Below are 287671 nucleotides of genomic sequence, written 5' to 3' on the forward strand. Positions count from 1 at the left end.
TATACTGGTGTGGTTTTGATTGAAATTAGGCATGGCTGTGATGTATAGTGGCGACATTGTTCATTATTTTAATGATTTTGCTCTAAAAAACACTGTCTACATAGAACTGAATGATACCAACTGAAAGATCTTTTTGAAACTGTTCAACTGGTAGTGTTTAGTTTTGATGGTGAACAACTTCTCAAAACCTTTATCTATGAAAAGGTTGTCATCTATGAAAAGGTATGTGTGCGCATAACTGTTACACCTACATTATTAGAACATAGTACCCAGAATTTTCCATTAATCTCACAATAAATATACCATGGTCAAATAACTTTATATCATTTAAAAACTAGTTGTTTGTTGGATATTATGTTTTTATGACAGTTGAAATTGTTTTCATTTATATAGAAAAAGGAATTGAAATAAACCTGAATGTTTTCTCTCCTTATCAACCATTTCTGCTACAAGACATTCAGGGGGTTTCACATCTATCAAAACAATGTATTATACCAAATTTTAGCTTCTATAGTATAATATTACTTTACATGTTGGGCAATAGTATGAAAAAAAATAAAACAATGAAACCCAACCTCACTAACTAAGGAGTCATTACTTAAAATTCAACGCCAAGACATCAACATGATGACTTTGGTGCACAATTTAACAAACCGTCTCTAGAAAACAACAATAAGCAACAGTATTGAAATATCTAAACATTGAAACAAAATATTTACCAATTTTTCTACATGTTTATTAGGTAGATGCACTTTTGAAGCTCACAATGGAAAATTTAGCAGATAGTAACAATACTGAAATCGAAAATCCGAGTTCAAACATGGTGACACTTCAACACACTATTTAAGTTCTTGAAAGGCAACAATCCTTCCCGTAGATTTAGCGCATGGCAACCAATAAAACATTTACAAAAACTTTTCTGGTCGATCTCCTTCATGTAACATTTGTATCTTTAGATAACAGCGAATCATGAGTGGAAAATTTAACATTTAGTAATGATGAAATTTTATCATAATTACTTCTTGCAGGACCGTTGCTTAAAATTGAAACATTTATTAACAATGCTTAAAGGCATTGAGTCATGGTAAATAGGCTTTCTCTATAGGGGGTCATTTGATTTCAGTGTGATCGCTGCTGTTTCATGTGATATTGGCATCCGTTGTTGACAACTTGCTATTGATGGAAACTGTTATGTTAATCAGTACGAGGTGAGTTCATGTGACCAGTTCAAGGTCAACCAATAGCATCGCAGTCATGGAAATCATGACTCAGCAGATTTTGGCACTTAGGGTATACCCAGTCTATTTATCATGACTCAATGCCTTTAAATTTAGTAACATTGAAACATCATCATGGTGACTTTTATGCACAATTTTTCGAGCGGTTTGAAAGGCAAACGGTTTTTCTAAGAAAATATTGAAAAGCAAACTATATACAATTGAAAATAACTTATTGTGTCCAGGCTTGCCAGCTTTTTCAGGCAAAATATCATAATTCTAGCCTGTTTAAAAGTTGTTTGGTCATAAAAACATTTGTTTTTCCTATTCTTCAAATATAACCTTTTTTGCCCTTTTCCAGGTTTCCTGTAATACCAGTACGCTATATATCTTATCAAAATTGAACAGCAGGTAGCCGAAGAACACATTATCAGCATGCCAAATACATTGACCACAGACAACAGATTACTTTGTAATACATTATCAATGAGTACAAAATCTGTCAACTAAGTTGTTGAAACGCCACAGCATTCAAACAGCCAACTTCCGTTGGTTCTGAAATCTGCTAATTCTGTCACATGTTCTTACAACGGGAATCAATTTGGTAAGTTACAGTGCAAGAATAGGCATCTGGAAGAGAAGGTAACATATTCTCTGTCAGTCTGAGTACATTAGAAATTAGAACAGCATTAGAAATAACTCTGGTGAAAGGAGTGGGTCTGTGATAGGCCCCCGCCCATGCTTTGATGACAATCTTCTAAATAGCAGAAGACTAGCTCCCTCATGAAGCCCACTATGTGGGCTTGCCAGTAGCCCTACGGTATTGTACATAGATTAGCTTTGGTAAAGACAAGAATTATGTTTAAGCCCCAATGAAGTTGAGGAAAACTAGCCTTCGTAAAGACAAGAATTCTGCCAGGGCCCCAAATTAGACCAGGCTGTGGTTAAGGAAAGTACCACCTGAGCCCGAAGTAATTGTGATGGGCATTTTCAGTTGATGGGCTATGGACCTGGGTCTTCAGAATAGTGAAGGTAAACGAGGATCTGCTGGTGCGTCTGAGGGCAGAGGGGGCTTTTCTTCTTGGTATCTTGGGCCTAATGCCTCTGCGGACGAGTTTCTGAATAATTTGTTGTTTTAAACGTCCAAAGCATGTGAGTATGCCATTTTAAACATTGACAAATCATTCATTTTTATTTCTTTATTTTATTCATCCATGTGGAGCATTAAGACAAGTAACTGAAATTATTTTAATTTGTAGGACAAAAAGGATAGAAAGAGCTTAAGGCTGTTCTTACAAAAACAAGACTTGTCAATGATATTGCCCGGCTATAGCCTCTGGAGCAAACAAGTGCACTGGAATCTTTCCACAACGTTGTCATTCGTATTGCTCCTAAGAGTAGCCACTTCTTCTATGCTTTCATGAAATGTGGGTAAGTTCTTGTTTGTGACAAAATCATAACTGAGATTGAATCTAGTAAAAGTAAGAGGGGAAAACAGCCTGAGAGTTTTGGAACCTATGAAGCTATTTATTCTATTGCTTTCTAGCGAAGTTTGAAAAGACTGTTACAGTAAAGAAAACACAACTTATTTTATCTTAAGGGCAGGCTTACCTCAGATTTTGATGAAAAGTGTAAATTTTTATGAAATCTCAAAGTGAAAGGATTTACATATTTTAAAATATCTTCTTTCCGACGGTCAATTTAGATTTCACCTATCTTCCCAGAAAGTTACTTATATTTCAATTTGAAAAACATGTCCTTCAGTAAAAAGCTCAAATTCTGTGCAAAAACTGTGAAAAATGAATGGTTTATGCTTTTCCAGGCGTCATCCTAACCCCTTCAACCCAGACACCGATCGAATCGTTACATTTTTATCTTTTCAACAAGCCTACCATCTTTATTGAGTCTCCTATTAAAAAAGAGAGAATCTAGGTTTTCCATTGGTCGAAATGATGCAAAATGTCCGATATTCAAATTTGATTGGCTAAAACTGGTCACATGGTTTGAAATCTATTGTTCAAACATGGCGTCTCGCTCACAAACAAACGTTGAAAACTGTTGTGTGGTGTGAAATTACTTTGCCTACCTTCGCATTTCGCTGTGAATGTGCTTCACTATTCATATTCTTACTTGTATTGGCTTTACGAAATTATAAACTGTATCTCGAACTGACATATCCACACTTCCTGGGAAGAAATCGCAAGTTAGGCCCGTTTGTTTACTCGTTTTGGCCAAGTGCAAGAACGTTGGTGTCATTCGAACTCTCTTTTCATCAGACTCGATCGTATATGTTTTAGATTTTAGCTGACACTACCTAATTTATAAACATGGGTAGACCACGGAAAAACGCAAGAAAGTTTCATGGAAATTGATTCACTCGTAAGACCAGTGTTGTCTCATCGCAGTCAATTTCAGAGAGTCACGGCGAAGCAACGGCATCTTCTTCTAAGGTCACCCTTTTGTCGTCTGATAATTTTGATCCTGGACTTTCTGGCAACAGAATCATGAGTGTTATGAACATTCTAAATTTCTTGGAACAACTAGCTTGTAGCACTTGCTTAGAAAAGATGGTCTTTGCCGAAGAAAAATTGGTTGGACAAGCGTCCACCCTTTATTTTTTATGTGGATGTAATTCAAGGTTAGCCCTCAAATCCTCAGATCTGTGCACAACATCCAAGCATTACCAGGTCAATGACAGGCTACAGGTTTCAATGTATGAAATTGGATGCCACTTTGAAGCTGCCAGAAATTTCTGTGGAAATATGGACCTTCCACCACCAGTTTCGTGCAAATCTTGGAATCAAAACAAGAAAAGGATCCATGAAGCATTCAAGCAAGAGTCTTCCAAGAGCAAAAACCAGGCTGCTTCAGAGATCAAGGATGCCAAAGGGGATGATGTTACTGTCTCTTGTGATGGAACGTGGCAAAAGCGTGGATTTTCCAGCAAGAATGGTGTAGTGACAGTTGCAACAGTCAATGGACTCAGTTCTAAAATAATTGATACTGAGACCTTGACAAACCATTGCAATAAATGCAAAGCAGCAACAAATGGCAATGAAACTACACATACATGCCAGAAAAATTATGAAGGAACAGCTGGGTCAATGGAAGGTGAAGGTGTGAAAAGAATTTTCAAGCGGTCACAAGAACAGTATGGTCTATCATATGTTGGATACTTGGGAGATGGTGACTCAAAGAGTTTCAAAAATCTAAGTGAGGCAGAGCCACCCATCTACTCAGGAAAACAAATTGAAAAACTTGAATGTGTTGGACACATTCAGAAGAGAATGGGGAGAAAGCTAAACAATTTAGTTTTTCAATGTAAGAAAATGTTTTATACAGACAGCAATGGAAAAAGAATAAAAGGAATTGGAGGGAAAAACAAATTGACCAAAAAGGATATTTATAGAATTCAAGGACATTATGGGGCTGCTATAAGGAAACATGTTGGTGATGAAAATGGAATGAGAAAGGCAATTTGGGCTATTTTTCACCACCGGTCAGGAGACCATTCAATGTGTGGACAGTGGTGTCCTTCACTATGCGGCAACCTTGAAAAGGCTAATGCCAGATTGCTTCCAGATTTTGTGACAAATGAAATGAGACCTGTATTTGAGAGTCTAACTGCAACAGAGCTTCTTTCAAGGTGCACACATGGAGGGACTCAAAATGTCAATGAGTCATTCCATAACATTATCTGGTCCCTGTGCCCAAAAGAAATTTTTGTTGGCTGGCGACGCCTTGATATAGCAGTTTATTCTGCTACATTGCAATACAATGAGGGAAAAGCCAGTAAGCTTGCTGTGTATGCTAACCTTGGCTTGTTCCATTCAAAATATCACCAGCAATATGCTAGCATGATGGACAAGAAAAGAATTAAAAGCTCTTATGTAACCGAAGGACATAAAGCAAAAAGGCGGAGAAATCAAGAGGCAGCTAGCTTGTCAAAACCATCCAGTCAATATGGCCCTGGAATTTGTGAAATCACTGAATAACTGTAATTTTCTGTTTGTAAATACTTTAGCTCAAGACCCTCTAGCATTAAATACTTTAAATACCATTTTCCTGTAAGGGTGTAAAGCATAGGAGTATTAGTAGGTGTTTGAATGCCTTTACCTAAACTTTAAACGCGTTTTTCTCAAAAGTCTTATTTACGGTTAATGTACATGATAAACTGGGATATATCTCAGCTTCTATTAATGCTAGAGTCTTGAAATTTTCAGGGCATATTACCCAGACTATGTATTTCATTCTGAACTACAATGAGCCCCCTAACCCTGATAGATTTTATTTTGAGAACAAAAGTATATTTAAAATTGCGTGACAATTCAATGGTGCAAATGAAATAATTTTTTTAATAAAATCTAGTTGATATATCACATTGATTGTAGTTTAGTTTGAACATATACCCTAGAGTTATCATAGGCCAAAATATGGAACCTCTAGCCTTCCTGGGTGCTCAGTTATATCCCATTTTGTAACGACATCCTTTGTGCATCTACCATCTTTAAATCACGTGATCAAAATGCTATATTTTATTTTTTTTGGTGATTTTTCTATATTCAACCTCTAAACAACATTTTCCCAAAGATTAATCAATTCCATGCCCCACTAGATTTTGTTCATACATTACTTTGAATTGCTAACCTACATATATATATATTTAAGATAAAATATATATATATTTAAGAGAAAAATTTGTTTTTTCATAGATTATGTTGTTAAACTCAAGGAAAAGGCTACTGAGCTTTGCAAAAAGCATCCTAGTCTTATGGAAGCAACAAGACTTGTTGCTGCACCAGCAGAGGCCCAGACACTGACGTTCTTGTCTTCAGCAGTCTTCAGAATGACAAAAGCAGAGGTGGTTTCAAAACATAAAGCACGCTTTGCAAGGATTTAAAGAAGAGATAACATAAAACAATTCAATCCAGTAATTTAGACAGGTGATAAGAAAACAAAATAGGAAGTCAATTTTGATAATTTTATAATGTTAGTGATGGTGGAAATTCAAAATTTTATTCTGGAGGAGGGGGCAAACTAAACCCATTATTTATTTGATAAAACAGATACAACAAGATATACTTTAGGGGCAGGGTAGAGCATAAGACAAAATTCTTCAGATGTTTTATCAACAAAAATTATCTGCATTGTTCAAAATTAGAAGCATTCATTTCACTGTAATGCTTACCCCTGCCTTAATTTCCTCCACTGGCAACAACGAACAAACTTGATACCCACTGGATAATGCGCAGCCAGTCCCGTCCTTATCTCAGAATTGATCGGAAACAACCTTCAAGACCATATTACCAAAAAATGATTTGCAATTTTGAAAAACCAATTTGATATTTGAATTTAGAGCATTAAAATTCATAGGTTTCTTCTATCCTTTAAATAAAAATAGTCTCACAAATCGCAACAATAATGCTTCAATTACCAATCTTCAAGAATATACATTAAGAAAATTGTTTTTCCGTATTTGGTAAAGAGTAAAATGAGTCACTTGACCAGAAAAATCACCCCCAAGGATGCCCAAATTTGTGCTTTATGATTGCCAATATATTTTCAATAAAATCTTCAGTTAGATTATGCTTTGGTCGTTCAAAACAACAAATTATTCAAAAATCTCTTCCGTAGAGGCATTAGGCACAAGATATCAAGAAGAAAAGCCCCCTGTACCCAGGCGCATCAGCAGATCCCCGTTCACTTTTGCGATTCTGAACACCCAGGTCTCTAGTTAACTGAAAATGCACATCACAATTTCTCCTGGCTTGGGTGGTACTTGCCATGACCACAGCCTGTTCTAAATGAATTATAGGAAAATTTTCCCCTGAACGAGAAGACAAAAATGTCTAGCCTCTATCCCAAATTGAAAGCACACGCTCCATAGGTGTCACATGATAAAAAGCAGCTTGCTCTGCTAAAAATTTTTGGTAAAAAAATTCACTCACACTCCTGTGACTATTGCTAGGAAGGGGGTTGCCTTAAATAGAAAGGGGGTAGAAGCTTTGAAGAGGAACCAGAAGTTTCCATCAGTTTGTTACACTTTCAGATCAAAAAATTGCTTTCAAGTATACTTCTGATGATAGAGACTTTGCAGGAACCTTTTCTTTTGCTTCAAAAACCCCTAGAGAATGACGTTGGAGCTCGAAGGAATGAGTATGTTGCTTGCATATACGACCATAAGTGGTGGGTTGGCATGATTCTTGAAATTGATGAAGGGTACTTTCAAATAAACTTCATGCACCCACTCAGAGTTTTACATGGCCGAGCAGACCAGACATATGCTGGGTATCAAGTTTGCACATGCTTTGCAAAATATCACAGATTCTTTGCTACAAGCATTAAAGAGAGCCCAACTGCAAACAATTCTTTGGCAACAATGCGGGGAGGCTGCAATCAAACAACTTGACCTAGAGCAGTATGGATGGAGATGGGACGATAGTGCTAAGAAAATGATCCTCGTCTGGTAATTGGCCCGCAGCTTCCTCCAACGTTTTCAATAGAGGCAAGGCAAGCAGAAAAAATATGTCGTTGATGCTGTTATTGTTGCAGATGATGAATGTTCAGATACGGATGAACAAGAGCCAGAAAAAAGCGTAGCCGACATTCTATGATGGAGAAGAAAGGGAAAGAAACGAAAGGTGCAAAAAAATTAAAAACACGATTTTGTATTCAGATATATCCGCGAATAACAACAAATATAAGGTACTTGCAGATTGCGAAGACAACAATTGGGAAAGAGATATGGATGAAGACCTTGCTGGCATTCATCAGATGAAAGTGCATGGTAAGTTTCAGATTTTTCCTCATCTGAGGACTCTTATGACGATTGGGAACCATAGATATAGCTACTTTTCCTTAAACGACAATAATTTTGTAATCGTTGATGCAAGTACCGTAGTTCGTATATAAAAATTACTCGCCTTTTCATGCCCTTTTGAATGAGCTATTCAAATCAAGCATATCATCAAATTAAAATTTTAATTATGGTTGTTTATGACGTCATCAATCACGTGACTTACACTAAATTTTTAGAAAGGTACCAGGCTTCCTTGGGTACCGGAGACCACCAATAATCATAATTAGCAATAAAATTCTTGACTGGGAACATTGGTAGATTTTTCTAAAAAATTCCCTTTCTAAGTGACCATAAAACAATATCCCAACTTTTCCTTGGCTAAACCTCATTTTCTGCAATTTGAAATTCCAACGCAGCTTATTTAATTGACTACATCAGGAACCTGTTGCACATCTGCATTTGATGGTCTGCAGTTGTTATCACGGTTCTCGTTATATTGTCTTTGTCTTTGTCTTGCTCTTTGTTGATCAAAGTTTTGCCGAGGGCAACGTGGCATATCTCAAAGCTGGGGATGACAAATATACTCAATTCAACCAAAAAAGAGGCCGTAGAAGATGATGGCTGATATTGAGCGATTTTGGCTGATAAAACATGTAATTTAATTTTAATGCTAAGCAAAGGTCTTGTTCATTTACTCAGAGAAAGAAAGCAAATCAATTGAAAAGCAATGTTGCACAGCCCAAAATTATCTAAAAAAATCTTTAAGGGTATTGTGAAGTTTGTGAACTCGATAATATTGCTATTAATAAAAGTGAGACCATTCACCCAGGTTTCTAAAGTGAGACCATTCACCCAGGGCGCTGTTTTTCTGATAATTAAAGGACAAGTGACACGCTTTTCTAATTAATTTTTTTCTTCTTTTAACTTAAAGTGAGACCATTCACCCAGGCCCATCAGCAGATCCCCGTTCACTTTTGCGATTCTGAACACCCAGGTCTCTAGTTAACTGAAAATGCACATCACAATTTCTCCTGGCTTGGGTGGTACTTGCCGTGACCACAGCCTGTTCTAAATGAATTATAGGAAAATTTTCCCCTGAACGAGAAGACAAAAATGTCTAGCCTCTATCCCAAATTGAAAGCACACGCTCCATAGGTGTCACATGATAAAAAGCAGCTTGCTCTGCTAAAAATTTTTGGTAAAAAATTTCACTCACACTCCTGTGACTATTGCTAGGAAGGGGGTTGCCTTAAATAGAAAGGGGGTAGATGCTTTGAAGAGGAACCAGAAGTTTCCATCAGTTTGTTACACTTTCAGATCAAAAAATTGCTTTCAAGTATACTTCTGATGATAGAGACTTTGCAGGAACCTTTTCTTTTGCTTCAAAAACCCCTAGAGAATGACGTTGGAGCTCGAAGGAATGAGTATGTTGCTTGCATATACGACCATAAGTGGTGGGTTGGCATGATTCTTGAAATTGATGAAGGGTACTTTCAAATAAACTTCATGCACCCACTCAGAGTTTTACATGGCCGAGCAGACCAGACATATGCTGGGTATCAAGTTTGCACATGCTTTGCAAAATATCACAGATTCTTTGCTACAAGCATTAAAGAGAGCCCAACTGCAAACAATTCTTTGGCAACAATGCGGGGAGGCTGCAATCAAACAACTTGACCTAGAGCAGTATGGATGGAGATGGGACGATAGTGCTAAGAAAATGATCCTCGTCTGGTAATTGGCCCGCAGCTTCCTCCAACGTTTTCAATAGAGGCAAGGCAAGCAGAAAAAATATGTTGTTGATGCTGTTATTGTTGCAGATGATGAATGTTCAGATACGGATGAACAAGAGCCAGAAAAAAAGCGTAGCCGACATTCTATGATGGAGAAGAAAGGGAAAGAAACGAAAGGTGCAAAAAAATTAAAAACACGATTTTGTATTCAGATATATCCGCGAATAACAACAAATATAAGGTACTTGCAGATTGCGAAGACAACAATTGGGAAAGAGATATGGATGAAGACCTTGCTGGCATTCATCAGATGAAAGTGCATGGTAAGTTTCAGATTTTTCCTCATCTGAGGACTCTTATGACGATTGGGAACCATAGATATAGCTACTTTTCCTTAAACGACAATAATTTTGTAATCGTTGATGCAAGTACCGTAGTTCGTATATAAAAATTACTCGCCTTTTCATGCCCTTTTGAATGAGCTATTCAAATCAAGCATATCATCAAATTAAAATTTTAATTATGGTTGTTTATGACGTCATCAATCACGTGACTTACACTAAATTTTTAGAAAGGTACCAGGCTTCCTTGGGTACCGGAGACCACCAATAATCATAATTAGCAATAAAATTCTTGACTGGGAACATTGGTAGATTTTTCTAAAAAATTCCCTTTCTAAGTGACCATAAAACAATATCCCAACTTTTCCTTGGCTAAACCTCATTTTCTGCAATTTGAAATTCCAACGCAGCTTATTTAATTGACTACATCAGGAACCTGTTGCACATCTGCATTTGATGGTCTGCTGTTGTTATCACGGTTCTCGTTATATTGTCTTTGTCTTTGTCTTGCTCTTTGTTGATCAAAGTTTTGCCGAGGGCAACGTGGCATATCTCAAAGCTGGGGATGACAAATATACTCAATTCAACCAAAAAAGAGGCCGTAGAAGATGATGGCTGATATTGAGCGATTTTGGCTGATAAAACATGTAATTTAATTTTAATGCTAAGCAAAGGTCTTGTTCATTTACTCAGAGAAAGAAAGCAAATCAATTGAAAAGCAATGTTGCACAGCCCAAAATTATCTAAAAAAATCTTTAAGGGTATTGTGAAGTTTGTGAACTCGATAATATTGCTATTAATAAAAGTGAGACCATTCACCCAGGTTTCTAAAGTGAGACCATTCACCCAGGGCGCTGTTTTTCTGATAATTAAAGGACAAGTGACACGCTTTTCTAATTAATTTTTTTCTTCTTTTAACTTAAAGTGAGATGTTGTATGAAAGTGAGTATGATGAAAGAGTTGAAATATTTTTCCTTTCTGATTTCATTTTGCTACTTAAAAACCCTTTTCAAATTATGGCGGGAAAGGAATCACCTGACACTGTGATGTAGATTGTGATAATTTGCTTAAGGGTGAAAAGTGTTCAAGAAACCCTTCATTGAGACAAAATTTTGCTTCGAAAAGCACCTAGCAAATTATTTACCAGATGGTCAAGGAAGTGTATTGATACATCTTTTTTATAAAAATCTTGTAGCTTGACAGTGGCTGGTCTAGTATACCCAAGATAATTGCGATACCAAGGTTAATTGAAGAATAAAAGATTTATGCAAACAAAGGAAATAGAATAAGCTTCTGCAACAGTTGTGTCCCAAGTTTTGTCGACATTATCACTAATGGAGGACAATGCTTGGGTGATTGGTACCATGGTATTGAGCCAAGCCATCAATCCGAAGTATCCATCTGGTTCTGAAAACATCATTCAACTTTGTATGCATGTAATTTGGCAAAAACGTTTTGACCATCTCCTCAAGTAAAGCTTCTTTGGCGAATTATTAAAAAGTCTTGAAAATGTTTGAATTTTATTGATCATATTTCTTATGCTTTCAATCTGGGACGACGCAGCAACACAGAGATTAGCGCAATGTGCTAAAGGGTTCCTCAGTAAGATCCACGTAGGAACTCCAGAATATTTACCAGCTTTGTTGCCAGCCCCATTGTAACACTGCTCTCTGCAGTCCATTATGTCATATTTTAGATGATCTTTGAGACAGTTAATGATTTTTTCTTCTAGTGCTCTGCCAGATACTCCCTTGTCATGTTGAATAAAATTTTAAACTTCACCTGGATGTCATCATTGCCGTCAAAGTATCGTAAAAACAATGGCATTTGAACTTTATTGGAGAAATCTATATATATATATATATATATATATATAGACTAAAATAAAATAAACAGACTATTGTGACACAACTCTGAGTTTCATGTGTAAACAATCATCAGGTGTATAAAAGAACACAAGCTAACGGCAAGCAAGATATAACGGTGAAAACGAATAATCGAACACAATCAAACGAAGTTAATTGTGCAGAGTGATAAATCATAACAACTACATTCTAAGATCGAAAACTACATCTAAGAGAACTACATGAAACTATTGAAAGAAAATGTCACCAAAGATTACAAGAAATCAGATGTAGTGAAAGTACATAAAATCAATCGCGATATCAAACAAATTGCACAAGATTTATCGATCGAAGAAAGAGTGGAATGTTTACAAAACAAAGAAGCTTATATCACCATCAAAGATCATAAAGAAAACTTCCCCACCAAGGTATCATGCAGACTTATAAACCCAACCAAATCAGACATTGGCAAAATTAGCAAAACAATATTAGATAAAATTAACAATGAGATCATCACAGCAAGTAAAGTTCACCAATGGAAAAATACAGACTCAGTTATCCAATGGTTTAACAGTATTAATAATAAAGAAGACGTAAAGTTCATCACCTTTGACATAGAATCATTTTACCCATCAATATCTGCTGAACTATTCAACAAAGCTATAGACTATGCCAAAAACCTAACAGATCTTACAAACAAAGAAATTGACATTATATCCAAATCAAGGAAAACATTACTTTTCAACTCAGGAATCCCATGGGTAAAGAAGAAAGGCGACGAAGATTTTGATGTACCAATGGGTTGTTTTGACGGAGCAGAAATTTGTGAACTGGTTGGTACCTACATCTTAAACAAATTAAATTCAGTAATGGGTAACGGAAATGTTGGGCTATACAGAGATGATGGGTTAGGTATTGTAAGGAATTTATCAGGACCAAACATTGACCAAAAAAGAAAGAAAATCATCCAAATATTCAAGGAGTGTGGACTATCTATTACAATTAAGACAAATCTCAAAACAGTAGACTTTTTAGATATACGCCTGGACCTTCAAAACAATACTATTCAACCATATCGAAAACCAAATAACAATCCTGTCTACATCAACAAACATTCTAATCACCCGCCGACAGTATTAAAAGAACTACCTAAAGGCATCAACAAACGGATATCAGAATTATCATCAACTGAAGAAATTTATAGAAGAGAAATGACCGTATATGAAGAAGCTCTTAGAAAAAGTGGTTTTAACGACAATTTGAAATACATCCCCAAAGATACCGAGAAAAGGAAAAATGAAGATAAAAAGAAGCGCAAACGGAAAATTATTTGGTTTAATCCACCCTACTCGAGGAATGTCAAAACCAACGTGGGCAAAATCTTCTTAAAGCTTGTAAAGAAACATTTCGCTGATGATGAAAAACTGGCTAAAATTTTTAATAAAAACACAATCAAGGTTAGTTACAGCTGCATGAAAAATATAGGTTCCATAATATCCTCACACAACAAATCTGTTTTAAACCCAAAAAGCAAGGAAGAATATGGATGTAACTGCAAAAACAAAGACGACTGCCCATTAGGAAATGAATGTTTAACACCCAACCTCATACATGAAGCAACAGTTAGCAACGATAAAGATGATGAAAAGAAAAAATATATTGGCCTCACCGAAGGTACATTCAAACTACGATATGCTAACCATAACAAAGATTTTAAACACGAAAGATATAAAAAGAGTACCGAACTTTCAAAATATATTTGGAAATTGAAGGAACAAGGAAAGATACCAACCATTAAATGGAGAATTGTCAAGAGAATAAAAAGCACAGCTAGAAGCAACTTTTGTAAATTATGCCTGACAGAAAAATTTTATATAATTCAATCTTTAGGGGACAATAAAATACTTAATAATAGAACAGAATTTATAAGCCAATGTAGACACCAAAACAAACTTTTGATTAGCAATTTTCGATCTTAGAATGTAGTTGTTATGATTTATCACTCTGCACAATTAACTTCGTTTGATTGTGTTCGATTATTCGTTTTCACCGTTATATCTTGCGTGCCGTTAGCTTGTGTTCTTTTATACACCTGATGATTGTTTACACATGAAACTCAGAGTTGTGTCACAATAGTCTGTTTATTTTATTTTAGTCTATCTAATCGCTCCGGTAAGTTGAGCACTCTAGACAGCAATATGATAATTAATAAATATATATATATATATATATATATATATATATATATATAATAGCTATGTCCCCATAGAAAAACTATAATTAGTTCTTTTCTGCTTTAGCAAGAACATAAATGTCGTTAACTAGTGCTGTCCAAAATTGTCTCTTTTGCGCTAGTGTTCTTAATTTTTAAACTTCACCTGGATGTCATCATTGCCGTCAAAGTATCGTAAAACCAATGGTATTTGAACTTTATAGGAGAAATCTATATGTATATAATAGCTATGTCCGCATGGAAAAACTATAATAAGTTCTTTTCTGCTTTAGCAGGAACATAAATGTCATTAACTAGTGCTGTCCAAGTTTGTCTCTCTTGCGCTAGTGTTCTTAGGCTTTTGAGATTATTTATCTATTTGAAATGAGATATGCATTACAACAAACAAAAAAGAAGGAATACAAAAAGCACCATCAAGATGTTGGAGTAGGCCAGCTATGAAAAGTGCCGCAACCAAGAATAAACAAATTTTCTTTTCATACCAAAAATAATGCGCACAGAAAAGGCAAAATTTTCTTTAAGCTTCCAAACATTTCGCAGAATGTTGTATCTCTGGTCGTCATTCAGGGTTGATAGGGTTGTTATGATATGTCCAATATCATTGTATATGAATTAAAGACACAGGTGGCCAGAGGCGAATCTAGGGGGGTGCTATGGGTGCTCGAGCACTGGTCAGAATTTTCGGAGATATACCATTCAATGCATTTTTTCTAATCTCTGAAAAAAGTCTTGAATCCTTTTAGATGATGTAAATACATTGTCCAGTTAACTGATGACATACGGTCATACGTTAGTTAGCATAACCTGTTATTGCTTTAAACTATAAATAGCTAGAAATTTCATGTTGAGCTGCCCTGGAACCAATTTTTTTACTTGTCAATCAAACCACACTCTTGGCCAATGAGCTACTTCAATTCTACGGGTGCTTGAGCACCCCTATCAATCAACCTCTACGGTCAAAGTTGCAACTGAGCCAATCACATCACGCTGTGATATGTTTTTCCGCAATGTCGAGCACCCCTATCAATTATTTAATATACACTGGTGCATACTGGCACTGAAGCGACTAAACCTGTTCGTGTAGCAGCAGTGGCGGACATAAAGTTGTTGCTGTTGCAGGTGTTCTCGATTATTGGTTGCCAGTCGACTGAAGAAATTGAAACGGAAAACGAGCTTTTGAGTATTCAGTCAATCGTGAGAGAAGTTATTGATAAGAGCGTGGTGGATGGTGTCGTGACTTGTGGAAATACACAGATCGATGAGTTCGCTGAACTGCAAATGGCAAAGGTTCAAGTACTATCCCGTGGAAGTTCTGACCTTCGGCCTTCAGTTTCCTTTACCAGGCTTTAAATGCAAAACATTTTAACATAATATTTCTTGGATTAATTCGACAAAAATATCGAATTTTACAGAGAAAAATGCGCACCCCCAAAAAAGTGGTGCCAAGGATTTTTGGTTGTTGGGGTGGTATGGTAATTACTACCAGAATGAATTTGATACCCATTTCTTGCCAAATGCAGATGACCCCAAAAACGTACTACTTCAACACAAGGTATTTATTAAAACAATCAATTTTTATCAACAAATTCTTACAAGTATTAATTTAAAGGCATTGAGTCATGGTAAATAGGCCTTCCTTATAGGGGTCATTTGGATTCGGCGTGATCGCTGCTGTTTCATGTAATACTTGCATCCGTTGTTGACAACTTGCTATTGATGGAAATTGTTTTCTCAATCAGTACGATGTGAGTTCATGTGACCAGTTCAAGGTCAACCAATAGCATGGCATTCATGAAAATCATGACTCAGCGGATTCTGGCACTTAGGGTATACCCAATCCATTTTATCATGACTCAATGGTATTTAACTCAATTTTCGTATAGTAATGGTCAGTTAACGTAGCAATGATTCATTTTGCTTTTTTTTGTTTGAAACATTTTAGCTGCCTTTTTACAAAAATGAACCAGCGTCTGAATATTGCAGAGCAATCAAATATTGACTAACGACCTAAAATGTCATTCATTGATTAATGTGATGTACAAACTGCGAAGGTAGCAGTGTTATTTTTAACTAGCAAGGCTAGCAAATAGGCTTCTAACAAAAGAGATAATTTTCTATATAGTTATGCTTAAATACCTGAATTTAAAAAAAAATTAATTTATCAAGATGGGTGTTGCCTTCATTTAACCGTAAGTAAAAGTGGGGTGTGGCATTACTATGGCTATTAAGGCAACGCCCTTAAGCAACCCTCAGTTTTTCTGCTGGATCCGCCTCTGGGGGCTCACGAGATTATTCCATTTGTGGCTCTATGGTTTCACTTGAAGTGGTTTCACTTGAAGTGGTTTCACTTGGAATGACAGAGTTTGTGTCCTACTGTCTAAAAGTTGGTGGAACAAATATCTTTGTCTGTTTCATCTTTTTTGGGTTGGGATAGTGAGAAAAAATAGATCTCCTAACACATAGCTTGATCCAGCAGAAGGGGCAAACATGGTATGATAGTACATTATCTTGATACATCGTGTTAACATCATTTTCCTCTGAAGTATCAATCAACAGTAACAATGAATTGGTGTAGTCATGCCTTGGCTTTACCCTTGGAAAAGTACCGTGTTGTTGAAAATGCCACTGAGATCTGAATCTTCATGTAGTACGAAAGAGAGAACTGGTACCCCTAGAACACTCGACAAAGCTATCAAACAAATAATAGGGCTTTTTCGATTCTTCAAGCAGTCCAAAGATGCTTCAGACCTAACTGCATCAATAAAAAGTTTCCTGTCTATTATAGGAATAGAGGCAAAAGATGTTGGAAAAATGCCTCCATCACACTATATTGGTTGAAAGGTCCCAAATAATTAGCAATATGTGAAGCATAGAAGTCAGGAAATAAGAAAAGCTCTGCAGATGTTAAAGCTTGCAGTAGATGTGCGAATGTTTCACTGCATGAAATGGCCAAAGAACATGCATTGTCAAGGCAGTTTCCATCCTCTGAAGACCTGTGCAAAACCAGTTAATTCAGAATTAATAATTATTCAATAGAAAGTCGTTAGATAGAACAAATATACATAAACATTTGAATATACACATCACATAATGACAAGATAAACTGTTACTAATTTTCTGCCATGCAGTTATTGAAATTCCAATAGCACTTTCAAGTAATTAGCATAACTGAACAGTATTGATTGAACTTTCCTCATAGATTCTGTGTCAATGTGAATGACAGCAAATTAGTAGGGGTTTGAGCATATCTATTTCTACTGCACATTTGTTTCATGCACAAATGTTTTGGGAGATAGCAATTATCTTAAGAACAAACTCACAATAAGAAATCTCATTGTAATAATACACATGCTTCTAACATATGAATTTTTTGAGTGCATGCCCAAGCATTGTTTAAAGACTACAACTAAATCAAAATATGTTTAATAGATATTTATAATTATTATCCATAATCAAAATAATTTTCTACAATAGTAATTATTTAGTAGTGCAAAGTAGGTCTTGATTGACCTCTAACGACATAGATTAAGGAATGACATAGTTTAGAGTATCTTGTTGTAAAAACGACTTCAATTTTGAGATTTAGCATGCCAGCCAAAACTTCAAATTAGGTCTAAACAGCCTGATAATAACATTATGTTGGTTGTAGTATTTGTCATACATCTCGAAAGGCTAACTAACTAATAATCAGATCCATGGTCACCTAAAAGGCAGGCATAGGCTTCAAGTTTTATGAGTTCTTTCCTTCAAAAGTGAGCTCATCGACTGAATGAGGATTAACATGAAGTACAGAGGAGGCCAGAACAATGATTAGTGTTTGGGTCGGCCCAACTTCGCGTTCACACTTTGAAAAAAGCCGCTGCAGTGTGAACAGATGGTAGGCCTAGCCTGGGCCTGGCCCAGGCTAGTTTGTGTAGTGTGAAAAGGACTAAAGAAAGATATGACATTTTTAAAATTGTGGTCAATTCATACTTCACTGTTAACAGGGTTAAGATGGGTTAAGTAAATGAACAACACATTACACACAATCGAAAATTATAAGGGTTATCATACCTTATCATACATTTCATCCTTCTCCAAACGCAGCATTTCAACAAAATGACTGTCCTTTAGCAGCAATTCTTTGTTTGTGTGCTGAGCCAGAGGCTCAACATCGATATTTTTAGCTACAGACCTCTCTATTCCCCCATTATCAAAGTCATCAATAAGATTCTTGATCTCCTCAAGATTAATTTCCATTTTCAAATCTTTTGATTGCAGAATGAGCGCTCCCCACGTGAAATTTTACTGGAAGTTAGGACAACTTTCCAAAGGTCTTAGCAAAGGTAGAGCAAAAACCATACCATGCACCGATAATCCTTTGTTTTGGTATAATCTATATGGCATCATTCGCATTGATATTTCCATGGTCGCATTCTTGGCAAATCAGATACCGTTGATTGACTCCCCGTTAAAATTTTTCTATTGAGGGGGCCAAGCTAGATATCATATTTTGCACAAGTTCGCACACATTTCGCACACTCAGTAATGCAAACACATCCCATACATTAAGGAATCTCCTTATCTCTCTTTGACAATGGAAGCTCTTTGATATCAATGGAAGTCATCGCTCAAGTGGATTTCCCAAGACTTTGCAGAAGCTTTCATTCCAATGGGGGATTTTCAGTGAGAGGCCACCTGATATAGGCCTTGTTTGGAGGGAGGGGGCTGTTTTAGGACTCAATGAGCATGTTAGAGCAAGTTTACAAGCACATTGCAATCTTTAAGATTTATCACACGTGTTTCAGTAATATTTTAGCATTTTGAGAAATCTGGAAAATTGCCATTCTTGAAATCTGGAACATCCATTCTACTCATTTTGGCTCTAGCAATAATTTTTTCAACATTTGCCTTTTCCCATGCAGTCAAAATGAGCTTGTCTACTTTCTTCTGTTCATGATAAAATGAAACAAGGTGTCATTTCCTTCAAATTTCTGCTGCTTTGCTAACACCATTAACTCTACTCTGGTGCGTGTCTCTACTTATTACCATTTCCCCAACTTTATCATTTGACAATTGCTTTTCTTTCTTGCCCCCTCCTCTACAGAAGAGCGATTGTAAGTCTCATCTATCACCGGGTTGATAGTTCCAATGTTTGTTGCTGCTTGCCTTCGTAAGCCATCACCCATATCCGGTTGTTTTGTGCTCTTCTCATAGTTTCTGCCTTCTTTGGTGACATACCTGCAGGCTTTGTAGTAGTTCTTGTGGTTTCTAAAAGAATTCGGAAGCAATATTCTTGATGCATTTATTGAAAGGCATGACAAACTTTACTTGATATGACAAGTTTGTACTGCATTGTAATAACCAAAATGTAATAGCTCTAGCTAAAAATGCTATGGTAAATCAAAGATCAAAACATAGAGACATTAAATATCTTTTTTTTCGATCAATTGTTTCAGAAGGTATTATGGATCTGATTTATGTTCCAACAGCTAAGAAAATTGCTGATGTCTTTACAAATCAAATTGACAGTTTCAATCTCAAGAAATTTATTGCAGTATTGATGAGAATTTAAACTTGAACTATTTGAGAACATTGCGTTTTGTTTTTCTTCATATACTGTGATATATAACTATATAATTACTACATAAGATTAAGAGGGGGTGTTAAGTATTGAACGTTAATTTCTTAATTATGGCCAATATTTGTTGTTGTTAGGAGAACTGGGTCATATAATTTTGTAACCCTGTGATATTGACACCACCTGGCAATGAGCATTTTTGATATGCTACCAGTTGGTTACAATCGTGTTGACATTGTGGCAGATAGATACAGGGAAATATCTCCAAAAGATCCAGAGCGTGAAAAGAGTGGTATTGCTGACAGAGTCATTGTAAAATCACCCCAATTGAAACTTTCTTAAAAATTTGTCAATTCCTAAAAAGCGGAGAAAATAAGACACGGCTGATAGAAATCGTGAAGGAAGAACTTACTGCAAATAAAGAGCCATTGCATTAGAAATTACAGTGCCCACGAATAATGTTCTTGATGGATCAATTATGCTACCAGATCACAACCTCGGATGTTTTTGTTGTTGAGCAATTAAGCAGCAATCAAGAAGAAGCAGACACCAAATTGTTACTGCAGCCTGTACACTCGCTCTCCGAGAATGCAGATGCATCTGTGGTTGTTCGTTCTTCACTGTGAGGGGATGTTGATATCAATATATTGTTTCTTATTGGGTTCTTAGAGAGTCCCGAGAAGGTAATAAATGAATATGGCAGAGGAAATTTTTGGAAGATTCTGCAGCTAAGTTCCACTGATATGAGCGATGGACACAAAAAGGCTCTGATGGGCTTCCACTCCTTCACAGGAAATGACTATGTCTCTTTGTTCTTTAGCAAGTCAAAAAGTCTCTGTTGGCAAGTCCTTGAAAAGAATAACAGATTTGTTCATGTTTTTTCGCAGGTAGGGGTTGAGTGGAGTATTGATGACGATCTGCTTTCAAAATTAGCGGAATATGTCTGTAGCATTTTTGGAAAGAGAACCAAAGACGTAAATGCAATTCGTTAAAAGATTATTTATGAAAATAAAGGAAAGATTCAAGATTTGTCTTTGCTGCCTCAATGTCAATAATTAGTACATTTGCATTGCCAGCGATCAAACTACATTGCAGAAGTGTGGATGTCCAGATGGTCTGCAGAGGCAGCAAAGAGTCTGGATAGATGCTGCTTTCCCTGAAGAGGTAGAGCAATTTTTGGCTGGAGAAGAAAACAATATCGAGAGCAGTGATGAAAGCAAAGATGAAGAGTTTATTAACAGTAACACGCTGTTAAACTGGAAACCAGCGTTGATTGGCTGACGCGATTTTGCCTAGTGACGTCGTAGCAACGGTTCTGTTCAAGTTCAACTCACGGGGAAAATACAGTTTTTTGCATATTCAAGGCTCTCCGTCAGTTATATCGCAATCTTCTTGCAAGTTTTCAGCGATCTTGTGTAAATATATACATATAGGGCTTCCATTACTATTGTTTCTACATAAATTTTTGTTTTTACTTGCACATCTTTGCTAATTATTGGAGGATCGGGCAACTACTTAGGCCCGGACGACTCGTCATGGCAAACGAAATTGTTACGCTTGGAGGAATGACACAGTTTTTTAAATACGATCTCAACTTTATTAATAAAGGTGAATTGAAGTTCAAAGCCGACTTTGTACTTGAATTACGAATCATTGAACACCAAATTCACGCGAAAGTTTGAGCATCTATGAAAGACAAATCGTATGCTGTAACATTGACTGTTGACGGTGATGGGGGCATATCTGAAGGGAAATGCGAATGCCCTCGTGGAAACTGGCTTTGGAGCCAAATGGCGGCGTCGGCGATCTATGCAAACAAACATGGTTTGACAAAGACAGATATTCCAAACTCCTGGATCTCAAAGCCAAAGAAATCTGCAAGACAATGTCATAAACGTCAATGTAATAAAACTTTTTCTGACCTGTTTCCAGAGCCAAAACCAGGATATAATTCACTATCAAGAAATGTTGATGAGTCAGACAAACAATTTCTTCATGCTAAATTGGTAGAAACAGGTCCTCCTTGCCCTTTTCAATGGATTGTTGGACCAGAACTAATAACAGCACTGCCTATGTTAAATGCTCCTAGGCTTATTGACGATTTGATTGGTGACTTCATAGAAGATAAAGGCTCCTTTCTTGCAAAATGTAAAGTCACTCCCAGTAAGATAATGTGGCTTGCAGAAAGAACAACTGAACAGCTCAAATCACATTTATTGGGGCAATATCGAAGACTTCGCCTTACAGGAAGCAATTTTGGGGAAGTAATTAAGGCTTGTGAGCAGCACATAAAACATAATTCCCAGTTGCCCCCATCACTGTTTAAGAGGTTAAGAGGAGAGTATGCTTTGAGAACCAAGGAATCTATCATGTGGGGACAAATGCACGCGGACGTTGCAATTAAAGCATACATGGAGGTTACAGGGAATACAGTGAAGCCAGCTAGGCTGTATCTTTTTCTATGTGGATTTCTTGGATGCAGCCCAGATGGAATCATTGAAGAAATGTCTTCAGGCGAGAAGGGGGCTCTAGAGATGAAATGCCCAACAGTTGCAGATATCTTTGCAGCTTAATTAAAAGGAGAGGATGCCAAGAAGGGGTTTTGTCTTACTGGTAGTAGAAAAATGAACAAACATCACAATTACTGGCACCAAGTGCAGGGGTAAATACAGGCTGTTGGAGTAAAATGGGCACATTTTGTTATCTGGACAACAAAGGACATCCAAATTTTTAAAATGGAGCAAGAAAGTGAATGGAAAGAACTGTATCTTCCAATGTTGAAAGACTTCTACATGAATGAACTTATGCCAAATTTCTACACAAAAGAAGACTAACATTTCTAAAAATGATTAATGTATACAATATAACTAAGTATACTATAATATTATCATGGTTATTCATCTATTACTGGCACCATTTGTTAATGAAAAATTCTAATTAATTTTCCAAAGATTCTAGTCGATTTGATTCTGTTATCAAAAGTTTTGCTAGTTGACAACAACATTCATTGCAATGTTTTTCTTTTCATTTAATGCTACATCTTGTTCTTACTGTTTTGAGCTTCGTTACTACCATAAACAAGGTTAATTTAAGTGCATAAATTTCTGATTTCCTCCTGCCCACTATTTATTCAACAATCAGCAAGTTTTTTACCTCTGACCACCCTGGCTGTTCAATTCCCCTTGTATTTACTGCCCAATCAAATTATAATATTGTTTGCAAATTTGTTACATCATTACCTTTATTAATTCAAATATGAATATTTAAAAATATAACATGTATATACACTGTCAGGAAGGTAAAACAGCAAATAAATCATTTAGTCTATGTAGAGGAAGTTGATTTTATGTATTCATCTAGAATTCCAGATATAACTGGAGACTGAAAATTTACCAGTACAGCACACACCCGTACAATTTTTTTTAAAAAAGGTCTGTATGGGCAGTTCAAAAAGTGACAATGTGGGTGATGATGGTATGTTGCTGTAAGATTAACAGTCAGTGGCTCATGCCGTTCGGTGTGAGAGTGTTTGCCAAGCCAATGAGGTATTGCTGTTTGGCTCGTTGAACACTCTCTCGTTTGTTATTAAGTTGCAGTAATGGTGGTATTGTAAGGTCATTGATAATATGTTCTGGGCTGCAAAAGTGTTCTGCAACACCAGACTTGTCTACTTTTTTGTTGATAATTTCTCAAAGGCTTGTTTGTCCGATGTATTGGCAGTTCTTGTGTCTGTTAGTTAAACAGCGTTTGCACTGTAATGCGTAAATAACGTTTAGAGTTGCAGTCCAGTCTTTGTTTCATGTCGTAGATTTTGTAGGTAGAATCAGACATAAAGACAACTGGCATAAAATCTATGGCGTACAAAAAGCGAACTTTCCAGCATGGATCATTGTAGAAGTGTGATTCTTATGAGATATGTTACTGTAAGTTGGTAAAATTTGTCTTGCCGACCTATCAATTTAGTTTTTTCATAGCCTTCCTCGGATGCTGGCCTTATAAACAATTTTTTGTTTCTCTGTATGATATCAGACGCATTTGACCGAGGTCACTTCCGATTCATTCCCAGCCTATTGCTGAATCCATACTGATTATGTACTGGTCCACATTAACAACTTTGATGGATTAGAAAACAAAAACTATAGGTCCAATTCCGAAATAGATTGTATTTACATAATGTGCTTGTAATATCCAAACGATAAATGTCATAAAGGTTTTAGGAGGAGAGGCACTTAGGCCCTAGACGCACCGGACAAGGTTTCTGGAAGAACTTTTGACACATTTAATCTCTATTGTTCATAGAGGAAAAGGATTTATATGACAAAGGCGCAGCAATATTCAAAGTCCTTTAGGAGAAATCCACAAAAAACAAGGCCGGATTGATCTCTGCTTCACAACTGTATCGCTAATTTGGTTACAACAAAATATAAATGTTTTTTACCGGTCTAAGAAAGCCTTAACATAACCCTTGTTTTCTCCCCACTCCTTTTTACGATCATTTTTCTCCTTTCCTCTTGCATATCTCTGGGTCTCGCCCCTTTATTGTCCTGACTTCTTATAAAAATTTAGCGGGGGTAAACCAGGGGGTGCTTAGAGCACTCGCATTCAGCCTGTTCGTAAACAAATGATTTTCCATTGCGCCCACCCAAATTGCCACGGAAACAAATGATCGGAAATGATTAGCAATTAATGCATTTTTCTGGTGCCACAAAATACCCAAAGTCAAATCGTTCTTTGTTTTAAACCACATCACATTAGCCTAACAGCAAACAACCACTCCACACACGAACTGCAGGGCTCTCGAAATTTTAAGCAGAATTCAGATGATCTATGTCAAACTTGAAAAAGATTCTCGACTTTCCACTTTGACAAAGATAATCAGTTTTATGTCAGAAATCAGTGCATCTAAGGCCTTAAAGAAAAATACCTTAAGAATTTCACAGAGGGGATGGCATTTTCAAACAAGATACTTTGCAATCTTAATCTGCAATTCAGCAGCCCCACGAACGGGATTACCCTATGCTATAAGTTGTGGCCTTCTATAGCCCACACTCTCAACATTTCATTGACCATTGCTCAACATTTGTACAGAGCAACTTTTGAGAGCATTCTAACAACTTGTTCAGTGATGTTCAGTGATGTTGAGCGGTGTTCAGCCGAGTTTGAACATATTGAAAAATGTTCAGCAGGTTGACTCAACATTTCTATTGTCCAAGGTGTTGTTGGGAGATATAGAGAGCATTTTAACACCCAATCCAACAATGCTCAGTTGTCGCAAGCGCACTAGACTTGGTTGTTGCATGCCAAAGAATGAAATAGGTTTCAATACAAAGAGCTGAGGTCGAATTTTACAAATTGCAATGGTAAACCATGTGGCTTTGAAACATTTATATGAAGAAATACTTGTCTGTGGAAAAGGAATACCACGATAAAGACAGAAAAACGGAACTTTAAACCAAATTTCAAAGGAATTGGGCACCTAAGTTGCAAACATGGAAAGAAAATTTTTGTCACTGTGATCCCAGCTTGGCAGAAAAAGTGAAAGTTAAGGTAACTCTGGGCTAAAAAAGAGTTTTTCAGAATTTTTTTTTATTTCATCAATGCACTCAAAATTTTATGCACTTTCGACTGGTGGGACTTTGGAACGCTTTCAAATCAACTTTAGGGGCTTTACGGGGCTTCTTTTCACCCTTAGTGCTGAGAAATTCTCTGAGGTTTTGAAGTGAAATTGACCATATTTCCTTTTATCACATCTCCTCGCACACATGGCCTAGCTGCAAGCTTGAAAATGCATCTTGTTTCGCTTTGAAGGCTGATTCCCCCTGATTTTTTTGTTTTGAGGGAATCTTTATGCTTTGTATCTAAAATCACGATTGTATGCATGGTTTTGACCAATTGGATGCATGTAAAATCCTAGTAACCAATAGAAATTGATTACTGAGCTATCTTTTAGCGTCTTTTGTTGTTTACGTTACGGGGTAGCTTTTTTTTAACCGGGCAGCATTTGGATCCTTGCCATGGTAACGGTCCTGTGCAACAGCACAAAACAGCCTGTTCAAAGCATATGTTCGTTACAAAATGTTGGGAAAAGAAACTAGTGATGAAAGTATTTTCAACAAAAATAAAAAAAACTAGAAGTAAAAGGACAAAAAAGAAAAAGTTTTACGTCAATCGGTTTGTCAGTTCAAAGAAAGATGCTCCGTGAAAAAGAAACTCAGTTATTGCCTGCTCATCAACATGAAGAGGTGAGACAAACATCTCCCTTTGGTTCTTGATTTTAGGCTAAACCCCTTTTACAGATTGAAATACACCATTTTTAACAAGAAACCTGATTTCATATATTTGACCACCCCTGGCTATTAAAAGCTTCTTGTTATATTCTCCGAGTCAACAGCAAACAACAACAAAATGGCCTATATCAAGATGGCCTAAGATGGATCTTCGAAATAGCAAAGTGAAACAATAAAAAAATCTTTCCCCTACATGTGCAAAAAATTACAATTAGTATTTGCGAAGAAGGAAGAGACTTCGTTTTTTCTAGGAATAGACTAAGCACACGTAAATGTGAGCCCGGTTTGAAAATATGTTCCTAGGATCATATAAAGGGGTCTTTAAAAAATGGGCGTAGATAGTTCAGTTTTCTAGTTGTACGTAAAATTTGATATGTGCCCCTAGCTTTTCCGATATGATCCTATGGAATATATCTTATCTTATAATAAATGAAAGCCTAAACGACAACAACATATAATTTTGTTTCAGGATAGTATCCCTGAGGCGTCAACATCTGGTGCCAGTCATAAGAAGATTGGTAAATACCAGACATCAATGTTCAGCCAGAGCTGGATGGCTTCCGACTAATACATATAAGTTTTCTTGAAAAATTACTTGAATATGTTGTTTGCTGAAGATGTAAGGCTGGCACGCTAGTATTGAAAGAAGTGCAGTCAAAAAAGATGGGTCTAGCATCCTTCTTTACATTCGAATGCAGAACATGTGCCACTGGCTCGAAATGCTCACCTCTCCACGTTGTGAAGGTTCAAGAGCCTATGAGATAAATTACAGGATGATACTTGGGCTTCTTGAATTGGCGTAGGGAAGTCTTCCTTAGAAAAGCTTTGCTCTGTTTTGAATATGCCAAAAGCAATGTCCGATGATGCTTTCAGTCATATTGTAGCCAAAATAAAGAATGCACTAGAACTGGAAGCATCATTGAGCATGAAAAAAGCAGCTAAGGAAAAACATGATGCTTTGGATACTCCAGAAGATCAAGTGATAGAATGCAAGACCATGTTCGATGGAACATAACGCAAAAGAGGGTATTCTTCCCTGCAAGAAGCAGTAACTGCAATTTCTGCTGTTAGTGGAAAATGCCTTGATTATGAGGCCCTGAACAAGGTTTGTTTTGGCTGTGCAAGATGGCAAAAAAACCCAGATGGTCCTGAAAAGGACAATTGGAAAGCCAATCATATATGCCAAATAAATTTTGTCGGCTCAGCACCTGCAATGGAACCTGAGGGAGCGAGCTGTATTATTTGCCCACTCAGCGGAGAAAAGGAATCTCCAATATACTTGCTATATAGGGGATGGAGATTCAAAGTCATATTCCTCTATAAAGGCCAGTAAGCCTTATGGTGATAAAGTTATTGCAAAAATTGAATGTGTTGGGGATGTTCAAAAGCTGATGGGAACTGCCCTCAGGAAGCTGAAGGTACAGAAAGGCAAAACAAAACTAACAGATGGCAAATCAATTGGAGGAGTTAGCAGACTTACAGCTGCAAGAGTTGATAAGCTGCAGGTATACTATGGGTTTACTATTCATCGCCATAAGAACAATGTTGATGCCATGAAGAATGAGGTATGGGCAGGCCTTTATCATTCTACATCAACAGACGAGAACCCGCAGCATCAAAACTGCCCCATGGGTCAGATTTTCTATCATGAACTCTAAAAATTTTGATTTTGTGCAGTTGATTTTTTTAATACCAGACCTAGAATTAACACCTGCCTTCAATTTTACTATGTTTTAATTTTAAATTAATGCCAAGGGGGCAATTTTATGTTTAAAGGCAGTCTGTCCCCTTATTGATTTTTGTATTTTTGTACAAAGGCGTTATTTTATTGTATAAGTTTGTGCTCATTACTTTCCGTACAACAAGCACAATCCCATTGATTATGTGGAGAGACATGTGGGAGGGGTCGAGACATGTGGAGAGAATCAATCCAGCCAATGGAAGGCATGACTGTGGAAGGCAAGCAAAGAATATGGTGCAAAGAAAACATCAAAAGAAAACTGTTCCAGTTGAACCTGACTGCTGACCTTGCTTTGAATAGATTGTTGCTTGCATTTTAAAAGTTTTGTTATTGCCATGGACCACTGGAGAGAGCAAGGTTGAAATATTATCAGTATTATTGCAGGCAAAACCTCTGGTGCTGCTGTGTGGTTTCCTCATGTCAGATCAAATTGATGAATAACATGATGGATAAGTTTCGAGCAACAGCAGAATTCTGCAATAGTTCTCCAAAACGATCTGGCTCACTTTTGGGCAAAATCAAAGAATTGGTGCCAAAGTCACGTCATACCCACTTATTTTTCTTAATGGTATCCTTTATAGGCTCTGTTTTATCCTTTAGCCGACCTTTGAGAAAGGCTTTGCATTGTGTCTCTCTGATATTCCTTGCGTTTCTCACTATAATTAAATAATCAATCAACTGCTTTTTTAAAGTTAACGTAAACTGTTTAATTTGATTTCACAATATTCTTTTATAATAGAATGTGATAACTTTTGAGCGATTGAAAATGTCTTTTATGAGGTGTGTTTCTTTTTGGACTTTTGTAATGCAAAAATGTTATCGTCAGATAAAAGGAAGTGGAACTTTTATTGTATTGATAGGACACTATAAATACGCATCTTTATGACAAAAGGTATTTCATTCAATAATAACGAGCGAAGATATCTAACATAACTTCTACTAAGTGGGCCTAAGCAACAAAATGTCTTTAGAGCAGGCAACAAAAATCACCGAAAAGGGTTCAAAATAAAAATAAATTTCAAAAACGAGGGGTGAGGTTCTGTGTTGCTTGATTACCTAACAGGGAAAGCTGCAAAAACACATGCCGAATGCCATCTGTGAATTTAAATCACTTTCCAAAAGATCATGCTATTGGCAGGCAGTGGACACATTCCGTGAAACGACATCGAGCTGACTTCAACCCCAATTCATATTCCACTCATCTACATCTTTGCTCAGATCATTTCACTTTACAGTTACACCAAGGCTTTGGCTCAAGGTTTACAAATCTATGATACTCGTCACATGAAAACATTCTTGAAAAGACAAGCAGTCTCTACAGTATTTGACCCTCCTAAAATGGAGAACGCTGACACGGAAAGACATTCCACATCAAAAAACAAATCATATTCCGAAAGAGAGAGAAGGAAGGTGAATCTTTTTATTAGTTATTTGCATGTGATATCTTATCTACTACAAATACAAAAATTAAACGAAAGAAAGAATTGAAATTTTTAGGAATTTTCTGAATATGCATTTTTAAATGACTATAAAAAATTAGTAAACTTCAGTAGTTGAAGCAAAAACTAAGAACCATTGAATTGAAGCCAAAACCCATAAAAAATCTAATGTTAAATTCACGACATCACAAGAAAAGAACTTTAAAAAAAACATCCAGTAATGAAATTCCCCAAAGCATTAAGAAACTGCTGTGTACACGGGCTATTTTAAGAGTAAAATGAGTGTACACAGCTATTTTTTTATGGTGCCAGCTAAAAACCGCAAATGCGGGGGCATGAGGGATTAGCCCCTAACAATAAAAAAATGAGCTTGAACTATGCATTTGATTTTTGGATGCCTAAAACTTACAAGAGTAACTAGTATTGACATTTTTGTAAGCCATTTGAAGTTTTATTTTGAAAAAGATTGATGTTACGCAAAATTGTATTCAAAATTGTTATGCAAATAAACTAGGGTTTGTGATACATTTTCCGTTATTGTTAGTTGTTAACATCTATCAATAAAGATAATACAAAAGAAACTGTAAGTGATGAACAGCTAATTGTTCCATGGGAATATAGAGCCTCTGAACAAACGAAAAAAGGTTGTCCTTGCCAATGGTAGTGCCCCAGTGGCAGATTGCCTAGAATGCGCAGCAGACCAAACTACTGGCAATTTCATTGATCAAATTAAAGAAAAAGAGGAACCTAGAGGAACCCAAGGGTCTCTTTGCTGCCAGAGGTTAAAACTAACATCACAACAAAACGAAAACCTCAAATGAAAAGACCGAAGATTGGTGAAGAAAATTGAAGTACTGAAAAAGAAGATTTCTCGTCAACCAGAGGCAAATTTTAGACCATAACCGTAAAAAGCATTTAATAATGTTGATATAATATTTTGATTTTCCAGTAAGATATTTTGGTACATTTCAAATATTATTTAATCAATTTTGCAACCCTCAGGACACACAAAGATATTCTGACCTGGAAGATTTGTTTGATGAGAGTGATGACAGTTTACAAAATAACATTAGAGAGGAAATAGATGATGCTGATGGTGCCAATAACCAGGATAAGAATCAATATATTGATGGCCATAATAGTCCAGCAGCAAATGTCAGGAAACAGAGTCCAATCGGAATTTCGTGAAGAAGACGAACCACCAGTGTTAATGTGTTAAGACAGAAAGCCCAGCCCAGAATTTATTCAGCCCAGAATTGAACTCTACTTGGGAACTCTACTTGAAAATGTTTAAGACCGCATACCAGCATGCAGTAAACCAAACAATGCCTCTAAACATTTTAAAGTCCTTGTAAAATGCCAGAGAGAAGATGAGGTTGTTATGGTTCAAGGGAGGAAGACAATAAAGCAGCCGCAGAGAGCATTCATTACATTGCAACTGCTGTTCAAGACAAGTGTGCAGCAATTATTGCCAGCCAAAATTTTATGTCTTCAATGTCTGATGGCTCACAAGCTAGAAAAACAGGGTGGGAAAAGGAAATGATTTTACTGCATGTTGAAACAAATGGAATACCCTGCTACCTCGTAGTATCATTTTTAGAAATGAGTAGATATGGGGGTGTTGGTGCAGATTCCATTTAAACAGGTATTGATAGCATGTTTGATGAAAAAAATGGGGTGATCAAGCTCGAAGCCAAGGCATATGTAACAAAAATGGTCTCAGCAACATCTGATGGAGCAAGTGTGAACACTGGAATTTACAATGGTGTTCTTAAACAGCTCTCTTCAGGGGCGGATCCAGAAAAACATTTGAGAGGTGCTCATTTTTAGGTGGGGCTGATGTCACGCCCATAACTTGATCTCTTGCATCAAGCTTAAGAAATGAAATATAGGCCTCACCTCATTACACACGCTTTTATTTATTTTGTTTAGCAAATTTCAAAAGAAATCGCTTCATTTCTGTTGTGACTGCCGTTCGCCATTTCTACACAACAACTACAACATGCTTCTTCCACCTGCCTAAATGAAAATTTGAAATACGTTTTACAAAATGGGGGGGGGGGGACTGCCACCAAAAGTGAGCCCCCACGATGTCAGAAGCCAATTGGTTGTTTAAAATTGCAGGTTGCTCAAACCTATTAATTGATTTTCTATAGTTAGTTTGCAAAAGACTAAAGCACAGACCAGGGGGTGCTGGTTTTTCAACGATAAAAAGTTGCACAATCTAGGCCGTAAATAATCTGGCTTTGAAAATTCAGAGAATGGGCTAGAAGTGCCAAAACGGCAGAGAAATTAATTTTCTCTGAGGAATAGACCTTTCCCAAAACCTATGATGTAATGTTTAGAAATGGGCGAAAACAACATGGGGTATAGTAAATTATAAACAAACCGGAGCGCAAGTCAAACATGGCCGAAGAAAGATATTTTAGTTCAAGCAAAACTCGCCCTTCGCAAAATTTGTCTCGTGGAAGTGGGAAATACTGTTGTGTACCAGGTTGTAGAACTGCTAATAAAGATTCTTCAAAGCAAAACACAGGAATTTCGTTGTTCCAAATTCCCAGTAAAGAACCTGATAAAACTCATTGGATAAGGATTTTACAAAATGTTTGAAGAAAAGGAGGGGATGACACTTTTGACCCTAGAAACAAATCATACTATGTTTGTGAATTTCATTTCAAAGCAGAAGACATTCGGGTTACTCATGGCATTGGTCGCAAAAAGCTCATAATAGGAAGAGTCCCTTCAATCTTTTCAAATAAATCGAAAGAGACTAACAAAAGTAAACGAAAATCTCCCACCCTGAGAGCACTCCCTGTTGTGGAATCTTCTGAAAGTGTGACTGAGTCATGGTCAATGAATATTGGTGATTTCTTTATGGAGGACCAAAATGAACTACCCCAAGAACATTCAGAAATAGATCAGCTAAAGCTAGAAAATGTACAACTGAAATAACAATTGCAGTCATTACAAAAACTGTATGATGACATCAAGCAAGAAAAACTTGAATTACAAAACATTGGGACATGCATTTTGTAGGAAATAAAACCGGGACAACACAATCTGAATACTGAAGTTTCGATTTTGATTTAAAACTATAATTTTTTCAACTGACTTAAAGTGGTTGTCACATTTGTCTCTGTTGATGTGTCATTTTTCATGTTGCTTCCAATCAAATATACTTTCTTCATTTCTTAAATACACTCTCTTAACCATTTTTAATTTTTTATGATGCAAAAGGTGTGTTTTGTTCAAGAGGCTGGATATCAATCAACTGGAGGAAGCCTTGCTAACATAACAGATAGGCACCACACCTAAGCTTCACATTATGAACCACACCGCTCCCAATTTGCTTGGTAATACTGACGTAGCATGTGCACTAGATGAAGCAAGAGCCAGATCAATTGCCAAGCATAACCACAAGGCCACAAAATATACACACATACTTCAGCACCATATTAACATTGCATTATTTTGTCAGCACAATGTTTGGCATTTCGAGCGCACGATGAATCAAAATCTTCATCAAATAGGGGTAACTTTGTCGAATTATTAGACCTTATAGGATCCTGGTGTAATGAACTACGAGAATTTAGCGACAACGAACAAATTACCTACACCTCCCATGACCTGCAGAATGATCTGATCGAGTGTATGTATCAGGAAGTCAGAGCTGAAATTGAAAAGCAGATCGAAAATTCTACGTTTCTGTCCGTTATGATGGATGACACTAGTGACATCAGTAATGTTGGGCAGTCTGCGATTTCGGTGCGGCTAATCAATGATGGAGAGATCGAAGAACATTTGTTGGCAATGGGTTATTCGTCAAGAGATCAATCGGCCGATGGCTTGACTAACATTTTAATGCAAACACTGAGCAATTAAAAAGTGCTTCCAGACAAGAATGGGGAAAAGGTGATTGACCAGTTTTATGATGGAGCTCCGCCAATGAGTGGTGCGTTAAGCGGTGTGCAGAGACAAGTGCAAGATAATTTTCCGTTCGCTTTTTACAACCATTGCGTTGCACACAGGATGTGGCTTTGTGCCTCTCAAACAGCAAGGAAAATTCAAAATGTTGCCAGGTTTTTTGATACTGTTGACAGTGTCGTTAAATTCTTCAGGAGTAGCCCGAAACGCAAACATTTACTTGGCCATAGTTTACCAAAACCTGGTGATACCTGCTGGCTCTCTCAAGATACCGCAATAAAAGCTATGGATTCTTCGTATGAGGTTCTTGGAACAGTGTTATTTGAAATGGCTCTAGATGGAGATGCGAAATCAGAAATACGAACAACTACAAGGGGACTATGCACAAAATTCAGCATATCGAGTTTGATGCAAAAGCCAACACTTGTTCCGGTGCAGCTGTCTTTCATGTTAGAGGATTTTCAAGATGTGTTGGAAGCGCTCGACTTCAATGATGTCTGGTACGACACAATGAATCTTGATCTGGAAATCCCTGCTGTTAGAAAAAGGGCAGGTTGGCGTGGAATACAGGGGAGTATAAATGGTTCTACAGAAAGTTGGAAGCGATCTTTGGTAGAAATTGCAGCGCAAGTTACTTCTAAATTCACAGATCAAATTAGCTGGAGGTTTGAAAACTTGAACAAGTTTAAATGGATGAATCTTATTCACCCATCCAAATTTGAAGCAAGAAAGAACGCTTCACCTCAAGAGCAAAAGCAGTTAATAGCCGAATTAAGGGACATTTATCCAACTGTGGTACCGGATCCACTTGCACTTGAACACTGTCTCAATGTCCTATATAACAGTAAGGAAATATCCATTTTGCTCGACCGAGTAACAAGAGAGCGGGATGCTTTCATTGCCAAAAAGAAAGAAAGAGGCAGAAGATTTGTCAGTGCTAACGAAGAGCCCCCCAAAAGCAGACTGTCGGAGAGAGAAGCGGTTGAAGAGGATGATTTGTTTGAGGTGAAAAATGAAGTTGAATTAGAAGTTGATATTGTTAGAGACCATTCACCAATAAATATACTACTGCCTTTGCCATCAGCTTTAATCGTAAAAGTTGCATATGAAATTGCCAAAATGGAATGGAATTATTGTATTACTGCTTTTTGTTTGTATCTTCTCCCATCTCTGTCTTTAAGTAGTGGGCCAACGTTTTGCCATGGACAGGCAGTCTTCATGTTGTGTGATGCACCTTGTTACTTGTATTTCCCCACCCAATTTATCAATTGCTGCAGGAATCTCAAAACAACATCGGTATTCTCGAGCACCATCCAGCAAGGCGGAGTCGCACTTGTTACACTGACACCTACGATTGGAATGATTCACTTAGGCCTACTTTGCCAAACCAAACGTTCAGAGCAAAATAATTAAGAAAAATAAATCAATAACTTCCACTCGAAAATAAATTAAAGCGGAATGCTATTATTGAGTGAATATTACTGAAAAATATATGCTGAAGAACGCATGTATAAAACTTAAAATGAACTACTGTTCCACATGTCCCATGAAACGAAAATTACAAGTAAAAAACTGCTCGTAGCAACCATTCATATTTGAAAAGGAACATACCATTCATTAACTGGGATTCTTCTTTCATATCTTGCTCCTAAAACATCCATAGGAATTTGGTCAGGGTCCTCTTCATCTTGCTCGTAAGCCTCGGCATCCTTGAGGTTAGCAAATGGTTCGCCCTGATATGGCCTAACCGCTCCTCCCAAATTAATGATTCCGTAATCATTTTCAAAACCACTGCCCTCCGATGAAATTACTTTGACTACGCTTCCAACAGATTCATTTTCACTTTCTGACATGATCAGCTGTATAAATATATAAACTTATTTCGCCCAGCAAAAAAAACCAATACTGACGAGAGACTCTTTCTCCGCTGTTTGCAATCACGGACGCATGGCAACCAGACCAGTCTCCGGGGACGACTCACCATTCATACGTCACACAATTCTCACATTTTTCGCGAAAACAACCCAACTTCAAACTCGTTTTTGAATATCTTCTGTTGAACCCACATTGCTTATTTTGATACCAAAATTACAAGGAAAGATAGCAAATTTAGATAATGAAAGAAAAGCGATACTGATAATTTCGTTTCATAAGGCCTTTAACCCTATCAAGACTGTCGGGAGACTAGGGAGACTGTAAGACCGTAATTTCGGGGATCGTAATTTCTTTGTTCCTCTAGCTAGGACAATGAACTTTGTTTGGATGGTACTCTTATCTTTTCTCCACATTTTAGTATTATTGTTCAATTTTTAAGTCACATGGTTTCACGATGACATTATCATAATGGTGGCCGGGTGAAGCAAACATTTAGAAAATTCTAGAAAATCTTAAAATATTCATTAATTCCAAAGCATCGGGCTAAGATATTAAAATAAGCAAATTTGATGCATTTTCTAATAGAAACAAGAAGATTGACACAATTTTAATGTTACTTCTCAAAATTATTAACGTTCCTAACAAAATGTATTGCAGTTTTATTAATGTAATTCCTATAAATCTGTCAACAAATGTGTGCGCATGCGCAGCAGAAAAGGATGTTGAATTTGAATTTTCTGGTCAGAATCATGAAAAGAGCACAAATTAATGCCTAGATACTAATTTTCATCAATATATCTACTTTTGTTGCGAATCCGTGGCAGATTGAACTATTTTTTACTTGACTAGTTTTGAAAACGCCCCTACACAACCCCCTGATTAATAATAAAAAAATTATCTTTTTATATGAACATGTGTCAGATAGATTAAAACTAAAAGTCAGGAGGTCTGAGGGGTATTGCTTTCAAACTCCTGAAGTTATGAAAGAAAAACCAACTAGAAAAACCCCCCTAGTCTGGATAGGGTTAAAATTGGTTTGAGCACAGTTGGCAAGATCTAGATGGTGTGTGCATTGCTACGCAACGGATTGACATGTTTATATGGCAACAACACTTCAAAATTTTTTGATGTCGATCCTCCAACTATCGAGGAGTATTTCCAGTAGGTTGTACCAATCAAAGATCTAAAAAACTTTTTTTAAAAGCTACCAAGAATACCAAGTTTTCCTTTTCTTTCACACAGCACACGATTATCTGTTTTGTTTTTCTCTTAAAAGAAATTATGGAAAGGAAAATTTTTTGTAACTACCATCGGATGCATTCCTGCTGTAAAATATTTAAAAAGTAATTATCAAACTTTTTGGGTACCAAAGTATGTAAAAAAATCAAAAGCTTTAACAGATTCCAAAATTTTGTCATTTTGAATAGATTTCAAGATTTTTTGCTTGAAAAGCTGACCTTTGATGATGACAGAGACTAGTTTGAATGCCCTTGTACGAAATTAAGCAAAAACGAGGATAAAAGGCATCAATACTCCTCATTATTACGCATTATCATATCCTTCTTTGAAATGTGCTTTTCAGGATTTTCCATGGTCTCCAGAGTCTTGCAAGGAGCTGATGGGAGTTTTGAAGCTAGAGAGCTGGCTAGCTGCTGTACGATTCGCCTCGTTTCTGGAGGAAATGCCTCGTGCCAATGCAAGCCTTTAATAATGATGACTTCGACTTTTGGTATGATTTCTTTAATTAATTTAATGTAATTGGTACGATGCCATTTAATCTGATTAGTAATTTTTGTTACAATAATTATAAAGAAAACTGCAAGATATTAGTATTTTTTATGGCGTCTGCATTTCATTGTAGGGATACTGTAGATGGCGTTAATAACACGAATTTTGTGTTTTAGGGTACGCCACTTAGTTCCTGAGGATGGTGGTTTTCAGGGCCTTGTACCATTGAAAGTTTTGCGAGATGGGCAAGATATTTACCGCTGCCTTTCAAAGCAGTTGTATAAAACAGAAGATGCATGGCCAGTTTTAAAACTAAAGTCACTAAAATATGCAATAACAAATGAAGCAGAAATCCTTTCAAAGGTATTTCATCAAATAAGTCATGTACTTCCTCGTGTTTTTCCATTTAAAATCAGGTATATACAGTACAAGATCGTTATTGCGTACTGTTGATTGCACGTCTGAAGATGTAAATGCTAAATGTCAAGGTAGCTGAACAAAGAGAAAGTAGCTATCTCATTAAAAGTAAGTTTACTCTGTTTCGTCAATGTTGGTACCATCATTCCAACAATGGCTATGAAATACATGGCATATTTCTTTAAGATACATTGTGTTTTTCAAAGTGGGGTGAATTTTTAAAGTTTTGTTGCTTTTTAATTGAAATGTATATTTATCGAAATGTTGAATTGTTTCATTTTGGAACAACATTTTTTATGTTGTGTCTCCTCAGTTGCAACAGCAGAGTCAACAGGCTCGATTATTTAAAATGCCGTCGGAAAAAATAGAAGGAGCCTTCAGAAGAGAGGTTTTGGATTCATTCCAGTCAAACCATGAATGCAGTTAGCTTTGATTGCTTTACTTCTTTGAAAATAAGTGCAAATATGAAATGAAATTGTTTCGCGACAAACAATGATCGTTTTCAAGGCAAATGCAGTGTGATCGTTTTCAATTGAAACTCGTGTTGTTAGTTTTTCTTTCCAACCAATGGATTGATTTTATTAGAAAAATATATTACATACTTATGTAAGATACTGTAAGAACTCAACACCATTGTTTGAATAAGATATGCACAGCCTCAAGTGCATAAATTTACACTTGATGCAGGAATACCAAGCTATGTAGTCAACACCTATGGGCCCCCAAATATACCACATATGTCAGAGCCATCCAAAGTGTTTCCTTTTCCAGGCACCACAGAGCTTAATATTTGCAACTTTTTGCAAAAAATGCCAAATATGAAGTATAAAACTACCAGAAAAGCCTCTTTTATACGGTTTTAGCCCCCCCACTTTTTTAGACCCCCCACTTTTCTCAACGCTCCGCGGTGCCTGTTCTCTAGTAAAGTCTCAAAGTTTTCTATTTGTTTGCATTTGTTTGTTTGTTTGTTTGTTGATTTTGTGATTCCATCCTTTGATGATCATAGATGAAATGAAAAATTAAAAACATTCTAATCTTTTTCAGGCCCAGTACATTTGCTACTTGCTAGTAAAGCGTTGTCCCTAAATATTCATGTCACTGGCACAAAAGCTGAAGACAATTATTCTTTTACGAATGGCCATGTTGCTTATAGGTTTATATGGATTCCGTCGCGGCTAGGAAGCACATGTCATCATTTAGTTCCACTCGTTAATAACAAGGAGTTGCATGCACCTTTACTGCAGCAAAATTTTGAGAGAACACGGGCATATAGTCGCTGTGCAACAAACGACCAGTGTGCGCTTGCAGTTGGTGTGAATACAACTCAGGAAAAACTGCACTGCCGCCATTGCCTAAGAAGGTTCCACACGGGTTGTTTAAATGCAGAAGTTGTGGGAGATACTGATCTGTGGTTCTGTGGCTGCGCATATGAGGCAAAGGATTTGAACCAGTATGTTAAATTGACTCAGACTTATTATTCAAAACAATATTCAGCGTATCAACTACGTTGGTATCAGTGTAATACCAACTTTTACTCATTCGAACACAATTTTCAGGTGCCTTGAAAACCCCCTAAAAGACCCTTCAAAAATTGGAATCTCAATGATTCGAACTTGTCCTAATCCGACCAATTTTTTGGTCCTCTCAGAAATAATTGCTTTCTAGTTCTAAGTTTTTGCCAATTTTAAGAAGTAAGCTTATGATATAAGTACTTCATTTCATAAAATTATCTTAAGATTTACGTTTTTTCAATTGCTTGTTGCTATTTAAGCAAATTTTCTTTGATATTTGGTGCGGAAATGAAAAGGGCCAAGTTTGAGAAATGGGAGAGAAGTGATTAGAAAGGTAGAAAAAAGAAGAATGCGATGGAGATGCTGGTGTTGGCTGTCTCACAAGAGATAGATGAAAGCCATAAAATTAAAAAAAACATGCATCTAACTGCCTAGTATTAAGACCCATTGGAGAGAAAGAAAGTATTCAAGCGATATGCCAAAAACTTTCCCTCCTCCTATCATTACCTGTTAACTTATCGATTACCTAAACACTTCATTCAGGAACCCCCAATGTCCTTCCTCAGAAAAATGTCTGAAAAATTCCATCTGGGGCACTGAAGACCCTGAATTAAACTACACGCTTTGTAATTATTAAACCTAAGCCTAAAAAGCGTGCATGTGCATCCTACATACTGGACACCACAGACATTGCACTCAATCAAGTACACAACATTTGACGAGTCACAGTTAAACAAATAGTTGATCTTATATTCTTTAGCTGTAGTGCAAGACTTAAAAGTATCGCTGTTAGACATGACTTTACACACTTGACATCTGGACTTCTTACAACACGAACGTCCCCTGTTATTGTGTCTCTTCTCCCTCCCACTTGTGAGCCTAGCCCTAACCAAGATTTCCTTAAGATTCTTACACATATAGAGATAACTGAGGCAAAAACCAGGGCTCTTCAATCCATGTATAATTTGAACATTTTGACGATTCCTTAGACATTTGGAATTACATACAGTTGCATGTATTCAATTACTAGGGTCTCCTCATCGTGGGAGGATTTACATATGATATTTATGCCTTTAACTATAAAACTATCTATGATAAGTTTGAATTTTTGGCACATATTTTTAAATTCATTCTTCTATGATTTTTTTTTAACATTTTATAGCTTGCAGAAATTTTCCTCTGTCAGAGAAGTCAAAAAACTGCTCAATACATACGACAAAGATGTACAGGTAAAGCTGTATACCTCCCAAGCATTATAACCTTGAATGTTTTTAAGTGACAAGTATCATTGGTATCAAATTGTTGCGACCTTTTCTTGAAAATTTTACAGACTAATGTCAGTATGTCATTATTTTGTCTTAATCTAAGCGGTGATGAACTTTTAGAAGCCACAAAGAGACTCAACAGAACCACGAAACCACTTATCTGCTGCAGTTCACCCTGGCATGAAAAAATATCTGAATGCCAAATTGCTTCAAAATTTGTTTGCCGTATTGAAGACCAGCAGGTTTTGTTCAGAGCACTTTGTGTTTAAATTTACCTTCTTTCTTGAGAGCACCCCAATAGTTAAAAATCAGTCACCATAACGTATTCATGTCAATTGTGCTTCAAATTACTTTGAACATGTTTATTTGAAAGTCCTCTAAATTTACAAAATATTTATCTTAATTCTGACAATCCCTTTTTGTACAACGCTACTTGACTGAAATGAGTGATGGGACCATTTTCTGCAAGCGAATGGAACTATTAAGAAAAGGAGGCATCAATAAGCTCCGAAAAGAACCAGATCAGGGCAGGCTTTTAAATAGCGACACTGTATGTATTTGATTTTTTCTACAGTTTTTTCAACAAAAGATTATTTGAGAATGGATTTGCTTATTCTTTGATTGTGCCATAGCATACAGCCAACTTCAGTTTTTTTGATTAGTTTTTAGTTTTCTTTCATCATTTTCCTTTAAATTAGATCGATGTTCTCCTTCAATACTGTGAAAGAGTGACGAAGGGGAGACTTTTCCTAGACATTCGAGAACGAAATCTAGTTTGCTTGCAAATGGATGTTTTTTTACCCGAGGTAAGGCTCTATTAGGTGTTCTATATGCAGCCTATTAACTCTTAGATGTGTTTAAACACCCGTTTACTACAATACTTTTGTTTAATACAAGCAAATTACATCATATTTTCAACTTTTTATCAACAAACTCATGAACATAATTTGACTTCACTGGGTTTAAGAGTCTTATTTCAAAGGTGATGTTATCTACAAAAATTTGACTCCAGTACTACCCTGCTACTAAGAAACTCGTTTTGTAAATACAGTCTGGTTGGTTTCTGATAGAAGAACAAGAAAGGCTGAATGATTTCTTATAACTACAGCAAGAATCACATCAAATGTGCATGCATGTTTGAATAAAAACCATGAAATCTACTTTTATATTAGACCAAATTTTATTAGATTTTCATATTTAAAGCCTAAATGGGTTATATTAAACCAATTTTTGAACAGATTCTTAGGCTTTGATTTCATAATGCTCTCCTATGTAAAGATAAAAAAGCCAATAATATTAACTAAAGTTTGTCATGGACTCTGTCCTCATATGTCATATTGTCAACAAAATGCAGATATTGCCTAAGCTTTTGATACCTTTTCAATGGCATAACATCAGCAATGGGAGCGTACCGCAGATTTTGTGATCAATACAAAAGGTAAGAGGGCAACTGAATGATTCCCATTTTCATTTGCACCCCATTCAGCTGCTCTATTTAATTTTTGTTATGTTGATGGAACATCCTGACCTTTGGGTGCTGTATAGGTTTGTTTGCTCTGTGACCAGTTCTGTCAATTCATCAGTCCAGAACATTTTGAAGTATTCCAGAGGCGTATTTGGTTCAATAATCCCCTCTCTGTCCATGAGCAAATTCAGGACCATTTTCTTCTTCGTCAGAGGTATGTTCTTCAACATCAGAATCTTTCAACATCTTGAACACAAATCTTTTTACTTTCATGTCTGGACATGTTTCTGCAAGGAGAAAAATTTGTATGGCTACACTTGATGGAAATGGGCCTACCATAAGCATAACATTCAGTTCAAGTGAATCAAGTTTATTGGGGGTAAATCTGGAAAAACATACAGTTTTTGGGTGCAGCATAGGTGAAAAACTAAAAAGAATAACATTGGACCATAAATGATAAAACCTGATATTTCTGACCCTTATTTGGGAATGTTGCATATTTGCCACAAATTATCTCGGAAGCTCAGAACATAAAAACCGGCCTAGTGCTGAGAAAATATAACAGAACATCTGTACAAGGAGTATAACTGCAGATAAATTTCATCATCATGATATATATTAGGAATTTACAAAGACGTGCATAAATAATTATAATAACAATAATAATAATAATGGTACAATCGATCATATCCACTACAAGAGTGGCTCTTCAACTCTAAAATTAATAGCAAAGTCAAATTACAGGTTCAAAAGTTAACAACAGTTACATAATTATAAAAAAAAGAAGAAATAATGTTTTTTAGTCCAATTTGTTGCTCGGTTTTTCAAATAAATGCTTCTTTAAGTTGGAACAAAATGTCGTAAAGCTAGCCTAAGATTTTATTGATCCAGGTAAGGCATTAAAGCACTTTCCAGCGGCATCTTCAAAAGTATCTGCTATTAGTGATGGCCTTATACGAGTTTCGTTACTACTTCACAGTACTCTGTTACAACTTTGCAGATCGAGTTTATGAATTGTAGGCCAGTTAGTGAATTGCCTTGAAAGTCAGTTTTAATAGGTTGAATTCCCGTCTTTCTGCAATTGGTAGCCAACCAAGTTTCAAGATATCTTCTTAATGGGCATAACGTTTAAGTACCAAGCTTGCCACAGCCTTCTGTAGTTGCTGCAGTTTTTTCAACTGCTGTTGGCTCAAAGGAGAATAAACATAGTCGTTGGAATTAATTGTTGATGGAATCAATGATTCCGCTAATATTTTACGCGATTTGAAAGGTGTAAAATGAATGAAATCAAAAAGACCAGTCAAACATACCTGAAATGCTCACTCTCCGATCATAGAAAAACTTTTGGCAGCGACGCTAACTATAGAACAAAGCATAGCAACATGCTGTTGAGACCTCAAACAATATCGATCAAGAAGCAGAAATAGAGAATCAAAACGAGGCTTGAGGAAAATGCACAGAAAATAATTTGTTGCAAATCTGCAACAGTGTCAAATAAAGACTGTTAGAGTGGCAAATAATGGAAAATTTATCAAGGTATAGTAATGAAACTGAAAAATTCAAAAGTATTCTTTGTTTCTTTTTCAGCTATATTGACCACTGCAAAATACGAAAACTGAGCTATGATGATGAGATTACCTGTACTATATTTGCATAACGTTTAAGTACCAAGCTTGCCACAGCCTTCTGTAGTTGCTGCAGTTTTTTCAACTGCTGTTGGCTCAAAGGAGAATAAACATAGTCGTTGGAATTAATTGTTGATAGAATCAATGATTCCGCTAATATTTTATGCGATTTGAAAGGTGTAAAATAAATGAAATCAAAAAGACCAGTCAAACATACCTGAAATGCTCACTCTCCAATCATAGAAAAACTTTTGGCAGCGACACTAACTATAGAACAAAGCATAGCAACATTCTGTTGAGGCCACAAACAATATCGATCAAGAAGCAGAAATAGAGAATCAAAACGAGGCTTGAGGAAAATGCACAGAAAATAATTTGTTGCAAATCTGCAACAGTGTCAAATAAAGACTGTTAGAGTGGCAAATAATGGAAAATTTATCAAGGTATAGTAATGAAACTGAAAAATTCAAAAGTATTCTTTGTTTCTTTTTCAGCTATATTGACCACTGAAAAATACGAAAACTGAGCTATGATGATGAGATTACCTGTACTATATTTGCAAAAAAGGGGTTTTCTTTGAAAAAACCTGTAAGATTTCCTCAAAGCGAACTCCTAGACACTTACTTTCTGCTTGGTTGCCTAAAACTGTTAATTTTGTTACTGTTATCAAGGCATTTGTCAAAAGTCTTTGTGGCACGTTTTTCCTACTGCAAAGGACCTAATTTTGTATACCATTTCGTAACATGTTGCAACTCTTTAGGTATCTATTTAGGTATCAACCATATAAATGTAGGTTAATATGTTCTAAATACAAGAACTGGAAGAGTCATTACATCATGGAACGTCTATGCTCAACAGCAAGCATTAAAAGAAATCAATCTGCGAGACATAAAACCTCAAACAATTCCTGAAAATTCTAAATATGAGCAAGCAGAAAAGCCATTGTTTGTGGAAGAGGGTTCCGAGTAATGTACAGATGACAATGCCAAGATGCAAAATCTGACAACAGAAGTACCTATCCGACTATCAACTCACTGCAAATATTTATTATGCCAATACTGTTGTACCATTAATTCTAAAAATGTATGAAGAAGCGATTCATTGACAAGATGCACAAAAATGGAAAGCTGCCATGGATAACAAGATAAAGATTCTCAAAGAAAACAATACATGGCACATAACGCCATTACCAGAATCGTGCACAAAAACAAAGGAATGGGTTTATACTTGGAAACAGAAACAATTCAAGTGTTATAATGAGCTTCCCCTAGACAAAAATCTGATTGGGACCAATAAAAAGGGGCCCTCGTAAATCATTATATACCAAAAGAAGCCCGATGCTTCTATTATGCAGACCTTTACTCATGGAAACAAGGGAAAACCGAATCTGCCGAAGGTTTTGGCCACGCAATCCACCAATGGGCAGGGTTGCCAGATTGCTGAAACAGTCTGCGGCCAAAAGTTTCGTAGTTTCCAGCCAAATTCGGCCAAACATTCTCGCTCTATTTTCGGCCAAATTTGACCAAAAAATCGTTCAAACAGCCAAATTTCGGCCAAATTTACTACATTTATTTTTTTCATTGGTGTAATAAAATGAGATTATAATCTTTTTACCAAACTTTTCAACCAGAGAATTTTGACCAGGTGTTTCAAGTTGAAATTGCAGAGCAGTTTTCCTAAGGTGACTAGAATAATAGAGCAGATGGTGAAACCAATAAAAGGTGTTTGAAGTCATTGTAAAGTTCACATTTTTCTTCTTTAGTTTTGTGTTTTGAAAAAGTACTTTTTGTCCAGTAGTTTGTTAGTTGGAGCTGGAGAAGTGAGAGTAGTATCATGTCTAGAAAGTGGAAAAGGAGTTACGATAGTGGACGTAAATATAATAAGTCATGGGAAGATAAATTTTTTTGGGTGTCAAAAGCAGCTGATGGCACTGAAAATGCATTTTGTAAGCTCTGTCGAACTCAAGTTGCACCGAGAGCATCCCGTTTGACTGATCATGAGAAGTCCAAAGCGCATGTCAACAGAGTCAATTCAGCAAATTACACTTTACCTATGCCATTTGCAAAAACTCAAAAACCGGGAAAAAAAACACAGAAGCTTGAGATAGAACTTGCTGTTGCTATTTCGTGCCATTGCTCCACAATATCTGGGAGAGTTTATGAAGAAGAATGGAAAAGGAAGTGACCTTGAACACTTGAAGCTCCATCGAACAAAATGCAGCAAGCTGATAACAAAGGTGATCTCTCCAGCCCTGCACGAAAACCTAAAATTTGATGTATCAGAAAAAAAGTATGCGATCTTGATTGATGAGTCCACTGATGTCTTTGCTGACAAACATCTCTGTGTGGTGATTCACTATTTCAACAAGTCCAGAGCCACGATTGCGACTGATAATGGTGGCCTTCTTCCAGTGGTTGGGACAAAGAGACGTGGGATTTTTGCAGATCTAAAAGCAAAGTTGGTGACAATGGGTCTCAAGATGTCAAACTGCATTGGTTTCGGGAGTGATGGAGCATCTGCTATGATCGGAGAACATGAATCGGTGTGGTCGAGAGTGAGGGCTGAGGCTCCTGGCTGCCAGCTAAACAGATGCATCTACCACTCTCTTGCCTTGTGCATAGAGAAAGCATCCAGAAACTGCCGTCAAATCTTGGACACCTCCTAGCTGAGATTCCTAAGTGGTTCAGCAAGAGTAGAATACTGGGGGAGGCATTTAAAGATCTGTTCAAGGCGATGGACCCTAATGAAGAGCGCAAAGGCACACCTCTTCCATTCCAGAAAACCTCAGCGACGAGGTAGCTGGTTAGAGGCATACAACATCCTGGTTAATTGGCAAGAATGAAAGGCCTACTTTGCATGCGCCTTGCTAACCACAAATGCTTTGTGTCGCTACAAAGCAAGGGAGATACTGGATATGCTGTCCAACCCTATGAACTTGCTTTACTTTCATTTCATCTCCCCAATCGTAACAGAGTTCGAGCGAGTAAACTCGTTTTTTCAAGCCATGGATGCCGATCCAGAGGAAATGGTCCAGGAGCTTACATAGCATCATAAAAGCTTGCAAGATAGACTCTTTGACAGACAGGGAGAAAGGCTGGCAATCGACAAAGTCGATCTTGGAGCAAAGTTCACACATGAGTTGAATTCATATGCAGACGCCAGTTCAGGGGAATCGACAGCAAAGTAAATGAAATGCGACAAAGATGTAGCGAGATGCTTGCAGAGGCTTTGAATCAAGTTGAAAAACGTCTGCCAAAGCCCACTGCTGTCTTTAAAGGTCTCAGCAGCCTTTCACCAGGCACGATCCTGAGCCCAACGTCACAAGTTGCCTTTAATGATCTTCCAATGCCGCACCTTCGAGCTGTCAATCAAGATGACATTGAGCAACAGTTTAGAAAAATATTACATGTTGCCTGGGTCGAGGAGTCTGTATTTGATGGTAGGATCCCAAAGGACACAGATAAATTCTGGTCGGGAGTATTGCAGTATAAGACTTCATCTGGATGTGTCCCCTTCCGTGAATTGGCAATTTACGCATTGTCCTGTTTTTCGACACCAGTCAGCAATGCTGTGGTTGAAAGAGTTTTTTCCACAGTTGAAAGAGTTTTTTCCACTGTAACGAATGTGAAGACCAAAGTGCTAAATCGTCTTGGTTCTAAGATGCTTGATACAATTATTCAGATTTGCACTCATCTACAGTTCCAAGGAAAGTGCTGCAAAGATTTCACAGTTACAAAGGACATGTTTGAACGCTTCACTTCACAGAACATGTACTCAAATGCAGGTGATGAGCAAGATCAAGACTTAATGGGAGAAGATGACGAACTAACGCTTTTAAAATATGTTTAAATGATTTGATGTTTTGTTGAAAAGAGTTTTTTTTCTTTTTCGCAAGTTTTCTACTTACGGCCAAAATTCGGCCAACTTTTTTCGTATCGGCCAAAAATTTTTTTGACGGCCAAGGGCTTTAGAAAACGGCCAAAATCGAGAAATGGCAACCCTGCAAATGGATGCGCCAGGCCTACGCTGCGATGCCAGTAGAACATCAAAGCACCTTAACAAGGGAACATTTCATTAACGGCCTCCGCCCCTCTTTAAAACGAATGGTTTTGATATCCGACCTAGCTTGTTTTGACAAAGCTATTGAGGTGGCGAAAAAGGAACTGCCCCAATGGAACAACATCTTTCTACCCCAAGTCAAAGTGCCACACCTGTAGCAACAATCGTTAGTGATAACACAAAGTTGACAGATTGATTAGACAGGTTAGAAAGCACGGTGGAAAAGCTAACTTTTCATCATCATCAGCTCCGTAGCCGAGGCGGCCGTGAGTGCACCCAGTTCGTGATAGCCTTTCTCCAGCCTTCCCGATTAACCGTCATACTACTCAAGGTGTTGCCTCTTTCTCCCGTCCACTCAGTAATATTCCCCATCCAGTTTCTCTGTGGTCTCCCTCTGCCCCTGCTTCCCTCCATTCCGCCTTCCAACACAGCTCTACCAGTTCCTCCTCCACGAACCAGATGTCCGAAGTACTGGAGCTTCCTCCTCTTCACCACATCCATCAGATCTTCCGGTTCATATCCACAGATCTCTTTGATCTTATCCATTATCCACTCATTTGTCTTCCTGTCCTTCCAAGTTACTCCCAATAGCCGCCTGTATGACTTCATCTGCATTGCTCTTATTCTTTGCTCATCTGCTCTACTTATCGTCCAGCTCTCACAAGCATACAGCAGATTTGCCAACACTATGGACCTCAGCAGCATCAACTTGTTCTTCATTGTTACATCTTTTGATTTCCAAATGTTTTCAAGTTTTGCCAATGCACTCGTTGCTCTACCAATTCGAATCCGGATTTCTTTTACCGATGTTCCATCCTGTACTATCGTTGACCCCAAGTAGGTGAAGTTTTCACTTGTTCCAAAACTACTCCATCTACGGTCACTTTGACCACTACACCATCAACATTGTCTCCTTTTCCCACTACCATCGCCTTGCTCTTCTCTATACTTATCTCCATTCCATAACTCTTCGCAGCCACTTCTAGCCTTTTTGTAACCTCGTTTATACCCTCTGCAGTTTCGTCTAACAGGTCAATGTCGTCTGCAATCCTTAGATCCATCAGCTTTCTCCCTGCACACCTCACACCTCCTTCATAACCTTCTAATGCGTCGCCCATTATCCTCTCTAAGAAAAGGTTAAACAAGGTCGGAGATAGTAGACAACCCTGTCTAACACCAATGTTAGTCTTGAACCATTCACTATACTGATCTCCACTTAACACCTTTGATCTAGCACTATCATACAAACTCTTTATTAGCAATGTCATTCCTTCTCCAATGTTGTACTTTCTCATGGTGTGCCAAAGTGCGTCATGCCACACACGATCAAATGCTTTGCGGAAGTCAATGAAGTTGTGGAATATCAACTTCCCCATGTCTCTTGCTTTCTCGTTCAGTAGCCGCAGAGTTGTGACTTGCTGCACAGTACTTCTTCCTCTTCTAAATCCAGCTTGAGAATCACTCAGTATTTCTTCCACTCTTGGTGTCAACCTCTTCAAGATTATCCTTAACAGGACTTTTGAGGCGTGGCTAATTAGGCTAATCGTACGATAATCTGTACATCTCCTGCTGTTCGTCTTCTTTGGAATGGTGATAAGTACAGATTCTGTCCATTGGCGCGGCCATTGCTTGCTTTTCAAAATCTCATTGCACAGTTGGTGCATTAAGAGGAATGTTGTCTCTCCTCCATTCTGGATTAGCTCCTAAGTGATGTTATCTGCTCCTGGCGACTTGTTCTTCTTCAGCTCCTGGATCGCACTACGTACTTCTGACATCAGGATGGTCTCTTATTCTTGTCGTTCTTCCGTGACTTGTTCTTTCAGCACTTCCTGGTCTTTCTGGATGTTGTAGTTGAAAAGTTTTTCCATCTCCTACAGATGTCATCACTCTTCGTTAGTAATGTTCCATCTTTATCCTCAATAATGCCAGCTTGTTTCCGTTTGGTTTCATCCATATATGAGCCACACAACTTCTTTACAGTTTCGTATGCCTTCTTGGTGTTGTTCCTTCTTAGATTTTCTTCGATATCTTGTGCTTGACTGATGATCCACTTGTTTTTTGCTATGTTGATTTCATTCCTCACTTTTCTATTCGCAACTCTATACTCTAATAGATCATTTGCTCCTAGATGTCTTCTCCTTCTCTTATCTCGCCTCACATCGCATGCCTTCAGCACTTCAGGTTTTACCGAAATTTCGTACGGTAAAAGAAGGAAAACATTCAGTAAGATACTTTGGCCCATATCTGTGGAGCAAATTGAAGAGAGCTATCAAGGAGGTGACAACAATAACCCAATTCAAGAAATGTATAAGAAAAATGGACTTAGAAACTCTTTTAGACTGTAGACTTTAGTTTAGTTGTACATAGGATTTTTAGAAATTTTTATGTTTTAATAATTATACTGTAATTTCATATTTTATGCTCTAATTTAACTTTATATACTTTTTTCGTTGTGTCCCCAATTAGCTTGTAAGCTAAATATTTTTTGACACATTAATAAAGTTTTTGATTGATTGATTGATTGATTGAGGTGTTATCCACGGCTTCTTGATTGGTGTCGCTTTTCCTAATTTTTCCTCCGCAGTTTTTTCCAGTGTGTCAGTGAACACATCACACAGGTCTTGTGGGTCTTGGTCGAGCAGTAACAGTGGTGCAAACTTTCCTGCTAGTTCTTCATGATAAGATTCTGCAACTTCCGGGACTTTCAGCTTCTCAATATCGAATCTTGTTCTGCTCAACTTGTTCTTCTTGATTGTACTCAACTTCACTTTTAGTGTCATCATCACTAGATCGTGATCACTGCCGATGTCTGGCTTATTGAACGTTCTTGCCTTTGCTCTGTTGACTCCCGTCATGAATCTCCTCGAAATGAATATCCAGTCGATCTGGTTGTGTGTCCTACCATCTGGTGAGTACCATGTTTATTTTCTCGAAGCTTTGTGGTTGAACAGCGTGTTGGCAGCTGTCAGACGATGTCAGACGAGGCAAATTCCAGCAGCTGCAGTCCTCTATCATTTGTTTCTCCAAGTCCAAATCTTCCAATAGTTCCCTTCCAATTTGCGAATGCATCAGCTCCAATCTTCGCATTCCAGTCACCTTGCACTATAAACACATCTTTTCTGGGAATGGTTTTTAGCAGTTTCTCCAGGTCATCGTAGAATTCTTCTACAAGTTCATCGCGGCAATCATTGGTTGGTGCATACACTTGCACAATTGTCATGTTGATTGGTTTCCCCGCCACCTTGATTGCTGCTATTCGGTCGCTGATCGGTGTGAATTCTAGCACTGCGTTTTTGGTGTTCTTGTTCAATAGGAATCCCACACCTCTTTCATGCTTCTTCTCATCACCTATTAGACCGGGCTACAGTGGCGGTAGGTACCACCTCAGGGCGGATAAATTCAAATGGACATTTTCAGGTAGCTATGAGTCTGGTTACTTGGAAAAGTGATGGTGAACGGGAAATTGTTGGGGTTTAAGGGGTAAATACGGGGGTTAAAGTTCGTCATATTAGCATATTACCTCTGCGGAGGAGCCACTGTTTTGTTTACGACTTCAGAGCATGGCAAGTGCTTGTTATCATATTAAAATGATCTAGAGGGAATCTTTTAGAGCCTCTTCTTTAAATTCCGACATATTGCTACAATAAGAGTAGTCACGTGACCAATTTTTACCCCTTACCATATTTGGAAGGTGAGCTTTTTTAACAGAATACATTTGTTCTTTTTTTTGTACCACGTATTCTTTTGGTTAATACTCTTAAATGTTAAAAGATGCAAGTTAAGGCAAAGATACCTGCATTTGTCATTGTTTATCCATTTTAGGTTTCATTTTCACTTTCTTTATCATCTCCAAAGGTCACGTTTTCTTCAAGATCCATAATCAAGTCAGTCAGTTCGTCTGGAAATGCTTGTCGTTGCCAGCCTATAGTCAGATTCCCTTTCCAGCCAATTTTTTCCTCACATCATTGACATTTTTTTGCCGGTATCCATATAAATGGCAAACATATTCTTCAAGGTTAACAAATATTTGCTCATCAAGTTCCCATACCTGCCCAAGTAGCGAAAATGTGTTAACAAATCTGTTGTTCTTCTGGACCACCTCCCAACATTCTGATTTCCCTTTGCGGAAAAAAGATGACACATAGTCATTCCCCGTGAATGCATGAAAGCCTATCAGGCACTTCTTCAAACCATCTTTCATCTCAATATCAGACAAAAATAGTCCTTTTCTATTCAAACCAACTCCAAAATCGAGATATACTTGACTTTGCTCTTTAATAATACTTAATAAAATTACCAAGATGTCGATGTCTGAGGATGGAGAGCGTACAACAACTTTTTTCGATGGATGCCGAGTTAAAGTGTTTCTTTTTCCTTGTAAACTCTTTGTAGCAGAATTCATGGTATTAAAATTCTTTAGCTATGAGATCAACATCTTTAATTTCATAATAAATGTTCGGATCGATATTGGCCTCAGCAGCTTCTTTTACGTTAGTTCGGCCTGCTTCGTCGTGATCGTTATTGGTACATGATGTTTCTGTTGCCTCTTTACCCGGTACTTTTGGCAAAAGTTACACAGCTGGGGATAAACATCTGGTCTCTGAGTAGCTGCAGTCTTTAGTCTTTGTGGACGCTGAATAGCTTCAGTGCTAGTTTTTGCGAGGATTTTCTCATGGGACAGGATCTTTGTAAATTTTTTATAACAAGGTTCTAAGTGAACTCCGTGCTTATTTGGATCAACTTCGTCAGGAATGGAGCTGCATTATTCTTCGTGGAGATTTTTGCCACCAAGTCGTAAACGAGTAGCCTTTGCAGCATAAATTTTATCTTTATTGATGTCAGACAAATCTTTAATAATACTGTACAGACAATCTTTGCTCGGGTAATGAACAATACAGCTTAGGCCTTGCATGTTTAAAAATATAAATAAAACAGGACCTCCTCAATAATTTAAAGGTACACAGAGAATCCAATTTTCAGAGCAAAATAACAACTTACATACTGAAAATGACGCTTAGAGCAAAACAATTCTTTCTTGGTAATGATGCACACAGGTCTTTTTGTTCTGCTACGTATTTCCGTGATTTCTCGAGTTCATTGCGTTACATATTTGTGTTACTATTTGTACAAATATTTTCAAAACGATGAATTGCGAAAAAAGTTGCCCAGCATCTGAAGGAGATGTGGAGTCATCACGTAATAACCAAATGCGCATGAAATCAAACGGACCTAATAAATTATCATGTCTTCGCAACCATTATTCTATACATAGTTCAAAACAGTCATAAATTCAAAGTTATTCAGGGTATCTATCAACAACAGCTCGGTTGTAGAATAATCTTGCTGATTTATACATTATTTTAACATTTAAGAGTATTAAACAAAAAAAATTTCAGGTATTCTGTTAGAAAAGGCTCACCTTCCAAATATGGTAAGGGGTAAAAATTGGTCACGTGACGACTCTTATTGTAGCAATATGTCGGAATTTAAAGAAGAGGCTCTAAAAGACTCCCTCTAGATTACTTTTTTATGATAACAAGCACTTGCCATGCTCTGAAGTCGTAAACAAAACAGTGGCTCCTCCGCAGAGGTAATATTCTAATATGACGAACTTTAACCCCCGTATTTACCCCTTAAACCCCAACAATTTCCCGTTCACCATCACTTTTCCAAGTAACCAGACTCATAGCTACCTGAAAATATCCATTTGAATTTCTCCGCCCTGAGGTGGTACCTACCGCCACTGTAGCCTGGTCTATATGTACCAAATCTTGTGTCCTTCTTCTGTTGTTCCTTCACCAATGCCCTTCCATCTCATTTCAGATATGCAGAGGATGTTCCAATTCAGTCTGTCCATTTCTTGTACCAAAACCTCCGCTTTTCCACATGCCTTCAACGTTCTGACATTCCATGTACCAATTGCTGTCTCTACCTTCGCCACTTTTCTGTTTCCTCTGGCTCTCCCGGCTCTCCTTCCCTCCACACCCTCCACTCCAGTTGTATACTTTACACTGCCTCCCCTGGAGGCTCCAGGAGACAGCGCGGCTGTTGTTGACCCGGGCCCCGACGGATCCGGTATGAGGTTGAAGTTAATTGTCATTCCATGGGTGTTTCAATAGGCAAGAAGTACTCAATGGTGCCCATCTCCTCTCCTTGAGTACCCAGTGACACTGCGTTCTGGTGTGCTCGGCCAAGGTCCTGAAGGATCTCTTGCCCGACCACGTGCTCCAAAAGTTGTTGGTCCCTGAAGACTCTTCCATCAACTGGAACTACTGGTACCCTGCTGCCAGTACCAGTCTATTTAACCCATAGATGGGGCGTATTTGACCCATACATGGGACCCTGTCAGGTACTACCACCCTGGGTCAAAGTGGACCTGGGAGCAGTAGCAGTTAAGGGGTCGCTCCATACTCCCCAGAACTCTGGATCTCCCGAACCAGAACCCTGCTACTGGATGCAGTTTAAAGTCATACCCAGGACCTGCTAACTTTTGCTCTAGCTAAATCCAAGCCCCCATCAGCACTACCAAATTATGGGAGAAGGCAAAACTGGCCAAGCAATTGTAACCTTAAGAGCAATGATGGGCAAGCAATATGTAATTTTTGAAGGAGACTGGGACACATCGAGCCTGGAGCTGTACTACTAAGAAGTTTGGTCTAAAGAAGTCAAAGAACTAGGTAATGCTGCTCACTTGTCACCAATGGGGTGTGATGCAGCTAAGGGTGAATTCAAAAATCCCCATATGAATGTAACAATGTAGATCAAACCAATCTATACCGATGTGTCACCTTCAATGCTAATGTCACAAATTATCAAACAGATATTTTTATCGATTCTGGACCAGGCATTACAATATTAAGTTCAGAATTGTTAAATCTTGTAAACAAAACATTCTAAAACAGTATTAGAGTTGCAACCGTGTAATATTAGAGCTAGAACGCCTACTGGCAAAGATCTTCACGTTCTAGGTACAACCTCTGTAGAGTAAGACTTGCTAGGAACAAACTTTCTTAAAAAGTGAAGCGCAAAGTTAGATTTAGGAAACATACAAATTAAGATAGGACAGCAGTATGTCCTTGTAAGTGTCCTTAAGGGCCCTAACCAAGTTCCTGTGTGTGTCTTTGAATCTTCGGAACTGCCTGCGCGTAGTGAAGCTGTTCTTGTAAGTGCACCATCCTTGTCGAACCAAAGCAGGAGATAGCTAGCAAAAAATCTTTACTTTTTCCTGCTTGCTGTATTGCATATGTTGATGACGTTCAAATCTCTGTTAGAATTGCACATACTAACAGTTTCCCAGTCAAAATATTTGCAGGAACTTGTCTAGGGATGGCAGAAATGATTGACAAAGGAAACATTGAAAAAGTCAAGAGTGAGTTGAATTCTGATTCTTCTACTTCTTGGATTGATAACATTGATTTATCAAATTGTAGTTTATCAGAATACGAGATGGTATCTTTGATTAAATCTTTGCTTGAATATCATATTTACAACTAATCTGAGTCTGACTTCGTTAGAGCTCATTGTTTTACTCACAAGATCGATGCAGTTGAACACCCTCCATTCCGGCAACAACCTTATAGGATCCCTCAGAGAACTTCATACTGTTGATAAACATATACAAGATATGCTTAATAAAGGTATAATCCAAAAATTGAAAAGTCCATGGTCACATCCGTTAGTAATTGTTGCCAAAAAGATGGCTCTTCTCGCTTTTGTATTGATTTTAAAAAATTAAATTTAATAACTAAGAAACAGATATTCCTTATGCCACATATTGACGAAGTACTTGATTCTTTAGGTGACCCTTGCAAATTTAACAATGTTTGATCTTGCTTCAGGATACTGGCAAATTCAAATGGATCCTAATGACATGGAAAAAACTGCCTTCTGTACTAGACAGGGTAATTTTGAATTTAAGGCTATGCCTATGGGTCTTGTTAATGCAAGCTTTACTTTTCAGAAAATGATGCAACTGGTTCTAAGTTGGTTCCCCTGGCAACGTTGTATGGTGTTTTCAGACAATGTTATAGTTTACTCAAAGTCATTTGAACAACATGTTAGAAATTTGTTTGTCTGTTTTTGATCGTTTTTGTACTGAAGGTCTCAAACTTAAACCACAGAAATGTCATTTCTGCGAGAAGTACTTCATTTAGGTCATGATGTGGGTAAGGATGGCATTAAACCTAAACCGGATAAGATCGCTATTACATTAAGAACTACCCCGCACCTAAGAATTGTAACAAGATCCCTAGTTCTGTAGCATTGGTTTCGTACTATCGCCATTTTATTAGACAACCGGTGTTGCGACCGGTGTGTGTGGAGGTGTCACACCTCCTCAATAACCCTTATTAAATGACAAAATGATATCATCTATGTCTAAAATGGCTGGCTTCAGTTATTGATTTAGAAACTGGCCTTCTTATTGATTTCGTGGTCCTGTCAAATTTTTGTATAAAATGCAAGATCGCAGAAGATGCAGAGCAAATCATAGAGTAGGCAGAAAAGTATGGAACAAATTGCTCAAAAAACTTCAATGGATCTTCAAATGCAATAAAGATGGAATGTGCAAAGAGACTGTGGAGAAGGTCAATAGAGAAAGACAAATTGCGCTGTGTTACCATGCTCTGTGATGGAAACAGCAAATCATTCAAGGCTGTATCAAATTTGCATGTGTATGGAAGGAAAAGCAGATAACAAAGGAGGAGTGTATAAACCATGTCTCTAAAAGGATGGGCACTGCTCTAAGAAAGCTAATTGATACTTTAAAGGCAGAGAGAGGGCAGTCCAATCTCTGGCAAAGGAAAGGTGACAAAGGACATGGTGCTAAGAATACAAAATTGTTATGGCAAAACTGCCAAGGAACACTCAAATCATGTGCCACTTCTGAAGAAACGGATTTTTGCAATTCTTTGTATGCAAACCCAAAGCATAATCATTGTCCCCCTGGTGCTACATCTTGGTGTTTCTGGCAGAGAGACCTTGCAAAATGCAACAGCTCTGGAAGTCACAAGGCTCATGCTACATTGTCATCAGATGTAGTAAAGAAAATGGTTCCAGTTTTTCAACGCCTTGCTAATGACGATTTACTGAAAAGATCTTCCTGTGAATCGAAGCAAAATAGCAATGAATCTTTTCACAGTGTTGTTTGAAGAATTTTCTCTAAAATTATTTATGTCGGAAGGTATACGCTTGAAACAGCTGTATCAATGGCAGCTTGCAAGTTTTCAATAGGAGCAACATTTAAAACAGCTAGGCATAAAGGCTGCAGTGCATACAAGAAAATCATCAGCCATTAAATCAGTGCAAAGGTTGGAAATAGCAAGAAAAACTTCCAATGATATAGCTAAAACAAGAAGAAGTTGATTAAAATAAAAAGGAACCGCAAAAGAGGTTTAGAAGAAAAAGCAAGAGGGAGACTCATTCTGCCGGTGACTTTTTATGAACAATGGCAACCCTTTATTATTTTTTCATGTTTTTGCTGCTGTAATGATAGTGATTTAGTTCAGAAAATGTAGCAAGAAGCTTGAACAAAAACTGAAATATCTTAACAGTTCAGAAATCTTAAAGAAAATGAACTTTTGACAACTTGTTACTAGTTTTGCTTTGTTTTTTGCATTCAGATTTTTTAAAAAGTCATTTTGTCAGGATCTGTTTTATGCGTAACTGTCTGACTAGGTCACTTCTTCATTTCATGACAGTTTCACCTATTTAGTCTTTATATCAATTTACTCACTATAAGCTGATTAATGCAATAAAGATGTCTGTTTTCAAATATTTTCAAAAAGAACTATCAAACATTGTTCAATAGAATTGTCACAGTTTTCAAATTTAAAGGCATGCAGTCTACTATGCTGCTGGATTTTGGAGATATGTGGCGTAAGCCAACTCCTAATTGCAAAGATGTACTGAAGCACTTCCACTTTGTGCGGCAGTGTATGTGTGCTTGATCAGTACCAAAAGGTTCGGCAAAGTCAGGGCATTGCTTTTTCAGCTTTGATGCAATGCGACTGTAGAGCTATAAAAGATTGAAAAGTTAAGCCATGTTTTGCATCAACAGGTTAGGTTCTTTAAGTTTGATCCAGTTTCACACTCAGGGAAGCTCGTTTTTGTCATTATCGTCATATTATAAGAAACATTAATAAGATTATAAATCAACAGAGGGAAGTTTTCTCTGTATTATCATTATAAGATGAGGTAATTTGCGTGGAGACTGGCCTAACAAATTAGGATATATTCTTTATCGTTGTAAATTATGTAAGACGGTTTGCAAGTGATGGCTGAAAGTTGACAAAGTTTTGTTGAAGGATCAGGTTTTTATAACCCTAATGAAAGTACAACAGCTTTTTCACTGTAGCACTTCAACGATCAGTAATATAATACTGACACTTGTTCATGTACGCTGCAAGCTGCTTTATGATTTTATTAGGGCTGTTGAAAAACTGTGCCATCAAGGGAAAAGAATAGATCTTCTATGCCTGAATCATTTTCATTATTTGGCCATTGTAAAATGATAATTGACTGCACAGATATTGAGGTCGCTGCCCCTGGCTCGATGAGTGGACAAAAACTGATCTGTTCAACATACAGAGGAATGAACTCATTGGGGTTGCACCAAATGCTGTCATTACTTATGTAAGCAAGCTGTTTCCTGGCTCAACAACTGATGAAGCCATTGTTGAGAAATCTGGAGTGCTACATCATTTTGAAGCAGGAGATATTATACTAGCAGATAAGGGGTTTTTAATATCAGATATTCTTCTGCCAGGTGTTTCCGAGAACTTCCCCCATTCTTATATAATGGAAAGTTTCATTCAAGTGAATTAAAGCTCATGAAAACAAATGCAAGATGCAGAATTCACTTTGAATGAGGAAACACAAGGCTTTAAGTGCTACTGACATGAAAAATGAAAAAAAATAAAAAAACATTTTTATTGCCTAATCCTATCAAGCTAAGAGCGCTGAATCGAATGCTATAGTTTTTTCTTGCATATCTTGCATAATGCACTTATTTCAAGCTCCAAAGTACGGATTTTCGTTAGTTTTTGTTCGAATAAAAAAACGCAACCAAAGAGGAATTTCAGGAATTCATGACGTATTATGGTGTGTTAGTGCAACAACGATGTCAGATTATCGCGTGCATTTGAAATGTGGCAGACAAGGAGGATAGAAAAAACGACCTAAAGGTAGCAAATATTGCTGTGCTGGTGCACCGAACGATACTAGCTGTAAGAATAATAGCCATACTCCTGGAATTTCTATGCATGCGTTCCCGAAAGATGAAAAACAGCGTCGATTATGGGTGCAATTTGTAAGAAGACACAGGGCTGGTTTCACTCCGTCATCTTTGTCCGCTCTCTGTTCTATTCATTTCAAACCTATTAATTTTGTAAGACGCGTAGACATCACTTTGGAAAGTACTTCTACTGGCATTACCAGACAGCGCAGACTTGAAATTGGTGCTGTTCCTTCAATTGATGCGGCAGGAAGCCCCCCCGAATCACTTCCCTCAAAGCGTCAGCAAAGGCACCTCAAAAGAAAAGTACGTATGACACCACTGTTCTCTACTGTGAATGGGGGTTGTAATTATCCACCCCTCAATTTTGCAAAAATACATATGGTCAACATAACTTTTTTTAAAATTGAAGAAAAGTTGTTGAGGGGTAAGGTGTACACATACTTTCTATTATTTACAAATAAAAGAATAGCAGACAGTGCATGATAATAGACAGTGACTCATTATATATTTTCCCAGTGACACAAACAAGGGTTGTTAATGCTTACAAAAAATTTCACTAAGGAAGTTCCCAGCTTGATTGGTTATAGATGCCAAACAATACAATTTTGTGTAACGTTGTCTCTAAAAGACAGTGTTTTGCATGACCACCATGGAAGGCTTTTGCGTGTCTGCAGGAAAAATTATAAAATGCTGTTGCTGTCTAATAATTAAAACATCATGTGTACGGAAATAGGGTTGTCTTTGCACCTTTACTGATATCTCTATTGGGTCGGATGAAGACATGCCCATATCAGTGATTGCTCACGAAGAGTATCCACCTAACGACAACAAACCTTGTCAAAAATGTGACATTCTTTCAAAAAAGTTGTTGTACTACCAAAAGGGCAACAGCCGACTAAAGAAAGAGCTTCAAGAACTAAAGAACACACAAAACGTGAGTAAAAGTGACAGCTTTAATTAACATATTTATCAGGGATATGTAGAATAGGGAAATGTATAAAATTGTTAAAAGAAAAATATGTTGCATTCGAAAAATTTAAAGTTAAAAAAAAGGGACCCATGGTGGCATACAAAATTCAAAGGGAGACGGGTTGGCAGTTGTTTGGAACTCGGGAGAGCCATTGCTATGTTTCGGAAAATGCTCAACTTTTGTGCCATTCTAGGTTATTGTCAAAGGATGCACTTTAAGACCTCTCCATTCTAACAGTGCCTTGCTATAAAAAATTATCGAACATTTTCTATATTTTCTCAGCCCACTTCCTTGAGCCAACTAGATGAGACTGAGACTGTTGTTGACTCAGATTTCTCTGAACTTACAGCAGCGACGGAGATGAGACTGAAGATGACATGCTGGATGTCTGGGAGAACAAAGTAAATATTGATGATGATGATGATGATGATGATGACAACGATGTTTCTGATGGAAGTGAACCAGTATGTATTGAAAAAGCGGATCCACAAAAAACAGACAAAGGAAAACAAACTCATCTGCCAGCAGAGTGAAGTGAGTTCAAATTGAAACATGCGCTTTAGAGTTTAGATGAAATGTTTTTGAATTTGAACAAAAAAAAGTTGTTTGCTGCATACATTTGAAATAGACTATGGAAAAGAGTGGTGGCATCATATGATTATATAGGGGAAGCAGTGGCGTAGCGTGACTTTTTCAACTGGGTATTCTCTATTTAACAAAAGGGTGGAGCAGGGTGTGGCTCAATGGGGCTTGATGAAAATAAGGGGATAATAGGAAGATTAAAAGGACTAGCTATTGAAATTTTATCTAATTTTCTTTTTGGTTCATTTGCAAGTACTGCACTGTCAGGGCATTACTATGATGAAAACGATACTTTGCTGAAGAACCCAACGCAAATATACTCTTAGAACTCATACATTGCATCAAATTACCACTAACCGTTTCATCAAAAGTAATTCAAATCAAAACATATCATTGAAAGTCAGTAAAACATATCAACAATAGGGCTTTCGAAAGTTTCGAAATTATTCACATGGAGCATTACACGAGTTATAAATGGTTTGTGGTATGCAGTAAAGACTTTTTTCTTCAAGACCTAATAGTGATATTTTCGATACAAATTAATGGTTGAAAGAATCGAAGGTAATGAGACGAGACTGCACAATAATGCAACTGAATGCGCTCGAATAATGCAAACAAAAAAGGCCAACAATATAACTGAATGCACTAGACAACTATAACGATATTATCCAGGCCTATCTGCATTTACTTTAATTCTATCACATAATGCAAACAGAAGCATCCCTGATTGACAAGCAATAACAAAATTGGTATTTCTAAAGGGAGCAGATCTGAGTCAATGTAGTATTATGCAGAAGCCTACCTTACCTTTCCACTTTGCTGTTGGTAGATTAAGATTAGGGGTCAAATGAGAGAATGATTATGAAACAGTAATACGGACATTGCAATAGTTTTTGAATTAAGTCATATTTACTGTTTTTCATGAAGCTCCATCACTCCAACGGCTCCGATGTCCATTAACTGTTTATATCGATCTCAAAACGAGACTATTTTGAACTAACTTTGAGGCTGTACGCTGCATATTTCTCAGCGTACAGGAGCATTGTTTTAGCTGATTAACGGTAAATATTATTCATGGAAAGGAGCATTTTGATTGGTTAAAGTACCGTCTAGGGTATTCACTGCGTATTCATGACCGATCTCTATTCAACATGAAGTAGCTCAATCTTCAAAATTAGCTTCAAAGATCTCCCAGCTTCTCTATGCTTCACAGCGTTATCGTTTTCATCAATTTCGTGATATTTTGTACTTATACAAAATGTAGAATATCGAAGGTAACGAATTCAACCAGAATCAATAGCCCAAAAACATTTTTTTCTTATTACAATTATACGTCGCATTAATATTTTTTCTGAGAAATCTCAAGATTTGTAACCAAGGAATGCAAGATTTGCCACCAGAAAACGCACCTACTGTTTAAAGGCCGGTTTACACAATAATTGACTGCTAATTGAACGTCACAGATTTTTCATTTGACCACTGATCAAATGGAAAAGTCTTTGATGCAATTTCTTCAAAGGCACTGACAAGTTGATCATGCTATTGATTTTCCCAGAATGAATAATTTCTATTAGCCTAAGAGTCTCAGTGAATAATTTGAATGATTTCGTATATGCAACATAAAATGTTAAACATAAATGCAAGTACATGAGGTGTGACCATAGGTGAGGTCATAGGTGTGGCATCTAAAAGTTGACTTCAGCATAGCCTCCCTTCGCAACTTTTCAAAACCAGCTGTTCTTACTTCCAGAAGCTTGAGAGTTAGCTTCAGAAACGTTGTTTTAGAAATTCATGTGATTCACTCTTACTATCAGGTGAACACATTGGTTGTTACGTTTTTATATGTAGTCCATTTTCTTCTATTAAAATTTTTTTCTTCTTTCAGTGCTGATCAAAAGCTGCCAGCAGAAGATGAAAATAAATTTATAGTGTTCCAGTCAATGCTAATTTCCCTTTTCACAATGTTCCGCTTCAAATGCCACCATAAGGAAACATCTGTGGAAATGTTTAAAAAAGGAACCATGGTGCAAGTTCTGCAGACTTGTGACAAGTGCAATAATTCATTCAAGTGGAGCAGTCAGCCATTGTGTCATAATAAATGATCTTCACTTGTATGGACATATTTCATGACTTTTAGTTCCCTGTGGCCTGTGGGCCAGCAGTTGTTGTTGTCAGCGGTCGTCTGTATCAGTGGCCGCCATGTTTGTCATTTAGTTTAGATTTATTGTTGATTAAAGCCTAACTTTAGGTCAATATAGTAGTTAATCTCACTACAATTTAATCAACAATATTCTCAAGAGGACATGGATAGATTCTTACGGCCAGAGCGACTAGAAACCGATCCAAACAGTGGAACAGCGGCGAAGGAATGGCTTCACTGGAAACGTACGTTTGATAATTTCTTGGCCGTTTTACCACAAGAAGGTTTAGATAAACTTGCAGTCTTATCCAATTTTGTCTCCCCAAGTATCTTTCAACACATAGAAGATTGTGAAGATTATAAAACATCGATTGAAGCACTTCAGACTCTCTTTATCAAACCGAAAAACGAAGTCTTTGCTCGTCATCTTTTAGCTACTAGGAAACAAGCTCCAACTGAAACATTGGACGAATATTTACAAGCCCTGAAAGCATTAAGCAAAGATTGCAACTTCAAGAACGTCACAGCTGTACAATACTGTGAAGAGAGTATAAGAGATGCATTTATTGCTGGATTACAGTCCAAAATCATACGCCAAAGACTTTTGGAAAACAAAACCCTCGACTTAAAAACCATGTTCGATCAGGCTAGATCTCTTGAGTCAGCCATGAAGAGTTCTGAGTCATATTCAACTCCAAACACACTCATCAATGCTGCTATTCCTGCTGAGTCTTTAGATAGCCAGGAGTAACTCTGGTTGCTGCTGTAGAAACAACTTCTTCCAGCTGCTATTTCTGTGGCAACAACAGGCACCCAAGATCTAAGTGTCCTGCAAAGGATGCTACATGTGCTAAGTGTCAAAAAAAGGAACACTATGCCAAAGTTTGTCAAAGTAAAGCTACCTCAAGGGTATCAGCATCTCTACACTCACCTGTTATAGCCGCTACTCAAAGTCCTGGGTCTCTTTCAAAGTCAACAGCTACAATCAGCCTAGGAAACTTGAATGTGAAGGCACTATTTGACAGTGGCAGCACTGAGAGTTTCATCCACCCAAATCTAGTTAAAAGGGCTGGGCTGACTGTGAAACGATCTAGTAGTGCTGTTTCCATGGCTCCTACGGCCTTATCAGCCAATGTTACAGGAACTTGTAGCTCTAACCTTGAATACAAGAACCAGAAATACTCCAACCTTTGCTTTTCAGTCCTTCCTGGGCTCTGTGCTGATCTTATACTTGGACTGGACTTCCAGTCACAGCATGAGAGCATTACATTTCAGTATGGGGGCAGCCAACCCCCACTGTCAGTTTGCGGTTTCAGTACCCTCAACATGAATCCACCTGAGCCTGACCCTTCAGTACCCTCAACATGAATCCATCAATTCCAAGACTGGTCCAGGACACAATATTCCCATTGATCTAGCAATGGAACACTATCTAGGAATCATCAAACTTAATAAAAGAAAACTCGGTCCAAACCAAACCAATCCAAATATTATGGACTTTTATGTTAAAGCTCTTGTATATACTTAAAGCTTTTTAGATAGTTGTGATAACATGTGCAAGATAATATGGCGATCAGGAAAACATTAATACAAAATATAAAATCATCAAAAAGCTTCTCACAGGAAAGGCTTTTGTATGCCAGCCAATCAGAAAATTTCATCATTCTGCCAGCCAATGGAGCTCACACGAACCCAGTGACTATTGCCTGGATGCATTATTTGAACAAACTCTGATGAGACAGCATCATAATTTCTTGCAGGTCCAAGGGTAGGCCACTGAAATCCTTCAATCATTGGGTTCTTCTCTTTCAAAAGAAACTGTGATTGATGTATGATCACATCGTTCATCCAACCATCTTCAGCTTTAATCGATGACAAATCTTTTTAAGTCGTTTCTCCACTTCAAATAGTAAATATTAATAAATTGAATGTCAGAGTTTAAAAACAAGTTAAAATTTTAATTTCAGAATTTAAAAACATGTTTAGCACTTAAAGCCAAGGCTTCTTCAAAACATGTCTAAAGAAAGTTCTGAAAATTATTCTTTTGCAAATTTTGAAAAGTTTTATGCCCACCTAAGGCTTTTCTGGGTATTTTCACAATAGCTGAAAACACTTTTCTCAAGGGAACTGATCTAGCCTTAACTTAAATTGGGTACCTTGCTGTGGTGCCAAAAACCCTGTTTATTTTTTTGGCCAAGTGCATGACCAACTCTCCAGAGCTGGCTTCGCCACTGGATACAAATGGTCTCATTTGCTAAAAAATCTTCTGGCAATTGCACTTTTTGTAAAACTTTGCTTTCTCTTTTCCTTTGAGGTGGCCTGAATTCAGGTAACTTTCTGCAGTGTGGACAATATCACTTTTTGGGGGTTTTGGACACAGCTGATGGAAGAATGCAATCAATGTGAAATTCTTTGATTGAGCAAACATCATTTGAACAGGCGATAAGTGGCGATGATGAGGGTGTGTTGAAATAGCAAATATGGCTGGCTGGCACCTCTTTCAGGTTGGTCTTGCTAGTGTACCATCTCCCAAGAATTTCAGGAAGAATGCAAGATTTCCAAAATACCGTTAATTTTGGAATTTGGGCTTCCCAATTGGTCTCATCTGGAAATATGAGCTCAAATACAAACTGGGCCAAACCTTCTTTAAAACCACATACAATTCATTGTACAATCCCTTTGTTGTGAAAAGTTGGCGTTGAACTTGATAATAGTAGGCATGTGACCTTTTCATGTATATTCTCCATGATGATCTTTCTCCAGACAAGACAATTTCTTTAAAACATAGTCCTCAAAATTGAACTCCTTCAAACAGTAAGGACATTTATCCTCACAACATCCTTCACCACAACAATCGCAAGAACAAAAAAGGTCACAGGTTGCATGTAGAAAAGGAAGCTCTCTTCATTTACAAGCAATTCACTTTTTGTGACTTTAAAGTTACAATGATTTTTCACCATGTGTTTTTATATGCCTGGATGGCACTAGCCTCATGTGTGCAACCATGACTTGTTGCCTTTAATGTAAATTGAAATAGCTGAGGATAGCAAATTGTTTTTATCAAGGATTGTGAAGGCAGAGCTGGGTTTGTGTGACAGGCTGCTTTGCTTTGTGAGGCCCAAATTCTTCCAGCTCTATGAATAAAAAAGCTGCACTTTGAGATTGTGACACAGCATCTCTTTCAATCTGCTTTATCTCCTCTTGTGTTATGCTAATAGTTGTTTCAAAGCACTTTTGTATCAGTTCAGGATAGGACTGCCTCATATAAGTCTCTTGAAAAAGATCTGGTATTTTCAGGATTTCATGACTTTTGAATACAAAAGAATCACTGTGATCATCAATAGTACTGAGTAGAACAGCCTTTGATTTGCTCTGCTGAGGGCCATATAAAATGCGGATAGATCCTCTTTTGTTGGCCCTTCTACAAGTTCAAATTTAGTTGCATTTGTTACCTTGTTCTCTGTTTGCTAATTCGCTTTGAGATTTAGTACTTTCTTATCCATTTCAGCCTTGAGCTTTTCGATGAAGCAAAATTGATGTCAGATAAAATTGATAGTAAATACTCAATATTATAAGAAACATTATTTTTTAGAAGCATTATTAACTCTATTGTGCCAAGTACTGTTTATTATGAAAAAACCAGTTTCAACTCCTCACTACTTATAACACTGCTTTTAGCTGAGCAACAAGAAAGATTACGTTTCCCCGTTGACTTTCATTTTCATATTATTTATATTTCTTTATGCTATAACTTGTTTCATTAAAAATTCTAGGCAGGGCATTCCTCTGAACCATCGACCGCATTGCCTAACCTTTTTTTTCCCTGCTGATTATAGAACAATATGGCATTTACCAGGCGTACCTGTGCATACCATGCCATTCGAACCAAATTCGTTGTGTGGTGCGACAGCCACAGGCTATCCAGATGAGTGAAACAGTGATTAAAGCGATCTATCCCCTTTAATGAATGAGAATACAATTTATATCTCTCTTGTATTCACACCAAATTGACAAACAGCCTTCACTATGTAAAATTTTCTAAACTCACTGTATAAAATTCTTGACCCCAAAATTTAAACCTTGAGCAACATTTTCAGTTTCTAGAATTTGCTGTTAATAGATATATCATGAAGATTTATACGGTCTAATTCAACAGTGATACTTGATATTTGACCATGAAAAATGCGAGGTAAAAGTCTACAGCTGAACAACTTTTGTGGTCACGTCTCTTATTAATATATATTAAATAATAGGAACTGGAAACTGGCTGAAACTTTTGTGTTGCTCCTCCTGATTTTTTGGACAGTCTGCAACAAATCTATGGCCTTTCATTGATTTTTTGCAAACTGTGCAATGGGGTTTCTTCTTTAGTTCCTTGTCCACTGAAAGATCAGCAACTGAATCTTAAACTTAAAAAAGCAACATTCATAAGAACAAAACAGCAATAAATATTCAAGTTCTGTTAAAAGGGATGAAGGCACTTTATTGTTCCTCGACTACTGAATAATCCTCCCCCATCTGCTTATCTACTTTCAAAATTTTTCCAACCCCTATTTTTATTTTAACCTCCTTCATTAATTTTTGAAAATTCAAATAATAAGAGTAACACTTGTGTTTATTTTTTCATTTGTACATGACATCTTTTCAGTCCTCCATTAAAAAATTCTAACTTAGACATTAACTTGAAACCTTTATACTAAATAAATATGAATATCTGAAGCTGATCTTCCAGGGAGTTGCTCTTAAGAAGTCTTGTCTTAACAAGAAGGGCTCATCAAATTCCTATTAAAGCATGTCTTACACGCTTGTACAGCTCACTGATATCGTCATTAGGCATACCATTGTAATCCTTGATCCTAGAGTGAAAGCATACGATACAGTGAATTCTGCAAGAGAAACCCCACACTATTTATTAACCTGTCCTTTGACAGCAATTATGTGACCCACCTCTGATAGATCGACTAGAATGTTACAAATACTCATCCACATTACATACGTGAAGATGTTCCTGGAACATCTTAAGTTTCTAATTTTTCCTGTCCTGTCTTTCCTTAAGGCATCCTCTTTGCTTTCTTTCACGAATTCAGCACACAAGATGGGGAAGTCATTCTTTTTAAATCTTTACAGGCTGCTTCCAACATGTGCTCACTGATGCTGCTAACTGTTGTAGCAACCAGCTCCCTTACATAATCTATGGTATAAAAGTGCAAACTTTAGGGCCTTTCATCATCCTAGTAAAGGATTTTTTCTCTTTCTAACAACTTTTCTCCAGAATCTCCTAAAGTTACATCATTTTTAAAATACTATTGCAACAAAAATGAGCTGAGCAGCTCTTACAAAACTTTTGGCACACCCTCACATCCTTTATTCTTGCTTGGCCATTTTTAAACTTTGGGTAATGGATGGTTACTTGCAAAGAGCCATCTTCCAAAACTTTGACTTCTCTTTTAAAGTTGTAGTTGAAATGAAGTGCTGCTAAAGCATGTCTGTGGAGTAAAGAATGAAGTGTGACTTACCCAAATCTGAAATTTGGATGCAAAAAGCACACCCTTTTCTTTTTCCAAGTCATTTTAACACAGAGAGGCCTTTGTGATACAATAGTCTTTCTACATCTGAATTTCAGAACTGTCACAAATGGTGGCGCACCATGTCTATTATAAGAGCAGAACAAGCTTGTAGAACAAATTAAAGGGAAAATGAACAAAATACAATAGGTCAAAATACAAAAGACAAATTATAAGCTGGGTTACATCTTGAAGTACGGTTTAAATATGGCTAATGAAAATATGGTGGTATCCGAAGGGTTAAAATCTTACTTAAACAAACAGTTCCATAATCTTGCTGACAAAAAAGACATAACTGAAATGGAACAATGGCTTTAGTCACTGGCATGATGGAGAAAATAACCTTGGAGACAAACATCAATGTTTTGGAATCCAAAAACGCGCTTTTGGAAAGTCATATTGCTCACTTGAATTCAAACCAAGAAAGCCATGAACAGTACTCCCGCAGGTTGTCCTTAAAGTGCCTGTGACACGATTTTTTTATTGTCTCTATCAACTTTTGCTGTTACCTTTAACTCATATTTCAACTTTTTATCGAAAAAATCTGATACTTTGACGGAAAATTTACCCGTTAAATTCGGGCCTAGGCAAGGGCGCCGCGATCAAATCGTCATAGCTCAAGACGTCACAGGATGAACTCGTTTTGAAACTCTCACTTTGAATCAGCTGATAAGGCAGCAGGTCGCGTGAAGTTTTGAATTCATTTTCAAGTCCTTCTTGGCACAATTGTACACAGCTGAAAAGATGCGTGGTTGGAAAATGTGGGGCCACGAATAGTGATGGACTGTCGCTTCACAAGTTTCCTAAGGAAGAAAAATTTCGTGTACTGTGGACGAAGTTCGTTCAGACTACCCGACGTGACTTCACTTGTCCTTCATCGTTTAGCGTTGTCTGTACTTTGCATTTCACGCCGGACAGTTATGAAGCAAATCCAGTTGCCGATTCTCTTGGCTTTGGAACAAGGTAATTAATCTTTTTTAGCTTTTCGGCGCTTTTCGGCATAATTCGAACTTGCATCAAAGTGTAGGCCTAATGTCTAGGCCGACAGTTTTTGTATGGTACGTACCACGTTAGACGTCTGAGTATATTTTGATTGAAGAAAATATACCAATATAAATTCTTTCAGGCAAACAAAGTTGGACAGGAATGCAGTTCCTACAATTAAGAAAGGACTGGATAAAGGCTGCTCCGTGACAAAATTGCAAGACGTTGCGCCTCGCCAAGCAGCAAAAAACTTGACCATGCCAGGGTATTTTACTTGTTCTTCCTTTATCGACAAGTAATTTATAAATTAATTTGTTTTTGATGCTTTGAATTTTCTAACAATTAATACGTTTTCATATAATTGATGCTTTTTACTTATCTGATCTATTTGCAGGTTATCGCAATGGCATGTGCAGAATCAACCTGCACTAACACAGTTGATGAACCATCGGTGGGAGTTGAGAGGAGATTCGTGAAAACCCAAGCAATAATTAAAGGGAGAAGTCAAGGTAATCAATCATTACTTTTGATGCCAGCAATTTTTTATTCTTTTGATGCTTGTAAATTTTATCACATGGCAATACAATATATAAATTCATTGCAATACAATAAATTGATTTCTTTCAGCACAATTTTCCTCTGGACTTTAATGTATACATTGATGCTGATTTGCACTTGTTTTGATGATATACTTATTCACATTAGGTATCCAGATATCTCCCAAAATGACATCCAGAGGTATCCAGTGCAACTTGTTGCAGCCATGCACATCCACACCACTGAATAGTGACAATGATAGTGACATTGAAGAGCTCCCCATGGATGAATTATCATACAATCCTTGGGACAGTACCATGGAAACCTCTGACGACGAGGATAGTTATATTGATGAGTATGTATGCTAAATGTTATTCTAAACTGCTTGCTTGATGAAATTGAGCTCTGGTGCTTAAATCAATTTGCATATCATACTATTAGATCTAAAATAGTTTTCACCTGCTTCTCATCAATAGAATATCAGATGAACAGTTTGGAGATCACCAGAGGAAGTTCATTGTTTATGAGAAGAAGCTGTTAGAGCTTTTCATCTTGTGCTCTTTTTGTTTTACTCTGGTTGTAAAACAACAATTTGATCAGTGGTTGGAGCAATGGTTATGGTAGAGCAGATGTGTCCAAAATGTGGTGAAATACGGATCTGGTCAAATGCGCCATACATTGGAGCCATACAATTATGTAATTTGATGTTGTCTGGTGCCATTTTCTTCTCTGGGTGTCTCCCTGGAAAAATTCTCAAGTGTCTTGAATTTCTTGGTGTTGCTGCATATAGGTAATTTTTTATCTGTTTGTTTTTATTTAAAAAAATTATGGGTGGATCTTTGCAATAATGGATTTTGTTGAATCTACAGTTAAAGCCATACAGATTAGTGCTATTTTTAATGTTATTTTTGTCCTCACTTATCACAATATTCAATCTTCGCTAGCCCAAGGACGTTTTTCAGACACCAGCAAGCCTACCTATGCCCATCAGTTACAAAGATCTGGAAAAATGAATCTGATTTCCTCAAGCAAGATATTCAGTTGAAGGGAAGCAGTATTGTTGTAGGAGGTGATGCATGTTGTGATTCGATGGGTCATTCAGCAAAGTATGATAGCTACACATTTGTAGACCTAAACATCAACAAAGTTCTAGATCTTGAGCTTGTACAGGTAAGTCAAATATAACACCCACAGGCGCAGATCCAGACCGGTTGCACAGGTTTAAAAGAACGGGTCAAATTCTGAGAACTATTTTTCTTGGTAAATCTGGAATTTTATCTTAAATTTTAATTGCAACAATTGCTGCATCTCTCCCCGATTGACTACAGTTTTTACCTACCAAATTGAACCCCCACACAACAGCACTCCCTTGTTGAAAAGATTCTGACAGAGTTCCCAGCTTCCTAATTCATCTTTTATCCAAAAGTATCCGAGGAACTCAAAATCCGAGAAATCAGTCGCCACTCACAGTGATAATTTAGAGTGTGCTATCTATGTGCCAATATTGAAACCGATGGCTATTGTTTTTTGAAAACCTGTGAAAACCAGTGCCCATATGTTTCCCTTATGCGAAAAAAACCAATGACTAAAAAGCATATTCGATACCGCTTTGATACAAAATGATACAAAATGGAATAAAGATGCAAATGTAATTTAATGTAATTTTTTAGGACTATGCAGTAATGTAATTTTTTAAATTTTTAGTCAAATGAAGTTGCTAGTAGCTATCATATGGAGCTTGAAGGACTCAAAAGAATCATGGCACGCATGAAAGAAAGTCAACTGGACATCTCTGCAATAGTGACTGATGGGCACAAGTCAATCCAAAAGTGGCTGAAGGACAATTGTAACAGTGTCAATCACTATTTAGATGTATGGCATGTTGCTAAAGGTATTTTTTGAAAAATTGACACATGATTATATATTTCTTTGTTTGAGTCTCTTTTGAACCAGTAGTAGCAGCACTAAAACATTAAATTTTGCAATCTTGTACCTAAAATAGTTATTTTTTACTACAGGTCTTTCCAAGAAAATGGATGCTTTGGCTAAGAGGCCTCGTTGTTCTCTTCTTAGCAAATGGATCAAGAGTATCGTCAACCATATGTATTGGTGTGCAGCTAGCTCTGATGGTGATGGGGATTTAATGCTTGCAAAATGGGACTCTGTGGTTAATCACATCTGTGATATCCATGAGGGGCACTCAGAACTTTTTCCAAAATGCAGCCATGAACCTTTAGATGATGACCCAAGGAATTGGTTTCAGCCTGGTAAGTTTATATTTTCTTCCTTCATGTTGTAAGTTCTGAGTCTTTCCAGCAGATTCTAATTAGTTGGAAGTCCCCATGAATAGTAGCCGGGGGAAGGGGTCTCTCCTCGATTAGTTTACCTTTTGAGAGATCTCCTCCTTTAAGAATTCCCTTCATACAATTTATTTCGTATTATTTTTTTGTAATTTGGTTAAGTAATTTGTTTGTACTAATAATATATAAATTGTATGCTGAGAATTTAAAATATGAAAGTGAAACTGTAAGCAATTGAGTTTATTCATTGGTATAAATATGCTTGAAATGAAGAAAGTGATAATCAGTAAAAAACATTTTAGTTTCACTTCTCAGTCTTGTATATAAATTTACAGGAACAGAAGAATACGAAAGGTTGAGTGAGCTCCTGCAGAGTACCCATTTACGAGCAAGCATTAAAAAACTATCTCCATGTGGACAGACTTCTGCTGTTGAAGGTTACCATAGCTTGGTTAATCAGTTTGCCCCTAAGATGTACCACTTTTCTTTTCATAGTATGAATGCAAGGTTTGTAATGTGTTTATATGATTTCAGAACATTCTCCAGATATTATTCTCTTCAAAGAAACACTATAATTAGAAAAAGGTACCAAAAAAGGACATTCTATTTTCATTGTCAGACTTATGATTGCTGCTCTTCATTTCAATGAGAATGCTGGCCGTGCTCAGGCTGTTAACAAGGAGGGAAATCTTGAATACAAGATCGTGTTCCCAAAGTATAAGAAAGGTGGCACGATAGTCAGAAGGATTACAACCAATTGTACATATGGTGGGTATACCATAGTGGCACAATATACTTTTTGTTTGCTGTTTATTTGAGAATATGATGATATGCTTATTTTTTGCCAATATTCTAAAATATACAGGTTTTCTTTTACCCAGATTACGTTGAAAAACTGTTTGGAGAGCTGATGATGAGAGCTGAAAATGGTATTGCTGAGCCTCCAGAGCAACGCATGAAACCTTTGTGTAGTAAGTATGAACGTCCACATAAAGAGGAAGCAGTTCAGTCTATGCTTTCTCGTTTTTGCAAAAAATGATTGTAAAAAAATGATTTTTGTTATACATAAAAAGATTACATGTAAATAAAACTAATTAAATATCAGGGAATTTGAATCCTTGAAAAGTAAACTCTTCCTCATTTCCTGGAGGTGGAAAATGAGCTCGAATGCAAGAAACTGCACAGCTAGGTAGGACAACTCTAACATGCCTGCCAAGATAGTGCCAAACCCATTGAACCATTTGGCGATATGCAATGTCACGAAATTTCTTATGTCTGGGTCCTTCATAAACATCTTCATACTGCTGTTTACAATAATGCCAGGCAGTTTCCAGGGTCCACACATTTGTACAAACAGCAGAAAACCCTGGGTGATCAGTTATGCAGGTCAAAGGTTCCCCTTCCCTTTCGTGCAACTTTTCCAAGACGATTGGAATTGAGCAGCAGCAAATATTTTCCTTTCTGGACTTTTGAGGCTGGCAATGCCCACACGAACACCTTAGGAAAAGAATGATAAATTTAATTTAGGTCATTTAAATAATTTTATGTCGCTGTATCCCGCTATATCCGTTTTTTTATTATATCATGTATCATTTAAACAGCATAATAGATGCCCCCTTTTATTAGCTAATAAGGCCTACAACCTTTGTTATCCGGGCTTTGTATGCGTCGCAAATTACATGTAGAATACGTTTAAAAGTAGAATTTTGATTTATCATAGAAATGTATTGATTAGTAGCCTTACCAGTCATCAACTTGTTGTCCCACTGAAAGAGGACCTTTATCGACTTTGAGCCTTGAAATAGGCCCTTCCTTTCCTGGCTTCGTTCGTGGCTCAAACATATACGGTGCAATCTCCGCAACATCATCGCCCCTTTCGGCCTCTTCGTCCACTTCAAATTCTAAAAATGCATCACTGCTACTTCGTCGCAGCTTTCCTCCTCGCTGATAAAATCCTTGCTGTATATTTCACTCTTTTGTATTCAATCTACGAAGTACTCCCGATGTTTTTCTGTACGTTTACAACAACGAGACAAACACGAGTTCATCTCGTGACGTCACGACCCTCGCATTCTTGACAAAAAAAATGGCGGCCTTGGAACCGTAAAAATAGAAATAACTGCCTAGTTGTACACTAAAACAAAACAAAAACCCCAGCAACGTGTTCAGTGGGTTTTTTTACGCCAGAATCGATATTAAACGGGGAAAGCATGAAAATCGTGTCACAGGCACTTTAAGGATTGACGGCATTGGATTCCCTGAAGATAGCGATCAGATGTTAGTCATTGTTAGATTAACAACATGGCAACATAGAACTGCAGTTTATTGTGCATGAAAGAAGTCCAGCAAAGTCATAATTCGATTACATTTGACAAAACCAAGGTTTAACCTAATCAACGCAGCTAACAACCTATTCAAAGAGTACAGCGACTCATTTGCATTCACAGATGTAAATTGTTGGGCCCGTGTTAGGTTAAAGGCAAATTCTCCTTCTCCGAAACCATCGGTGATGTTGAGGCTTTAACCCTTGGAAATACTTGAAAACTGAAACCATGACTCGCCTCCATTGAGTCAATGAATGAACGACCCCTGGCTTTTTCAGTTGTGTTTTAAAAAAGTAACAGATTTTTGGCTATGACATTAATCTAAAATTTCTATCCAGCTTCTGAAAACTTCTAGTCAACATCAGTGTTATCTTCACTTTGCATTTTTGGCCCTCCCTGTTCCAAATGCACAAAGAGGCGAGAAGAGATGACAAGATCTGGTGCAAGGAAGTCAAAACTTCCTATTTGCAAGCTCTTTACAGAACGTTCATTTATTAGAGGCAGCAAGGCTAATCAAGCAACAGACAGTAATTTTGATAATCAAGCTGATGACTCACTCCTAGATGATGCTGCTTCACCTGCCAGTAGATCATCTCAGTCTTTCATCCTTTCACCTGCTGAAGTTACAACCTTTATTACACGCCCATCTACAGCAAAAAAGCGGAGAAAAGGTGCTGAGAATATAGCTGAACCTCCCATGAACTATGAAACAGCTATTGTGGAAAAGCTGAACAACAAGCTTTCAGGAAATGCCTATTTTCTTTTGAGTCTGGAACCGGCTTTGGAATGGTTACCAGCAAGACTTAGGGCCTGCTTACACAGGACCTGATCCAAACAGCATCGGATCCATTTCGATCCGATCTCATTTTTCAAGGTGTGTTTACACGGGATCGGTTCCGTATGGATCCAAAAAGCGCGGGTTTGTGTGCGCAATCCAATTACGAAATTTTGGCGGCAATTATTCAATAGCAGAAGTGAGAAAAATGGAACCTTTACAGCGTTTGAAAGCTATTGCCTCCATCCTTTTTATTATGGTTTATCATATGAGTTCGTGGATTAACTTTATGAACATTATTCAAATTGAGCATCAACGGCGTCGGAAGGTATTATTGACAGCGATTCTCGAAATGGAGCCAAATTTCAGTGTTGCAGGGGCGAGGAATCAACTTGGCCGACTAGCAAGCAATAAAGTTGAAAGGAAAGCTAGAAGATTTTGGAAACGTCCTGGTAGAACCAATGCCTAGTGGCAAAGCTTTGAAAAAAATTATGTCACTTCAGAAGATGATCTTTGGGGTCGAACGATTCGAAATAATGAAATGGTTGTCTTTTGGCGCCAATTACAAGGATACCATATATGATGCACCTCGTAATGGACAATTTTCGCCTCATTTTGGATCCGTACCTGTTTGGATCCAATCCCATATCGTTTACACTAGACCTTTTTGGGATTGGATCCAAACGGGACCACCTTCAAAAGCGATCCCAAACGGGTACGGGTAGCAGATCCAAATTAGATCGGATCCGCCAGGTACCACTTTGGGTACGGATCCATTTGGATCCGATCCCGTGTAAACAGGCCCTTAATCAAATAGCCAGAATAGAAATACAGCAAGTTTTATTCAGATTGGTATTTGGGTATGATGATTGATTTTAAACTTTTTTATTTCTTGTACTGTAGACCAGGCAGAGAACAGGGGAATGGTCCCCCGAGGGCGAAATTTATGGGACCAAGTGCTTTTGGTCAATTCGAGGGTGCTGATTTCGAAAATCGATGTTATACGGGGAATTTAGGGGGCCATCAACCTCTTTTTCGTGTTTTAAGTCTCGTTTTCGTGTATTTCATTGAAACGAGTGAGAATAAAGTTTAAAGTGGAAATAGGTGAATTATTAAAGTAGATTTGTTATCCTTGCTGGGCATTAACGTTAAACATTTGATTTTGGCTTGTCAGGGGGCAAGCAGCCTCGTTTTCACAATGCTAATACTTTGATGTCAAATTACGTGTAAAATGAAGTCTTAACATAGCAAGAAATAACAAACGTTTTTCAACGTAATTCATCTACATCTACCAATTACTGTCTTTCTGCTATAAAGAAGATTCTGACAGGGTGTTAGGCCGGAGTGAGAGGTCATGAATATGTTCACAAAAGAGAGACGATTGAGAACCGAGTGATTGGAACCCAGGCCAAGCCGAACCTTTAGTTTCTTCCAGGTTTCTGGGTACATCACTTTCAGAAATAAGTAAAAGTAAATTACTTTTACCAAAGGAAGTTTTATTAGAAGTGTTGTCTATACCTTGTCAAAATATAACAAACACTGTAGAAGAAAGAGTCAGCAGTTGCTTGTTGACTTTGGAGGCAAGGGGAAGAGATCGAATGAATTTAAAGAAAGGTTAACCAAAAGTCCTGCAGATAAAGACTTCTTTGGTCCCATCAAGAGAGAGCCTCTGACAACCTTCAAGGACTCATCAGTTAAGACTAGGCTAAAGATTAAAGGAAAAGAAAAAGTGCTCACATTTCAGAGAGACATTCTTGGCATTCTAGTTGCATACTCGAACAAGCATGAAGCAGGTGTAGATCTCGAGACCAACCTGTCATTTCCGCTTGCACCAGTATCAATGCCTCTCAGCACAGCAGATGGTGCCATCAGAAAGACCGTTAAGAGCAAACTGTATGAAGCTGCAATGAGCGAGTTATCCGTCGTTAGTCCAGATGAACTACCACCTACGGAGATATTGAACACGCACTTTTTGGACCTTGCCGCAGCCATTCAAAGTTTGGTTGGCCCTACATCTACTATAAGACAAATGGCGACCAACATACTTGCTTCAATTCCAGTCCGGTACACACAAATTGTTTTTGTCTGTGATACATATAAGGACAACAGCATTAAAGGTGGTGAAAGAGTTAAGAGGGGTGTCAGTGGGAGATACGTTTTGACGAGCCCTGACATGAAGGTACCATATGACTTTAACAGCTTCCTCTGCAACGGCAAAAACAAAGGAATGTTGTTTGATCTTCTTTAGTTAGCAATATATGAGGATCGCAGTCAACTATTTAGCCGGACAGTAATGATCTCCAACAAATTACGAAAGTTACAGAGGATGGTGTTGAAGTTCTCGAACACTGGGCCAGTAACCTCGAAGAAGCAGACAAAGTTGGTGGCACTGGTTAAAGCTTGGTACTTTCTGCCCGATCATGCAGCCATGATTCGATCTCCCTCTGGTGACATCGGTATTCTAGCATTGTTCTTGTCACACGAATTCGGCGGAACGAAAATTCTAGTAGATAATGGTGTTGGAAAACAACGAAAGATAATCGACATGACATGATCTGGCCTTGAGATGGAGAAAAAGAAAGCGCTACTTGGCCTACACGCTTTTTCTGGCAACAATAATATTTGAAGTTTTTTTAGAAAGGGAAAGCAAGCATTTTGGAGGGCAATGTCAAAAAAGCTGAATTCATTAGCCTTTTTACTGAGTTGGGAAACTCAGCGCAAGTGCTCGACAATCTCTTCAATGGTTTGGAGAAGTTTGTGTGTGTATTGTATGGAAACCAAGGACTATCCTCAGTGAAACTGCTGCGACACAAATTGTTTGTGCAGAAATTTGAAAGAGAAAGGAAGAACATAGATCTCAGTCCTACCGCCTACCGCCAACCTGAGGATTCATATTCTTTATTCTCCGTGCAAACTTCGTCGCTATGATGTTCAGGCAAGCTAATGGTTTGATGCTTCAGTTGGGCTCTCCAGCAGATCATGGTTGGGATGAAAAAGGATCAGTTCGTTGGAGTGAAATACGTTACCCGGAAGATATATCTGAGCTTTTGCTTAATCAAGCTGAAGTCAACGAAAATCTTGAAACTGAGGATGTCGAGTGTAGTGACTCTGAAGACGACTTTGAGGACCTTTGAAACGATCTAGCTTATCTTTCAAACTTTGCTTAGATGATCCGCAATGATTTCCATTATTGTTATTTATTAATTAGTGATAAAACAGTGCTGCATTTCCCCTATGAAATTGTAAAATCAGTCTGGCTAGAGAAATGCTTAGCAGAAATTGTAAAATAACGCTAGTGGATCGTGAAAACGAGGCTGTTTGCCCCCCTGAAAAGCCAAAATTGAATGGTTAACTTTATTTCTCAGCAGAGATACCAAATCTACTTTTTAGAATTCACCCATTTCCACTTCAAACTGTTTTCTCGCTTGTTTCCATGAAAGACACGAAAACGAGACTTAAAACACGAAAAAGAGGCTGATGGCCCCCCAAATTCCCCGTATAACATCGATTTTCGAAATCAGCACCCTCGAATTGACCAAAAGCACTTGGTCCCATAAATTTCGCCCTCGGGGGACCATTCCCCTATTCCCTGCCTGGTCTACTGCTGGATAAAAGATTGTGTTTTATTATGAATTGAGACGTTTCCTTACTAAGTATCTTTACTTTTCATGACTGAATTGAGAAACGAAGTGTGAACAATTGGGTCACAATAGAACACTTCAAATTGCCAAACAGTTCTTACTGACTAAAGTGTTTACCTCATGATCGTGAAATATTTCCGACATGAACGATCAGTAAAATTTTTGCACCATCAGCAAGCATTTTTTTTTCGATTTAGCACTCTCCCCCATTTTTTAGACCCCCACTTTCTTTAAAGCTCCGCTGTCCCTGCTTGGATGTGACAAAAATCAATGCTGGAGAAACAAAAATTCAGTAAGCAATTCTATGTTCTCCCTAAAAGTGTGCTTACAGTAAACTTTAGCCCTCTAACCTGTTATTATAAAAATTGATGATAACTGTAACATGAATGGAGTAGTAGTGTACCTTTACCTTAGATACAGGGTCAGTTGTGGTGCGGTATCTTGGAACACAAAATTTAGTAACAGAAACATGAAAAAGACGTTTTAACATAAAGAGAATTCGCTAATGGAAGACTTCAGCAACAAAGTTATAAAAAGCACAAAGTTATAAAAGGGCTGGCACTGCTACACCATATGTCTCTGCTTGGTAACTTACCTATATCTATAATAAGTTACTGTACCAATCTGATAATTCTAAATTTGGCCGTGATATTTTAAGAAAAACTCTCCTTAACCCTATCCAGACTAGGCTTTTTGAAACTTTCGGGAGACTAGGGGGGGCACAAAGTGCCCCCCCTCCGTAATTTCTTTGTCCCTCTAGCTAGAACAATGAACTTTGTTTGGATGGTACTCTTGCCTTTTCTCCACATTTTAGTATTATTGTTCAATTTTTAAGTCACGTGGTTTTACGATGACGTCATCATAATGGTGGCCGGGTGAAGCAAAAATTTAGAAAATTTTAGAAAATCTCAAAATATTCATTAATTCCAAAGCATCGGGCTAAGATATTAAAATAAGCAAATTTGATGCATTTTCTAATAGAAACAAGAAGATTGACACAATTTTAATGTTACTTCTCACAATTATAAACGTTCCTAACAAAAGAACTCAACATATTTTGTAATTGGCTATAGTTTTTTCTATGTAACTAAATGATCGATACAACCAAATGTCATGTTTGAGTTCATTTTTAATGCCTTAGCAGACAAATTATTCTAAACTTGCAGTTTTATTAATGCAATACCTATAAATATGTCAACAAATGTATGCGCATGCGCAGAAGAAAAATCATAGAACAGGATGTTGAATTTGAATTTTCTGGTCAGAATCAAGAAGAGAGGACAAATTAATGCCTAGATACTAATTTTCATCAATATATCTACTTTTGTTGCGAATCCGTGGCAGATTAAACTATTTTTTACTTGACTAGTTTTGAAAACGCCCCTACACAACCCCCAGATTAATAATAAAAAAATTATCTTTTTATATGAACATATGTCAGATAGGTTAAAACTAAAAGTCAGGAGGTCTGAGGGGTATTGCTTTGAAACTCCTGAAGTTATGAAAGAAAAACCAACTAGGGGGGCACTTTGTGCCCCCCCCCCCTAGTCTGGATAGGGTTAATGATTAATGATTTTTGTTTTTCTCTTGGTGTGCCACAACTCACTTAATGATTAATGATCTTTGCTCTCGTTCCTGGGTTGATTTAAAGCCTTTTGCAGTTCTTGTCTTATATGCTTCACGAATCTTGTTATAAATGCAGGCTGGTAACGGTCTTGCATCATCACACTCCAGAATCCCAAATATCCATCTGATCAACCATTTGTAGGCAACTGCTCTTAAGAACCTAAAAAAGATTAATTTTTCAAATGTATCTCAAACAAGAATTAAGTTTCAAAGAACTTATACAAGCCAAGGCTGTGATCCATTAGTTTCCTTACATACGATTTAAATGAAAATTATGCCAACAGGAATTCATCAAATAAGAAACTAGTGTATTTAGGCAACTAGCAACTAGCATGAGCATTAAATGTTAAAAACAAAATCTGGCTGCCTTGGCCCAGTGATGCCATTAATTTTGAACAATTTTCCACAAATTTTACACAACTTCCTTGTTATTACTTCTCCAGAAATATAAAGCTTCTAACAATATATATGATTACAAAACACACTCATTTTCTGGTTGATTCTCTTTGCCTCTATAACTTCTACCATATCTAGTTTTAAAAAGAGGCCCAGCTAGCTCCAAAACAGTTTTGCAGCAAAACGTTGCACTCAACTTTACACTAAAAATTGCTAATCTAATAAAAAATACCAAAAATGACCCTCCCCCCCAAAAAAGTAGGAAACATGAAGGTTTTTTAAGGACGATGAATAGGTAAAATATGTTAAAGAAATTATTTTTCTTCAAATCTGGGTATAAAATTGTAGTTTTATCCTCTCCATGTCAACCCAAACAGAATTTTTATTTGTTAACTCTCCTGTTTATCTTCCTCAAGAAGCAGAAACTGATGAAACTGATGGCCAGATGTGCAATGAAATAATGAAAGTTTTTTGGATTCAAAAAATTTAAAATCAAGAGCAGATAATTTAATGGCTGAAATTCAATCACTAAATAATAAGGTAGCAGAGTTGGAGTCTAAGTTGGCAGACATGAAAAAATATCTTTTCTCTATTGAGTAGTTGAAAGAAGATATTTCAGCTGTGAAATTTTATACTGGTTATCCTAACTTTTCTTCTTTGCTGGCATGTTTTGAATATTTTGAACCGAAGTTAAACCAGATGCATTACTGGCATGGAAACTCTTCTGGAAATTCTCAGAAATCTGATCGTGGCAAATCCAAACGTGGCGGCAAACGTTCCCTTACACACCTTGAAGAGTTCATCCTTGTTTTAATGAGACTAAAAGTTGGTTTGTTTGTTACTGATTTGGCTGATCGATTCGGAGTTTCATCTGCTTGTGTTTCTCGGATCTTTACTACTTGGATATGTTTCCTTTATCATGAATTGCCGATCTTATTTCCCTTTCCATCTCAAGAACTTGTTCGCCAACAAATGCCTGCACAGTTCAAAGATTTCCCAAACACAAGGATAATCAATAACTGCACAGAAATTTTATAGAAGTTCCATCTTCTATGAAATCACAATCACAGACATGGTCTGAATATAAGCATCATAACACTTGAAAAGTTCTTGTTGGCATTTCACCTGCTGGATGCATCACATTTGTTTCCAAACTGTGGTCTGGCAAGTTTCTGATAAAGAAATCACAAAAAATCAGGTGTCTTGGCTTTATTGGAGAATGGAGATGATATAATGGCAGATCGTGGCTTTGACATCAAAGACATTGTACCTCCTGGTGTTAGCTTCAATATCCCACCATTTAGGGGGACAAGAGCACAGCTCACTGCACAGGAAGTTGAAGATACATATTGAAAGGGCCATTGGTCGAGTCAAGAATTACCATATACTTGATGGTGTTTTACCTTTGTCTTTATCTCCTGTGGCTGATCAGATATTCACTGTTTGTTGTTTATTGACAAACTTTTTACCTTTTTTAGTTAATCCAAAAGATAGATGAATATGAAATAAAAGGAATTGTAACCTAGAGAAAACACTATTATCATGTCAATATAAAACATTTTTTATGTGAATTAATTATTAAAAGCATCTATTTTGAAGAAAGTAATTTCCAATGATAAACGTTTATATGTCTAGCTGACTCCTGTCATCTTGAATACTGGCTATCTTTAACAACAAATAAGCCATGTTGGAAAACTTACTGGGTGTTTTTGGCAGTTATTGAGAGTTATGCTATCTTATTCAATAAGGAATCTTGAGAGAACTTTTTTTTGTTCATTGCTGGTATTTGTAAGCTATACAGGGCCCTTCAAGCCACAAAAAAATTGTTTTTGGGGTGTGACCCCAAATGGCCAAAGTAACCACCTTCTACAGGTATACATAATATGATGACATATTCATATATAAAGACATGGGTTTATATACATGTACGTAAAATAAATTGATAATCAAAGAGGTTGTGCGCGTTGTACATAAAAGATGAAATTAAGTCACAATGTAACATGTTGTCATGATATATTATATTTTGGTAAATTTGATAAATGCATTTTGCTTTTTTCAACTCAAGCTCACGAGGAAAGAAACTTCTGATTGGCATAGTCTGTTATTTGAAATGGCTGGCATTTGAATTGACAAGAGCAGAATGCATTTTTTTCTAGTCACAACAAAACTCCTACAGTTATACCTATTTTTATATATATACTTCACTTTTTTCTTGTAATTATATAATATGATTTGTACCATTTGTGTTACTAATATTACTTTAATATTCTTTCTTGTATTTTCATCATTACTAATTAAAATTTGTCCAACCACCATGCAAATACAGTTTCAATCCTTGCTTTATGTGCTTTGTAAATGATTCCAGGAGAACTGCTCTACAGTTAAAGAACTCTAAGCGTGGTAACATGTAGCTTGCCACAAAATATACATCAAACCAATTTCAATTTCAAACAAACTTTCAATTTCTGTTCATCAAGAACTTTATCAGCAGGTGCCCTTGGACAGCTTTACCATTACTTTATGAAGGTTTTTCTTCATTGATGCTTTGACACGTACATCAATTTACGTGCCAGTGTGATTCTGGCTACGTAGGACGCACCACCCAAAGATTGGAGGATAGAATAAAACAACATGTTCCGGCTAGTATTAGAAAAAAAAAATTTTCCCCAAAGAGAACAGCCACCTCGGTCCTGCAGATCTAAAAGTACAACTAAAACCTGCGATCAAACAAGATAAGCCTTGACGCCCCCTGTCTTCTCTTTGTACCGCTGCAAAATTATTTTTAATTCGGCCACAGTGAGCGTAGCCAAATCTTCAAAGCATTCAACAGCCTTTCCTTTAGGCAGCAACTCCTTGAACGCATCCATAAATACTTCTTAAACTATAATCAAACGCTCAGAAACAGAATGAAAGATCTTTCGTAACAGATGGTGGTAGGCCGAACCGTTTGGAACAACCACTTTCTCGTTTTCGTTTTCTTGCCTCTCTTTCAGAAGCCATGTGACGTAATTTGGCAAAGGGTCTATTAGCAAGATCTTTACTTGGTGTTGTCTTCGTTTTAGCATTGAGACAGAAGGTGCTAGATTTGGAAGTCAAAAATTTGTTTCGATTGTAGGTCAAAAGGAAACTGGGACAAAGATTCTCAAAAGTATAAAGTTTTTTGTTTTGCAAAGCATCTGGATAAATCAACGACAGCAAATCATCAGAGGCAATGGAGAAGAGTGCAGCAGTGACAATGTTCCTTTGGTCTATAGAGAAACATAAGTTGAAATATATAACATATGTTGGAGATGGTGATAATTTGTCTGATGGTGAGGTAGCAGATGCTTGCATGAAATAAAAAAGGCAGTGAATATTTAGTCACCAAGGAAGATTGAATTGGGCATATTCAAAAAAGAATAGCTCAAAGTTGAGAATGTACAAAAATAAGATGAAAGCAAGCAAACTTCCAGATGGCATGAGTGTTGGTGGGCGAGGGAGATTGACCGATGTTGCAATAGACTACAATGTTGCATACTCATTGCAAAACTAATATGGGTATGCAAATAAAGGCATTTTGAAGCTGACCCAAGATGCAGTATGGGCAATATATTATCATAGTATTGTTGGGGAAAAATGAAACATTAGAAATCCAACATAGATTTTGCCCAAAAGGCTCTCTATCGTGGTGCAAATGGCAACAAGACCAACAAAGCGAAACCAAAATGTACCATCAAAACAAATGTCTTCCTGCTGTGTTTCGGTCAGAGCTTTTTGAAAGGTTATCAAAAGAAGACCTTCTAAAACGTTGTTTAAAAGGGTTAACTCAAGGATCGAAATGAGTCCCTCAATAATGTTTTGTGGTCATCAAGTAAATGCGAATATAAGATCGATGGCATGTGAATACAAGTAAGCCTTGTTGTTCTTACGTGTCTCTATATTACTTATTACAAATGATTCTGTGCTCATTTCGATGAAATTACACTAAAAACCGGCCGCTAGCATTTTCGGAATTGTAAATGAATAATTCTAGAAATCATTTCAAATGATTTTATGCTTATTTGGGTGTAATTACACTAAAAACCGGTTGCTTCAAGGAGTCGCTATACCCGCCCTGAACGTGTTTCTCTCAATGTTTTACCTCTTCGTAGGTTTGTGCTTAAAGGAAAATGGATTTGCTGTGTTGCTCGATTAACAAGAACAATTTCAAATGATTTTATGCTTAATTTGATGAAATTACACTAAAAACCGGTCGCTTACTGCAAGCCCCCGCCACGAACAGCGAATTTTTACCTCTTCTCATGGTTTTGTGCTGAATAGAAGCTGGATTGTTACGGTAGATTGTGCCTGCATCATGTTCGGAATTGTGAATGAATCATTCTAGAAACCATTTCAAATGACTTTATGCGTATTTGGGCAAAATTACACTAAAAAGCGGTTGCTAAAAGGAGTTGCTAGACCTGCCACGAACGTGTAAAAAAATATGGATTGGCTGTATTGCCCTCTAATAATAAAATTTCAAATGATTTGCGCTTATTTCGACAAAATTACACTAAAAACTGATCGCTTAAAGCGGTGACTAAACTCTCGGGGCGAGTGTTTTATCGACTTCCTTAAAAATTTGCTTTCATTAATCATGGAAAAACATCTTCATTATTGTTTTTGTTCTTCATCTAGATCAAAGAGCGTTTGCAGCAATAATTAGGACACAGATGTGATTCTTGGACCTTCGAAACAAAATTGTTGGCATTAATGCTGGCGTTAATTCGAACAAAGAAACAAGAGGAGAAAATGACTAAATCTATGAAAATTAGCTCTTGTTCATAAATTGTATTTTGTTAATTTGTTGTTGGACGAAACTTTGGCTGTCTTCTATCTTTCAATTTCTTTAGATAGATTAGCTCCGCCACGAAGACTGCTACGCGGGCTTGCCAGTGGCCCTACGGTAGAGTATGAAGATTAGCCTTGGAAAAGGCAAGAGGTGTATTACCCAAATTCGAAAAAAATTGGCTCTGCACAGGTCACGTGATAAAAGATTACTCCCACTCCTGTTACTATCGCTAGGAAGGGGGGATCCTCTAGCCCTTCTCTATCTCAGGCAACCCCCTGACTAGCGATCCTCAACAAAACGTTCAATGACTCCAAAAATCGCTGAGGTGAATTACGATATCTGACCATGCTTTTGGATTATTCCACACCAGATGAAAAGCCTTGACAGCAGCTCCAACTTCAAATGTGATGCGCGTGTATGACATGTTGGATTTCTTTGCCAGTTGTCTCGATTTATAGAATATTTCGAGTATCGTGGAGTATTCAGTAATTGGGGTAGAAATCGGAAGCAAGTATGTCATCAGTGTTGCTTTGCTATGAGCCCGTTGAAAAAAAATTGTACGATCCACCTACAAACCTAGAGTTTTTCTTGTTGGCTGAGTTTATATATCGCATAGATTTCCATAAAAGCAGCAGCTTTGCAGATAACATCTCAGCATTGGAAGGAGCTGGTCTGGCCTGTGCTTCAACAAATGACAGTGGTTTTGCTTTTGAGTTGAAATTGACTCGCTTGAGCGCATTCTTTTTAGGGAGCTGGATTGACCTTTGCTTTGTATTCTGCTTATATTTTCTCGTCTCATAACTGCTCAGTGGCGGCTCTTGCTAATGGGCATCTGGGGCAATGCCCCCTCAAAAAGATTCAAAGGAAATCTATGATATTCATATTTAATTTTCAAGATAGTCTTACTGTGGTTAATTATATAAGTTTGTATCTCTTCTAGAAAAACCTCCTTGATATCCCGTCTCGTCCTTAGCCTCGCTTCTGGCCCGCTAGTGCCTTGAGCGATGATGTCATTTTACGGGCAAAGTTTTTCTTGCCCCTAGCCGACATGCGCACAAGCTAATTTTCAACCTCGAGCATTGCGAAACGGGGCTTGTGATTGGCTTATTTGGAGGAATTCGGGGCAAGAAAAATTTTGCCCATAAAATGACATCATCGCTAAACAACAACCACATCTATATGTGCTTTTTCTTCTGCGCTCCATGACGATCAACATCGAACCATGAATGCAAACGCGACCTTTCTATCAATTATCGCAATATTGATGGTCTGCCCTCCCAACTGTGAAAGTCACGAGCCGCCACTGTAACTGCTGCAGGAAAGTCCTCTTGAAATGCTATGGCTGGTGTATTGTGAATGGGGCCAGCATCCGATGTTGTGTCGATATTGCAATCAGAATTATCCAACCAAAATATTGTTGAAACCTGAAAAGATTAAATATTTCATTGAAAATTTGATTTTTGAGACTTTATGTACTTCAATGGGATGAAGCATATATGTAAGCATATCAAGAAAGTAAACAATTTTATATGTTAAACAAAGATTTGCATGTCTTTCTTAAGACTCTAAATTCCATGAATTGTAGTATATACAATAATAATTGGTAGAGGAGTTGTAGCAGTTACACAATTATATTTAAACACACAAAAGAGAAAGAGTATTTAAATTAGATTGTTCTTTCTTCAGACATGCTGCAGAAGAAAACATGGTCATCCTCTCATCAGCCTTCTTGGTGGCCTGAAAGCTTAGAGTTTAAATCCCCCAACAAAAGACCACACTTTTCAGTAGAAGAACTAGATAAAATTGTAGACTCCTGGAAAAGTTTTTGAAATCAGAGCAGGAAGATAGTATAGATGAAAGTGAAGTTGGGGCAGAGGAGATGCACAGAGAGAGTTGAACAAAAGCTCAAAAGACTATGAAGGTCGCATGAATGAAGGTAACACCAGTGAGGTGTTCAATGAAGTACAGAACAATAAAGAAGAACAGAACAGGCTCTAATGTTTCTGCACATATGCGCAAGATTAAGGATGACTTTCAGGTAAGTACCTTCAGTATTTATATTTTGAGTACCTTCAGTATTTTTATGAAGCCCTCTTAGGTTCCTGATCTTGTAATTGATTAAAGTATGCTAAAAGCTATTCTGTTTTCAATTATTTTACTTATAGAATATTACATGAGATCTGGCCACTGCAGAATCTTTCTTAAAGGCAGTGTCACACCTCAAAAGTTTTGAAGAAATGGAAGATGCTTTGAACATTTGCCCTGACAATATTCTTGAGATACAAGAGAATAGTGTCAGATCATCTAACATTGTAGAATGGTGAGTAAAGATTTCAACTTTGATGTTCAATTGAAATTTTTTATTTTCTTTTTGAATGATTTTAAATTGAAAAATATTTTTCATTCTTCATCATGATGAAATTTTAATGAAAATTCCTTGTTGTGATGAATTCGAATTGAAAGCATTGACATGATTCAATTGAAACAATATACTCCCATCCTTGTTTAAATTCCTTCAACTGGATAACTTTCTTGTTTAGATTAATCTGAATGAAACAATTTAATTGATTTCTTGTTTAAATGCATTCTACTATTTAATTTGTTTGATCTATACAAATAAATCACTGCATGTTTATTTTTCAACCAGGCCATTCGTCATTTAATTCCCTTGGAGTTTGCCACCACAGGTGTATACGTGTTGCTGGTGATGGCAATTGCCTTCATCGTTCTGTATACTGTTCATTGTATGGCGCTTAGGACAATTGGTCTTGGCTAAAAAATTTAGCCTTGAAATATGGGATCAGGAATATAGACAATGTTCTTTAGGAGGTAAATGGTATCAAAATGCATGTTTACATTTTTTTGTTCAGATCTTGAAATAAGAACTTTTCAAAGAAGAAAGAAGTCAAGAGTTAAAAAAAGGGAACATAGAAAAGAAAGATATTTAGGTTCATTGTTTGTAAATTTTTATTTGTTTTTGCTATCTAGCATCTGAAGTTAGTTTTAAATATTGAGAAAAGCTGAATCCATGAAGACTTTTCCTGTTTTTTTAGTTTGACAAAGTTAATGAAAGTAGGGCAAATTTGGCTTACGTGATCACAACTGATGATGTTCCAATTTTTTTTGTTACTCCAGATTGGTTGTTACTCCAGATAGGCTTTAGGAGTTAACAATTGAAGATTTGCACCTATGTGTGAAAACATACCTGATGAAAGAGAGCACATTTGTGTCACCATTAAACATGTGTTGGTTAAAACAAGAAGGGACAAATATTTCACATTTGTTTGACATTCTTTATTCGTATTTGTTTGTCATATTTAAATAATGTAATAAAAACATAACTTTTCGGCAAATTAATTTTAATCTTGTCTTATAATCTAGGGAACAATTGGTCTTTTTTTTAATAGTAATTGTTATTACAGCAATTCTTCAGGTTTCTTGATGTTTTCTTGGGTGACCAATGTTGTGAAAAATTTGGCTCCATAGCTATTGTCTGGAAGATTTGGAAGTGGATGCAACTGGGTAGGAGTGCTTTTGCTATTTGAAAGCCGAAACACTGTCCAGGTAAGCATTATCACTATTGAATTCTCACTAAACCTCTATGCTAGAATTGGTTGATGTAAATATATGTCATTCAATAAATTAAGGCTAACTGAATATACTTTTGACCACACATGTTTCACTCAGTTTCTCGTGCTTTTTTATGTTAGAATCAAACTCTAGGTTAACAATCAAAGTTACGATCAATGAAATGAGTGTAGCTTTTATGTATCTGAGGCAAATTTTTATTCGTGGCTCCCAAAGAAAGCAGTGCAACAATTTACATAATTTAGATATTTACAGAAACTTTGATAAGCAGTTAAATAAATGTGAGAATTATCCAGAATTTACCTCTTGAAATTTTAGCTTGTTCACTTTTTGGTGAAAGAGGGAATTGCCAATTTTTTGCAGAGAAATCAAAAAAGGAATCTTGGTAACTAACTAATGTTCATTACTAATAACCAACATAGTTTTTAGGCAAAATCTGTCCCATTCAAATTATATAAACTTAAAGCGGTCTACATAGATACAAAATAATAATGAATTGTGATGAATATTAAAAGACTATCAATGCAATGCGTTAATTGGAATGTAGATGCAAATGTACTTACAAATAAATGTCCCCCATAAAGATGTTAATTGATAGCTTCACAGTTAATTTGTCTTTTATCAAAACCCTTGTATCTTGAACAGTTAGTTGTCAGATTGAAAAAAATGTGCCTTTGCTCTTTTGTGAAACAATTAAGTGCCTTTTACAAGCAGGAACATCCATTCCTTTGGAAAATGTTTTTAAAATAAATTAATTTTATCCTAGAAATATTTAGCAGATATTACAAAAGGGAGGATATTCTTTCCCAGAGATTTTGGGAACTCTTTGTGGCTTCCTGGCTTTGTGACTTTTTTCATACGACTACCTCTGACCATAACAGCACTCCTCTGGGAAGATGTTTTAGGAGACTACGCTGTACGTGAAACTGCAAGCTTTCCAAGTATGCCAACCTATCTTTTTCGGAAAAGAAGTACGCATGAGTCTTAGAGACTTGACAGTCTTTTTAAGCAATCTTGATCTATCTTTTTCGGACAGGACTACCCTGAATACAAATGTTCTGATTTTGGAGGTGAAAAAGACTTGTATTGTCAAACTCAAATTTTATATTTTTTTGGGCTAATAATGGCTTTGAATGTTCTGCGAATGGTTTCCATTAACAATTTGAATTCCAGTTGATTATTGATTCCAAAAAGCTGCCTCGCTGATGCTTTGAATGCCAATTTTTATCCTTTTCAGTGTTTCACATACCTGGGAATTTCAGTACCTGATTTGGGCAAATAATGCCACCCCGCCTTAACAAAGTATTGAATAAATATTTCCATCTTGTTGTTTATTTTTAGTTCATCGCTTATTGCATCCACAAAGAGGAAAATATACCCCTCTTTCGAGGTCGGGTGATGACTGGAAAACCTTAAAGATTTTAGTTTTTGATCTCATTCATTTTAACAGACGCATTGAAGCGTTGAAAAGAGCATCAAAAGTTGAATTTATGATGGCATCAAAAGTTGAGTTACAGATCACCATCTTAAAGTGTCATCAAAAATTTTCCGTATACTTTCATGAAATGCAAGTTGTTATGAAAATACATGTTATATGTCAAATAAATGTAAAATGAATGTAGAATGTAAAATGAATGTAAAATGTAAATTGAAGCTAGAAATTTTGTATAATATGTTTTCATTGCTAATAAACAGGGATTTCTTGTTATAACTAGAAAACGCACCTAAATTTCAAATGTCTTTTTTATACCCTTTCAGAATTCTTCATTTATAAGTATCCTCTTGGAAATAAGTAGGTAAATCCGGTCTTCTTTTGATTAACTACCAAATAACTCTATCGATTTAATCTTAAAAGCTAAGATATTAAAAAGGTGGCTTTATACGAAAAAAAATGTATTTTAGACAATTTTTTATTCTATAACTTTTAGAACAATTGATGATTGGAGAATGCACTACCAACACTGATATATTGCTTCGCAGCCGCTAGAGGTGTGAAATTGACCTATTTCTAGGTGGTGGTGGTGATTATGTCCCTTAGAAACCGCACAGCAACGGCTTAGGGGCAACTTTTTGTTAATTCTATTTGCAAGATTAGCCTCTAATTATTAGCATCTAATCATAGAATTTTTTTGTACTATCTTTGGTTACCGAGGAGGAGCTTATTCCTCTATCTTGTACCCCTGTGAAAGCTCAAAATTAAGTTAGGTCCAAAGTGCATGTATGGGAAGTGTAGCAACCAAACAAATTTTGAAAATGGGAAACAAACGAAACAGATCACGCCAAAAAAAACAAAAAGGAAGAGTAATTAATGTTCGAAACAAGCAAAAATCTTTATCGATGAATGCAAGAGAGGAGACTCATGAAAGCAATGAAGAAAACAGTCCTGATTTTCCGCCCTTAAAGAAAAATAGGCCTGCTCAGCAAAAAGCTGGAAAGATGGAGAAAACTGTTTGTAGTTTGTATAGTAAAAAGTTGCAGCATAGCTTGGAATGTCAGGCAGAAAAAGGTGATGATTAAAACTAAATCATAAAGTTTTAAGTTTTAAAGGACCTGATTACAATGATAGGTTGCTGTCCACCATGTAAGAGTTCTAACATTGACATGGAAAATGTTTTTAACCTACAAATGGGTTTTCAATCCACCTTGCAGGTACATTGCTCTCAATGTACTTACAAATATGCATTTTCCACTTCAAAACAGTTCTATCAAGCTGGCAGAGGCTCTTAAGGACGTCAGATGTCTGAAATTAATGTCCGAACATTTGTTGCATTTCTTGAAATTGGATGTGGCCACAAAGCCATTCAAAATTTCAGCAGGATTATGAACATGCAGTCATTTTTATTTGGGGCTTTTGTCAGAATAAATGATTCATTGTATGAGACCTATGAAACAGCAGCACAAGATAGCATAAAAAAAGCAGGTGAAGAAGTGTTTTCAGAATGTAAAGAAAAGATCAATGATGGAAGAATAGGACTAACACCATGCTCATTGGTCGGTACCTGGCAAAAGATAGGACACAATTCTGTGGGTGTTTGCTGAAGGAAAATGCATTGACTTCAAAGTACTATCAAAGTATTGCAAGGGCTGTGCACTATGGGAACAGAGGAAAGAAAGTCCACTTTACTTGAAATGGAAAGAAAACCGCAATTGCCAGGCAAATCATTTCAAATCCTCAGGAGCAATAGAAGCTGAAGGTGCAATGGGAATATTTTCTACATCAGTGGACAAACACTCATTGATTTATGAAAAAATTTTAGGAGATGGTGATTCATCTACATTTAAAGAAGTGTTCCAGTCAAATCCATACAAAGATTACAGTGTGCAAGTTTATAAAATGGAATGTGTTGGGCATGTACAAAAACGCCTTGGCACCAGACTTCAAAATATAAGGGAGGTCTTTAAGAAAACAAAACCATCTCTTTCAGGAAGAGGAAAGCTGACTGATTAAGTCATAAACTCCATGCAGAATTTCTATGGAATGGCTATTCGCGAGCACAGGGGAGAGCTTTACCACATGAAGAAAGCTGTAGGAGCTATACTATGGCATTGTACAGACTTTGCTGATGAAGAATACCGCCCTAGATTCTGCCCTGGTGGAGATAAGAGCTGGTGCAAATGGGGGAAACATCAATCAGCCAAGGATGCAAAGAAACAGAGAACAAAAATCAATTTACCAAAGTGGATTCACGACATTATTAAACCAATTTTTGAGGATCTAAGCAGAGATGAGCTGTTGTCAAAGTGTCTCAACGGGCAGAATCAGAATGCAATTGAGTCTTTGAACAATATGATTTGGCTTCAATGTCCAAAGAGAGTTTTTGTTAAGAGCTCTTGAGATAGGTGGCAATGCTGCAGTATTAGATTTTAATAAAGGAGCATATGGTATCAGTAAGGTACTAAAGCAGTATTGCATTGGCATTGGGGTATTTATGCTGGATGGCTCTGATAAAAACAACAAGGCGAGAGTTCAATCAATAGAAAGAAAGGCGATGGAAAAGACAAGGAAGAGGAGGAAACATTTTTTAGCTAAAGATAAGATAAATTCCTATTGGCATATAAGGCAAAATCTGAAAGCTTTAATTTGATCGTGCCTTTTCTAAACTTTTTATTTTCTATGCATCTTTGTTCTTGATCAGTACTATCAATTCAATCTAAAGGTCTTCCACAATCTGAGATGTGAAACGAGCAAAGCAAAGTTTTCGCCGAATGCAATGCCACGAGATCAGATCAATCAGCTTGTACGCACACAATTTTAATTTTAAGCTGTCTTTTGAAAATGATCAAGCAGCTCAGATTTACCTTCTCTTTAAAGGCATACATAAAACTAAAGAGAATAGAGTTTCGTGCATTTAATCGATCCTTATACAATGAATTATACTTCTAGGCATTTCAGGCATCACAGTACCTTGCAGACCTTGCTCAGCTTTCAAGGCTTAGTTGGAATGCGTTTTTTGAACGAACTTCAAAAATAGATGACGGATTTCTTGGGCGTTGCAAAGTTGTTTTATCTGGTCACCAGGAAGAATTCATTTTGAGAACTTTGCCCAGAAAAGTCACTACAATTGATAAGAGGTTTGTAAATCACCGTCCATCTGTTGGTACCTTATTGATAAAGCTGTTCAACAACCTTCGTAGCATTATGGAAAGAAATGATCTACTTAACTTAGAGCAACAAAGTAATATTTAATGTGCTAACTTTGAAAAAAAAAATATTCACCAACCACACTGTTTTTTGTCACATGCTAAGTATAGCTGAACTCTAAAATTAAGTCTTTTGTTTAAAAGAATTTTAAATGCCAGAAAATGGTCACCACAAAATAATTGCAAATGCGCGGAAAACAGAGTCTGGGGCCCTTTGCAACGAAAATTACCAGTGGTTACTACGTTTTACCTTGTATTCTCTTATTCTTCTCTCATTTGAAATCTATTTTGACTTTTATCATAAAATTACATATGAATTTAAAAAGTTGATAATCATCTTTTGGAAGATCCTGTTTATACAAGGCCTTTGCAAACATTGCTTGTTTCCAATGTACGCAAAGTAAATCTGAGTAAACTAAGTACCCTCTTCCTGTTTAGATGTGCAAATAGTATGGAGTACCCTAAGGGTATGATTCCTGTTTTGGCAACAGGTATTGGAGACTGCCTTTTTAATTCTGTGGGAAAGTTGCTGTTTGGCACAGAGGCAGTTACACCAATTTTGAGGCTTTTGTTCATAACTGGTGCCATTGGTCACGTAGATCATTATATAGAAGAGGTACAGTTTTTGCTGCTTAGATTGGAAATCTGTTTTGTATGTTGTTTTTCGTGTAGAAGTTTTGTAATGAAATGTTGCACTATCTTTTGGCATCTTTGCGATTAAATATGCAAGATTAAATAAATAGAATTTGGGAGTCTGATTCTTAAGCGTCTTTCAGTATATGTCTTTTACCTTTGCTTTCTTCTCATTTCATTGTTGATACTTGTTTGGCAGGTTTTGTCATTCTGTTGTTTGGCAGATTTTGTAATTTTGTTGTTTGGCAGGTTTTATAATACCAAAATATTTGGAAACTCGCTGATTTCATGGCCTACGTTTTTTTTATATTTAGTACAGGTCTCGTTACAACACAAAAGATTGTGCTTCGAGATGCTGTATGTAATGTCAACGCAGGAAGTTTTTGAAAAAAGACCTGTCATGGAAAGTACCAGTGTGACCGACATTATCAGGTTTGCTGTCATTAGCGAGATTACAGAGCTATCTAAAAAGGATGCCTATGCAGGTAAGAAGATTACCATTATGAATTTATATGGTTTTGCTTTGGTAGCACAATTAGAGAACCATTGGTTCCTGCTATTTTTGTAGATTTAACCCTTCAAAAATTTTTATCAATTGAGAAATCAACATTAAATCTCCTACAGTTTATCTTATGCATGGCGTCTACAGTTTTTCTCCTACAGTCAATTGAGAAATCAACATTGAATCTTCTCCTTGTGCTCCATAACAGACCTTTAATGGAATAATGTTTGACTCTTCTTCAAAAAACCATTCTAGTCTTTGCGTCTATGCCAGTGTTTATCATTTAGGTCTTCTTCAAGTACGATACCTTGTAACAGCATTGTTTCGCGGGATAAATCTTTATTGCAACCATCCATTTTATCACGTATTTATGGCTCCGTGTCTTTGTGCGTGTCAAGACCTACTCAACCCAGTCAATCTTATGTTCATGTCAACAGCAAGCTCACTCTTCTCAACTCACTATGTTCTGTTGATTCAGAAATCAGGTAAAGATTGATAATATTCCAGAAAATAGTTAGAAAAAATACCATTTTATTCTCCCAGGGATTTAAAATTTGTTTGCGTGACATTTAATTGTAGATAACGGTGTGACATATATGTTTATCGAAAATTATAGGGAAGAGGAAGATGGCATTTGAGGTTCCAGCTGCAAGCCAAGAGAACATGTGTGCAGCATTGAAAAGACTTGACTGCATTGCTGTCGTTAAAGAGCGCCAAGAATGGGTGAGCTGCAGAAATTGTGGGCTCAGATATCATTCAGCTTGCAGCCGTCTTGGGAGGAAAGAGGAGAATTTGTTTGTTGCCTGGGCCTGCTTGTAAAAGAGCAGATAGAGAGGGACATTAACACAATACGACACCATTTTCCTGATATAGCTAGACAGGTTCCCTCTTCACTCTTTCTTATACCTCTAAGTTTAGCAATTAACATTCATTACTGAAGTTGAATTTTAGCAACATATTTACTTTTTCAAGTAGACTTCTGATAATGCACTTTGCAATTTCTACGACCCACATATCCTTACAATATTGACAATGAAAAATTGCTGCTTTAACAAACGAGCTCATGTAAGCTGGTTAAAATTGGGAAGCTTGTTTACAATCATTTGCTTTCTACTGTTTTTTTGCTTCGACTACTGAGGCATCTGTCAAAATACTGCACAGCAACAGTGCTTTGCAGCAGCCCGAAACCGTCTTTCCGAGAGACAATATTCTAGAGTATGATCTTGTCATTTTTTCTTGTGTTATAAGGTACAATTTTGCGTACATTTTTATGTCTCAGTATGTGTTTAGAAAGTCTATAGAAAGTATAATATTGGGAACACACATCTTGTATTAAACACCATTTATACTTATTCTAATGTTAAGAATCAAGAGCTTTTTTTTCCAAATTGGACAAGGAACGGAGCTCTAAAATGCCTTTTCGAAGGGTTAGATCAAAGGTGACGCCTATATATAGTTTCAAATTTTCCATAATTGCCGCCGACTCTATGTTATTTCAACTGTCTGTATAGGGAAAATGCAATACAAAAATAGGCTAAGCCGTTAGCCTTTCAGTGTTCGACAAGAGGCAGGCCAAGACTTGCAATTATTCATTTCATCTCATATTCCTATTACAATAATGCTTTTGTCTATATCCCAAGCTTATTTTTTAAAATTGGTAGAGTATTCGAATAAGAAGGACTATTTAACCGAAGAACCGAGACAAAGTTGGTCAAATAACAACAAGTTCGAATAATATAGGTTTGAAAAATAGAGGTTATTTGATAGATTTTGAGGGGACGTGACAATTTGACTATTAGTTAGAATTAGCAAAAGAATGAATTACTCTAGTGCGGAGTAAATAGAGTCGACTGTACAGGAATCATCAAACCTGCAAATAGTATTCCTATGAATTTAAGTTACAAGCAAATATGTAAAATTAATATCAGCTTACGAAGTCATTTATATTTTGCAATCCATATTCTATTAGGTACCTTTGCAAGTTCCGCCGTATGACTGTGGCATTTATATGATATATTACATAGAAAAGTTAATGAAAGAAGGGAGTATTCTCTTACTGCACCAATAAATTATGTTGAAAATCAGCAAAATTTATGCTACATTGGAAGGCAGCATGGTGTTGGAAAGCTTCAAGTAAACCTGTAGCCTAATAAATATCAAAAAGAGCTCATTGCAAACAATACTGAGGAATTGTACAGTTATGAAACTGTTGAGTAAATAATTTCGCACTTTGATAAAATATGATTCGACCTTTAAGAATAAACTGTTCTGTAATGCTATTATCTCTTTTCTAACAGGAATACAAGATGGAAGTCTATTTGGAAATCGATAATTTCTTTAATATAGGTGAACAAGGAAGGAAACAAATATTGAGAGACATTTGCGATATCACAAACATTCTAACACGTAAACAGAAATTTCATCAAAAATTATCTGTTTTCATCGTTTTGTACAAAATGTATATTCTTTTCCTTTTGTCACTATTGCACTACATAGGCAAAAAGCCATTTGTTTTTTGCTTTCTGTGAGAGGTTACGAAAAATGTGGGTGTCCACAGGAAAGATAAATTTTACTAAAAATCGAGATTCATTTCGAAATCACTATTGCACTACAGAGGAAAAAAGCCATTTGTTTTTTGCTTTCTGTGAGAGGGTACGAAAAATGTGGGTGTCCACAGGAAAGATAAATTTTACTAAAAATCGAGATTCATTTCGAAGTTTTTGCTTCCTGTGGAAGGGTACAAAAAATGTGGGTGTCCAAATTTCAAATTACACACTCCATTCTGTCATATCTATCTACGTGAATCAATCATATTTTGGTAAGATCCATACAAAGCCCCCTAAAATGCTTGTCTACTGTGTTGTAGAGAGTAACCACCAATATGATTTAACAAATGGATCAAAAAAAGGAATGCCCAAACTCAAACTCAAAATATTTTTTTCAACATAAAATTGATTAATTACAATATACCGGTTAACATAATTATACTAAATATACAATATCCAAGTTAATTTGGCTAAATAACAATGAATGGTCAACCGCAATATTTTATAGAACAGCAATGAGAATTAAAAAATTTTAGGCTGATGGACACATGGAAAGAACTTTGGGCAAGCTATCGAGCCATGTATCCAAATTGATGTGTTTAAAATGACGTTTTTAAGTTTGAATAATAACAGTAAGATATAACAAGAATAAAATAAAGGAGAACAAAATAAAAATAAGACTATGTGTAATATTGTAATAACAGCTAAGTGCAATTATAAAATAATCAAAAATTAATGAAGCCTACAGATGCCAAATTTTGTTTATAAGAAAATATTTCATCTGTTTCGCAAAGTGGTGTTTATTATCCATCCTTTTTAACTCTATAGGTAGGGAGTTCCAAAATTTAATACCATCGAAAGTGAGAAAGTTTTTTTTAAAGTTTGTGGAAATGGATGGAAGAGAAAAACCTTCAGAAGAAGATTGCAGTGTATTATAATTGTGTACATTTTTTGTTTTTACAAACTCGCCTTCAAGAGAACTTTTGTCAGAGCTATTTTGATATATCATTTTTGCTGTCTCAAGCAGGTAAAGTTTATCAAAGTTAAATATTTTGAGGCGTTTAAATATAGGTTCACTATGTGCAGTGAAGTTCGCAAAGTCAATTACTCTAACTGCTTTTCGTAAGTTACGTTTTAAAGGTTTCAGGGTAGTTTTATTAGCACAACCCCAATTTAATATACCATATAGTACATGTGATTGAATGAATGAGGAGTATAAAGTCTTGGTACCAGATGTCTTAATTTATATAGCACTCCGATTCCTTTTGATAATTTTAAATTTATTTGCTTTATATGCAATTTCCAGGTCAGCTTATTATCAATTATTACTCCAAGATATTTAGTGTAATTTTCTTGTTTGAGATCTCTGTTATTAATTTTTAATTTTATGTTTCTATCAGTTTTACGAGAGCTTATCAGCAAGAAGTTCGATTTAGATACATTTAGCGATAGCTTATTAGCCAATAACCACACAGATAAGATAACCTTTGTAACTCCGAATTGGTGGTTTGTTCTAGGATGTCAAGATTTTTGTTAGCCAATAAAATACTGGTGTCATCTGCAAATAGTCGAAACTGAAGAATTTGAGTAGATTTATAAATGTCATTTATATAAATCAAGAACAATAGTGGCCCAAGTACACTACCTTGTGGGACACCACAATTGATAGTAAGCTCATTTGCATTAACGCCATTAATTGCAACTATTTGGGTTCTTTTAGTTAAGTATGATTTACACCACAAGTATGTAATACCTCTGAAACCATAATGTTCTAATTTTTCTAGCAAAATTTTCAAGTATTTTGTTGAAGATAGGTAAAATGGAGATAGGTCGATAGTTTCCTTATTCTAACTTGGAATTACCTTTATGGGTAACTTTTGCAAATTTTAATTTTTCTGGAAAGGCACCAAGAGAAAAGGATGAATTGGCGATAAGTGCAAAAGGCCCTGAAATAGTCATACGGACCAATTTTATAAGTTTAGAGGGAATATCATACAAATCATTTGATTTGTTTTCATCAAGATTGGCAATGATGTCATTTACTTCTTCAGGTTGACGCATGTTGCATGTTGACATGGTTTTGTAAAGACTGTGTTGCAGATGCGTTACAGATTGACTTTTTTGTTTTAAGAAATTTTTTGTAATGTTTATTTTTAATCGAGATTGACTCCAAGATTCCTTTTGTTATCCAGGGTTTTAGTCTTTGTTTGTACATTTTTCGTGAAACCAGTTTCAATGGAGCATGTTTTTGCATATTATTAATTAGTATATCATGAAAAATGTTATATTGCTCGTCTGCACCTTGAATTAAGTTTAATTTTTCATCCAAGTTTGATTGGCGCAAGTCATGTATATATGAATCTAGGTTAAAATTGCTATAGTCGCAATAAGAACCTCTGTTTTTACTTTTTGATTTTAGGTTGATACTTTTACAAAATATAAAGTTTGGTAAATGATCACAGATTTTTGTTATTAAATTTCCACTTAGTTTTTCATGTTCTATTGAATTTTAAAAAAATATTGTCAAGCAAAGATGGTTTATTACTATTGATAATTCTATTGGGCTGGAGTATATGTGGCTGGAAAAAGTTTGAAAGCATGAGATTTATAAACTTTTCGGTATATTCATCTCAATCAATGTTTAAAAGATTAATATTGAAATCTCCAGTAATAAAGACTGTCTTCTTTTCCTTTCGAAGTTTACTAGACATTATGTTTGTTAGATATTCTAGGAACTCAACATCATTTCTTTTCTTTGGGTGACGATAAATAATAGCAATCAAGAAGTTCTTATTGTTCTGATATTTAATTTCGGTCCAGTTTGCTTCAAACTCACTACTATTATCTGAGTGAGAAATATTTAAGTCCTCTCAAGGATAAAAAGATAGTTCTTTAGATACAAAAAAGCCGCAGCCCCCTTTCATGCTTTTACCAGATGTTCCCGTGTATTTTTGATAACCTTCTAAGGTTAAATTTTCAGTATTTGATTCATTGTTATTGGTTATCCATGTTTCAGATAGAGCAATAATGTCAAATTTATGTTCTAATGAAGTAGTTAATAACTCTAAATTTTCAAAGTTTTTATTCAAAGAGCAAATATTTGTGTGCATCAGACTAAAAAAGGGTGAATGTTCAGAATTTAGTTTCCTAGTTAACTTTCCTAGTAAAATTCATGCGTTGTATAAAATTTGAAATTAGCATTTAAGTTTAAGTTTTGATCAGTATCGTTATCTGCATTCAGATGAAAATGATTAAGATAATGTTTATCTAGATTCAATTCTGTAATAGTTTCTAAACATTCGTAGTCTGTCAGGTCTTTGTTACGTCATTACAAAGACATAGCTCATTAAAATTGAAGTTACTGGAAAGAATATCCTGAGCGTGAACAGAATTGAAAGGAAAAACATGGTAGCGACAGCTAGGGCAAAGCCATTGTTGTGCGTCAGCACCTAGATTTAAAATATCTTGTTCTGTTAAACCAGAGCATTTCCTGATGTGAATATAGCTTTTTCAATATTATTAACACGTTTATCGCAAACAGAGCAGGATTTGTTAATGTCAATAATCTGTCATTACACCGACATAGCTCTTTGATAAAAAATCAATGTTATTGTCAAGAACACTTTTCAAGTTCTCAAAGTTTGCTGGCTTTATATCATTGACTGGAAAGGTTGCATGGCTAATTGCTTCAACACTTGGGAATGACTTCAAAAGAAGTGTTGCCATGTGGGTGACTTGTGATGTTGCAGAAGTAGTGGCACGTCGATTAGCATGGATATTATGGTAGTCATCTATAAAAATTACCACCATATGACCCTTTTCTGCTGCATTTTTAAAAAAATCATTCACGGTTTTGCTATGATTTGCAGCAATGCCTTCATTAGTATTAATTACTGTGCGTGGGTGTGCTGTAAAACCCATATTATGGAGGGTTTCCATGCCCTTACTTGTAACCCCAAAGCCTCTTAGAGTCCTGGCAGTTGCCACTTGAAACCAATTAGCCCTTTGCGACTGACCGTAGACAAGGCTGTATATATTTGAAACAGCTCTTTTTTCAATCAATTTTTTTCTTTCAGCTGTTTGTCTGGCAGTTGACATAGCTTCTACTATCGTTTCAAAAATTGTTGTTGCCCCTGCATCATTACAAAGCTTTTTAAATTGAGCTGGATCAGTGATTGGTTCACCATTTTCACCAAACATTTGGAAACATTTTTCCTTTATTTTTGAGACTTGAGATTTCAAATTGATTCTAGCGCTACCAATTTCTTGTTGCTCAAAATTATCGTTTTTCTCCAGTGTCTCAAAATCATTGTATGTTTCTTGTGTGTTAGTTTCTTGTGTGTCAGTTTCTTGGGAGCTTAACATGAGTTTTTGGCTGGGGTTACTCAGTGTCTCCGTAATTTCTGAATCATTTTCTATGTCAAAGCTCTCTTTTTCATAATTTGGTGTCTCTTTCTTTTTCAAGATTTGTTTGAATTGGGCTGTTTCTTGATGCTGTAATAGTGTAATATTGTATATAACTTCCCTACAGTGGGACAAACTCTTTGCTAGTGCTATGTATTAATTTTTTAAATAAAAAAATGTACCTTATCAAAAAACCTGTTCTTTCTTTCAATTGAAATTTTCTCAAAACATTTATTACATTCCTCTAATCCTTTTTACACTTTTCTTTTGTAAGTTTCAAGTTTGAAAGTAATTACATCAGAAAAATCAATGTCTGTCAAATGTTTTGTTTGAGACTACTTAATTGTGAGAAGAGTTGCAAACAAAATAATATAACTTTAATTTCAAATCTTTTGTATTTCCAGATAAAGAAAATTACATAGCTAATTAAGAACAATTCCAAAAAAAATTCAGATATCAGTCATTGACAAATTACAAGGAGGTAAATTTAATAATCTTGCATGATAAGTCCAGTGTAAATTAAATTTGGAATATCAAATCACAATTTTGCTACAAGGGCAACTTACCAGATACTTCGTAAATTCACGTTTTTTCTCGCAATTTTCAATGCAGAAAAGGCAAACGTGTTTAATTTTGGTTTCTGAGTGGCCATTCGCCTTGGCTATCAATTTAAATGCCTGAAGCTTCGCATATGTCGGAACTTTGAATACCCTCAAATCCGCTTCGTTGACTGTACATTTGTGGCAGCACCACTGCTGATACAGTGTGTTGCTGCACTTTCTTCGAAACCTTCCCATAATAGAGGATTTAAACGAGGTGGTAACAATGATAATAATTAGCGACAGTTAGAAAGCAATTTTCCCGCCAAAATATTGCTGATAACCGGGGGTAAAACAAATTAAATCATTGATTAATTATATATTCTTTTAAATTTTACAACAGAACATAAAATATATAACCAAAGACTGTAACTGAGTTTTTTATTTTCAATGTTGCTTTCCACCAAAGATATTCTGTCCGAGTGGACGTCGTAATAACTAAGAGGCTTTCTAATTTGCATAATCACGATTGAGATTCCCTTCCCTCGCATTGGTGCCTTGGATTTGGGCAGTCCCTCAATTTCCGCATCAGAGGGCCGTATTTTTGATGGACCGTAAGGGTCATTAACATAAATGAAAAAAGACCCGTATTAGCTAAAGCACATTTGTAAAATTGATCGCAGAGACGAGATTTCTAGACCTATTACTTAAAATTTGGTCTTGTGGGAAGCTGGATAGAATGGGCCTAGCCCCCCCGAGAGATAGGAAAAGTTCAACCTAAGATTTTAGGAATACTACGTCAAGTTAACTCAAAAGCAGCGGTAGTTTTTTAGTAAATTTAATAAACATTGTATATTTTTATTTTTCGCTGATTTTATTTGATGTATATTTTCGTGGCGGCCCAAAATTCCAGTAGTGGTTTCCCTCCACAGCTAAGGGTGTTTTCGTGACAAATGTAAACAAACCATGCAAGATTCGGGGGATCTGATTGGCTATCAAATTTGGTAAACAAAGCATCTTATTGGACAAAAACGAAATTCCGCTATGCTTGCCTGCTCAATTTAAAGATTTCCCAACAACGAGATTAATAATTGATTGCACAGAAATATTTGCAGAGGTTCAATCATCTATGAAAGCACAGTAACAGACATGGTCCGAATACAAGCATCATAATACATGGAAAGTTTTAATTGGCATATCACCCTCTGGCCTAATTACCTTTGCCTCAAAGTTATGGTCTGGTAAGGTCTCTGATAAAGAAATCACCCTTAAGTCAGGTGTTCTAGCACTTCTTGAGGATGGTGATAACCTAATGGCAGACCGTAGCTTTTATGTCAAAGATATTCTTCCTCCTGGAGTGACTCTAAACATCCCAACTTTCAAGGGTACATGAGCACAACTGACAGCGAATGAGACAGAAGAATCTGCTCGCATTGCTTCTGTACCCTCTATATGTACAGTATACAATGATTTTATCTAAAGATCAAACACATACCAATACTTTTAAGCATACACAATGTTACATCTATGTATGTATAGTATACAATGATATTATGTAAAGATTAAATACATACCAATTCTTTAGAGCATACACAATGTTTACTTGAATACATATTTAACTTATAAAAACTTCTTAAAAGGCTTTAAGAAATTATTTTATTTATTATTATTATTATGTTTAGCCAACGATACTGAACATTATTACAAACAGGATATTATTTTGTGTGTGTATATCTTAATAATAACGAGAAATTATTTGAATTTATCAAAGTTTTTCCAATTTCCATGTAAATATAATTTGAATTCACGTTTCACTCGCTTAGTGAAAAATTCAGGAATAATTAGCATGTACGATAAAACAAATTCTTCATCATATTGTATTGACTCCACAAACAATGATTCACTACAAGCAAACCGAACAACAAAATCAATACATTTAAAAACAGCACAAAACATTTGGCCTTGAACTTGATAATAATAGTATTGATGTTTGCGCTTGATAGTGCCGCCATTATTCTCCAAGAAGAACTTCTTATCTTTGAGTGCATCCTGAAGAGAGATTTTGAACTTGGAGAATGGACATTTTATTTCCAAACCCCATCTTTCATTGTTAAAAGAAACCATGCCATCCAAAAATGCACCAAGAAAAGGAGAAGAAGATAATTGGAGGCCAGTTTCAGAAACAATGACATTCAGGCCATGCTCTTTCATGTAGATTGTGTAGAGCTCAATGGCATGTCCTTCAAATTTCTTGCCATGGCTGGTTGCCAAGGTTGAGAAACACTTGCAAAACATGGATTTTGTTTTTGAAGATGGTTCAACAGTGTTTACGGCCTTTAAGAATAAACTGTTCTGTAATGCTATTATCTCTTTTCTAACAGGAATACAAGATGGAAGTCTATTTGGAAATCGATAATTTCTTTAATATAGGTGAACAAGGAAGGAAACAAATATTGAGAGACATTTGCGATATCACAAAACATTCTAACACGTAAACAGAAATTTCATCAAAAATTATCTGTTTTCATCGTTTTGTACAAAATGTATATTCTTTTCCTTTTGTCACTATTGCACTACATAGGCAAAAAGCCATTTGTTTTTTGCTTTCTGTGAGAGGTTACGAAAAATGTGGGTGTCCACAGGAAAGATAAATTTTACTAAAAATCGAGATTCATTTCGAAATCACTATTGCACTACAGAGGAAAAAAGCCATTTGTTTTTTGCTTTCTGTGAGAGGGTACGAAAAATGTGGGTGTCCACAGGAAAGATAAATTTTACTAAAAATCGAGATTCATTTCGAAGTTTTTGCTTCCTGTGGAAGGGTACAAAAAATGTGGGTGTCCAAATTTCAAATTACACACTCCATTCTGTCATATCTATCTACGTGAATCAATCATATTTTGGTAAGATCCATACAAAGCCCCCTAAAATGCTTGTCTACTGTGTTGTAGAGAGTAACCACCAATATGATTTAACAAATGGATCAAAAAAAGGAATGCCCAAACTCAAACTCAAAATATTTTTTTCAACATAAAATTGATTAATTACAATATACCGGTTAACATAATTATACTAAATATACAATATCCAAGTTAATTTGGCTAAATAACAATGAATGGTCAACCGCAATATTTTATAGAACAGCAATGAGAATTAAAAAATTTTAGGCTGATGGACACATGGAAAGAACTTTGGGCAAGCTATCGAGCCATGTATCCAAATTGATGTGTTTAAAATGACGTTTTTAAGTTTGAATAATAACAGTAAGATATAACAAGAATAAAATAAAGTAGAACGAAATAAAAATAAGACTATGTGTAATATTGTAATAACAGCTAAGTGCAATTATAAAATAATCAAAAATTAATGAAGCCTACAGATGTCAAATTTTGTTTATAAGAAAATATTTCATCTGTTTCGCAAAGTGGTGTTTATTATCCATCATTTTTAACTCTATAGGTAGGGAGTTCCAAAATTTAATACCATCGAAAGTGAGAAAGTTTTTTTTAAAGTTTGTGGAAATGGATGGAAGAGAAAAACCTTCAGAAGAAGATTGCAGTGTATTATAATTGTGTACATTTTTTGTTTTTACAAACTCGCCTTCAAGAGAACTTTTGTCAGAGCTATTTTGATATATCATTTTTGCTGTCTCAAGCAGGTAAAGTTTATCAAAGTTAAATATTTTGAGGCGTTTAAATATAGGTTCACTATGTGCAGTGAAGTTCGCAAAGTCAATTACTCTAACTGCTTTTCGTAAGTTACGTTTTAAAGGTTTCAGGGTAGTTTTATTAGCACAACCCCAATTTAATATACCATATAGTACATGTGATTGAATGAATGAGGAGTATAAAGTCTTGGTACCAGATGTCTTAATTTATATAGCACTCCGATTCCTTTTGATAATTTTAAATTTATTTGCTTTATATGCAATTTCCAGGTCAGCTTATTATCAATTATTACTCCAAGACATTTAGTGTAATTTTCTTGTTTGAGATCTCTGTTATTAATTTTTAATTTTATGTTTCTATCAGTTTTACGAGAGCTTATCAGCAAGAAGTTCGATTTAGATACATTTAGCGATAGCTTATTAGCCAATAACCACACAGATAAGATAACCTTTGTAACTCCGAATTGGTGGTTTGTTCTAGGATGTCAAGATTTTTGTTAGCCAATAAAATACTGGTGTCATCTGCAAATAGTCGAAACTGAAGAATTTGAGTAGATTTATAAATGTCATTTATATAAATCAAGAACAATAGTGGCCCAAGTACACTACCTTGTGGGACACCACAATTGATAGTAAGCTCATTTGCATTAACGCCATTAATTGCAACTATTTGGGTTCTTTTAGTTAAGTATGATTTACACCACAAGTATGTAATACCTCTGAAACCATAATGTTCTAATTTTTCTAGCAAAATTTTCAAGTATTTTGTTGAAGATAGGTAAAATGGAGATAGGTCGATAGTTTCCTTATTCTAACTTGGAATTACCTTTATGGGTAACTTTTGCAAATTTTAATTTTTCTGGAAAGGCACCAAGAGAAAAGGATGAATTGGCGATAAGTGCAAAAGGCCCTGAAATAGTCATACGGACCAATTTTATAAGTTTAGAGGGAATATCATACAAATCATTTGATTTGTTTTCATCAAGATTGGCAATGATGTCATTTACTTCTTCAGGTTGACGCATGTTGCATGTTGACATGGTTTTGTAAAGACTGTGTTGCAGATGCGTTACAGATTGACTTTTTTGTTTTAAGAAATTTTTTGTAATGTTTATTTTTAATCGAGATTGACTCCAAGATTCCTTTTGTTATCCAGGGTTTTAGTCTTTGTTTGTACATTTTTCGTGAAACCAGTTTCAATGGAGCATGTTTTTGCATATTATTAATTAGTATATCATGAAAAATGTTATATTGCTCGTCTGCACCTTGAATTAAGTTTAATTTTTCATCCAAGTTTGATTGGCGCAAGTCATGTATATATGAATCTAGGTTAAAATTGCTATAGTCGCAATAAGAACCTCTGTTTTTACTTTTTGATTTTAGGTTGATACTTTTACAAAATATAAAGTTTGGTAAATGATCACAGATTTTTGTTATTAAATTTCCACTTAGTTTTTCATGTTCTATTGAATTTTAAAAAAATATTGTCAAGCAAAGATGGTTTATTACTATTGATAATTCTATTGGGCTGGAGTATATGTGGCTGGAAAAAGTTTGAAAGCATGAGATTTATAAACTTTTCGGTATATTCATCTCAATCAATGTTTAAAAGATTAATATTGAAATCTCCAGTAATAAAGACTGTCTTCTTTTCCTTTCGAAGTTTACTAGACATTATGTTTGTTAGATATTCTAGGAACTCAACATCATTTCTTTTCTTTGGGTGACGATAAATAATAGCAATCAAGAAGTTCTTATTGTTCTGATATTTAATTTCGGTCCAGTTTGCTTCAAACTCACTACTATTATCTGAGTGAGAAATATTTAAGTCCTCTCAAGGATAAAAAGATAGTTCTTTAGATACAAAAAAGCCGCAGCCCCCTTTCATGCTTTTACCAGATGTTCCCGTGTATTTTTGATAACCTTCTAAGGTTAAATTTTCAGTATTTGATTCATTGTTATTGGTTATCCATGTTTCAGATAGAGCAATAATGTCAAATTTATGTTCTAATGAAGTAGTTAATAACTCTAAATTTTCAAAGTTTTTATTCAAAGAGCAAATATTTGTGTGCATCAGACTAAAAAAGGGTGAATGTTCAGAATTTAGTTTCCTAGTTAACTTTCCTAGTAAAATTCATGCGTTGTATAAAATTTGAAATTAGCATTTAGGTTTAAGTTTTGATCAGTATCGTTATCTGCATTCAGATGAAAATGATTAAGATAATGTTTATCTAGATTCAATTCTGTAATAGTTTCTAAACATTCGTAGTCTGTCAGGTCTTTGTTACGTCATTACAAAGACATAGCTCATTAAAATTGAAGTTACTGGAAAGAATATCCTGAGCGTGAACAGAATTGAAAGGAAAAACATGGTAGCGACAGCTAGGGCAAAGCCATTGTTGTGCGTCAGCACCTAGATTTAAAATATCTTGTTCTGTTAAACCAGAGCATTTCCTGATGTGAATATAGCTTTTTCAATATTATTAACACGTTTATCGCAAACAGAGCAGGATTTGTTAATGTCAATAATCTGTCATTACACCGACATAGCTCTTTGATAAAAAATCAATGTTATTGTCAAGAACACTTTTCAAGTTCTCAAAGTTTGCTGGCTTTATATCATTGACTGGAAAGGTTGCATGGCTAATTGCTTCAACACTTGGGAATGACTTCAAAAGAAGTGTTGCCATGTGGGTGACTTGTGATGTTGCAGAAGTAGTGGCACGTCGATTAGCATGGATATTATGGTAGTCATCTATAAAAATTACCACCATATGACCCTTTTCTGCTGCATTTTTAAAAAAATCATTCACGGTTTTGCTATGATTTGCAGCAATGCCTTCATTAGTATTAATTACTGTGCGTGGGTGTGCTGTAAAACCCATATTATGGAGGGTTTCCATGCCCTTACTTGTAACCCCAAAGCCTCTTAGAGTCCTGGCAGTTGCCACTTGAAACCAATTAGCCCTTTGCGACTGACCGTAGACAAGGCTGTATATATTTGAAACAGCTCTTTTTTCAATCAATTTTTTTCTTTCAGCTGTTTGTCTGGCAGTTGACATAGCTTCTACTATCGTTTCAAAAATTGTTGTTGCCCCTGCATCATTACAAAGCTTTTTAAATTGAGCTGGATCAGTGATTGGTTCACCATTTTCACCAAACATTTGGAAACATTTTTCCTTTATTTTTGAGACTTGAGATTTCAAATTGATTCTAGCGCTACCAATTTCTTGTTGCTCAAAATTATCGTTTTTCTCCAGTGTCTCAAAATCATTGTATGTTTCTTGTGTGTTAGTTTCTTGTGTGTCAGTTTCTTGGGAGCTTAACATGAGTTTTTGGCTGGGGTTACTCAGTGTCTCCGTAATTTCTGAATCATTTTCTATGTCAAAGCTCTCTTTTTCATAATTTGGTGTCTCTTTCTTTTTCAAGATTTGTTTGAATTGGGCTGTTTCTTGATGCTGTAATAGTGTAATATTGTATATAACTTCCCTACAGTGGGACAAACTCTTTGCTAGTGCTATGTATTAATTTTTTAAATAAAAAAATGTACCTTATCAAAAAACCTGTTCTTTCTTTCAATTGAAATTTTCTCAAAACATTTATTACATTCCTCTAATCCTTTTTACACTTTTCTTTTGTAAGTTTCAAGTTTGAAAGTAATTACATCAGAAAAATCAATGTCTGTCAAATGTTTTGTTTGAGACTACTTAATTGTGAGAAGAGTTGCAAACAAAATAATATAACTTTAATTTCAAATCTTTTGTATTTCCAGATAAAGAAAATTACATAGCTAATTAAGAACAATTCCAAAAAAAATTCAGATATCAGTCATTGACAAATTACAAGGAGGTAAATTTAATAATCTTGCATGATAAGTCCAGTGTAAATTAAATTTGGAATATCAAATCACAATTTTGCTACAAGGGCAACTTACCAGATACTTCGTAAATTCACGTTTTTTCTCGCAATTTTCAATGCAGAAAAGGCAAACGTGTTTAATTTTGGTTTCTGAGTGGCCATTCGCCTTGGCTATCAATTTAAATGCCTGAAGCTTCACATATGTCGGAACTTTGAATACCCTCAAATCCGCTTCGTTGACTGTACATTTGTGGCAGCACCACTGCTGATACAGTGTGTTGCTGCACTTTCTTCGAAACCTTCCCATAATAGAGGATTTAAACGAGGTGGTAACAATGATAATAATTAGCGACAGTTAGAAAGCAATTTTCCCGCCAAAATATTGCTGATAACCGGGGGTAAAACAAATTAAATCATTGATTAATTATATATTCTTTTAAATTTTACAACAGAACATAAAATATATAACCAAAGACTGTAACTGAGTTTTTTATTTTCAATGTTGCTTTCCACCAAAGATATTCCGTCCGAGTGGACGTCGTAATAACTAAGAGGCTTTCTAATTTGCATAATCACGATTGAGATTCCCTTCCCTCGCATTGGTGCCTTGGATTTGGGCAGTCCCTCAATTTCCGCATCAGAGGGCCGTATTTTTGATGGACCGTAAGGGTCATTAACATAAATGAAAAAAGACCCGTATTAGCTAAAGCACATTTGTAAAATTGATCGCAGAGACGAGATTTCTAGACCTATTACTTAAAATTTGGTCTTGTGGGAAGCTGGATAGAATGGGCCTAGCCCCCCCGAGAGATAGGAAAAGTTCAACCTAAGATTTTAGGAATACTACGTCAAGTTAACTCAAAAGCAGCGGTAGTTTTTTAGTAAATTTAATAAACATTGTATATTTTTATTTTTCGCTGATTTTATTTGATGTATATTTTCGTGGCGGCCCAAAATTCCAGTAGTGGTTTCCCTCCACAGCTAAGGGTGTTTTCGTGACAAATGTAAACAAACCATGCAAGATTCGGGGGATCTGATTGGCTATCAAATTTGGTAAACAAAGCATCTTATTGGACAAAAACGAAATTCCGCTATGCTTGCCTGCTCAATTTAAAGATTTCCCAACAACGAGATTAATAATTGATTGCACAGAAATATTTGCAGAGGTTCAATCATCTATGAAAGCACAGTAACAGACATGGTCCGAATACAAGCATCATAATACATGGAAAGTTTTAATTGGCATATCACCCTCTGGCCTAATTACCTTTGCCTCAAAGTTATGGTCTGGTAAGGTCTCTGATAAAGAAATCACCCTTAAGTCAGGTGTTCTAGCACTTCTTGAGGATGGTGATAACCTAATGGCAGACCGTAGCTTTTATGTCAAAGATATTCTTCCTCCTGGAGTGACTCTAAACATCCCAACTTTCAAGGGTACATGAGCACAACTGACAGCGAATGAGACAGAAGAATCTGCTCGCATTGCTTCTGTACCCTCTATATGTACAGTATACAATGATTTTATCTAAAGATCAAACACATACCAATACTTTTAAGCATACACAATGTTACATCTATGTATGTATAGTATACAATGATATTATGTAAAGATTAAATACATACCAATTCTTTAGAGCATACACAATGTTTACTTGAATACATATTTAACTTATAAAAACTTCTTAAAAGGCTTTAAGAAATTATTTTATTTATTATTATTATTATGTTTAGCCAACGATACTGAACATTATTACAAACAGGATATTATTTTGTGTGTGTATATCTTAATAATAACGAGAAATTATTTGAATTTATCAAAGTTTTTCCAATTTCCATGTAAATATAATTTGAATTCACGTTTCACTCGCTTAGTGAAAAATTCAGGAATAATTAGCATGTACGATAAAACAAATTCTTCATCATATTGTATTGACTCCACAAACAATGATTCACTACAAGCAAACCGAACAACAAAATCAATACATTTAAAAACAGCACAAAACATTTGGCCTTGAACTTGATAATAATAGTATTGATGTTTGCGCTTGATAGTGCCGCCATTATTCTCCAAGAAGAACTTCTTATCTTTGAGTGCATCCTGAAGAGAGATTTTGAACTTGGAGAATGGACATTTTATTTCCAAACCCCATCTTTCATTGTTAAAAGAAACCATGCCATCCAAAAATGCACCAAGAAAAGGAGAAGAAGATAATTGGAGGCCAGTTTCAGAAACAATGACATTCAGGCCATGCTCTTTCATGTAGATTGTGTAGAGCTCAATGGCATGTCCTTCAAATTTCTTGCCATGGCTGGTTGCCAAGGTTGAGAAACACTTGCAAAACATGGATTTTGTTTTTGAAGATGGTTCAACAGTGTTTACGGCAGCAGTGTAGAAGATTGAGGCTGTTAGTCGATAAAGGCGATACTCTATCCAATTGCTGTTGGAGGATTGACCACGGGTCACCTTCTCAATGTCAGAAATTTTTTTCAGCAGACAAAGATAGGCTATGACAATAAATGTTCATCATATCTTTAGAAGATTGTTTGGAGATATCGTAGCACTCATTGAAAGAGACTGCTTTGGCTAAAGATGGATCTTGAGTATCAGTTCCACTGGTGAAAGCACTGTCACTTGAAGAAGGAAGATCAGATTCTGAAGCTGGATAAAAACCTAAAGAATCCGCTATTTGGCATGAATTTTATTAATTTTGATTTTAAAATTTCAAGATCATTAATGGTCATGGTTCAATGGCTGGTAATGCGAGGGTCAAATGATTTTGGAACATCATAACCATCATAATTCCTTCCAAACTTAATCTTCTTTATTACAACTCCATCAATTGGATTAGAAGCTGGATTAAAAGACAGAAGGGCAGAGGCATTTGGCACATTCCATGAGGTTAATTTTGATGTGCAGAAAACCGCTGATTCAAATCCTTGAAGACCACGCCGGTTAAAATCTTCCAGGGCAAAGAGAACTCCACCAACATGGTTGCAGCTTCCAAAGCCACCAAGACCAATGCCAGCAGGACAAGAACAGGCAGCAGAGCAAACATCACCAGAAAGATTTGAAAGCTTTTAAATTACTTTATAGAGAACCTTCTTCATATATGCCTTGACACGAACATTTAAGAAAGTAAACTCCTTTTTCTTAGCTACATCAATCTTAGTGATAAAGCCTTCAAACAAAAACTGAAATGCTTTCAGTTTCTTGTAGGCAGTACTCTTATGAAGGATGTGCTTGAATTTTGATGTTCGAATAACCAAATATTCATGGAGCTGCAGAAAAGTGAAATGGGGTGTTCCACATAAGTCAGCTATCCAAGGAAGATGCTTGCACTGATCATAAATAGCCTCAAATGTGAAATCATTTTCGTGACAAAGTAAGGAGGACTCATCTGAAATGTCATTGGATTGAGAATTGAAATTCTTTGCATGACAAAAGACAGCATATGCACGAAGAATAAGGTCGGCTTTGACACCGGAAGTTTTCTCCCTGTATTGTACAAGAAAATGCTTCAATTCTTTAATAGTCAGTGCGCCAAGATCTTCTAAACAATCAACTTTCTTTTCCTTTGGCAGCAACAATTTGAATGCATCCAATTTCAATGAAAAATCAGGGGTAAAAAATTCTTAAATGTAGAAATATATAATCGACACTGTAGATGTCCAAAGAGGCCCAAACGTTTGCACAGCCCACTACATCAGTTGCCTCTACTCCAAGCGCTCCTCTCTCTTTCAAACACCGCATGACGTAATTGTGAAGGGGGTGCTTTGGGCTTATACAGCACTTGGGGTGAAATCAAAAGAAGGGTGCCTCAAGGCTCAATCCTAGCTCCACTGATATCTGTAATTTTGTCGATGATTCCTCCCTTTATGCAACACATGTCGATTTGCAAAACATTTAAAAAAAGAAACTAAAAAAGATGCAATCAACATCATCAAATGGTTTTCAGATAATAAAATGAAGCTAAATAAGAATAAAAATAACACATATCGATGATGCAGGGTGCTATATGTAGCCTTCTTGCAATAAATTTTCAAAAAATGTGCATTATCCTCAAAAAGATGCGAATTTCTTTAATTTCGCGGATTTTTTTGTGTTATATGCGGATTTTGTATTCATATTGATGATGCAGAGTGCTATATGTAGCCTTCTTGCAATAAATTTTCAAAAAATGTGCATTATCTTCAGAAAGATGCGAATTTCAAGGTCATTATAAATTAACAATAAAACAAAGACTAGTTTTTCATAATTTTATCATAAAACAAAGAACAGTTTTTCATAATACAGCTTCATGGTTGAGACCAGCTCATAAGAATCTACAAACAGATTCAAGCGAAAAAAATAATGAACGCTTGACTTTGGCTTGTCTCTCGTTTTTCAGCAGCAATTTTATGCAATGACGGTTAGAGTGTTCGCAAAGGTGCATGGTAGTCTCTGGCTGACATCAAACCCATTTGTTTGTATGTTTTTTCATTGCAAACTATCTAGGACTGCAGGACCAAAAAAGGTGATTACATAAATAAGCTCAGGGTTAGAGGCTCAATTTCATAGTCAAAAGTCATTGGACATTGACAGATGGAAAACAAAGTCAAAAGGCATTTTATGATGTGATGGGGATAAAGTGTAACCACGTCTTTTGATTGCCTCTCTTTGAAATACTGAATGGCTTCCTGCTTTCTTTTGCGATTAGGAAATTGATCCAAAAGTGAGCTCGGATTCTTTCTTTCATATTTATTGCTGATGGTTGCTAGGTCGGTCTTGGCTTCAAACAGCAGCACATCTTTTTCCTGTTGAAAACCAAAAACATTTTATGGTATTTTGAAAAACTATTCAAATTAGATTGAATAATGTGTGAAATTTATACCACACCATAAGTAGGCAGTACAGATTTTATCCCTTGAAAAGAAGTGGGACTCTTGCAGGCTGAAAATTGCAAGCTGCAAAGGAAGGTGAACGAGCTTTCAAAACAGAAGAATAAACCAAAAGCATTTTCTTCAGAAGAAATCAGGTCAGACTCAAAGATGAAGTTTTATAATGGCATTCAAACTGTTGCATTATTCAACATGCTTTTTGACCTACTTGAACCTTGTTTGCCATCCATGGTGTACTGGAGGGGAACAAGAACTGTTTCACCATCAAAATACATCGGGAATAAAAAAAGGAGAAATCAAAAAGTGCCCCTGAGAGATCAGTTTTTGCTTGTCCTTATGAGATTGGGGCTGGGTTTGATGAATGAGGATCTGGCAGACAGATTCAGAATCTCACCTGGTGTATGCTCAAATATATTCACCACTTGGATTAAGATGCTGGCAGCACTTTATGGAAAAGCTTTAGTCAGGTGGTTACCTCGAGATGTCATTCGAAGCAATCTCCCTGATTCTTTCAAAAAGATAAGTCCGAAAACAAGATGCATTATTGACTGCACTGATATATTCATGGAGAGGTCCAAGTCATTACATGCTCAAGCTAGTACCTGGTCTGATTACAAAAAGCACAATACACTGAAGGTACTGGTAGCAATATCACCTCATGGCTATGTCATGTTTTTATCTAGTTGTTATGGTGGAAGAACATCTGACCAGTTTATTTGTTCCAATATTGGACTTTATAATCTTTTGGATCCTGGCGATGAAGTGGCAGACAGGGGATTTCAGATCAAAGAGGATTTACTCCATTTCTATTGTTCTTTAAATGTCCCCCCAGGTGCCAGAGTGAAGTCACAGATGACTTCCTATGAGTGCAAAAAGACAAGAATGGTTGCAAATTTGAGGATTCATGTTGAAAGAGCCATCAACAGGATAAAAGAATTCAAAATTATAAAAACATTATGCCAATAAACATGTTACCTCTAGCAGATGGCATTATACAAGTGTGTGCTGCTTTATGCAACATTAAGCCCCCACTGATTAAAATAAAAGAAATCAAATGAATGAAAGATATACCTCTCATTACAGTAGATCAGTAGATCTTTTGAAAGCACTCAAGGAAAGCACTCAAGGAAAAACCTCAGTTCAGTTTTGTGTCTGTTTCATCCATGCCTCTTTATTGTAATAAGAATTATTACAATTTCAATTTCCAATAAGAAATCAAACTTTTTTCAAATAAGTTACTTACTTTCTACAACCATGGTACATATAGTTTATGGTTCTGGTAATGTGAATTTTTGCTGGCTAAATGGTTATTGCGCACCTTGAAAAGTTAAGGCAAGTGATGTTGTGTTATCCATAAAATGTAGTCCTAAAACATTTAAATAGAAAGCATAAATGTAAAAATGTTTAAGAAGTGTATCACTGTTTGAAAGAGTATATATATGAAATTTTTATAAACCAAAGAATTTTTACTGAATTTTAAAAAAGTTTTATGAAAACAAAAAATGTTAGCATATCCCTACAAGATTTGAAAAGAGTGACCATGTCCCCTCTGCCTCCCCGAAATGATAAAATACACAAAAGAAATTAAACACATTTGAATTTTAGAAATAAAACTAGAAATTTATTTCAAACTACCTAACAGCATAACAGAAGTCTTAAAACATTGCTTGTACTAAAAGGCTCATTTGCTCATGTTCAAAAATAAAATACAATCATTAGTTTGGCTACATAAATGCCCTAAAGACCAGGCAAGATTTCTGTTCAAGACATATTTTGTAAAGAAGCACAGAATAGGCAGCAAAATGACAGTCAGACATTAAACATTTAGTCAAAATATGGCTCTGCACATGCAGTAAAAAGTCCACTTGGGGACTGTTAGGTGTGTGTGGAGGCTGGGTGTAGTTACAATAATGATCCCCACCCATGGGCTAATCATTATTTTTCATGTACATTATTTTGATTTGAACCTAATATCAGCAGAATAACTCAGGTATGTTTCGATGGAGCAGACCTGCTTGACTTTTACAACAGTACATCCATTCAGAAATTTGATATCATGTCCATAGCTGCCACCAGAATCCAATTAAAATTTATGCAATAAAATTCATGGACACACGCAACACGCAAAATAGTAAATAGACTGAGCCAAATAGTTCTGTAAAGGTGCTTAAACCTTATTCATTAAACAGATAAGGAACATAATAGTTAACATAAAAGTCCTCCAAAGTGTGTTTCAGCTGCAACCAGTTCATCTCATCAAAACTAATCTTCTCAAGAAAGCTGCCATGAGGTGTCCAAACATAGAAATGACAGGTTGATAACCCAAATGAAGCCATTTGCACTTGACATTGTTTAAAATATTTATGGTTTCTGTTCAAAACCATTTTGTCTGTAGGTGTTGTATGTCTTATAGAAAAATGACATTTAATTTCCAGGCAGGCTGTACCACAACATGAGCATTCAATTATATGGTCTGGGCTAGCACCTACAAAATGCATATCTTTCAAAAGAAACAAACCACATTCAGTCACAGAAACATCTTTGTGAGCTACCTTGAAATTTTCAACAAATGAATCAACTGCTTCATTCTCCATAGTCTGTCCATATCTCACTGCAGGAACACTTAAGTTCAAATCGTTCCCAGAAATCTTATCAAAAATTGATAGAAGATTCACATCACTGGTATCCTTGGCTCTTTGTAATGTTGCATGTCTAGCTTTAACATCATGTGCTTTAGAGGCAGTAATAACATGCTTTCTAAATAGATTCCAATTTGTGTTTTCATTTTGACCTCTGGTTATTTTTTCTATACATTTAATTTTGTCTTCATCATAGTAACTATTGGAACGTCCCAAAAAATCTTCCCCACTCTCAGAAGCATTAAACAATGTTTTTAAACTGTGAACACTCACAGCTTCTGCTCCTTGCGGTACCTGAGAATCCACTTTTGGCAAGGCAGTAAACAAGATAGAATCACTCTCTTTGCAAACTGCTTTCAAGGCAGCAGCAACATCTTCAAAGGTTAGCTTGTAAGTGCTTTTTGCTATGGGATTGAATTTTCTCTTCTTAGCTGTGTTTAAGCCTGCCTGCTCTTTTCCTCGTTTGCCAAAATCTTCTCTTTTCAACTTCAAATCTTTTATTTTTACTGGCTCAACAGCCTTGTTGTTAGGTAGCCATTGACATGCAGTTGAAGTACAAGATGGATTATTCAAAACCATTCTACAAGCTGACTCAACACAGAAGAGAGCAGCAGCCACAAGATTGCATGTCTGAGACATGCCGGCCATACAAGTGCAATGAGTTACTAGTATTTTACCAGTTTCTTTACAGAGACAAAGCCATAGTTTATGTGGAGTATCATTTATTCTCTGTGAGGGTCTACAAGTTCCCCTCAGCAAACAAACTTTACTGTCTCCACTGATGTTGTTAAACTTCAAAGGGGCTAACCATCCTTGTGAGAAATAGCAGTAAGCTTTTGAAGTTTTGTAGTCGCTGAGATCAGAACTAGCAAGCTCATTAGGATGGAAAGCTAAAAAGTTGAATATGTCTGGGTAAAGAGTGACTGGCCAGTACCTTACCCTGTCTTCCTCACTTAGCCATCCTTGTTCAAGCTTGAGCGGGACAGGGATGCGACAGCAATTTGGCATCATATTCAACAGAAATTTCTTGTTGAACTTCTTCCGCAGTTTTCTGAACAGGAACATCATTTTCAACAGCAACAAAAACCCTTGCAACTAATTCTTCTTTCTTTCCTGTTACACGCAGTCCACGCAGTCGCAGAAACTCTTTTAATTCCTTGACTTTCATTCGTGAAATCGTGGCCAAATCCATAACGATAAGATTTAGGCCAACACTGGATTTCTGCAAGGTCTCGACGCTTTGTATTGAAAAAGTTTTAAAAAACTCTTCAAAAGTTAACTGAACGAATTTCAGCAAGTAAACAGCGAAAAACAAATGAAAACGGCGGCCCAAAACGAAGATAATAGTCTCGATAATCACAAGCAACAGGCCATCTTCATCGGCATACTCGTACAAAGCTCCAAAATTTTTTGACCCCAAAACTAGACCCAGTCTCTGTGCTGACAACGAGGCCGCGGTCCGTCAAAGTGGTGTATTGGCAAGCTCACTCACCAGTTTTGAACGATAGACTTCCCAATGTCTTAGAACAGATGGAAAACGGAACTTCTGTTGATGATAGTAGTAGGTTCTGGCGGTACACGCTGATAATCCCATATGTCGGAAAACCAGAAGTATCTTGCTGATTGAGGCGCCTGCCATAAAGCTTCCAAAAATTAGCAACACATTGCTTGCTGGAAGACCACCCTTCATTGTTGGCTTGGACTTCCAGGTAAATGCATTGTCTCCACTTGCGGAACAATCTTGCCTTATTGTCACCATGGTTCCATTCTTTTTCATTGAAACAGACGGATAATCAGGTTTAATTCCATCGCGGGGGCCCCTTAGTTATGATAAACAACACCCTAATCTCAGGAAAAACATTTTGGGCTTTTGGTGCATCAGCCCTTGTCTTGCCTGAGCAATGACGCAATTTTATGGTCGGTGTTTGATTCCAGGGAAAAAACTGCCTCAGTTTTTTACCCCGATAATCAGACTGATACACCTGTCACACAATCGAATGACTGTGTGAGAAGAAGTGAGACAGGAGAAGGCAGAAGGAAGTATATGACGGGATATAAGCAGGAGGAGAAGTGAGTACAAGGGGACAGGGATGGGAGGGGAAAACGCGTACAAACAACGCGTGAGTCTTGCTGCAAAATATGACATGACCCTAGCTGCATCACTGTACTTAAAGAAATATGCCAGGAAAAGACCACCTAGAAAATACCACAAGGTGATTAGCAAATAGCTAAGGTAACATGATATCCACAGCCTACTAAGGATATACGTGTGGGACCACCCGATTCTAGAAAAGGGGAATCTGCGCACTTTCCCCGCGGGTATTAACTCGAATTAAACGATTAATTCCCATTTAATTCCATCGCGGGGGCCCCTTAGTTATGATAAACAACACCCTAATCTCAGGAAAAACATTTTGGGCTTTTGGTGCATCAGCCCTTGTCTTGCCTGAGCAATGACGCAATTTTATGGTCGGTGTTTGATTCCAGGGAAAAAACTGCCTCAGTTTTTTACCCCGCAAGAAACATGATAATGTTTACACCCATCAAACACTGAATTAGAAAATCTGTAACTGAGGGAGACTCTTGCCCTAACCTTACTAAGGGAGGAAGTTATTGGTGAAGAGAAGCGGGGAGAGAAAGCAAGAGAAAAGTTTTTTTTTTTTTTTTTCTTTATGTTTGCCAACAACAGCAAACGCTTTTTTTTTTATTTGTATGTTTGCCCACGACAGCAAACGCTTTTCGTTGTATGTTTGCCAACAACAGCAAACGCTTTTTTTTTTTTTTCTTTGTATGTTTGCCCACGACAGCAAACGCTTTTTTTTTTTTTTCTTTGTATGTTTGCCCACGACAGCAAACGCTTTTCGTTGTATGTTTGCCAACAACAGCAAACGCTTTTTTTTATATGTTTGCCCACGACAGCAAACGCTTTTCGTTGTATGTTTGCCAACAACAGCAAACGTTTTTTTTTTTTTTTTTTTTTTTTTTTTCATATGTTTGCCCACGACAGCAAACGCTTTTCGTTGTATGTTTGCCAACAACAGCAAACGCGTTTTTTTTTTTTTTTATATGTTTGCCAACAACAGCAAACCTTTTTCTTCTGCATATTTGTCAACAATAGCAAACGCTTTTTTTTTTTTTTTTTTTTTTGCATGTTTGCCAACAACAGCAAACGCTTGTTTTTGCGTGTTTGCCAACAACAAGAAACCCTTTTCTCCTGCATGTTTGCCAACAACAGCAAACCCTTTTCTCCTGCATGTTTGCAAACAACAGCAAACGCTTTTTATTTTTCATGTTTGCCAACGACAGCAAACGTTTTGTTTTTTATTTTGCATCTATGCCAACAACTGCAAACGCTTTATATTTTTTTTTTTTTTTTTTTTTTTTTTTTTTATTATTTTTATTTTCAACAGCAAACCCTTTTCTTCCGCATGTTTGCCAACAACAGCACAACGCTTTTCTTTGCCTGTTTGCCAACGACAGCAAGCGTTCTGTTTTATTTTCATGCTTGCCAACGACAGCAAACGTTTTGTTTTTATTTTACATGTTTGCCATCAACTGCAAACACTTAATATTTGTTTGTTTGTTTGAACCTATAAATTTGCATTCTGCCATCAACAGCAAATGTTTTCTTTTATTTACATGCTTCCCAACAACTGAAAACGCTTAATGGTTTTTCTTTTCTTTTATATATATATTCGCATGTTTGCCAAACAACAGCAAACGTTTTGTTTTGTTTTGCATGCTTGCCAACAACTGTAAACATTTGGTTTGTTTGTTTTTTGTTCACCTTGCCTGTTTGCCACCAAAAGTAAAGGCATAACTAGACGTGTTATGGCGACAACAGCAGACGCTTTTTTATGTATGTATACGTATGTATAGCCCTGGAAAACTATCTCCATATTTTATTTGAATATATAAACCATAACAAGAAAACATTTCGTATTTACTATGTGAATTTCCATAAACGCAGCACACTATCTCCATATTTCATGTGAATTTATGAACCATGGCAAGGAAGATTTTGCATTTGCCATTTGAGTTTGCATAAACACAGCAAACTGCCACTATATTTACCATTGCAGTTTGCATGACAGAACAATTGACATATTTGCATTTATTAAGAAACATCACCACAGTAAGCTATCTAGGTATTTACCGATTTATATTGCAAACATTGGTTCTGCAGATTCAGCTTATATGTTTTAGATTCTGCAGATTTGTTTCAAAGCCACAGTAAACTATTCTACATTTACCAAGCAAAGTGTGCCTAATGTGAGTAAATTCATTGTAAAATGTAAAATAGATTTGCAAAACTACAGCAAATCAATTCTATATATATATATATATATATATATATATATTGAGCAAGTTTAGTATTAACAATATAGCACGTTTTACATTGAACCAAGAAGTTCGCTCTCGACAAAAAGGCTTGCCTAAAGTAGCAAAATACAGCTTGCTCAAACCAATCAAATTTGCACCAGAACAAAAGGGGGCACACAATGCATTCATAAATTGGCAATAACAACAAACATTTGATGAATTTGCCGATCATGATTGATGAAAACAGAGAGCAAAGTTGCCAGCGCATTTTTTCTAAATTGTTTAGCTCTGCTGCTATACAAATTACACCAAAATACCTGTATTACAATCAGTTTTTTTTTTTTGGTTGAAAATATAGCGTGTAGTTAGTTGGAAGTTTGTTGCCATGGTGACTAGTGACACTTATAATAATGTATAAAGATATGAACAATTTTTTTGCGGTACAGAATTTGAAAATGGCTTTGAAAAAAGCAAACATTTTACAACATACTTAAAGCTTTTTCGTCTGACACTCCTCAGAGCATAAAACGTCAGAATAGGTTCCGAAAAACATGTTTGAAAAATATATACCCAGTTGTGGATCGAAATAGGCCAATCAGAAAAACGCAAGCACAAGACCGGTATAGTTGACCAATCAGTGCCGCGAGCCTAAAGAAAAATTACCAATGGAGTCCAAGAGAGAAAACGAACTCCTTTTGTCTACACAATGGCGGCTTTTTCGTTTTTATGTAGATTGACTCCAAAACTGCTAGATGGAAGGACGACCGGGCTCTGCCAATTATCCGAAACATGTCGTCATTATAGAGTTTTGCACAATCTGGGTTGTCTAAAAGATGTTGACCAATGGCAGAATCACTTGTTTTAACAGTGTTTAAAGATATCTTCAAAATGCAACAAAAGCTACTATTTCAGCATACGGAAAGTATACGGATTAAAAAGCAAAGTGCAGAGAAATGTCCACGTGCCTCAGATCCACTCTAAGTGTTCCTGCACATTCTTGCAAAAATCCCTAACAAATCTTTTTAATTACCGTAACCAAAAAGGACGTTCACCGAAACCGAAACCGAAGGGCATGGCCACAGGAATTTTCTGAACGGGGTCCTGTTTTGTCAATAACCACTGGGCACAAGCCGGCTCAAGACGGCCCTGCTTTTTGGTATCATCTTGCTGTAGGCAATATTTCCATTTTGTTAGGAAGAGTAATCAAAGGAATAGACCAATTTGGGTTATCTAAAAACAGTAAACTGGCAATCAAGATGTTCCAAGGGGCATTGCCGAGACCGCAGTGTTAAAAATGTTATGTAACTCGAGCGAAGTTTTGGTGCCAGACTGAAGTGAACACTACCGTGAGGGCCCACTAAACCACAGCCAAGCAAGCAATGTGATATTACCAAAACAATGAAAACAATCCTTAGTCAATTTATTGATTCATTTGATTATTGATTTTTGTTGAAACAAGATCAAACTGATATTCGAACTTTACAGGTGTGTTTGCGAAACTAAAGTATGAAGGTTAGAACACTGGGAGCAATATTGGGATCGCTAAACGCTTACTATGACCATACTGGCAGGTTTGTTAAACCACAGTATGACTGCTTTGAACGGAGGGCGGCAGTGTGATGCAGCCAAAGCAAGGGCCTGCTGAATTGTTTGCAATGCCGATGGGTGTCATTTAATTGGATCTTGATACTTTTAAAAGCCTAAAACAACTGATCCTAGATGGACCATGTAACGTGTCCAGAAAATTTTGCTGGCATGACTATATAATTTTAGGCTAGTGTTAATTTCCTCCACGTAAATATAAAATAACGGGGCAGTTTGCCACACACCCCTTACGCCAACAATGACACAACAAAGATACTATTCGCTATTGAGGGGATTTTAGAGACGGCGTTTGTTGAATCCCAGATGAATGGAACCAAGGACGCCTGCGCCAGGAGAGCAGCTAGAGCAGTTGCCCCTGACCTCGCGAAATTGAGCATTTTTCTTTGTTTGACTATTGTACGGGCCATTGTTTTGCCCTTTTTTCTCTACGCTTTGCCCCCGTTGCCATCTCTGAGTACAGGCATCCTTGCCTTGAACAAGAACATGACAGGGTAAATTATTTGAAAGAATAAGAACAAATAACAACAAGCAGGTATTCGTGGTGGATGCGTTTGATTGGGCGGCCTGGCATGTGACTTTACCGAGAGGCAGCACTGTGGTCTTTGAATACTGCCCCCTTATTTTGTTGTATTTATGGTGGAGATATGAAGCTCCAGGGTTGGTATGATGAAAAGCGGCAGGAAATAGTGGATCGAAAATAAAAAACAAATAACCTACAAACCATGCTACAGCCAATGTAGAAAAAAAAAATGCTGGTACAACCTTTTCTCTGGAGCACGTGATAGAATCGAGATGCAGGGTAACTGAAACTGTAATAGCAGTAGACAGCAGCCACTGAGCGCTTGACCTGAACTGCTATAACTTTCGATAACTCTGCCAAGGCCTAGCAACCAGTACCTGCAACTTTCCAGCCATGCTATGACAACAGTAAGCAACGGTCGAAATCATGACCATGATCAGCGTCCGGCCATTTGACGGTAGGACTATGTCCTTTATTAGCGGGTTCAAAATAAGTTACACTTTCGCAGAATAGTTCACTTCTCTACAGAGAAAACGCGTACAAACAACGCGTGAGTCTTGCTGCAAAATATGACATGACCCTAGCTGCATCACTGTACTTAAAGAAATATGCCAGGAAAAGACCACCTAGAAAATACCACAAGGTGATTAGCAAATAGCTAAGGTAACATGATATCCACAGCCTACTAAGGATATACGTGTGGGACCACCCGATTCTAGAAAAGGGGAATCTGCGCACTTTCCCCGCGGGTATTAACTCGAATTAAACGATTAATTCCCATTTACATCGGAAACATAACATACTAAACAGGTTGAATAGCAGCGAGTAAAATACAATCAACTTTGGTTCACTCCTGACAGTGTAGGTTCCATCATTGCTGGAAAGTAAAATAGCATTTGTCAGATGAATGTGAAATTTCAGCAAATTATTTTTCTTTTACTATTAAACTATTTCTTTCCAACAAATTTATTTTACTTATTTTAACAAATTACATATGATATGGATCAATATTACACAGATATTTCTTCCGTAGGATTTTCTTTTGTTTACATATTGTCAAATTTCCCTAATTGAATATCACAGTGTGGTGGAAAATGTTGTTCATACCTTTTCTGTCATATTATTTCACTTTCAATTAGAAATTTGATTAGACAATGATGTAATCAGGATAGTTTTACCTAATGTTCCCTCTTGTTTCATTGGTTACTTTTTCATCCTCATCATTTTCGTCACTGTCTATTTCTATCCCATTTACAAATACTTCTACACTGTCTTCAGATTCATCTTCATCTCTTACTGGATTCCACTCCTAATCATTTTTAGCCAAACAGAATCACTATCTGCCTCTTCAACGTTCATTTTATTCACAGGCTTAGTTGGCTGTCCTTGTTTTGACTCTCTGAATTTCTTTACTTTACGTTTTAGATAATTGATTGCCTAGAAACAAAGTGTAAATGAGAATAGGTTACAAAAAGAAATTTTTATGGATGGAATTGAAATTTGGCATATCAGCAAATATTATTATGTACAGTGAACTTACATCTATTTGACTTGTTAATTTCCTTTTCTGTCTTATTATTTTTAGATTTTGGCGATTCACCTTTTGGTTCAAACTTTTCAATCTCGACGTTTCACCTTGCAATCTTGACAGGATAGACTTGACACATCTACAAATGGAGCTGCTTCCATGCTGGCCTCTGTAAAAACTGTCTGCGATTAATCAGTTTTAGAGGATGTTGCTTTGTCGCAAAATGGCTCTTTGAATTGGTCTGTCTGTGTATCCGCTACAGAAACTAAATTCATTGCATCTCTTACACTCTGAAAAACAGAATGTGAATTTGAGCTACTACATTTATGGAATCCAGGGGCATCGCCAAAGGGATACCCCCTCCCCTCCCCCCAACAAGGGAAAAAAGAAAAAATTTTGTACTCTCCCTGTAACCTTTGTAACAACGTAGACCACCACAAACCTTAGTTTCGTTACCTGACTCCATAGCTAATGTAAAGTTTCAGTACGTAGAAAAAAGAAATGTAAATATTGCGAAACACTGCATGTGTCCATAACTTTACGTCACAACATTAAAATATAGACTAGTTAAAGTTTAACTGTTATTTTGCAATTTAATCCAAAAAGTGAGAAGAAACTAATTTTGACCGTCATCATAATCATATTAATGGAAAGTTGAAAAGATGGAAATTTGCGATTTGTTGGCTTGGTAAACAAGAAAAACGGAAAAACACAAAACAAATCAAGAAATATCAAAAGGAAAACAAATCTTGTTCTGCACCTCTTTCATTATCTGATTGCAGAAGAATATTTTATAGATTACTGTCATGTCTTGTTTATTTCAGGATCAGGATTATTCCTTGTGGACAAGGTGCAAAAAGCGGTACCAGCAAATTCCATTGTTAACATATCCTACGATCAAGATTTTAAAGGATCTACTACTGTGAGGTGTCACAAACACGCGAGAATTGTCAATGACAATAAGCAGTTTAGATTGATGATTTTAGTTGATCATATTTAGTCGAGTTAGGAAAACTATTTTATTATTATTGATCATGATTAAAGTAATCATATTAATAAAAAATATGCTGTGTTCCTTATAAACTATTTTATTATGACAAAAAGGGACAAGATGACGCCTTACCATGTTCACAGTAAACAGTGAAAAGCCCTGGCAACGAATTAGGGTGGCCTTGGTATGCTTTTTGCACCTGTCACACGTTTTTTCATTCTTGACATCTTGATCTTAGACTCCATGTTGATTTATCAAAGGCTAAGAAGGAAAAAACGAATAACTCTCTTCGGTGCGATTCAAAGGCGCTAGGTCATGCTTTTCAATTGAAAAGACAGACTGTGTTTTTCCTTGCATCTCTCCAAATAGTCTTTGTCAATTGACGGAAATCGGAGTTGGCGATAAAGCTGCCAAGGCAGCATAAATCATAGATGCAGAAGACTGCAGTTTGGCAAAGCTTTCAGACAACTAATCCACTTGATAGGAGTGCCATTATTGAAGCTAATGTTTCTACGGATGGATAATAAAAGCACACAGGTGAAACTGAGGCAAGACTTCAAAGCAGCATTCAGATTCCTTTTGGAAAATAAGACCCATCTGAAAAGTTTGTCTCACACTCATTTATCACAGCAAGAGGGTACCAGTATTTTGCATCAAGGCTCTCCCTGTTAGATCTTTCAAGCTGTTTTCGGAACAGAATTTCATCAAAACCTGTCTTGTTGTGGCCTCCTCGATAAAAACTCTTTTCTTGAAGCTGGTAAAAAATTATAGGCACAGAGATTAGATAAGGTCAATCAGTGACTGTTAACTGCTATAACCAGCACCAAAATTTAACTGCTGACATGAAACTTCGCATTTTCAAACCTTTTTCACTGTATGAATACCCAATCCATTGGATGTACTGAAATGATATCCACAAACCTAAAAGGCCATGCCATCATTCCTTTATCTTAATTATTTTAACATTTATCAAACTTATAAAAACTATGTAATGTTCTTATCAGCCTTTCAATATTGGCAATGTTGACATCTCATCTTCTATATCAACCTTTCGTGCATACACATTGGAAACTCAGCAAAGTTGCATCGCAAAGGATGATACGTGGAAATCCACCACATCTGGTACAAAAGAAATTGTCTTAGACGTCAACTTGAAGCAGCTTGAAAAATGAATACCATGCCACTCTCCACTGATGGTAAGTAAGGCAATGTTCTATTTTATAGCCAGCTGCTGTGAGGTTCATTTCAATATAATTAGGTAATTCAAAAGTGATTGGCTAAGAGAAAGGAAAGATAAAGTTCTACAATACTCACAAATATCCTTAAATAAGTACCACAGAAAAATTGTCATTTTATAGTTGTTTTTGAACGCTATATTCAAAATACTATCTAAAGAAGGTACCTGTTTCCTGATACGAAGTGGTGCAAGTAGTTCATGAGAACATCATGACCAGTTAGAAAACTTCCCATACCCCCTTCAGTCAATCATCATACAATTTTGTGTGCTGATGCATGTCCTTCTTACATTTGAGATATGGAACTAGCAAAGCAGATTATTGGAAACCAAAGAAGATAACTGGACACAACAACGTAGGAACAAGGAAAATTAAAAACTTTGTCTGGATTTAGACAAACAGAAGAATTTCACAATGCATCAGTTAAGCAAATATTAATAGATTTTTTCTAATTTGACAATAGTGTATAACAACAGTTCAGTTAGCATTTGGATCCATGTAAAACATTTTTAGCTTCCACTTGTTAATTTAAAATGAGTTAATTTAACAAAGACTATCCATCGTTCAAGAGCACAATATTCTTAGTTAATGCAGTCCTTACCATAAACATCAATGATCTTCTTCTGCATTAAAGTCTCTTCTTATCCTTTTCTCAAAAAACACCACATGTTTTGCCACAAGCATTTTGTCCAACATCAGTAAAATCAGGAACCAATTGAAAGATGTTTTCGTCTGTAAGCTGAACATTAGAACCAAGCAATCCATTGAATACGGTTCTTTTGAATGGTAATGTCTCCATGGGAATTATTCTCTCTGAAACTGCTTTTCGTACATGATTTTTTAAAAAGGAAGTTTTCAAATTTTCACATGTCTGTAGAAAATCAATTAGAAAATTCAGGGATGGTAGCTTTTTCTATGGTAAGTGTGACATTAAGACAGGTCACATGTTTACAAGAACGCTGGTTATTCGAATCGAGACACTTAAAACCACCCATGTCCATTCCAACAACTCCATACCCACCATCTGTTGATCGCACATAAACAAGAGACTCCCTAGTCAATGACAGTTCAACAAAGGCTGGAAGTTCCCAGACAGTCTTTTTGTAGACAGCCAGATTGCTTGTCTTTTTATAAGAACATTGTTTATAATAGGAAAACAAGGGGCTCAAAATTGCCAAATTTAAAAAATCAAGAATAGTAGCCATGCTCAAAAGTCAACAACATTCTGACTTCTTTTAAAAATTTTCATGTTCGCTATGCTTTGTTGCTGGTGGTTGGAAACAAATGTGACTTTATGTGAGTTCTTAGCAAAGTTTCAATGAATGGAAACAGTTACTTCAGAATAATTTTAAAATATCTTAAGGCCTAAAATGTAAGTCTTTTTAGAATATTAAATCACAACAAAAATCAAGGTATTATTATAAAAATTTGTATAAAATGATTTTCTTATTTTGTAGAGACAACACTTCAGTCTTGCATTAATTGTCATTCGTATTTTTAAAATTAGATTTATATCACAGACTTTGTAGCTAATAAACTTCTTAATCATCTTGACTATACTGAAGATCAAAGAGCAGTTGGCTTATTTTAAGCTTAGCAAGGCGTTTCTGTTTTTTTGTATCAAACTTCGACAGTACAGAGAGTCTTCATCTTCACTTATAGATTTTTAGAGTGGTTCGTCACAGTCGACCAGTGACTTACTCCAATCTGATTCGCTCAATTCAGTGCATGCCTTCAAGTGTGACGTTATTTTTCTCTTTATCTTCTTCGACAAAGTTGCAGTAGCGGAACAGCTACTTGCGACACTGCCGCTAGGACTTGGCATGGAGGATGGAGAATTGGAGCTCTTCTGCCTGTACAACAAATCCAGCTTCCATTGGGGAAAGGTTGCTCTCCATAAGTTTATTTGCACTTTTTCATGCAAGAATGCTTTTTGCTCAAAAAATTTACATTTTGGCAACGTTGCAGCTGCAGCACCAGACTGTGTCATGTGATTTCGCTTGTCCAAACATTTTTCAAAGTATCTTCCAGATTCTTTAATTGTTTCTAAAGAAAGTCAACTGAAAAAATGGAGCAATCTGCATTTACTCTAGGCGTTCTAAAATTTTCTTGACAAAGACACTGTTCGCAGTACACTTTTTGCAGTCTGTTTGTAGTATCTAGTTGTTTGAAAAACTAAAACTTACTATTTTTGTTGAACATAGCTGATTTCACGAATTTTACTTTGTTGTTCTGTCTTAAAGGCAGTATGTCGCGCCGTTCATTGGTTGAACGAGACAAAGGGAAAGTCTCTGTAAATTATGCAATTTAGAATTAAAGTCTGGTACTATAGACAAAATGGCGAAGCGATTTACTGTTCCAGAAGACGTTGAAAGCGCAAATGATAACCGAAGCCAAGAGCTTTTTATATTTAATCATACTCGTTCAGATAGGCCTGAAATTCATCTAGAGTTTCAAATATCTAGAAACGAATCGATGATCTCCGGCGCAGTTGACCTAGGAGGCACTGCAACTGGAGACGGGTATAGGCCTAGTAGTGCAGTTAGTGTCGAGGGGCAACCTGAAGCACCTCCAATTACAATCACTTGTGACTGTCGAAGTACTTGTCAAAGAAAGGGGTGCCCATGCAGAAATGCTAGAAAACATTGTCAAGTTGGTCTGTGCACATGCGGAAGCAAAAAGAAGCCATGCCAAAAGCGCCTTCCTACCGACGAACTATCGTCAGTGATAGGCCTTGCAGAAAGTTGCGGAGGTGATACGCGAGGGACAGTATGTGCAGGTGCTCCACACAGCTCGATCATCGATGTCAAGGTTTGTTGATAAATTTCTTGTACCACATAAGTGTATAATAAACAACTGAAACTTACAAATCATTTGGCTCTTATTTTGCCTTTAGCCCAAGTTAAATGCTGTATATTTAACACGATGCCTAATATAGAAATGTCACATTCAAAAAGCTCGTGTATTACATATTTACAGATAAAAAAGCAAGCATTTCATTTTTTCAATATTTATTTACACGAGATACATTTCAGCAAAAAAGAACTATTTACAAAAAAGGAACTATTAAGAAAAGAACTATTTGCATATTGCTGCACTTTGCTGCACTTTGTGCATATGGCTTACCCGCACAAAGTGTGTAGTGTAAACATTTATGTGTATACCTTCTGTCTAATCAAAAGTATATTTTATTTTTTCCCAAAGGCAACATTATCAAACCTTAATCATGAAGATCTCTTAGAGATGGCAGCAAAGGTTTTTGAAGACAGAAAATCTTTGCTTATTGATCTTATTAGTCAGAAAATGGCAAATGCAGTGGAGGAAACCAATCAGCCTTCATTCAGTGTTGTCCCCTCATGGTGCAAATGTTTGCAGTGTCGTGAAATGCCCACCCAAAAGGAGAGAAAGTGCTGCAAAAGGCGCAATTGCATAACCAAGGATCAAACATTCTATGACATTTGTTTGAATGGAAATGTACTTGAAGTTGCCATCAATTCTCGATGTGATATAAGAGTTGATATACCAAGTCAAGACAGAAAAACTATGAGACACACTGCTTACAGACAGTTTGTAATGTGGCAGCATGGACCCTTAGGTGCTGGCAACCGGGTGGTAATACCATCATGCTGTGTTTGGAAAATCCGTGACAAATACCCCTCTCCAAACAATATGTACACTGGCTACAAAGATCACTAACTCCTTTTTTCTTGCTGTTATTTCAATATCACTAATTGTCTGAAATTCTTTATTGTAATCTATCTGAGCCAACTTAATTGCATAGACACTTCCTTGATTTTTATCTTTTACCTTCCCAAAATAAAATTGTAAATAACTACCACTTAAGACCACCATACTTAAAATACCCTTTATAATATAGCTGTAACATACTTTTTTGTTTAAAAAAGTAACCTTTAAGATGCACTCAAAATTCACATTTTTGATTCAAAAATTACTCCTCTTATATACAGTGTTTACTTAGGATATAATGTTGGTTCATTAGTTCATGTACAAAATGTTTTTTTGTTTTTATTTGGTGAATCGCGATTTTTTTTCATCCACCAAAACATCAGTTGCTCTTGCAGGAAGCTTTGCGATGGTCCTAGATTTCCACCTGGGATCCTCTTCTGAAAGTGGTTTATGTCTTTCAACTTTGCCACTATCATTTCGTCGCTTGTTCATAACTGCTGCCAGCAATCTTGATACGTAGGAATAATCCTTAGGCTCCTTAGTTATGGTTGGGATCCACCTGCCAGCTTTTTTACTCCAACGACGTGAATACAGGAGATCTCCATTTTCATTTCTTGCTTGCAAACGGTTGCAGTGATGATTGTGATCAATCAATGCAAGCCTGTTACGCACTTTGTAAGCAGGATAGCTGGAAGAACAATTTTGAAAATTGCATAATAATGCTTTATTTTTAACATTATCATTTGCCAAATTGCACATAAATTGAGGTCTCTCAAGAAAAGCAATTTACTTGCATCCCACTATAGTGTGAAAATGTCTTTGTGATGTTTTGTGAATATAATACATGGTGAACAAAATATGCAGAATGTATACATATACATTTTTCTATTAAAAAACAACAATGCAAAAATAGTATTTTTTGTAATGTCTGAAGTTTGAACCAAATTAAAACTATCCCAACATCCTTATAAGTGTAGCACTTACTTGAAGAAAACACGTTTGGGACAATACATCAGAAGATGGTTGTGAAACACTTCAAGTTGACCTGTGTGCCTGCAAAAGGGATAAGTATTCTTAAATGAAAAAGAGTTTCGCAGGTGTTTTATAAACTTTTGTTCAATGAATAAAGGTTGTTGGTTTGTATTCTATATGTATTTTAGAAACAAGGCCCAGCTTCAATTCAAATAGTCGTGTGAAATTCATGAGATCTCTTGTTACAAAACTTCTGCTTACCTGAAATCTGTGTAGAATTTGAAGCTATTTAGGAATTTCTTGTCAAGAATGATTCCCCTTATTTGCTGGAAGTCGGAATCAGTAGGTGAAAACCAGTCTGCTCTCCCTGTGGTATCAAGGCATCCGTGATCGCATTGGTAGTGCATATTGCACAGATGCTTTAGCAGGCTAAGCCATTTGTCCTGTGAAATTGATATGACAAAAAAGCTCGCATCAACTTCAATTTATTTGCTTATCCATACTTTTAACAGAAAGACAAATCCTCAAAAACATTTTTGAAAGGTCTATATTAGTATACATACATATTAAATAAATACACACTTGTACACAAAAACCTATTTGAGGTTTTCAGAGTAGTAAGGAATGTTGCTTAAGTATTTGCTCAAACAAGCTAAGCAATTATACTTTACATTGTTTAATATGATAACCCTCCAAAAATAATAAATTCATTTCAGGTTTTGGAAACCAAACCAGAACCTTTTCTGTGAGTCTTTTCTTAGAGACAAAAATATTTGGTTTTTATTCTTAGCCACGAGAAAGCATGTTAATAGAGAGCAAAAGTTGTAATGCCAATTTCAATAGATTGTTACCTTAAATACATCTAAATTTCCATTGCAGGTTTCAGAACAGTACCAAAAATGATTTCTGATTGCTGGTATCCAGTTACGAATATTATCATTTCCTCTTTCATTTGCAACCTTGAACAAACAGAGATACAAAAATTTTAACAACAGACTGAATTTATGTCAGGTTTGAATTTTCATGCATGTGGTAATGAATTTCCAGAGGAAAGATTAAGAATTTGTCAGCCTCTTCAAACTATATATATATAAACATATATAGAAATTTGTCTTTTGATACTTCCGTAGCACAGTGCTCAATACGTTAGCACGTAGAGCGTGATATATCATAGATTGAAGAAAGTAAAATGTAGTTTTACTTTCTTCAATCTATGATATATAAACATATATATATATATATATATATACTCAATCTGCAGACAGTACTGTTTCGCCCTTTGTGGGCTCGTCAGTGCAGCACAGAGCTTGTCTGAGACACAACCCGAGCTATGCTGTCAGAGCAACAAGGCAGTTTAACGGATTGATTGTGGGACCCTGCCAGAGTGCTCAAACAGCGCATGCGCAGTGAGCTTCGCATAATGCTAGAAGCAGGTCCCCACAGAGTCCCAGACATAGAGTGCTCGACCAAACTAGTGTAAGGGAGCGTAATACTCAATCTGCAGACAGTACTGTTTCGCCCTTTGTGGGCTCGTCAGTGCAGCACAGAGCTTGTCTGAGACACAACCCGAGCTATGCTGTCAGAGCAACAAGGCAGTTTAACGGATTGATTGTGGGACCCTGCCAGAGTGCTCAAACAGCGCATGCGCAGTGAGCTTCGCATAATGCTAGAAGCAGGTCCCCACAGAGTCCCAGACATAGAGTGCTCGACCAAACTAGTGTAAGGGAGCGTAATACTCAATCTGCAGACAGTACTGTTTCGCCCTTTGTGGGCTCGTCAGCGCATATATATATATACATAGGGAAGTGTTTATAAACTTAAATATATCACAATATGTGAAAATATCATTACCTGCACCAACTTTTTTGTAAGTTTTGCTGACTTTTGCCATACATCTTTTTGAAATTTTATTTCAGTGAAACTGTTGTCATTCTCTGCAATGTATATAAATTATTCTAAAGAGAGAACATTAAACACTAGCTGCTATTCAAAATCAATCACAAGAAATTTTACTGACAGTAATTGAGGAGGCAAGTCATGAAACAGTTAATCCCTTGCAAACAAAAATGTTCAGACAGAAGTTTTATAAACACAAATGCCCAAATATGTATAGTATACCTGTATAAAATATATATAAATATATATACAAAAATTGAAAAAAGGAAATTCTTACTCATCATTGCAGATATTTGAATGTGATCATCTGTGACAAAGCCTCTAACTTTCATATTTTTCTGGAGTTTATCCAGGCCTTTTTTGCAACCAAGCTTCTCCATATTTTGGCTCTTCATGTTAGCATCCCGTACATCCACAATCTCCTGGTGTACTATTAAATCTGACACTGTATCAATGAATGAATATGTGCAGTATGTTGCACAATGACCAGGAGAGTCATTTCTTCCATCTCCGCCAAGTGTAACTTCCTTACCTGCAAACAGCCTAAAGATCAGGGATTGCATTTCTTCCCACCACTCATCTACCGTTGGATTGACATAATGTTTGGCAATCCTGTAAAATGATACATCGGATGGTATCTTAAGATTTAGTAGCTTGGCTAACAAAGAGACCTTCACATAAAGATTCCCTGACAATATTATGGAAGATAACAGCTGCAAATTGATGGCATAAACTCCATTAACTGTCTCAGAAGAACTCCATTTCATTGCATGTTTATTTTCACATTCAAGCCAGAGCTCTGCAACACTTCCAATGAAGCCATGCTTTTTAACTTTCCTCTTTTGCCCACAAATGTCACAACTAATACAGCCAACCAGGTTCTCCAGTTGCATCAATGAGCAGATAAATTTCTCATCTTCAACTAAACTCAGCTCATTAATTAGATGTTTTTCCTTAAAAAAATCCTTATGATAATTTTCTGGCAGAGTAACTTTGTTAATTGATAATCATCTTCAATTTTCATATCTTGAAACCTCTCCTCCAAGTCAAAATCACTATCATCAGAGGATTCGTCGCTGTACCAATCCTCCTGGCATGGGCTGGTCTCACATTTTTCTGCTGCAACTGTGATATCATTAATGCCATCATTTTCCATGCATTCAATCTCTATATCCGAGTTGAATACTTCACTAACTTGAGGACTATGACAAAAATAAAGACACATTTGTGAGCCTTACAGTTCATAACATGCAAGCATTCTATAAGATTTAAGAATTTATTTACTTTTAAGAAGACTATAAAGTGGTTGCTTAAGTGTTTATCAATCAATCAAATAAACAGAAATAGTCTATTGCAATAACTTCTTTTTTACAGCAGGAGATGATTGTCTTTAAATTATTTAAGGAAGTCTCATGCCTCAGATATGTTATTTAGAGCAATAGGGAGACTATCTTCAAAGATTTTTGCTTAGTTGTAAACTGTTTAGATCATGACTAATATCCAAAGCCAGAAATTATATTTAAATTCACAGCGCAAAGAGCATCATGAGTAGGAAACTTACTCTTCTGCTGGTTCTAATGTACTGGAGATCAGCTTTCTTCTTACAGTGTCAGTTGATTCTTGTTTACTGCGTTGCCTAATTTTTGGCAAAGGGGTGGAGTGCAGTTCTTGATGACCAGGGGAGACAACAAAACCACTGTGTAAGAAAGAAACATGCATGATTATTCCCCCATTCCATTCCAAATACTTATTAAATGAAAGGTTCTTTAATCCCCATCTGCATGTTCTAACAATTTGATATTTTCATTTCTTATCTCTTAAATTTTTCTACTCATAATAGTATTAATTATTCTTGAATCAGCAGGCTTATTCAACCCCAGTTTGCAGAGTATGGCATGTGCACAAACAATATTTTGCAGAGCTTTGTCTAATGCACTCAAAAAGCTAGGGCTACACACACATTTTCTTGGTAGTTAAATTTTTCTAAGGGCTACCCCTTTTTGAAACGCTGGTAATACTTGCTGTCCTATTCTACTCTAGACAGCAGATCGTTCGAAGCAATGAAATATGGATAAACAATTCTAATGTATTTGAATTTTTAAAGTCAACAAATCTAACAACCATCCGATTTAGGCCTAGCCAGGCTATCAGGCCAACCTGAACATGTGCTTTATGGGAAATGTGTGTCCTCACAGAACGTGTCTAAACTATCTTTCGTTAAAGTTTTCTTTCCTAATATTGCTCACATGAAATCAAACGTTAGTCAGGGCTAAGTCCAGTGTCTTAGAGGTCCGTCAGAGTATTTTGCTTAAAAGACTAACTCCTCCTTACCTGGCTAGTGTTCTTTTGTAAGATGAAATCAATGCCAAAGCAAGTTCGTTATCGGTGTGAAGGCCAATTTCTCCTCGCAAATTCCACCACAATTCAAACGTTGTTTCGTGAAATGACACTTTCACACGCTTCGTTTTTTCGTCAAACGATTTTCTCTTACGTCCACACGTACTTTTCAACATTTCGACAGCAATGATGTGAGCAAAATGTGTCGCCAAAACAAGAAACCTTACATCGGAGCGCTACATCGGAACACCCACAGCTTCTGTTTCAGTGAGTTTCATTTCGTAGCCAAGGCGATATCTCACCTCCTATTGGTCAGTTGTGCTAATTTGTCACGCTTCTCCAATTTCGCGGACCCTCGAAATTCAACAGACATATAACCAATGAACAGCGCGACACACTGCCTTTAATACATTGGATGATTCACATCCCAATGACATCGCAACTCTCTAATGGCTTTAATGAATGCTTCTCTTTCCCACTCTACACTATCAGTTATCTCATCATAAGATATAAAAAATACCCCATAATTAGTTTCATCATCAGAACTCCCATCAGAAATTTAGATCATTTCTATCATAACATCAATTTTCCGCAAGACCTGAATTCAAGACAAAATACAAAAGAGATTCTCCGATTTTAGGGGCTCTGCAGCTTTATATCTAAAAGAAAGTACTCATCAGTTATTTCTATGTTTTTAGATAGGGGTGCATTGTGAAAAAGAAAGCAAACAAATAAGCTCACTGTGTTTTCTTCATCTTCACCATCTCCATCGACCAAATCAGGAGTCTGTGATGACTGAAGCTGTTGCTGTTGAGAAGCCAGATAAACAGCCAACATTTTAGGGTTTTGAAGAATTTCTGAGAGGTCGTTTATTTCAGACATATTGATAGAACCCTAAAACTTAATAGAGCCTGCCGTCATCAATTTGAATTTTGAATGTTGTATAATGATCCGATCATCTAAATCTTAAATAGGGTGTTTGTGTAGGTAGGGGAGTGTTTGAGGAAAGAATGCGGAACAACGGAGAGAGGAAAGAGGTAGGCCATCAGAAATAAAAAACAACAGTTAGCTGTTATGATTTTTCCTTTTTGCATGTAATTAGCTGTGGCATAGTTCTTGTTTGTACGTTATAAGCCTCACGACATAAAAAAAATCACTGGTTCTGATATAAAGCGGAATCCAATTTCGCTGGAAGTTAGTGACCGATGCTGTTTATTTGCTCAAGCTGTTTGTTGATCCCAAGACGACCACTACATGAACAACACGAAAAGCACCTAAAGATCGCACTTCATCTGTTTATTCTCAACATTCCTCTTTAACTGCTCCTGATACCTGTTCTTTTCCTGATTTCGATGAAAATGAAGATTTACAGACAACAGGATTCCGAAGATAATTAATAGAGAGTGCGGGAAAATAACCGACCCGAACGAGGCTCGAACTCATGACCCCTGACTTTGTACGTCAAGTGCTCTACCGCTGAGCTATAGGGTCGTGCTTTCAAGCCAACACCCAAGGCCGAGTCTTTCACCTGCAATGCCCCTCTCTTTTAAAAGATACATAGGGGAGCCATCGCAGCTCCATCACAAAGTGCAGAGGACCTTAAGAGTGAGAGAAGACTGTAAATGAAGATGTTGTCTTGCCTAATACTGTTGAGAAAGAGTCATCTCTATTTGCAACATGTTTAACTCAGACCGAACTTTCTTTTGTCAAGACGCCAGTTTACTTGAATGATGCTTCCCCTTCTAATCTTATGACAGATCATTGTTATGCACCTCTTTTATCTTCAACTGACGTGATAGAATATGTCACTCTCCAACAGGTCACGTTGATAAGTTGAAATATGATGATGGAGTTGTCAAATTTTATACTTGGTTTCCAAATTTCTCTTTCTGGAATCTGTTTTTGATTATTTAGCACAAAAGTTGGATAATATTTCTTATTGGCGGGGATCCAAGTCACATGATGTATCTAAAGACAAACCGGGCATGCCAGATGAACGTGGGAAATCTGGTCCCAAACGCAAGTTATCTTTCTTTGAAGAATTTGTCTTGGTTTCAATGCGTCAGAAAGTTGGTTTATTTGTAAATGATTGTGCATATAGATTTGGTATCTCATGTGGACATGTTTCAAAGATACCTGGAAAGTCCTTGTTGGAATATCTCCTACTGGGGCAATCACATTTGTATCTAAACTGTGGTCAGGCCGTGTATCTGATTTATATCTGTATCTGATTTATATATGATGATAATCTGTATTATATTGTAAGTGAAAATATGATTAATAATTGTAACACAGTTGCTTACACTTTCATATTTGTATTACAGGAAAGACTAATAAAAAATAGTTCTTTAATTGTGAAAGGGTTGCTTATACAACAACTCTTTCATATTTGTATAAAACGAAAGACTGATAAAAAAATAGTTCCTTAATTGTAACACTGTTGCTTACACAATAACTATTTCTGTCATATTTGTATTAAACGAAAGACTGATAAAAAGATCATCATCTGCCATGCTTAATTTGTAACTTTTGAATTTGTTTATATGGTATTTGCTCATCCATTATATTGTAAATATAAATCAATAGGATTGAAATTTAAAAAAATTGTATTTATAGACATAATGGAATTTGCCAAATGACAAGACTTGATTATTACAGTAGCATTTCTACTGTAGATACTAACCATTCTAAACAGAGTCTTTCCTTTATTATTTGAAATTCCAATTTTCAAAACAACTAAATATATTTCTAATTTCAAAGAAACTTTCTCCCAGCCACCATGAGAGTACAATTTTAGACCCTGTTTACACGAGAGAAAATGGAACGGTTCCAAATGGAACCGTTCCAAAACTAGTACGGATAGGCCTTGCGTTTACACGGGAACTGTTGGAACCGTTCCAGTTTGGATCTGCTATCAAAAACCCAACTGACTTTTTAAACAGAAAAAACAGATATTCCTTGAATGTCCAGGCAACCTGTGACTATCGGTATTGCTTTATAGATGTTGTAGTAAAATGGCCTGGTTGTGTGCATGATGCACGAATCTTTGCTAATTCTGCAATAAACAAAATGTTACAAAATGGTGATATTCCACCATGTCAGAAAGAAATCGTTGAAGGTCATGACAGTGTCCCTGTCTGTCTCCTTGGTGACCCAGCATATCCACTTCAGCCATATCTCCTCAAAGAATATGCCAATGGAGGTAAAACAATTGATGAGCAATTTTTTTGTCATCGTCTCTCGTCTGCAAGAATGGTAATCGAATGTGCTTTTGGCAGACTCAAAGCAAGATTTGGAGCACTACGTCGAGAAATGGACATATGTCAGACCAGTCTGTCAGATGTGATATACAGCTGCTTTGTACTACACAATTTTTGTGAACTTCATAAAGAAAGAGTGCCTGAGGAACACATAAAAGCTGCTATGAATTATGATAGAGATTTTCAGCCAAACTCTAGTGGAAAAAGAAACAATTCAGGAGAATCAGAAGGCAAAAAAGTCAGAGACATCTTCAAATTATACTTTAACAACAACTGACATTTTAAAAACTTTCCAATTATTAACGTTTAAACATTTCATCCCAAAAACAGTTTATCTTAGTTTTAATGATACAGTTTGTTATGTTGATTTCCATTATTTCTAACCAAGTTAATTTTGTTTAGAGTTAAAAATCAGTTGAATCAATATAATATGATACTTCTTAATTAAGAAAGCTTGTTTGAGTTTCTACAATAGTGTGCTAGTATGGAAAAATTGTAAGTAAAATAGTTTTTCGAGTTACAAATCAGTATAATGTGGCTCTGAACTGTCTTCATTTCTGTTAGTGCTTCGATTGTACATTATGTTTTGCCACTGGTTCCCATTTCCTTGCCCTTGGTAGTAATTGGGTGCTGGATAAAACTCTTGCATTGGCTGAAACATCATTTGCATCATTTTAAAGCCTTCTGACATTGTCTTATTCAAATCTTCTGAAAGTTGCCTAATTGTTGAAGAGAACTGTTTCTCAGAGGACTCAAATTGAGCAACAAGCTTCTTTTTCAATTCTATGTCTTCCTTTCTCATCTCAGCCTCTTCTGTTGCAAAATTTAAAATCTTCTCTTGGAAAGTAGTCTTCTTGATTGACTTGGAATTTCGGCGGTCTTTTAACAAATTTGCAAGTTCTTCTCTCCTAAGCTTCATTTTCTTTTTTAATGGTTCACAGGATATTGGTGAATCTTCGTCAATGTAATCAATATTCTCTTCATTGTTGCCAGCAATACTTGATCCCTGAGAATCCACTTCTATAGGAGAATTCTCCTCTGCCAATATTTCTTCATCATTTGCAGGATTATTTACGCCTGTTGTTTCAAAACCTCCATCAATGCTTGTTGCTGCTGGGCATCCAGCCCATATTTCAGAACGCTCCTGGTAAAGAGAAGACACTATTCTGCCACCACCACTTTTTCGCCCACTGTCGAGTGCTTTTCTGAAACTATTTTTCATTTTTTTCAGTTTCGAAGAAACTTTAGAAGCGGAAAATTCTTCTTTGGTTTCTCCTCTTGGAAATTCATCAGTAACTTCATCTGGATAGGCCTCTTGTAAACGGCATGCCAAGTCTTCGTACTTGGAGCGAATGGTTTCCCAGTCCTGTCCAGCTGCATATTTGGCTGTTTTGTAGTCCAAGACAATTTTCAACAATAGTGCAGTTTCTTCTTCTGTCCAAACGAAAAGTTTCTTGGTAATGTTTGTTGCTGCCATGTTGATAAAAATTGTCGTTATCGAGTCGAATGATGCGATTTACAAGTTTTGGCGCCAATCGAACAGAAGGAATTACTGCGCATGCTCTCCCTCCTCTGAAGCAATTTCTGGAACGGTTCCAGGATGCCCGTGTAAACGCAAGCAGAAAAAATTTGGAACCGTTCCAAACGGCACGGTTCCAAATGGAACCGTTCCATTATCTCTCGTGTAAACAGGGTCTTAGACTTCTTTTTGCATGCTTTGCGAAGAATTCTGGCAATACAGCTCTGCGATAGAAGAGGTTAAGCTGAGAAAGAATGGAGTTTTGAAAAAGATGTTCATCATACATAATGGATTGAAGGAACAAGGGTTGGTTATCTCCAAACCACACCACCAGATCAACTTTTCTTAATCCAGAGCAAAACATTTGACCTTGAATTTGGTAGTAATAGGCATGATTCTTTTTTAGCTCTACCACATCTTCAAAAAAACTGCTTATCTTCTACAGCGTCAATGAGAGAGGATTAAAATTTTGAATAAGGACACTTAATTTCAAGTCCCCGAGAATCTTGACCATGCTTTACAATACCCTCCAGGGATTCACCAAGACAAAAATGAATACTGGTTACAATAAGGCCAGGTTCATCAACAAAAATTTTATTGAAACCATTGCATAGCAAAGTCTCCAAATATAAAGAACAAGCATGGGACTCATAAGCCTTTCCATGTCATGTGCTAACAGAAGAGAAAGATGAACAAAACATTGACTTTAACTTAGACGATGGTTCAACAGTAGTGACCACAGCAGGGTAAGAATAGACCTTTCCCCTTGTTATGTCATGCACTCCCGAGTCCCCGGCCGTCTGTTTACGTTTTATATGGTGATCAAGACACATTGTATTTTGCTGCTCAAAAATTGTTAAAAATCACAGAAAATCCAGCGAATTCTGATGGCCAGCAGTTGCCTAGTTATTTTCAAAACTCTAGTCCAGGGATCAGTGACAAGGAACTTCGGCAACAGATTAACTTAACAAGAACAGAATTTTTATAGGTGCATTCGGGTCTACAAATGGCGATGGCTATTACAAAATAGTAGATACAGTGGGTGTGGATGAGACTGCAGAACAAGCCACAGTTGAAAAGGACGGTTGGTTAAGGTCCTTGACACTACTTCCAAGTTTAGACGATCGTTTAATTAATAGCCCTTTAACACCAACAGAGAATGGAGCAGCGCCCAAGGCATTTAGGAACAAAAAGAAGGATACAAACTATGGAAGGAGGGATATGTGAGTTCTGTACTTGTTATACCTAACATCAACGGGAAACGTATGTTATTCCTTGTGAAGGCAAAAGTATCTTCATCAATGAAGAGTGCCCAGTACATTGTAAAGGTTCATTTAGACCAAATCAATGGTGATGTGGTTCATGCTAAATGCGACTGTAAAGTTGGCCAAAGAGGGTGCTGCAAGCATGTCGTGCTTTACTTTATACTTTACTTGACTTTGTCAACAGAGATCTTGTTTTTGAAAAAGCAGAAGAAATTAAGAAGTACAAGAGGCCTCTTGTAACTGGAAGCAGAGACACATATTGTGCTACAACACAGTTTGCTTTGGAAACAAGTCCAGATGAACTAGAAGGCTTAGTGGAAAGCCTGAGATTGGCAGGCAAGGCCCCATAGAGTTCTAAAGTGATGACGTCACCAAAATCTATTTTTAGAATTTTTGAATTTTGACTCCATAACCTGAAAGATAATCATGAAATACCTCTAAATGTGTAAAATCAGGCAAGTGTATTACGAAATGGCAGAGATATGGCCACAGAGATATGGTTCTCTCCCCATCAAACCTCTGTATTTTGGTCTCTGTTAATAACTTTATGAACAGAGCCAAAATAACAGTGATTCGTTAAAAAACTTCAAATCTTTCATTAGCCATATCTCAACCGATTTTAGACATATCTGGCCAATTTTGCATATTTGGAAGTATTTCATGGTGATCTTTTACGCTATGTGGTTAAAATTCCAAAATTCTAAAAATAGGTTTTTGATGACGTCACACTTTAGAACTCTATTGCTCTGTGAACCAAAGTAGTCCAATAATTATCAGTCTTGCTCTTTGTTCTAAACATCAAGCACAAGAGCTTCGGAGAAGATTTTCAGGAAGCATTTTCAATGAGCAAACTGAGTTGCATTATATTCATAGACGTTGGCACATCTGTTGAAAAATCGATTGAGATTTGTACCAAAACAATACAGCAGAGTGAAGAGCCAGCATGGTATTCGAAAGGGGCCAAAAGAATAACTGCATCTATCTTTGGAAAAGTTTTAAACATAAGACCAAAGAAGTATCCATCCTCTCTAATGAAAGCAGTTCTTGACAAAAACAAATATTGTTTAGAGTCAATGCCAGCACCACTAAGATGGGGAATCAACTATTAGAACAGTGCTATTGCAAAATACAGTGAACTTAATCCTGAGCTTGAGGTGAAGAGATGTGGCTTTCTTATAAGTCCAAAATGGCCCTGGTTTGGTGGTACACCTGATGGTTTCATCTTTGATAATAATTGTCCTGTTGGAGGCTTGGAGGTAGAGTGCTCTTTTAAAAAATGGGACATGACATTGGAGGAAGCTTCTTTGACAGACCGGACTTTCTTCTTAAAGATAACTGGTGCTGGCTTTAAACTGAAGGAAAAATAAACTTATTATTATCAATGTCAAGGACTTTTAAATTTATTGGGACTTGAATGGATTGACTTTGCAGTTTTTACGTTAAAAGGCTTTGATTGTGAAAGAATATATAAAGATAAGTCATTGCGGAAGTAAAACATGCTTCCATCATTGACTGTCTTTTTGTTAAGCACATTTTGCCTAGGTTGTAAAAATGTTGCCATATTATTGTGAAACTATAAAAGCCTTTTATTTCTTGCAAAAGCTTACACACATGTTTAGTTTTCTTCAGAATGTCATAATCACGTTAATATTCATTTGTATTTTTTTTAATTTCTAATATTTAATAGAACCATGTTTAAATTTATATGTTTAAAGCTTTCATTTAAATAGGAAAATGTTAGAAAGACAAAGGAAAAAGACCCAGTGTGTTCTTGTAGTTTGATAAAATTGAAAACCACCAAAAATTAAAATCATTATATGATTTAATTTTGATAAATGTTTTTATCCTTAAAATGTCCCTCTCTACCTGGATTTGAACTGATGCAATTTACCTTGTCTCCATCTCCTCTCCCAAAGACAAATGCTCTTTTCTCCACATGAATGGTGGAATGTTGAGGCCTACACCTTCTAGTAAGTCACTATGTCAAAGCCAATGCAGTCAATGGTTACTCTTGTTGATGGATATGTCTCTTTGAAAGAGTTTGGCATTGTTTTCATAACTGAAGATTTAGATGGCCATATTAGGTATGATCTAAAATTGCTATGTAGAAAATCAAGCCAAGTGATCCATACTCTGGAGAACTGGGTTGTAGATATTCCTGCTCTGTAAGCAATCTCTTCTTCAAGGAGACCTAACCTCAGTCTCACAAGAACAAGAAAAGATTCTTGTTCAGCAGATAAGCTTCTCTTTGGACACGGTTTTATTTAGTCAGCTAATGTTATTTTGCTGGCATTTGTTTTTGTGTCAACCTAAATCAAGTTGTTGACAGCAGGACCAAAGGATTCCAAAATTATTCTGAAAGTTTCATAATCTGTAAGTCCAGTATAGAATCTAAATAGCTTTGGGTTTTCTTTCAAACCATCAACAGAGAAGTTGTTAGGTTTACCCTCAGAACCTGTTTGTTGTCTCAGGTCCTTATTAGCCTCCTCAAGTTGTTTATTTTTCAACTTCAATTCTGCAATTCTTTTTATCAGTTCGTTTTCAATGTCATTTGATATTGATCTGAAACAATTTGATATTTGATATTGATCAGGGCCTGAAGATATTGATCTTCACTAAGGCTGGTTCTGAACCAATCTGAACATGGTCTGAGCTTTGTTCGGTAGACAAGTTCATGTTTCCAGTATTGTAGCCTTCTGTAAATTACTTGACCTGCTCCGTGCTTTAACAGTTGTTCTTATTCTCTGCTCTTTCTTGTCGTAGGGATATTATTCATATAGGTTTTCCTACCACCAATGAAGTGGTTTGAGCATACCCTGTGGCCTTGGCCTGGATTGCCAAAGTTTTTCCTCGAAATCACGTGAAGCCACCGTTTACAAAGCTCTTGCTTTTCCTTACTTTTGCCGTTCGGAATCACATAATAGGAAAGCTGTGGATCTCTTAGGTCATTGTTAAAGCAATCTGGAACGTAGCAAATGATCGCTCCAATGGCAGACTTTATTTTTCCATCATTCCTTGATCTAGTCTGTGTCACATCCCCCTCGCTGTTCTCGTCAAGTTATTCTGTTGCCTAAGCTTCCTTGGCACTGGTCCCTGGACTAGAGTTTTGAAAAAAACTAGGGAAGAGTTGGCCATCAGAATTCGCTGGATTTTCCATGATTTTTTGGCAGTTTCTTAAGAATTTTTGAGCAGCAAAATACAATGTGTCTTGATCACCATAAAAAACTTAAACAGACGATCGCGACATAAAATACAAGTACCACAATGCATTGCAGACTCAGGAGCGCATGACGTAATAAGGAGAAAGGTCTATTTGATGCAGTGATGTGATATAATCTGTGTTGTGTCCAAGAAGAATTTGATGACTGACCACAGGTTTCCTTTTCAATGTCAAGAATGGCTGTTGATGGTAGGCACATATTATCTTGGTATGGTAGTCCATCGTATCTTTAAAATTGGAGCAGGATATATCATAATCATCGCTGAATGCCATTGAATTGTTGTCAGTGTCAGAAACAGATAAATTAACAAAAGAATCTTGAAAAGACGAATCCAATGAATCAACCATTTCTGTTACAATAGAAGAACTGCTTGCTGATAACATATCATCACATATGATACCATTGTCTTAAATTCTGACATTTGAATCTCTATGAAAGTGTCCCTGACCTATTGACAGCTGAGTGGCTCCTCATTATTAAATAACAGACTCTTAAGTCTAGCTGATTACACTTGACATTCTGAACAAATTTCTTTGCAGAGTTTCATAAATCAGATAATTTTTGCTTTTAAACATTCAGCAGCAAAATTATCTAGATATATTGATTCGGCTCTCTCCCTACTCAGATTGGCTCTGGTTCCAAAACTTTGATAACATTAGGGTGACACTGTTCCCCTATCATTCACAAAACCATAAAGCCATGTCAACCTGCAAATGCTTGTAGTCCTCCCTAAATGATACTTACTCGCGCCCTTGATTGCTTTGCTAGATCTGTTCATTCTACTTTAGCAAGCTTTTCTACAACAAGATCGTGAATAGTAATTATGTTGATGTGATATATTTGTGCCTCTTCTCTCATTGCTGTATTTAATGCCTTGTTTCTTTGATTGTAATTTTTGTTGGGCAGGTTTTCTAACCCAGAAGCTTTTCGTGCAGTTGGTAACATACAGTTCTTTTAATTGTCAAAAGCAGGCCATTTTCAGAAATGTTCTAAAGGGTCAATTTCAAACTTATCCAAGTGCTCTTTAAACTCTTTATTCCTGAAAATCTATGAGACCAACGTGTTCTGTGCCGCTTTATTTTCCTCCATCAAAGTCTTGTGTCTCCTATCTTAAAGCAACAAGAAACTAAACAACTGAAATCAAAGTCAATGCCGAATTGCAATTAAAAAGCTATCCCTGCCAATTTAAGAGAAGCTACAGAACCCCCAACCATCTAATTTTAGAAGCAGAGATCCCATTTTCTAAATCAAAGCTAAATTATTCTATCAAAATCCTCAAAATAAAAATAAAATTGATAAATCTAACAATAATTTCACAAGTGATTTGGGTGGCGTTTTGGGGTTTAGACTTTAATGGAGGTGGTCTTTCTAATGTAGGCTTTGCTGTTGGTGGTTTTTTGGGTGTTGGCTCTGGTGGAGGTAGTTTAGTCAATGTGGGCTTTGGTGGAGGTAGTTTGGTGAATGTCAGCTTTGGTGTTGGTGGTTTTGTGAGTGTAGGCTTTGATGTAGGCAGTTAAGTGAATTTGGGCATTGGTGAAAGTCGTTTAGTGAATGTGGGCTGCAGTGGAGGTAGGCTTTGAATTTTGGAGATATAATTGACAAGATGCCATTAACAATATTTATGACCGAGTCTCTATCGATGTTGTTTGTGCCACGTGTATGACGCGATTGTGTGTTCTTTGGGATACCTCCATTTTTCATCCTCCAAAGTCATGTTGCCTCCAATTCCACAATTACGATCCAGAGTGGTTTGAAAAATTCAGACAAAGCTGCCTGGTATCTTGAGAGGCGTTTCATTGTGGAGTCTCTAATTAGTGCCACTTCAGTCCCAGCAGAAAGCATAGTCTGAACGAGTCATTGATGTTCCTCATACCAACCAGGCTCTGAAATACGATGAGCTGGTGTTGATGGTGGCGAATTTGACATAGTTTATTGGGTTAGGCCAGTAAGGCACTCAACATCAATTAAGGTTTCTCTATATAGAAGGCTTAGAGGCAAATCGTGATTAACTTCCACAAGATTCTGAAACTATACAGTATAGTTCCATTAGCTTTATAATTGCATTTAAGGTTAAAGAAAGTGAAAAGTTCAATAAGACGCTAAGAGCAATGGATCATTGTACCTATCGCCCACTTCTGAACTCTCACAACTGATTATGACACCAAGGCTGATGATTGCCTTTGGTTTCCTGATTCCAGTGGATGGATTTTTCACAAGCTAAACTATGATTTACAACCTTTCTTGCCAAAAACTCTGGCAGAAGTCGGAGTTGACAAAAAGATGCTTACGCCAGTCTTCATGTTTATGAAGAGCTGTTATGAAGAGCTTTGATGAGCTGTTATGAAGAGCTTTTTTCTTTGCAGACATGGCAGTGGTATCATGTAATTTCAGTAGCTCTGATAGGAAGATCTTTCAAAATACCTAGCATACTCTCATTTAAACCCTTGATCAAACCTTGTAGGTAATCACTCGAAGTTCACAATGAGCAGAAAAAAGCCAAATAAATCCAAGTCAGAGCCAGAAGCAGCATCAAAGTCCAATCGGGAGTCCAATTGTCAGACTTGTCAGACTCCGCTGGAAAGTACTGAAAATGGTTCTCAACCACCAGCATGGGCATCGCCATTCAGAACCCAGCTATCAAAGAGAAGTTTCATACAAGATCAGATACTCTTCAACATGACCTGGCCATTCACCTATCAAGTCTTGAAAAACATATTATTGACATTTAAGTTAAACAAGGCCACCACTTGCAGAGGATCAAAGACACTGAAGCTATAGCTCAATCAAATCTGAATAAACTGGTCACTACCAATACTGAAATTGAAATGCTGAAAGGAAGGATTAACAGCTTAACAAATGAGCTGTAAGATGTTTGAAACAGACAAATGCGTAAAACTCTTGTATTCTATGGTTTTTCTCAGCATAATGGTCAGGGAAAGAGAAACTTGGAATGACTGCAAGATTACACTTTAAAAGAATCTGAAAAGCAGTGGTCAAAGTAGATTGAGCTCATCGTGCCAGTAGCAGAAATGAAGCGTCAAGTAACTCAAGATCACCTTTACCAATCTTTGCAGAATTCCTCTCATGGCAGGATGCCAACTATGTTCTAAGGAATCAGGACAAGATCAGGACAAGATTCAATGATTCTACTGGTAATGAATCAAAGATTAGAGTTGTGCAACTGTTTTCTGGAGCAACCCTAGACCTTCACAAAAAGATGTTGAAAATAGGAAGATATTTTTTGTCAATGAATGATGGGTGGAAAATCAAGACGACTTACCCATCCATACTTCACATGAACTCCGGTGAGGGGAACAATCAAATTTATAACTACTCAGAGGATGACTTGTATAAAGTTGAAGCTTACTTTACTTCTCTAAATGAACAGAAAAATAAAAATTTCCTATTAGCTGCATTATGTACTGCTGACTGCTAGTTGTTGTTTAGAGGTGAGCTAAAACCACTCTGGTATATATATTTTACTTATTTATTTTTCAATCATTACTTTAACTTTAAACCGGAGGTTGCCATCAAGGATATTTACAGATCGGATTGTGGGGAGGCTGAGACATATGACAGGTTTTTCTAGGAAGCTGACTAATACAACCTGCTGTGGAATTTGTTTCCATATATGCTACATGCAAAATGTGATGGTACTCCCAATTCTTCAAAACAGCTTTTGGAAGTGATCAAAGAAGCATTTCGAGAAAAAATTAAAAAAATTGCTTTGTGATGTCATCATGTTCAAATTTGGTTGTGTTATTCCAGAACAACATCAGGAAAAGTAGGTATAAAACACTGTTAATTTTTGTTTCTTCAAAAAGATTAATTTTAGATGGAAACTGTTTGATGTTTATATAGAAATGGGTTGTTAACCATCAACAATCTTTCAATTCATATCTAAGGATATCTTTAACTTATGTTTATGGCATCAAAATAAAAAAATCTAGTTTCTCTGAAGCATTAATACAATTGCACCCTGAAAAACATAACTGTAAGCAAAATCTGGATGATCAACCTTTATCAACAGGAACAAGAACAAAACTAAACTAATAAAAGGTAATCATAACTTCTTAAATTTTTGTAACTGTTAAATTGTTATGGAAGAAAAAAACAGTTGCAATCTTGCAAACACAATGCAATGTTGCATTTATTGCATTTGAAATGTGTGTATCCTTTGCTGCACAAGCGACATCTCTGCTGACTATCAATGAACAGCGGAAAGTGATCTATTTTGTCAAGTCTGACATCATCATCTGGTATGGGGACTACAGCTGATTGATGTTTTTTCTCTTTTGGAGGGTTGAGCTGCTGGGGCTAGAAGATGGTTGTCCTCTCTTATTCGCTATGGCTTCTTTACCTAAGGCAACTATGCAATAGTATACAATATGCATGTACCATTTCCTGGTACCAAGCTTCATTCTGTAGAGAGCCAAGCATATCACAGAGGTTAACAACGCCCATGTGCTTGTATTTCATGATGATCAGGGGGCAGGGTACATCAATCTTTGCACTATCTTTCGCACTACAATGTTTGACAGTCCCACCATCTTCAAAACCTACAAATGAGGAAACCATTTGAACTAGGCCATTATCAAGCCAACGAACTGACACAGACGTTCCAAATCTTTCTTACTTTTCAGGAACCTATCAGAACCTCCAAGTCGGTTGGAACGAATCGTGCCAATAGACTATATTCCATCTCCTTTCAAGTGCTGTACAAGCTTTAGACTTGCGAAAAGATTGTCAAAATAGACTTTGTGTCCTGAATGCTTTGGCAAATGCTCAATAAGCCTGGTAACAACCGCCCCTACCTTGCCAAATTCCTTGTTCTCTGGCTGCTTACCTGTGTTGACTTCAAAGTCATATAAAATCCCACTCACCCCGCATGTGGCTCAAACCTTCAAGCCCCACTTGTGTGGTTTTTTGGCAAGTACTGGCGAAGGGAAGATCTGACTTTTGTAGGCATCATGTGCTCATCTATTGAATTAGCCTCTTCAGGACTCAGACTCTGCATTTTGAACGCTTTAAATAATGGGGCGAACTTTATAAAGCTTGTCAACCCTAGCATCACCATGCTTTGGCATTGCAAGGTTGTCATTTACATGAAAAAAGCATTTTAGCTTTCGAACCTTGCTAAAGGCATTCTATCAGCAATTGCTGGAATCCCAGGACTCCAACACATTCTACATTGAAGATACTTGATGATGCCCATTAAATCAAGAATTCCAATAAAATGCTCCATCTCATTCTGAAAAATAGCAACACATGACATTGTTTCTTCAACAGAACAAAGGTTTGTTTGGCCAACAATATGTGAAATAAGTTGTTTATCAAAAAATTGGTGAAAATAGCCAAGTGATTTTTCCTGAAGGAGCAGAAAATGGAGGCCCATGAAACTTTGAATTGACAAATGCTTGCGGCTTTTTTCTGAAAATTAGCTAATTAAATACATGTTGAACATCAAAATGAATAACACCTTATGAAAGATCTCATCAAAGCGATTCGAATGGTGGTATTGGTTTTTGTTTTACTTTAGGAATTAATGTTTTTATGATGTTCTTTTCATTTCAGGATCAATCCAGAAATGTCAACGCGACAATGTTTGGCCTATGTGATGCATTCGCTTCGTGTTCTACAGCTATACGCAGACATAATTAAGGCATTAATAATACTGAACAATAATGGATTGATAAATATATTGTTGTTATGGTATCTAGTTGTGTTAACGGTACTGTCAATCATTTAATTCCGTTGAGATTCATCTCCTTTGATTACGTTTTTGCATTAGTTAGTGGCTTCCCTGTGAGCAGCCCTTTCGCATAGGTTTAAAGAAGGCTCATTTCCTAATAAACATCCATCGATCTATTATTGTTCCTTTCGCCATACTGTTTTTTTCTTTCATCAATAGCTCCAGATTATCAATGACTGTAACTTTAATGAATTTTAAAATTTTGAGTTGTTGCAAAATTGGTTTAATTTATTCTTAGTGTAATTTGTTTGTATCACTAAAATATATTGTCATTTCCCATGAGATATGCGGTTCTCTTTCATGTCCTTGCTCTATCGTGGATTGATCATGTGATTTATCTGCTTTAAAAACTAAATTGAAAATTATTCCTGCCAAAGGAGATTTTGAACACGCTAGGTGAGTATGTTAATTTTTTGTTCTGAGCTGAGCCAGTAATCTTAGAATAAGTAAAAGTGAGATGCATTACATGTTGGAAAAAGTGCAAACAAAAAGGTTTGATTATGCTGATAATGACCATGCAAGAATTTAACTCCAGATAAATTGAACTTAAGGCAGGCTTTCTTCAATTGTTGCGGGGCTGGATTGATCTTGATTTGTTCTTAGATTATTATTAGCGTGTAAGCAGTGGTATTGCTAGCTATTGCCTTCCAGGCAGGTGCAGGTGTTTACGCCTCGTTTGCCTACAAAGATAGTGTCTATTATTCTTCTTTTGCAAACATATTTGGAAATTAATCGCCAACGTTACTCTGAACCGCAAAATCTATCGTTTTAGAGATGAAAGGGGTTGGCTCAGCCTCTTCATTTTTCTTTTAATTGGTTTCTAACTTTTTACTGGTTTTAATTTTCCCCTTTTTATCTTCTTCCCCATGATAGGCAGCCAACATGTTTTACATTACATTAAGTTACGTCTCAATAAAAGGAATGAGTATATAAATTTCTCTAAAGTTTGGTGGTGTAAATTGTCATTTATCTTTAAGAAAATGGATACAGAAAAGACACACAAAGGAATTGTGGAGGAAATGGATGTATGATCTCATGTTTTATTATATCCTTAGTCTTGACTATGAACATTTTTGTTTTTTTAATTATTCCACGGAGAGGCATGTTTCCCTTAGCAATGCTAGTGTGAATCTCACAACTTCTTAACTTTGCTTAAATTCACTTTTTCCACCCCATTGCTTGGACACTTAACTTTGTTGCAATCAATTGATAGTATATCAAAATTGATTATTCTAAATTGATATTTGGGTTTGAATTTTGTTTAAGACGGATTAGAATTGCACATTTTAATATCTTCATTTAGCGTAATATAGAACCTACCATACCAGCAACAGATTGGCACAGTCAAGCGCCATTTTACTTGATTTTATTTCACTTTTCTCAATTGCCTAGCATGAATAATAATAAAACAGTGATTTTAAGCATCGTTTTCTGACTTTTTGATAATTAGTCAGTTTGACGACAATAATTTGACCCAACCAACCGTTACTCTCTACATCTCAGAAATAATTATATACTTTTAAAATATTTTTTATAGTCTTTTGGTATAAATTTTCCCTTACCTTCCAGGAGGTTGAAAACGGAGAAAGAGATGGTATGATCGCAATTCTGTGTACTATTTTGCATGAAAAAAAATCAAATTGTTCATTTTGTTAATATCCTTCTTAGTCAGGCTAGAATGTACGTCAGTCGTAACTGAGTACTGCTTGAGTTAATTTTAGGCTGGACTTTACTTTGTTTGCAATTTCACTTCTTATCACCATATTCTTTGAACATTACGCTCTGTTGCACTCAATGAATATTGCATCAAATTTGATCATTCTAAATTGATCTTAGGGTTTAAGTTGTCTTCAAGACGATTTTGAATAGTAGATTTCAATATTTTCAGTGCTACTATACTAGCAAATTAAAAGATTTTAATTTTTTCATTTAACAGTTTTGATATTTAGTCAGTTTGACAACAATAATTTTACCCTATCAACCGTTACTCTCTACCTCTCAGAAATAATTATATATTTTCAAAATACTTTTTATAGTCTTTTGGTATAAATTTTCCCTTACCTTCCAGGAGGTAGAAAACGGAGAATCCTTGGCGGGGGAAGAGAAGGAATGAACGCATTCCTTTTTATTATTTCACATTAAAAAGAAAACAAATGTTGAAGAGAACTGTGGCGGCAGGGGAAAAAGGAGGTATCATCGCATTCCTTTCTATTATTTCACATGAATTTTTAGAAGCAGTGATTTTTAGAATAATTTTATGATTTTCGATGATATCTCATCAATTTGATAACAATAATTGTACCCTATCAACCGATACCCTTCGTGATGATAGGCAGCTTGAAAAAGGTTGACTGTTTGCGTTACAAATTTTGGAATATCTTTTAGGAGGTGGAAAAAAAAGTAAAAAGAAAAGAGAGCAGCAGGTGGAAGTTGTCGTCGGGGGAAGGAAGAAGGTATGATCTCATGACTTTGCATTATCTAACAGGAGTAAGAAACCTTTGCTCATTTTTTTATTGCCACAGGTAGTAATTTTTTTTCAGCAAAAATAATATGAACTTCAAAAGTGGACGTTCTGCTTGACCTGCATTTAGAGTTCTTATTGTTAAAATTTTACTTTCTTCCACCCGACTCCTTGACCATTAGGCTTTGTTGGAATCAATTAATAATGCATCAAGATGACTATTCTAAATTGCTCTTCAGGTTGAAGCTTGTGATTTAGACTGATTAGAACTGTCAGTTTTAATATATTCATTGGATGTTTTGTAGATGCTGCTATGCCAAAGAAAATTGGGCGCAATGAAGCGCCTGATTTGCCAATCATTCCATTTATCAAGGAAAACCCCATTCATTATGTTGAATTGGGAAAGAAAGCGCCTCAATGAAAAAAGGTATTTATAACAATATATCAATACGGTATTTTCATGCTTAGTGGCACCTCTCCCCCCACCCCTCTACTCTCGTACAAACGCTATTTCCTCTCTCGTTAAAGCTCTGCTGAAAATGGCTCTACACACTTTTTTGATAAGAATACCTAATTTTTTGTTGTGACTTAATATTCTTAAAAAATTTCGATTTTGAGCCTTGGATTATTTCTAAATTATTCTTGCTCGACACAAGGTCTAAATTCGCCTTAGGATCAAAGAAAAACATGAAATCTTTCTGATGTGTTCCTTCATCATGAATGTAGCAAGAACAAACAGAACGACAAAATGTGATGTTAAAATGCAAAAAATAATTACACGAATACGATCCTATTCATATCCAGATAAAGGAAAAGTTTCAGTCTTGATGAAGGTTGAGCCTGGCATTATTCTTAAATTATTTTTAAATTTTTTGCAATTTCGAGCCTCAAATTCTTATAGACTTTATGAGCCTCAATATTCCTATAGACTTTATGAGCCTCAATATTCCTATAGACTTTATGAGCCTCAATATTCCTATAGACTTTATTCTTATAAAAAGGTGTGTATTCTCAATAAACCAGCCTTCAGTTTCTTTTATATAGACATTGATGTTCGGAAATGCTCCCCTCCATCTATGAGCCCATTTAATAATAAGCTAAGAAAAGCGTGATAAGAGATTGAGCCCCTTGATCTGAACAGATTCCAAATTATGTCTTCATGCACACACACTTTGTTGGTGATATTATTGAGAGCGCTTCATTTTTCATCTTACAATGTTTCAATATCTTTGTTGCATCTCATAAGTGGCAGCTCAGTAATAACGTTTCTCTTCTCTCTACAGACCAGGGATGAGGATAATAATAAAAATTTTAAAGAAAAGAGAGAAGAGACAAGAAAAAAGAATTGAGAAACCCGGTGAGACATCCATTGGTAATTTTTCTTCAGGCTCGCGGCACTGATTGGTCAACTATACCGGTCTTGTGCTTGCGTTTTTCTGATTGGCCTATTTCGATCCACAACTGGGTATATATTTTTCCATCATGTTTTTTCGGAACCTATTCTGACGTTTTATGCTCTGAGGAGTGTCAGACGAAAAAGCTTTTAGTATGTCGTAAAATGTATGCTTTTTTCAAAGCCATTTTCAAATTCTGTACCGCAAAAAAATTGTTCATAGAAATATTTCCAGTTCAAAGCTACAAATATAATGAATTAGGAGATTGATTAGGGTTTGCAGTAAAAAAGTGGCAGGCTAAAAAGATTATTGCCGCCTACTTTGTATTTTAATTTCTAAGCTTAATTGTCATAACTCACGAAAACTATAGAGTAGCTTAGGGGCCAAAGGCTCATTTTCAAGGTTTTTAGAAAGGGCATCTACTCCTGTGGCTTTTTTCAAGGTTAGGCGTGGCTGCGATGTCATAGTGACGTCATATTTCATTGTTTTGATGATTTTTAAAAAAATGAATAAGCAAAATCATTGTTTACACCAAATTGAAAAACAAGTTAACGCGATTTTAATGGTGGTATTGGTCTTAGGTTTATATTACAAATTGATGTTCCTACGACATTTTTAATTCCTGGTAATGTGGTGTTTTTTAGAGGCCTGGCCCTCCACTTTATGTTGGATTCCCTATGGATTAATTGCCGTAAGTCAAAAATGGTGTCGAGTATTTTAGGGGCCAATGGCTCATTTTGAAGGGTTTAGCGAGTGGGATTTTTTGGGGTAGTTTTTCTAGTGTTGGGTGGGGCTGAAATATCATAGTCAGGTCATAATATGGAATTTCCAAAAGTTTTGAAATAGTATTTGATTGAATACATGTTGCACATCAAAATGAATTACCTCAAGTCAAAGATCTCATTGAAGCGATTCAAATCGTGGTATCGATTCTTCTGTAGCGTAAAGAGATTAATTAATTATGTTGAATTCATTTTCAAACCTTCATTGATTTTCTTCGTAAATCCCCCCGGTGGCGCGGGCCCTGTTTATCTTTTATCTTCAAAATTGTCAAACAAAGGATGATGAACTCTTATGTTCTGGTTGATTGTTTACATAAGGATTAAATAACCCATAATCCAGACAGCACGCAGGTACTTTTCGAATTCGAGTTCGAATGTGAAATTCGATGCGGCCGTTGATGAAGTTTGAGTTCGTTGTTCACAGGCAGTGATTCGATTGCGAGATGGATGCTTATGCGATCATTATTAACCTAGTTGAATTTAGTTGGGCACAAGAAATACTTTATTACTCAGACTTGGATCGTTTGGGTTTTTCAAGACCGCATGCTTGGATTATTTGGGCATTGAGTTTGACGCCTTAACTATTTGCCAAGAAAATTGGACTCCTTTATATATATAATTGCAGTTACGCAGTCCCGACATGAAGGTTTCATGTTGTTTCTGCTTCTGCAGCTCTGCACACTACTTCTGATAAACTTCTCCATTCTTTGCGGTCCCTTGCTGTGGATCGTATCTTTTCAAAATCTCCATTGTTCTTTATGTTCGGTAGTGGAAAAGACCTTTCCATTGCTCTTGCTCTGGTGATATCTTTATTTAAGGTTGTCACGAGAGTTTCTCTAGGTCTGCCTCTGAATCCCCTCTCCGATCCCTCAAAGTAAAATCTCATTGCCTTCACAGCCGGTGTATCGTCGGACGAACGCAATATGTGACCAAACAGCCGCCATCTCCCCTTGAGGATGTCAATTGAAATTGGTCCTTCTTCGCATCTTTTGTACAAGTTCTGATTGGAGATCTTGTTAGGATACTTTTTCTATTAACTATGCATTTTCTGTATACTTGTATGTGGACCTTATTGAGGACATAAATCAATCGGACTGGAGTTTTATGGATTGATTAATATAGCTACGGTTGTTTAATGGTATCGCTGATAATTGGATTGTAAATCATTTAATTCATCTTGTGCGAAATGGTTTCTTTTTTTCAAATTCTGGTCTCCCTGTCAGCGGCCCGCGTTTTCGGTCTTTGCTGACTCCATTACACTTTTGAAATTGTTTTGAGGAGAAAAGAGAAGAAGTCGGAAGGTATGTTTGTATCACTAATAATTTAATTGTTCTTACTATAAGAAAGCATTATTTTTATTGCTTGAATATGGAATATGAGAAGAAAGTGTTCCTCTGCGCTTATGGAAATTTATTTACTTTCTGTCGCTAGTATCCCCCAATACTATTCGTATTGCCGAATTGTAGAACATGACATTAAAAAGATTTGTCGTTTCTAAAATTATAAGTTTTTGTCGGTTTTATTCATGAGATTACAGCTGCAAAATTTGCTCCTTTGTTTGAATTATTTGTGACAGCTTTTCTTTAGAACAATAATTCGGCAGCTGTTCACTTTGCACACAGTTTTATAAAGCATTCTAAACAAAAGATAATGTCATTGTAATGATGACAGGATACTTTTTCCTTCATATTTACCCCAGTTTCTTAGACGTGTCTCATTGTTTCTGCAGATATTTGAGTGACCTTGGCAAACACATTTTTCAATTAAATAATTTTTAGTAAGTTGTCTGCTACACTATTTGTAAATTTCCACTTTCACCCAACCATATTGAATTAAACTGTTGAATTAAACGTCAAGTGTATTTCGCTCTTGTTGCAGCAGTGGTTTTGTCACAATGTGCATTCTTGCTTTTAGCTAAATGTTTTTTTCAGCAAAATTTGCCTCTTCATCTGAATCAATTGAATAGTTGTCTACTATTTTAGCAATTGTAGTTTCTATAATTTCAAAAGGGATGATATCTTCAGCAAAATTATCTTCTCCACGATCAGGAAGATGGTTTATATCATCACAATTTTCTAACTCTTCAGTTTCACTCAAATCCGGATCAGGTATCAAAACAGCCTGTTCTTCAGACTCTCTGCTTACTCCAAAAGTTGAGATTCTTGACTTATCGATGTCCCAACAGAAAAAGGCATCTGCAGGTCAAGGAGAAAAAATGAACTTTAATTTTTAATCAAGACCATTGAAAATGAATGCAGTAGTTTTTCTAAGGTCGATGTGATAAATGAACAATAACCCTGAGCATACCTGTGCCTTTTGAAAAAATTTACAAATTTTATTTCTACTTTTCCAATTTCATTTTCACTTTTCGACTGTTCAATATGTCTACATAAAGCTAAATGTTCACCACCCAAACATATTGGCTCCTAAAACTACTAAAAGATTGCGTTTTATTCGTAAATCTTGACCTTTATATTTGTAGATTTCGGTATATATTGCACCCTCTCTTCTTGATGTTATTCTACAGCAACACAACGGAAATCAGAAATAACGGGGAAAAAATACCTATAGACATTACAAGAGGACATAAATGTCTAAATTGAATATAAAGAAACACTGGCATGTTTTTCTAAGAACCCTGAAACATATACCTGCAATGAAGACCTTGTTCAATGTGTCACTTGATGTCACTTCAAATTAAAATCGTGTCCACCATTTTTGAAAATGCAAACATTATTCAAAGTGAGGCTAGAATTGTTCCTGATGGGTGGTTGTCATAGAAATAGGCACCCCCCTATTGGTTAACAAACTAATCAGCATAAATTACCATCTCATTTTCAAATTATGCAATTTTTCTTCTGTTGTTCAGGAACAACATTGCAAAATAAAGGGTTAATTTTGGTCTAGACAAGCTTTGTTTGAGCATTCAGAATCTTGTTGGTACTTGTAGGCAAATGAAAGGTAACGGACAAAACTTTCAGTTTCATTGCCATAGAAATTGCATGTACCTGTGATTGGATCCATGCAATTCATTTTTGCCAGCTGCAACTTTGCGTCACGATACCTACATAACGGGATACGTTTTAAAACATTTCTAATTTCGACAGACGCCATATTCATCAAGATATCTCTAAAACGAACATTAAAAACTTGACAAAGCATCAGCCAGTGATCAATTGGACATGTTTTTATTAACCTGAATTTTCTTGCGTCTGATGTTCCAAGAGGACAATATTTGTGAATAATCAGAAATGCAGTTTGCATATGCAGAGTTCAAACTGAAGTATCTATAACATTTTCCAGTTATATTTTGCTTTTCGTTATTTGCTCCAAATTGTCAGTCTCTTTTATATCCTCAGTAATGAGGGTTGTCTGCATTACAGTTTTTTCATCAACTTCTACCTTTGCCTTTTTTTATTTTTGAAAAGCCTCTGCAGCTTGGCCATATCTTCCTTGGGATCTCCAACTTTCAAGTGGTCTCTTGCGCGATTTGTTTGTTCTGAGTGGCTGAATCTTTTCATTTGATGGTGGACTGCATGGCTTTTGTTGCCTGTTCTTTTGTACCAAGTGCTTTGGTTCAGATGTGCTTAGGAAAATGCTGTTTGTTTCATCCTTCCACATCAAACTATCCATCGTCTTCAGAATAATCTCAAGATTGTTATTAAGTTCCATTAATTTGGCCTTGTTGGGACACTGGTGAATTTGATTTTGCAAAGTTTCTACCTTTGAGATGCATGCCCTACTTATAGAGCTTCATTTTTGTAAGTTAGCATGAGCGTCATCACTAGAGTTGGTACTTTCTTCATCGATCGCTGTTGGCATTCATGTTGTTGAAGATTTCTCTTTATAAGGGCTGTCGTCTTTTTATCAACTTGCAGGATACTTTGGTCGATCTTCAAGAAAGATTGATCAAGATATTTTTAAGGCAGGCTGCTCCAATCAATGTGTTTGCAATATGTAGAACATGTGTTTGCAAGACAATTTGTTCTGGCATCAGTCCGAACACTCACATTGGGAAATCCCTTAACTGCACTTATTATGAATAAGTCTCACACCCCGACAAAGATTTTATTTCAAAAATCAGACTTGTCTTATCTGCCAATATAATGCTGCTATCCCTAAAAGAGTCCGTTACAACATTTCTTATAGGAACCAAACAGTGCTGAATAAATGCTTTTGGACGATTTTGCAAGTATGATGGAATGTTTTGTGCATAGGATCTAATTCCATTAGATTTTTGTGCCTTAACAATTTCTGTTAGATACTCCCGATACTGATATGGCAAGAAGCGTTCAATTATCAAGTCAGTAATGCCACAAAGAGTCTTTTTCGTTGACTTCTTTTTAAATTTGTATTTCAATAACTTGTTCAATGATTCTGCTCCATTGTTCGTATTGATATTTCTTCCTAATTCCTTTTCTCTAAATGCATGCATCCAAGGCTCTTGGCAAGAAAGCCACCATTGATTAAATCTTTGCAAGAAGGGCCATTTGAATTATTTGGTGCATCAGCAATCAGATGTAGCTGTTTGAGTAGCTCCCGACGTTTAATACACAACAAACTGGATTCCTTTCTTCTTTTGCATCGTTTCCATGCTTGTTCTCTATGGAGTGCACACATTAAAACTCTTGTGTTGCACTCCTTAAGGTGGAGGATAGGTCGAAAATCTGAAATTTTTTTGAAAAAATGCAAAATCGGTTTTTCCCTTGATTATAACGTTTTACTATCAGAGAATAGAAAAATAGCAACAAAGTACCTTATTTTTTACTTTAAGACTGTCTATCTAAACTTTTTAATCAGTTGGTTTGGTGATTTTGACGTCAAATTGCGATCAAAATCTTTCAGTTTCGTGACTTCCTATCAAAAGATTTAGGCCTACTTTTCCCGATACCCGGATATCATTCGAAAGCTCATTTTTTGCTTTGTTTGATTTTCCCATTATATTAGTATTCAAACTAACAATCAACCTGTAATTTGCCTTTGTCAAAGTCTACTTAGACAATCAACTTCAAAACGAGACTGAGAACATTGCATCTGATTGCCCAAGGCCAAAGATAGTGGTCATTGATTGGTTCGTTGGATCAACTGATTTCAACTGTCGTTTTCGACTAAAGTCTGTGGTTTCAAACAAGTGTGTTCCAATTATTTCTTCGATATTATACTTTTTATTCCTTGTCATGGGCAAGATAAATTTCCAGCGCTTCAAAGGCATTCGGAAAAGGAGACAGATAAAAAAGATTGTTATTCAAGAGGCCATCGAAGAGGCAACTTCAACGAACGAATGCAGGCCTATCACACCCTCATTTTCCATGGCAACAACGAGCGCAAAAAAGCTTGAAGCATTTGGCCTTACACTTGAAAGTATGCAGGATGAAATAGTTGGGATAGAGAGTCAGATTCAAATGGAAAATTGCTTTCTGATTGTTAGTAAGCAATGTTTGAACAAGTTATTTGTTGAACTTTGCTGCCCAAACTGTAACCAGACTGGCGTAATCTTTGACACTGTGAAGGGGAAACGATATGGGATTTTGTAGCAAGGCCTTCACTTACTGTAGTCTCTGTCAGTCAAAAATTAGCCAGGAGTACTTAAGCAAAAGAGTAGACCAATCAGAATCGACACAGAAACCATTTGAAGTTAAAGTTCGATCAGTGTTTGCATTCAGGGGTATTGGGTGCGGCTACAATGCAATAAAGGACTGGGCCAGCATGATGAATCTTCCAAATAGTCCCAGTAAAGACTGATATGCCACTGCCAAAGACAAGTTGTTCATTGGAAGTGGAAAAGCATTTGAGGAAGTTGCCACAAAATCTGTTGAAGTAATTAAAGATAGGTACAAACAGATTGGTACATTGCCAGATTGTAATGGAACTGTGGACATTGCTGTTTCATACGATGGTTCATGGCAAAGAAGAGGAGGAGGAGGTCATAGCTCTCACAATGGTGTAGCGGCTGTTATTGATGCTTTAACTGGCTTCCTATTGATTATGAAGTGTTGTGCAACCTTTGCTATCAGTGTTTGAAAGCTCCAAGTGCAGATGACCCCAATTATGCAGAGTGGCAAGAAAACCATTCCTTAAAATGCTCCAAGAATTATGAGAGAACAGCCAATTCAATGGAACAGGAATGTGCGAAGAGGCTATGGAACCGTTCTGTAGCTAAATACCAGTTGAGGTACACAACAATGTTTCCAGATGGTAACAGTAAAGCATTTGACTCGGTTGTTGAGGCTAAACCATATGGCAATAGTGTTACTATTGTAAAAGAGGAATGTATTAACCATGTATAAAAAAGAATGGGAACTGCCTTAGTCAACCTCCCGCAAGAATGCAAAGCTCAAAAGGACTCCATATCAGGAAAGGGGAAGTTGACCAGAGCAAAGATGCTCAAAATTCAAAACTATTATGGACGGGCAAAACTATTTTGCAATCTTATTTCATTTAACATCCACTGATGAAAACCCTAAGCAGGTCCACTGCCCACCAGGACAGAATTATTGGTGTTTCTGGCAGCGAGCAGTATCTAAAAATGCAAATTCTGGGTCACATAAAGAGCATGAAACGATCCCAGAAGATGTTGGCAAAAAGCTTGTTCCAATATTTCAGCGACTGACTGATGAACGTTTGCTAAAAAGGTGCATCAGAAGCAGAACACAAAATCCAAATGAGAGTTTGCACGGTCTTCTTTGGAGATTTTGCCCAAAATTAACATTTGTTGGTCGTCATATGGTTGAAATTGCAGCACGAATGGCATTATGTCAATTTACAAAGGGAGCAACCTTTCGTCTAACTCTTTGTAAATTTCTAGGTATTGAGCCTGGCCACCACATGACTGAGGGGACATTAAAAAAGTCAATGGAAAGACTTAAAAATACTGCCAAAGCATCTTCTACCAAAGGAAAGCAGAGAAGGAAAACTATTAAATATGCAAAAACGTCCAAAGAAAAAGCCAAGATGACGAAAGAAGGCAAAACGTACCAGGCTGGACTCTTTGAATGAAATCTTTTTTAAAAAGGAACAATTATGATAGAACTCCATTAAGACATTACCCTTTAGTTCCTTACATTAATATAAATTGGAATTACCTTTGTTTCACAAGAAAACTGAATGGATAAGCAAACAATATTATGTTATATTTTCAATTGTGATTATTCTCTATTTCTCATTTTGCGCTCAGGTAAATTTCTGAAAATAGCTGGAGTTCCAATATATTTTGTCCAGGGTTGTCTGACAAAAAATTTAACAAGTTTCTTTCTCAAAAAATGCAGCAGATGATTTTTGTAAAACTCTTTATTTACTTATGATGATAGATGCATAAACATTCGAAAGATCAATAATTTGGTGATATTTTACATGAAGTTAAGTGCAAGTTAAGTTAGATTATTTTGCAATACGTACAAGGTGTTTTCTATTCGAATGCTGCCCTTCATAATTTCGGAATAATCATACGTCTAAAACGGCTAACGTAAAGCATAATGGATTCTGGCGATTTTCAAACACAAAATTTACCATCAAGAGTTGTTCGAAGAACATATCTGGTGACTTATAGTCAGGCAAATTTGGAGATTTTTCCAACAAGAGAATCCTTTGGCAAAGCAATAGCTGAAGCATTTGACAGAGGATCTGGCAAAGTTAAAACTCAGCACTGGGCGTGTTGTCTTGAAAGACATCAAGATGGTGGGCAGCATTATCATGTGGCAATAAAACTAACAGGGCCAAAGAGATGGGTAGGAGTAAAAGAGCATTTCACAAAAACGTTTGGTATTGTTGTGAATTTCTCAGAAGGACATGACAATTATTACACTGCTTATAAGTACATTTGCAAGTCAGATGATGATATCTTTAAAAGCCAGGACCACCGGGATTTATCTGAAGTTGGGTCTCCAAGAACCAAGAAGTGCATTAAGGCTTTCAGAGCTTCAAAGTTAGAGGAACGAAAGCGCAAAAGCAATGATAGTGCAAATCCAGACAGGAAGTTTAGGGGCCTAAGCAACCTTGATGTGTCAGATTTTTTAAAAGAGAAAAACATTGCTAGTAGCACTGAACTTTTTGCAGTAGCAAATGCCCAACTTCTTGAGATCACCATCAACTGAAGAGGAATGGTCTAAAATATCGCAGGACCTTCAAGATTTGTGGAATTTTCCACACTGTATCGGTGCTATAGATGGGATACACATTTCTATGGATTGCCCCAAAAATGGTGGTTCCCTTTTCAACAACTACAAAGTGTGGTATAGTATTGTTCTCCTAGCTGTTTGTGACGCTCCTTAGTATAGATATTGAGATTTTGGCTAGTTAAGAAATTGAGAAAGGATCCGAGAATGATAACTTTAATTTGCCATGCCCATCATCTATTCCTGAGTGTAAGCTGGAAGAAGTGCCATAGTTTTAGTTGGAGATGAAATTTTCCCACTTAAAACTTGGCTAATACGCCTGTACCCTGGCTAGCAAACTGAAGATAAAAAGATTTTCAACTATGGTTTGTCTAGAGCACAGCATATAAATCGAGAATTCATTAAGAACTCTAGCTGCTAGATGGAGAATACTTGGCCATTTGATTCGTTAAAACAGTGGAAATAGTAACATAACTATTTCAGGCCGATGGATAATGCAACCTACTGCCCCTCTGGTTTCATCAACAGCTAGGAAAGTACAGGTAACATTATACCAGGAGAATGGCGTAACATCGTTCAGAAGGATTATATAACTCAGGTGCCCTGCAAGCTTTGAGAAAAGCTAGAGGCTGTAGAGTTTATACATTATTTATAAAAATTCGAGATGATATAAATAACTATTTGAACTCTGCCGAAGGACAAGTTCCCTGGCAGTGGCAGAACGTTCGTAAAAATGGAGGTAATCAGAACAGAATCTTGTTTAATCAGAAAAAAACAAAATGTAAATATTGATAGATGTTGATAAGATATCTATTAATTGTGTCTAGTTTTTTAAAAATGCATTTTTCCCCAAATTTTGGTGAAGCCATCTGGCACTCTCAAAACTGTGTCTTTTATTTCTTCAGGACACCCCTCTTCCTTACCAATACAGGAATTTGCCTCAACTTCCAAAAGTGAATTATACTGCTCATCTAGATCATTAGACTCACTTTCTTTGATGTCTATATTTTCACCCTCACCATCAAGCTGGAAGGATCTGAGAAAATCTTCATACTTAGCCTTGTTTGCCGCATACACTTGTCTTACTGATGAACTAACGTATTCCTCAAGCCATGAGAACATGTCATATATTCCCAAGCTGCCCTTTGCTTTCTGTGCATATTTGGTTGAGCTACCTGACTGGCTGGGGCTTTAAGCCTGCTTTCTTTGCCTGGTATATCTTGGCTTCCTCTGCTATAAAAACAAAGACAGGCTCAGTTGATCGAGCTTAAACATAAAGCTTGAATTGCAACTACATGTAGTTTTATTTGTTAGATACTAGGAATATTATTAATATAAACAACTAAGAATTGCCAAAAATGCCAAAATCACGAAAATTTCTTGCAATGAAAGTTTCTTCCCTTAGAGTATCAAATAGCTTCTTTTGATATTCTTAAAGGTTAAATAACAATCTTTACATTCACTTCACGTGTCCTCGTGAACAAGACAATGTTAAGAATTTCCTATTTCTCAAATACTGGAGTTTTCTACTCTTGGCAGCAGCCGCAATTCTTTTAAGCAGTTACTTGATTATTTTGCTATAGAAAGATGGATTGATTTTCGTAATTTAAATTGCTGCCAGAAGGCCTTGAATATTTTATATATTCACCTGTCTTTTTTCAGTTTTCTGTGCAACTTCCCACCATGCATTTTGCTTTACGAATTTGTCTTTTGAGTCTTTGAGAAATTTATTTGACACTTCAGGATGGTCTTGATGGTAATGATGGCCATTCAATTTTCAACCAAGCTGGCTCTACACAGACTCACAACTTCATCATGCATATGTTCCGAATTGAGAACATCAAGAACAGTTCGAATAAATTTTTGTGGGAAAATCCATCACTTGTGTCATCCAATTCCGGTCGCCCTGTTATGTTACTGATGGGTAAGGAGACCAGGAAGAGCTGTGAGATTGTTGCCAGTATTCAGAGAGAGAGAGAACAAATGCAAAATTATCTGTTGACTACCAGGATAAATCTCTGAATGCAATTGTTGATGCCAGGATGTCCATGGTTGATGGCAAACTACATAGTCTGATTACTGGTTTGGGCGGTGCATTTTGCTGTCTTTGTACCGTCAGCTAAAAGACGTGCAGAAGCACTGAACCGGTTACATCTGGGTTCAAGATTGATCGTCGCCTTGAGGACACCATGGCAATTTGTCAACAGGATCTCTATCTTGAGGAAAATTGCCAAAAAGAAGACTATGAAACCTGCAAAGGTGTTAGACAGGAGCCCATAACAACAGAGGACATCAACAATTTGCATCCACTCCATAGTCTTCTGAGATGTTTTGGTTGGTTCAAAATTTGCTACCATGCAACTTCTGGGCATCTTAAATGGTCAGAAGCAAAGCTTGATGTTGAGAATTGTGTTGGTCATACTGCACATTTTCTGAAGCAGGCAAAGGAAGAAATCCAGGCTAGGGTAAAGGAACAGACATCTATAACTTTGGAAAGACCTGATCCAACTGGTCATGGTGGGACATCAACAACTGGAAACATTGCTGCATTGATGTTGAACACGGACAACCGCAAGCTGTGGACACAAGGAATTGCCAGTCTTGAGTTGCAAGAAGCTGTTGAAAAACCTGTTCTGAACATGGCTGTTATTCTAACCAAATAGGAAAGTGAGAATTGAGGAATACAGAGAGATTTGTAGGAAGACTTATCTTCATGCTGCTTCAATAGAGTGGATTGAGTTCACACCAAGTGCTCATATTGTTTTGGGCCACAGTACAGAATTGATTGAGCAGAATAGCAACACAGGACTGCTGAACCTTTCTGAATGTGGTATTGAAGCTAACAACAAATTCCTCTGTCAGTATAGAATAAACAAGAGTAGAAAGACGAGTCAGTTTGATAACCTTTCTGATTGCATCAATAGACTCTGGGACAGGAGTGATCCAATGGTCATGAAAGTTTGAGAGCGACCTCAATGCAGCCATTGTAAACTAAAGGGCTGTAGTGTCCCGCAAGATCTTCAAACGTGTTCACATGTCTTTGTCCAACATGATATCGTTTGTGCGCCCTTGCAGGAGCCATGCGACGGGCCATTCAAAGTCATTCAGAGAACTGAGAAGTATTTTTCTCTGGATGTTAAATGCAAAGACCAAACTATAAGCATCCATCGGGTGAAAGCAGCCCACCCCGATTCAGATTACCCACCGTCAACAAGTTCACAGTGCGTTAGAGTCAATGACTAAATCAAAGACATTCTGAACAAGGCGCAATATGTCACCCGCTCAAGACGCAAAGTGCGATTTCCCGATCATTTTGAACCCGTATGAACAGTATTTAATATACATATATAGATTTTTTTTTCATCCAATGTTCTTCTCCCATTTGCTGTCTAGGGGGGAGCCCATGTAGTGACCCGTAATGACCTTCAAATTACTTTCTTTTGTCTTTTTATCCTTTTATGTACATTGCTGTTTACCTGTTGATTGTTTGATTCATTTCACGCTACGCTGTTTAGATATCGCTGTTGTGTTCATAAAGTTAGTTGGATTTGAAAGAAGATGAACACATGAAGTTCGTCTCTGCATCCAAGATCTCCCCTCAAAATAATTAATCTTTTGAGGCTCAATTTTATTAACAACACAGGCTATTAAAGGGTCACACCATTTGTGGTTGTCCTGCACTGAAGGCAGCTATTCAAGGTTGCAACAATGAATATGGATTTTTACTTGAGCTCCTCTCGTTCGAATGATTTGTTCTTGATTGTCTTCTGATTGCAATGGATTGTGATATTGTTTTTTATATCTGTTTGAATAATGAAGAAACTTTCAACCAAACTCAATATTAAATCGAAATTGTGACAGCATTACTTAAGCAAAATTATGCAAAAAAGTGTAGTACTTTAGAACACTGCTTATCAATTTAGATGTAAAGTAGACAATATATCCGTGCAGTGCTAAATGATTTTCCATCTAGTATTCTGATGAAATGAAAATGATAAAAATGTTGTGATCATCAGAAACTGCATATTTCTTGATTACATAGTCTATATGAAGTGTTTTTCCCATTGGAAGTTCAACTAGAAACCTAAAGAATAATTGGCTAGCCTGTATGAAGATACTAAATTTTCGAATTTTTATCAACCTGTTAGGGTTAGTTGTGAAGGGCCTCACGGTGATAAAATGACCATGACTTTTACCTAAGGGCTTTCCAAATGCTCAAAATTACCATTTCCCACCTTTTTTGTCAGCTATTTGTCAGAAAATTTTGTTCAGATATGCCCAAAACCCAAATGTCCGCTTGACCTATTTCAGCCCACTGTGCCCTGATGATTTATACCCTTATTTTGTAACTACATGCATATCAAAATGTAAATCTTTTTTGTTACAGGCTGATTTTTTTATGCAGGTTTATAACTTGAAACAGCCAATCTTATTTCCTTGAAAATCTTTCAAAACAACGTCGGCTGATTGTTTTAAAACGGCTGACAACTTTAAAAAGGTTCTAGCTGCAAGCAACTTAAGCAACGATTTTCCACTTGAAGAAAAACTAGATTTTCCTTTCTGGTTTGGAGCATCTTTGATCTCAAAGCAGAAACCACACGCTTCATTCTGCTGAAAACTCTCTCACAGTGAACACTCGTAAGTGGTATTGTTACGGCAAGCTCCAGCAACTTTACCACTTGTGGAAGGGCTTCAGAAAGGTCAGCACTGTTGATTACAAAAAGAAGATCTTGAATGGTTGGCATGCCTTCCTTTACCAATTCAATCTCGAGGTTACCGCCTTCTTCAACTTCAACACATCTCGCTCTTCTACATCTTCTTTGTCACTTGCAGCATCTGCACCAACTTCCACCTCTTTTCTAGCACGTTTTCCTTGTCCAGCTTGCTTTTGAGCCGCCAAAGAATCATGCTCGCGTACCAACTTTTTCAGAAAAAATGGAAATCTCGTTATTGTTGTACAACACGCTAGCTGTCGTATCATCCTTGGCAAATAGGTAATGTTTCCGAAGCTCCTTGATCAGCAGTCTTTGCTCCCGCACAGTTGCTTCTTCTCTTTCGTTAAACTTGCTTGGATGCACTAAATTCATCCATTGGAATTTTGAGAGGTTTGCAAATCGCCAATCAAGTTGCTCCGTAAACTTTGCAACAATTTCTTTGCCGAGTTTTGTAAGAGTTGACCTCTAGCTCTACTATGATCCATCATTTCCTTGCTCCATTGCTCTCCATCCTCCCCTATTGCAAACGGTAGGAAGCTCAGGATCAGTAAGTAGAGTATCTTCCCAAACTCTATCAAAATTGGTCAAGACTTCTTTAAAATCATTGATCATTGAGGTCAGCTGCATGGCATCCATGGTTGTTTTCTGCATTGTGACCATTATGGGAGTACAGTGCTCGAATATCTTCCTGTACGTGTTGAGCAAAAACACAAACTCAACTTGCTGCACAAGCTGTGTCCCTATTCCACGAGCTTTTGTCGGAGTCTCTGCCTTTGCGTTGGAACCATTTGAAAACTCATATAATGCAGCACCGATTTCCTCATAACATTTTGGACTGCTACGAAAGAAATTAATCAGTCTGTCAATCGTGGCGAAGAATTTGGCTACTTTTGGAATTTTAGTAGCGGATTGGAGGTACTCAAGGACATCCTGTGAGATGACATGTCCTTTTTTCAAGAGCAACAGTGCTACGGGTTGTGGAATGACTATGTTGCTGCGAGGCGCTCTCCTCTTTAAGCCCGTCTGTTCAATATAGAATTAAGTCACAAATTCAATAGCTATCATATTAAAAGCGATGTTTGCAGAAAGATTTTCAGCTAATTATCGACTTTCTGCGAAACTATGGTAAAGAAAGCAAGAGGGCAATGAGTCAATATATGTCATAGAGCACAATAAGAGGACTCCACCTTGTTGTTATGATGCAACAACTGTTTAAAACTTCGAGAACGTCATGTTTTGTATGACTTTGCGAGAAACAAAATAGCTCTAAAATTCTTGAAGCAATAGGTAATCAGTGATTACCTTGATTACCCTCCCCCCCCCCCACGCCGCCCCTGATATATATATATATAAACTCTATATAACATTAAAAGGTTAAGTTTGATTTCGTAGCTAGCAGTCAATTTTCAGCAAATACCAATAGAGTCCTTCATTGCACTACTAATGCAAGCATTGCATGTCCAGTCACCTTTGAGAGATGTGGATAGATTAACGCATGGCCAATGATGCCACAGTAAACAATTTGAACCCTCTACAATACAACCTGATGTTCCATTCATCTCCTCAGGCTCAAGGGGAGAATTTTTAACTTGTGGCACGAAATAAAATTTCTCTTCGTTTCTGTAAAATGTCAACTACATGTGATAAAAAAATTTTTGGCATCGTGCTCTAGCTCTGCCCAGAGAGAGCTATCAAAGTTAGTTTTTTAGGAAAACAGGTCTCCAATGAAAGTCCATACTACAAAAAAAGGCATAATATGCCCCAAGTAGTGCAGTTTGAGTGGTGACTTGACTGTAGTACTTGTGACTTTTGCTCAAAGAGATTTTACCCTCTCGTTCCTCTAGATAGTTCAACTTCTTGAACACATCAAATAAACATTTATCTCGTAACTTATATGAGCACTTGTATCCACTGGGACTTTCCCTCCATCACAGCATTTGCACGTAAAAATGCTGTCAGGTGTTGCCCTCGTAAAAGGAAAGGAGAGGCTTGCAACCAACCCTGAATCCAGCAACCTGCCTTTTTTTACGACATGCTCTCCGAAAGCTTTTTTGCATTTGTTTCATGCTTCTACAATACTTTACGGCAAGGAGAGCACCAATGTCTTTGTCTTTGAATAACCTGGCTAGAAGGGGATGCACTTTTCATTTCTTGCCCCTTGATTTCGCAATAGACTGGACATTGGTGCACACATCTTTTATTCTTTTAGCCGTGATGCAGCCTACGCGCTGGTCTCTCCAGATATGTGAGCCTCTCTGTGCCCTTGTTGCTCTAGAGCTCCTTCAATTGATTTTCATTAAAAGAAAGTGAGTTTAAAAATAAATGTATCAAATCAATTCTTTATTATCTTCTTTTCCACCATTTTCAGCCAGAATCTCATCTGCAATGTCCCATAAAGAAGGTGGGCAATCGTAATCACAAGAAGGGTCAATGCATTTGAGGACAGCTGCAAACAGTTTTTCTTTCAGTAGTTGTTGAGAAAGTTGTCTCATCCAATGGGCTTGGATCAGAAGAATTTTAAAGTCACTCTAAAGAACAAGTTTTTGTTCTTGTTGGTTATTTTGTGCTTTCCATTTTCCACGTCTTTTATTCTCATAAACGTAACATTACGCTGAGTGCTTACATTCCAAAAAGAAGCAACATCGGTACAGGTGGGGTTGATCATTCCTTTAGAATTTGCGTGGTTGCAGCATTTGGCAAATCTTGCTGTACATGTGCAATAACCACATAAAACATTTCCAGTTTTATTACAAAGAACCCATGCTTTGCAGCGGTCTTGATTAAATTTTTGCAATGAGGTCACCTTTCCTTTTAGCAAAATTTTGTCACCAGACAATTGATGTACAAATAATTTGTGGACAAATCCACTCATAAAATACGAATAGGCTTTCCTTGCCTTATATTGTTCTATATATTCTGTATCAAATGTTTTTTTCTCAATGATAAATGCAAATATAATTCCAAGGTCAACATGAGGCCACAACAATATCTCTTCCTTCCATTCACCTATTTCACACGGATCTGGAATGCCATAGGTACAGAGCAAATTTGAATAACTAATTTTCGAACTTTGCTCCAGTTCTTCTAAATCCTGCCGAATTTATGTTAGATTTTGATTCTGTTCAAGTCAATTGTTTCTAAGAAAATTTTTCATTAATCTACAAAGATCTTTGCCATTGTTTTCAACAACATCTTCATTTATTATTGTGTTGAATTGTTGTTCATGTTCAATAACAGGTGCTGTGAATTCTTCGTCCTCCATTTCATCCCCATTTTCTTCGCATATATTATGAAGAACACAGCAAGTTATAATGACCTCAACAACATTACTTGTTCTATTATCAAGGTTTTTCAATAGTCATCTCCAACGGGCTTTTAAAATTCCAAACGCCCTCTCCACAACAGATCTGCCAGAAGAAAAAATTGTTATATTTCGTCTGTGATCTTGTCAATGCTCCATTGTCAGGGTACAGCTTTCTGTTCAGTGGAAATGCCCCATCACCTATAATGAAAGGTTTTACGGGCTGGTTCTCTATATTTGCAAGTGGCCTATTCAGAATATAGCCCCTTTCCGCTGTATGATAAATTGAACTCGCACGTAAAACCCTTGCATCGTGAATGCTGCCTGGAAAACCTTATGATACATGAATAAATTTCAAAATTTACATCGACGACAGCTTGCGTATTTATAGTGAACTTTTGTTTCCTGCAAAAGTAGTCAATGGGCGCATTTTCAGGTGCAACAATCTCTATATGTGTGGCGTCAATTGCTCCTATAACTTGAGGGATTTTACATATCTCTGAGAATGTTTCCAAAGCTATAGTTGTTTCTTTCTCATTTTAGGGAAATTTTAAAAATTGCCTGCTTGCCTCGCCACACATGTGCAAAATTGCTTGGTTAAATCAACTGCGCTAGATTTCCCAACACCAAAAGCAGCAGCAGTTGATCCAAAACTATTTCCAGTAGAATATTTACGATATTTACCAGTAGAATATCCTGCCAGCAACAATATTTACCAGTAGAATATCCTGCCAGCAACAATATTTACGATATCATTGAATGATTGTCTAGAAAATCGAAACTCCTGTTTCCAATAATCATCGAGGGTATCAAACTCTAAGTTAGCCCATAGTCTATCAAACCAATGCTGAGCCCTTTCAATAGCTCCTCAAAGTAAATTTGCTTCTTTTATCCTTCAAAAAGCCTGGCAGTTATTCATTGATGAGACAAAATAGTTTCGTCATGCTCTGGCCAAAAGAAAAGCTCTCTTTGCCATAATCTGTTTCTTGCTAAGATCTGATGCTCTTGAATTTGCAATAAATCGATAAACCATGACAAGAAACAAGATAGACGATTGTAGCTCCATCATGATAACGAATAAAGAAATTTTATATTGGCGCAAACCAAGAAGCATAAATAGTGAAATTTTGGCAGGAAATATACTCTGTGTGTTATAAATGTGCATGTTATTTTCTTGACCTATTAATTCCTTGAGGGTACTAAAGCATCCTTATAAAGAATCATGTGTGACCGGTGGCATGATGTAAAAACAAATGTGGATTAGCAAAAAGGATGCTTGGAAAAGTACAGTGTGACCGCAGCCTAACTGAGTGAATAAGAATATTTTGTTTAATTAGCTAAAATATCGGGGATGACCTCGTAAACAATGTTTTTTTAAAAAGTCACATTATATTTTTACAAAACATACACAAATTTACCAGTCGATACCACAGGGAGCATAGGAATACATAGCAACCCTATGGTAATTTACATTCAAAATATAGAACTAAATTAACTACAATTTAAAGATACAAAATGAAGGAAAAAGAATAAATAGAAACTATTTCTAGAAAGAGGAGAGGAGAGAGAAAATACGTTGTTTGTATCATCAATTTAGCCAAAACGTTTAGAGGCCTGGATATAATTTAGTGTTGCAGCGACAATTTTCAAATTTGGTTTGAGTGGTAATTCTTCATGGCCTCTAGAATGATTTTTAGCAGATCTTCATTTGAAAGATTTAATCTGCACACAGCAGACTTTTGTCTTTGAAAGACGAAGATTTTTGTCTTTTGGTAATCCGCACATGACCCACTTTTGCCTGTGAAGCACAGATTTTTTAACAATGGGGAACTGGGTAGAAGACATAGGTAACTGGGCACATCTGTTTTGGCGCGATTTTCAATTTTTTACAAGATGACTCTTAGAAGAAGTAAAAAGAAACTTGCACTGTTAACAGCATTATATATCTTGCTGAAACGCAGAAGACGTCGCCCTCGTAACAGAAAAATTTGAGTGAGGTCTTGGATAGTGAAAAGAAAGGAGAAAGGGGCTTTTAAAAACCTTATCAAAGAGCTTAAATCAGAAGACAAGCCAATGTTGCGAAGATATTTCAGACGAGGTTCTGCGCAATGTTCATCCAAGAATTGAGCAACAGGACAGTGGTGGCTGTTTTCCCCTTCAGGCTAAAATCCTCTACTTTCCCCTACAAACTTGAAAATTTGTCCCCTACCTTACTAGTACAAATGACCCATTACCCCTACAAAATCTAGGAAGTGTAAGATATGAGGAAGCCCCTTTGCTGTCAATCTTTGCTGTCATTCTCTTATAAATAGCCCTCCGATTTCAGGTCAGTTTTATTTGTATTTCATTTCATCAACTTGTCCATTGGCGAAGAACAACATGGGAAATTTGAAATGCCAAAAGATTTAGAGAAAAAGTTTCGGAATCAAAGTTATGGCAGTGATTGGGGAAAAGAGGCTTGGGCAAAGGGATGGCTCTCGTCACTTAAAAGCAGTCCGAACAAAGCATTTTGCTTGTTTTGTAAAAAGAACTTAGTTCCTGGCAAATCATAGCTCAACGGACATTCAAGGTCGTCGCTTTCATGTTCAAAATGCAACACAGTACAAGCAACACAACCAATTACTGTGTTTGTAACGTCAACAGAATCACCTTAGACTCGCTTCTACCAATGCTTCAAGGGGGTGAAAGGAATGACCTGCAACCGAACCAAAGACACATATTTGCTCACTGAATGCCTCTTAGTCTATGCCCATGAACATTTAGTTGCAGATTTGAAGAAGACAAATGGATTTTCAATTCTTTTGTAATAAAGCGACACATATCACCATGAAGAAAGTATTCTGCGTAAATGTGCAGTACTTGGAAAAGGAAACATGCCAGCCAATCACAAGACTGTTCTCCCTCATTCCAGTAGAAGGAGAAAATGCAGAAGGCCTTTTCAATTGCCTGAAAGACATTCTTGAAAAAGACGAAATGCCTTGGACCAAGGTATGAGGCTTTGCTTCAGATGGTTAAAATTTGATGCAGGGAGGTAACAACTCTGTCCTGACAAGAATGAAAGATGCAGCTCCAGGGCTATTCGTCTTGAAATGCTACTGCCACAGGGTTCATTTTGCTGCTGAGCAAGCAAAACTTTTTCAAATGCGGCTGAACAGTTATCATACAACGATTAATAACTATTTTAAGTTATCACCAAACCGACAGAAAAGCCTTATGGAATTTCAAAAATTTGTTGAGGTTGATGTGCGCAAGATTCTGAAGCCTTGTCAGACCCGCTGGTTATTGGTTGTCACATGTGTTAAGCGAATTCTTGGGCAGTGGCCTGCACTGGAATTGTTCTTTGTTGCTGAGGTTGCAGAAGCAAATTCACCTCATGCTGAAAGAGTCTTGTCTGTCTTGACATCCCCTTTATATCAAGGCGACCCTTGAATTCTCGGAATTCGTCCTTGAGGATCTTACAGGCCTGAATCTGTTTTTCAAGTCAAATTCATTTAAGCTGCATGCACTTTTTTCGAAGCTAAAGCGTGTACTGTGAATGCTTCATATGACATTCATGAAGATTCCTTAGCAGATGTCAATATCAATGACGAGAGTAAATAGGTTCCACTGGAAAAAAGTGTATCCTGGATACATGGCAGCAGAAACTACTAAAGAGATGCTTCCTCACCAGAAAGCTTCCTAACAAGATGTAGGCATTGATATAGGGAAGCAATCTGTCAAATCCACCGTAGAATAGATATCTCAGATCCCATTCTGTCGGCTCTACAAGACATTAACCATGCAAAAATTGTTGGAGGTACTGCTTTAGTTAAATATGCAGGTGTACCTGCTGAAGGTTTTCCTCCGGAATAAGCATTCAAAATATAGAGAACAGAGATCTCTACTCATTGATAAAGCAGGGAGGTTGGGAAAGGAAAGAAATGTATGAAGAGCTTGCAAGCTAGAGTTAATAGGTTTTCAACTTACTTCAAGAGAAATGTCACTTTTCTTGAAATTCAATTAGAAATAAAATATATACCATGTAAAAAAGTTATTACTTTTAACCACATAATTGAATATTCTCGTGCATTATATTTTCCAGCAGCATACTGTTCACCTTCTTGCACTGTCCTTTTCTGCTCGGTTGTCTTTTTTTCAGGTTGTATATTTCATCTTCTCTACTTTGCTTCTGTTCTTACAGTTAATTCTGCCTTTTTTATCATTTCTTGGTCTTTTTTTGCTGCAGACAGTTACCTGATGCACCACTTTGGCCCCAGGGTAATGCAGAAGCTGGGGGCATTTATCAGGTCGTTAAAAAAACTACTTCACACGTGTCAAATTGAGAGCAAGAATATAAAGAAAGAACTGTATCAATTTCTACTGAATTACAGAAGCTCGCCTCATTGTGTAACTGGAATATCTCCTGCACAGTTGCTGTTCAATAGAATAATAAGAGCAAAGATACCACATTAACCAGGAAGTCCAGCCCCAAAAAACAAGCACAAAGACTTAGCAGGAAAGGAAAATCAAACAGAGAGCTAAAGAGTATTATGACAAGAGAAATCATACAAAGAATTCAGAAATAAAGAACGGAGACCAAGTCCTTGTAAGACAACAAAAGAAGAACAGCTTAACAAGCCAGTACAAATCCATACATTGTAACAGAAATCAAAGGCTCAAGAGTCACTGCTCAAAATCAAAATCACAAAATTACACAAAAAAAATCGTTTATTAAAGTATTCAAAGGAGCAGCAAATGTTACAGACATTGGATCAGAGGACAGTGAAAGTGAAAATGAATTCAATGAAAATAATAATGAACAGAAGAACCGGGAAGATGAACAACCTCAGTTTAGATATCCAGTAGGAAACAGGATGATGACAAACAGCTGTATCTCATAAAGTACTTACCAATATATTCCCAAAATATTTGTTTTGTTTTTGCTTATATTTCATTTGAGGCACATCATCTTTTGAAGTCTCATTTTCACCCTAAACGGTTTCATACTCATTACTTTCACTGACCAACTCTGGCCTTGGAATAGGGCCCAAACCAGTTTTGACGTAAAGACCAACGCCACCATTTTGAATTTGAGACTTTGATGAAAAAAGGTGTATCAAGGAATGTTTACGTTAGTGTTTAGTGGTCTTACAATTTGGTGGTTAAGATTACCAAGCACAGACTGAAGTACATCAAAGTGACAGGAAAGACTTTCATGTATAAGACGTACATTCATGTATAAGAAGGAAAGATCAGCGGGAGAAGAATCAGAAGTAGATATGTCTTGAACAGTATGATGAGTAGAATCAATATTAGAAGGCCAGTGTTCTTCAATATCAAAGTCTTGTAGACTAGGCAAGTTGGTAAAACAAGAGGTGAATCAACAATAGACGGTTTGTCAAAATCAAAAGGATTTGTTAATGTTTATTATCAATAACACCAAAAAGGAAAATGGATTCATGATTACTCAATTTGCACTTTAAACAAAACAATAAAACATTATCAGATTCATTTGAAGGTCTTGATATTCTGAGGCAGATGTGTAATTGCATTTTATATAATGCCAAAAATTACAATTATTGCAGAAAATGCCTTTATTGTTCACGTTTTTGTGCGACAGGGATACTTAGGGGTTCTTTCCATCTTGGCCTAGAAAATATAACAAAATTGAGATTGAACTGAAATAAATTTCTATATACCTTAAGTAGAAGATTAACACAAATTTTTTTATCAGTTCATTGAGTTACTGAGTCCAGAATCAACCAAAGGTGACCTCGGTATCTTCATCATTTTCATGGCTTTCTTGCCTTCTTCTTTGTGGCTTTCTGTCAGAGTGAAAAGGCTTCTGTTATATGACCAACTTGTCTCCTATGAAGTATGCATTTTTCCTTTACATTGAGCTGGAATGAGATCAGGAATTTTGCTTCTTCATCTCTCCAGAGTTTTCTTTGCAAGGTCATGATAGGAAAGAATTCATCAGGTTTCTCTATCCTTGCTGCTTTGAGTATTGCCTTTTTTGCAACAACTGGCCTAGGCCCACATGATTAACTGTCTTCATGGATTGCTCCTGGTCGGCCTTTCACAACAAATAAGCTCTTTCAATCTCCACTGTCTCTTGAAAGTTGAGCTTGTTTTTGAAACTTCTATTGAATGTTTGAATATTTCTATTGAATGTTTGAAACATTCAAAAACTATTTTCTCCGTGTCATTCCAAGATACTTCATCGTCACATTCGATTAGGCCAATTAGTTTTATGTTATTTCTCCTTGACTGATTCTCAATATATTCAACCTTGTTCTCAACACGCACAATTTCCACCTTCTCAAAGTTCGTGCAATTTTTGTTGACCGTTTGGTTAACAAGTGATAGCTTTCCTCAATTTCTGAGACGTCTTTTTGACTAAATTCGAGACTATTTTGTGATTCAATCACATCATTTTTAACCTGTTTTGCATCCTCTCTTAGTCCATTGAACATTACTTTGATCATTGTGCAAAATGCATTTTCTTGAACAGCTATTGGACGTTGACAACTGACAAACTAACTTGCTCCTCTTTATCAACGTTCGTCATCTTAATGGATAGCTAAGACCATCAAATTAAATTAACAAGCAATTTAAACTGAACTTTTTTATTAAAACGGAACCATAAAATCATGAATTGAATACAGAAATAAGACTGTGAAGCTGAGCGAGAAAAAACACATGCTCAACTCAGCCACCATGTGCAAAAAAAAACTTCGCACGGTGAAAGCTAGTTATGGAAACAAGAAGTTAGGTGATTGTAAAACTATTGGAGGGAGAGAAAGATTAACAGGAAAACTAATAGATAAGATGCAGAACTTTGATGGAGTTGCTATTAGGAACAATTAAGGCAACCTTGATAGTATAGCTAATGACACTTCAGGTGGTTTATACCATGTGGCCTCAAATACCCAAAATCCAAATGATAGCTTTTCTGAAACCCAGACTCAAATGTTGAAAATCTAAAAAAGGACGCCTAGAATATTAAGGAAACAGTTATTCCTACATTTTAACATCCTTTGTTACCAGGAAAAATCATCTGTCTTTATTTTCAAGCTGTTGTAATTATTCGATGAGGGATCCAAGGAAAGCTACCAAGACATATTTTTTAAAGGTTTGCTAGTTTAATGTTTGAAAATTGCAGGGGAAGCTGTTGAAACGAGCTGTTATAACAGCATTTGCTGTAAAATGCTTTTTAGCTGTTTTCAATGGAACTTGCCCAGATGCAGAGAACAACTGCAAATCAACGAATAGAATCAAGTCAAGTAAAAAAATATTATAAATACTGCCCTGTCAGTGTAAGAATACAACAGACAAAAGGCCCAAGCAGAGTCCAGATTTTAAAGTGCTACTGCAAAGATATATTCGAATTGTCTTTTTCAGCCTAAAAAGAAACTTCAACCTTTGCTGAGGAATATGATGTAAAAATAATTGGACGTAATTGTTTACAAGGCCCCACCAAAGTTATGAGATCATGGCAAAATTTTGCATATGGCGTGTAACATAGAAAGTAGCACACATTCAATTTGATAATCGAATTGCAAACAACAACAAAGCGCACTCCCATCATATTTCTTAAAGGCAGATTCATTTTAGTATTACCAAATCAACGCAAGATGTGGCAAAGCAAATACAGCAGCACTGAAAGTATTTCAAAACAATTTCCATTAATCCACAGTTCAACTGATAGAGATTATGGAGTTGTGAACTAACAAACTCACGCTTCATATCAGAGGGAACCACTCGCTCTGCCTGGGCAAGCGCAAGTGAATTTCAGGAAGACAATCATGGCATTCCTCGTAAAACACTGGAGGACAGATTCGAAAAGAGGATTGCTGTGAAAGACTGATATGTGGTTTTGATTACAGTATTAGATAAATTCTTTCCTAAGCAATTCAGTCACTCGTAGGGCCTAAATAGACGCCAGGCCTGCCTTCAATAACTTGGTTTAGGCAGGCAAGCCTAAGGTCTATTTAGGCCCCAAATTGTGAATGAATCATTTAGTCCAAGCCGTCTTCAAAAGAAACTTACATCTGTAATTTATCCACTCGCATCTTTTCCCATTCAAATCACGTTTTTACTTAACCCATTCATATCTCCTTCCTTTTCTAAACGTGCTCGTGTTGACACTGCAAAGATGAGCTGTTGGTGGGTGTGTTAGAACACAGATGCTGCAGGGAAGTACACTGTGCTATTGGCAAGGCAATTTTTAATGGCACAATCGATTGAATAACATGTATCATTCAACACGGCGATACTAGCATGTATCATTCAACACTAGCCAGTAAATTTCAAACTTAACCCTCTTCATACTAAGGTCCATTTGTAGTCTCATCAAAAAGTTGAGTTCAATTTCAAAATTTCTTAGAATTACCTCAGAATTGGTACAGATCCTATTTCAGATGTGACAATCACAAAGATGTAACATAAATTTGAAAATATGATCACCAAGGTGGCCCAAATATTATCATGGTCTGTAGATAATCATGATAAAAGTGACAAGTGATTTCAACTTTGGATTGATGGTTTATGTTGCTAGCCTGTTAGACATCCCATGATCCTTAAAACTGATACCTAAGGAGAATGATATATATCTTTATCTTTTTTGAATCTTCTGCTTCATCAAATTCCTGCCATGCAACAGCAACTTCATGACCAGACACTTTTGTAGCTTCAAATTGTATCAACATGTCTTGAAATATATCCATTATTTCCTCTTCCATTTTTCTGCGAATTGAGCCAGTATCTGTAAAAACAGGTGATAGAATCCTGTATTCCCATCTGGACTTGGGTCCATTTCATTTATACTAAAAAATTTGCTGCACAATTCTTGGTTACAGGAGATAAGATCTTTGAGGCCTATGCATTGAGGCCTATGTTGAACTCAGGCATATACATCTTTCGCTGGCTCACTAAGGAAACCTTCAAGGAATTTATGATGGCTTCACAATGTACAGTAGAAACCCGCATAAAAGAACCTGTTTTTATAAGAACATTAAGGCTTCACAATGCATTTGATCAATTGGACCTGTATAGTTGTGATCTATGATGCTCTCACTGTATGCATTACAGTCTTTCTTTATTTTCTTTAATATTTCTTTCTCTTGTCTTGTTAGATCATTTTCCTGAATACTTGGCATTTTAACTTTGCTATGAATAGCATTAAATGCACAGTGCTCAAGAAACAAAGGTGATGGGCCTCCTTGTGCAATGCTAGCAGCAATGATTTCACCACCGGCTCGAAAATTACCATTTTGGATGTGGTAAAATTATCACTTGCCCCACATTGTTTTCAGCATCTTCTTCGATAACTGTTTCCTTCCAATAAAAATGAACACATCTTTATTTGCCTTTCTCATTTTCCTTATTTTTCTCATTTTCCCTGTTCGGCTTATTTATGCAATCTTGTCAATTCACACTTTTAACCTTGCAAAAGGCTCCAAAGCTCATTGTTTGACAGGTCCATTGGGTCTTCCAAAAGACTGTGCTGCAATAGCAGTTTGGCTTGCACTACTTGACTGAACCCTGTTAGGAGGGCTAACAATTTGCTGATCAACTAGGCACTGCCAGCAATATATGCAATTTAATCGCATTTTTGCTGAGCAGCAGCTGTAGAAAAAGAGAGAACAAAGTTCTTAGACTAATGTTTAAGACATGTTTGAGTGTTGAAATATTACCAAAATAAATTCTTTAAAAAACATATCATAAAAACAGATGCAAGAAGATTATGGTCTGAAAGGCTTTATTTGGTAAAAAAAGATAATAAGGTGCCATACAAACAGGCAGTGACATCCATGGGTCACCCAGTCAGCAGAGTATGACACTTTACATGGGATCTTTTGATGTGCAAGGGCAACAAGTTTGATGTGCTAGTGTATAGTTATCCTGGATTGCTGGTGTCCACCAACACTGTTGATCTGATTAAACCATTTTAATAATTAAAAATAGTATTCTATCTTCTTTTATATTTTATCTATGCCCCCCTTAAATAAACAGTGAAGCCTTCACTGTGTTTAATTTGTTTTCATCATTTCAATGCAGACATAATGTTGGTCCTAGAATTTGAAATGACAATAACCAATTACAGTTACAAATAAAATCTATAATTGGTGTGCATTGCTCAGCATGCAAAATATATTGGTACAAAACAATTTAAGAGACTACAGTAAAACGTAATCATCCTTTCCAGGTTGATTTCATCTATTTTGCAACTTACTATCTACAGACTTCTCAAAATGGCCTCCAGGGGTATGGGACTGGAGGGAAGAGTTAAAATCAAGATATATTTTAGCTCCCCCCTCCTTAACAAGGCCAGTATATGTTTGGTTGGGTAAATTCTTTTATTGGAAATTTTCAATGAATGAACAATTTCCATTAGCTTTTAGAGTCAGAGAATACTTTTAATAATCTATTATCCACAATAGAGTCTTTAACAGAAATGCTAGTATACAGGGTGTGAACATGGGTGTGATCTTGAGTGTAGCTTCCACAGCACAGGCCCCTTTTTCACTTTTTAGGACAGCACCCCTAATCCAAACAACATGGAAGTTTCGACACAGACTACATGGGAAATATATAACTTTGCTATGTAAATAAATATCTGTGCCATTTAAATATAGATCTGTGCCATGAAAAAAGATTGTGCCGTGGCGGTTGTGCGCCACATTAAAAAACAATTGAACTATTTATAATATTCTTTAACAAAAATGAAATCACCTTTGCTAAAAGTAGATCAAACTGTTTTTAGGAAGCCTGCAATAACTACCAAGAGGTTTTCAAAAATTAATGAGAATAAAGGTGATTATAGAAGCAACCATTCTCTATCGCTTGGCAAGTTTAATCGCTGACAATTTATGTCTCTTTTTACATTTGGCTACCAATGGGGGGACACCCTAAAGCACTTTTTCTGAAAGGGTGTCAAATTTATGTGAACAAAGCCCAAATTTTATTCTTTCAGTTGTGCTTGCTATCATATGGCCCGCTGGGTGGTCTCATAGCAGAGGGAATTGACCAATTTATTGTGAAACATCTTGAAGATATGTTCATTGTGGACAATTATGAAGACCAGTGTTGCATTAATTGAAGCTGCAAACTGTCATGGCATAACCATGGAAAAATGGAAGGTGCAAATTTTATTATTGGCATTATGTTCATGAAATATATCACGATAAAAAGAAAACTAATTATACAGGCTTTACAAGCAAAAGACCTCAATATCATCGATGCTATGATCATTATCAGTTCAACAGTTAACAGTCTGATAGAAAAAGGCAACGATTCAGAAAAAATGGATCAGTGATTGAAGCTGGAATTCAGTTCACACATAAGGTGGGGGAAGTGCTCAGGCAGAAATTCAAGCGAAAAGATCGTTAGAGGAAAAGCCAGCAAGGGTGGATGAACATCAAAAAAATGCATGTGATTGGTATTACAGAGTTCTACCCAAAGAGTTCAAAGTTGTGTTAGACATCCACATCTCACAACTTAGAGATACGCTCACTGTATGTTTACAGGCAGTATAGTCACTTGCTGCAGCTCTACATCCACCCTTAAAAAGTTGAAATCGTGAAGATGTCATAAAACTGATGGAACTATTTCCAAAAATATACATTGACATGTTAGCATTTCAAGCCCAATTTTCCACATGTCTTTCACGCACTTACAACAAAACAGCTACTTTATGCTCAGAAGCTGGGAAATTATCGCATAAGTTCAAAACTGCCTTTCCCCTTAAGAACAAGACATATCGACTACTCCTTACAACACCAGTCATAGTTGCGAATGACAAGAGATCATTCCGTAGTCTCAAGCTGATGAAAATTACCTCAGAAGCCCAATGACTAACTCACGCTTTGAATCTATGATGCTGATGTCATGTGAGAAGGATTTAGCCAAAACAACTAACATATATACCAACATGAAAATATGGAATAACCTTAAACGTAGACAAGTCTTGCAATTGACTTTTCTTGTAAACATTTTTTAAATAAAGAATCGAGATACATGTTGTTATCCATTTACACCAGTTGAATGACTTTTTATGATCTTTAGAAATAGGGTGTCCAAATGCCTGGCCCAAAATAGTATGGTTCATTTAGGCCACACCAAATTTTGTAGGCAAATTACTAACTCGCATTATGGTATGTCAAGGAATGTCAATACCACTAACTCCATCAGAGTTCTCATCTCTATGACATAAAAACTTTCATAGCCCTCGAATAGTGTGTGTTTTCTAATGAATGCTGCTCTTCAAGATGCAGCATTCAATAGAGGGCAGCAATTTTTCCAAATAGTTAGCTGAGGGTGCCATGTTCAGTGGAGGGTGGGGTTTATCAGAAGGAACCATAATCATAGACTTTCAGCAGTATAAGAATTATCAATGTAAAACTGAGATAATATATTTCTGATTTATTCTGCAACATTCTTACATCAATTTAGCTTCTTCAACCAGTCGATTTGCAATCTTGGCAACAACGGCAAACAACAACATCAACACTCAGTAACTCGAGATTTAAATTTAATTGACTAATATCCCTTTTACAACTTCAATCTCCAAGGTTCAATTTTTTAAAAATTCACTATTCATGCGTTGCTATGTTTAATAAACGAACTATCTGAACACGCTATAAAAATGTCAATCATTTCTAGTTTCTATTTAGCGTTTCCAGTAGCAATAAAAGAAACAGAAAGGGATTTACCGAATTAATGCAAATTAAAGGCAAATAATAGAGTATACATAACCTTTGTTTAAAAATAATAGAGTATACAAATGAATTTAGTTCATGAATAGCATCGCTCACATACCTTTTGGAGAAGAAATACTTTTTAGTCTTAAAAGGAAAAAGTAAACTAGCAATGGAAATTTAAATTGTACAATGAAGTATGATTCTTATTATACAAATTATATCTAGAACATTGACTCTATGGATTTTAGGAACTGATAATTTCTTACTGGCCATACTGGAAATTATGAAATTGGTACGCCACATATTTACTCCGAAGATTTTCTTGGGTGCGCCAACTTACACAAAGGAAAAAAAAGGGCATTGCCAAAAGGTGGTACAGGGGTGCGGTACCCCCTTAAAAACTTTTTCCTCGGATTTTTGCTAGGCAAAAGAAGTAATTTTTGTGCTTACCGTGTAACCTTTTTGCAACAATTGTAACATATTAACATGTCTGTAGTAGTTTAACTTTCAGCGTATGGCACAAAAGTATGAACTTTGAAATAGAAACGCACAATAGCAGGATATAAGAGAATTTATCTTTTAAAAAGTGAGACAAGCCCTTTTTCATCAGCAAAACTCACTTCTTTACCCCTCTAAAATGATTTTTAGCTTCGCCCCTGATACCAACCTATAATACCAACATGACACAATAAATGGGAGAGACAGAGCCACAGAGGTAGGTAGAGATAACTAAATACAAAGACCGAAAAAACATATATTATCTTGCTTGCTTCATTGAAACTTCTTTCTCATATTTGAAATAAAAAAGAAACCTTTGTTCTATTACAGACTGCCTATCCCGTGCAAACATTTAAACATGCAAAAAAACCATTATAGATTAAATTGCAGAAAAGCTATTATATTACGAAGTTAATATATGAAGATAGCACAAAAATTTTGATGAAACATTGTCAATTCACGACATTTTGAATTCCACAGAGCATTTTTCTGGGGGCAAGCTTTTTTCAGCCGAGAAATTAGCAACTTTTTAAAAAAACAAGTCGAAGTAACATATTCTGGGTATTTATTCTTCAAAATCAGAAATTTCCTTTATTTGCTCAGGACCAAATCTAGTTTTGGAGCAAAACATCAGTGCCCTGTGAGCTAAGGTTTTGGTTAGATTAATTTTTCTTTTTTTGAACTAACAGAATTTCAATAAATGTGTGCCCATAAAGAGAGTTTGCAAAAAAATGTTAGTTACAATGAGGCCACGTTAACTCAGGAAAGGCAAAGGTGTCTCTGAAACGGCGATCATGTCAACAACCTTTGATGTTTCATGGGTTATCTTATGACGTCTGTCTCCAATTGTAGGCCAATTGTGTCCTTGGTAGCTCTTCTTTTGCACTTGTCTCCATTCAAATAAACATGAGCAGTCCCGTGGACAAGTTTGTCAGCCTTGATAACTGGAGGAAGCACCCATTCTAATTTTGTCCGCAGAGCAAGAATGTTATGAGATAATGCTGGCTCAATGTTAAGTTCTTTGCATTCTGCCAGCCTTTGCACATGCTCTTGAGTGGAAACATACTCATAGAACTCCCTGAATTCCTCCTGGCCAAAGAGCTCTAGCTTTGCTTCATCAATCCCGACCACACTTTGCTTGTTCCGTTCTCCAGTGATGCAAGCTACCAAATGATCAAGGTCCATACAAGCCAATTTGTGTTGCATCTCAGACAATTTGTGTTTGCCAATCTTAACTTGATGGACAAGAAATTAGTGGCAAACCTTTTGAGGTCTTCTTCACAATCATTTAACTCTCTGGCGATCCACTCCATAACAGGCTGGCCATCTTCACATTCTTTCTAACCAACAACAATCCATCCAGGCACAAGTGATGTTCCTTTGAAAACCATGTTTTCGATATCTGTTGCTTGTGTTGTCAGGCTAGCCATGCTTGGTGGAATATAGTCTCTTGAAAACTATTGAAATCTTTCGAGCTCTTTAATTAGTTCCCCCTGCCGAATTGTGATATTCCAGATTGGAACCTGGAGTCTTTGAAGCTCCGTGAGGAGGGAAATGACTGGATTGAGAACATCAACTGCACCATACGTGTCAAAAACAAAGTCATGTCCAGCTATTCGGTTTTCTGTGACCTCTGAGTACTGTGCAACTACGAAATGCCTTCACATATGTAGGCAGTGACTCCAGAAGTTCCAGACACTCACGGTTTTGTGAAGTTGCAAATCGAGTGGAGCATGTTCTACTTGTGGCAAGAATTTTGATAAAAAATCTTATACTCCTTTGTAAAAAATATTATATTTTTGCAAGAAAAACTCTAACAAAAATCTGTAAGAATGCTTGTTTTGAAAATATTCTGTGACATATATTCCATCTTGTTTGAATGAATTGAGTGAATTGCATCTTGAAAAAATGTAAATTGAAAAGAAAACTGCTTTTTTATTTCTATAAAAACATTTTTATAAGAATACGAGCCTTAAAATCGGTCAAAAAATAAAAGCAAATTAGGAACAACCTGAGGCTGAGCTGTGTGGGGCATGGGGGGGGGGGCTAAGGCCCCCAATAATTGTCAAACTGTATTACATTTCCTTTCTAAAAGTATACTGAATTGGGGGCAATACAATGGGCAGCCCCCCAATATGAATTTCGTTCTGACGGCACTGGAAATGTAATTTTGAAGAAATTTTCATCTAGAAAACAAGACGTTTTTGCCATCTAGGAGTGCTTTTCATGAATGCTAAAGCCACGGGGGCCAGATTTTTCTAGAGCCCCCTCACTCTGACATCCCTTCTTTTTCTGTGCTCTGACATCCCTTCTTTTTCTTTGAATATTCAAACATGTCAGCAAATCAACAATGTCTCACTCACTTTGTTGGCAAAGGAGCCCTGAACACCCCTTTAGACCACAATATCTAGCAAATGCGAGCATTTAAGACCAAATTAAAACAATCAAGTCTCAGATTTTTGAAATAATTAAGGCAAAGGTCTGGTCCAGATTCTAAAAATTCTGCTTTGCATGCTGGAGAAAAATTTTCAGGCATATAATCAAATCAAACTTCTGATTTCAATGGTGAAGTAATTTTTTTTAAATAGCCGTTTCCATAGTAACCAGAACACAATTGATTTTTGGTGGCTTTTTTAGTGTAAGGAAATATCTAAGACTAAGACAAGCAGACCAAGGCAGTGTTAACTTTCTTAATCCTTAATCATCAGTAAATGCAACTTTGGTATCAGATTTCCATTAACAGTTTTTTATTTCTCTCAGTTATGATAAATTTGCAAATTACATCTTTTTTGTAAGTATTCCCTACTTTCAATCATTTAAATGTCTTGATAGAAGCAAGATACTTGAATTATAAATACAAAGTTGCACTCACTAGTTCCTGCTGATTCATATGATATATGGGATACCATTGATAGTTACAAAATATTACTTTCACTAAAAATTGAATTTGGGCCGATATCAGGAAATGAGCAAAAGCTGTTCAAAGTTTTTCCTCATAGAGAATGTATTTATTCAAACAGAAAAAATTGAATAAGAATTATTTTCTGCAACAATACAGACACAAAAAGCTATTTAAACTGGATCTTATCTGTTAAAATTTATTTTTGGTGTTTTTCTAAAAGTTTTATGAAGGATAAGCATCCTACTCAAAACTACCGGCCTTGTAAGTTTCACCTTCTTTTTTTCTCTTCTCTTGCTCATTTTTGGTTCTTTAATATTTCTTCCTCGTTCTCTTCTGTTTTTCCTCACTTGTTTGTGCCACTGCAGCCTTCATAACTCTTTCCTTGTCTCTTTTGTGATTACATTTTTCATAAAATCTGTACCCGGTAACAGGCCAAATGTAGGACATAGTGTCTCTTGAGCTGTAGAATCCATTGCAAACTGAGACATTGCCATGTTGACACCAATCTGAACCATTTTCTCACCACTAAAAGTGGATTTGGGGCAAATTTTCCAAATTATGCTGTGAAGGCACTTGTTTGGATTCTGAGTTTTATTTTGGCATCTTTTTAACAGATTGTTGTCAATAAGACGGTTGAATACAAGATACTTATCAATTTCAACTTGCAAAGTCGTATGCTCCTTGTGTTTTTCCGGTGCCTCTCCTTGCCTTGCCTTGAATTATCATCATCAGATGTCAAGTGGAACAATATTGCAAAAATTCTTTTTTTTGTTAACTTTATATTGCCAGCATTATCTTTAATTGCTTTTCCATAATAATTTTGAATCTTCGAAATTTTTTTCTTTGCGAACTTTCCTTTTCCTGATACAGATGACCCTTGTTACTTTGCCTCTGCCACTATATTGTTTAAAGCTGTTCCCATTCGTTTGGCAACATGATTCACACCCAAGTTCTTCTTTTTCAACAATATGTTCATCTCCATATACTTTGCTACGAACAAGTTCTTTGTGAGCTTTGCTAATGTCCATCTGACAGCATTGTCATGTAGTGAGTGAATATTTCTTAATGGACCTTCCCCAAATCCTTTTGGCACATTCCATCTCCATCAAATTGGCAGAGCCATCATAATTCTTCTGGCAGTTTTCCTTGTGCTTTTCAAACCATTAAGCATAATTAGTATCTGTTTCATTTGGGCCGACAGTACATTTTAAACAGAAGTTATCAAATTTTAAACAGTGTTTCAGAGTCAATGGGCAGACCTGTTAAAAGGTCTATCACAGCACCCGCACCATTATGGGAAGAATGACCCCTTTTCTGCCATGTCCCATCAAAGGAAACACCTATGTTTAAAACTCCATGCATATCAGGTTTCACGCCCATCTCTCCATAAGTTGGAAGATTGCTTTGACAGACTTATTCATGACCCCTATCCATGGTTTCCTGATTGAGTCAGAGAAAAGTGTAACAGCATGCTGGGTGTAACACCTATTTCTAAAACAGAATAGTCATCTCGAAAACAATTTATTTTCTTCCAAGTATTTATAAAGCTGTTGATGTACTATGCACTCAATGACTTTTGACAGAACTGGAAGCATTGATATAGGCCTGTAATTATTCAATGCAGATTTTTCACAAGACTTGAAAATTGGAATCAGTTTGGCAATTTTTTCGCTTCAAGGAAAAACAGATTTCCCACAGCACCGGTTAATTAGTTTGGAAAGGGGTGCAGAAATTTCATCTGCCCCATCTTTAATCATGCATGTTGGGATATCATCATGGCCAGGGGCTTTTTTCCTTTTAAGGTAGACGTATGCAGATTAATTTGGTAATTTTTTTTTCTTTATCTAAAAGCTTCAAAAACGTTTGATTTATGAGGCTGTGATATGATTTTGTATTCTTCCAACAGTAACATGTCAAAAATTTAGCATTTTCAGAGTCAGGTATCACAAATTTTCCATAGCAACGCAAATTTCATTTGCTAGGGTACTAATTTACCCTATTTTCGTATGAAAGGTAAACCTTTCGTCAAGGATTTCAACCAAGCTTCTTTGTAGGTTAAGTGCAGGCTCAAAAAAGCTAAAACCAAGCCTTCTTGCTACTCTTGGACTGTACTTTATGGTGAACTTCAATTTCCAGTAGGTAATTTATGGTACCTAGTTGTGTCCTACTTGCGCTCTTCAAATTGAAGAATTATTTTTTGACTGTTGCTTAGTTCATAAATGAGATGGAAACGCGAGTTTTAGCTGGACAGAAAGGAAGGAAAAGACGGGTTTGTAATGCAAACAAAAGGCCCCAAGATGATAGTGAAGGTGCATCCCATATAGACCTAGGTCGTTCTTCGACAACAGTGTTGCCAACCAACAACAATGTTTGTGCAATGCAGATGCCAATATAGCCAGTGAACCAAGCTCAAGTACTCCGAAAACCTCGTGAAAAAAAGTAAGAAATATAATTGCTAAAAGACTGAAGAACTCTATACTTTGCAGGAAGGGTAACCAGGAAAAGAACTGCTATGACAGGAAGGATAAATAAGGTGGGGCTAGTGGAAGGCTCAGGCTATGCTCTTATTGAAGTCAAAAGAATCCAAGATTGTGTAAGTTCTGCTGCAATTCGTGGAAAATGCAGAAATCCTAAATCCAAATTGACTCTTTTTGAAGATGAGAATGGTAGAAAAGTACTTGCTCGACAATTTTTTCTTAAATGTAGTCTCCGCAAGACATCAACAGAGCTTGTCTCAAGTCACAAGACGAAAGCCAAAGGAACCTTTGATGTTAATTTGAGAGCTGTACATGCTGCCTCAAAAGGATTGGGGCTTGAAGGTCTCTCAAGGTTTTGTGCATCTGCAGATTTACCAAAGGCGCCAAATGCAAAGTCCTTTCATGTAATTTTGAAAAATCTTTCTAACACTGCTCATCAACAAGCTGTTAAATGCACTAAACAGGCTGCTGAAAGGCTTATAAAGATTACCCAGGAGGAAGAGCCTGAAAATGTAGTAGCTGATGAGGATGGTGCACCTATAGCAAAAGTTGCTGTGACAGTGAATGGAACATGGCAGCGTGGTGGTCATGGTTCCAAAAATGGTGTAGTTTTTGTCATTTCAGTAAAAACTGGTGAAGTTTTGGATTTTGTGGTCAAAAGTATGACTTGCCATGAGTGTATAAAACATGGAGCTGCGAATATGTCACAAGAAGTATACAAAGAATAGATGATTTACCATAAACAAAACTGCAGTATTAATCATACAGGGTCCTCAGATAGTATGGAGACAGAAGGTGCCAAAGAAATATTTTTACGGTCAGTTTCAACAAGAAACCTAAATTATACAACATTTGTTGGAGACGGTGACAGTGACTTAATTGCTAAAAAGTTGAAGGGGATGTCCCTTGATTGCTAAAAAGCAGAAATTTCTACAAAACATTTTAAACATTAGCTTTTGTGGATAACATTGAAAAGCTGCTGAGAATATAGGTGCATTTAAGAACAACAAACAGTTTAAATACGTTAATGAATTTTGACTTCCTCTCCAGAATCAGTCTCTGTCTCTTCAGCTGCGGCACAGTCTTTAATATTTTCGCAATCTACACATTTGCAAAGTTCAGTGCATAACAGCCCATTGTTCAAACACGAACATTTCCCTCGTCCCTTGCATCAACCTTTGCATCCACATTTGACAAGTTCAAGAACTGATTGTGCGGCTGGCAGCTCAAGGCACTTTATTGGTACTTCCATACCCTCATCCACCTCTGCATTTGCCAACCGTTTCCAAGAAGAGGGTTAAATTTCACTAATCGCAGTTTTATATCCCTTAAAAATCCCAGCAATAAAATTTGCTCTTTGTATGTGAGGAATCAATGCTCTTAAAGTTGGAGGTAACTTTTTTGCTTCAATGTTTTCTCTGGTAAACAGCTCCCATCTTAATTTGTTTACTGTGGTTGATTTTGTCGATGGTGAATACAGCAGACATAATGAACTCTTGAATGCTATCGAGACTTACTTCAAAATCAAAGTTCTTTTCTCCTAGTGACTGCCAAGCATGGCCTTTAGCAATCAATTAACATTAAGAAAACGTCTGTGTTCACATCAGTATTGCAGTAAGGCGATAAATCTAGAGCATCCAGTACATGAAGGGGGATGATAGTATGTGCTCCCTTGTGATTATGGTGCAAGATAGTGGAACTGAAAACTGCAGGACCGTTGGAATAGGTGGTTGTTCCATAAACTACAATCAATGAAAATTCAGTTCAGTTCAGTTTAGGCCCCCATCGAAACACAAAGCAATCTGATTATTTAGAATGCAGGTTTGAACTTTTGTTCTAATTAACTAACAATATCTGTGTTTTAAGTGCTTAAAAATTGAGCAATGCTCCTTGAGGCCATGCTGCCATGCCAACTGCCAGTCAACAATTCAACATTGGCATGCCGCCAATTCCACTGTTTTTTGGGTGCTGGGAAACTGTGGCTTAATAATCAAAGAAACCTACACACAAAGTAAGGTTGCAAGAGCTGGAAGAAGGAGACAAAAGGTATCTTGGAATGTTTTATCTCAACTTCTCTGCAGTTCCCTAAAAAGGGTCAGTTCCCTAAAAAGCTTCCCATTCGTTGCTTGACCTCAGCCTACTCGCTGGCCTATTTTAGCTTGCATGTTTCAAGCCAGGATTTTATGCCAAACCTTGTGATCATCGATTTCAAAAAAAACCAAATGACCAGTTTCGAAAGTGAGTATGTTCTCAGATTTTTAGGTTATGATATACAGTTTTTGATGATCCCACACACTTATCTTCAACTGACTCGATTTGCCAACACAGGGATAATGCAATCAGAGCTAGTTTTAAAAGTTAATGTAGCAAGAAAGAAAACTCAACTGATGCAATTTGAATAAACAATCTATTGAGGTTTCATCTCAAGAGATAAAAAACTTCATTGACATTCTGCTAAAAATTGTGCAAATCCCAGGTACATAATGTATTGTGAGAACTGCAAAAGGTATGATAATGTTGCAAAAGTGACGAATTGAAACAGGTTTGATGAAATCAAAAGATTCCTTCATTTTTTCGACAATTCAACCCAACCTCCACAAGGAAGCCTACGTACTGACAAATTATTCAAAATCAGGCCTTATTTTTAAAAGCTCAGCAAGAACTGCCTTCAAATAAAGCCTGAAGAACACAATTCTATTGATGAGCAGATGATTCCCTTCAAAGGACAAAGTAGCCTGAAAAGATATTCGCTCAAAAAGCCGAAGAAATGAGGATTTAAGCTGTTTTCTCGAAATGGACAGAGTGGGTTTTGCTGCAATTTTGATATGGAAGAAGCCCCTAATCCCAATGCCAAGTTGTGGATCTGTTGCTGGTGACATGGTTCTTAAGTCATGCACCTCTGCCTGAGGGTCGTAATTACAAGCTGTATTTTGATAATTATTTCAACTTTCTTGAGTTGTTACTCAGATTGAAGGAGTCAGTGTTTTGGGCAATTGGCACACTTCATCAAGGAAAATTGAGAGGATGCCAATTGAAAACTGAAAAAGAATTGAAAAAAGAGGGCAGGGGCTCTTTTGATGGCTCTGTTGATTTAAATTCAGGTTTGACTTTTGTTTGTTGGTTCGACAACAAAATGGTGCAATTTGCATCCAATTATGCATATACAGAACCAGTTGACTCAGTCAGAAGATGGTCTTCAAGTGAGGTAGCAAGACCAGCAGTTGTTGAAGCCTAAAACAGAAGTATGGGCTTTGTGAATCTATTTGGTATATTCCAAGCACTTTACAAGATGGAGCACAGGAGCAAAAAAGGCTACATGAGGATTTTTTTTGGATTCTTAGAACATGTCTTATAAATGCACGGATTTTGTACAGGTGACTTGCAAAGCAAAAACAAGTCCCAAAAACAAAGCAAAAAGACTTCACTTGTAGCAGAAGCACTTGCGGAGGAAGTAATGGAGAAAATAGCAACGAATGAAGAAAAGCACCAGAAATACAAGGTCCTGGAGCAACCACCCGATTTGATGGAAAAGAGCACTGTCCTGTTTACAGACAGGATAGAGCCAGGTGTTTCCTTTGTGGAGAGAAGACAAGACTGTGATGTCAAAAATGCGAAAAGGCTTTTGTTTAACTGACAAAAGGAACTGCTTTTTGTCTTTTCACAAGAAATAATAGACATTTTAAGTGGAAATCTTTCTGAAAAGGGTGTTCTTGCCTCATGATTTTTTACAAAATATAACAAATATAATGAATAGTCAATTTTCAAATAGATGCATAACAAATTCGACGTTTTTCTCTTTTAATGAACAAACAAAAAGAAAAGCAAAAAGGACCAGGACAGTTCTAGTTCAGAAGACCATACATATGGTAGGTGATTATTGTCCACCACTAACATTATATTTTGGTAACAAATAACATATTTGGATAGTAAACTATTTTTATGGTAACATTAAAGTGAGGTCAAGTATTTTCCCTTCCAACAAAAATTATTTTAATTGGCAAGGTTTACAAGCACTTACTGAATGGTCTTGAAAAAGAAAATTGTAATTTTTGGTATCAATTTGTTGTCTGGCTTATACTAATTTTTTCATTGATCCTTGTTCTTGCAGAAATTCTTGTTGATAAGGAACCACAAGAGATAACAATAAAAACAACTGAGCCATGTATGTGAAAAAATTATCAAACTCAATTGTATAATAAACAACCTGCTTAAATTATTACATTATACTTTGACTACATGTAGGGCACTTAATTCTACCAAGTGATAATACTGAATATCATTGATTGCTCCTATTAAGGGAATTTTAGAGCAGAAAAGTCTTTTAAATTTCCATTTTTTGCTAGCCCTTTATGCACCAAAATTAAATGAAGACATATTCATACTTAGAATACAATAACTGAACATTTATTTTCTGATCATCACAAACATATAGGTATTGCAGATTCATCAATAAATATGGTGGGTTGCAAAAACACAGAAACGATTGGATATGATGTGTCAGAGGCTTGCCAAACATCTGCTTCCATTACTTCAAACACACCACGCGAAAAGAAATTATGGAAAACTATCCATAGTAAAAATGAAAAAATTTGAAAATGCCCAAATTTGAAAAAGAAAAGAATTGAAAATGCCAAACAGGCTTTGAAGCTACTCGAGGGTGTTGTTTCAATGTTGATTTTCATTAAAAAATTAATCCATTTTTCAGCATCAAAAATGTCAGCATCAAAGTTTTAAGGCATGTTGCTTAACTTTATATCATATCAGTGGAAGTGCATATAGATTTTTAGCAAAAACATTCAATCTCCCCTTCGAAAAGGACCTTAACTAGAATGGTTTCTAAATTTGCTTCAGACATTGGGTTTTCTAGTAAGTCACTGTTCGTAATTGAAGAATAGGGTAAAGTCTCTCCTTGCTGCTGGAGAGTTTTGTATGATGTTTGAATGAATATCAAGTTATTGATGGATGAATATCTTTGAAGAAACATATATTTTATGATGTATCAAAAGATACACTTGATGGCTTAGAAGATTTGGGTACAGGCATCTCCCCTGGAAAGTTGGCTACTTCTGCATTGCTATTGATGGTGAGAGGTATAGTGCACAATTGGAAGCAACCTCTAGCATATTATCTTGTTAATGAATCTTGTGATTCTCTAAAGTTGAAAGATATAATAAATGAAGCTCTTGGGCATCTGAAATCTATGGGCTTAGAGGTACTTGCACTGGTTTCTGATCAAGGATCAAATTTCCTTACATTTTTTAATGATATGGGTGTTGCTGTAGAGAAACCTTTATAGAAAGAAATATTTTGCAATGTTTGACCCCCCACATCTTTTGAAATCATTGAGAAATAATTTAATGAAATATAAATTTAAGTTTAACAAAAAAGTTTCAAAATGGAAGGATGTTCGTGACTTTTTTGCCGAAGATCAACAACAAGCGATTAGAATTGCTCCTAAATTGACTGCAAAACATCTTAACCCAAATGGCTTTGCTAAGATGGAAGTAAAACTTGCATCCCAGGTATTCAGTCACTCAGTTGCTGCTGCTCTTAACACTTATGTTGCGTAAAATGGGCTATCTGGTGATGTTTTAGACACAGCACAGTTTATTGCAAAGGCTGACCAATTTTTTGATTGCTGCAATTCCCTAAGCTTTAAAGACTCACAGTTTTGCAGAAACCATTCACAGAAGACTCTCAACACAGGGAAGTAATGATAAGTGGAATACATCTGTTTAAGTCCGTAAAGGTTATCAATGCTAAATCAAGCTGCTTAATCAGTTGCAATACATAATTTCTCCTGCTATTTTACGTTTGATAGAATATTCATTAGAAAGTTCATCTTTTGGCCTTGACTTCTCATAGAATGTTCATGTTTTGACTTTGAAAAAGTTTACTTTTTGAAATAGCATACAAAAGCATATATTTTATTGTAAAGATTGTCTTGCTTGAGACCTGATTCTCATTCCCACCAATGTCAGACATAGGCATATGTGCAGCTTACCAACCAAGTGTACATATGGCAGCCTTAACAACAAGCTGTGAGTTTCTGAATTTGCTACCTTGCCCCCCCCCCCCTCCTTGTGTGCAGGGTAACCAGAATGTAAGAATATCATTTAGCCATTACACAATATAATATGATAATTCTACAAGAATAAGGATTGAACATCTTCCTCTTAGTCCTCAGCTAAAGAAGGTTTAAATGATGCTATTATTTATGATAACAACTATGATGATGACAGAATGAGTGATTTGGAAGGAGATCTTAGTATGCTTTGGATGATTCTCTTCTGGAATGTGAAAGTGATTCAGATGATTGTAGATTTCACAAAAGCATGAACATAGCCACAGATGCACCTGAAATATAAGACAAGGTGACGCCAACTGAGACAGAAACAGAACCTGATACAAGGAAGGAGCCTCAAGATCCAAAGGATATTTCACAAAGTCCCTACAAGGACCCTCTGCAACAAATGAAAGATGCATTCCCTACACTTTTTCTGGTGCTCTACAAATCTCCCTTTCTGACTAGACCAGGTCTCTCTATCACAGGATTATGTATTAACTTGGTTTCCTTTGATGGATCATAGTGCGTATTGGCAGCTTTTTAGCGAGACAAGTGCTTTTTGATGTTCATAATTCAATATCCAACTTGTTAATTTTTGAAGCGGTGCGGCAATTTTAGCAAATTGTTTGAAAAACTTTCAGACGTAATTGGTTATCCCCAAATCGATTTTGGAGGTACATTGTCATCAACAGATTTGCAAGTAGCGTAATTATTTGAAAGTTATAAATCAACCTGCCACAGTAGTTGCTACAGTAGTAAGTTTTTGGATCAAAAAGCTTCATAGAAAATATTGAGTCTTGGAATTTACCCAGCGTAACTGTATAAACAATGCATTTCAAATTAACTATGTTTGGTTTTCCGTGCACTTGTACAATTGCATATGATCTTTTTAAGAGAAAACTTCATCATTAATTCATAGCCAAGAACAGAACAAGATGTACTTGACCAACAGCCACAACCTCATCAGGACAGTGGGCATGACAGGATGGAACAAGAAATATCACAGCCCAAGGAGCAAGGTTATCATATGAACAAAATCAGTAGACCCTTCTCACATATAAAATATAACTTTATATACAAACATCTAAGGCTCAAGTCCAACATGCAAAGCAGTTGCACTCATAATTCTATCTTTAGGAAGCAATTCTCGTATATCAATTAGTATCAGTACCTTTCTGCAGAAATGGACACAAATTTCTTAAATTATAAACATACTTTTTATCCTTTGTTTGGACTAAAGTCTTGGAAAGGGAGGCATAAAATGTCAAAATAAATGAATGCCATGATTAGCAGGAGTTTAAAAACATAGCTCTGACAAGTTCAATGAAAAAAAGTCTTTTAGCTATACTGTAGTTTCTTTGCAGGAAATAATCAATGTCTTGGCACCAGAAGTGATGCAAGAACTGGTATTTGAGGTGCCAGCAAGTGGAGCAGGAAGCCTAGAATATGTAAAAGATTTAATATTTGTAATCAGGAATCCAGAGGATCCAATGGTTCTTGAGACCTCAGAGCATTGGTGTAAATGTGGAATCTGTGTATCTATGAAAAATAAGGAGGATAAAATATGTTGTGGCAGAAGGATATGTGTCACATCATATTATATGTTTAAAAAGATTTGCCTAGACAGGGATGTCTTCAGGATGCAGATAGTAGCTAGATCTGATATGCGAGCAGGGCCAATTAAGTTCTCTAATAACTCGTAACCTAAAGCAGCATATCAACTTCTCTATGGGAATATGGAAAATGGTGTCAGGGAACAGGATAATTCTGCCTTCCTGTATCTCGCAGTCATCAGAAACTTCTATCCATCGCCAGATGGAACATATATGGGATACAAGCATCACTGATTATTAAAAGACAAAAACAGAGTTAAACTTGTTCAAAGTTTTTCAAAAAGCTGGAATACGAAAAATCATCATTTTTAGATGTTAGCTCATTTGCCCAGAAAATTTATTACTCTTTAAATGATGATTTGTTTTTATCAATGCAAAAGTTTTTATCTAATGCGAGAAATCCTATTTTCTATAAGTTCTTGTGCTAGAGGAGGAGGGTTTTACAAATCAATAGTTGGGGATATAAATTTTGGGTCATTGCCTCTCCTAACCACATTTTTGTTGACTGTATCTTTTCTTTCCACCCTGTTATGCAAAATGGCTGCAAGTAGAGAAGGAATGTAAAGATATTTGTTCTAATTGGTTCAGCATGGTATTTCCTGTTTCTTCTGTTGTACTTCTTCTTGTACTGATGAAAGCGATCTTTACTCTTGGCTTGGGAGCGCATCAGATGCATATTGTAGTCAATTGTTGTAAGAATTATGCGTGCTAGAAACAAACATACTGAAATGCTTTGCTTTTTGGTGCATATTTCGTTAGCATACTATTAAAATTCCCCAAAGAGCCTGTTTGTTAAAAACGGACATAGTGATCGAGGTTTGATGTGAACCTCTTATCAAACACAGCTTGCCTCTACTGCAGGTGAATTTTTGTCCTGGGTGGTTTTTGGTTTGTATGTAGAAAGAGGGCCATGCTTGCATGCTGATTCTGCCCATTCATGCTCACCACAGACAAGATGAGCAACCCCAAACCACACATCTCTTAGGTAATCTGAACTACCATTGGAGACTTGGCAAGCATACCAGAAATGGTTAATGATATCTTTAAAGGCTCATTTCCTTTCACCCCAGCAGCTTTATGGAGACTCTTGCTTAATGACTTGGCTTTATGGCACATATCCAGACTATGCAACAGCGACTTAAACTTAGGATTTTCACCTAGAATAAATGTAAATCTAATTTTTAATGCGTATATTACATATTTAAACATGGCATCAAGAGCAATAAGAACTCAACTAAACAAGACTAAGTGATCTGATCTGTGACTCTTAAAATTCTATTTTCCTGGACACAATTTGCAAACAATCTTTTGGTGGTACAAAATTAAAAAATGGCTTTCTGGTCTTAAAAATTTTGAAAATATCTTCTCAAAAGAGAAGTTACTGTTATCTTTATTTGATAAAAGTTTCAATAATGTATATATGGTACATTACTGCTGTATCTATGATTTACTATATTATCAATAGGCAAAAACCAACCAGTTGCATCAAAAAACTTTTTTGAAGATGAATGAATTCATGATATTTAGAGAAACTCTGATATAAATTATCTTTAAACATACCTTTCAATGTTTCAATGCATTTTATTATCGAGGAAGAAGCATCAGTTGCAATTTCTGAAATTGAGATTTTGTTCATGAGCCGCAACAGTGATCTTTTGAGGCCCTCGCACTCCATATTTGGCGATATACCTTTAGTTTCACATTAATCGAGGAACTCCAAATTAACAAACACATTTGTGAACTGCTCCATAAGTATGTACACACAAAATCGTGCACTGAAGCCAGGTGAGTCATTGCGACAATCTTCAATTAGGCACTACTCCTTGTATGGATTCAAAACTGTGAACACTTTCTCTTCCATCTCTTTTTATAGGGCTATGGACCGCGTAAATGGAGTAGCATCTGGTATCTTCAAATTTAAGAACTTGCAAAACAAGCCGATCTTTGAGTAGTTGTTGCCAGATAAAAATAAGCATGCAAAAACCAGAGTATCTTTTAGATAAATGCCTGTGGTGCTTGACCTGCAGAGAACTTCTGAAGATCTCCAAAGTCCTGCATGATTATCACAGCATGACCATCTCAATACCAAAACAGTGTCTCTGTGTCATACTCAAATATACTTTTCTGCATACAAAATTCCCCTTTACCTACTGATTCAAAATATATGTCCCCCTTGAGCTCTTGAATTTTGGCCATTGACACTAAAATTCTTGTGTTGCTAAGAAGTTTCTGTTCTGTCATGTGTAAAGGGCTCTGTTTGTCAGTCTTTGAATACAAACTGAACTTTTGCCGTCATTTCATTAGCATTGGAAACAATTGGGGAATAAATAGACCCATATATATTTGCTGAAGTGCTTGTGTCCATACTTTCATTCCCATAAAATTCTAATTTACTTTCATTTACAGTTTCCACCATCACATCATCCGGAGATTCCTTGTCAATATTTTCAAACAACTGGTCTGTCTTATCCAGGTCAAGAACATCATCAAGATCTGTGCAACATTATCCAGAGGTTGTTGTTGCATCAAAGCTAAAAAACTTGGAGCTTTCTTGTCATTAACTTTATTGACTGTTTCTATTCTTTGCTTTGGGTGTCTAACTGTGAATGAAACCGGATACAAGAGAATTACAAAAAATGTTCTTTTGGCAAAAATCAATGTCTACAGGGGGAATAAGTAGAAATAGCCATAACATATATATGGGTTGACTGTGGGAAAGTTTGTGTAGAGTTGTGTGTTTGTGTACCACTGCGAACGTAGCTGTGACGGAGGAGGACTTGGAGATTGTGAATCACGTGGAAAGTGAGCTTTTAAATTGAGAAAGGAACAGTGTATTTACAAATTTACAACGAGAGAACAACTTACAAACAAGAGACTTTTTAGATCTGCAGCTATAAGGAAGTGACAAGCTTAACAAATAAGTCAATAGTGTTACAGAAAAACAACAAGAATAACACATATTGTCATGCGTTCGTGGGAATATGATGCCGCGCAGTGCTAAGTTCCCCAACATACATAATGCTTGAGGAGGGAAGGAAAAGCTTCACAAAAACTTCCTGCGGCAGGGTAGCCATGTTAATTTTTGATAGTTTGAAATTATCAATCATGAGGAAACATATTTGCGGTCACAGAGCATTGGCGTTGCACGGAGCCCTTTAAGTGAGTTGCTTTTTGCTTAGTTGTTTGAAGACTTTGGACAGTGTTTCATCATGATCCTTCTCTGTTGTCTGTATAAAATAATATCATTGCTTAAATTTTGGGAGCCTCCTATGCAGAGCATATTCTGAATTTCATAATGGAATACTTCAGCAGCAGAGTTGACACCAATGATCAAACCAGTTAATTGGTTTAATTTGCAATGAGCAAAAGAGGTTTTACTGTTCTGTGGTTCTTGTTAAGCTCCAATTGATGATAGCCTTTGTTAAAATCTAGTTTACAAAATACGGAGGTTACATTTAGGTCACAAGTAACCTTTTTCTCATTTTCAGAGATAAACTTCTCTGAAAATGGAGAAGAACTACAGTGGAAATGAACACATCCAACTACAAACATACTCCATTCCTGTTTGCAAAAGAAAAGAGTTCTTGTCATCAACCAACATTGAAACGATATGAGGGGAATTGCTTATGGAATTCCTTTCTTCTGAAGATAAAGGCAAATTACTAACCACTTGAATAGCGCCCAATGTTTTCCAGCAAAAATTACATTTCTCTTCAAAATTTCTTGAGTATTCAGAGGTTCCTTATTGATCTGAAAAAGCATTTCTGTATTGCATATATTGCAATTGACCTGATGACAAATACTTGTATTATGCCTTTGCTTACTTGAAAAGACTGCTTGAACAATTATTTGATGAGTGGTTTTCTTTGCCCTTTTCTTAGAAAAATCAACTACTTTAATGTTGGCTCCATGATGTTATTGTATTTAGCGGATGGGTGATTAACAAGTCACTTTCCCATTATCACTTCACAAGGCTGCAGTCATTGGCAGTTGGACATGGGGTTCATTTTCGATTGGAACACCAGGATTTTTTACATTAAATTTTACTTTTCATTGTTCTTTTGCATTAAGTTCAGTTTTTAAAGCTGCCAAGAGTGTATCTAGGCCCCATTCATTGTCAACATATTTTGTGACAGCAAGTCTTCTGGAAACTTATCATGGGTACAAGTGGCCCATCATATTGTGCTAAAATTGATGCTAATGTTTATAAACTTGGCACGCTCAAAGTTGTTTTATATGGTGTTCTCTATATGGGAGTTAATGATGAGTTGCTTATTTGCAAATCTATCCTTTAAGACAGCAATTGCCTTGATGTAGTTTATGAATGAGGTCTCAATCCCAGAAACTGTTCCTTTAACAAAGTACACAAATTTCAAAATTGTTTGCATCATATTGATTGGGATTTTTGTGTATTACTTGCATATCCAATGTAGACATCAGAAGAACCTTTTAATTGATAATTTTCTTTGCTTAGCTGTTTTCATTATTTGCTCTGAATATTTGTTCGGTTGCTTTCAAATTTTGGATTCTAGCATTTTATCTTCCTTTCTCTTACTTTATGTTATCTTTAAATCTGATTAAAGTTTGTACATGTAGAAGATGTGTTAAAATAGTTTCTTCGGTTTGTCTTTTGTTTTGAAAATATAGTTTTGATAATCTTCTATTTTGATAAACTTATTTTTCCGTTATTATCATGATGCTCATATATATTCTCCCAATTGAAGTGAAAAACAGTAGTTATTTCATTTGAAGCATTGCAACATCCTACCCCAGTTGCTACATCAACCCAGGTCACAAAACCAGGTAGAAAATAAACATTGTATACTTGTAAGATATATTTGTGCTTGTTTCTTTATGTATGATTTGAAGTTGAAGTGTAACTTCCAAACCAACTTTACCTTTAACCCTTCACTTCTTAAGCTTGCTGCCAAACAACAAAATTAATTGCTTGATGTGATGATGATGATTTTGATAATGACAACGAGGATGACATTGAACCAGAAGATCTTCTATTTCAAATTGATGATGAATGTCTTGATCCTGCTAGTGAAGATGACCCAGAACCCAAAATGTACAGGCTGCAAGAAAAACAGTAAAGGCAAAAGACAATGGCAAAAATAGCGTCAGATGGAGGCATATGAAACCAGTTACTGTAGATTCATCATATAGCTGTTCTGCCTACCCACCTCCACCAGATGAGATTCCATCTTCTGTAAAGTATTTCTACTCATTGTTTGAAAGAAAGTTGATGAGCCATGTAGCTGAACAAACAAATCTATATTCTGTTCAATGTATGGGAAGATCAATCCAGACAGATAAAAAAGAAACTGAGCAGTTTTTCGTAATTCTGATCAGGATGGGAGTAATAAACTACCCTCAATATAGAATGTATTGGTCACCAGAAACACGCATTCCTCTCATTGTTGATACAAATTTGAGAATTTGAGAAGATTCCTGCATTTCAATGATAACAGCCAAAAAAAGGAAACATCTATGACAAGCTGTACAAAGTATGGCCAGCGATAAACTCAATTCTCAGCAAATGCAGAGAAACACACAACCAGAAGAATCACATTCAATTGACCAGAAGAATCACATGCAGTGTGTATAATCTCAGATAATTCAATTGGCCTAAAGATTACAATATAGCTGTCTATTTCTGATCTTGCTAAATTTTGGAAGAGATAGAAACTGAAAACCCGCTTTGAAATATATAAAGACTGAAAATTTACTTTCAAATAGATAGAGCCTAAAAATTCGATAATTCCTTTCAATATTGAACACTATGTTTTTGGTTTAAGTTTTAAGTTTTTGTTACTTGATGGCATTAATGTGGGATAATTTTCTTTGGTATGTTGTTATTGATCTATGGTAGGTGTAAATATTGGTTTTGTATTTTTCGGATAGGTTGGGGCTCTTCACTCATAAACAAAGAAAGAATCTCACAAAAAGGTTGAGAATCAAATCAAAAATTTGTGTAATGCTGAACCAGCATTCTTAATGGGAAATTCAATATATGTAAGTGCTAGCATTGGCTTTGGCAAGTCGCTAATTTTCCAACCCCTGTCTCTGATAATGGATTTTATAAACGATGAACCAGGAAAAACTTATTGCTTGAATTTCGCCCCTTAAGTCACTAATTGAGAATAAAGTGAGAAAACTGGATGTGATAGTGATTTCTGCTTTAGCCTTAAAAAAATATACATATAGGTGTCAGGGGGTAACACCAGACTCCAACATTCCCCCTCTCTAACAAAACAATGAACATAATGAAAATTTAAAAACGACACAGGCTATATTTGATTATAGAGTCAATACAGTCCAAGGAAGGCATCCTTGGAACAGTCTTGATCTCCAAATTCCTTTAGGATAACATAGATTGTTATCTTGGCTTCTATTAACATCAACATCATCGTCTTCAGAAGCTGAATAAGGGGAATCCGAATCTGAGAACATGCTGTTATCTGAAGAATAATCATGAAAGCAGGGTAGAGTGTCTTCGTCTCTCTAAGAATGGCGTGACACTGGAACAATGTCTGCTGACAGTAACTTGTTGGAAATTACTGGGGAGAGTCTATCGTGATGAACTAATTTTGCTTCATTGTGATGCTTTTGATTTGAAAATCAACACCATTTGGGAGCTTCTTTTGGATTTGGGAGCTAATGATTGTCGACAAGTACAACAAGGAGCTAATTTTTTATGTTCACCCACTTTGTCTTTAATCATACCTGCTGTCCTTTTGGTATTGGTGCATTTTTTGTTTCTTTAATTCCAATGACTTCACGATCTGTTTGGAAACATCAGCTAAAACAAAACTAGCCTCTTCTCCATAATCTCTCACTGTTAAATGTTTGTGTTCGTCAATAGTAACTCCCTGAAAAACAATATCTTGAGGGAGTACGGCGGTGTGGCGAAAAATAGGAAGGTACGCATTTAGTAGCCTTACTGACAATGGTATTGAGAGCAAACACAAATTCATGTAAAACTGATTGCCACTCAGCCTGATTTAGGTGATGGTTCTTTGAGCAGTTCTGTTTCCTGAACCTGTGATGCCCCTTTTTGAAACTGGATGTAAGATCCAGCTTCCTTGCAAATTTTTTCCCCTTCATTTCTTCTGGAAGCTCTTTTGTGTTTGTTTTTGTTTGTGCCAAACAAATAAACACCGTTATCAAACTGTTCCTTAAACCCCGCAACAGTGGTAAAATAGTTGTCAGTGTGGTGTGGTGTCCCTTGTCCAACTGTGGTGTCCCTTGTTTTCAATGTTTTCTATAAGCTGCTTCACCACCTTCTGACCAAGATTTTTTTCTGGCTCTTTGCCTGTGGGTTTTCCTGGATAAACACGAATATCATTGCAGTACCTATTCACTTGGTCTCCTTTCATTCCTAATCTGATGCCGTATTTTGTCGGTTTGGCAGGCAAATACTGTTCAAAGCTGGAACGCCCTCTAAACTTTATCATGGCCTTATCAACAGCAAAACATTTATGTGGGTTATATGCTTTCAAACAGTTTTTGTGAACAGCATCAAGGCTAGGTCTCACTAAAAAGAGTTTATCAAAGTCTGGCAAACTTTTAGGTTGCATCGTTGTCCTATCAGCAACATGAAAGTATTCATTAATTTTTGGAATCTATTCCTCGACATCTGCTCCAATATTGCCCAAATGACGGAAAGTTCACAGTGCTCATATAAACTCTAACTCCCAGATAAAGTTTGACTTCTTTGACAGTTGATGGATACCAGTCGCTGTCTGGAACCATTGGAGGATGCTGTTTGGGGAGAGCATATTTGTTCGTTTCAATGCTGATGTGGTACCTTCGGAGAGCGAAGTTCAAAAAAGTCAATCTCATTTCCATTTTCACCCAGGGATTTTGCTGGACCAACTGATGAAGTAAACTCAACAAAATTGTCAATGTCTTTCAAATTCTTTGTCCAATTGCCCTGTTCTGTGATGATTTCTTCATCGATCTCTCCCCTCTCACTGTCTTCCATGTTACTTAGGCTTAGCAAATCAGCTGAAGAACCATCGATGTCTATATTGCTCTCTTCTTTGGCATCAATGCCCCCCGTCTCTCCACCGGTTCTAACTTCAATTCTTCATCTTAAGAAGCCATAAAATAGTTCTTCGTCGCTACAGGAAATGAAAAATAGTCTGCCATAGTTTCTTCATATATAGTTTATTCGAGGATAGTATGGCAGCAAACGCAAAAGTCAACTGTCAAACCTTTGAACATGCTTTTAAAGATTTGTTAGAATGAGCACATATTGTTTTGTTTTTGTTTTAATGCTTGAACATGTGCCTTAATGACTACAAAGTTTGTATCAGCCAATCAAATGTGGTTTTCGTAAAAGTACCATTGTTTTAGATAACTGTAGTCTCTACTGTAAAACAACAGAACAAAATGAGTGATGACTACAGGCGCTATTGTTCTCAAATGTTTAGCAGGGGATGACGACTATAGTTTCTATGGGAGTGAATGAGTTAAGTAACCTGGCTTTATAAAATGGAGGAACTGCCATTTCATTCCGAATAAAGATTCAAAATAAGATTCAATGATTGCAAATTAGTTTTTTCTCATTAAATTAGCTTTTTAGCTTAAAAATAAGGATTATATTATATTTACATTTGAGATGTTTAAGACATACATAGATTGTGGTTTGATGTATTCTAATGTATTCAGATGAACCACTGTCTTCTTGCATTAGAAATGATGCTGAGTCTTTAATCAGGAATATCTTCTAAAATGTATGAGTCTAGAGCTGAAGCAGTGTGAGTTGTTGACTCTGAAAGATTGGAAAAATTCTTAAATGATATGAGGTCAGAAAATCCAGCAATTTCTGCTTTGAGTCTGATACAGGCTAATAATTACAACAGCTCAGTGCCTACAAAATATGGTCCAATACCATTAGACAGTCCTATTGCTTTCCACTATGCCCATCTTCCACATGTGTTTAAAGTCTACACAACAGTTGATGTTCAGGATATTCCTCAGACTGCTGTAACAATCTTTGGCTACCCATTACTGCCAATACCTGTTGCGAGTTATATTGAATGTGTTCACAATGTTACAGATGAGAAGCAGTAGCTGTCTTAGATTCTTTGAAAGTCAGCATTGAGAAATCAAATGAAATTGAGGCAGCCACTTTTGAGCAGAGCAAAAATAGGATTTTGATGGCTGAGAGAGGGCTACAATTTACAGCGTCCAAATGTAATGATTTGATCGAAATCAAAACATCTGTATCTTTCCAACGGCTTGCAGAACAGCTTTTGCAGCAAAATTTTGACCAGCCAAACAATTATGTTCAAAGTAATCTTGACCATGAAATTTATTATGAACCACTTGCCCTAGCAGCTTATGAGAACATTTATCAAAAATGGGATCATCCAAATCAGTAATGGTGTCTATCAGTGTAAACCACTCTCATGTGTTTGGCCATATAAGAATGTCTATCAGATACAAAATTATGCCACATTTTACATTGGTCAGTATAAACAGCATTGTGCAAAACTGAACTATTCGCCCTAGCAGCTTATGAGAACTACATGAAACTAAGCAATAGACCAGTAACTATTTCTAATTATCGACTTTGGATATCTCCTGAAAATTTTACATTTGCTGCCACACCTGATGGTAAGGATTCTGACAGCCGAAAGAGTAATAATTTTGGAATAATTGAGGTCAAATGCCCTTAAGAGGACAAGGAATGCGATTCTGTTGACACTGCAGTAGCTGTGAAAGATTTTTGTGGTGTCAAGTATGGGGAATCTTTCAAATTACGCAAAGAATGTAGATATTTTGACAAAATTCAATTCCAGATGGGGCTAACAGAGGCACCTTGGTGTGACTTTATTGTACATACTTTTAAAGGGATGGCCATTGACAGAGTCTTTTTTGGTAAGGATCATTTTAAGTACTGATAGAAAGAGTATCAGAATTTTGTTTTGAGCATTTCTTTCCCTTGGCTTCAAATGTCTAATTTTAATCTTAATGTTGTAGATTTGTAACTGAGACATCCTTTATATGCAAGGTTTAACCTCATGATTCCTTTATATGCAAGCCTTCCGTTTGATGTGGGCATTTTGAATTCTCACTATGCATGATTACTTTCATTAGCTAATGGCAGCCTTCATTTGAACAATTGCCTGGTATGTGTTTTTTGAAAATATGTATGTTTCAAGTTATATTAATATCTGTAGCATTACCTTTTTTCCGTACCAAAGAAGTGAGTGTAAGAAAACTGCTACAATGATATAAGTATGTATCATTTTGATACTATAAGATCTTTAAAATTGCAAAGTAGGCCACAAACAGTTAGAATTTCATTTATTTTCCCAAACACTGTTATTGGTGTATTTGAATCTAAAACTATAAAATTATTAAAACATGCGAATGTTTTTTCCACATCCATGTGGTCTGCTGCAATTTGTTGGCTCTTTATTGTCTCTGAAGTAGACAGTTGTTCTCATCATTTCACATCAATGGTTCCAATAAGTCTGAAATTGTGAATTCACTGTCTGCCATTATAGCATCACCTGGTCCCCATAGTTCTTTTGCAAGCAAACCACTTTTAATGCATATTTCTCTGTCTGCTATGCTACTTACAACGCATGCACTTATAAATGAGAAGCCACCACCTGGAATAATACCAAATAGAATCTTCAGCGTAACATGCCTTTTATAAGATAAATATAGTATCTTCTGGTGACGGAGACTACTTGGGCATTCAACAAAGATTTCTGAGCATTAACTCTTTTGTGTTAGGAAATTCTTCTTCCGTTGTTTCGGACCTAGTTTGCTGCAACATTTGTCTAGATGGCAATATACACTTCATGCTAAGCCTTAAATACAGAAAACTAATCAACATCAAAAATGTTTTATTGCAGGTAGACACTCCAATTTAAAACAGGAATGACAAATGTTCAAAGGAAAAGTTTTGCCACAACTTGAAAAGGGTCAACATGTATCCTTCAAAAGGACTCAATGCTCTTGGTCATCCGGCTTTAATGTTGGCTGTCTTTGATGCGTGCATCACGAGTTTTCCCTATCTTGTCCTGCGATGCAAAAATCAAAAGTTGATTGCATTCTTTTCAAAGTAGAAAACCCAGTAAATTGACAGCATAGTTTACCATTTCTTTAAGTCTTCTCAATTAACAAATCGCATACCTCCCTGTCTTCTGTCATTAGTTGTAGCTGCACCTTGACATCTTTAATTTCATCCTTTAGGTTTTCATTCTCACACCGAGGCTCATTCTTTGTTTTCAGAATTTCTTTGCTTTCCTCTCTAAGTTTTGTGTTTTGTTACTCTAGCTCATTTCTCTTAAAATCTTTCAAAGACTTATCAGATTCTTGAACAGCTGCCGACTCTTCAACAGATGCAGGGTTTTGATCATTAATATCACCTTCTCACTGGACCTCCAAGATTCCAGGTATTATACCTTTCTGCCAATAAAGTATTTTGCTTCCTGCAGCATTTTTCAAATGCTCAGGTAGGAAATGTTTATCACATAAGACACTACTTGTAACTTTGAAGCCATCTTTGCCATTTTGTCTTTTTATCTTGTTACACCAAATTGCTATCTCTTTTGGATCTTTTGAAAAAATTCAAAAAGTGAATATCTCTCTTTACTTTCTCTCCATTTTCAACCACGTATTTCCATTTATAAAAACCATATGCAGCACATTTATTTTCTTTGCTGTATTGCTAGGATATGATCTGGTGCTCATCTTTCAGACTTACTTCCAATTAACAAATTGACAAAAATGACATAATCGAGCCATAATAAATGCCAGAATACAATATCAGCTTGTCAAAAGAAAACGTCCAAGGCGACTGCAATAAAAAAATAACCCAGAAAGCAGCTATCAGCGTACTATTGTTCATTAGCCCTCCTACCATGTCATTATTTGCAAACCATTCTAGCAATCTACTTAGATGTCTTTCCGAATTGATAGATCTAGCCCTCGTGAGTATATGGTGTTATCATCTGTGAAATTACAGATCACTGAGTCTAGTGTTATGAGACCTAGATCATTGATGAATATGTTAAAGAGCAAAGGACCTACGATGGACCCTTGTGGTACTTCACTTTTTATTCTTTTTGCAGCATTTTCATGTCAAACAATCTTTAACCTTTGATTGCAGCAATCCAGATAGCTTTACTTTAGACAAAGACTATTGAAATCAAATACATGCGTCTCCAGTTTTGCGATTAGGAGGTCATGAGGCAGGCAGTCGTAGGCCTTAGATAAATCCATTAGAATTGCTCCTGCTATGCCTGATGCTTCAAGACATTTCCTCCATTTTTCTAACAACCTTATCAAAGCTTGTTGCGTACTATACCCTTCTCTGAAACCATGCAGGATTATGGAGAGCTTGTCTTGAAAGTGTGGGCAAATTTTAGAATTCTTTTGTTTACTTTAGAGGCTGCAAGTAAGACACTTTTCGATCATTTTTTAATATAGTGCTGAGCCTAGCTTGTTTTAGTTCGTTGAGAAACTTGCAATCCTAGATTGATACAATCTGTTAGATAGTGGCAAACTGTCTGTTCATTGCCTTTAACAAACCGAAGGAAATATTCCCACTGCTGGATTTATTCTTGTCAAGCAAATTTATCTGCTTCATGACCTCACTTGGACTTACATTAGAGAATCCAAGGGTAATTATCTATGTACCTTCACAGGTGGGCGATCTTTGTACCTATTTATTGCTCTGAAAACCATTTGTTCTTGTACCTGGAAAAGGGGGTTAATATCAAGTTTATACGTAACATTACAAAAAAAACTCATTAAGGCATTCAGCAACTTCCACATTATTTGGGAAGATTCTACCATGTTCAATTAAAGTGATCTTACACTCGTAGGATTTTTATTTGAAAACAAAGGTTTCACAGAATGGTTTTCAGTGTATCAACATAAAATGCTGGCTTTTAGCCGGAATGTTTAGTTTCATGACAAGGTTTCTCTGATCCTTGGTATTTCTTACATCATCATCACACTTGCTATTGTTTGCTATATTTTCAAAGTTGATTTTTTTCGTCATAGCCTTCTGCAGATCTTCATGCATTTGCTTCAAGTGTTTTCAAAAATATTGATTAAAAATTACCACATGAGATGGGTGGGCTGAGATCGGATTTTTCCTTAACTCATCTTCAAAAGCAACTGAGACCAGTCCTTGTAGTCTCTGTAGGTAACCTTTTTGGAAGGAGTTTAATTAACTTTTTTTTAATTTGGTGTAGACAATATGTTTTGATCGCTTAATTCAGTCTCAAATGACTTAGAATCACTACTGGCCAAATTTAACAGGCCACCCTGTAGTTCGGAAGATATTTGGCCAATTGCCTTAGATAAATCAAATTTTGAACCATTATGTGTAAGTTTTTTAGCACAGAGAAAACATTGGTTGTTTCTGGATATATTTTCAATGCATTTTCTTAGGAGTTTAACATAATTCACTCAAAATATGTTTTCAGTAGCCGGAACATGCCTCTTTATGCTGTTGTAAAGGTTGGTAATGTATCTCTTTAAAATGATGTCTAATTTATGTGCAGTGTAATTGATCATAGAAATGCAAAATTTTAATGTAATGGGCTGCATTAATTATACCCTCAACTCTGTGTAGACGTCCAACACCCTTGCTTGTGATACAGCCACAAACCATTATCCGATTACCTCCATGTTTAACAGTTGGATTCAAGCACTGTGGAAGGTACTCCTCTCTACTCCTTCTTGTCACATAAACTGGCCTGTCACATATCAAGCAAAATCTGCTCTCATCACTGAAAATAACTTTGCTCCAGTCATAGTCTTGATGCCACCTTCCCTGATCCAACCTTTTTGTTTTTGCTTTCTCACTCAATAAGGGCTTCTTTTTTGCTCTGCAATACTTGAGACTTTTGTCAACTAGTCTTCTCCTAACAGTTCTAGAGCTAATTTTAACATCATGAGCATTTCTAACCTTATTTGCTAAAATCCTTGATGTTTTTTCTTATCTTTCAAAGATTGCTTAACAATCAGTCTGTCTTCTCTCAATGTTATGACCCTCTTCCTACCTCTGCCCTTTCTGTCATCCACACCACCAGTCCCTTTGTACTTTTTGATGCGCTGTGAATCGTGCTACTTCAATTTTAAGGCAATCTTGTTACAGATATACTCTTCTTCGTGCCAAACTACTGCCCTAATTCGATCTTCTGTGCTCAATCTTGGTACAGAAGACAGGATCTAAAAAGTGATAAAAATAGCTTTATGTTTAGTTTAAGTCTTCAAATAGGTTTAGCAATAATAAAAAAGGCTTAAAATCGAATAAAAGTATGTTAAATAAAAACACAGTATTTATAGTTACTTCCTAACAAAAAGAGAAATCTTTTCCAAATATTGAAAATCTTGTTATTTCTAGCCTGTTTAGAACCATCTTGAGTCGGACTCTCTTCTGAAATTGATTTAAGGTATAAAACCTATACGAGACATCAAAACATTGTGACCCCTTCTATGATTGTGACGCATGTTTGAGTCAAATGCTATTTGGGGAAGTTCCTGCATGTGACTTGTTTTGGACGGAGGATTCCCCTGTATGGCATGAGGGGCAATATCTGCTAGGTAGAAATCGATGATATCCTTATTGACCCGTTCTGATTGTAATTCACATACCCATTCCCTTGCAAATGTCATGCTTTAGCTGACTCAAAAACAGTGTATTTTAAAAAACTTCAGTTTTCCTTAGTCAGACAGTTTACAAAGTTATTCAGAGTACATACAGTCTTGCAAGAATTTTTAGCCGTGATGATGAAACTGAGGGTTGGCCTTCTAGTTGATGACATTGCCTTCAGATTTAATGTTTCGCATACACTCTTCAGTTCAGTGTTTTTTCCATGAGTATGACTGATGCAAAAATAACTTTGAGGCCTTATCATATGGGCTGAACGAGTAGCAGTGAGGGAAAATTTACCGGATAGTTTGAAGTGGTGTCGCCCATTGTTCCAATAGGGTTTCAGATATGACAAATACTCACAAAAAGCTATTTTAAAAGAAGATATCAAGTCTACCTATGTTCCTTGCTAATCAAACAAATTTGCGCCCAGACATGATGAGCTACACCACTCCAATCGTAAAAGGAATAAAATTTACACAAAGAGAAAATAATTTACACAGGAGAGGTTTTCACATGAATGTTTGTATTTGAATCAAAAGGTAACTTTTCATGGCCATAAAGGAGTATTTGCAATAGTTCTTTGTTTGGAGGGTTAGATAGGCCATGAGGACACAATATTGTATTAACGCTGTCGCGAAGATCACGTCTGTGTATGTCATAGGCACTGCAGAGCAGCAAAAAGTGCTCCGTATCCTCAATACCATCATTTATCAGACACAGGGGATTAAAAGTATCCCTAAAATTATGTTTAAATTTGTGGTAATTTAGCCTACTTAGTCACACGCGTAGTTGCATTAAAACAGATAAAAGTTTTGGATCATGAATTCCGTAGACCGATTTAGAGAGTGGACGAATAAGTCCTAGAAGTTGTTTCTTGAAAACATTCACTGAGCGGGATTCACGAATTTCAGGGTCAAGTTTTTCCCATTCCGACAAGCAGTTTGGTTAGAAAGTTGATTTAAATCTCTCTGTTCTCGCACGTATTTGCCCTATTGTAGCTTGCCTGCGCAGACTGTTGTTTGACTCCTGGCGTTGGGGTATAGGATTTCTTGTGTAAAGCAAAGTTAAATTTTTCATAATCTTATAAAAGAGGACAAGATGTCTACTCCATCAACGGAGGTCAAGAGACTCCCAGCCAAGCTCTCCATATATTTTTTTCACGCGATGTGCACTTCCAAGCGCCAGTTACTGCTAATGCAGCAGAATATTGTACAGCCTCAAGTCTCTCCATTTAATTAGTTAATTTAAATGACTAGATTCACATGTTTCGATATATAACGTCACCATAATCCAAGTGTGGCCAGACATACAGTTTGTATATTTCGTTGAGGGTGTGTCGTGGTAGGTATTTTGCGAGGTATCTCAACATCCCTATTCCTTGTCTAGATTTAGAAATAATTGACTTCATGTGACTAGTAAAGGACAATTTAGAGTCTAGTATGATTCCAAGGTGCTTTTGTTCCTGGACGTTCTTTACAGGGACATCATTAAAAAATATGGGTGGGTGATTCATTGCAATTCTCTTTTTAGAAAAGGTCACTTCAACTGCTTGCTTGTTGGGGTCAGGGTTAAAGGACATTCGCCAATTGTGCGCCCAAAGCTCAATAAAATTCAGATCATGGTTTATATGGAGGGCAGCTGAATGTGGATCGTGAATAACTGTGAAGATCAATGTGTCGTCGGCAAATAATTTCACATTACACCTTAAACCATCTGTCAAGACATTAATATAAATGAGAAACAGAAGAGGACCCAGGATGGAACCCTGAGGAACACCAGCTGAGACGTTACCCCATCTAGATGTCTTACCATTCAAAACTGTACGCTGTTTTCTATCATTGAGAAAGCTTTGTATTAAAATCAGTAGTTTACCAGAGACACCAATTTGGCTTAGTTTATAAATAAGACCCTGGTGCCAGACCCTGTCAAAAGCCTTTGAAATATCTAGATAAACCGAACGGACATCAAGAGTTAGATTGCAGTCAAATGCTGAAAAAATGGAATTGACAATTGATAGTAACTGATTAACAGTCAAGTCTCCTGGACGAAAACCTGACTGGTTTTGGTTTAAAAGACTGTTTGTATCTAGGTGGTGATAAAGCGAGTCAAATATAAGTTTCTCTAGAATTTTACCGAAAGTTGGAAGGAGAGAAATAGGATATTGGAAGGAGAGAAATTGGAAGGAGAGAAAGCAGATAGTTTTTGCAAGTATTATCCGAAATGCCGTATCATAATTGACTACACGGAGGTATTTACTGAAACCCCCTCCAGTCTTGAGGTAGCAGCACAATGCTGAAGCAATTACAAGCATCACCATACCTGTAAGTTTTTAGTTGGTATTACGCCAAATGGTACCATTAGTTTCTTGTCGAAATGCTATGGTGGGCTAGCTTCGGAATCCACATTACTGAAGAAATTGGCTTGGAGAAAAAACTGCTTCCTTGTGATCAAGTAATGGCTGACAGGGGGTTTAAAATTGTGAACTATTTGTCATACCACCAGTACATGTTAACAACTCCTCCCTCGAAAAGAGGCTCAAAGCAAATGGACAAGACAGATATCCAAGAAACAATGGTTATTTTTGCGCGAATTTTTGTAGAGAAGGCCATTATGAGAATTACGGAATTCATAATTTTAAATAACAGAACTGCTTGTGTTGCTGCTTCCATTTGCCGATGACATTGTCACTATCTGTGAAGCTTTAGTGGAAAGTCCCTTGCATGAACAATGAAGCTGAAACTTTACCATCTTTAAAGTAATTGTCTGTAATCTATCGTATTAACAAATGAAAAAAGTGAACAGTTAAAGAATAGTATTTGTGTTCATTCAGAAAGAAAATATATACAAATATAGAAAGAAATAAATTCTAAGCTTGAAGATCTGTCGTTTTCTATTTACCGAACAGAGTACTGCATGCTTCTAATGTGAATTGTATAAACGCTGAAATTATGAAAATGTCAATAGAAAAGAAAAATTAAAAATTTCTGATACATGATTCGCAAAATCATTCTCCCTTTGGCACTTTATCCACTTTTATGCTAAACCAATGGTGCCAGACTTTGCAAGAACTGCACTGAACACTTTTTTGGCCATTGCATTCAATTTCGTCCTATACAAGGCAAACTTTACTGCAAATAGGACAAAAGCAAACTTTCCTCAATCCTAATAATGCTCTCACGATGTACGATTAAAAGAAAATTACAGAATTTTTCTTCCGCATTCCTCCCAATGATAGTGTCGAAACTAATTTTCTCCACAAATGGTTGACCTTTAGGTGTCCAAACAACAAAATACGCATATTTTCCACCAAAAATAACCATTTGTGCATTTATTTGGCTGAAATATTTATGCTCCTTGCTTGAATGTAGCATGACATCGTCTCCCTTTTGTGATAGGATAAGCTATCGGTCCCTTCTGCAACAGTTTTTTCCCGTATAGCATGCACACACTTGTATTCCACTGGCAAATGTGTTTCTTGGCAGCAACTGCATACAAAAATGTTATTGGGCGTGGCTCTTAAACAAGGAAAAGTCTTATGCACTTGAAGGCCTGACTGCAAAAGTTTACCGTTTTTAAGGATTTTGACAACTGTTTCACTGAAGGCTTTTCGTGCATTGTCTTCGTAATCTTGACCAAACCGTACAGTTGGTAATTGGCCGATATGGCCATTTGGCAACTTTTTGGAAGTCCTCGAAAAAAAACATTTCTTAAACACCCCCCCCCCCTCCCCTAACAAGAGCACATTTTGTTCTAGACCAATCAAGAGGTCTGTGTAAAAAATGTCATTAGCCAATCACCTGCCTCCATTTCGAGCTTGATTTTTCAATGTTTTAAAACAAAAACACTGTTGCTGTGGAAAAAAACATATCCCAGAATTTTTGCTTGGGAAAAAATTTATGTTATTTTACAAAGAAGATCTTTCTCACTTAGATTCGTGAGTAATTTGATTACTTGGAATTCAATTGCAACAGTTTCTTTAAAAAACTGGTGTACCATTTCAAAGTGCTCTGAGAAGCATGTCTTAGTTGCACGGGAAACTGTGTTTGGGCGAGCTGCAAGTCCCATATTTCTTAACGTTTCTACTTGAAATCCCTAGACCCTTAAGTGTTCTTGCAGTAGCAACTTGAAACCGATTTGCCTGTTGAGACTGAACATACATAAGGGTGTATATGAAACAGTCCTTCTTTTATTAAGTAATTTTATTTTCTTTGATTGCCTTTCAGTTGTCATAACATCCATTATTGCTTGGAATATTTTTGTTACCACTGCTTTCATGCACACTCTCTAAATTCTGCAGGCTCGGATATTGGGTTTCCACTACTAACAAATTTATCTTTGCATAGTTCCCTGACCTTTCTCATTTCATAATTTATGTTGCAGTAGTTTCTAGCCTTCTCTATCAAATTTCCAAACTGTAACTTAGTTAGAATCACATTGTCATTGTTATCAAAGGTAGCCTCTCCAACTTCTTCAATACATTTTTGTGTAATTTTCATTTTCGTCTGATTCTTTTCTTATGGCTAGGGCAACTTAATGTCTCGTGTCTCCATAAATCCATCACAGTCATCTTTATTATGTTGTCTTTAAGGTTACGGTAAACGTTTCAGGGCGAAAACATCAATTTTTCGATTTCTTCATATTCTGATAGCCGAATTAATAAGGTACATAATGATACCAAGTTTGAAACTAGAAGAAGTTTTGAAAATGGAGAAAATCCCGTATAAACGAAGGTTTCCATAATTTCCTTATCAAAGTTTCTAGCTGCGGTTTTCAAAACGCCCGACCTGTTTAGCCGATTATCCTTGTTCTGCGGTTGTGGTCGCGTGCCTTATTTACAAATGGGCAGGGTCCCTAAGTGCGCAGTATCCTTAACAAGCTCTAACTAGAATGAAATTCAGTATTATCGATCATGGGCCGTTATAGGAGCACCACAATTTCGTACAAGAAAAGTAAAAAGTCCAAGAGCCGAGAGAAAAAGGGATCAAATTTCGAAGAACAAAAGAAAACTTTTCTTAAAGACTTGGATAAAGGTTCTTGGTATGAACAAAATGATTTGTTCCAGGAAAATTTAAGCAGCGAATCATCGGCTGACTGTTCCGAATCTGAAAACAACGAAAGGTTGTTGGATGGTGATTTTATTAAGCCAGCTTCTGAGCTATATCTCGTGAGCCCGTCCTTGTTAGAACAAGGGTTGAATTCTGCTGCTTCTTGCAAGTATTGCAACTGCGATCTTAAAATATTGTCTCATGATAAGGGGCGCCAAGGACTCGGTACAACATGGATCTTCAAATGTGTAAACGAAAAATGTCCTTCTCAGCAAAGTAACCAGCCATTTAATATAAGCAGAAAAAGTGGCCATATTTTTGAGGTGAATCGTGCCGCTGTACTAGCGTTCAGGCTAATCGGTAAGGGACATTCAGCTGCAAGGAAATTCTGTAGTGTCATTGGCTTGCCTCAGCCGATTTCGAAGCCCCGATGGGGAAAGCATACAAAATACCTCTCAGAGCAAGTCGACACTGTACTAGAAATTTCGTTGTGTCAGGCTGCCCAGGATTTAAAGGACTTTAAGAGAGAAACAGGTCCATCAACTTTGGAAAACGACGGCTCTATTACAGTTGCTACAAGCTTTGATGGTTCGTGGGGGTCTCGGGGCTGGTCATCAAAAAGTGGACTCGTTGCCGCAGCTTCAGTGGATATAGGGAAAATTTTAGACATCACGGCCAAATTCAATTCTTGCACTGTATGCACGAGAATTAAAATAAAGAGGGAAAAAGGAGAGATGTCCCAATTGGAGTATTTGGAATGGTACATTAAGCATGACAACGATTGTGAGCTAAATTATGATGGCAGTGCGCAGGTAATTTCTATCTAACTTCAATCTTATGGAATCTTTCTTGTTTTGCAGAAATTCTTCTAATTAATGCAACAGCACTTCATTATAGAGTAATAGGATTGCTTTCAATGTGAAATTATGGGTCAGGGGAAACATTATTTGAATAAATTTGTGTGCCATGTGCCAAAATAAATTTTTTGTCTATAGTCGATGGAGGCAGCAGGGGTGCTTGAAATTTATAAAAGATCAATTGCCAAGCACAATCTGAGATACAGCCCATTTGTCGGTGACGGAGACAGCAAATCGTACGCAACGATTGTAAAAGAAAAGCCATATGGACAAGCTGTTTATATACCGAAGGAAGAGTGCATTTCACATGTCACTAAAAGAATGGGAACGCATTTGCGAAATATGATCAAAGAGTATAAAGGTTTGTTAAAATTCAAAACAAGTAAAATAAGACTCCCAATAGTAATCGAATCAACTTTGCAATTATTTTTGATGCGATCATTACACGTACTTTTTAACTTCAAAAACAACTTGTTTCTTCAAATTATCAGATTTCATCAGAGCTTTAAGTTTCTTTTTATGGAGGTTCATACCTATTATATGTATGCAATTAATAACTTCGACCTTCAATGGAAATGGTCCTACTTGGCGAATGTCTGACTTATCCAGGGTACGACCTAACAGGAGTCAACTGTAGTTTCAAATATGAGAATAGATAAATGCTTCTGACTTGCCTCTGCTTTAATTTGAAAATACTTTTTTAAAGTGATAGGAAACATTTTCTTCAGGAAAGAAATTAGACGATGGCTAAGGGTTAGGTGGGATTGGACGTCTCACCCTGCAAAGAATTAATACGATGCAGAATTTTTATGGCCTTGTGCTTAGAGAAAAGGGAAGCAATGCTGAGGAGATGTCAAGGGCAACCCACGCTATTCTGAAGCATTATTCGGACCTGCCTCTAGAATCCCGTCATGATAACTGTCCTGAGGGTAAATCATCTTGGTGTAGTTACAATAGAGACATAGCAACTAAAGAAACCACACACAGACCCATCAAGAACCCCATCCCTGCAGCAGTTGTGAAGGTAATACAGCCCATATTCGAAAAGCTCGGTGACTCAAAATTTCTCGCAGGATGCGAAGGTGCTCTTACGCAAAACGTGAATGAATCACTACACCATACAATCTGGAGCCTTGCCCCGAAAGAGCAGTACACATCGGCCAATGAAACCTATCTTGCAATTAAGCTCGGTACAGTCATTTTCAACGATGGTTTGGCTCCACTTCTAAAACGTTTATTGCCAATGATAGGAGTGCATGTTAACCTATTTTCAGAGGCTGCTTGGATAGCCATCGACACGCTCCGCGCAGAAAATAAGAAGTGCAAGGATTCAGATGATACAAAAACATGTAGGAAGAGATTAAAAAGGATCAAGACGAAAAAACAGGATGCTTTTGTACACGAAGAAGGCATTCAGTATAAATCACAAGGGTTCTATGTATCCTCATCCAAATGCAAATCTACTAAGAAGAACAAAACAGCGAAAAAATGAAATTAACTTTATCTAAATAGCTTGCGGTTTTGGGGTTTTGAACAACTGGTTTCTGCGCAACAAATTTATTGAGCGTCATTGCTACAACTCCAACATAAAAATAATTTTTAGTTAAGAGCATAATATTTTTTCCGTTAAGGATTTATAATTTATACGCGGGGAAGGTTCATTGCAAAGCAAAACACGTCCAGGCTGACTTTGAAGGCGTCCTGTAAAAAAGAAATGGCATTCAAAAAAGAGGCGGATGCTGTATCAAGAGGCTTTACAAATAAAAATAACAATAATCATTATGAAAATGATAATCATCAAAATGTAGATCTGAGATTCCTTTCACTTACTTCCCTTATTTCTCCTTTAATATCGCCAGGGACCAAATCCCGTATGAAGTCCATCAAACACTTTGGATATTCATAGTGAGCGTCCTCAGGGCCAACTTTCAATTTCTGTATAAATCACAAACCATTATTAGGTTATACTCGCACCTCTTACTCCTAAAATACACTCTGAACAAATTGAGTTAAGGGTCAAGTGAGGAAATTCAGGAACCCCTATAAGCAGTACATTGTCTTTTGAACATTTTTTAGCATCTAGAGAGACTATGCTGTATATTGATATATTGATTGTTTTTCTCATTGAGCAACTTATTGAGTTAGAAGGTTTTATTGATGAGATGCCCCATTTGACATTATGATTTTTACCAATAGGGTCATTGAATAGACTTGAAAAAATAACTTTAAAACTGATAACCTTTAATGCAACCGCCCACCAGCAGTAGTGAAAATAGCGATTTTGTCGGGGCGTCTTCCCCCGTTTCTTTTTATCGCTAATGCTTTTTATCAAATTCTTTGCAAATTCCTGTCCATTGAACCTGTAAAAAGAAACAAAATTTGATGTGGGAAAACGGAGTTTGTTTTCACAAAGGGTTATAAGAGAAAGTTCTAAAATACTAACAGATAATTTCAAGAAATCATCTGATGTTTATTTTTGTTGCAATTATCAAAATACTGAATTTCTGTCAAAGGTGTTCCATACCCTTGTTCTGTAGCTTTTTGTTATATTTTATCTTAAGAAATATATAAGAAGCTTTTGAAAAGAAAAATCCAGTGTTATCTCATTAAAAAAAAAATCTCTTACCCATGCCTCCTCATTTGCTCTAGCATGATTTCCGTTTCGGGTTGCGCCTTCGACTGTGCCATTTTGGTTGTTCTGCTTCTTGAGGTTTGCGTGAGAGTGTGGCACATCCATGAATCGTTGTGTTTATTTGTAGACGCTTATTGATCTTAAATCTTAAACTACTTGACCCGGATTACATTGTGGGTAACATGATCCCGAATATGTATCTTGCAAGTGCGATCAGTAAAATCCCGTTTTCTCTGGACTCGAAATTCCTCTACATGCAGGTACGAAAAAGCTATTATGTACCCAAGGAACCAATCGAATGGCTCGAAAATTTGCACACGGCCAGGGCAGACGTTGGGCAAACAAAGTGTGTCTCAAATTTTTTTTATTTTATCTGGTCCGTCTTTTATACCCAAATACAGCTGCGGGAGGGTGGAAAAATTATTTGCCAATTTTTGACAGGGTATAGTTTAAAGAAGAGGAGGAATTTAAAAAATCTGAGACACACTTTGGTAGCTTAGGACCGGCACTTCCTGCTGGTCTAAGTCAGATTTTGTTACCTCAAACGCAAGGGTACATAATAGCTTTTGAAGGTGGTACACTTTTTGACCAGTAAATTCGCATGGAAAATAACATTTAACATTATTTGCCAATAATTTTTATCTGGCTAAATACGCCATAATCTTGTGCATCGAATGATATATAGTTTATCCAGATTCCTTGAGCCGTTTGGCCTTTAGGAAGGAAAAACCAATTTTCGTGTTCAAAACGTTTACCGTAACCTTAAGCTGTCTTATTTTATCCCTCTTTCTTCTCTTCTTCTGTCCTCTCTTCTTCTATCGTTTCTTCTTCTGTCCTCTCTTCTTCTATCGTTTCTTTTTCTGTCTTCTCTTCTTCAATCTTCTTTTCTGTCTCCCCCTCTTTTATCTTCTTTTTAACTCTTCATCACTTTGTGGCTCCTCGTCAATCGTCAATGAGTTGCTGCTGTAAACATGTGTTAAATATAAAAGTTGTGCTTAGCTCTTTAATTTTAAGTATACACCAGGCACACATTCTAGTACTTATTAATGTAAAGCCTTATACAAAGTAAAAATTTAAAACATATAAGATATATTTGTTGTCATTCTTTTTGTCGCCTTTCTTACCTGAAATGCTCTGTTGTTGGGGAGTTTGAATTTTCTTTGCCTTAGTTTGATACTTACATAAATTATATTACCTTGAAAGGTCAAGAGAAATTGCAGTTAAGGAATATATGACTTAACAACTAAATACATTATTTGTTCGAAGTTATGAGCAGTCAAATATGTAAAAAAGACATAAGTATGTTGAAAACAAACATACAGACATACCTGTAGGAATTTCGTTTCATTTCATGTCTTAGATGCTTTGTAAAATCCTTTTTCGATGGTGCAAGCTCTATACATTTCGTGGGACGCTCTATACATACAAAAAGACTTTGTGCGCTTTATCACCTCTCTCAAGAGCCAATTTCCTGAACGCTTGCAGATAACAATAAGATGGGATTTTATTATTAATAACTTTGTTTTTGGTTCTACACCATTTAAAATGATCAGAATTCAAACACAATTTGCGTATTTTCACTATCTCGTTCTCTCTTATCTAGTAAGTTTAGGAGACCATGTCAAAAATCCCAGAGTTTCCCGCTAAAAAGCTCCCTGTACCTCAGACAATTTTGTTGAAAAGTTAAGAAAAGCGAAAAATTCTGCCTAGAATGATGTTTTGCTCAAGTGCTGTTACATCAGATAAAAACATAATTCTTTCCACTTCCTATGCTTTACTGCCTGAATTGATTCTTTTGATTTTTATGAAGTGTGGATTGCTCAAGGGTTCTCCCAACTAACAGGAAAGTTGAACTGGAATTAGTATCTGGAGATCGGGCGACTAATGGTTCAGAACTGCAGTTTAGAAAAAAATCTAGGTTCAAGTCTGTTAGGATTTTCACATGCAAGGAAGGATATCCCTGTCACGGGCAAATTGTGATATGTCAAAAATTAGCCTTGACATTTGGTGTTGTGTGGTCTTACTTGTGTGACATGAGTAATGGATAGACAGGTTGCTTGGTTGCACAATCCACTCTTTTCCCAAAAATTGTAACCTACCCAACCACTTTACGCAAGCTACATTTCACAAAATTATTGAAAAGCTTAATTCCTGAAAATTTTCCTTTCACGAGAAAGGATATTCTTGTTTTGGTTCAAAATCAGTGGAGGTTCTGATAGGGCCTAGGCATCCTCCGATGTAGGGTGAGGGTGGCAACAGGCGATTTTGAAGAGGTTTTTTTAGAAATAACAGTTTTATCAGCATTTGGCTGGATGATTTGTTTCCAAAAAAGTATCTGAAATCATATTTATCGAAATGTGCTTCTGTATGAAAACAAGAAATTTTCATATCGAGCAGATTTGGGGGGAATCAAGAATTCGCGTAGGCAACTTTAGAGGTGGTGGCGGGAAATAGGTGTCGCTTTACTGCACATATTTTACAATCGGTCAACATGTTTTCTTAGGGATCCTAGATTTCTACCATAAAATTATTACGAATCTAAGTAAGAAAGATCTTCTTTGTAAAATAACATAATTTTTTTTCCTGAACTTTTGCTCATTAGGGGGGGGGGGGGGGTATGTTTTTCTTGACAGCAACTGTGTTTTGGTTTGAAACATTGAAAAAGCAAGCTCTAAATGAAGGCAAGCTATCGGCTAATGACAGTTTGTAAACAAACCCGTTGATTGGTTTGGAACAAAATGTGCTCTTAATCCCCCCCCCCCACCACACACCCCAATTTTCATGTGGGTTTGGTTTCTAAGGGAAAAGCTCTGTTACTCATAAGTTATATGTTTCAAGTAGAATAGTCCAACTAACACAACAACATTTTTGAGCCAAAATTCTGTATGAAAAAAGACATTCATCAAAATCAGCCTACTGTGTATTGGCCAAGTGGTACTTTCATCAAAATGTACTCTGAAATAAAAGCTTTCTTTCAATCTTCATTTGCTCTTTCCTTGACAATTTGCTGAATGTCACTGTCTGGAAAGATCCTTTCAATGGATGGTAGCCCCTTTGGTGTATGAAGTATAAAACCAGAGTATGGAAAACCAATGATGAGCAGCTGGAACTGCATTTGGTAGTAGTAGGAGTGACTACAATTTAAAATGAGCTTGTCACCAACAATTTCGAAAAACTGTTCATTTAATGCCTTTATTTGATTGGAATCTTGTAAATGTCCTTAATCCTTAAGATTTTGAAGCATTTTATCTCTGCAATACCTTCAATTTCCATAAAAATAATTGCCCATTAAAACAAGCTTTTTCCTGGTGCCCTTCTCAAATGCATTCCTTGCAGCAGACCCCTCTTTCATTCCATACTGCATAACTGCAGTTGAAATTTCTTCCTTAAACCAAAACAAATGTCTTGACATGAGGAGCAGTTCTGGGTTATTGTCACAATTCAGCAAGACTTTGCAGCTTTAAGTTGTGGCTGATCTGTCTTGCATTTAAAACAGAAAGCACAAAACAGGCTCAACAGAACACTATGCAACATAATAAATTTTGGCTCTTTTTCCAATGTTGTATCAGCATCAGTTCTGGGATTGACACTCTGACTGATAGCCTAAAAAAAGAGGACTGTACAAAACAAACAATAGAAAGGACATCCTAAGCGCAAGGACAAATTCCTTATTGCTAAACCTAACCTTGCATTGTGAAAAAGGACTAGAAATATAACCACAAAATATATAAGTGAAACAATGGCTCACTGTTTATGTCTCAACGACAAAGATTATATACATTAATACTGATAGAGTTAAAGCACACTAATTTCAACTCCAAAAACTTATCAAATATATAGCGACAAAATACGACTTCCAAGCGGACCCAAAGACCATAATGTATTACTCCAAGATTACGGGGGTATCTACCAGCTGTAAGCAAACTTATGCAACTTGAAGTGCTACTAAAGGATTCCTGTAAGAAACCTGCTTAAGTAAGTGGATGGCCTTACATATTTGCTTAAGTAAGAAGGAATTGTATGACTGCACACAAATGACTAATATATTTTAACCGATATAAGAAAGAAATAGATTCTTAGAAATGCTCTAGGAATAACGATCTTCCGTAGTAATTCCTTACAACAAAGATAGGTAAGTGTCGCTTAGCCTACAATACCTCAGATACCAACCGTATCTGTGTAATTATCCTATGCGCCCTTATTTCGCATATAAATAAAGGTGTACTCACAACCTTTTGCACATCAAGTCTATCTTTGTCTTTACTTTGCCTTGACGAAACTTTCACGTATCTGTTGGGCTTCAGAAAAAGAACTGATTAACAATAAGCGAAACTCCATTCATATACGTTTCTACAAGTATTGACCCTATAGCGAGAGAAACAATTTATTATTTATTCTTAAGCTTCTTCAACATCAAAATATTAAAATTTACAGCAATTTGTTATGTTATTGTTAAAAACCATCCGAAGGGTCGATGACAAGTCAACACTTGGAAGCATTCTTGTAGCAGTTACTTCCCGAGTACTACCGCTCTTATGGACGCCCAGTTGGTTTTGAGAGTTTCCTTTGACAATTTGGATTTTAAAAAAGTATTTACTGTTCATTTTCAGCATCACAACGTCATTCTTTTTCATTAGGAAAAATCTTTTATCCAACAATGCCTCAGAAAGAGAAAAATTAAATTTTGATAATGGGGCTTTGATTTCAATCCCTCAAACATTTCCATTGCATTTGACAATTCCATCAAGAGATGCAACAAGATAAGAAATGAGTTTTTGATAAGGCCAGGCTCCTCAATTAAAAGTTACAGCCATCTACCTTTGACATTTTTTGTGAATACAAAGAGCGTATATGTGATTCAGAAGTCTTTCCATGATGAGTACTGGCAGAGGAAAAGGGAGAGTAGTACATGGAACATGGTTCAACATGGAATATGGAATATTAAACTTTCTTGATGGTTCAACAGAGTTTACCGCAGCAGTAAAGAGATTTGATGCAGTTATGTGGTACATAATTGATATGTGATAGAATTTCCATGTTTCATTAGATGCCTGTGCACGAGTTAGTTTTTCTTTTTTTCCTGATTTCAGTTTCACCAAGAACGGGATCCACGTCAAAACCAGAATCTCCACCTTATAACCAGAACCAAAATACGATGTATACGCTTTCAAGCCGTATATACGGTATCTACCTACTTCTATACCGTATTTTTGGTTTGGACCAATCACAAAGCCGCATTTAGGCTTTTTAGTCGCGTGCCTGTTTAATGCCGGAAACCGATGTTGACAGCCCGTTAAGCAGCGAAAATATGTGATGTACCGCCACTCCTTAGTAGTGAACCTACTACACACAACACGTGAATAAATCACCACACAAACAAAACGTCTAGCTCTGTCCAATAAACCTAAAACCATAGGCGTAGGAGATAAAGGAACTGGGGGGTGGGGGTTCGATGGCTGCAGGAAAAGCTATCACATTCAGGCTTTATTCAGATAGTTTTATACCGATGAAGTTATAATATTCGGCAAGATCCTTACCTATTCAGCCCACCTAAACGCCTAACATCTGCTACGCCCATGCCTAAAACCTTATGATCGATGAGCATAAACGTATCAAAGTTGCATATTAGTGATTGAAAGAAACATTTTTCGAAACTACGTGAAAAACACTTGCCAAATGTGAACCACTATAAAAAATTTGGACGATCGATACCTCCCAACATTACCATGTGCTTTTTCCCGCCAAATTGCTTTACAAAAGTCTTCCCTCATTGGCATTAACTACAGATATACATGTATTGACAATCCATTATTTCTATGATTATAGTTGTTGCATGACTGCTTTTAACAATAGCTACTTGGCAGAAAATTTATAAAAATGAACACAGAAATATAGACACGTTCCTGATACGGCGCGAGATGTATCATTTGGAAGTCGTATGAACTCGACAGCTTCCTGTGCTCGCTGCTTGATATCATGTTGATATTTTATTTTGTGAGCGAGGTGTTTTGCGCAGACGATAATTCAAAGACAACACAAGACATTGTTATAACAGGAACAGTCACCATTATGGTCATCATCGACGTTATCATTCCTATTTCCAGTAAAGTTATTATTGCCATAAAATTCTTGTGATACGTTCTTTCTACAATTAAAATCATACCCAAAGGAATTGTCTGACATGCATTTCCCATGCATTCAGAAAGCATCTACTGAAGCAACCCCGGTTTTTATTTTCGATAAGTGCCACGGATATAATCTGACGAACCTTTAATCTTTTGATGAATCGACTACGGTAAACTTTTAAATGTCTTGATTTTTTATTTTTTGATAATTTATACCCACACCGACAAAAAATCCTGATCCCCCGCAAATGGTTTCCTTGTCATCCAAATGTTCCTTTTTTTTTACTCATCCAAGGAGAAAATTAATTACACATGGCTGGAAATTTATTCCAGTCTTTAGCGTACAACGATCGTTCCACTGAGTCAAGTCTTTAGCGTACAACGATCGTTCCACTGAGTCAAACAACTCGTATTTGTAGTGCTATAGAGATCCTGGAAATTTTTTTTACAATGATAAATTGTCGGCTTTGTCTGCAAATTATGCCATTTGTCTGTCTTTCTAGGCGAATCTGCCTATTTTTCTAGGCATTGACTCCCCTCGCCCCCACCCCCACCTGGAAAATTAATATCCGCCACTAATGCCTAGAGGCGCTTTCAAAATCCTATCCTCTTTTTTTTTTGTTCGCTGCATTAATGTCCAAGATTCGCTTTCGTTTACGTTTTTCCTTTTGCATTTGTTGCCAACCGACATTGAGGGGACTTCTTTCCGAGTCGCATATCCATGTAGACTCAGAAAAGTCTCTTTCTTCGTTAGCAGAAGAATCTGCAAGAAATTAAGAAATTTGTTTAGGAAGCGGAAAAAGAAGGTAAAAACTGTGTTTTCAAGCTTCCCAAATTTTCAGAAATGTAGGAAATTTGACCGTTATTCTTAAAAAATGCTAATTTTAATATAATTTCTTTAACTGTTCGAACATATTCCCTCTCTATTTCTGCCCCCTCCCCCCGAGGAAAAGCAAACTGTTTATCTCATTGTGTCTAATTAGCAAGACGATACACTAGAAGTATCAAGCTAGACTGTTAATGTTGTCATACGATAGATATTGAACAACACACTTGAGCCTTAAACTGTTCAAAAAGCGTTATCCAGTTCATCGTCTGCATCGTAAGTTTCATTAGCAGCTGTACCTTAAATAAAATATATTACCAAACAGAGGTTAAATTTTGGATGATTTTGTAAAGCCTATTCCTTTAAGAGGAGAGATTCCTGTGCCGTTGGATGCTTCCCCCCTCCTGTTCCGACGGCCCTGGACTCATATTTGCCTAAAAAAATTAATTGAAAATGTAGTAAGTTCTAGTAGGGTTGCCGGTGAGGAGACCTCCAGAAAGCTCAACCTAATATTGAAGGTGTTGATCGAATAAAAAAGCCTTTACAAATAATTTCCTATAATTTGATTTGATGTAGTTTAATAACATCGCTGATTAACATAAAAGTTACTGCTTTGTTGATTAAATTTATTTGTTTCCAAAATGGTTTCATTTACTTTATCAAGTGAATAAGTTAAGAGAACTTATTATGATGGCAATACATTTTCTGAGCCAAAAATAAGTAATTTATCTTACCGAATCTTTCTTCTAGCTCATCGTCCGCGTCATAATCTATATCACTTGCAGAAGAATCTGACAAGTCTGTCAAGTCAGATTCGTTTTCGCATTCACAGCAAGCATCTGTTTCAACAAATCAATCTGATTTAAAAATTTCAAATTAAATCCAAGCAAGCATTATAATGTAGAGATAAAAAGCTTGATGCAATGAACATAAATAATGCTTATTATATACCTTTATTTATATTAATATATAAAAAATTAGTAATTTTTTATCAGGATTAAGCTACAAATGAGGTTTAGGAGAGGGAAAGTATCATTAATTTGAAAATTAACAGAAACCAGATTAAAGGCATCATTCCTTAACTTATTACAGATAGAATCCAATAAAAGAAATCACGAATCTTACCAGATTTGCTTGATTCGGTGGAAGAGGAAGTTTCGTCTTGTAAAAGTACCAAACTTTCCACTTCACTGTCACTGTCCGTGTCAGCTTCGTATCCACTCATAACTTTTGTCAATATACTTCTTCTAACTTGGGTCGGCTTCGAAAATTTTTGTCCTGCTTGTTGGCAACGCTGGGCGTTAATAGAGACCGTTCTCTCAGGTATCGATGATGGTCGTAATTAGATAATCGACATCCGGTCAAGAAAATCTAAAATTAGCATGATTTTCTAACTAGGCAGGGAAGGTGAAAAATTTAAATGTCAAACTCATCCGGTATACCTTTGCTCTTGACCTTTAAGCCGCATCTACACAAGCAATTTTTTATTGGTAACTTTCCTTGATAAGTGTCCTTGCCCTTGTAGATTAGCAGCAAGTTTTATTTGACATTTTTTTACTTGGCAATTTTTAATTGCTTGTGTAGAAAGACAAAAAGTCTCGTTCACAGCTATTTGCTCTGACAATCGTTTTGGCCAGCGGAGTTTATAGGTAATCCTCGGTTTTTTGTGACGCGGCACGTTTTTCGTGTCAAATTTTCTTGCATAAAATAGCTCCTTTGACGAAGAAGATACTTTTTTTCGTTGGTGGGAAACCCCTGAAATTTTTCTTTTAATATCTGTATACCCATACTCATACTGCGCATACACATTCTTCTTGATGTTCCAATTTTACAACTTTCTGCCTTTATATTCCGAAGGCTTTGCAGAGTATTAAAAACATTGACGTTCCTTGATCTGCCAAGATCAAGCAATTGCGAGAAAAGAAAAGGTCTTGAATTGAGTCAAATTTGTCAAGTTTACTTGTCAAGTCATCTACACGGGCAAGTTTTGCATATGACAATTTTTACTTGTCAAGTGCACTTGCAAAAAACTGGCACGCCAGCTTTCAAAATTGAACAAGTACACTTGTCAAGGAAAAAATTATCATTTTTCCTCAATACACCCCAATCTACACGAGCAAAATTAACTTTTCAAAGAAAAATTGTCAATGAAAACTTGCTCGTGTAAATGCGGCTTTATGAACATGGCAATTTTGAAACAAACCAGGCGGTTTTCAATATCAAAATATAAGAATATTGTTTAAAAGCTTCAGTGCTGACTTTGATGTAATTTCTTTAAAAGGTTTCCCTTTGCCTGGATGCTAAATGATTTTTAGTCAATGTAGTCTGTAGAGTAGTTTGTTGTATGATTTTAGTCAGAGGAATGTTGGAGCTTGCCAACTTGACTAAACAAGACCTTTGATTTTCCACTTAAAAATACTTTAGTTTGAAACAAGTGTATTATGCTATATCATCACCATCAATCAGTATAATCACATTAATGTCATACAACTATCATAATACTCTTAATGTATAAACGAAATATTGATAATGTTTGTTGCTTTGTTTTCATGTTAAAATTTGTAATACATACGTATGAAGAAAAATTATCTTAACAAAATGGCAGGTTTTTCATAAATAAACGTTATTTTGCAAGAAAATATGAAATGCAAATAACAGTGCTCGAAGAATATAGCAATAGAATCTACACGAGTTTTTATAATTTTTTCCACATCTAAATATATCTTTTACGAACCGTGTAATATTTGCATTATTATCTATGGAAGGAACAGACTGATTAGATTATTTCCACTGGGGATCCAGGGCCCACGACAACCGGGGGGCCGTAGGGGCCATGCCCCCCACTTTTTGCGAAGCAAGTAGTTTTAAAGCTGCAGTAAAAGGGGAAAAAGCCCCAATCTCCTACTTTTGCAAGCCTTGGCCCCCACTTTCAAATTCGTGGCGTAGGCCATGGATCGCATACAATAGTAAGGACTGGATGACATATGTACTTTTACATAGTTAAATTTAAAGGGCATATGTCGCGTAAGCATTAGGCTAATAAAACAAAAAAGTTTCAATTGGAATTCCATTCTATCTGCTTCTTGAACCTTTCTTACTGCTGTAAAAATTCATCCTCTATCCAATGCTTTGTACAAAACAAAAATAATAGTTGTTTTATGTAGCCAAGCAGGTCTATGACACATGCCTTTTAATACACATATTCTAATAAAAAAATGCTACTTTAACGAACATTTCTCGCTATATTCCGTGAATTCTTTATTTATTTCTTCGTAGCTTGGCGTGCAGTGGAAGTGACCCGTTTTTGATTCGTGAACAACGATGTCGTTTCTGAAAACGAATTTTCCAAAAACCGTATCAATGTTCGTGTACGATGGCCATACCAATGACTGGGTCTGCTTTTTCCAAACAAAAAACTTCATTTTAATGTTTTGGTTGGCCTTTTCCACTAACATTTCGTCGTCCGATAGGTCATCTTCTGAGTCTTCGTCTTCTTCAAGTCTCTCCAAAATTTCCCCAATATAAAATCGGCCCTTGCTGTACGCCACTGCACCGAACTCACCTAAAACCCTCCTTCCGAGTTTGTTGGTCTAAAAAGGAAACGTAGAAGTCAAGAAAATCTTCACGATGTAAGAGAAAGATTCCTTTTCCCGTTTTTTGTTTCAATTTTTCCAAAGCGTCGATGTTTCAATTTATTCCCTCTTTTGTTTAGTCGTAGCTTTTCTTAATGGTAACGAAAATTCTTCCTCCAAAATATTTGAGAGCCTTTGGTCTAAGAGGAACATAAAAAATATTTTTTTTTTAGGCTGCAATGTCAAGTCGCCCTTTTACTGAACCCATGATTATACTTTATGAAATGCTTACCTTATCTTCACTTGCACATTGTTTTTTGCTACTGTTGACAGTCTCTGTTGTTTCAACCTCTGGATCTAATGCGTTACTGTAGCTTTCCTCCTGGCATCTACTCTCTTTGCTCCTCTTAAAAATATTGTTCAGAAATACATCTGTTCTGTCGATTGCAGGGTTAGGATATACATCAACCTAAAATAAGCTAATGTTATGAATGTCTCGATTTGAACAAGTCCCACACAGACTGAGCTAATTTTTATTTTTTTATAAAGCACTTTATTCAAAATAATGTGTAGTTATAGAGAAAAACAAGCAAAGAAAAAAATAGTGACGTAGTTTGAAAACCTGCAGGTTGTCTGCCTTATCGTTACCAACTTCGCGCTTCTCAATGGCAACAACCGCTTCTTTTCTCCGGCTAACTGTAGACGTGTCAGCTCTGCATTTGGTCTAAAAGAGAAGTTCTGAAATAAAAAACTCTACTTCGAAATAAAATGTTGTGGTCTCATAAAAAGGAACAAAATTTTGCAGCAGGTACCTTTTTAAAAGTAATTGTTTCTTCATTCATCATTTGATAGCTTTCGCTGTCGATGTAGGCTTGGTGTCTATAAATATTTCGCCACTTCTCCTTTTCAACCTGCATTCTACGAATCGCAAGGTTCTTGTCATGCTCTGCCTATAAGAAAAAACAGCACTAAGTTGCAAAATATTTGTTTGTTGAGGGACTATATCAATAAAGAATTAAATTATTGTTTGCTCGAACCTGGCTCAAAAATCAAGGATAAGAACATATTATTGATGGGAGGAGTTTCAACAGTTAATCAAATTCCATTTTGAAAATAAAAAGGTATACAAATGACAGTCTGATTTAGATTTGTTTCTTAAAAAAGCTAAGCTAGCAGTCAGGTTGTTCCGTCGAATGCTAGAGAGTATATATGTTCTACAAGATAGAAAATTATATCCATGCACCTGCTTTTTCATTTGCTTTGCCGTTGCAATCTGCAATTCTAAAAAAGATTGTTGCTGCTGGTACCTTGTAATACTCCCATTTAGCTAAAAAGATAAGGTTTTATTTCACATTAATCTTTCATGTTAATATTCTTTCTCGCAGTGTCAATGTGACAAAATTTCGTCTACAGAATTTATGAAGATTGTTTATGAGTCGCAAATCACGGGGCTTATATAAGCGTTCTTATACAGGGCCTTCAGCGAAGGGGTGCTTGGCCTGAGTTATTGGTGTTGAATTTGCCCGTAGCCCCCTTCTTTTAATCTTGCGGTTATAGATTATGCTCAAATTTTTTACTTATTGCCAAACGTGTTAGAAACTTATTTATGCATACCCCCTTAACCTTAGCTGATCAATCCAGTGTTTGAAAGACCATCGACTTACCCGGATGATTTCTTGTTGATTTTCCAATATTTCTTTTCGTTGATCTGTGTTAATCTTCTTCAAATTGCTTATCTAAAGTAAAGCAAACGTAAGTAAGCAAAGCAAAGGTAAGGCAGGTACCGCGGAGCGTCGAGAAAAGTGGTGGGTCTGAAAAAAGGAGGTGGGGGGGGGGGGGGGCTAAAACCGTATAAAAAGAGGTTTTGTCGGAATTCTACCGCCTTTTAGAATTTAACACCCACTGCGCTCCTGAGTCACAACAAATGTTGTTTAATACTAATAATAATAATAATAATATAATAATAATAATAATAACTACTTGACCAAGTTGCTAATTAAAAAAAACTGCTTAAAAACTAATAAACACTAGCATGTAGCAATTTTAGAGATTGCATTATGGAAGTTATTGATTGCATGCGTTACAGGTGCATTTGTTTTCGAAATACCAATATTTTATAAAGAACGTTGAATTGACTTGCATTATTGGATGTTTTTTATTTTATTTGGTTTAAAAGTTTTAAATGCACAGGAGGGTGCAACTCTAAACGGATCTAGACTGAAGTGTTTTGTATATTCGGATAGTGTGACGGTGAATATGATTCATACAAGCAGATTTTCAATGTGCGGTCCTTTGTGATTGACATGTCATATCAATACTGATGCTTACCATGGCAATTGTCAATACTGAAAGATTAGAGGAATGGCCAGTGAAGCCAAAACTTTGCATGATACAATACACGAGACAAGGAGCCAGGGGCACTAGCAAATAAAACATGATTTAATCATGACAAATGTAATCCCTATCATCTTCTAACAATGGGTGTTAAACAGCTATGTAAGCAGTCTAGTGCTGGATTAGGCAAATCTGTCAAAGGATTAGTCTAAAGTTGACTGTCACACTACTTTGAAGCAGGACGAGCTAATGGCAACGGAAACTGCATATCATTTCAACCTATTTCTCAGCCCGATGTCAGGAAATGCCAGGTCTAGCGTGCTGCTCGTTGTTGATCAATAGATGGAGACGATTGTCCTTTATTTAGTTTTTGAACTTATAAAGATTAAAAACAACCTCTAATCTGGCACATTTAAGCTCCTCTCGCAAAAGTTCTTCGCTGCTTGCTTCTCCTTGCAGCATGATCTAAAAAATAAATTTCAAATTAGGTATTCTTGACCATTGAAAGCAGTTATTTAATATATGCCTTAAAAATGTTGTTGTCCATTAAATACAAGAGACATTAGATTGAATTGTTTTACATTTCCACATTTTCAAATGACAAAAGGGTATTCAGCGCTCAAATAAATTGAATCAAATGTTTTTACAACTAACAGTAAAAATCTACATGAAATCATGTATTCAAAATATACTAAATGATTAAAAGCGAGTCCAATCCAAAGATATTAAATATAAAAATAGCTTCGCATCATGAAATGATTTTCTAAAAATCGTCCTAAACGAAGATTCAATTTTTCTGGCGCTCAGTGGTACGTCATTGAATTCTTTTCCCGCCAGATAATAAATACCTTTTCGCCCAAATTCTATTTTCATTTGAGGCAACTTAACGAGATGTTGGGCGTTTCTGGTATTTACCCATGAGCATTTATGATGACATCTTTATTACAGGTCTCTTTTTTACTTTTGCTTCGATACTAGGCACAAGCAGGCTGACTGATGCAACCCCATTCGATCTTAGTATATCAAGGTTGCAAGTTCATCACTCAAAAATTAAATTTTATAAATCTATTATCTTTATGTTGATAACCGTTGCCAATCTCTTTTTTATAAGAATCAATAAACTAAAGTTCAGGCTGAAAGGTTTCTAATTTTTTCGAAAACCTGAGGCTGGATTGTTCTTAAATTAATATGGTGTAAGCAGTGGGGTTGTTAGCTTTTTCGCTCTAGGAAGTTGTTCAGGCCTCCTTTGCCAACAAAATGAGTGAAGAATCTTTATTTACCGGCAAGTTTGAATTTACACCCAAGAAGCACCCACATATTGCTTAAAATTCTCGTTTTTGAGATAAAATGTTGTTCAAAATTACATTTTACAGTAGCTCAGCCTCAGCTTGTTCTAATTTGACCAATTTTGAGGCTCTTGTTCTTATCAAATTGTTCTTAAGAAAGATTGTATGGATTTTTTGTAATGTTCTGTGATTCTAATTGGATGTATATTTTTTGTTGGTAAATATTATCGTTTTTATGACTAGTTTATTAAGTGGATAGATCCCAAGAAGCCGATTCTTGTTTCAAATTGGTGGAAAGATTCTAAACTCTCTCTGATCCTGAAGGACCCTTTACACAATTTCAAAGAAATCATGTATATCCACTTCGGCAAATAAATTAAAACAACCTTTGATTCTGGATGAAATGCCCTTTTTTGTGCTTTCTGCTTGCTTCTAATTCGTTATGACGCATGTACTCCAATAAGCGCTCCTTTTTTTCACCACTGGTCTTGCATCCACTGAGAAACCTGAATGTAAATGTGGTAGGAATTGCTTTGCCATGCATCTTTCCCCTTTCCATTTTATCAACAATCTGATCCGCTATTTCCCATGCACCTTCGTCTAGATATGCTACCATAGTGTGAAAATGCAAGTTGTCTGGCTAAAAATGAAAATATTGAACATCGTTACCACCTTTAATCTTGCAGCTATTCCACACTACTCTTTTACGCGTCTTTTATAAGAAAATACAAGTGATCAGGAGTTTTGTTTTGTTTAATATTGTAAATTTGCCTTACCAGGTTCCCATATTTCTCTCTTGCAATACGGTTAAAGTTGAGGATCTCCTTTCTGCTAAAATCGAAATCTTCCCGCTCCCTTTTCTCAAACATGATGTCTCTCAGATTTACTACTTGGTCCCAAAATGTCGCCTCAGCAGTCGCTTCATCTTCACTCTGGCTTCTCTCGAATGTCGGAATGATAGAACAATTTTTATGAAAAATTGATGATGATGCCCTTACTCCAGAGTTATTAGGGACTGGTGTACTATGTATCACATCTTCCATACTTCAATCGTTTGATGAGTTAAACGACGTTTCAAAAGAAAAATCTTCGCGTGATCTCGTAGCCATTTTTTTAAAACACAGAATACGGGTTTGATGTATCGACGGAAAAGTGTATCGGGGCATCGACTCACCTGAATAGATGAGTAATACAAGATCCGGGGCAGGGACGGAGCATGTTGCCAGTACTTCCTGAGGTGTCAAAGTAATAAGGCGCAAAGGAAACTAGTTTTTTGTATCTGTGAACTTTTCTAGTTTTATGTTCCATCGTGTCGCTTTTTAACAACTCACGAGAATCATGTCTCAGAACATTCTGTCGAATTGGTAAGTAAAAACACAATAGCTATTTGGTTTTTTACCTACAAAAAATAATATTTAAAGATAGCATGGAAGTGGTCGCTGTAGCATCATTACTTCAAACTTTACAAATTTTCCTACAATTTATTCAGATGGTGGTGCAAATAACCACTACAGCAACTATTTAAAAAATTCCTATTTGTAGAAATTTAAGTGAGCGTAAGCTCAAGACGTCCTGTTATCCGCAATAACAAAATCATTACCGTTTTAGGCTAAAAGAAAACTTCAAATATGATTGTTCAAAGGAGGGGAAGTTATGGTTGGCGAAAATACCTGTACAGAGCTTATTGTTAAAAGCCCAGGCAGCATTTCCATCTGCGTGTATAAACGAAAGGAAACTTGGCTTAGCAGTGAAAACAGCATTTCCAGAAGTCAAGCGTCAGCACACAAAGGGTGGCCCTTACAGTTACTATGGTTTAAAAGGGAACGTAAATATTCCGGCTGATAGCGTCCAAACAGATGTTCAAAGTAACAAGAACGCAGTCGAAGTTGGTTGTCAATAGGGCTGTCCAAACCTTCGGATATTCATATTCGGTTATTCGGATTAAAATTTAACGAATATTCGGTTATTCGGCGAATATGGGTGTGGTAAAATGGGTGTGGCAGGGTGGTGGTGAAAATTTGCAATCTGAAAATTTCTTGTAATTTAACCAACCTGTGAATATAGCTAGTCAGTCATTACTATTCGATAAGTCAGAACCATTAATTTTTTGTTTTCCTATTGATATTTCCTGTGTTTTACGTAACTTCAAAGGGTGTGCTGCAAAGAAATTTTTAAAACGAGTTTTTGTCAAAAATAAATGTTTTCTCGAACCTTCCCTAGCATTAGTTGCCCCTAATGGCCAGAAAGTCAGTATCAAATTAACGAGAAACCATAGTCGTACGTTTTCAAAAAGGGTCGTTTTCCAACATTTTTAAAAGTGAAAAGCTTTCTAGCACGGGCTTCAACACAGGTTGGGAAGTGGAGGGGGGGGGGGGGGGGGTCAAAAGAAAATTTAACACTCACAACAAATAATTTTGTGAAAAATTATATTATTCTGCAAAATAGTGGTAGGGCCATAGCCCCCCGGCTTCCCCTTCGTCGGAGGCACAACATCTGTAGCACAACAATTTTCCGAGAAAAAGCCCCATGACCCCCACCTGCAACCCAGGCTCCACTCCCCCCTGCCCCCTTCCAATCTTGCTTCATTGACTTTGTAACTATTTCTTGGGATTGCGTTTTTTGAAGAAGGCCCTTATCCATGAAACTCTCTCTAAGATTGAAGATAGGAAGTTGCCTTTCTCCTTTAGAACAATCCTTGCTATTCGACTAGTCAGTGCTATTCGGTTGGCAATTGCTATTCGATCAGTCACGGTTATTCGAATAGTCACAGCTATTCGATCAGTCACGGTTATTCGAATAGTCAACGCTATTCGATGAGTCACGGCTATTCAAACAACCATTGTGGACCTCCAACAGTGAGGTTATTCGCACTATTCGTCTCCAACCGAATAATCGTACTATTCGAACTATTCGTCTCCAACCGAATAATCGTACTATTCGAACTATTCGTCTCCAACCGAATAATCGTACTATTCGAACTATTCGCTTGTAACCGAATATTCGCTTTGGACTTCAGCTAACCGAATAGTGAAACAGGTAACCGAATACCGATTATTCGACCTTCGGTGGACAGGCCTAGTTGTCAAGCAACGGATAGCATGGCTTACGACTTTTCTCGATATGTCCCTTCTGGGATTCCAAAAGACAGATTCCTTGAACGGGATATGCTTTAGAATTTAATTGAAGGCGATACAGTTTTAGGGGAAGGGACGTTTTCTTTTGTTAAAATTATGCAATATTGCAAGCTTGCAGTCGCAGTTAAAGAATTCAAAAAATTCCTGAATTTTCACCAAAAAGAATTATAGATTGAGCAGTAGGGGAAGCTAGAACACTAATTAACATCAGTCCTCATGAAAGCATTCCTATGCTATATGGGATAATTATAAACTCAAGGCCTATTGCATTGGTCTTGCAGCTCTGTACAAGAAACAATGTGTGTTTAAACTTATCCCGTGTGATAAGAAATGGTGGATTAGAGGACGTTACAGAAGAATATTTTCTAGAAATTCTGGTCAAGCTAGCAAGTGCATTGCATCATGTTCACAAAAATGGATTTGTGCACAACGATCTAAAGGTCGATAATGTAGCGATCATGAAAACAACCAGGGGAAAAAATGCCAAAAAATGGATCCCTGTAATCTTAGACTTTGGAGAGGCGACAAGAATTGGAAATGATTTTAAAAGACGCTACAGATCGTTTCATTCGCACATAGATCCCGAAGTTTTGAATGGGAATGCAATTCACGCCATCCGGACGGATATTTATTCATTTGGAGTCACACTAAGAGGCTTAATGTGTATATTCCATATAAATGAAATTAAAGACAGCCTAAATGAAATTTTCACTAAATGCACTTCTGCAGGAGAGAGACCTTCTCTGGAGGAGGTGAAGAAGATTCTCAGCCATACGCTTCACCATTGATAAATATGCATGTGCATCTAATGATAAATCTAATGATAAATCTAGATAAATGTGCATCTAAAAATAGGTTTTTTAAGACGTCACACTTTAGAACTCTATTGTACCAACCCAATTGTATTCACTTTATTGTACCAACTCTATTGTATTAATTCTATTGTATTGATTTTGTATATGTAAGCTCCATTTGATTTGTAAAGTATTATTGATGAAGACTTTGGTCGAAACGTTTACATGAGAGTGTTTTTCTTGAAGATCTACATAAATAAATATATATAGATATACAGACTATAGTCTGTCTGATGAGTGCGCAAGCATGAAACTCGGAGTAACAGAGAACATGTCTCATTTCTAGTCTATATTCTATTTTATTATATCTATTTCTCCGTGCTTTTGCACATCGAGCACTGTCACGTCAGAATAGACAACGCAATCTGGAATATATATTTATATATATATATATTTATATATATATAAAGACTGCCTCTTACTTTTTTCAAAAATTCTAACAAGGGAGGCTACGTCTCCCCGAGCCCCCCACCCGATAAACCCCTGTTTGAAATTCCACTGAACAACCAGTGGTGGCGCCAGAGGGGGGCAAGGGGGCTACACCCCCCCCCCCTCCCCCCGTCGGAGCTGCTTAGCCCACCCATCGGAAGATATAAGAAGAAAATCTATAATTTTGTCCGAGCAAGATTTTGCTACCGTTTGTAAACTTTTTAAGAAAAAGAAGGAGTAACGGTTACAATTACGGAATTCCCCCTGAGTTTAAATGTACAAACAGGCAACTCCCAAGTAATTTGCACACAGTATCAGAGATCTCAACCCTCTCTTTCGGCATACCAAACAACAATCGGACTATCAATATAAGTAAAATTCTTAAAGACCACTGGGAAATAATTTTAAGAGATAAAAACCTAAAACAAGTATGGAAACAGCCCCCTATACTAGCATTAAACAAACACAAAAACATTGGAGTTCTACTAGCCCACACTTTGGGAAACATTGTGACACACCCACCACCCCCCCCCCCAAGAGACAAGAAACATTGTGACACCATGGTGCCGCCTCAGGTAGTAACTTTCGTGTACTTGTTTATTGCGACATGCGCGTCTGCAAAGCTAGCAAAGACTCAACATACCTAAGTAAAATTGGTCCTTATTCTGTTTAATAATTAAATGACGTCTTTTTCTTACCCAGGAAAGTATAGAGCCTTAAGAATATTGAAAATCACAGAAAAAGATTGTCTTTTCTCTTTTAGGGACATTTTCTTAAAAAAGCGAGTCCCCCACAAAAAATAATAATCCCACTCTAGAGAGCTGCTCTTTCTTGTTTATGAATTCATATCCTGTCATAATCTCAATGTTTGTGCGACTCTGGGATTCCATGTTTTCACTCCGATTGCCTAGCCCCCCTGTCGGAAGGCCAAGCCCCTCCGTCGGAGAATTTCTAGCGCCACTACTGTGAACAACACTTTTTTCATGACATTTGTAGTAGCACTGTTCATTAGCTGATAAAAACTGCCTTGTTTTGTTAACATGAGAGAGAATGTGTCAATTCAAAATCCAACCGATTGGTTTTTAGTCATAGTTACGAATTTAGCTTGCAAATATTATTTAGGATTTTCTTTTCGTTGTTGAAAATATTTAGGATGCATTTTCTGGCCATCCTTAGAATTTCATTAACCCAAAAGTGTCATCCCCGCCATCCACGTTGTCGGCTTTCATTCAACCCCTGAGGAATACAAACATTTTGCCCCTCTCTTTTTCAATCAAGTTTCCCCTTTCCATGGCGCCTGGCCGCTGAAACAGTCAATGAATTTGTACTTGGCTGCTCAACCAATGCTCGGAGAAAACGACCACCCTCGTCATGGTAATATGACAAGAACAACTTCGATATTTTAAAGAGACACCCCCCCCCCCCTTGATAAACTTTTACAACTACATTCCTGCCTATGTCAGCTGATTATTATTATGTTTTGAGTGTTGAAGGTTGTTAGTATAAACCCATTTTTGCAAAATACATCTGTTTTTAATTTCATGCCAAATCTAAATTTCATTCAAGATTCAATTGCTCCTTATTATAAAAATATAAAATAACAATAAGAAAATAACAATTATTATTATTATTATATAAGTTTTTTTATATTGGTCAGCACTCGTTTCTTGCAGCAGATTTTTTTATATAAGAAATAAGTGTAATAATATTCTTAGATGGAAAAAATCAAACCCAAAAATTTATACGTAAAAAGTATGCGAAAAAAATAGAAGAAATGAATTTGCATAGGTACATATTTCATAGGGAACTTTGAAAACATTTTCAAGAGGAAAATGACAAAAAATATTTTTAGAAAGGAAAAACAGAGAAAATCACGATCCCTTCATACGACCCGTGGTCCCGCAACGCAGCCATGCTGATATCCAAGTGTACTTTTTTGTATCCAAGTGCACTATTTTGTATCCAAGTGCACTATTTTGTATCCAAGTGCCCTTTATTATGAATCCAAGTGCCCTTCATGGTATCCAAGCGCTGAAATCATATCTAAGTGCGGACCACTTGCAGCGATATGACAAAGGTCCATGTGAAAATATGATAGCTTCCTGGGTCACACAATGGATTTAAACAAAATGTAAACATGTGCAAGCGGGTATCCAACCGTTTTGGCGGGAAATATTTTAGGTAATAAAAGGCGGGAAAGTTCTCAGCATTCACGCTTGTTAAGAGAGGGAGAAGGTTATCAAGCACGTTCACGATGAGCTCGTTTGAAATTTTGGAAAGTAGAGAGGTGAATGAAGTAAAAGAAAATACGAAGCAAGAAAGCAAAACATTGGCAGAGAGTAAAACAAGCTGTAAAGAAATAGAGGCAAGTCATTTCATTTTCCAGAACCTGTTATTATGCAACGTACCTTTAAAAAATAGTTAGCAACGCAATTAATAATAATTATCAGAACTTTAGGTTGAAATACACTATGCATTTAATCAATATTTAATCAAGAAAGTTTAAATCAGTTTTTGATGATTGTATATATTTATTTCTGTAAATGTAGGTGGAATTAGACGCGTATGGTGAACATGAGGGTAAAAGACGTAGACCATTCGGCGACATTGGCAACAACGTAAGATTTCATGCTCTTTTATCCATTTTCGCAATTTCACAGATAAAAAACTCATAACAACGTTTCTTTTGGGTCATACTATTTACATTTGCAATATCATCTATTATAAACATTATTTATAATATCATCTAGCAAGTAGTAGTATAGTAGAGCAATGATGAACAGAATCTGCTAGTTTCGTTTCCCATTCCTACAATTATTCCAAAATTGTCAAACTTATTTTTTAAAGATAATTCTTGGTGAGAAATGCAAAAGATCGTGCAACAAAAATGTTTCTTCGGACTTATTACAATTCGTGCCAAAACATCAAGAAATGTCAACATCTGATGCTGTATGCTGCAGAGAGAGATGCCTTGTGAAAATGAATTTAAACTCCATGTATGAAGCGTGGAAGCAGTTTCAAGAATTATCTGGGGAGAAGCAGAGGGAGAGAATTTTACACGTCTTCAGTACAATGCCAACGGCAGGAAACTGGGTTTTTCTCATTGGAACCAATAAGATTTGTCGCAAAGCTTGGCAGTTCATTCATGGTATTTCCAATCATAGGTAGGAGCCCACAGTTTTTTTGCAATAACAAAGACCGGTTAATCAAAATCGCGTTAATTTCTTGCTAATTTTTATGAACCTTTTCAAGTTACTGAAAATAGTCAAATTTTACGATTGTACCTGAAAAAATTAGTTTCTCTGAAAAAAATGAAGCTAATAGAATGCGCCCAAAACAGAAGGACCGGAAAGTGTTCTTTTAGCAAGTTCCTGTAAAGATAAAACAATATTTTATAGTTTTAAGGTTTGTAAACAGTTTTATAATTATCTATATAAATATATATAAAAAAACTGCAAAATGTGTATTTTGAATTCGAGAATAGGTTAACAAAGCTGGTTGCATTGATTCTATTCGAGCGCGTAAATAGAATTCCAAGCAGAGAAGCGGATGAGATCTAGCTCCTAGCTTCTATTTCCGCATTCGACTTATGTGGCTCTGGTACCTAGGGTATATTGATTCTAGATTCTGATTTTAATGGCTTGACTTTTTACAATTTTTCAGGTACTACTCTTTGAAGCAGGATTTTGAAATTTACGGTAGAGTTGACGGGAGAAGCGAGAAGCATGGAACCAAACAGGAAACCGAAAAAGTGGCACGAGCGATGACCTGGTTTGAGAAGTTTATAGATGAAAGTGGGGACCGAGCTCCGGATGAAGAGAAGATGTTTTTGCCGACTTGCTACACGAAGGAAGACATTTATTTCAGCTATGTTGCTCAGATCCATTCGGATGGTTTCGGGGGCTCAACGGAAATAGTTGGCAAATCCTGTTTTTTTAACAACTGGGCACAGCGTTTCCACAATGTCGCCATTGCACCTGTGAGTTTACATCTAGAAAAAATTTCAACTAGAGGGGTTATGTGACAAAGTCCATAATAAGAAATATAATCAAAAGATATCTAAAATATGAAAACCAGATTAAAAAAGGACAAAGCTCAAGTGTTCAGCATTTTTTCAAAAAGTTGTAAGTTGAGAAAGCACCCTCAAAATGTTGAAATTTATGCTCATACTACAATTGAGAGGCAATTAATCTTCCATCAAAGCTAAAGGGTTTTTATGTAGGATCTTTAGTCATGAGCCGAGCCTTCCCCCTTTTCAACTGGTTTCAGAGCTCCGGGCATTTATGATGCCTTTTTCCCTTTTAGAGAAACAAATTCACGAAATGTGGAATATGCACATTAATCAAAGAATTGAAAAAGGAATGTTCATCCTCCCTTAGGAGAGAAGACGTCAAAAGTCTTAAGGAAAGTCACAATGACCTTCAAAGGTATGTTCTAAAAATCATAAAAAGCTGCTATGATAACTTGGTAACTGAATCAACCTTCTGAAGCAAACGAAACCTCACGCCAAATCATTTATTTTGTGTAGATCTGAACGAAGAGTGTACTACAGCCACCGAGACAAGGCAAAAGCAAACCCAGCAAAATACTTGTCCATGATAATCGACGGAATGGACCAATCGAAAACAAACATTCCTCACTATATCACTGATACAAAGGTAATAGCCTTTTTTGAAATATGACCTTCATTTGTCCTGCTGAAACTATTATGGGGTGTGAGATAGTTAAAAGATGGGACCCTAATGACGTCAATAATATTTGACTGATGTTGCGGCTAACCATAGCCAGTTATGCGAAAACTATATTCGAAAACTCTTTTTGATTTAAACATAACAGCAGTAGAATTAGAACATATGTAGAAACAAAATTAATGTTTAAATAAATTGTTGGATCTTGCTCGTGTTGAGGCCTGGGGGAGTCAGCCCGACCCTCGCGGCAGGCCAGTATCTTTACTGTTAGCTTTATTTGTGGTCGTAGTGTTTAACATCATTCAACTTTTATAACTGATTTTGTATCATAAATTTTTTCAGGGTAACAGGATCCACTTCTTCAAAACGCACATAACTGGAGTTCTTTCTCATGCGGATAAACATTCCATCCAATATATCGATTGTCATGAATGGCCTCACGATTCAAACATGACCATTAATATTCTTCTCCGATCATTGGTTGCTTTCTCCAAGGTATTTAACAAAGGTTGATAAAGTAAATTAAAAATTTCAATTTTTATCTTAAAGCAGCACTGATTTCCTTTGCACTTTCAAATATATTAGCATTTTCGGTACATGGATTGTTTGATGTGATAATTATTGCTACCTATCGTGGTAATTTGATCTTGCTCCTCACTTATATTGGAACTTCAAACAAAATTATATACTCCTGGAAAGGCTTAATAATTTGACAACAAAAGCTGATAAACGTACCTAAATACTGAAAAAGTAACAATTTGAATGAAAAGTCGCCCTTTGTCGCGTCGCATGTAGAAAGCGAATATCACATACTACCTGTAAAACTAACGCACTTAATCATTTTCTTAGGATGGACACTTGCCAGGCATACTGTACTTGCAAATGGATAATTGCTGGCGCGAAAATAAAAATGTTTATGTCCTCGCCATATGTGCCCTTTTGATCAAGAGAAGAGTATTTCACAAGGTAAGGCATATCATTCCATGATAATCTCAGACACCTATGGCGAAAACCCTATTGTTTTGTTTTAAAACTTTTGGGAATTCTTGTGCTTTCGTGAGAAATTCGTAAGGTGTTCCCAGGAGTGAACTGCCCTTCGTCTGTAAATACGTTTCTTCTTAAAATGTGGCATACTTTGGAGAGAATTCTTAAGATTTTACTCACAATGTTATTTTTTTATAAAAAGCACGACGAATTTACAGGCAAATCCTCAGGATTCAAAAGCTTTTTTATTATCTCCTTTTAGATACGGTTATCATTTTTGATGGTGGGTCATACTCATGAAGATATTGATCAGGTATAATCTTATCTTTAATGTTATTTTCAGTTCGAACGTTACTGAATGCTGCGGTATTTCTTTCATAGGTAATGGTTACATCAGACAAAATTGGCTTGACGGTCCATGTAATTTTCACTGGACACTTTCTATAAAATATGTAGCAATGGTGATGTGATTAATTTAGCCAAATTTTACTTAGAACTATTATGATATACATAGTACATTCATTGATTTATTCAGGACATCTGTTTGTAGTCGACAGGCACCAAAAGCTTAAGCCCCAAAGCTTTTGGGAAATTCGCCCATCTTCCTGTAGTTTGTTACCTAGGATTTATGGCTTTTTGTCAGATTGAATTGAAATAATACTCCATTAAGGTGAAATCATTAATATAAATAATTTTTTTTAAGTTGTTCAGCCGAATTGCATTTAAATTGAGCAAGCATAACGCAGCCACAATTCCAGCATTAATGCAACAAATTGACATATCCTATGATCACCCACACAACACTGAACGACTAAGTTATATGTTTGACATCAAAACTTGGTTGATCCCGTTCATTAATCGTCTCGAACAGCACAGCAGGCCACATGCATTTAAGTTTCAGCTTTCCGACGATGGTAGCGAAGTTGATATGTGGTATCGTCACTGGTCATCAGAAGGAGATTGGGTCGGCGACTCGGACGGCAAGCCTTTCCATGTTTTGTCCGGAAATCCAAATGGAGAACCAACTTTACTGAGAGCAACATATGCCTCTCAAAATTCAATGGAGGCAATAGAAAATGGTGTAAGATATTGCGACGAACGGTTCACAGGAGCAGAACGTCAGTGGTGGGGTGGCGAGAGTTTCTTGTGGAAGAGAAAACCAATCGGGCGGGTTGGAATGATATTTCCGAAGAGGAGTTGCAAAATGGTGGTGGTCTTGGGTGGTATCTCCACAAACTGGAAGAATACGAAAAACTGGCAGTCCCCATCTTTCGAGAATCTCAAGACGTTGAAAAAAGTTAAATGCAGTCTGAGAACGTATTGCCAAAAGTCAAAAGTTTAAGGCGGTAAGTTTCAATAATATATTCCAAAGCCTTGTTACAAGGGAGGGAAGAGCACCAGATGCACATATCTCCAACAAAGAGAAGCTCTTCTAAAAGAAGTTCTTCGCTAAGAGCTTCGGGGAGTGCCCCTTACGTAGGATATCTTTCCCTCTCTTCCAGTGCCCCTCCAAATTGTTAGCGCTTCAAACAATTGGTCACTTTTTGGTTACCAAACAAGTAATTTCAGATCTTAAAAAACTGCATAGAAATTTCCTAGGTATCAGAGCCACAAAATTTTGAGTGCGTAAATAGAAAACCAAGCGGAACGTCTTTCTTTTTTCTTTCAGACAGACACTGCTCCGCTTCTCTAATTCTGAGTTCTGTGGCCGCACTCGAATTTATGTGGCCCTGGTATCTAGAGTAGTAGTGGAAACCAAGCTTAACAATGAGTTACTTCTTTTCCCCCATTGATTTTGCTGTTATCTAATTTCAGGTAACTTACAAGAGGTAAATGTGGCCACAAGGTTTTTGGAAAGATGAATCAAGTCTCGTATGATGTACCAGGAACTCTAGTGTTAAAAATCGCAGGATTATTTTATCCAATCATTAATCTTTTAGTCTTCGCTGTAAAAATTAAAGGAACATTTGGATGACAAGGAAACCGTTTGCGGGGGATCAGGATTTTTTGTCGGTGTTGGTATAAATTATCAAAAAATAAAAAATCAAGACATTTAAAAGTTTACCGTAGTCGATTCATCAAAAGTTAAAAGGTTCGTCAGATTATATCCGTGGCACTTATTGAAAATAAAAACCGCGGTTGCTTCAGTAGATGCTTTCTGAATGCATGGGAAATGCATGTCAGACAATTCCTTTGGGTATGATTTTAATTGTAGAAAGAACGTATCACAAGAATTTTATGGCAATAATAACTTTACTGGAAATAGGAATGATAACGTCAATGATGACCATAATGGTGACTGTTCCTGTTATAACAATGTCTTGTGTTGTCTTTGAATTATCGTCTGCGCAAAACGCCTCGCTCACAAAATAAAATATCAACATGATATCAAGCAGCGAGCACAGGAAGCTGTCGAGTTCATACGACTTCCAAACGATACATCTCGCGCCGTATCAGGAACGTGTCTATATTTCTGTGTTCATTTTTATAAATTTTCTGCCAAGTAGCTATTGTTAAAAGCAGTCATGCAACAACTATAATCATAGAAATAATGGATTGTCGATACATGTATATCTGTAGTTAATGCCAACGAGGGAAGACTTTTGTAAAGCAATTTGGCGGGAAAAAGCACATGGTAATGTTGGGAGGTATCGATCGTCCAAATTTTTTATAGTGGTTCACATTTGGCAAGTAGCCTCGCTGTTGGTAAGTGTTTTTCACGTAGTTTCGAAAAATGTTTCTTTCAATCACTAATATGCAACTTTGATACGTTTATGCTCATTGATCATAAGGTTTTAGGCATGGGCGTAGCAGATGTTAGGCGTTTAGGTGGGCTGAATAGGTAAGGATCTTGCCGAATATTATAACTTCATCGGTATAAATCTGAATAAAGCCTGAATGTGATAGCTTTTCCTGCAGCCATCGAACCCCCACCCCCAGTTCCTTTATCTCCTACGCCTATGGTTTTAGGTTTATTGGACAGAGCTAGACGTTTTGTTTGTGTGGTGATTTATTCACGTGTTGTGTGTAGTAGGTTCACTACGAAGGAGTGGCGGTACATCAAATATTTCCGCGGCTTAACGGGCTGTCAACATCGGTTTCCGGCATTAAACAGGCACGCGACTAAAAAGCCTAAATGCGGCTTTGTGATTGGTCCAAACCAAAAATACGGTATAGAAGTAGGTAGATACCGTATATACGGCTTGAAAGCGTATACATCTTTTTTTGGTTCTGGTTATAAGGTGGAGATTCAGGTTTTGACGTGGATCCCGTTCAAGGCTATTCATTGTGCTGCAAAAATACTCCATCATCTCATTGAAAGCAGGACAAGATATATTGTGAAAATCATTGAATGGAACTGAATCCTCAAGAATACACAAGTTTACATCTGAATCATCAAATGGGGAATTCAAAGATAATTCAATTTCAGTTGAAATAGAAGAGGCTGACTCCTTCAGCTTGTAAAAATAAAAAAGGTACTGTTTGACAAACAACTTGCAAGCTTTGTCTTTAAATGTTCAAGTTTTTCGTCTTCCAGCTTTTGTTCTTTGAGTGCTCCTGGATCATAGCATTTTGATTTTTTTGGGATTATTATCTTTTGCAAATTAAAATTTCTAAATAACAACTTCATCAATATCTTGAGGCAAAATAAATTTCAGTGAAGCAAGAAAATTCCAGGAAGATAACTTTGAAATACAGGAAACAGGTTTTGGGCAGTCCTGCTGGCAGTGTTGATACCAGCTGAACAGTCTATTGAACGAATTCTTGTCAGTAAATTGCAAGTTAGGTGGGCTACATCCACGCAAAGCGAACGGCGAAAAGCAAATACTTCATTGAAAATAGCATGTTCTATTCTATATCGTATAAACTTCCGTGTGAAGGTAGAAATGTTATGTTTTGCATAAAAGCTATTGACATCTGGGCTTGATACACGGAGTTGTCAGTCGTCTGTTCAAATCTTCCAGGGCGAAAAGAACCCCACCAACGTGATTACAGTTACCACAATCAGCTAAACCAATTCCAGCTGAACATGTACATGCTGCACTGCAAACATCACCGGTTCAATTTGAGAGAACAACAAAAACCTTATACAAAGTATCCTTAATGGCAGCTTTCATGCAGACATCAAATAATGTAAAATTATCATCTTGGCAACAGAAAACGTTTTTATATATCCTCCATAAAAGAACTGAAAAGATTTCAGCTTTTTGTAGTTTTTGCAGATTTCAGTCTTTAATGCAATATGCTTAAATTTCATTGTTCTGATAAAAAGATAGTCATACAGCTAAAAAAAGTTGAAAATGGGAGTATTACGAAGGTCTGGAATCCAAGGTAAATGGCCACAATGGTTCAAAGAGGGCATGATGTGAGAATCTTTCACCGTCAACAAGTAAAAAAGACTCTGCTGTGCTTGGCATAACCTTTTCTTGTTGTTCCAAACGGGAATAGATCGCAAAAACTGGAAGGATAAAATGCTCTCGGATTAGGCTCCCTTTTGGCCCTAGCTTGCCACAAACTGTTGTTTTGCTTTTAGGAGCGAAGTTTCACGCTTCGCCCTGGTAGCCTTTTCCTCAACTACTTTAGTTCAAGTTGGTTTATGGCAGCTGTGGTGTTATTTTAATTAGCTTTGACTCTCAGTGTCTGTGTTGATAGCTTGCAAATACAGAGCAGAAGAAGTGCTGGTCCGCCTCGTGTGTCAATTTCAAGATAGTGTTGGCCTAGTCGTTGTGTTTTCATCCTGCAACCTGTGAGACCGTTTATTGGAATGTTCAGCTTTGTCCATTTATTCTATTTGACAACTTGGATATAGATATTTGTTTCTAAAATTTATTGGACAGTGGTCTAACTTTTGGTTTACGTGCTGGATCACACATATCCAAATGCCCGTGACGGACGTGGCTAATCCTGTATCTAACTCGGAGTCAATGTCAAGGCAGGAGGCCATGGAGCATTTCTCTAGTGTGGAATCCTCGCTGGAAAGAATTTTAGGGGTTTTTCCTCCTTGCAGCAAGGGCCAAAAACTTCTCCTGGGAATGCTGCGCAGGCTATTGTGCCCCCTCAAACCCCATGTCCTTCGGAATCTGGGCATTTATTGCAAGGTTATTAGGGTTGCAATTCCACAGAGCACAATGGGGGGAAGTCAGGCTCTGCATGTTGCAATCTCTTCAATTTTGCCTCCTGTCCCCAGTTATTTGGTGGATAGAATTAAACTTGGCCATTTTGTGGATTTTACTTTGCTAAGACCATGCAATTTAAAACACTCGCCAGTTGCAGAACCTTCCCCTGTTCATCTGGCAAAATTGGCTAAATCAGAGTTACAACCTATCTGCACTTTTCAGGATTGGTCGGAAGCATGGGCAGTGAATGGGGCCATTATTGCTCAGAAGCGCCCGGACAAAGTAGCCGATCACTATAGCTATTTTTTATTGTTGACATCAGCTCATAGGGACATCCCAGGGATGGGTTGGCTGGTGTACGACGTTGCTTTCCGGAAACATGCTGCAGAGAAAGATTTCGATATCTGGAGGGTGGTCATGCCAACCTTATGGATGACGAGGGTACGTTCCAGGGGCACCCTACCCCCAAGGAAGATGCAAACCAAGTCTCAACTCCCATGCTTGAAATGGAATGCGGGTATTTGCTCCTATAATAACTGTGAATTTTCACATTACTGCCAAATTTGCAGAGGCCCACACCTAAAACTTGTGTGCCCTAGAAATGCTGCTCTAATGGTTCAAGCTGGATCCGAGACCGCTACCAAGAATGAATCTTCCCAAGCCAGCAAGCATACCCGCAAATGCCTTTCCACTGGTTTCCATGGGTTACCATCATTTACTGATATATCTAGACTTTATTTACCAGAACTTGCGTCTGTGACTTCTTTGCATATCGACACATGGTTTAGTTTCTTATAAGATTCTTGTATTAATGATGTGCAGTGGGTTATCGAAGGGCTAAAAATGGTTTCTTTCTTGATGTACAGGCTCCACATACAAGGTCGGCAAAGCGTAATTCCCGGTCTGCTTACAAACATCCTACTGTTATTAATAATTATTTGCAGGAGGAGCTTAGTGCGGGATCCATGGCTGGGCCTTTTTCGAGTTACCTCTACAGGACTTGCACATTTATCGATTCTGGGTGATCCCCAAGTCAATCCCAGGAAAATATCGACTTATCACAGATCTGTCTTTTCCAGTGGAAGCAAGCACCACTGACTGAATTACAGATTACAGACAACGAAGCAGCCATCGCTTATTCTGGCATTCCAGAGGCATTAAAATTAATTATGTCCCTTGGCGCCAGCTGCTTTTTAGCAAAATTTAATATAAGTATCATCTACTGCCTATTCCCCTTATTATGGGAGGGTAATTATTACCTTGATTTGGCACTTATCTTACGTTTGGCTTGAGTTCAGCCCCTGCAGTCTTCACTCATTTCGCTGACGTTCTACAAAAAATTTATGAACACGAAGGTCATGTTCCTCACATACTACAGTATTTAGATGATTTTCTGATCGTGGGGGCACCCACCTCTACCCAAGCACATGATAATCTGCAAAGTTGCAAACAGCTATGTGAGGCCCTGGGGGTCCTCTTGGCAAAAGAGAAGACAGAGGGTCCCTCGACATCAATAACTTTCTTGAGATTTACTCTTGACACAGTCTTCGTTTACCTCCAGAAAAGCTTACAAAGATTAGGTCGTCGCTAAGTAACTGGCTACATCATCGCTCATGCACTTTGCGGAAGCTCCTTTCACTAATAGGTACGTTACAACATTGTTGCTAAGCCATTGTGCAAAGAAGGCCATTCCTGCATCGCCTTATTGACAGGTCTTGTTTGGTCGATGAGCTTCATCTTCATGTTCCTCCCTCCCTATGGGAAAGGGAGGACATTGCTTGGTGGACCGAACTAATGAACCCTTGGAATGGCCGGAGCTTATTTTACTTTCCAACGTGGGAACGAGTCCCAGACACTTCTATATCGTCAGACACAGCAGGGGCTGTAGGTTTTGCTTCAATCAATAGGCAGTCTTGGCTTGCTGCGGAGTGGCCTCCTGGGACTGAAAACTTAAGTATTGTGGTGAAGGAACTTCTCCCCATAGTTCCAGCAGCCCATATTTGGGGAAATTCATGGTCCCCTGAGCGCATTGTTTTAATGTGATAATCAAGCCGTGGTTATGCTTTTGTGAAAGGGTATTTGTCAAGACCGTCATTTGCATACACAATTTTTTGATTGTGCATACACAATTTTTTGAATGTGCATTCACACTTTTTCAAAACTCCATGCACTTTTTTAAAACTTCATTAATCATTTTTTGCGGCAACAGCAGGCCATACAGCCTATTTGCAGGGAATTCCAGCTTATTTCATTTTAAGAAGAGTTCACCAGCAGAACCAAGAATACCCAGACCATCAAGAGAATATTTCTCTGTAGATGGCAGTGGGGTTGATGTTAAAATTGAAGAAATCTTTTCCATTTAATTAAATGAGCAAGACAGAGATTTTGTTAAACAAAGGGGACAAAGACATTCTCTTGCATGGAGGGAGCTGAGGATTGGGAGGATAACTGCTTCAGTTGCACAAGAGGTGCTGCACACCGATATGAATAACCCATCAAAGACTGTTGTCCGCAAGATATGTTGCAAACCAAAGCCTTTAAATGTACCCTAAGTACTCTGGGGTCAAGATAATAAAGATGTGGCCCTCAAGGAGTATGAAAGGCAACTGAAAGCACCCTATAAAAATTTTATCATTGAAAAATCAGGCTTGAAATAAGATGCAGAATTCCATTTCCTTGGGGCATCAGCAGATGCAGTTGGGCATGGCGATTGCCATGGAAGTTTTTTAATAGAAGTAAAGTGCCCCTTTAAGCACAAAGACACTGGAACTATTGAAGAGTGTTGCAAAGACCAAAAATTTTGCCTTGATGATAACCAGGTTTTGAAGAGTGACCATAAATATATGACACAGGTGCTGATGCAGATGCATGTGTATGAAGTTCAATATTGTAATTTTGTTGTATGGGGACCAAATTTTTGTAAGGCAAATATAATTACATATGATTATAATTTTTTTCAAAGTGTAAATCACCTTGTTGATTTCTATCACAAAATTATTTGTAAGGAGCTTGTGACCAGATCTCTTGAAAATGAAACAGCTTCAAACAATCAACAAGAGGTAGCCCCAGTTTACTGCTACTGCCAGAAGCCTTGTGATGATACCGAACCAAAGGTAGGATGTGACAACCCGTCATGTCAGTACCAATGGATTCATTTTCAATGTGCAAGGCTGAAGAGACCACCACGAGGAGCTTGGTATTGCAAAGTTTGCAAGAAAAAGAAAAGGAGTGAGACAAAGTAGCATGAAACACTCAGTAATGTTTTACGTTTGTAAATTTACTTACTATCTTTTTCTTTTAATACAATTCCAGTAGATAAATTAATTAAGGCAGAGCACACTTTAACAAGCTTATCAATATTGGGTGTTTCAGTTAATATTTCATTTCTAGGAAATTTAACTACAGTTAATGGTAGAGGCCCTTGCAATATTTTAAATCTGTTTTTTTATTGTCCAATTACTTTTTCAATATGAATCCTTACGCTTGATATTCTTCTTGAAGATTCAACTTCTTCAACACTTAGTTGTGTTTTGCTTTTTGTGAATGCTGGTGTAATTAGCTCAGCACTAAATGCGACAGCAAAGTCATCCTTGAGAAGAAATCCTCTGTCAGCAAGCATTTGATCACCAGGCAGGTGATACTTTCTGCTTATAAATCCAGATGATCAAACAATTTGGACATCAGTGGCTCCCCCCCCCCCCCCCCCTAGCCATCAGACAAAAAGGTTACTGCTCCAAGAGGGCTACAGCTTATTAAGTACTTAACTGTACTAGGTTTTTTTATAATTAGAGTAAACCTGAGCACGCTGTTTTGAATTCTTTGGACGATCGATGAAAATCTTAAAGCAATCTATGAAGCTTGTAAGCCTGGGAAAATTCTGCCTAAAAACTGGAGGCAGAGTTTTTCTAATATGATCTCTGTCTGGCAAACAAACAAGAAACCCAAGCTTTGCATACATCAAATCAACAATCTTTTGAAATGTAGCATTGACTGTGCTTTGTGATATACCAGTCTGGTAACTTAAATATTCAAAGGGCTAATTCAATATCAACCGGACCAATATCATCAATATCTGGTTTCTCACTGGCAAATTTTTAATTGGTTCCTTTAGTGATGGGGTAACAAAATCACATGTGATTTTGAAAACATTAAATGACAGCCCTGTCAAATAGGTTGCATTTCCTTTCATCACTTCAAAGTTGATATTTGTGAGAAAAACCTAAAAAAATAATATGAACTGTCAAAAATAATATGCCATAAATAATAATGTTATCTGAATATAAAATTTCGTTTTTGATTCACTAATCAAAGTTACTCCTAAATGTAGTGACTCAGATGTGAATGGTCTTCTACACATTTTTTAATCTTAACTCGATGAGTTGTAGCTGTCAAAAATGGTTTCAAACCTTTTAAACAACTGTGCTGTACCTATAACCTCAGCTGGAGGACCCGACAAAGAAATGTGCGTGTCTTTGTGGCAAGTTTCACCATCATTTTGTGAAACAATTTGGATTGAGATGCTTCTCTGTTAACCTGACAGCCATTCTAGTTGGAAGTTTTTTATCTTTCCTAAAAAAGTCCTCGTTATGTGCCCACTTTGCTACTCTGCCATCAAATTTAAAATCATATTTAAGTAAATTGTTTCTCACAGACTCAAGCAAATGCAGAGGTTGACTAAATTGAGTTCATATTTGCTACCAGATTGTTACCATGTCATAGATTGCAAAATATTTGTTAACATTTAGCTCAAAGAATGATTTATCGTCAGAGACTTTCATAGACTTCAAATAGCTCATGAAGTTTGACCCCTATCACTCACTAAAGAAACAACAGATAGGCCCATGGCTCCCAAAAGGGTCATGGCTCAATCTTCTTAAAGGGGAACTGAAGTGAAAAACGATTTTTTTACCACTGATAAAGGTTCCCGTGCTGATTCCAAAACCGTTTGAATTTTTTTAATACGTTATGTAGTTTTTAAGTTATTAAGTTTTTAAAGTCGAAATTTGCCCTCATCGATGGCGGAGCGAGAACGCGGTCGGACCACTGTGTCACGTGACCTTGTGACGTAAAGTGGTGGACACGAAGAGATGTTTTGATGTAATGTAGTAGTGAGTTTGATAAGGTTCATGACAGATAACAATCGTGAAAATTGTGATGAAAGCATGAAACTTGGTGAAAATATAGAATTCGGTATGCGCAACAAGATAGAATATAGAATCATTTTGGGAAAAAAACCCTTGTGCTATTTTTAGCCTGGGGTACTTGTGCCCAGTACTCGGAATACGTTAGTATGGTCAATCTATTTCTGTTAACTATACAACCATGAAACTTGGCAAACCGACACAATTTGACTTGCTGAAAATGATAGGAATGGTCTCCATCCTCAGAAATACCAATTGTGCTATTTTTAGACTGGGGTACTTGTGCCCAGTACTCAAAATACGTTAGTATGGTCAATCTATTTCTGTTAACTATACAACCATGAAACTTGGCAAACCGACACAATTTGACTTGCTGAAAATGATAAGAATGGTCCCCATCCTCAGAAATACCCCTTGTGCTATTTTTAGACTGGGGTACTTGTGCCCAGTACTCAAAATACGTTAGTATGGTCAATCTATTTCTGTTAACTATACAGCCATGAAACTTGGCAAACCGACACAATTTGACTTGCTGAAAATGATAAGAATGGTCCCCATCCTCAGAAATACCCCTTGTGCTATTTTTAGACTGGGGTACTTGTGCCCAGTACTCAAAATACGTTAGTATGGTCAATCTATTTCTGTTAACTAAACAACCATGAAACTTGGCAAACCGACACAATTTGACTTGCTGAAAATGATAAGAATGGTCCCCAACCTCAGAAATACCCCTTTAAACATGATTTCTCATGCTTTGTCTATAGAACATGATATCAAAGCATTTTCTGGTATAACTCCAGGCACAAAAAACATTCATACCAGGATGTACATAAAGGAGAAGGATTTAAAGCACAACCATTAAATGATGTATATGTTTCCAAGTTTATTAAAAGACCTGATCTTAACAAAATATATGTCAGGGTTTCTATCTCATAACTGTTCTATGAAAAATGTTGAGTTGAAGCAAATTTCAGAAAAATATAACCATTGGGCACCAAAAAACTTCATTCTCAAAATTTGAAAACAGTGTATCTAAACAACAGGCAGTGGCAGAATACATTAAAAGAACATTATACTGTGAAGGTAAAACATTTTCTTCTGATTATGTATAAAAAATGTTACCAAGCAGGTGGTACAGGACCATTATTGTAAGAGAAAAACTTTATCAAATCCAAACTATTCTACACATTTTGACGTGAGTAAAATATCTTGAAAAATATACCTTAGGAATCTTGAAAATATCAAGCCTTGCTCAATCTCCACTAGTTTTAACAAATTTCTAACTTATAACATGACCCCACTGGTTCTAAATTTCTCTTCTTGCTATTATGAACTGAAAGTCTGGTCCCTTTGAATAACCCCTGTATATAACCCTGTACTCCACTGTATATGTAGTAGGTAGCTGAGTTTTGCATTTTCATTGTCTCTCTGCAGAATTTTGAAACCCTTGTCTTCTTTGACTAAAGTTCTTTTCTTTACATTTTGTGATAAATTCATACTTAAAGTTGTCCAGTTTTTCCAGCACAAATACCCAAAAACCAGCAAACCATCCATTGATCGGCCACTGTTTGTAGATACCTAGCAAAATGGATATAATTTTAGGTATTAATCTATTTTAGGCATATTTATGCAATTCTATTAAATATTTGACATTTTCGAATTATCAGTCCAAAAATCTTAATTGCAGTAAGATTTAATAATACTTGTCAATGTACAAAAAACAAGCCAGTTTTAAAACCAAAGTGGATTAGGTCGACCTGTTCCGTGCTACACATCAAACTATGTATAAACGTTTTATATCAAAGGAAATATTTATTAAATTGTAACATGTAATAATCCTTATTATTTCAGATTTTAGAAATGGAAAGATTATAATATGTAGCCTACATTCTCAGTTGTATCTTACTTTTTATAAGGAAATAAGGAAATTGTGTTTGAGTTGTTCTTGCCTTCATTGTCAGAAAAGAAACAAAGATCGACGTACCATTGATTTACTTCCTCATTTCTACCGACAAAACGAGCACGTCGCGGGAGATAATTCATCCTCAGCCTCTGGGATCTCATCGGGCCTAGGCTAATCTTCATCGCCACTTTCGCAGTTCCCGTTCGCCCTTGGTAGGGCAAGTACTTCACCACCACATGCTCCAAATTCATCGTCGCTCGATCTTAAGTCTGTTGTCATTCCTGAAGAGCTGTCGTGAAAATTGCGAACTGAAATTCTAACCACTAACCAAATTCCCTCCCTCCGATTCACTCTACTACCTACTACAATGTTGTTTTCGTTGCGATCGGGGCACGTGTCCACGACTTTACGTCAGCGCCTGAAACTTGTCTCCAGACCTCTCCGCCACCGAAATGGAGAAATTTCACACTTCGCGTGGTGAATGCAGGAAAACGAAAAGAAAAACACTAATTTCGTGTCGATATTCGAAATCAGCACGATGAAAACTACTAAATAATTGATTTTCATTTTTCACTTCAGTTCCCCTTTAAACTGCAATTTTTCAAAAGACTCATTGCAAGGCAAGACAGTATGTTATAGGCTGCTTCCATATTTGAATAATCCCTCTTGCCATCAAAATTAATTCTGAATTTCCAATTGCCCCAGATGGTTACCCATTACCAAAATCCTCAGAGCAGAAAATGGAGTCATTCTTTTGGTCATAAAAATTGAGACTTCAGAGACACCTCATCCATAATCAAAGGGCAGGATTTTTCTCCAGGAGGTAATTGCTCTACTCTTTCCTTCAAGACAAAAAGTGATTTTTCTGTAAAGCCACAGCAAGAACCAGAAGCATACAAGGCTTGTTAGGGTCTTTTGCATGGCAAATAAAAATCGGGTAGGAATTGAATCTTGAAGCCTTCTCACTTACATGGTAAAAACTGAGTGCCAATGCTTTAGAAGAATCATCATACCTCCTACCTTTTTTGGTAGAGGAAAGCTTCACTTGCTTCTTAACAAAAGTAAGCAATTCAGGAAAAATAGTACCCTTACGAAGTCCAAGAGCCTTTTTCTCAGCTTTTTGCCTTTTTCTATTTTAATTTTGTCCTTTAGGTAAGAAATCCTTTGCCTCTTGACTATCATTGGTTTTTTGAAGGTGTAACAGCTTGTAGTGATTTTAATATTGTAAATTAGGCCATATTCCTACTTCATGCCATCACCATGACATCCAACTACGTTATTCACAGCATCACCTAGCACATGACATTCCTTTCGCCATTGATCACACGTTCACACATCTATGTCATGCTGATTTCTTCCCAAGTCTAGATCTTTCCTTCTCCATTGCATCATCATTACATCATCACAACACATCATTACTCAGCACAATTATTTTGTATATAAGTATGTTAATTTGTATGTAATTCAGTCAGACAGTCAAGTTCAGTTCAGATCAGAGTTATACAGCAATACACTGTCTCTCTCACTGGCTCCGTGTTCTCTGCACGTTAAATAAGATATCGAAGCAAACATCAACGAATGAAAGTCATAGGATATGATAGGAACCATTGCAAATCATGCTACATATTATCGATCCTATAATGGTGACCACGACGTGACCTGCAACTCCATCGTTGGTTAACTGGTTAACTCTACTTTGACTTCAACACCAACACAATTCAACCGGACTCGTCATCATAAACTCAGCAAAACTCACTGGAATTATCGACAACAAACAGATGGATACATTACCACAAATCGCCACATGCATCTTGGCAGCACCAGCACCACGGATCTCTCCAGTTTTCCACATCCAACTTCTCGCAGGTTCTTGGTCATCTTATTCATAAAATCTTGGCAAACAATCAACACACTGCAGCACTCGACTCACCGTAGTGCCCCCAACGCATCGCAGCACTCAACTCACTGTAGTGCCCTCAAACGCATCGCAGCACTCGATTCACTGTAGTGCCTTCACGCAACAACATCGCTTAATACCTCCTCAACAAACTGGTTCCTGGTCATCCAACGTAAAAACTTCGCACAATTCTCCCAAATCACGAAAAGAAGAAAACACCGGCTAGGTCACAAACTCTTATTGCAATTACAACGGTTGGACATTTAAATTTCGAACACTTAATTTTTTTATCTCAATTCATGATTATTCATTTTATCAAAACACATTTTCTTCCTGGTATATCCACTATGTCATAAGAAACAAAGAGTTAACAGTAAAACATTTAAGTTATCTTTTTAGAAAACCCCAGGAAAGAACCTTTTTTATTTCTTCCTCGACTGGTTTTGATGGGCTATCAGACAAAAAACCAAGGGAAACAATGCTTTCGCTTGAATGTGGCACTTGCAAAATTCAACAATTTGTTCATGTTGTCTGCCTGAAAGATTTTGGGAAAATATATATATAAATAACATTAAAGACTGACTATTGATTAGCATGATTTGTGCTGTTGTATCTTTGAGGAATTATATAAGTGGTCAGTGATCCGTTTTGGCGTTTTAGTCCAGACCACAGTAAAACAGCGGATAGCAGTGAACATAATTTAATATTAACATCCAACTTAAAAAAACATCAAGACAAAACAAACAACGTTCCAAACACCCGAAACAAAAGTATACAAAGGTTCATTGAAGATAATACAACAATAAAAGGTGATTTGTAAGTCAATAAACGATACCGCAGCTCTTTCTTATTCAATAAGCGGCATCACAGCGCAACTACACACAACACCTCCCCGCCTAGCCTTGAAGTTCAAGGCAAAGGCGAGAACATCTTCTTAGGCTTAAGGGCCTGTTTTGATCTCCGTGGGTTGTGAGGACCGTACTCTGGTGTAGCTGGCCTTCCTCCGGTGGCAGATCCTGGCAGTTCCAGGGAAGTAGCAGCGCTAGTCAGAGGTGAAGTTGCTCTCTCTGTAGACGGTGAAAATCCGGGATTATCATCATGGTAGTCTTGATCAATCTTTCATGGGAGCCACCCCACCAAGGAGCCTTTGAGAGGTTAAATTTCCAAGTGACTCTCCACTGCACGAGAAGTGCTTGTGCCTCTGGCGATTTCAGGATTCTCCTAAACGTTTTTGAAAATGCTATAAACGTTTTTGCGTTGTCCTTAATGATAAATTCTGGTGTTCCACCACGACTTGCGAATATTCTGAAGCAAAATAGGAACGATTTCATGCTGATATCAGAGACTAGCTCCAGATGCACCGCTCTGGTACTACCGCATGTAAAGAGAGCTAAATATACTTTCTTAGTGAAGCCAGACAAATTTCTCACGAATAGAGCTTCTGCAGAGTCAATTCCCACAGACGCAAAAGCATACCTGCCAACCTCCCAAGCTTAAAAATCTGGATATTCGAAATTTTTCTTTGAAAAATATGAACAATTTTTTTGCGGTACAGAATTTGAAAATGGCTTTAAAAAAAGCAAACATTTTACAACATACTTAAAGCTTTTTCGTCTGACACTCCTCAGAGCATAAAACGTCAGAATAGGTTCCGTTCGCTGAGTTCATGCAAAACTTGAACATCGAAAACGAAACATCTTTCATGTGTTCTTTTGACATTAGTAGTCTTTTCACAAATGTTCCTTTGAGTGAGACCATCAAAATATGTGCCGACGCTTTGTACCGGAGCGAGCTTAATAGCCCACCATTCCCAGAAGAAGTATTCATTGAACTGATGGAAACTGCAACACGTTCAGTTGAATTCAGTTTTAACAATGAAATGTACCAACAAAAGGATGGTGTCGCTATGGGTAGCCCTCTGGGACCTGCCTTGGCCAATATCTTTGTTGGCTTTCATGAAGAGCGTTTGTTCGACTACGACCAAAAGCCAGGTGTCTATTTTCGGTATGTGGATGACACATATACCATTTTCAAAACAGAGGCTGAGTGTGATATTTTTTTAAAACACATAAATAGCCTACACCCAGCCCTCCAGTTTACGTTTGAAAAGGAAGAAAATGATTCCTTGCCATTTTTAGATGTTTTGGTCGAAAAGTCTAACACTGGATTTCTTACCAGTGTGTATCGCAAGCCTACTTTTACCGGTCAGTACATACGCTGGAATTCATTTTGCCCAAAACAACACAAAGTCAACCTTGTCAAAACATTGGTACATAGGGCACTTATGATCTGCTCGAAATCTAAACTGCACGCTGAACTGGAAAAACTCAAAACGATCTTCTTGGACAACGGCTATCCTGAAGACGTCATTTTAACTTATACTAAGGAGAAGATCGCAAGTTTTTCGGCTGTTCAAAAGTTTGGTCCGCAAAAGTGCCCAGTTTATTTGAAACTACCATGGATTGGAAACACTTCCTTGCGATTCGAGAGTCAGATTAGGCAAGCCATAACCAATTGTTTCTTTGCTGTCAATCCTCGGATTGTTTACAGCACTAGGAGAGCCCTTCCATCCATTCAAAAGGATTGCGTCCCTACCAAACAAAAAAGTTCCGTCATTTATGAATTTATGTGCCAGTGTGATTCTGGCTACGTAGGGCGCACAACCCAAAGATTGTGGGATAGGATAAAACAGCATGTTCCTTCCAACATACGAAACAAAACTGCCCCTCAAAGAGAACAGCCTCCTCGATATTGTAGGTCTAGAAACACTGTTAAAACAAGTGATTCTGCCATTGGTCAACATCTTTTAGACAACCCAGATTGTGCAAAACTCTATAATGACGACATGTTTCAGATAATTGGCAGAGCCCGGTCGTCCTTCCATCTAGCAGTTTTGGAGTCAATCTACATAAAAACGAAAAAGCCGCCATTGTGTAGACAAAAGGAGTTCGTTTTCTCTCTTGGACTTCATTGGTAATTTTTCTTTAGGCTCGCGGCACTGATTGGTCAACTATACCGGTCTTGTGCTTGCGTTTTTCTGATTGGCCTATTTCGATCCACAACTGGGTATATATTTTTCCATCGTGTTTTTTCGGAACCTATTCTGACGTTTTATGCTCTGAGGAGTGTCAGACGAAAAAATTTTTCTTTATTAAAATCTGGAGATTTTGCTAAAAACCTGAAGATTTTGCGTGGCGAACTTTTTCACCAAAAATAGCAAGATTTACCCATACACTCATTGCTGTTACTGTAAAACTGTATCCTGTATACTATAACTTAAACAGTTTTCACAAACATTTTCTGTTATAGTACAAAGTTGCTTTTTTGCATTCTTCAAAACTTCTTCTTCTGGTTGCCATTTATAACAGGGAACCACTGATTCCCCACTGATTCTTGGAATCAGTGGTTCTCGTTTGCATGCAAACATAGGAGCTAGAAGCAGGACATGGGGCCGAGGGAGTTATTCTAAGCCAACCAGCGATGTCAGCAGCGCTGTGATGTGATTCAAGAACGATAACACAGAAGAGGGAAATTGTACATAAAATCATGCATAAAATTTGCAGGGGAAAAGCTGAATAAAATCTAAACATCTTGAAAATCGCTGCATTGGTAAATTGAAAATAAGTTTTTGAAAAACTGTGTGAAATGAACAAAAATTTGTGTGAACGTGGATTGAGGCCAAAACCGTGAGACACACGGCAAAACCGTGAGAGTTGGCAGGTCTGCAAAAGGATGTGAATCTTTAACTCTAAATTTCGGTAGCTGGCTCTGTGCACAGCTTTCATAATAGGGGGTGTGGGAAAAAGAGCATCGTAGTAACTGTAAATATAGTTTGTTTTGGAGTCTTTCAGTTTTGTTCCTCAGTGATTGATATAACTTTTTGCATGTTTAATAACAACAAATGGACATGAGAATATATAGTTCTGAGTTTGGAAAAACATCAGTCCTATTGTTATCATAGTCATGCAAACAATGACCACAGGAGAATCTGGAGATCTTTATAAGTACTAAATAATTAAAGTTTATAGTTAAAAACAACAACATATATGTCAATGATATAATGATTCCTGCAGCTGTAGTTTTGACAGGCAACAATTATTCAAAGTTTTCTCTCCTATGTTAAGCCGTAAAACATCAGGATCCCTGGGGAACAATCATTCTTGAATTCTCAAAAACATTTTGTTGCACCAACAGTATTTGACTTTTGGAAACAAATTAATGCTACTTGCTCGAGAGTATTTGGGGATACAGAATTATGCATTTTAGGTGATTGTAGCAGTGATTCACCTGGGCATTGTGCAAGGTACTGCAGCTATGTTGTAATGGAGAGTGAAAAGGTGCTGTTTTGGACATGCAAAAGTGGATAAATGGGAGAAAAAAGAATCTGCAGCCAATAAAATATCTTATTCTTTTAATTGTTATTTACTCAAACTCAAACTCAAAATCTTTATCAGCAAAAACAAATGTTAATTACAATATACCAAGAATTAAAATTTAGAATACAAAAGTTAGCATTTTCAAAATATTAATTAATTTATTACATCAGATAAAGTGGTTTGTTATGCTGAAGGACACATGAGAAAAACTCGCCAGGAGCTATCGAGTCATATGTCCCAGTGACGTATTTAAACTCAAGATTATAATTTCCATTTCAGTTTGAAGTAGTCTATAACAGTCATCATCATCATCATTAGCCTGTCACACCACTGCTGGCGGATGGCCTCCACATCTTTCTCCACTCATCACGGTTTTGGGCACTCCGGGTCCACGTGCTGCCTGCCTTCTGCTCGATCACATCTTCTATAACAGTAAGAGTAAAAAATTAAGGATGTAAGAGTATAGAAAAAAATATATATATATGTATACAGGCGGTAGGCTGGTAAATTTCACTGGTTAGGGATATGTTTAAAAAAGTAGAACGAATTCTTATGGCTTAGGAGTTCTGTAAAAGGTATAGTTTCATCATCTTTTTAAAGGCGTTTTTGTTGCGGATATTCTTTAGTTCAATTGGCAAGGAGTTCCAATGCTTAACCCCATCAAATGTCAGAAAGTTTTTTTTGAAGTTTGTAGAGATAGAGGGAAGAGAAAAACCAAGATCGGACGATTGTCTCGTATTATAGCAATGTAATTTACTAGTTTTGATGAATTCCTTTTGAAGAAAGTTACTATGATTTTCCTGGTTGATTTGAAACATAAATTTCGCTGTTTCGAGCTTGTATAGATTTTCTAGGTTTAATAACTTGAAACGTCTAAAGATTGGCTCTGTGTGAGCTGTGTAAGAAGCAAAATCGATTACTCTGACAGCTTTACGTAGGGTTATTTTCAATGGTTCGAGAGTAGTCTTATTAGCACAGCCCCAGTTAAGAAGTCCATAAAGAACATGAGATTGAATAAAAGAGTTGTATAGTGTTACAAGGGTGCTTTTTGGTATAAGATGTCTTAATTTATATAGGATACCAATACTTTTAGATACTTTGGTATTTAATTGGTTTATGTGGTGTTTCCAGTTAAGTTTGTCATCAATTAGTACACCAAGGTATTTTGAGGAGGTTTCTTGTTTTAGATTTTCGTCATTTATTTTTAGATTTACAATTCTATTATTTTTATGAGGTCTTATTATGAGAAAATTTGATTTAGCTACATTGAGTGATAACTTATTAGCTAGAAGCCATTCAGAAACATTTTTCATCTCATAATTGACTGTTTCTTCAATTGTATCTAGGTTTTTATCAGCAAATAAAATACTCGTTTGTTGCATTACAAATGGTCATTAATAAAGTCAAGGCATAAGGGGGTTGTGGTAATTTTGCCGACGACCAAATTGTGGTAATCGACAAAATTGTAACTGTGTGTAAGTCTATTCACCAAAATTGTTCAGGTATTTATCCAGAAATTGAACATCTGTCTCATTCCATTGATACATGGCATAAGAGTATAAAGGAAGTGAAGTTGAAGGAAGGGAAGCAATAAGTAGATGCCATATATTGTTATTTTTATTTGTTCCTCTCCCTGTTGCAGCTTAAAACCCACATAAAAAGACCTGTTTTTATAAGAACCTTGAGCCTGAAATTCAATCTTTTAAACCCCTTAAATAAGAACCCACAGGAGGCTGAAACTGGGATAGGTTCTTATTTGCATAATAGTTTTTAAAATTCCATATCAGAAAAGAAATATTCATAGGCTGTTGATGTACTGATCAATTTTTTCTAAAAGTAAAGCCATATAAAGTTAGGAAAACTACTTGATGGTTCTACTGCAGTGCACTTGGTAGACAAACTGAAATCGGCTTCTATTTCCTTTTTAACTCTGATCAGCTTATTGAAAGTTCCAATCAGTCTGTAGTCTACAGGTAACTCCAGGCCCTTACCAGCTCCTGCATTGTACCTGCTTCCAATACATTCTGCATCAATCTCACCATAATCCTTCAAAAAGTTGCAAAAAATCTTTGAAAATTCAATTTGTTAATGACCAACCATTTTGCCATTTCCTTCCAAAGCGACACTGCACATTCATCATACCCACTGTCTTCTTCAGGTTCATACTTCACCAACAAATACCTCTGCCTCTTTATAAGCATGGTATCCACGAATACTTCACTCTACAATTATCTCATACACATGATGGAACACCATTGAAATATTATTTTCAAAATTACATAGAATACAGCTCTTTCGATTGATTTTTGTTCAAAATTTCAAGGGCACATTGCAGCCATTTACCGATTCAAATACATGGAGTGGTTATTTCCTGTTGGAGGATTTGGAGTCTGGACAATTTAGAACGCTGAATTTTATCGGCAGCTGCCTCAACCTCCCGAACTGTGTCAATGAGCTCCTTCAGCTTCTTCTCACTTCTGTTCAAAACAAAGTGATACAACAAGGTATCCCTGTGTTGTGACTGACGTTTTGCAAGAGCCAGAAGATCAATTCGAACACATATTTTATTTCGCAAAACATTTTTTGCTACTTCGCTATTGGAAAGGCGTTTAGCCATTTTGACACTGTGACGGCTCTTCTCTGACCTTGCCGTTGTGGCATTAGCTGTTCTGGGTTGAATTGGAACAGCTGAGTGGTTTGGACTTTTTAGAACAGCCAAATCTTCCTTCATCACATTTGTGAAAGCTGAATGATAGCCTGCATGGTCAGAAAATTCACAACAATACCATGTTGCTGTTGGATATGCTGCTTAACTCTCATCCACCTTTGGGTTTTGTCCAGAAGCACTGCCATATGGAAATGGTAGCTCCTGTTTTGTGATGCTCCATGCAACAGGCCCATTGCATAACTGACAATGTTGAAGCTGACTGAAAGGACTCAACTATCACTGAAGAGAACTTTTCTCCGTCAAATACTTTCATATCAGCATTGCTGTATGTGATCAAATACGCTATTAACGGGGAGTGCTAAACGGGGAGTGCTAAAGAGCTCTCCTTTCTGGCAACTTGACATCTTATTATTTGAATTTCAAATGAAACTTTCGAACTTCTTCCAAAAGTAATATACTTTTGCATTTGAATTTGGAAACTTCACCCGCACCATTTCTGGACTCCATCTCATAGAGACAGATATCTGGAACCTCTCGTAAGGTCCTCTGCTATTGGTCCAAAGCATTAAAGGGGAGCTCATGGTTATCAACGGTATTCGTGCATTTGATTGGTGGAAGGTTTAGGGTGATAACCCTTTACAAGCAGCCTATTGGCAATGACATGACAATGCCGCGAATAAAAACAACACTATCTTCCGCGAATTAGAAATTTCATTTGGTTATGGCGACCGGCTCTAATCTAACAACGAGCCTACGTGGCTCTGGCCTCTTGTCCTCAATGTGGTGAACGATTCTTCAATCGCTACAAGCCCCCGAACTGTGAACAATGTAGACATCCTATCGGCGGTCATTTCCTTCGCAAAGATGCAAAGCAGAAAAGTGGCAGCAAAAAGGCCGTCTCGATAACTACTACGGCAGGAGACAGGATTTCCATTTACTCTGTCAGGACAACTAGCAAGAACGATCGATGTTTCGTGACAATCTCAAGAACTGGCCAAAAGATATGCTACTGTCCAAAATGTCTAACGGAAAGATCTGCTTGCGTGAACAAGTCTGTGGGACAAAGCCCAACATGCGAACACATCACAGCAGCTGAGATCTTCAACTCCAAGCCATCATACACGATCCCTAATTTCACAGAGGAAGATTTTTCCATCTTAGAGGCAACAGCAAATATGAAGGCGAGAATGGTGAATCACAACCAGAGCCACATGCCAACTGTTGTCAAAGTGAATGAATCTTCTTATGTCACAGTAGGAAAAACTAGTACAGAAATGGAGATTGGCCTATGTCATGTTTGGAACCGAACATCATCTTCCACTTCTTGTACTCGCTTTCTTAAGTGTGCATCGCGATCATGCAAGGCACCCTCAGCAAGGTCAAAAAAGGCGCACCAATCATACCTGTGTGTCCATTTACATCTCGTTATTTTGGCACAAAAAATATACGAGGCCAAGCCTCTTCAAAGCAAAGTGATCGCTGGTCCAGAGGAAAATATTGCTCTGCCTCTGACTGCTCAAAACACCACATTTGGTAAAGTATTTACAGTATAATATTTTATCCTCTTTTACAACCTTCTTCAATATTCACAGGCGATGACTTGAAGTTTTCCGCAGCCAGCGGATGCCTTGTTAGAGCAATATTTACATCAGTAGTGATGAGCAAAGAATTTTAGAGGGGCTCATATAATTTTCTTTATACAGTATTCATAATAAACATTCCAGTTATTTTAATTTCTTACGGTTTCACTTCCATGGCTCCTTAATCACACATATCTTTGTAAGGAATGAAATGCTGGCTAAGTAAAAACCAATGTTGGTTTAATCAAATATGTTCATTCTGGCAAAAATTAGCCATGTATCTCTTTCAAATTACCCAGATAAAAAGAGGGGCTCCAGCTCCCAGGGCCCCTTTCTACCACCCTGATATACAGGTATTATTAAAGTTAATATTTATGCTTCTTACATCATTGAAATACATCTTTGTACTCCAATGTTTTAAATCTATGTGCATAACATATTTTATGAACAAATTCTTAAATGAATATTTTCCTACCCAGAGTTTTATTTCACTACTATTATTGATTATGCCAATAGATAATCAAAGAAAGTGGGGATTAAGATTTGGCCAATAAACAACATTTTGTAAACAAACCACTTCTGTTAAATAAAGCAGGCTCTGAAACAAATTCCCTACTGAAAAAATTTACTGCCATCGAGTATCAATGATTAATCAGCATAAACCAATTTCAAAATATATAAAACTAGATCATAATTTAAAGCTCACACAATAACCTATTGAGGTTTTTCTCTGCAAATTTGTTATTAAAGAGCCATTTCAACCTGCTTATAACAATAACACAAAATCATTATGTTTTTTATGCATAAGGTGGCAGCAATTTACCGACCAACCAAGTTGCATTTTTAATTACTAGCACACTCATCTGTATGTACTACAAGTCATGTAAATTTACTCATCATTTTTTATCAGGTTTAACATGCTTATGTGATAACATCCAACAGCAATAATTTTATATAAATCAGGTTTTAATGCATTAAATCATTGTTTAATCTTAGGCAACAATAGGTCAAGGCAATCAACAATAGAGATCATCTCTAAGTTTTCACTCCCATACAAAATTCCATTAGAGCTTTTGCGTCAAATAGAGTTGAATGATTGCACTCAGAAGTGGCCAAGTAAACTTGAACCAGAACAGACCAATTGTCTATGTTGCCAAGGACCTCTGGATTCTGCTGTGCTCCCTAATGGTCAAAGCAAGGCAGACCATGGCTGGTTAATTTCCAACAACAATGCCTTCAAGAGCATCATCTTCTCGGTGAAAAACTGCAAGAACAAGTCCTGTCAGGCAGTGAATGCACCCCTTCCTTTTAACATAGGTGTGTATTGCAAGTTATTACAACACTGCATTTTTTTCATTCAAAGCCGTACAGCAATAGCTCTGTTTTTCTTTATTTAAATAATGTTTAGCCTACCACATTGGGAGTGTATCAAGTGATGTGTTACAGACAATTTTTGACATTATTAACAAATTGCTGTTTTCTGAGTGGGATTCCCTAACCTTAGGTTTGAATTAATCCTAAATGCTTCCAAGCTATTGATTATTCAATGTTTCAGGTTTGTTCAATGTTTGTAATAAGGTTGCTGTTACACTTGACATACTCTTGGAGATAAGAATGATGTTCAAAACTGGCTCACCAGTGACAAATATCATAGAAGGAAAGATTGACTTCTTGCTTCAGAAGACTGATGAGGTAATGTGCCATTAGCTAGAAATACTATCTACAGTTGGCACCCTAGCATTTGGGTGAATAGATAATTACTCAAAAAAACAAAAATCATGAACACTTTATGGTATTTTATGTGCTTCATGACAAGTTTGTAGTATCATTTACTCCATCTTATGTATGTCAAATAAAGCAAGGGACTTTCAGTTTCATTGGCAAGTACAGGATGTAAAAATACAATTTACATAACCTTATTTGAAATAAACAGTTGATATACATGCATGATAACAACTAAAATACAATAAGAAAATTAACAGAGAAACACTAAATTACATTGATAAAAACATAATTAGACATACCAGACTGTAGACCTTTATTAAATAGAATTTAAGCTGGTGCAAGAGAAAGGTGACAATATGCACTTGTGATGTAAAGGTAGCATCTTTCCAGTTAAAGGAAAGAGTCCAGGTTCGATTCCTGGCAGGTGCCCCCTGCTCATTATCAAACATTATAAACTCTATAAAACTAAACAAAACTACTAGAACAATTATCCATGACATGTTATAGATATTTTGTTACAAAACTGAGTCTATTTTTGATTCAAATAATAAAGTTTATAAATCTTGTAATGTTAGGCCAGCAGACCGCCACATGGAAAGCTTGAATACATAAAATCTTTGATGTACTATGCATTCCATGCCTTTGAAGTACTGACAGTAAGGGATATAAATGACACAATATGTGGTGTATGTGGTGTGGTTGGAGAAGTTTACTATGGTGATGGAAATGAAAAGATTTGCTGCAGGACCACAGAGGTCAGTTAAATAATGATTAATTTCCAACTTATCATTTTAAAGAGTTGTAGAGGAAATTCAGACCCTTCTGAAATCAAAACAAAAGAATAATAAGCCTAGGGGTAGTTGACCCGATTTTTTATACAACTACAAGTGTGCCCGTGGAAAAAAATTATCTTGATGCAGAATAGTTTTCTGATAATGATATCCGACTCTAGTGACACCAAAAGCAGGGGCGGATCTAGACGTTCGCACCGTTCGCACATGCGACAGTCAAACTTTTAAAATTATGCCAAGAATCCGTCTCGAAAGAGGTTTTTCCTTAACAACAAAATTCTTGCTTATTGGCAAATTTCCCATTTGTGTTTTAAGTGTATTTGCTTGGGAATTATGCTTTAGCTATATTTGACAACTGAACACCGTGCAGGAGCAGAAAGATCCAAGGTCTGAATCATGCATGATTCAAACCTGGCCATAAACACAACCGAAATCTTAAACACCATCTCTATTCAATCTCGATCTTGATTCAATCTGATTCAAATCTCAAAGCATCCTGACTAAAAAACAACAGGGTACCAATGTAGTTAGATTAGGGTATTTCGGTGCACAGTATGATTAGTAGCATGTTCGCACCGATTCGCACAGCTTTTGTTATAAAATATTTAACCAATGAAATTGCTAGATAGTGCGAACTTCGGTGCACAGTATATTTTTTTAGTAAGGTCGCACCACTGGGCAAAGATTAATCCGTCCTCATTGCTTGCTTTGTACAGTTTTGAGCTTATTTATGCTTGGCATGGGGAATTTTTTCACTGGCGAAAAGGAATTTTGTGTTATGGAGTCGACTGGCTACATGTATAATGAGTACGTTAAACCTGATAATTTGGAAGACAAAGGTCGCTAGATTTTCAGAGTAACATTCGACACGGGATGTTTTCAAGTTTCGACATTCATTACCACCTCCATGGATCAAGGGCCTACAAATGTCAATAAATGCCCTGGACTGGGGTGATATCCGCGATTTGGCTCTGGCGAATAAATAATATTCAGGACGTTGGCAGCGTGAAATTTTTATTTGGACAAAACTTTCAAAGTGAATCTTTTCAATGTGGATTCTCAGTTCCTTATCAGCTTTCAGATATTTCCGGGTAAAGTTTACTTGCTTGAGTATTCCCCTGAATTCGAAGGGGTTTCTTCGGAGTAAAATACATTTTTACACACTGATTTGGTTTATCTATTAAAAAATACTAGTTATTAGTGCAGGTTTTTATGAATATTTGTGTACATTTGTTCTATTTTGTTAGTTATGAAAATTCATTGTAATGATATTTTTCATTTTTTGCGTGGCCTGGTTTATCATCGTATACCATAAACAAATCGAGAGAGACAACTCGAATGTTTGCCTGATTATGAAAGGAATACCGTGTCAATACGTTTAAGAATTTCAAGTTGTTTCTTGCTTTACGCTTGGCTAAGAAACAACACAAATGATTTTGTAGTATCAATTGAAAACTCAGATAAGGAATAAACAACAGTTTGACAACGTTCTAAATAAAGCCAATTTAATGTGCGTGTCGACTGCTCAAATGAGAAGGGGGCGAATATCCTTAAAAACTATGGGTGTGGTCAAGAATGATATTTCCGACCACACCCTTGTGTGCGACAGTCAGAATACTTTCTAGATCCGCCCCTGCAGATAGGTCAAATGGAGACTTCAAAACAAACATTTGACATAATATTAAGCCAAAGTAACAAAATTTCTACCTTTATGTTTTGAAAACCCAAATTGTCATATACACCAGTGTGCTGAGCTAGTTTCCGGAGGTTCACTCCTTTTTCGGCAGTCCTCTTTGGCAAGCATCAGGGTGTCTTTTGTGATAGAGATTTACTATCAAGAGAATTAGTTTTAATCTCTCTCTTGAAAGTCATTTACAGATTTCAAACAAGCATACAATGCCCTTTCAATAGACAAACGTCTTTTGGACGCCATTAAAGATTTTCGAAAGTCTATTCACTAGTTAACTGAACTGTCATTCACATTAAGAGACCTCGCATTCACTGCTACCCTCTTTTTACAGCCTCCCCTTTCTTGGAAAAATCGCTTTATATATATATCAGTTATTCCAGTCACAGGGAGGGGGGGGGGGTACTCTCAACTTCTCTATACTGGGGTCCATGTCAAAAATTTTCATAGACCCCCAAATATTGAGTTTTGCGGAATTCCAAATATCAAATCTCAAAATTTTAAGACCTTGAATCTTGTTACATATTTTGGACTACCACTTTCGTAAATGGAATTTCGTAATTAATAAAACCGGTTCGTTTTTATAAGTTCGTTTTCACTTCTCAGAGCCCAAATATTAAAGTTTCTTAAGCTGTATTTCACAGACCCCATATACATGTATATCATTTTTTGTAAAGTCTCGAATCCCAAACATTGACATGGACCCCCGTATGTAAAAGAAGGGAGTATCCCCTTGGGGTTCCATTTAACATGCTATAATCGATTTTCTTCCAGATCATTGAACTGAACAAGTCATCGTCTAATGAAGCTGCAATCCTCAGTAGGCCAAACAGTGTGTCACCTCCGTCACTCAGTGACTTTGTGGAGAAGATTAGAATGCACTTGCTGGAAAAGTGCACCTTTTTGAAGTCTGAAAGTAAATTCCAAACAAGCATGGCAAGCATTCCATCGATAATTCCTCCAGCTTTGTTACTCGAAAATGTAAACACTGAGAAAGAAAAGAAAAGCGTTTACTTGTCTAACAATGAATCCAAAACGACAGGCTAGTCATATGCGTTTATCTAAAGCTTTTCATGAATGTCGAAATTTTTGCCAAAAGACCAAATGGTGAACAATTAGTGAGAACCAAGAATTTTTAGTCTTCCCAGCAGACCCACTAAAGGAAATGGTCTGTGCGCAGCCTACGGTCAAACTGCTCTTTTATCATATCTCACATTGCAACTCTCTTAAAAAACCAAGACAAAATCTCTTCAAACACAGAAATAATTTTTAAATGTTTTCTGACAAATAAATTTTAGAAGTTCTTTATCAAATCTCGAGATTTTTACCAAAAAATTCTAGGTTTTGTTGGTCTCGTAGATAGAAAATCTCGAAATTTTTTCAATTGTATTTAGGATGAGATTTTTTCCAATGTGAAGGTATCCCTCGAAAGTATCTTCGTAGTTTCACAATACTCCATACAAATAAAAGTTAATTTAGAAATTTGTTGAAAGAAATGGTTACAGCTGTTACAGAATAGAATAGAGGTTGAATTTCCAGGTATTACATCAAATGTTGTTTCTTGATTTCTTCTTGAAAACAGCTGAACTCATATAAGCGTTTCCTTATAAAATAAGTCTATATTCATAATTATTAAAATCTAGCTCCTGTTCCTTTTTAGGCGATCCTGTACTGCTTACTAAATTTTTGAAAGAACGGAATGTTGATATGTCTGTCATTTCAAGTCTCGACCGACCTGCATTAGAGGAAATCTGCCGATACTCTAAAATTGCGGTTGGACAGAAATCCAATGTATGTCATTGCCCTTTGGAAGAGGGTCATTTCACTTTCATTAACACCCACTCAGTAATAGCTGGCTTTACAAAACATTGCCCAAAATTATACTCCAAAGCTTAAAAATGCCCTGGAAAATGGAAAGTGACAACTCCCTTTCAGACCAGCCATAAAAAAATTCCTTCTTTTTATCCCTGGTATTTGATAAAAAGCCGGGCCGGTTTTGATTGCAAAAAATAAAAAGTGTTTCACCGGGATTTACTTCAGTGTATTTTTTGCTTGTTCTCCTTTGCTCAGTTTAAGTCAAAAATTTTTCATAGCTAGTTACTATAAACTTGTAGCAATACAATGATATTGCCCAACAACCACAAACTAGGTCATACTGTAACTAAAGTATCATCTATTCCTTACGAGATTCCAGCGGCGTGGCCAGGGTTAAAGAAGTGGGGACGCATTTCCGAAAAAAGGTGTTACTTTGGGTGTAGCCCAATTTTTGGGGCAACACTCTTTACTTTCACTTGGATTCCATCTACCAGTGTCATGCTTCCTATTAATAACATGAAATCCTTTATGATTTCGGACAGTTTTTCTATATATCAGAGCGGCTCAATGAAGTGCGGAGGGGGTCCTTTCCCTAACCACCCATCCCCATGGCTACGCCACTGTGAGGTTCCACGAAGTATTCTTAAAATAATGCAACCAATTGGTAGGGAAGAGGGCATGTTTGATTCAAATGAAAATGCATCTCATGCTTTCTAATTCTTTACACAGGACCTACTTCGTACTGCCATTCAGAAACTATATGCATCAGTTATCGTTGGAACTTCACCATGTCACGCATTTACAAAAGCAGAAGGACGCACTGGCGGATTTTATCATGTTTGCAGACACGGGGTTTGTCTTTTAAAAACTCTAAGTTTCTGGATTGAAAAACATCATCGGAATCTAGTTTAATGCGTTATCTATCCCTACTATTTGTTTTTGTGATTTCCATAATATAGATTTAGTGTCGTGATCACGTTTCTGGTTGAAAAACCCCTTACTTCTGACAGTGCAGCATAATCTAACATAATTTTACAGAACTTAACGGTCAGGAAAAATCTAAAAAAAATTAGAAGAAACTGTGAATAATTAATTTGTTATCCTTTTTAAAAGTCGTGTATATAAATGTCATGTGCCAATTTCTTCATTGTAGTGTACAGTTGCCTCAAAGTTTATCACCCTCACTGAATCGGTACGAGATGCTGCAGATATATATTTGTCCTTGAAATATCGCCCAATTACATTTGTTTGTGATACTGCCTGCACATTGGTAAGACATCTTAATTTGAGGGAGCCCCAGCTGACAGAAAAATTATGGGGGAAGTTTGATGGATGCTTTGAAGAACCCACAATCGGCTCTGCTCCAAGAAAGGTAAATATGATAACACAGTTTCCGTTTGGTCAGCAAGAAAAAATTTAGATTTGAAGCAATCATGAAATGCTAGAGAAGGGCAGGAAAATTTAGTAGAGTTGAGAGGCACAGCAAAACATGAGCATTGTTTTCTACTAAAGTGAATTGAAAAAGAGGCACTTTCTCTGTAAAAGGGACATTTTCACAGTGACAGGGTTACTTTCATTTTAAAAATTGGGCTCTTATATTAGAGAAAAGGCCATTTCTAAGATAAACGGAGTAGTTTCTGAAGAGAGAGGGCCTCTCAAGTTGAATTTTGAAAAACGTTTGAAGCCCCTTGCCGAATAGCACTTGTATTTTATATAAGAGACTCCTTATAAGAACACAAACCCCCTACTCTCTCTTATATTCTACATTACTCGAAAAGTGAATGATTAATGCTTAAAAATTCCAAAAGTTTCAAATGCACCTTTGTTCAAATTTTCAGAAGGGTACACAAAACGTTATTACCCTAATGATACCCTAAGAGGTTATCTAAAACAATAAATAGAATTTTTAACATTGCATATTTGGTAAGGCCCAATCTTGAACAGATGCTGTAGAGTCTTAAATATAACACACAAATTTCATTAGTTGACTTCGCATGTTTGGCAAGAAGTTTGCTCAATACATTTACTTAATACATGTCTCATTTACAGGATCAGAGCTTCCCATTTATAGTGCCCTCTGAATATCGGCCAGTCACAATTTCAAAAACAAAAGGAATTGAAGAATATCCTCCACAAGAGTATGTACATCCAGTGTCGGGCATTTCTAGGAGATTTGTTGTAGGTGACAGATTCCATTCGGCAAAGAATCCTCACAAATCAGAGCTATGTTCCTTCCACAATATCAACTTGTGCCAACAAGCAGCAACAATTCGTACTTGGGTGCAAGAAGCACGCAATAAGGCCAAGAAAGACAAGCGAATTCAAAGTGCATGCACTCAAAGTTTCCAAATGCATTTTCTTTATAATTATTTGATGGAATTCTACCAAAATGAAAAGATCGTCGAAGAACAGAAGAGGAGAATTTCCAATGATGGGAAAGTAAAGATCAGAAGAGACGAGTTTTTGCGCATCGTGAAATCACAAGATGAGGATAATAATTTTTGACGACGATGTTAATAATCTTTTACACTCTTTTTTATAATTAAACACTTTATAATCTAAGTTAGTTTTTTGTTTTTATCTATAAAACTGAAATGTATTTTTCAATATGTAAAAACAATCTTCAGGTGGGGAGGAGTAGCTACTGGACTGGGATAGGGCGTTATGGCAAAATGTGGACCCGTAATTCCTCAGATGTCTGAGAAAAGTGACCCTCCATTATGCAAACATCATGAAAGCTATACCTATAAGCCCTAAAGCCAAAGATCATTTTTATCGATACAACAAAATCATAAAACAACTTTTCAGATATTTCAAAAAGTTAAACCGATAATTCTGCACATTTCGAGAAGAAAATAAGTGGCTATATAATGGCACGTCCCTGTACCTCAACCCTATTAAGCTAACCCCCTCCCCCCCCCCTGCGAGAAACAATCCAGAGTGTTTACCCGATAGTACCTACCGGTCTTTTTGAAAATATACAACCGTCTTTACTTAGGGACCATTCAAAAAGTCTTTCTACATCTCCCCAGTCCAGTTTAATTTGTTTCTTATAAAGAAAAGTGTGTACGTTTGTGTTGTGTTTCATGTTGTGTTATTGCTATTTGACGTCCAAAATATCACTAGTTTCTTACTTGTTAAATGTTGTCAAGTCTTTCTTCTAGTTCCCTGAATACTTAATTCTTTTTTTTTGGGGGGGGGGGTTCAGATAAAAGCGAATGTTTTTTGGGGAGGGAATCTAGCAAAACCAACAAAAGCGAACCTGAGAGAGGAGGGGTTCGAAATAGGTAAAAAATGAGTGAACATATAGATAAAATAGGTAAAAGGTAAAAGATCTCGTCGGAAAATCTGGGCTTTCATGGGATAATTTGACGTCAGATAATTTTACGTCGGATAACGTCTAACGTTCCGAAATGACTGCAAGAAATCGTTCTGAAATGTATTTTGAGCAAATCTAAAGGGCGTGTTTGTCAAATTTTCTGCCCGCTTTGCTTTCGATGAAAGAATATATTTGCATTCTCCTTTTGACCCCAGGGGCCTCTATAACCTCTATGTTCCCTTGAACATACTTGATACAATATTAGCCAATACTAAAAAGCAAACAAACAATATATGACAAAAATCAAACTGCTTGCGAATTGTTTATCTAATTTCAATTCCGTAAAGATTAGCTGAACTTTCCATCGGATTCTTCCAAACAAAAGTTGTTTTCAAACATACAGTATTTCCCACTGAAGAAAACAAAATAGAATGCAGAATATTAAAGCCAAAAATTCCTTGCCAACAGCGAAATCGAAAGACCTTTTGTAGCATCATTTGCCTTAGATGAGATATTAATCGAGGTATCAAAATGGGCATGGTTCAAAATGTTACCTCTTCGGAAATTGTAGGCCTAAGCATTTACAGTTTCTTAATTTTTCTGGAACATACTACTAGAGTTTTTATCTTTTAGCCGTCCTAGTTCTAGTTTCTTATAGAAAAACATGCATTTAAGAAGCTTTATAGCAGCGTTTAGTACTATAGTCTCTGAAAATTAAGAATCTTAGTAATTTTATCCTGTTCCATTTTTCCTTGACGTGCAGACACCATAACCACTCCAAATGAACATTTCCGGGTTTGGTAGATGTTTTAATGCATCAATAGGATGAATCAAAATAACAGGTCCTGACAACTGCACAAGTGGCAGCGGTCTCGATTTAGATTTCTCAGCACAATTGATATGGAATGATACTAATATCACTCCGGATAAACATTTTCCTTTTTCGTGGACATTTTGTTGCATCAAAAGGATTAATTAAAATAAAACGGATTTAACACCTACATTAAATATAGACAATCTCGATTCAGATTCTCCTAGCACGAATAACATAGAAATGACATTTATATCACTCCGGATAAACATTTCCGGGTTTGGCAGTGCATCAACAGGACGAATCAAAATAAACAGGTCCTGACAACTGCACAAGTAGCAGCGGTCTCGATTTAGATTAACTAGCATTATTTATACCTAAAGCACGTTTATATCAAATTAACTGTTATTGCCATACAAGTAGCGACTTGGGCATCTTCAACATCATCACAGTGAATAAAATGGAGTTTCCTGAAGAGGTTTGTTCAACTGATTTTGTGCGTTTTTACATCTTTCTATATATTCAAAACAAAGTCTTTTATTACACTCTCCTCCTATAAGAAAATTTGAAAATCCTCCGTACTGCAACTTTCTAGATTTTCTCATGGAAGTTTTCTTAGTTTCTTAAACTTTGGTATATTGTCGTGTTTTTTTGTAAGAAACTAGGGTCCAGGGCTAGTAGGCAGTTCCTTAAATATTTTTTAAAATTCCAATAGTTTTTCAAGCATTTCTTAAAATTCTTAAATAATGAAATTTTCCAAATGTGCTTTCAAGACACAGTTAATAGCTGTATTTTAATTCAAGTATTAACAAGACTGGCATCCAGAGATAAGATAACAAAATAAAACTTTTTTCGATTTCAGCTGTCTTTGAACGATTCTTATTCAGAAGGGAGACGTAGAAACAACTATTATGTCTCCAATAATAAAACGTACTACTCTCCAATCAATCGTCAGGAGACTTTAAAATCATTATTTGGCGATTTTGTTTTAAAAATTATTGGAACAATGAAGGACGAAAAGAAGAAAATGGGGTATTGGATTTGCTCATGTAGAGGAATTTCAATAGACAGCAGCAATACGCAACAAGTTGAAACGAGGTAGACATCAAATTTAAACATTCCATAACATGAATATTTATAGAAAAGGTAAAGGCCGAATGTAGAAGTTGAAAATAGAAAAAAAGAAGAAGGTAAAGGTGGTTTTCCTCATAATAGAAGAAAAATACTGGTTGCCTGCTAATAGACACATTCGTCCCCCTCTATGCAACATAAATGTCATTTTGAAAGGCCATTTCTCACTTTAAAAGGCACCTCTCTACTCACTTGATCAGTCGCTTAAAAAGATTTGGGGGCACATGTCCCCACTTTTCACGTTGCCAATTTACTTCTTTACATGTAAACCTAATTGTCTCGTTTCCTTCTACTTTCAGAAACATTACCTTGGAAACTTGCTGCTTCGACTCAAAGGCCAAATTTCAAGCAGCAATAAGAACCTGCTTCGACTCAGGAGGATTTACGGTGGACGGAGCAATATCTCCAAGTGACCTTTCAGATTATTTTCTATACTTGAAGGAGGATTATTTATCGGGGTAATTTTGTTTCAACTTGGTTCATAACAGTATATATTTTTCTAACTCGACTTTATTTAATCTGCTCATTTCATAAATCCATCAGCTTTCAATGCTATCTGTAGATCAAATTTCCTCTCACATTCTCCTGTATCTTATCTTCAAAAAGTCTCCAGGCAGCGATCACTTGATTGCTAGACCCAAGAGAGTAATTCTACCATAAATATACCTGAGACCCCCCTTTGCTCTTCATGACCTAAATAAGGTCTTAAAAGATTAGGTAACTTTTCATTGATCAATCTAAGCTAGAAAATAGTCTAATTTAGATAACTCTAATTTTCTTTAGTGATAGTTTAAGGAATATGGGTGCATTGAGTAATTTCTTCAGTTATAAATGTTTTTACAGATCCCTACGACAATTTAAGATGCCTACTCATACTGGGTATATAGGCGATGGCTACTGGTTTCTGAACCAAGAAGTGAGAATTATGATATCTTATCTTGTCTTAAATGACAAAATACTATCTCGACTCTATTGGTGGTTGAGGCATTTTCATATAGCATTCAGCTTCTGCTTATTGTTAGTTTTTAGCTACATTAATGATAGCTTATTTCAAAGAATTGCCCTATGGCATTGTTGAGCTTATTACCTCTTGTATTTACTATTATTATTGAGATAAGAAAATTGAATGCTTTGCAGGCGTAGCTTATGTTGGACATCTTCTAAAGCTTCAGATTGAAAATGGGGTGCCACTTTCATCCACCGACATCAAATATTTCCAAGTGGCAGATGCGGTTGCAGAAAATGCACTTCTGAGAGTTAAGCAGGAGCTCATTGATGACAAAGAAGTCTGCTTGGAAGTCAACAGACGGTATGTTTACAATGCTTAAACGATTTCTTCAGAAAAATAACTCAATTTGTTCTGAGCCTCCAAATTCTCACAAATTTTGATTTCTCCATATGGGTAATTGAAACAAGTGCATATGGAAACATAAATTTTCATATTTAGGCAAGTCGAGCACTAAAGTGCAAATTTATCCATCCATTTTACCGTGACAATGTGTGTCACAATTTATTGATTTGGAAAGAAACGTGCTTAGATTTGTATTTATCATTTTTAAGTACTAGATAAAGATTAAAAATGAAAATATTCTAATAAAACATTTCTAGTTCAACAATGGATAAATTAACAGCTGTCTAAGCCGCCAACGTAGTTGGTGTATTCTCAAAAGCGGATCAAATCTTGCCCCTTGTAGGAGTAAGAAGCAATTAAATTTAATTTTTATCATTATCATGGATTAAATTCAATTTTTATCATTCCCAGGTTGATACAGCTATCAAAGAATTTTGGTGCGAACTGTCTTTCTATGCTCCTGGCTGTGACATTTGTTCTGAGTCGCCTGTTAAGAGTGTCAGCATCCAATGAAGATAGGAAAAATTCTGGTATGTGGAAACGAAAACTAAAACTAAAAGATACCAAAAGTAAAGCAGTGGCGCCTGGTCCTCTCCAAGGACAAGGAGGAAGAAAGCAACATTAAAAAGCCTTTGTTTCCACGTTTCGTGTTACTGAACTGAAGTAGTTTCACATCTTTTTTAATTTTGTAAGCCTTACAAAAATAATGCGATGCAAGCACATAAATCAGCAAGGCCTATCCTTTTTGAAACATACATAGAATTGAATTTTAATTTTTTTTTACTTCTAGGGGAAACACTGACTGCACTTTTAATAAGTAAAGCCATGAATGTGGGTAAAACCTTGACCTGAGAAATTATAAATCTTGGTCAAGGAGCACTTGGTCGTGAGCATGCCCTTTTCTTATCTGGTGATGATCAAAACATGACGGGAACTTCAATGTAAGTGTGAGCAGATAATCCGCTGTAACGTATAAATACAAATTATAAAAACAAAAGGAAAAAGCTACGGCCCTGATGAAGGTGTATAATGCTGGGGTCACTGGTTTCTGTCCAGAAAAAACTTACTAAAATGATAAGACGTCAGTATCCTCTTTACAAAATGCAGGGAATAGCTCAAGACCCAGCAACCATCTAAGTTGGCTTGTGTGTCCCACTATTTTATCGATATTGAACCTGATGAAATCAGTAAGTTCAAAGAAATAATACTTTAGAAACTAGTTCTTAAATTGGTTTAGATATTAACTTCGTTCAGTAACATATAACAATTGAATAGAACCTCTCAAAATGCTTTTGGCAAAAATAAAGATTCGATCAGCCATTTGGCAGGACAAAAATGCATTTATCTGTAGAGAAAGCAAGCTATGTTATCTGCATCCCCAAGTTAAAATTGCTAATTCTTGCAATGTTAAATGTATTTCTAGAAAAATGATGCTGCAGTGTGCAACAAAAAGTAACTTGGTGACAAGTGTCAATGACGTGACGATGTCAAATATATTTGCGGAGTATTTTCTGCAGTTCCACGAAGGGCTCTTGCAAGGATCGTTGGGGCAAGGCTTGAGGAGACCAAAAACAAGTGGTTACCTGCTATCTTCAAATCACCCTTTACCAGAAAGGTTCATGAAAAACTGTCTATCAAAAAAACCATTTACTATTGCTCAGTTTAACCATGTTTTTTTCAAGCATACCTGTAGAACGTTAGATTTTGGCTTTGATCATTGAGGTACTAACTCTTTCCCTAGTGGGTGCTGCCTTCTTAGTGGGAGGCTTGTTATTTTGAAAAAAACTGTAAAAATCTTGAAAAGGGCATGCCACTTAATTTCTATGAAGCACCAAATCCCCATCTAGAAAATTGATCAACTGCCTCTGTATCAATTCTTTTAAGTGAACAGTTTGAGAATTATATTTTTAAATTTTCTTTACTAAGAGTGCTTCCTAGATAATAGCTTAAAGATGATGAAAGGAACAACTTTTCGAATCAGTATGTGATATCAATGCGATTCATATGTAGATTTAACTTGCAAGAAGCTAGATACAAAAGTTCCAGCTGTAACTTTGCAGGTTACAAGGCAGAGTTGTCACATTTCCTTACAAAAAGGATCCAAACTTGACAGAGGAAAACAATGCAAAACTTAAAGAAATTTCGAAGCTTGCAACTGATTACCACGTGAGTTATTGAGCTGCTTTAATGGTAATGACAGTCAATGTATTTCTATCACGTTTCTATTTCCAAACTGTTTCTTTAAAATAATTGATTTTTCAACTCCTGATACTATAATGATTGTCAACTCAGTGATTAATTGATTGTCATTTTCTCTTCAGTGACGAATCAATTCTGATCAATTATCCTCCATTGCAGGGGTTTCTGACAGCTTGGGTAATCCATTTCGGACGCAAATGGGCCATGTTGGAAGAGAATGTAACCAAAAAACTGGCTAGCATACTCTCTCTGTGCATCCCAGGAAAGCAGCAACGTTGGTATGATGCATTAGCCTCAGTGCTATATACACATCATATGGTGAGAATTATTCTAAATAATAACATTTCTGTTATTTTTTTGGTTGAAATTTGAGGTATGTTTCTTTGGTTAGATAAAAAATCTGCCAAAATGAGCACCTCTATGTTAAGTTTTTAAAGAGTCCCCCGCTGGAATGTTATTTACAATTAAGGTAAACTCAAGAAAATGATACCAATAAAAATAATTCTATTAGGAAAGAGGTACATAACTAACATAAGATCTGAAAGTTTCACAATTTTGCCCATTTTTGGACTTTAAAAATCAGTCCCAACAGTCACATTGAATTCTGTTGAAAATGAACAATTTAGCAACCACGTGGAACAGTAAAAATAAAAAAGGATAATGAAAATTCCCTTAGTCTATTGTACCAAGGCAAGAGCAATTGTAGTATTTTTTCAAAAAAACCATTTGAACAAGAAACTCTCTTCTATCTAACTTTGGAAAATAACAATATTATAAAAAATGATATTGATATGAATATTTCATTATCTTTACTGTATTTGTAATGATATAGTTTTTCTCCAAAAAAACTCCAATCCTAATAAGGCAACCAGGCCTCTTAAGTTTCTGATAAAGGTATTATTAGACTGTCTGTCTATTTTCTATTGCTTGTGTCAGTATTGCTCAGTAGTTACTTTCGAAAAAATAAAAATTTCATCCCCGAGTCAAGTGTCTACATGCTCTTTCTTGTATCTAGTATAAAAGAAGCACCGGTGTTGGCAATTCTTTGTTTGAAACCCAAAAGCAACAGGTCATTGTCCAAATAGGAATGGCTGATCACTTTGAAAAGCCATTCCTCCGGCGACTAGAGGACAATATTGTTGCAAAAATCAAAGTCAGGGACTGCAACGTAAGTTTTTATTCCTATGAATTACATTTTTTACAGTTTTATCATTTTCATAATTTTAGATTTGAAGCAGTGGCAGAGACACGGAGTTGTATGGGGGGATGGCAATTCAGATTCATCTAAAAACGGCATAATTCCCTAAGACCTATAGATGCCCCCTAAGATGTAAAACGGGCGTTTCCCTAAGACCTAAAATTTTGCAGAGGTCTTTGCCCCCGGATCACCCCTCGGATTGCCCCCGGGTTGAAATGGGCTTGGTTTGCACATAATTGAGCTATATGCACCGAATTGAGATGCAGTAACATAACGTTTCTACTTGCAAGTGTAATTGAGTCGGACTAATTGCAAAAGCTTTGCTCATGCTGTTCGTACTATTAAAAATTTTTGAGCAACCAGCATGCTATTTGAATTTAGGAGCCTTTGAAACAGATCACTATTTGTATTTTTCATCAGAAAATGATTTAACTTGAATGGGTACTGCATTAGTGATTTGAGAAAACTGATGCAGAAAGCACCTTAACCTTATTGTTAATAATAAATTCTGTACCTATAAAGTCTTTTATATTTTACTGTTACGTTACCTGTACTCAACTAGATGTCCCTGCATACAGCAAATATTTATCATTTATGAAAAAGCCTGATCGCTTTTACAGGTCTTACAATAGCTCAATTGGAGCATCCAAGCTACCGAAAACGGAAGGCTTGGTCCAGGTGTTTCTATCAGAGCAACGACAATAAAAGAAGAGTTTACGGACATTCGCAAAGAGGTTATATTTTACCTTTATCGTGCAAAAAAACCCTCATCTTCAAGGCCATAATTATAAAAATTTCTTTTCAGTCCAATAATGTCAACTGACTAGTGTCACAAATTTCTCTGCTCCCTCTTTTCAGCACTCCCAAGTGAAGAGAAATATGAATCATTTAAGCTCTTATAAACATTTATTATATATATATGTGTATGTTCTAATCAAAGGAAACACAAAATGAAGTTAAAAGAATGACGGGAAAGTCGACCACTCAACCTTGCCGTTTCGGAAGAGAAGGAACCGACTTCAGTGTTGGAAAAATAAAAGCAAGATACAAACTTTAAGCCATGCACTTCTGAAAATATGGTAAGAAGATGGAGACACCAATGGTACTTCATAGACACCCAATTTTTAACCAATTCTAAGCTTTCATTGGAATGGGTAATATTTGAATTTTCAAATTTTGGTCAATAAAATGTTTTTAAAAAAATACCTCAAAATTACTAGTCTGAAGAGCTTTGTTTAATTAAATTCATTATCTTAGCATTTTGCTCTTTGATCTCCTGCAAAATAATATGCTGCTGTTGCTGCTGTTGATTCAAAAAATTGACTTTCTCCCCAAGCTGCAGCAGCATATTGCTTCGCCATTCCTCCCTCTGGCAACATTGCAGTTTCCCCTCTACTTCCTTTTATTTTATTTTCAAGGCCTTTTCTTTGAAACCCAGTTCTCTTTCTTTCAACTCCAATTTCTTTTCCATAAAATGCTTCCCCCTTTCATTTTTTTCTTTCAAATACTCAATTGTCTCTGAGCCATAATAGTGTCTCTTCTTCTTCTTTCCTGTTCCTTCCTTCTCTCTCTCTAATGTCTCTGCTAATGTTTCCATTGAGCGCTTTCTAACATTCTCTGCGACTTGCTTCTCATTCTCATCCCTCTTCTTTTCAATTCCTCTCCCAGTTTTCACTGCCTCCTCCATCATTTCAATAATATTTTCCAGGGCTTCATCAAGCTCTGTAATTTCTGGGGATATCCCACTTGCTCGTTCCTCACTAGCCATTCCTTTTCTAAAGTATCTCTCCAACTTTGAGAATCTATCTCTTACTGCCCTCTGGTCCACAGAAACTTTAGGTAACTTAAAGAACTCAAATTTTCTGCAATTGAATCCCAGCATTGACCCCTTTCTCTACTACCCACTTAAATCTATATGGCTCCAGAACAAGAATCTCACGGCATAATGCAACATCATGTGCAGTTGTCCAACTCTTCTTGGGCCTAAGCGAAATTTAGCTTTAAAATAAATAAGAAAACTGCAAGAAACATAGACATTTTTTTGCCAGTAATATTTATAATTTTATACAAACTTGAATGCCAAAGAATTCAAAATGTCCAAAAATAAAGTTAAATGTACATTGTTCAATTAAAATGTCGTAATCTTACATCGAAGGCTCAAAGGAAATTTTTAGATTGAATTACTAGCATAATAATTTACACAAAACAAGAACTACATTAGTTTCGATAGTCTACCTGTCACAAATAGATATTTTTTAGAAATAAAGGTTAAGATATCTTCTCCTAGTTCGGATAGAGACATGATAGGCCTACTACTTCGATAAGAAATTTACGGAAAGTTCCCTTTGACAGAAGAGGGCTATAAAATCTGCAAAGTGTTTAGAAATTTGCTACCAAAGTGGAAGTGCTTGATGATTAGATAACATGTGGCGGAACTAGCAGCCGGGAGGCAACCGTTTGATTACGTAGTTTGTGTTACGTGAGTATGTAACACACATTCACATTAAAAGCAAGAAATCAAGGTTCTATATCGATTCTTCAATTCGTACTGATAAGAACTAACATTTGAATTCGGCTTGCTTTCTTCTCATTTGATGCGCTCATCTTGCGTTTGATAAAGCAAAGAAACAACGTGTTCTAAAAAATGAAAAGTTTCCTATTCCTATAATATTCCTAAACGTAAACGTAAACGTAAACGTAAATATTCCTATAAAAATATAATGCATACTTACAGATCTAAGACGACGATGAATCCGGAAAATCTCAGCCTCTTCGATTTCGCTACAACCAGAAATGGGGGTTTCCTGGGAGGATCGTGCTAGATCCAGGCTACTTTGGGTCGTCCTATTGATCGTCGTCGTGAATCGTAAGCTCTCTTTTGTGATATGGACAACAAAAGTTATGTTTATCGCAACAGTCTCTGCTGATGAAAAATGGGAAAGAAAACATCTTTCAAATTTTTATCTAGATACACTTTTGTCAAAATTTTATACAAAAGAAGACTGAACAAGGAAAAACCATTTGCATTCAAAATTGGTATTTTTTGAGGTCTATTTGATTAAGATTTTCCACTTACATTTGCTTTTGTTTGTTTTCCGACAGATCCTATCCCTCTGTATTTAGTTGCTATCCCTTTTCTAACAAAATTTCTTAAAATTTCACAATCTTTGAACAATTAATTTTGTTTCTCTTTTTTCTAGAATTTGAGCTTTTGAGCAAGGGGTAAGATATAAACATGCCCAAAAAAGAAAACAGTTAAAATATTAATTGGTGTAATGATAATTAATGACAAAAACAAAAGTCAAAAACAAAGCTGTAACTGAGTTAGAATAATTACAATTACTGAATTAGAGTTGCATGCTTTAATGTTCAAATATATTGACAATTATTGGTGACTGCAGGATGACCAAAGCTGCACAAACTTGGACAAGCTTATATGCCAATGGTCTGTAGGCAGTGTCGTTGCTAGAAAGAATCCTGTAATTTCTTAAACTCTCAATAGCACGCTCTACATGTATTCTTGATCTTTCAATCTTGCTTGAAAAAACGGCCTCTTCTCTACTTAATTTATCTTTCCCTGCAAGGAATGCAGGG

The 287671-nt window shown here is 36.6% G+C and overlaps 20 protein-coding genes, 3 long non-coding RNA genes and 5 pseudogenes across 34 annotated transcripts in view; 21 read left to right on the plus strand and 7 right to left on the minus strand.

Annotated features, from left to right (window-relative positions):
- The first annotated feature begins 9281 nt into the window (after positions 1-9281).
- LOC135686105 (uncharacterized) lies at positions 9282-14027 on the plus strand. Its single transcript, XM_089111465.1, has 2 exons — positions 9282-10072; positions 11823-14027. The coding sequence occupies exon 2, from the start codon at positions 12177-12179 to the stop codon at positions 13911-13913; it is 1737 nt and encodes a 578-aa protein (XP_088967591.1). The 5' UTR covers positions 9282-10072; positions 11823-12176; the 3' UTR covers positions 13914-14027.
- A 43361-nt stretch (positions 14028-57388) lies between these two features.
- LOC135693501 (uncharacterized) lies at positions 57389-57931 on the plus strand (annotated as a pseudogene).
- On the plus strand, positions 57841-65683 carry LOC148959119 (uncharacterized). The gene is made up of 2 exons (XR_016144297.1): positions 57841-59233; positions 59552-65683. It is a non-coding gene; the product is annotated as an uncharacterized LOC148959119 (long non-coding RNA).
- On the plus strand, positions 62155-62742 carry LOC148959120 (uncharacterized). The gene has a single exon (XM_089111451.1). The coding sequence runs from the start codon at positions 62155-62157 to the stop codon at positions 62740-62742; it is 588 nt and encodes a 195-aa protein (XP_088967577.1).
- Positions 65684-67273: 1590 nt separating the features above from the next.
- LOC135693490 (uncharacterized) lies at positions 67274-85018 on the plus strand. Of its 3 annotated transcripts, XM_089111471.1 has the most exons (10): positions 67274-68804; positions 68934-69048; positions 69245-69431; positions 70021-70246; positions 70781-70967; positions 71095-71343; positions 71712-71883; positions 71996-72144; positions 72258-72347; positions 83254-85018. In XM_089111471.1, the coding sequence occupies exons 2-10, from the start codon at positions 68943-68945 to the stop codon at positions 83400-83402; spliced, it is 1515 nt and encodes a 504-aa protein (XP_088967597.1). In that variant the 5' UTR covers positions 67274-68804; positions 68934-68942; the 3' UTR covers positions 83403-85018. The 3 variants fall into 3 exon arrangements, with proteins under 3 accessions (XP_088967597.1, XP_088967598.1, XP_088967596.1); XM_089111472.1 differs by adding an exon at positions 69553-69866 and having other exon boundaries at positions 67274-69431; XM_089111470.1 differs by having other exon boundaries at positions 67274-69048.
- Positions 79414-83371, plus strand: LOC148959121 (uncharacterized; annotated as a pseudogene).
- Positions 85019-86181: 1163 nt separating the features above from the next.
- Positions 86182-92621, plus strand: LOC148959122 (uncharacterized; annotated as a pseudogene).
- A 356-nt stretch (positions 92622-92977) lies between these two features.
- On the plus strand, positions 92978-97477 carry LOC135693500 (uncharacterized). Of its 3 annotated transcripts, XM_089111503.1 has the most exons (5): positions 92978-93108; positions 93616-93793; positions 94130-94295; positions 94600-94797; positions 94929-97477. In XM_089111503.1, the coding sequence occupies exons 2-5, from the start codon at positions 93629-93631 to the stop codon at positions 95129-95131; spliced, it is 732 nt and encodes a 243-aa protein (XP_088967629.1). In that variant the 5' UTR covers positions 92978-93108; positions 93616-93628; the 3' UTR covers positions 95132-97477. The 3 variants fall into 3 exon arrangements, 2 of the variants coding, with proteins under 2 accessions (XP_088967629.1, XP_088967630.1); XM_089111504.1 differs by lacking the exon at positions 94600-94797; XR_016144294.1 differs by lacking the exon at positions 92978-93108 and having other exon boundaries at positions 93653-93793; positions 94125-95060.
- Positions 97478-97533: 56 nt separating this feature from the next.
- On the minus strand, positions 97534-102269 carry LOC135695486 (uncharacterized). The gene has a single exon (XM_065214598.2). The coding sequence runs from the start codon at positions 101221-101223 to the stop codon at positions 100417-100419; it is 807 nt and encodes a 268-aa protein (XP_065070670.2). The 5' UTR covers positions 101224-102269; the 3' UTR covers positions 97534-100416.
- A 12085-nt stretch (positions 102270-114354) lies between these two features.
- On the plus strand, positions 114355-119241 carry LOC135693550 (uncharacterized; annotated as a pseudogene).
- On the minus strand, positions 116350-120640 carry LOC148959123 (uncharacterized). The gene has a single exon (XM_089111473.1). The coding sequence runs from the start codon at positions 117909-117911 to the stop codon at positions 116379-116381; it is 1533 nt and encodes a 510-aa protein (XP_088967599.1). The 5' UTR covers positions 117912-120640; the 3' UTR covers positions 116350-116378.
- Positions 120641-129382: 8742 nt separating this feature from the next.
- On the plus strand, positions 129383-131081 carry LOC148959124 (uncharacterized). The gene is made up of 2 exons (XM_089111452.1): positions 129383-129856; positions 130250-131081. The coding sequence occupies exons 1-2, from the start codon at positions 129383-129385 to the stop codon at positions 130739-130741; spliced, it is 966 nt and encodes a 321-aa protein (XP_088967578.1). The 3' UTR covers positions 130742-131081.
- LOC135692980 (uncharacterized) lies at positions 131072-134574 on the minus strand. The gene is made up of 6 exons (XM_089111476.1): positions 133878-134574; positions 133556-133638; positions 132556-132663; positions 131966-132147; positions 131717-131785; positions 131072-131420 (listed from the first exon to the last, which is right to left on the minus strand). Exons 1-6 carry the CDS (start codon positions 134491-134493, stop codon positions 131072-131074), a joined length of 1407 nt encoding a protein of 468 aa, XP_088967602.1. The 5' UTR covers positions 134494-134574.
- On the minus strand, positions 134541-135801 carry LOC148959125 (uncharacterized). Its single transcript, XM_089111453.1, has 2 exons — positions 135162-135801; positions 134541-134802 (listed from the first exon to the last, which is right to left on the minus strand). The coding sequence occupies exons 1-2, from the start codon at positions 135317-135319 to the stop codon at positions 134541-134543; spliced, it is 420 nt and encodes a 139-aa protein (XP_088967579.1). The 5' UTR covers positions 135320-135801.
- An 8005-nt stretch (positions 135802-143806) lies between these two features.
- On the plus strand, positions 143807-162756 carry LOC135693870 (uncharacterized). 5 transcript variants are annotated; one of them, XM_089111519.1, is made up of 5 exons: positions 143807-153144; positions 153340-153407; positions 153721-153842; positions 154699-154772; positions 156489-162756. In XM_089111519.1, exons 1-5 carry the CDS (start codon positions 153108-153110, stop codon positions 156518-156520), a joined length of 333 nt encoding a protein of 110 aa, XP_088967645.1. In that variant the 5' UTR covers positions 143807-153107; the 3' UTR covers positions 156521-162756. The 5 variants fall into 5 exon arrangements, with proteins under 5 accessions (XP_088967645.1, XP_088967644.1, XP_088967643.1 ...); XM_089111518.1 differs by having other exon boundaries at positions 143815-152548; positions 153023-153144; positions 154699-162756; XM_089111517.1 differs by having other exon boundaries at positions 143815-153144; positions 154699-162756.
- Positions 162757-164970: 2214 nt separating this feature from the next.
- LOC148959126 (uncharacterized) lies at positions 164971-166505 on the plus strand (annotated as a pseudogene).
- A 2957-nt stretch (positions 166506-169462) lies between these two features.
- LOC148959127 (uncharacterized) lies at positions 169463-180019 on the plus strand. The gene is made up of 2 exons (XR_016144303.1): positions 169463-176834; positions 176865-180019. It is a non-coding gene; the product is annotated as an uncharacterized LOC148959127 (long non-coding RNA).
- Positions 180020-198738: 18719 nt separating this feature from the next.
- Positions 198739-208529, plus strand: LOC148959128 (uncharacterized). The gene is made up of 2 exons (XM_089111454.1): positions 198739-207038; positions 207650-208529. The coding sequence occupies exons 1-2, from the start codon at positions 206770-206772 to the stop codon at positions 207873-207875; spliced, it is 495 nt and encodes a 164-aa protein (XP_088967580.1). The 5' UTR covers positions 198739-206769; the 3' UTR covers positions 207876-208529.
- Positions 208530-216266: 7737 nt separating this feature from the next.
- LOC148959129 (uncharacterized) lies at positions 216267-224053 on the plus strand. Its single transcript, XR_016144302.1, has 2 exons — positions 216267-217190; positions 221904-224053. It is a non-coding gene; the product is annotated as an uncharacterized LOC148959129 (long non-coding RNA).
- LOC148959130 (uncharacterized) lies at positions 217512-219996 on the plus strand. The gene is made up of 3 exons (XM_089111124.1): positions 217512-218459; positions 218643-219098; positions 219262-219996. The coding sequence occupies exons 1-3, from the start codon at positions 217512-217514 to the stop codon at positions 219994-219996; spliced, it is 2139 nt and encodes a 712-aa protein (XP_088967250.1).
- On the minus strand, positions 220134-221904 carry LOC148959131 (uncharacterized). The gene is made up of 4 exons (XM_089111513.1): positions 221131-221904; positions 220744-220864; positions 220335-220439; positions 220134-220205 (listed from the first exon to the last, which is right to left on the minus strand). The coding sequence occupies exons 1-4, from the start codon at positions 221235-221237 to the stop codon at positions 220146-220148; spliced, it is 393 nt and encodes a 130-aa protein (XP_088967639.1). The 5' UTR covers positions 221238-221904; the 3' UTR covers positions 220134-220145.
- Positions 224054-227402: 3349 nt separating the features above from the next.
- On the minus strand, positions 227403-239817 carry LOC148959132 (uncharacterized). Its single transcript, XM_089111484.1, has 7 exons — positions 234390-239817; positions 233324-233395; positions 232903-232986; positions 232472-232609; positions 232282-232383; positions 231952-232128; positions 227403-231677 (listed from the first exon to the last, which is right to left on the minus strand). Exons 1-7 carry the CDS (start codon positions 234453-234455, stop codon positions 231306-231308), a joined length of 1011 nt encoding a protein of 336 aa, XP_088967610.1. The 5' UTR covers positions 234456-239817; the 3' UTR covers positions 227403-231305.
- A 1252-nt stretch (positions 239818-241069) lies between these two features.
- On the plus strand, positions 241070-253283 carry LOC148959133 (uncharacterized). Of its 4 annotated transcripts, none has more exons than XM_089111469.1 (9): positions 241070-242314; positions 242544-242860; positions 243360-243675; positions 244002-244123; positions 244225-244354; positions 244727-244879; positions 245234-245350; positions 245631-245681; positions 246072-253283. In XM_089111469.1, the coding sequence occupies exons 2-9, from the start codon at positions 242628-242630 to the stop codon at positions 246708-246710; spliced, it is 1761 nt and encodes a 586-aa protein (XP_088967595.1). In that variant the 5' UTR covers positions 241070-242314; positions 242544-242627; the 3' UTR covers positions 246711-253283. The 4 variants fall into 4 exon arrangements, with proteins under 4 accessions (XP_088967595.1, XP_088967594.1, XP_088967592.1 ...); XM_089111468.1 differs by lacking the exon at positions 245631-245681 and having other exon boundaries at positions 246072-246714; positions 247184-253283; XM_089111466.1 differs by lacking the exon at positions 245631-245681.
- Positions 249670-255357, plus strand: LOC148959134 (uncharacterized). Its single transcript, XM_089111455.1, has 3 exons — positions 249670-249700; positions 252047-252130; positions 253144-255357. The coding sequence occupies exons 1-3, from the start codon at positions 249670-249672 to the stop codon at positions 253725-253727; spliced, it is 699 nt and encodes a 232-aa protein (XP_088967581.1). The 3' UTR covers positions 253728-255357.
- A 7213-nt stretch (positions 255358-262570) lies between these two features.
- LOC148959135 (uncharacterized) lies at positions 262571-273300 on the plus strand. Its single transcript, XM_089111480.1, has 5 exons — positions 262571-268003; positions 269047-269367; positions 269606-269742; positions 270351-270530; positions 273028-273300. The coding sequence occupies exons 1-5, from the start codon at positions 267646-267648 to the stop codon at positions 273298-273300; spliced, it is 1269 nt and encodes a 422-aa protein (XP_088967606.1). The 5' UTR covers positions 262571-267645.
- A 637-nt stretch (positions 273301-273937) lies between these two features.
- LOC148959136 (HMG domain-containing protein 3-like) lies at positions 273938-277265 on the plus strand. Its single transcript, XM_089111496.1, has 4 exons — positions 273938-274044; positions 274798-274920; positions 275222-275440; positions 276118-277265. Exons 1-4 carry the CDS (start codon positions 273961-273963, stop codon positions 276571-276573), a joined length of 882 nt encoding a protein of 293 aa, XP_088967622.1. The 5' UTR covers positions 273938-273960; the 3' UTR covers positions 276574-277265.
- A 6-nt stretch (positions 277266-277271) lies between these two features.
- On the plus strand, positions 277272-284843 carry LOC148959137 (uncharacterized). Its single transcript, XM_089111505.1, has 8 exons — positions 277272-279296; positions 279629-279787; positions 280173-280245; positions 280496-280638; positions 281092-281210; positions 281471-281621; positions 282104-283197; positions 283895-284843. Exons 1-6 carry the CDS (start codon positions 279205-279207, stop codon positions 281530-281532), a joined length of 648 nt encoding a protein of 215 aa, XP_088967631.1. The 5' UTR covers positions 277272-279204; the 3' UTR covers positions 281533-281621; positions 282104-283197; positions 283895-284843.
- Positions 284844-284847: 4 nt separating this feature from the next.
- Positions 284848-287671, minus strand: part of LOC148959138 (uncharacterized) — a 5453-nt gene continuing 2629 nt past the window's right edge. Inside the window, exons 1-2 of the mRNA XM_089111512.1 lie at positions 286810-287671; positions 284848-286714 (exon numbers count right to left, since the gene is read on the minus strand). The exon at positions 286810-287671 is cut by the window's right edge and continues 2629 nt beyond it. Of these exons, the coding sequence (XP_088967638.1) occupies positions 285480-285959 (480 nt within the window). The 5' untranslated portion in view covers positions 285960-286714; positions 286810-287671 and the 3' untranslated portion in view covers positions 284848-285479. The remainder of the gene's footprint in view (positions 286715-286809) is intronic.

Source organism: Rhopilema esculentum, chromosome 11 (assembly GCF_057945365.1).
Source record: "Rhopilema esculentum isolate cy_ngs chromosome 11, ASM5794536v1, whole genome shotgun sequence".
Classification (NCBI taxonomy): Eukaryota; Metazoa; Cnidaria; class Scyphozoa; order Rhizostomeae; family Rhizostomatidae; genus Rhopilema; species Rhopilema esculentum.

What these genes read in the sequence shown, in the direction of transcription:
- LOC148959123 (XM_089111473.1), bottom strand. Translation starts at nt 117,911, where the DNA reads ATGATGTTCCTGTTCAGAAAACTGCGGAAGAAGTTCAACAAGAAATTT.
- LOC148959131 (XM_089111513.1), bottom strand. Translation starts at nt 221,237, where the DNA reads ATGTGCCACACTCTCACGCAAACCTCAAGAAGCAGAACAACCAAAATG. An exon ending in GGTGGGCGGTTGCATTAAAG is followed by an intron (nt 220,440 to 220,743) that starts GTTATCAGTTTT and finishes TGATTTATACAG; the next exon opens with AAATTGAAAGTTGGCCCTGA. An exon ending in TTAAAGGAGAAATAAGGGAA is followed by an intron (nt 220,206 to 220,334) that starts GTAAGTGAAAGG and finishes TCTTTTTTACAG; the next exon opens with GACGCCTTCAAAGTCAGCCT.
- LOC135692980 (XM_089111476.1), bottom strand. Translation starts at nt 134,493, where the DNA reads ATGCAACTGGAGAACCTGGTTGGCTGTATTAGTTGTGACATTTGTGGG. An exon ending in TTACAAAAAAGTTGGTGCAG is followed by an intron (nt 132,664 to 133,555) that starts GTAATGATATTT and finishes TGTTTGTTCAAG; the next exon opens with GTTGCAAATGAAAGAGGAAA. An exon ending in AAATTCTACACAGATTTCAG is followed by an intron (nt 131,786 to 131,965) that starts GTAAGCAGAAGT and finishes TCCCTTTTGCAG; the next exon opens with GCACACAGGTCAACTTGAAG.
- LOC148959125 (XM_089111453.1), bottom strand. Translation starts at nt 135,319, where the DNA reads ATGCATGTTTCTTTCTTACACAGTGGTTTTGTTGTCTCCCCTGGTCAT. An exon ending in ACATTAGAACCAGCAGAAGA is followed by an intron (nt 134,803 to 135,161) that starts GTAAGTTTCCTA and finishes TTTTTGTCATAG; the next exon opens with TCCTCAAGTTAGTGAAGTAT.
- LOC148959133 (XM_089111469.1), top strand. Translation starts at nt 242,628, where the DNA reads ATGTCAACATCTGATGCTGTATGCTGCAGAGAGAGATGCCTTGTGAAA. An exon ending in ACAATGTCGCCATTGCACCT is followed by an intron (nt 243,676 to 244,001) that starts GTGAGTTTACAT and finishes TTTCCCTTTTAG; the next exon opens with AGAAACAAATTCACGAAATG. An exon ending in ACTATATCACTGATACAAAG is followed by an intron (nt 244,355 to 244,726) that starts GTAATAGCCTTT and finishes AAATTTTTTCAG; the next exon opens with GGTAACAGGATCCACTTCTT.
- LOC148959136 (XM_089111496.1), top strand. Translation starts at nt 273,961, where the DNA reads ATGTCTGTCATTTCAAGTCTCGACCGACCTGCATTAGAGGAAATCTGC. An exon ending in CGGTTGGACAGAAATCCAAT is followed by an intron (nt 274,045 to 274,797) that starts GTATGTCATTGC and finishes TTCTTTACACAG; the next exon opens with GACCTACTTCGTACTGCCAT. An exon ending in ATCATGTTTGCAGACACGGG is followed by an intron (nt 274,921 to 275,221) that starts GTTTGTCTTTTA and finishes TCTTCATTGTAG; the next exon opens with TGTACAGTTGCCTCAAAGTT.
- LOC148959137 (XM_089111505.1), top strand. Translation starts at nt 279,205, where the DNA reads ATGAAGGACGAAAAGAAGAAAATGGGGTATTGGATTTGCTCATGTAGA. An exon ending in ACGCAACAAGTTGAAACGAG is followed by an intron (nt 279,297 to 279,628) that starts GTAGACATCAAA and finishes TTCTACTTTCAG; the next exon opens with AAACATTACCTTGGAAACTT. An exon ending in ACTGGTTTCTGAACCAAGAA is followed by an intron (nt 280,246 to 280,495) that starts GTGAGAATTATG and finishes CATCTTCTAAAG; the next exon opens with CTTCAGATTGAAAATGGGGT.
- LOC135695486 (XM_065214598.2), bottom strand. Translation starts at nt 101,223, where the DNA reads ATGTTAAGCTCCCAAGAAACTGACACACAAGAAACTAACACACAAGAA.
- LOC135693870 (XM_089111517.1), top strand. Translation starts at nt 153,108, where the DNA reads ATGTTGAAGAGAACTGTGGCGGCAGGGGAAAAAGGAG. An exon ending in GGCGGCAGGGGAAAAAGGAG is followed by an intron (nt 153,145 to 153,339) that starts GTATCATCGCAT and finishes AATATCTTTTAG; the next exon opens with GAGGTGGAAAAAAAAGTAAA. An exon ending in AAGCGCCTCAATGAAAAAAG is followed by an intron (nt 153,843 to 154,698) that starts GTATTTATAACA and finishes TTCTCTCTACAG; the next exon opens with ACCAGGGATGAGGATAATAA.
- LOC148959124 (XM_089111452.1), top strand. Translation starts at nt 129,383, where the DNA reads ATGGCGAAGCGATTTACTGTTCCAGAAGACGTTGAAAGCGCAAATGAT. An exon ending in GCTCGATCATCGATGTCAAG is followed by an intron (nt 129,857 to 130,249) that starts GTTTGTTGATAA and finishes TTTTTCCCAAAG; the next exon opens with GCAACATTATCAAACCTTAA.
- LOC148959120 (XM_089111451.1), top strand. Translation starts at nt 62,155, where the DNA reads ATGGATAGATTCTTACGGCCAGAGCGACTAGAAACCGATCCAAACAGT.
- LOC135686105 (XM_089111465.1), top strand. Translation starts at nt 12,177, where the DNA reads ATGAAACTATTGAAAGAAAATGTCACCAAAGATTACAAGAAATCAGAT.
- LOC148959128 (XM_089111454.1), top strand. Translation starts at nt 206,770, where the DNA reads ATGAGGTCAGAAAATCCAGCAATTTCTGCTTTGAGTCTGATACAGGCT. An exon ending in AATGTTACAGATGAGAAGCA is followed by an intron (nt 207,039 to 207,649) that starts GTAGCTGTCTTA and finishes CAAATGCCCTTA; the next exon opens with AGAGGACAAGGAATGCGATT.
- LOC148959130 (XM_089111124.1), top strand. Translation starts at nt 217,512, where the DNA reads ATGGGCCGTTATAGGAGCACCACAATTTCGTACAAGAAAAGTAAAAAG. An exon ending in ATTATGATGGCAGTGCGCAG is followed by an intron (nt 218,460 to 218,642) that starts GTAATTTCTATC and finishes TTTTGTCTATAG; the next exon opens with TCGATGGAGGCAGCAGGGGT. An exon ending in AATGGTCCTACTTGGCGAAT is followed by an intron (nt 219,099 to 219,261) that starts GTCTGACTTATC and finishes GGCTAAGGGTTA; the next exon opens with GGTGGGATTGGACGTCTCAC.
- LOC148959132 (XM_089111484.1), bottom strand. Translation starts at nt 234,455, where the DNA reads ATGCTGCAAGGAGAAGCAAGCAGCGAAGAACTTTTGCGAGAGGAGCTT. An exon ending in AAACAATTACTTTTAAAAAG is followed by an intron (nt 232,384 to 232,471) that starts GTACCTGCTGCA and finishes CTTCTCTTTTAG; the next exon opens with ACCAAATGCAGAGCTGACAC. An exon ending in AATGTGCAAGTGAAGATAAG is followed by an intron (nt 231,678 to 231,951) that starts GTAAGCATTTCA and finishes TTTCCTTTTTAG; the next exon opens with ACCAACAAACTCGGAAGGAG.
- LOC135693500 (XM_089111503.1), top strand. Translation starts at nt 93,629, where the DNA reads ATGGAGTACCCTAAGGGTATGATTCCTGTTTTGGCAACAGGTATTGGA. An exon ending in TAGATCATTATATAGAAGAG is followed by an intron (nt 93,794 to 94,129) that starts GTACAGTTTTTG and finishes TATTTAGTACAG; the next exon opens with GTCTCGTTACAACACAAAAG. An exon ending in TAAAAAGGATGCCTATGCAG is followed by an intron (nt 94,296 to 94,599) that starts GTAAGAAGATTA and finishes TTTATCATTTAG; the next exon opens with GTCTTCTTCAAGTACGATAC.
- LOC148959134 (XM_089111455.1), top strand. Translation starts at nt 249,670, where the DNA reads ATGGGAGTATTACGAAGGTCTGGAATCCAAG. An exon ending in ACGAAGGTCTGGAATCCAAG is followed by an intron (nt 249,701 to 252,046) that starts GTAAATGGCCAC and finishes GTTTACCTCCAG; the next exon opens with AAAAGCTTACAAAGATTAGG. An exon ending in GAAGCTCCTTTCACTAATAG is followed by an intron (nt 252,131 to 253,143) that starts GTACGTTACAAC and finishes GCTTGAAATAAG; the next exon opens with ATGCAGAATTCCATTTCCTT.
- LOC148959135 (XM_089111480.1), top strand. Translation starts at nt 267,646, where the DNA reads ATGAAGGCGAGAATGGTGAATCACAACCAGAGCCACATGCCAACTGTT. An exon ending in TGCTCAAAACACCACATTTG is followed by an intron (nt 268,004 to 269,046) that starts GTAAAGTATTTA and finishes GTTTAATCTTAG; the next exon opens with GCAACAATAGGTCAAGGCAA. An exon ending in ACCCCTTCCTTTTAACATAG is followed by an intron (nt 269,368 to 269,605) that starts GTGTGTATTGCA and finishes TCAATGTTTCAG; the next exon opens with GTTTGTTCAATGTTTGTAAT.
- LOC135693490 (XM_089111470.1), top strand. Translation starts at nt 68,904, where the DNA reads ATGCTTTTTACTTATCTGATCTATTTGCAGGTTATCGCAATGGCATGT. An exon ending in AAGGAATTGGTTTCAGCCTG is followed by an intron (nt 71,344 to 71,711) that starts GTAAGTTTATAT and finishes ATAAATTTACAG; the next exon opens with GAACAGAAGAATACGAAAGG. An exon ending in ACGCATGAAACCTTTGTGTA is followed by an intron (nt 72,348 to 83,253) that starts GTAAGTATGAAC and finishes TTTCGATTGTAG; the next exon opens with GTCAAAAGGAAACTGGGACA.